The sequence below is a fragment of the Leptidea sinapis genome, chromosome 23 (genome assembly GCF_905404315.1).
Source record: "Leptidea sinapis chromosome 23, ilLepSina1.1, whole genome shotgun sequence".
NCBI lineage: Eukaryota > Metazoa > Arthropoda > Insecta > Lepidoptera > Pieridae > Leptidea > Leptidea sinapis.
The window spans coordinates 1,409,620-1,650,127 of NC_066287.1; the positions used below are offsets into that span (position 1 = coordinate 1,409,620).

At 35.0% G+C, this 240,508-nt stretch overlaps 6 protein-coding genes, 1 long non-coding RNA gene and 1 other non-coding gene across 25 annotated transcripts; 6 read left to right on the forward strand and 2 right to left on the reverse strand.

Moving 5' to 3' along the window:
• Positions 1–28,674: 28,674 nt before the first annotated feature.
• LOC126971385 (adenosylhomocysteinase-like 1) lies at positions 28,675–79,802 on the reverse strand. 6 transcript variants are annotated; one of them, XM_050817692.1, is made up of 11 exons: positions 56,997–57,223; positions 50,049–50,207; positions 47,932–48,134; positions 47,227–47,365; positions 45,582–45,752; positions 44,280–44,412; positions 40,607–40,733; positions 33,014–33,091; positions 31,413–31,592; positions 29,842–30,009; positions 28,675–28,862 (listed from the first exon to the last, which is right to left on the reverse strand). In XM_050817692.1, the coding sequence occupies exons 2-11, from the start codon at positions 50,155–50,157 to the stop codon at positions 28,704–28,706; spliced, it is 1,467 nt and encodes a 488-aa protein (XP_050673649.1). In that variant the 5' UTR covers positions 50,158–50,207; positions 56,997–57,223; the 3' UTR covers positions 28,675–28,703. The 6 variants fall into 6 exon arrangements, with proteins under 6 accessions (XP_050673649.1, XP_050673653.1, XP_050673652.1 ...); XM_050817696.1 differs by having other exon boundaries at positions 50,049–50,172; positions 56,958–57,223; XM_050817695.1 differs by having other exon boundaries at positions 50,049–50,177; positions 56,958–57,223.
• Positions 52,396–52,557, forward strand: LOC126971516 (U1 spliceosomal RNA). Its single transcript, XR_007730930.1, has one exon. It is a non-coding gene; the product is annotated as a U1 spliceosomal RNA (small nuclear RNA).
• Positions 79,803–81,867: 2,065 nt separating the features above from the next.
• LOC126971384 (uncharacterized) lies at positions 81,868–105,105 on the forward strand. Of its 3 annotated transcripts, none has more exons than XM_050817689.1 (8): positions 81,868–82,012; positions 84,372–84,507; positions 88,035–88,198; positions 90,177–90,280; positions 91,549–91,697; positions 93,024–93,098; positions 99,239–99,354; positions 99,820–105,105. In XM_050817689.1, exons 2-8 carry the CDS (start codon positions 84,378–84,380, stop codon positions 100,684–100,686), a joined length of 1,605 nt encoding a protein of 534 aa, XP_050673646.1. In that variant the 5' UTR covers positions 81,868–82,012; positions 84,372–84,377; the 3' UTR covers positions 100,687–105,105. The 3 variants fall into 3 exon arrangements, with proteins under 3 accessions (XP_050673646.1, XP_050673645.1, XP_050673647.1); XM_050817688.1 differs by having other exon boundaries at positions 81,895–82,111; XM_050817690.1 differs by having other exon boundaries at positions 81,895–82,111; positions 88,062–88,198.
• A 2,074-nt stretch (positions 105,106–107,179) lies between these two features.
• Positions 107,180–134,993, reverse strand: LOC126971496 (uncharacterized). 2 transcript variants are annotated; one of them, XR_007730915.1, is made up of 7 exons: positions 134,869–134,993; positions 133,317–133,392; positions 132,408–132,567; positions 129,796–129,898; positions 123,937–124,087; positions 112,809–112,937; positions 107,180–112,295 (listed from the first exon to the last, which is right to left on the reverse strand). It is a non-coding gene; the product is annotated as an uncharacterized LOC126971496 (long non-coding RNA). The 2 variants fall into 2 exon arrangements; XR_007730916.1 differs by lacking the exon at positions 134,869–134,993 and adding an exon at positions 134,301–134,368.
• Positions 115,079–120,533, forward strand: LOC126971400 (differentially expressed in FDCP 8 homolog). Its single transcript, XM_050817712.1, has one exon. It carries the CDS (start codon positions 115,354–115,356, stop codon positions 116,671–116,673), a length of 1,320 nt encoding a protein of 439 aa, XP_050673669.1. The 5' UTR covers positions 115,079–115,353; the 3' UTR covers positions 116,674–120,533.
• A 14,013-nt stretch (positions 134,994–149,006) lies between the features above and the next one.
• On the forward strand, positions 149,007–173,956 carry LOC126971253 (angiotensin-converting enzyme-like). Its single transcript, XM_050817449.1, has 8 exons — positions 149,007–149,162; positions 159,884–160,072; positions 165,633–165,739; positions 166,923–167,068; positions 169,342–169,456; positions 170,185–170,834; positions 171,721–171,873; positions 173,571–173,956. Exons 1-8 carry the CDS (start codon positions 149,036–149,038, stop codon positions 173,731–173,733), a joined length of 1,650 nt encoding a protein of 549 aa, XP_050673406.1. The 5' UTR covers positions 149,007–149,035; the 3' UTR covers positions 173,734–173,956.
• Positions 173,957–175,202: 1,246 nt separating this feature from the next.
• Positions 175,203–209,449, forward strand: LOC126971362 (putative leucine-rich repeat-containing protein DDB_G0290503). Of its 9 annotated transcripts, none has more exons than XM_050817650.1 (17): positions 175,203–175,402; positions 176,510–176,673; positions 179,557–179,759; positions 183,548–183,735; positions 184,831–184,937; positions 186,821–186,995; positions 188,071–188,166; positions 190,827–190,922; positions 194,439–194,534; positions 197,010–197,105; positions 198,127–198,332; positions 202,492–202,705; positions 203,786–203,845; positions 203,961–204,107; positions 205,466–205,564; positions 206,424–206,573; positions 209,228–209,449. In XM_050817650.1, the coding sequence occupies exons 1-17, from the start codon at positions 175,292–175,294 to the stop codon at positions 209,312–209,314; spliced, it is 2,295 nt and encodes a 764-aa protein (XP_050673607.1). In that variant the 5' UTR covers positions 175,203–175,291; the 3' UTR covers positions 209,315–209,449. The 9 variants fall into 9 exon arrangements, with proteins under 9 accessions (XP_050673607.1, XP_050673609.1, XP_050673606.1 ...); XM_050817649.1 differs by having other exon boundaries at positions 175,204–175,402; positions 206,421–206,573; XM_050817648.1 differs by having other exon boundaries at positions 175,208–175,402; positions 205,427–205,564.
• Positions 209,450–213,390: 3,941 nt separating this feature from the next.
• On the forward strand, positions 213,391–233,103 carry LOC126971441 (uncharacterized). Of its 2 annotated transcripts, none has more exons than XM_050817762.1 (11): positions 213,391–213,661; positions 214,133–214,214; positions 217,158–217,192; positions 217,600–217,712; positions 218,706–218,800; positions 222,271–222,425; positions 223,790–223,848; positions 224,350–224,515; positions 227,766–227,882; positions 228,265–228,325; positions 230,428–233,103. In XM_050817762.1, the coding sequence occupies exons 2-11, from the start codon at positions 214,139–214,141 to the stop codon at positions 230,559–230,561; spliced, it is 1,011 nt and encodes a 336-aa protein (XP_050673719.1). In that variant the 5' UTR covers positions 213,391–213,661; positions 214,133–214,138; the 3' UTR covers positions 230,562–233,103. The 2 variants fall into 2 exon arrangements, with proteins under 2 accessions (XP_050673719.1, XP_050673720.1); XM_050817763.1 differs by lacking the exon at positions 213,391–213,661 and adding an exon at positions 213,734–214,042.
• The last annotated feature ends 7,405 nt before the right edge of the window (positions 233,104–240,508 follow it).

The following is a 240,508-nucleotide window of genomic DNA, read 5'->3' on the forward strand; positions in this document are numbered from 1 at the left end:
ACGCAAATAAATTATTCCTGAGCATTCCCAAGTGCCACTCTATAACGTTTTCTAAAAAAAGAAATATTATTACCTCCCAATATTCCCTTTGCAGTTCAAATCTAGCTAAAATGTGCAGTGTCCGTGATCTAGGCATACAGCTTGACTCTGAACTACATTTAGACCAGCACATCAACAATATTGTAAACAATGCATGTAGGATGTTTGGATTTGTCATGCGCGTAACCCGCCAGTTTAAACAACATACAACATACATAACACTTTACAAATCACTAATACGTCCTCAACTTGAATACGCTGTACAGGTCTGGGATCCTCTGTACAGTAAATATACCGATATGATTGAGACTATACAGCGTAAATTTCTAAAATCGACTCATTATAGATGTTACCGATCTAAATTATCATACCCCGATCTGCTACAAAAATATAACTTACAGACCCTAAAGACCAGAAGGAAACTTCTTGGGGCTAAAACATTATATGGATTATGTAACAACAAATATGACTGCAGTGATTTAGTACACAATCTAAACTTCCAGGTCCCAAGAGTTGTATGTCAGCGCTGTGTACGTAAGCGTCCCCTTTTTGCAGTTAGCCCAATTCGAACCAACTCCGGCAAACGCGCGCCTCTGCAACGCCTATTTAGCACATACAATGAAATCTTTTCAGATATTGACATATTAGGTATATCGGAACGACAATTCAAATCAGCAATTAATAACACATTGAAACAGCATCAACTTAATTAATGTTATTTAATTAAATTTAAACTTAAATCTCATTGTTATGAAATTAAATATTCTCATTGGAAACTTATATGTAACATCATAATAATATTGTAAGCAACATCTGTTTGTAATAACTACTTTTCTTTCTTGTTACCTAACACTTAAATAGTAACCCGTGGACATTGTCGTTGTTTATGCACTCAGTACTATTTATGTTATTTCTTCCTCTAGTGTAATCATCTAGTGTGTAATTGTTTTGTGTCCCAAATAAAATAAAATAAAATAAGAATATCATTGTGTGTAACTGGTATACCCCGTAACCGGACACACACACTAGCATAAAGATGCTTCACTCGCTAATATCACGTAATTACTACTATTTTAAACTTATGTCAAATCACTCCACGTTTCATACTAAACTAAATTTAATTTTTTTAATTTAATTTTTCTAAGAATAATTTTTACGTAGGCAGTCCCGCCTATTATTAGGTACTATTTACATCCTCTTTGGCGAATCTTGGCGGGAAATGTTGAAACTTCGTATTAACTCTAACTCATTTAAATTGAAAGAAGGGCGGGAAACTTAAGATCGGTCGCACGTAATTTTGATAATTTTTCATTTTATTTTTAAATTTCATGTAAATATTTAGATATTTTGATCAGATAAGTTGTAGTTTGTATATATTTTAGTAGTTAGTTTTTATTAAAGTGTTAATTTGTGTAAATTTCATCCTATTGGTAAGTCTTCTTTTCTTCACTTTTCTATATGATGGACCCCCCGGATGATCCTGGGGGGACAGCCCCTGATATAGGTCATGTAGTGACAATTTCTCATAATGACGAAGGTAGCACGATGGATACAGATGGTTCTGTGTCTCAGACATCCAGTGGCCGTAAAAGAGTGTCAGCTCGACCCAGAATATGCACCGTGGTGATAAGAAAGATATTAAGGAAAGTGATTGCAAATGTGTAGACATTAGTGATAAACAAATTCTTTCCAAAGTCGATTCCTGCAATAATTCTTCTATAGTAGTAGAGAACATACAAAAAAATAACACAGACACTCCACAACAGCCACAGCCCCCTGTTGCAAGGCTGTTATATAACTCATTAGATGCTGCTCCTTTTGTTGTACACATTCAGAAACAGTATTCATCTCCCGATGATAATGTTACTTTACATCCAGTTACATTTGGTCGTTTTCTCAAAAGAAATTCTATTAAAAATATTGTGAATGGAAGTTTAAAAAGGATAGGCCGGAATAGGTTATCTATTTCTTTTTCTAAGTACCAAGATGCAAATGACTTTGTTGAGAACAAAAATTTAGAAAATGAAAAATATAAGGCTTTTATTCCATCATTTTCTGTGAGTAGAATAGGAATAGTCAGAGGAGTACCAGCTGAGTGGTCTGAAGAGGAAATAAAAGATAATGTTTCTGTTCCTATTGGCTGTGGCCCAATCATAAAAATTAGGAGAATAAAACGAAAGATGATGATTGATGGACAAAACCATCTTAAATGTACTGAGTCTGTGGTATTTACTTTTGATGGACAGTTTTTGCCTAAACGAGTATATTTGTGCTACACTTCTCTTACTGTAGACTTGTATATATATCCTACTATTCAATGCTACAATTGTTGTCGGTTTGGTCATGTGAAATCTCAATGCAGATCTAAACCAAGATGTTTTAGATGTGGTCAAGGACATAGTGGTGATAACTGCTCTGTTCAAGATGATTTTATATCTTGTTGTTTATGTAAAGGTTCCCATATTGCAACTGATAAAAAATGTTTAGAATATGAAAGACAAAGAGCTATAAAGGAATCAATGGCTAAAAACTGTATTTCCTATTCAGAAGCTTCAAAGATACATCCAACTGTCTCTCGAATTTCATATGCAGATACATTACTCTCATCACCTAACATCACTCTTAATACTTTTCCAACCCAGCATCAACATTCAACACATAAAGCTATAAACAATACTTCATATAAAAAAAACTGTTTTTGTTAAACCAAAGCCTCCACCTACACTTAGCAAAGGATATGACAAATCTGCTCACCAAGAAATTTTAAGGGATTTTAATATTCCCCAACCCTCTAATGGATGTGCATTAATTAACAAAGTAAATGAAAATCCTTTGGAATCCTCAGTAATTGATTTAATTATTTCTCTTATAAAATCTCTTAGTCAATCGAATGAATTTTCACCGTCCAACGCTGCCTTATTAGTTTCTGCAATTACTCAAATTTATAAACCAAATAATGGACAAAGTTCTTCAATGGAATTGTCAAAGCATCACTCCTAAAAAAAGTGATCTTATTTATTTATTAAATAAATATAAACCTTATATCTGTGCTCTTCAAGAGACATGGTTGAAACCAGGATCTTTATTTAAGATTCGTGGTTATTCATGTCTCAGAGAAGATCGTGTGGATGGGCATGGCGGAGTAGCCATGCTTGTGAAACACCCTCTTTCCTTTTCTCTCTTCTCTATTCCTTCTCACAGTAATGATTTTTCTATTATTGCTGCTTTAGTTGAAAATATCTGTTATGTATCTATTTATATACCTCATCCTTCTTCTGCAATCTTAAATGAAATTAAAGATATTATTTCCATTCTTCCGAAGCCTTTTATGATCCTTGGTGATTTTAACTGTCGCCATGAATCCTGGGGTTACTTATCTTCTAATAGTTATGGTAACACATTAATAGATATATTTGATTCAGTGAATTTGTGTATATTAAATGATGGTCGTCCTACACGACGTTCTCATCCTGACGAGGGCCCAAGTGCTCCAGATTTAACAGTCACTACACCTAATCTTGCTTCTTCTTTGTCCTGGGATCCATTACGATCTACTTTTGGTAGTGATCACTTCCCACTATTATTATCATTTCCAACCTGCAATAATAACAATAAAGTATTACATAAAACTTATTCTCCTCGTTTAAAATATAAGCTTAATGATGTTGATTGGGATTTATATAAAGATCTAATATAAAACAAAATTATTACACTTCCAAAAATTAATCCAGGTACAGAATCTCAGTGTGCAGATTCTTTATTGAGGTTGCCAATGTGATATTTCCAAGTAAAAATAGCTCTTTGGGTTTTATTCCTTCTCCTCCTTGGTGGGATAACGAATGTACTGAGGCAGTAAAGAGAAGAAAATATACTGAAATTACATACTGTCAATGCTCCACTGATGAGAATTTTGAAATTCTTACAAAGAGTATGTCAGAAACTTCAAAATTTCTAAAGAAAAAGAAATTTGATGGCTGGAAAAATTTCTGCTATTCAATATCACCTGATGTCAAACCATCTCTTGCATGGCAAAATATAAGAAGGTTTAGATCTGCATACAAAGATTCATCTCCAAAATCAATCCCTTTTCATTTAGTTAATAGCTTTTTAGATAAATTGGCTCCACCTTTCGTTCCTGAAGACTTAATAATTGGTTACCCTGTAATAAATATAAATAATGATAACTGTTTTGGTTTAAACAGTATATTTTCTCTCACTGAACTAAAAGGTGTATTGTCTCATGTTAAGGATTCTGCTCCTGGACTGGACGGTATTCCGTATTCCTTTATCTCTCATTTAGATGATGATGCTTTATTTTATTATTTATCTCTTATAAATTCCATAGTGACATCTGGTAACATCCCCTCCACGTGGAAACGTCAAGAAATAATTCCCGTACTGAAACCTAATAGGTGTTCTGCAGACCATTCTGCCTATCGCCCAATCGCACTTTCTTCTGTTTTGATGAAAATTACAGAACATCTTATAAAAAATCGTTTAGAATGGTTTGTTGAGCATAACGGTCTATTATGTGAATCCCAATTCGGTTTCAGACGTGGGAAAAGTACTATTGATAGCTTAAGTATATTCATTTCTGATATTCAATTATCATTTTCAAATAATAAATCAGTAATAGCTGCGTTCTTAGATATAAATTGTGCCTATGATAATGTCGTAATAAGTATTTTAAAGAGTAAGCTTTTACAACTTAATATACCTCTGCTATTAACAAATTTTATCATAAACATGCTTTCCGAAAGATACATAATCCTGAAACTAGATGACAGGAAGTCAATTACTCGACTTGTTTCAAAGGGCCTCCCCCAGGGATCAGTACTTAGCCCAATATTGTATAATATTTATACACACGATTTAAAATCATCACTTAATAGTGTAAATGTTCTTCAGTATGCTGATGATCTATTAATTTACTGTCGTGATATTTCTATTGAAAAAGCTAGTTCTTCTATAACACAACCGCTGATAAATTTAAAAACTTGGTTGGACTTAAATGGCCTTGATCTATCACCTGAAAAAAGTACAATAGTTTTATTCACGAGATCAAGAACTCCTCCTCCTATTTCTATATTTTATGAGGGTTATCAGATTCCAGTTAAAGATAATGTTAAGTTTTTGGGAATTGTCTTAGATTCGAAACTAACTGGTATCCCACATTGTGATTACCTAAATGCTAAATGTGAGCGTACTCTTAATATTTTAAGATGTCTGTCAGGTGTTTGGTGGGGTGCGCACCCTTTTTGCATGAAATTGTTATATAATGCTCTTATAAGAAGTATATTAGATTATGGTACATTCTTGCTGGAGCCTGGTAGTGTTAAGGCATTTAAAAAACTAGATCTCATACAGTCCAAATCTTTACGAGTAGTTTCTGGTGCTATGCGGTCAAGTCCTATCAATGCTCTTCAAGTAGAATGTGGTGATCCTCCACTACATCTACGTCGTCAATATTTAGCAGACAAATTTATATTCCGATCTTTTCAGTTTCTTAACCACTCTCTTTATAACAAACTTCAGAAACTTTCTCATTATATAGATTCATCTGCATATTGGTCAAATAAAAAACCACCTTGTCTAATCAATAGTTTTAAGAAATTTATCAACATAAAAGCTCCTATTCATCGATCCATTAATTATCCTCTTTTCAGTACTAGCTTTGAAGCATTAATGTTGCTTCCAGAAATTAATTTTAACTCAGATTTAAATAAGCACGATATTAGTACAAATTTTTCGTTTAATCTTCTTAAAAATACTGTTTGGGTTGATTACCATCATATTTACACAGACGCGTCTAAACATTCCTCCTCGGATCCCGTTGGTGTAGGTGTCTATCACGCTCAATTTAAAATATCACAGAAAATTAAACTACCTGCGGAAACATCGGTGTTTACTGGGGAATGTTATGGTATTTTTAAGGCTATTGAATATATTATTCTATTTAAACTTCCAAAAACAATAATTTTCTCTGATTCTAAAAGTGCCTTACAGTCTCTCAATAGGTTCCCATTTAAATCAAAAAACATTTCTTCTGTTGTCATAGAATTAAGAAATCTATTAAATAAATGCAATCACTTTGGTCTTTCTGTGTTGTTTGTATGGATCCCCAGCCATAGCGACATTCCTGGTAATATAAAAGCAGACCAACTAGCTAATGAAGCCGTGGTCGATGGCGACATTTTCCCTTATAAAGTTTTTTGCCAGGATCTAGGTGCTCTTCCTATAGTTCACCTTCAGGATTGTTGGAATAGGCTTTGGACTGAAACTGGTCAATCAAAAGGCAGGAAATATTTTAACCTTCAGCCACTTATTTCATTTAAACCATGGTTTTTCCGTGCCAAATGCAATAAGTTAGTATGTTCTTCTATCATAAGAATGCGTTTGGGTCATGTTTGCACTCCTGTTCATCTTAATAGATTAGGCATTGTATCTACTGACATGTGTGAATGTGAATCCGATAAATGTGATCTAGATCACATTTTCTTTTCATGTTCTCTATACGACCACTCCTCATTCCTGAATGATCTAATATCTCTTAATGTTCCTTTTCCTACCTGTATATCCTGTCTAATTATGTATCCATGTAAATTTTATAAAATATTGTCATCTTTCATTCTTCAGAATCATATTAAAGTTTAAATATTTGTAATGTTGTGTAAGTAGCAAGTATATATGTATATTTATGAAATTTTTAATATCCGTTTCAATCCTCTTTCTACTTATCTGATCCTTTCCCGTGTTCCGTATCCTTTTTTAACTTAGTTTCCCAATCTTTTAATTTACGTTATTGGCAAAAAGTAAACGCTATTGCCAAAAGAAGAAAAAAAAAAAAAAAACATTTAAAAAAAAAATTGTCGGATTATCCTATTTCCTTAATATTTTGAAGTCTTGATACCATTATATAGCGGTTTCTAAAATGGTTGATAGAACTAAAACAGCGAACAAAATTATAGCGGTACTTTAGGATGGGTGAAGTTAATATTATGTGTCCCAGAGGCTAAATGTGAGTCGTTCGACTGTCCAGAGGACTTGGCAACGATATCAAGAGAATGACTGGAAGGCCTGGGTCTGGTAGAACACCATGCACATAAGCTCGAGACGACCGTTTCCTGGTGAACCAGGCATTGAGAAATCTCAAATCTTCTTATGCCGACCACAAAAAGACTAGAGGAAGTGAGAGGTGTTCAAACTAGCTTATGGACTGACAGGAGGATTCTTCTCGCTGCCAATATATGCATTCGTCGTGCAGGCCGTGACCCTAATTTACTCCGCAAGCACAGAGACGTGGACTCGAGAGGCATGGGGTAGAGTTTTATTTTCGGTTGGAAGGAAAGGATGCCAGAACATCAGAATATATGATGAGGACCGACGTCAGCGAGTACTGCGAAGGCAAGGAGAGCGTTTCTCAGAAGTTTGCACGAATACAAGCTGTCATTTTAGCATAAAGTAAAAATCGAGTGTGGGGGCCACACTTGATTTTTAATTTTTATTTTCATGTTAAATAAAACTTAAGTTCTTAGCCTGTTTTTTATTTAATGAACAGATACGCAAGTAGCTGGTAGTTAGAATCTGGGATAATTTTTCATTAATTTCATCGAAATGTAATGACGAAATTAACATAAAGTACTTTTTGCTAATTTATTTAAAGTATTATGATGATATAAGCTACATAGAATGATATGAAATAATCTGAAGATGCCATGGTACCATAGTTCTACTATGTGCTGGAATAATTTACAGCCACCAATTAGACAATTAAAAAATATTCAAAATTTTTGATTGAAAAATAAAAAAAACTATTTAAGATTCATTATAGTATAATGATTATGCTTGAGGTGCAATGTATCTTATAAATTAACATAATACTGTATTTTTAACCGACTTCAAAAAGGAGGAGGTTCCCAATTCTTAAAAAAAAAATTGAAAAAAACTCAAATTCGTTTTTTTTTAAAGCACTATGTACAATTTCATCAAAAAAATGTGGTTGCTGCAATTTTGTTTAGTTAAAAAGTTTATTTATTTTACTCAAATTATATTCATGTCATAGAAAATCTCATACAATATAAATTGTATGAGATTTTCTATGTATGATAACGTATATATGTGTATATACATGTAAATCGTACTATTGAATTTAGAAACTTAATTCTGATTATGTTATTCATTATATTTTTTTAAAAAAACGTTAATCTTGTTATTTATAAATACCTTATCTGAAATTCTAATCAGTAATTCATTAGTTTTTGTCTCTTTGCAGGCAGTTCTTCATCGTCAGATTCGACAAATCTTTCGAACTCTAGTTGATCGTCGAAATCTTCAAGACCATCATCTTCGTCTCTAATGTTATTTCCAGTCTGCATTGGTTCTTCATCCACAATTTCATCTGAATCATTTACTTCCTCGTAGATTTTTTCTTCCTTATTGGAGCAATTTTCAGAACCATGACAATTAGTGCATTTTAAGCCATGTTTTCGGCAGCCACATTTTAAACTGTTACATCCAGTTTCACAGCTGCAGCAAATATTTTTGAGCAATACTTCCGGAATTAAATCCTTTTCTGTAAATTTGGGCATAATGCCACGCTGATGTTGCTTCCAGCCCCAATCTGTTGCTGTCAATTCGTTACCCGACCAAGTTTGAAGCTGATAATATGCTCTGTAACAATGTTGTTCTAATGCTCCTTCTGTGGGTGGGAGGTTTGCCAAAATGAAGGATGATTTAATTTTTGCCAATTGTTATTTTTGAGACCTTAATTGATTCAGTGTTATTTTTTCTTTTTTACACTTATAAATAGATTTGATTAATTGTAATCCATTTTTTTTTATATTTTCTTTACTTTCATCTTTCTTGTAAAAAACATTGGCCAAATTTGACAAATTTTTCGCGTCTAATATAGAATTAACGATACATTTATTTCCTTTTCCGGCAAATCCAGATGTTGTATCGCAACCAAAAAAACAATGCAGAAATGCAACAATATTTTTGAAGGATTCATGTTTGAAACTATTAGACGTGAAAAATAGATCCTTTTCATTTCCAGAGCCTGGTTTGAGAAAATAAATGTCATGATTATTTTTAATTACTTTATTAACTTATTTGTTTGTTAATTATAGAGGTATATTTTAATTTGCAATTTTTTCGTTAAATCTTACGTTTTTTGAGTAATTAAAGTGTAAATTGTAATAAATACCTCAAAATTGTACATAATGATTAAAAAAAAATTCAAATTTGAGTTTTTTTTTTATTTTTTGCATTTTCTGTGAATATTTCCTATAGAAATGTATATTTTTTTACACCATCACAAAGTACATATTTCAACGAACAAAAAGCCCCCAAAGTTTTTGAAAAAAGCTGATATTTTGACGTCAGAATTTTCGATTGAAAATAATGGTGCTTTTTTGATATTAAGTTAAAATAAGCCGAAAAAATAAATATTTTAAATCAAATAAATTACAGTGTATTTGGGACATAACAAGGTAAGTTTTTACCAAATTTAGTAGAAAAAATTTTTTTTTGAAAAAGATATAAATAAAAAACTAAAAACTTGTTTTTTGGAATATTTCACCTAAATTTTGAACCAATTAACTTTTTTCCATAGGACTTGTCGTTTTGCCGGAAATCAAGATAAACCACTAACCCTAACCCCCCCCCCCCCCCATTTTCCACTTCCCGACCTCATATCGCCCGTAATTTATTTTTCCCTTAATTTTTGTTATATTCTTGTCATTTTCTAATGGGTTCATCCTATTATTATTTTGTTTCACTTTTTATCATTTTCAAAGGCTTCGGCACTGGTCTAATATTCTATATTTCAGCTTTATTTATATACGACGTGTTTTGTCTATATTTGGCAATGAAAATCATCTCATATGTATGTTAATATGTCTCACATATATGATAAGTTGAAAAAGTCCAGCTCATGTGTAGGTAAATAAAAGTTCAAAAAGCTTCCACATTGGCACTGGGTATGGTATGAAGTATGGTGAATGTAGCAATTAAAACGAATTGAAGTATGCAGAGTAAAAAAAAATATATTATTGTCGACTAAAGTAGTGAATTATTGATAATTTCAATAACTTACGTTGCACAAAGTAATGTAGTAAATATAACCATAAAGAATTGTTATAGGGAAACGTGCACCTAGAGAGATTAATATTATTTTATAGTTGGAACTTCTTTTAAAATTTACCCTGATGCTACTGTGCCGCCACCCTAATATAATACTTTTTGACGGACACTTTTTCATATACACAGATGATACTCCTTACCTCTACCCTCCATAGGGTTTATTCCGATATTCACTGCGAGCACTGCACAGTGCTACCACTGTAGAAATATTCGTTCCGTTATGGACTGCCAGTACACTGCCGCAGTACCCTAGGGAAATATATGACGTCATAAATCGCCGCCATATTCTACTGAGAGCACTGGCGTTTTCGAGATAACGTACTCACAGTACTTTGATCACGTGATCAGTCAAAACCACTCGAGTGCCTAACTGTTACGCCTAATATTTTTAGTTTGACAGTACTCCAACAAGAGTTTTTTTAATGAACTAGAAAACTTTTTTACACTCATTTGAATGCTGCGTCAAAAAATGCTGCTGACAGTATATGGGATTGCGTTCCGTTTTAAATAGTAACCAGTATAACTGGCTATAAAGGAACGGCTTCACAGTATACTAAATTGACGTCACACTGTACAGTGGTCGTAGTGGATATCGTCATTGATTGTCAGTGACAGTAACATATTATATAAGAACACACACATACACTGGCTACTGTTTTTATGCATAAAGTATCCGTACAATTTTAGTATTTTTCACAGAAGTTTGTACGATACTTCATCAAATACATATTTCATTATTTTAACGGTAAACTTTCCGAGCGGAAATGTTAAATAAATCTCATAAATTAAAATGTATTAATTAAACTAATCTAAAATATTTATTAACACAATTTGTAAAGCATTCTTCAGTTTATAAATCTTCATAGGGGGAGCCACACCGAACGTTGTAAAAATGGTCACAAACCTGAAAAATAACACGTTAACGGTTAAACCAATGAGAAATATTTAATATATATAATATATCATATAATTTATCAGGAGGAAACATTACTGGACTATTCGTGGACAAATTAAATAAAATAAATTATAAACTCAAATTCAAATATTTTTATTCAAAATAGGATTAAAAATCACATATTGAATGTCAGAAAACTAAAACGCATTCGAAATAAAATGCTTCAGACCTGAGAAGAAAGGGCGCAAAAAACTCATCATCATTTTTAAAATTTCGTTACAATATATGCAATATATCTTACTAACCGAGCCAAGCGTTCGTGTGACGCATCGACTGTTAATCTTGGTATATCTTGGTACGAGCGCTCAGATGGAACTCAATATGGTCCATAAATTTGGGTACACTATGAAATTTTTAATTTATTCGTGATTTTGTCATTTTGAACACCATTGCTGCCAAGCCCGTCAATATCCGGGGCGTTGCAAGTATACGTTGATGTATATGTAATGTCGCAGGTATATTGTCAAAGCCGTGATATTGTAATTTCACTAGTGATATTATAATGACCCGGCAGATTGTCAATCGACTTCGAGGCAGTTAAATTGTAAAAAATGAAGTCGATTGACAATCTACCGGGTTATTGTAATATCACTAGTAGACCCACGACCTGCGACATATATACAGGAGTAAAAAATTAGCACTTATAACATTTATATTAGGTTAAAATTTAGATTAAAATAAATTGTACCTGAAATTGTTCGTTGAAAAGTGTTCCGTTAGTGCACAAGTCGGTACTTATCAAATGTTGTCTCCAGCAGAAGTGAAACACCTGAAATCGATAAACAACATTACAATTATAATTGAGGATCCAGTGCTCTGTGAACGGAGAGATCACTTCATTGTGTGTCTTCTACCGCATCTATCACGGATCATGCAGAATGCGGACGATTGGCTTAGTTGTTAAGAGCACAGGGATGTAACCCAAGATGCGCGAATTCGAATCCCACATCGCTAATATTGGTATTAATTAAATTGGTATAAGCAATACACGATAAATATAAATAAAACCAGAGTAAAAAAACCAAAAATTTAAGTTCCGTTCTCGACTATTTTTACCCAAAAACTCAAACAATTGCAAAGAAATTTAATAAACTGAATGGAATGGAAATATACTCTGTATCGCACTGTTAAGTTTTCCGCTTATTGTTGCCGGATTTATATACAAGACCAATTCTGTTTGCGTCCTATTTGATCATGCCGTTTAAGAAATGTTTGAAGTAATTCACCATTCCGAAAGAGACAGACACTAATTTGATCTTGATTATAAAAAAATATTGATCTACGATTAAAAACCCAGAGAGAAAAAAAATGAGAACTTTTGTGCTAACTCTACTCTTGTCTCTCTCTTATGAATAGATAATGATTTACCTGACAACCAGTTTGAACATCAGCGTAGTACCCTCTTGCCCGACCTATGCACGAAAATTGTGTTCTTGGTGGTGTACGAAACACGGGATACAATGGTGGGTTGTGTGGTAAATGAAGATCATGGTAGTAATCATACGGGAGCTGGCTCAGCACTGCAGATATTACTGAAAACAAATTAACTCTTATTAGATTTGAGATCTCATTCTCGTGGAATAAGAATTTAAAACAACGTGCCGACCGTTTTGAGGTGAACGCGCTTTATTAAAGGAATCCATATGGTATCGTCTTGGAAATACCGTACAAGGAAGCCCAGTCCGCAGTTCGGTCAACGTTATAAAAGGTTCCTTGAAAACCATAGAACATACAAATAATATTATTTATCAATAAGGCTTGCCAACAGGTTTAAGTCTTAATTACGTTCAGAAATCACATTTAAATCAAAAATAGAGATGCACATCGAACAACAAGCAAATACAGCTTGCGTTTAAAACAATATCGCTTGGTATGGATTCGGATTAAATATTAATGAAAATATGGAAGCCTAATAATTATTACGAAAATTTTGAACATAAATTACTTTTAAGTTTAGTTAAAGAATCACAAAAAATATCAATACTAGTAGCGTGACAGAGTGTTGTTGTGTCCGCAATATATCCTGGACAGCAAGCCATTTTGACCCAAATTGGTCCTTTTATTCATTTCATAATAGGACCTATAATTTCTTAATCTATCTTAGGTCTGGGGACAACCAAGGATATCTGTGCAAGCAAGCAAGAAGCCTCTTAGAATTTTAAACAATAGGATTTGATCCGACACAAAACGGCGTTTCTCAAGAGATTAGAATTTGTTGTATTGTAATCTCTCTGGATATTATTTAAGTGTAGACAACTTCTTTCGATAGACCATAGATTTATTATTCATGTTTGTACCTATATCGCGATGTTTTAAGAATGAGAACAGGTCGTCTCATGAATGTAACGAAAAGTTATCAATTATCAAACCTGAAGTTATAATAATAGAATATATAAAAATGAACTGCTGTTCGTTAGTCTCACAAAAACTCGAGAACGGCTGGAACGATTTGGCTAATTTTGGTCTTGAATTATTCGTGGAAGTCCAGAGAAGGTTTAAAATGTGAATAAAATGAAAATGCTCGGAATTAAATAAAAACAACAATTTTGTTTTTGTGTCCGTCGTTCAGAAATCAAATTGAAAGAATAGTTTAAAATGAATAAGTTACTAGAACTTATATCCTTCTAACTTTCTCAGGGGGTAAAAAACAAACTTAATTTTATATACAGAACAACGTCTGTCAGGTCAGCTAGTAATAGAATAAAAACATACCTAGTAAAAGAACTGCAATTGTTCTAAGCATTATTACTGTAATTATTATTGTAATAAATAAATAAAGCGAGATCGACACGTGCAAGACACGTAAAAGTTAATATCGAACTAATAAATAATAATGCAGTGTGTTTTTAATTTAGAATGTTAGTACGGATATGGAATAGAGGATGGCTTTATCCAGTAGATCAACAATTTATTCTTATAAATTATTGATCAGTTATTGTTCTACAGAAGAAAGAAAGCAAAAAAAGAAAGAATGTTTGGTGCGAGGTGGTTTAAAGAGAAGGGTTCATTGTATGCAGAGACGGTCTAAGCGGATCATTAACAACTTCTTAAAGCGTTACTTATTTATTTATTTAGTTTTAGTTACAGTATTATTAATCTAGGAAATAAAGTACTATTGGGGTCTTTGAGTTCAATTTTAACTCTTAGTATTTCTTAATAATATCACTATTGGGGACATATTAAGGACCTTGACTTTTTCTATTTCCTACATTGTTTCTTTTGTAAATAAATGATGTGCATTGCATGCACTGCTATGTCGATAACAGTACTAGATATGCCGTATACACGAGTTATGTATTAAATGTAATTGATCTCAATTCACTCAAGTTTGTGCGTTTACCACAAAAAACCCTGTATGCCGTATCACCGCTCTTTAAAAACACTTCCCTTAATGCCTTGCCTAGTATTGGAATACTGGGTCTCGAAATCTCGAGATTGCCAGTTCTGCGGTCATCAGGAAGGCAAAGCCAAATTGGGTTTAAAGAAACAGTCATAAATAGAGCATGGCAATACCTCAAGCCGGCCAACATTCTGGTACTTTGCAAAGTGTAGATTCCGCCTCATATGGAGTATTGATGTCATCTCTGGCCTGGCGCATCCCAATACCAGTTTGAACCATTTGACCGCGTGCAACGCAGAGTTGCTCAAATTGTTGCGGATACAGAGCAGTGTGAATGGCTAGATCTCTTGGTGTTACATAGAGACGTTCTCCATTGTGTGTCTTTTACCGCATTTATTATACGGATAGTTGAATTTCACCTTCGTACAACACGCCATAAATTAAGATATCATCCCCACCATCTGAATGTCTAGCTTATTCAACAGTGTGGTTTTCAAGGACCTTTCTTCCATGTACAACCCAGCTGGATTGAGCTTCCTTGTGTGGTTTTTCCAGGATGATACGACACGGATACCTTAAAAAAGCGCATACACCGTTCTAAAAGGCCGGCAACGCTCCGTGATTTCTCTGGTCTTGCAGGAGAATGCCAGCTGCGGTCGTCACTTTACATCAGATGATCAGAAAATATTTTCAAAAATTTTACCCGCTATTACAAAATTAGCCTATGTGCTATACCAGACCTTCAGCAATTCTGGCGTGATTGAATGCCAAACATACAAACTTTCACATTTATAATACAATTAGGCTTAGGCACGGGGAAGGGCGCAGGTGTGGGATGCGACTTGCGGCGACACTCTGGCTCCTTCTCATGTCCCAGTTACATCAGTTGGTGCTGGGGCTGCTACTTCTACTGCTGAAGACGGCCAGCATCGCAAATATGTTGGTCTCAGTGAGTCAAACATCTTTGTGCCGTTTGGTGTCGAGACACTTGGCCCTTAGGGCCCATAGGCGCGGAAGATGTTCAAAATACTATCTTCACGCCTCAATAAGGCCCAAGCGCTGGCAGCTATTTCAGTCAACCGATCAGCCTAGCTATCCAACGCGGAATTGCTGACAGTATTCTTAGAACGCTTCCACGTAATGATAGTTTTAATTTCAAGTAGTCATAGTATTAATTGAGTAAGTTATAAGATTTGTTTTCATAGTATTGTGAATATAGTCATAAGATTTGTTATAGATACAATTTAAAATACTTATTGCATAAACCCGATGTGGTGTCTCTTTTCGCATGACCTAAAGGCTGTCGCTCGAGATATTATGATGACCTTCTATGTCATACAATATCATTATTATATATGAAACTAGGTGTGAAGTAACTAATGGATAACATTGTGTGGCCTTTGGTGGTCTAAATTTGGAACTCCAATGCAAACTATAGACTTTTACTACATAGCGTAAAGTCGACTAGACAGCCCAATAATGTGTGACCAATTTTGATTTGTCATTCAATTTTAAAATAAACATTTTGACTGTTGCTTCTCAATATATTCTTGATAATATTCTTTATGTTCATAAGTGTACTAACGAATTTTGCTAGAAACTGTGATAATCATAATGTTAACACGAGGAACAAACATTAACTTGTTATTTCTACTACTCGGATAAGTTGAGTTAGTAAGAATTTTATTGGGCGATGTATATTCTTTTACAACATGATCCCAGAAAATGTACAAAACAAATTACATTGTAATCCATATTTTTATGAAAAAAAAAAGCCCGCTGAGTTTCTTGCGGCCGTTCTTCTCAGGTCTGAGACAGTCTATTTTGAATGGGTGGTAGTTTTTGACGTTCAATAAGTGATTTGAATTCTATTTTGAATTAAAATATTTGAATTTAATATTCAAAATAAACTGTTTACGACTTGTCAATCAACATCGATGACAGTCACAATAGGTTTTCTTTCCTTTACTATCTTGCTGTATCTTCGCTAGAGATGTTCTCTCGCGTGCTTTTTTAGTCTAAACACTAGTATATTTATTTATTTATTTAAAGGTTTGACGACCTGTATAGCCGAGTGGTTAGCGATCCTACCTACAAAGCTAGAGGTCCCGGGTTCGAATCCTGGAAGGTGCAAGCATTTAAATGATGTTTGTTTCTGAGTCATGGATTTTTTAATATATTTATGTATGTTTATATGAATTTATGTATGTTTAAGTAAGTATTTTGTATTAAATATATCATTGTCTTGTAACCCGTAACACAGGCTATATATGCTTAGCTTGGGGCAAGATAATTTGTGTAAAAAGTGTGTCAATATTATAAAAAAAAGGTGCTCCAACAACACATACACAATACTCTTAAACTTAAATATTGCACGAAATAGTTCCAGTGTATAAGTAAATTTCAGGTGCACACACAATAAATGAGAATCATTACCATTGGGCACTTATATTTAACACAATAACTTCGTATTGTTAGTATATTATGCAGACCTATCTATTATGCATATGTGTTTTTTTATGACGAGAAGGGACGAGACGAGCAGGATGTTCAGCTGATGGTAATTGATACGGCCTCTCCATTACAATGTAGTGCCGCTCAGGATTCTTGAAATTCTCAAAAATCTAAGATGTTAAGTCTCATTTGCCCAGTAATTTCACTAGCTACGGCGTCCAGACCGAAACAATAATGCTTACACATTACCTACTGCTTCACGGCAGAAATAGACGCCGTTGTGGTACCCATAATCTAGCCGGCATTCTGTGCAAAGGAGCATCCCACTGGGATGTGTCTATATTTCTGAAACGAATGGTTAATTATTTAAAAAAATATTAAAATGCTATCCTACTCAACTCGATTTAACGATCTATCAATCCTGGAACAAGATTATGTTCATATTATATTTTTTATTTTTATTAATAATGTGAAGACTTCACGGACTCGTAAAGTAATTCTTTATGTTGAGAGAATGCTACATAAATCGTCTTTCCATGCACTTTAGTCCTGAAAAACTTTTAAGTTGCTTCGGGAGGCTCCTTTGCATACGATGGGTAGCAGATGAGCACTACGGCAGCGTCTTTTTCTGTCATGAAGTAGTAAAGACCAAGTATTATTGTGTATCGGTTTGAAAGGCGCCGTAACTAGTTTAATTGGTAAATGTCATTTCATAAAAGATATAATTAATAAAACGCCCTAAAGAAGCCATTCTTTACCTATAGTGTAAAGCTAAAAAAAGAAACTTACTTTTAGAAAGGGTTAAATCGACAGAAAGGATAAAGTTACAACTGATTAATTTCAAAAGTGACTGGCGTGTATACATAGAGTAGAGAAAGAGATAGAAAGCCACGTATAGGTGACACAGAAATGGTGAGCTCGCGGCAATTGTCACTCTGTATACCTATCTATATCATGTAACGTTACTAAATCTAACGCTCTGGTGTAACGCTAAGATCTGACGCATCGCTTCAAAAGAAGTATTTATGTCTTATATATCTTCAGAAGAAGGTATAGGGACTGTGTATGCAAAACATTATAATGTATACAATAACAATATTGATATGGTTATAAAAATTAAGCTTAAGTATTTAGTTTATTATGGAATTAAAATTAAGATTGCTTGTTAGAAAACAATTGTGGTTTACTAATAAATTAGGAGGAAGTACCTATTTATGCAAGAATAATTAAATTTAATTATGAAACATGAATCAGTGATAGTATAGTGAATGAAAAATAACTAAATTATAATTGTAATTATTGGTTCAATTAAGGTATCTTTATATGTTTACATTTGCGCGTATAAAGCTCTGTAAATTGAGGGGCTGTGTTAAGATACTTACTTTAAAGTGTTAATTATAATCTAAATTATGTAGTCTATGGCTTAAAATATTGAAGTGTATTTTTATATTATATTCTCTATTATCGTCAAGAGATGCGTTGCCGGCCTTTTAGGTGGGAGTACCTATACTCTTTTCTTGAAAGTCCTAAAGTCGAGGTAAGAAATTGTAGAATGCCAGACGTCAACGTGATGCAGGTGGTATTTAGGATTTTGACGTATTGTCCGGTGGTGGAATTCGTAGATTACTCAAGGTCATTGAAAATTACAAGAATAAAATGGTGGTTCGATAATCGGTCCGTCATCAGACTATACAGAGACAAAAAACGTAAAATCGTAGGTGTTGTCACCGGTCACTGTACCTTATAAAACATTTATCTACCATAGGTGTGACAGACAGCTCCATATGCAGAAGATACATGGAGGCAGTGGAAACGCCAGAATGGGCACAGATCCTCCAATCTCCAGCTGTAATTCCCCATGCTGGTAGCAATTTGAGAACTTTTAACCTTCGAACGTTCGGAAAACTGATCGCGTGGTATGCCTAAGATCTGCGTGATTTTGGCGCTCGCACAGCGTCTGTCAATGTGTATAATTTTACGTGTATAAAGAGATTGCTTGTGATTAGGATGATTTGAGTGAATGTATCTGAAAGCTATTGAAACACTATAAGAACATGCAACATAGGCCAGTAGATAAACAAAATAAAGGTCAGAACTTGGTGAGGGAATGAGGTGCCGTACGGCACACTTGATTTTGGGGTATCTGGAAAATCTAATGCTCTGGGGCATTGCCGATTTCGGAAGGTGACACTTCTGGAACGATCTGTGCTGCTTGGAGTCAGATGGACACGCACAATGGCCCAATCAATTGGCTAAGTGCGTAAGCAGCCCAGCTAACTAACGGCTTCAATCTGCCTCTGAATCTACTCACTGTTTAAGTATGTGCTCAATTAGTTATAATTAACAGTGCGGTGATTTACAATACTGTGAGTACTTAACATAAAAGCTAACTAAGCGAGTCTAACTAAGTCTAAAACTAACCCGGTAGTTGAGACAAGAGTTAAGTGGGAGCCGATTCTCCGTTAGAGGACGCGTTTAACCTCTAACTCTATGACATCTTGCATGCAGACTAACTTACCGAAATTATCACCAAAAATATGTACTATTCATAACATTTCAAATAATCACGTATTCAATTGAACCAAACTGCGATCCAAAAGTTTGCCACTCTTATTATTTTATACATGTTTCTTTCAATTTAAATAAAGGTATCTTACTATTTATTTTAATCAATTAAAAGTATTAATAATTGCATAGATATACAATCAAGCACGCGGTTAATTAATCATTCGTTGCAAATCGATTTAAGATAGCGATAAATCGATTTTAAAAACAAAAAGTCGATAATGATCGATCAAGCTCACTACAACCTTAGCGAATGACGTTTCAATGTCGGTCAACACCAGTTAATGTAGATCCCTATCAGTTTAAAGCTAATTAGGCACTTAAGGGGCTACTAATCCGGCTATCATTTCTGTGTATTCTATAAGGGTGTCGTAAGAGGGGACTAAGGGCATTTACCAGTAGGCTTCTTTGCACAGGATGCCAGCTAGATTATGGATACCACAACGGCGCCTTTTTCTGCCGTGAAGCAGTAATGTGTAAGCATTATTATAGTTCGGTCTGAAGGGCGCCGTATGTAGTGAAATTACTGGGCAATTGAGACTTTACATTTTAAGGTGACGAGCGCAATAATAGTGCCGCTCAGAATTTATGGGTTTTTTAAGAATCCTGAGCGGCTCTGTAATGGACAGGGCGTATCAATAACCATCAGCTGAAGGTCCTGCTCGTCTCGCCCCATATTGTCATAAAAAAAATTACGAAAGATACTTAATAAACCGTATGAGAGGAGCGCCAGTTAATGTAAATCCTTATCAGTATATTTATTGACAATGTAACTATTGTTAGATACATTGCCAATTTTTAAATATTATCTCGCAGGCGATCCCAGTTCACTCCCTATGTTCAGGTTTGTCATCTTCAAGAAGCGCCTCCTCTCCACAATCCCACTTATCGTGATAAGCTGAAACAGCTTATAATTTTGTATTGTGTCAGCAAATAAAAACATGTTATAGTTGTAAAAATTATGACATATTATATACGATACACGTTTTGATACTACTTATTAGTTGTCGTCCAATAGTTATTGGTTCAGTAGACATGAGTTACAAGAGGCTTGGTAACTGAATTATTATACAAATGGCCCAGTTGACCAGCTAACGTCAGTGTTGAATTTGCGTGACGGCGTACGCACCAAAAGAAATAAAAGGCATTTATTTTCTCAAAATTTATTCCTTTAGAATTCTTTTTTATGTAATTTCGAATATACTAGATACTACTACAGCTTCGGAAACAAATGGCGCTCTGAGAAAGAAGAAGCGGCGGAAGAAACTCTCCCAGCATTCTTTTTTTGCGCTCTTTTCGATAAAAATATACAATATTGTATCTACAGTCGTTTCTATCGCTATAAAATAATCATAATCTAGTCCCAGGCTGTCCGATCACTTAAATATTCAGCTGTGGAGTATTAGTACATACGACAGAGCCATTTTTTAATAAAACATATAATTTATTTATAGATAATGCCTGAACAGTGGCTGGGACTTTATTATAAAAGTGTATATTTACCCTTAAAGCTATTATGTATCTTATGAAGCCTACTAGAATTAGTTACAAGGAATCCCTTATTTCTAGTGTTATAATAATGAAAATTACTATTAAGAGCAAAATGATGACGATTTTTGTAAACAATGAACAGTCTTAATATTTATTTCTTTAAACTTTTCTTTGAGCGACTGTCTATAACCAAGCTGATATATAGCACGAACAGCTCTCTTTTGTAACACTGTATCAATGTCAGCAGCATGACCCCACAGTGAAATACCGTACGTCAGTGAAATTAACTGAACTACACTAATAGAACTTCAAAACAAATATAACTGAATAATAATTAGACATTTCAATTACGAAATTCTTATCTATCAATTAGAACTATATCGCCCATTTCTCAACATGACCTATCGTAAGGTCAGCGCAGTAATGACTGGTTCATAAATGGAATGTCACTTTTTGTACGATAGTTCTAAATGTCCAGTTTGTACTGACCCCTGCGTTACATGGGCATGCCGTTATATGTAATTATATTGAGTATACTTTTATTATTTTATGTGATATGACATATTTTTATGAAAATCAGGGACAAGACTGGTGGTAATTGATACGTTCTGCCAATTACAATGCACTGCCGCTCAGGATTCTTGAAAATTCTAATAAATTCTGTAGGTCTACTCTTATTCAACGAAAAACGAAGGTTCGGGTGTTTCCTACTACGGTTCCATTCGTCTCGAACTGTGGTTTTGTCTCGAACGTCATTGTTTGAAATTTCGAATTTCTAAATCTAATTCATTTTCATCAAAATTTCAATATGACAGCCATTTGTTCGGAATTTTAAGCTCAAATTGACGAAACCAAAGATTACCATTAGATTTTCGTTTGTGTGGATATTGTTGCAAATTTGCTTGAAATGGTTCCAAGAATGCTTTTAATTGAGGCTGCTCTACGTGAACAATGTTTAGAACTTAGAAGAAACCGGCGCAGCAATTTTTACTAGTGAAATTCCCGACATAGAGTTTGCAGGAAACTGAAATAAATTATAGCCTGCTGTGTTTTACATAAGTTTTGTATAGAGGGTGGTATTGATATTCCGATTTGACAGGCGATGAACTACAATCTTAAAGAAGCAGGCAGGTTCTCAATCAGCTGCTTCTTCACCTCAAGCTCTACACGCAGGGCGAAAGGGCATGAGCTACACTAGTACAACTGTTAGAAAGGATAAAGGTTGAACTTTATCTTACTTATTCCTTTCTAACAGTAGTGGTATTCCTATCTTTAGTGACATTTATAATAAGTTTCATTTTTGTTATTAATTAAAGAACAAAATTTTTTATTTTATTTTAACAGCAAAATTTACTAACAGCTAACAAAGAGTACTCAGATATATAAATTAAAAGGTTACATATTATGATAGTTTCATCATCGTATGTGCAGCCATTTGAAAAGATTTACCTTAACAAGAATGGTATTAGGTAGAGGTAATATTTTTTGTGAAAATAACATTATTTGTTATATTACTGATATTTACTTTAAACTTTTTGATAGAATGAGTAGGTATCGCGATTGCAAGTTGTGTTAAAAAGCACCTTATAAGATGATAATAAATTATGGCACCATAACTGAGAACTCTTTTAAGAAAACTTTTTACAGAATCCAAACAAAAAATTTTAAGTACTCATTTGACATGTGTACATTACGTGTGTAATACAGATAATTTTAGTTGTCATTAGTTGCTATCCGTCGCTGGGATGAAATAGAACTCTTCAAATTAGTCGGATAAAAATAACGTTCAATTCAATCGTTCCCGAATACTGTCTATGGTTTCGAACTTCATCGATATCTCCGAAAACAAAATAGAGCTACCGAAACTTCGTTTTTTGCAATGTTTCCTTTCGGAGAAAGAGAGTAGACCCCCTGAGTGGCACTACAATTGCGCTCGTCACCTTGAGACATAAGATGTTAATTCTCATTTGCCCAGTAATTTCACTAGCTACGGAGCCCTTCAGACCCAAACACAGTAATGTTTACACATGTACAGTACAGGAGTTAAACCCAAGAGGAGATTATAAGTCCTACAAGATTGGTATACCTGTGGCAGCTTATGAGGTATGCTTTTCAGCTGAAGCCTGGCCCATAAACGCCAGAATTAAGGCTTGGGTTACCCACCGCAAGGCAACAATCAATGACGCTGCCAAGGTTCCTGTTACTAGAGGCAAGAAACAGCCCTTTCCTTCAGCGTAGTCATCATAAAACCGTTAAAATCTTCTATCAGAACGTCCGTGGTCTGAAATGGAAATTGCGTACGTGGCGGAATAATTTAGCAATGAATGATTGTGATATTGTAGCCGCTACGGAAACTTTTCTTGATGTGGAGACTTCTGAGCTTGAATGTGCAAATTGGAGTATTCTGCGTTTGTGTTCTATACATTAAACCTAGTGCTAGAGACTGTGATTATATGGAGTGGTTTTGTAAGGTGGAGCACACAATTACTATGTTAAAAGCACCAGTTCTAATATTAGGTAATCTCAATTTAAATAGTGCATCCGTAAATATTAATAATTATTATTGTTATTTTTTATCATATTGTAATCTGTCTGAGAACAACATTATCAAAAATATGTTTGGAGGTTTGCTTGATGTAATTCTGGTTCGAGAGAGCGATGTGTGTGGAGGGGTGCGTGTTATAACTGCTGAAGGTATAGTTCTGCCCGACGCGTATCATCCACCATTAGAGATTGAAGTCAGGCTCGATACATGTCGCCGTTCAGATTTTCTTGAGCCATCTAATATAAATCCTTGCAGGGACTGGAATTTTGGTCGATGCGGTTATGAGCTTTTTTCTGCATTAATAGAGGCAAATTCTTGGCGTACAGTTCTGCAGGCCCATACTTTGAGAGATGCAAATGAAAATTTTTATAAATCCGTTTATAATATCTTTGACCAATGCATGCCTAGGAAACGACGTAAAGCATGCCATAGTAAACGTTACCCCGTTTGGTTTACGAGTGATATTATCTGAGATATCAGGTGTAAGATGAAGTTGCATAGATTATGGAAATGTTCTAACTCGCCAGAAATATACAGAAGATTTTCAGAACTTCGAGCAGATCTTAAAACCCGTATAGAGTCATCCTATTGCGACTATATTAAGTATATTGAAGTTAGCATCAAAGCCAACCCTCGCGGCTTTTGGCGTCACGTTTCAAGCCTTCGCAGCAAAGGTGGATTTGAACCTAGTGTGACTTTTGAGGGGCAAACTTTTTCAGGTGTTGCTGCTGCAGATGCTTTCGCCAACTTTTTTTCAAGCACATTTTTGCCACATGTACCTGTACTCGATACAGATGAGGCTTATAGTTTCGATAGGACGTATGACAGCAATTATGTAAACATCTTTCATATTACACTTGATGATGTCATAGTTGGAATCAACAAGTTGAAGCAGAGCAGTTCCGTAGGACCGGATTGTATTCCTCCTGCAGTTCTAAAGCTGGCAAAGAGAACTTTTGTATGCCTCTTTGCCATATTTTCAATCTTGCCTTGGAATCGGGAGAATATCCGTCCCAATGGAAGTTGTCGAGAGTTACCCCAATACCAAAAAGCTCTGATAAATCGAAAGTTGAAGAGTACCGTCCTATTGCAGTGTTGTCTTCGCCCGCAAAGGTATTTGAAAGCATTATTCACAACTACATATATCAATAATGACATATTGTTACAAAAACTTAGCGCTATTGGCTTTGCACCGAGACTTCTCCGACTTATCGCAGACTACTTGCGTGACCGTCAACAATATGTCCGGCTTGGTCTGTTCGAATCCAATCATTACCACACGCGATCTGGGGTTAGTCAGGGATCGATACTGGGGCCTCTTCTGTTTCTTTTAATGATAAATGATCTTCCAGATGTGCTTGATAATTCTCGGTGTCTCCTGTATGCTGATGACCTGAAACTCTTCAAAGAAAACAAATCTGACTCAGATTGCATGGGACTCCAAAATGATGTGCAAGCTGTGTTCCAGTGGAGCTTGAGGAACCGTATGGCATTTAATACGTCCAAATGCTATGCCATGACTTTCGGTCGAAAGTGGTGCCCAATAGAGTTTGATTATAAAATTGGTGGTGATTCGATATCTCGACCAGAAACTATCAAAGACCTGGGTGTCACATTCGATCGAAAGTTAACCTTCCATGATGATATTACCACTCTGGCCAAGGAATCGTATAGAATTTTAGGCTTTGTTTTGAGGAATTCTGGGGATTTCAAATCTGAACCAGTCATAAAGCTTTTATTTGGTGCTTTAGTGCGCAGCAAGCTAGAAACAGCTCTGATGTGTGTGTGGAATCCGCATGAAAGTACTTGTGTACTCCTTCTCGAAAAGGTGCAAAAAGCTTTTCTTAGGTACCTTTACAAACGTACGCATGGATACTACCCCTATATGTATAACGTAGTAATAATGTCGAGGTTAGGCGAAAACGACAGCAGCTCACAGTTATGTGCAAGGTTCTCACAGGTGATATAGATGCGCCGAGTTTGCATGTTGAGCTATGTAGAATCTTTGTACCGGACAATTACTGTTCGAGGCGCAGGCATAGATTGTTCGCGAGACCGACACATCGTACTGTGGCTCGCACCAACTCACCTATACCGAGGTCTCTCTCTGCTCTCAACGCTCTTCTCGGAGCCAGCCCTGCTTGTGATTTATTTGCGGATGGATGGCAGACGATTTTAACAGAGTGCTTGCGTTTTTGTGAGAAGAATGGATGAACGATATTTGGATGTTAATTAATTGTTAGTTATTTACAGTAAACTTTGTATTTATTAACTATTATTTGTGTAATATGTTTAGTTTGTAATTCATTCTTACTTTAATATTGTAATTGGCTTACGCCGTTTTATTAAAGTATAATAAAAAAATAAATAAAAATATATTTCAGAAAAGATGGTCCCAATATTAACACACCTCATAAACTGCTCCATTAAAACTGGCATTTATCCAGACCTGTTAAAGATAGGAATAGTACGACCAATATATAAAAAAGGCGAAAGGAATGATTACAATAATTATCGTCCAATAACAATTTTATCGAGCATAAATAAAATAATAGAGCGATATATTTGTGATAAAATAAATGCTTTTCTAGCCAAAAACAATATAATAAACGAAAATCAATTTGGTTTTCAAAAAAACAAGAATACTTCGCAACTTTTAGAAAAATTCTCTAATGAAATAAATGGTCACCTAAATAATAAACTAAATATATTAGTGATGTTTATTGATTTCAGCAAGGCTTTTGATGTTCTTAATTACGACATACTTTTTGAAAAGCTCTCGCAAAATGGGATACAGGGACCATTTCTTAACTTAATCAAAAGCTATCATAATAATCGTTGTACATCAGTGAAAGTATTAAACACTAAAAGCACTATGATACCTACACTAAGCGGCTGTGCTCAAGGCTCAATCTTAGGTCCTTTAGAATACTTACTATATGTAAATGATATGTGTGGTGTTATCACAAAAGCCTCAGTGTACCAATTTGCAGATGACACTTGTTTGGTTGTTGCAAACAAAAACCTTAAATTAGCAGAACATGATATGCAATCAGATTTCAATAATATGTGTATGTGGGCTCATGATGTCGGATTGGTTATTAATATTGACAAAACTAAACTTATGTATGTACATTCGTCTCATCATAAAACACAAAATGAACCCGCTATTATCGCCCACCACCACCGTTGTTTCCACAATCCAATACAGACGTGTGGTTGTATTAAAATAGAAAATGTACAAGAATACTCATACCTTGGGCTTGTGATTGATAATAGACTCAATTGGGGACCTCATAAAAACCATGTTTGTGCTAAATTGAGATCGGTGCTTTGTAAACTTGCATATTTAAAATATAAGTTACCTTATAGTGCCCTAAGATTATTATATATGGCTCTGGCGGATTCCGTTATAAACTACGGACTAAGCAGTTACGGAAGGACGTACAAGTCATATTTAGAGGATATATACAAATTACAAAAAAGAATTCTTAAAACTATCGTTCCAAATTATTTTTATAAACACAAAGAAAATACGGATCTTGCACTATTTAAACATTGCAAGATTATAAATGTCTTTGATAAAGTGAAATTCCGTATATTGTCAGATATAAATGAATCTAAATTCCTTCGAGAAATTCAAAGACTGCCTCATCTAAGACAATTTACAGGAACAAACATGTCATTTAAATTACCTAAATCTACAAATATATATGGCACCAGAGCAAACAACTACGTCATTCCTCTATACTTAAACGAGACTCCCTTAGAGATTCAAAAATTATATATAAATAAAAATAAATATAAGTCATCGTTAAAAAAGTACTTTTTACAAAATCCTTCATTAATATAATTGTATCTGCGGTAAGCTAAGTAGACAACTAATTTGTAATTACTAACATTTAGTTGATAATTATTTTTTGTTTTGCATTTTATTGATTTCTATACTACTTTGTTTAAAATTGTAATTTAACATCTTGTAATAACTGTATTAATTGAAAGTAATTGTTGTTTTCTTTTTAAATATTATGTAATTTAATTCTAAGCGGCTTCACACACAGATAAGCTTCCTAAAGTTTAAGTGTGTGTTATTATATTGTAAGCTATAACTATATTGTATTTTAAATAAATATTCTAAAAAAAAAAATAAATAAAAAAAATAAATAAATTAACTACTGCTTCACGGCAGAAACAGGCGCCGTTGTGCTACCCATAATCTAGCCTGCATCCTGTGCAAAGGAGCCTCCCACTGGTAAATATGACATATTATGGTATTGTAGATTTTTTTGTAGATGTACTAAAGATCTTTTTGTACTAACTACTAAATTGTGCGCCGGCACATATAGTTAAAGCTTCCGGAACGCCACTTTTTAACGACTTCACAAATCCCATCACAGTCTAACACTCTATTGGTAAATCTCTCGTGTTAACTCATACATATTAAGTTAATTTATGACACAGTATGGTAAATTTAGTGAATTGGGCGTTATATTTATTAAATCCTTAATTATCTAAATGTTGCCAAATTATTTGGCGAGTCAACATCTCCTGAGGATATCTCGTGTAGACGCGATATACGTGTCGAATTGATCAAAGAGAATCTTAGCGGAATTTACACTCAAGAAAACTCACATCATCTGGATTTTATTTTGGTGTAAGATTTATTTATTTATTTACTTACAAACCTGCATATTATTTTTAATAATATATAAGTGCTTGTGCTATATTACGTTTGTAGAAAAACTAATATTGTAATAAAGAAGACCAACCAATCAAAATATTATTATACCTCATAATTGAGTTAAATAAAGTGTAATTAAATTATTTTTATACAATAAAAGAGATTTTTTTTAATATTATTGTATGTTGCATTATTTTATATTATTGTATATAAATTGAAATTAATTTAATTCTTGTCCATTGGTAGCTAAAGTATGATACAAATGGTCTAGTTGACCAGGTAACGTCAGGGTGTCGAATTTGCGTAACGGTGTGCGCGCGTATCGCTAAATTCACTCTGACGTATGAAGTTTTTTCGTAACGCGCCCAAAGAAGGAGAAAGAAACTACAAAAATATTTGACTCTTTTATTATAACCTCTGTTTTCGCTATAAATATTATGGGTGGAAAATTAAAAATACAATCACTATATAAAAGCTTTTATTAACAGGCCTAATATCTATAGTAGTTGGGCTTGAATGGGCCCACTTTGTTTAGGCCCAGATACTTCGCCTGTTCGTCGGTGAGTTCGGTGAGGTGCGCGTCAAATGTTGGTAAATGGAGACTTGCCACGTATTCGTCCATTTTCTTTGGTAAGAGATATACGTCTGCCTGTAATCAAAATTCATAAAAACATTTCCCAAAATATCAGCTCGAATCATTTGACCGCGTGCAACGCAGAGCTGCTCAAATTCAGTGCTCTGTGAACGGTTAGATCACTTGGCGTTGCGTGGAGACGTCGCTTCGTTGTGTGTGTTCCGAAGGGCTGTTTCACTTGATTCCTGCCGCCGAATTCCATATTCACACGAATCGCCACAAATTAGGATATCATCCCCACCACCTAGATGTATGGCGTTCCTCCATAGTGCAGTTTTCAAGGAACTTTCTTCCACGTACAACCAAGTTGTGGAATGAGCTTCCTTGTGCGGTGTTTCTGGGACGATACGACATGGGTACATTCAAAATAAGCGCGTACACTTTTCTAGAAACTCGGCAACGCTCCTTTGTTTCCTCTGATGTTGCAAGAGAAAGTACGCCATGGTTAACAACTGTATTGAAAAAATCTTTTCTTTTAAATTTGTAACTAAAATTTATGAAGAATGCGGGACTCGAAACCGCGACCTCTCGGGTTCCATCCGAGCAACTGATCCAACTGACCGAGTGAGGGATGGTTCGTAAATCTTTGTACGTCTTGTTCAACTCTCAGATTGTGGCTTCATCTACAGGATCTACTTTACAGTTGATAGCCTGCTCAACCATAATATTTGCATATTAGGAAATGGACTTGAGATATCGCTCTTTCAAATCTAAACAATTTGTTATTTTTTATGTGATATCCCGCACTTCTGGGATTAATTATATTAAATTTGTAACCAAAATTTATGAACGATGTGGGGCACGAACCTGTGAGCTCTCGGGTTCCGACATGGAGCTACAACCTGAGAGTTGCATGAGACATACCAAGATTTACGAACCATACGTCAGTCAATCAGTTGGATCAGTTGGCGTTTGGATGTAACCCGATAGGTCACGGGTTCGAGTCCCGCACCATTTTCTTTTATAATCAAAGACGTTTGTGTTCGTGAAATACCTTATATCTATTCTGCGGCGCGTTGTATAGCTCGATGAGTGCTAGGGCCTGTGTGGCTGCCGTGACAGAGACCACGAATGAGGGTAGTGATGAACAGCAGAGGTTTGCAAGTCGACCTTCCGCTAGCAAAACTATACGCTTTCCGTTAGGCCATATTATGTGATCCACCTGTGGACCAAAAACTCCTAAATTACAAACACATCAGACAAAAATTCAGGTAAAGAAATCATGGGAATACCCCATATAGGCGAATAGGCTTATTTCTGCAGCATATGCGGCATTAAAAAAAAATAGACGATGAAGAATGTCCACTCATTTTGATTTTTAGCTTTTCGTATTCTCTATAGAAAATATAAAAATTGTGTGTAAAAATTATTTCGATACTGCATTTAAATTATTTCAATTCAATTAAAGATAAAGAAAGAAAATATGAGGAAACTAGCCTACCTTAGTAAGTTTTGTCTACCTAAATATATGAACGTATTTGGTAAAAGAACCTGTAACTATGTATTACCTAGGATATTAAATACACTACCTCATTTAACGTAAATATTAAGATAATTTTGTTCTTTAAATAAAAAAAAATGTTTATGAGATTTGGAATTGTAAACATATGCACATGTTGCGAGTTTCGACCGGCCGGTGCTGTCTGCGTATGACGTCATAAGTCAACACTCCCGCAGTACTTTGCTCGCTCAGGTACGGGTCACTAGGAGATTACGCAAATATTCGGTGTCATCAATGTAGGTTTGTAACTACATACATAGGTGAGATGTGCTTGAGTCGGCGAGGAGGCGAGAGCGGGTCGCGGCGGAAGGACTCCGATTCCAAAAATAACAATAATCATAACAAGAATTAGATTGTATAAAAATACGCAATAATTTTTATACTTTTTAGTGTATATTATATATATTGTTTTTGAAGGCGGTTGTTTTTTTGTTATTAACAATTATTTTGAACAACGTAATACGTTTGTTTTCAACATTTTCTGGGATCTTGTTGTAAAAGCATAAACATCGCCCCACAAAACACTTAGCCGAAGTAGTAGGCATTATAAGCCTATGTCTGTTCTTAGTGTTAACATTATGGTTATGACAGTTTCTAGCAAATTCCCTTATGTGTGTAAGAACATACATTACGTTATCAAGAATATATTGAGAAGCAACAGTCAAGATGTTAATTTCTTTGAATTTTGCTCTCAATTATTATTTAGAACCTAGGTTATAAATAGCGCGAATAGCCCTCTTCTGCAGCACAAATATTGTATTAATATCGGCAGCGTTGCCCCAAAGCAATATACCATAGGACATAATACTATGGAAATAACTAAAGTATACTAGTCGCGCCGTATCTATGTCAGTTAATTGTCTAATCTTTTTAACCACGTATGCTGTAGAACTAAGTCTGTTCGAACCAATCCTACAATATGGGGGCCCCATTGTAATTTGGAATCTAGAGTTATGCCAAGAAATATAGCAGATTCCACCTGTTCTATCACCTCTCCGTTTAACAATACATTTGCATTTACATTTTTGACATTTGGTACAATTAAATCACTGAACCTTGCATACCTGACTCCTAACTCTCTCCCAGAGCAGGTCTGGCGTCCTCAGGGCATGAACATCCACCTCAGTGTTGCTGTGGCCCATGTTACACACGACACACCCATTTTTCATGCGCTCCATATGATCCCGTGTGACCACGCCCTTATTGCCTGTCGCTGTTATTACTATGTCCACTTGTCTTATTACCTGAAACATCAGTAATGTCTATAAAAAAAAAACTTTTTAAAGGATTAAAACGCGTGTAATTGTATCTGTGATTTTTCAGGCCCATCTTAAATAAAATAATAACAAAAATGTGACTTTTACGCAAAAATTAGGTGACAATTAATACAGTTTCAATTACACCCATTTTAATACTTTGAAAAGTATTTTACTTATTTTTAAAGACAATTAGTTATAATTATTAAATCTCTATGTCGGCGAAATACCATTTTTACTTGCAAATGAAATTTTTTTCTTGAAGAAACTACAGATAAATTACTTTCGAGACGTTTTTGTATTTGTAGTAGTAGGTTACTATTTCTATAATTATAAACATGAAGTTTGAATTTCCTTGTACAGTCAGAAAAAAGAGGTTTGTTACATTCCGAAGAAGGTAATATATTAACAGTCAAAAGTCAATGGTGGATGCCAAATAAATATTAATTATATTTATAAATATTGCTAATTCATGTATAATGATCTATTTGGTATAAGTTAATAACTGAATGAATTGTGGAATAATTTTATTCGTGGTTTATTCTTTAATATGGTTTATATTTTTTATTCTTCAGTGTTATTATTGCAAAGTTATTCGAAATTTGATCGCCAGGTGAAATTTAAATATAATATTAGAACAAATTACATTTAACACAATTTATTCATCGGATGAAAGTGAGGATGAGGACTAGTGCAAATATTCTGGATTTAAAAAAATTAAGAAATAAAAATTATGGTTAATATTAATATTCACTATTTTAATATCTTTATTAGTTCCATATGAAGAACCTGACCACAAAAAATATTATGGTAGCACTTCACATGGCTATTTGTGTTCGCTATTGTGTGTTTGTTGTATTTGGCAAAATATATGACGTTCAGGTAAACATGCAAATAAAGGCAAATACAACCATCCACACGTGGCAGTCAAATAACAAACACACAAACATTTGGAAGGAGACTGCAAGGTGTTTTATCACTGTTTCATTGTCCCAGTTCATAATCAATTGTTGTTCCAGTTCTCTCACTCACAACACAGACACAAAATAAAACATCCAGAAAAGTTCACGGCGCGTGGGCTTCTAAATATGGCCATTGTGTGGACGGTTTATTTGCTTATTTGACCCCTTTGATGTGCCTCGAAAAACCGACAAGCGCACGGTAACGCGTATTTGGTATTGACCTTATTTGTCAAATAGGCAAATAAGGCCAACACTTTGTCAAATAAACTGTCCACACATGGCAATTATTTGCCAAATATAACAAATACACAAATACAAATAGCCATGTGAAGTGCCTGCCTTAAAGTATCGGTTTATTTATTTATGTGCTGACCGTACACGTCCACACACACAAATGCAAAAACGTCTCGAAAGTAATTTACCAATAATCGAGTTTATTATTATTACCTCGTTAAGCTTGACAACTCTGAAACCATCCATAGCCGCTTGCAATGCGCATATTGGATCTATTTCTGTTATGTATACCTGAAAAGGAAAAATAAATTCTTGAAAACCTCCAAGTGATAGTTGGAATTTATTTTCTACGGTTTCGGTTTTAATGTCACTTATTGAACGTCACAATCTTCTACCAAATCGAAAAGAAATGCTTCAGACCTATTGATGTACGTACTATAAACAACGAGATTCCCAATCGCCTATTAAAAAGTCGTCAAAAATGTCCGAGTAGCGTTGTAAATACGACAATTATACATTAACTTATACAGATAACATTAAAACATTCATTCAAATGAACACCTTATTTCGTAGCAGTAATGTTCAAGGTCTATATTTTATACGCTCATTAGAAGCAGTAACACTACGTCACGCGCGAGACAAACGCGAACACGAGACAAGAACATTTTGTTTTAGCAATTGAAATGTAATTATTTAGCAAAGTGATCAAAAACGTCAAGTTACTAACATAATTTTGTTAATTTAAAGCACTTACCTGAAATACGAAACTCAATCCTTTTCAAGTATGGCTATGCTGTTATTTGGACAGTATTCGCTGATCACTTTATTACTGCGTGGCGTTATATTTAAAGCGCGGTCGAAACACAACTAAACGAAAACTACCCAATAGAGGCGCGTAGGCAGAGTTTGGCTTCAGACAATTTTTGAGCGTGATTGTGAGTCTAATTGTTTATTGTACGTCAATATTCAGACCTGAGAAGAACGTGCTAAAATAATGAGCGGACCTCGTTGTTTGAATAAAATTCATTCGTTGAATAGACGGGGCGTTTAAAAAGTAATTAATGCTATTATTGTCATCTTTACCAAACAAACCTTTTAAATATTTTTTTAGTTTCGCAGCTTATGTGTGTTGCACATTTTATGGGATCCTGTTGCAAAAGCATAAAATACTCAATATAAAGACATTATGTAGTATTATGATTATTAGTTTCTAGAAAAATCGCTAATAGGTATGTCTATATAATGTATGTGACATTATCTAAATTCCATAAATCGAAGCAAAGTAAAAGCTGCACATTAAATATTCTTTTAAAAGATAAAGTAAGAACTATACATTGAATATCAATTTTAAGGATAACTTGCTGTATGTTCTACAAATAATACCGAATCGAAAAAAGTACCTACAGCTAGTAGAATTTTCGTCGGTTTGTCTCTCTACACAGAAACTACTGAATATAATAAAAAAATTGCGCGAATATTAACAAGAAGTTGGTACAACATACAGCCCACATATTATCACGCCATATCTCCTCCATCTCGAAGTAAGATAGAAAAGGAAAGCGAATCTATTGTTACTGTAACCGAATTTTACTGACAAGCCGTAAATAGGCAGTTACCTTGGGTATGTTACCTCCTAAGTACTTAAAATATACAAACATTACATTTTGTGCAAAGTTTATATGTAAGCCATTATCTTATATAATTAATTTAGCATTTGAAGAAGGATGTTTTCCGCAAAAACTTAAAAAATCGGTAGTTAAACCTTTATTTAAGAAAGGTGATAAATGCGATGTAAATAGTTACAGGCTCATTACCCTCATCCCAATATTTTCAAAAGTAATAGAGAAAGCGATGAACAGTCGAATGTCAAAGTTTCTTCAATGAAAACAATATATTACGACGAGAACAATTTGGCTATCGAAAAAATTGTTCCACAACGTTAGCTTCATTTAACGTTATTAAAAGTAATAATAATAATAATAATAAATTGTTTATTTCTTTAACAAAAAGTACTTAAAAACTAGGGGCAGGTGTTTCTCGTTAAGCTTATCGCCTGTGTTGGGAGTCACCGCTCTTTAACCTTTATTTATAACAAACAAAATTACATTATACTTAAGAGTTATTCATACATGTAAAAGTTAACTAATAAAAATATAATTTTGACCTTTTTTTTTTACAATGCAAATTACACAAGTGGAATAATATGTACTTTAAAACTATTTATGAAAGTTCTACCATTATACGTTACGTTACTACTATATATAAAATAGACATGATCAGAGAAAGGGGAAAGAAGGGAAATGAGTGTTTAGTGTGCAAGTGTGTGTGTGTGTGTGTGTGTGTGTGCGTGTGTGCGCGTGTGTGTGTGTATTTATATAAATATAATTGTAGCATACACAACTAGCTACTCAGCAACTGTTCTACCCAGTCATAGGATTTGGGTTCTAACCAGTTAGATGTAAGTTTTTTACATTCATATACGTTTTTTGAATATATCTGTAATTCTTTATTTATTAAATTATATAATTTGGCAGAGCGCTTATTGAACTGTCTATCAGCAAAAGTTGAATTTGACTTAGGAACTACTGCCACAATGTCTTTTCTTCTTTTTTGCAGGATTTTAGGGTCATAAGCGAGGGATTTATGCTTTCTTGTAATAGTGTTTGTAATATATAGTTTTCTAATTGTTGGTATTTTAGTATTCTTTATATAAGCTATCCGTGGGAAATCTGCGTTTTTTAAAGTACATTGTTTTAATAAGATTACGTTGTGTTCGTTCAAGTTCAAGGAATTTTGTTTTAGTGGCTCTACCCCAGATCGTTATACAATACGTTAGTACAGTTTGTACCAACGATGTATAGATCTCTTTCAGGAGATCTTTGTCTTCCAATTTGGGGCCAGCCGGCAGCCTCGGTACTACGTATCTTAATGATTTAAAAATCCAGGTTAGTTTTCTCAACCTCTGCATTATGTAGTCTATTTGTGGATGCCAAGAAAGTCTCTGATCCAATATGATACCGAGATATTTAGTTTGAAAAACTTTCTGAATGTTTGGGCAGTTACAATGTACGATATTAACGCAGTCGTGAATTTGTATTTTGAATTCTCTAGCAGCTTGGGCATCGTTATATAAACTGTAGCACATGTAGTTGGTCTTATCTGCATTTAGAGTAAGTAGGTTCATATTTAACCAAGTGTAAATTTCACGCAAACCCACTTCAGTATATTTCCTTACACTGTCCCACGAGTCACCAGTGAATACTATCGCAGTTTCATCAGCATACGAGAAGATGTTTGCATTCTTGAGCTTCATATCACATAAGTCATTTATATATATTAAAAATAGGGTTGGGCCAAGAACGCTGCCCTGTGGTACGCCGTAAGATACTGACTCGTATTCGCTGGTGCAGTCACCTAGTTTTACTTTTTGCTTACGTTCAGAAAGATACTGACTGAATAGGCGTAGCTGTGTTCCTCTAATACCAATAGCTTCTAGTTTATGTATAAGAATGGGGAGAGAGACGGTGTCAAAAGCTTTCTTGAGATCTAGAAAAACTGAAATACATTTTTTATGTTTGTCAACTTTCTCAACTTCTAGTGAGGAAAGTGCGCATACTGCATCTTCAGTTGACCGACCTCGTCGAAAACCATATTGATGTTCTGACAGTATATTGAATTTATCTAGATAGTTTAGAAGTCTTTTATTTATGAGCTTTTCTAAAATTTTGGATAAGACAGGCAATAATGAGATAGGTCTGTAGTTACCAACAGCACCTCTATCCCCACCCTTATACACAGGGAGAGTAACTGATTGCTTTAGTGCGTTAGGGAACACACCTTTTTCAAAGCATAAGTTAATTACATGTGTAATGATGGGTACTATGTCAGTTTTAGCTGTTTTCAAAAATGAGGTTGGGATATTATCCCATCCAGGAGCACTATTCGATTTTAGATTCATCAGTGTGCTGGCAACCTCATCTGTATCTGTCGGAAGAAGAACAATTGAGTTAGGAGAGTGTGTTAGAGTTTCAGAAGAGGGGGTAACATGTTTAGTCTTAGATTTGATTTGCAATGCAAGTTCTTTACCTATATTAATAAAATATTTATTGATATAATCCGTCGATTTTATAACAGTTTCTTTTAAATTGTTTAACTCAATATTCTGATTTTTTTCGTTACTAGTGTATGTGATTTGCTTGATAGTTTTCCATAGTAATTTAGGATTTTTAAGTGTTTTTGTTAAAAGATCCTTTTCATATTTTCTTTTTATTGTTTTTATTAATTTGTTACAGTAATTTCTGTATCTAGTGTATATTATTTTATTTACTTCATTGTCTGGATCTTTGCGTAAGTTTAGTTGTAATCGATTTCTATTTCTTATACATCTTAGAATTCCTGGAGTAATCCACGGTTTGATTATTCGATATCTTGATGGGATGTTCTTAACCAATGTATTATCTCTTATTATTTCAGTGAGAAGGTATATCAATCTATTAATAACTATTTCTGGATCGTGATAATTTAAAAGTTCTGCGAGATTAGCATTTTTTAGTTGTTCTAATGCTTGTTCAATATTTATAGTTGTCTTAGTTTTGCTTACAGGAGAACTTTTATTAATTTTTGAGAGTGCCAGAAGTATGGTATAGTGATCTGTGGTAGTTGTTTGCAAAACTGCAATGTTTGCTTCGACTCTTTTTATATTTAATCTCATCATGAAGTGATCTAAGCAGCTATTTTCCCTGGTGGGAATTATGTGACCTGCCAAGATACCATACGTTGAAAGAGTATTTAGGTAGCTTATTCTGTTCTTGTGTTCATAATGAGTTTCATTATGTTTAGGAGTTATGTTAATATTAATATCACCCGTTATTATGATGTTCCTGCTTGTTGAGTTAATATTGTCTAGGTGTGTGGCCAAAGACTCGATAAAGTTTTCAGCATTATTGTTAGATGGTGATCTGTATATTCCTAGTATAAAGTTGTTAAGAACGTCAAGCTGTAAGCATGATGCTTGTGCGAGTTTTACTTCATTAACTTCGTGTTTTAGATTTCTTTTGATGTATACGACCACTCCATCATTTTGATTTAGTTGGGCGGTTGTAGCATAAGATATATAATTCGGTAACACAGGGAAAGGATTGTTATTGTTAATTCTACATTCAGTTAATATAATAACGTCTGTCTCAAAAGAAAAATTATGTATTGTCGTTACAAAGTCATCAAAATTGCAGTAAATACTGCGTATATTTTGGGAAATAACGGTAAAGTCGTTCTTTTGTATTTGTAGGTACTCATTTAAATTTGTAATATCACACTCGAAGGAATGTGCAATTTCAATCCGGTCTATGTCCTGTATGGTGTTTACGGTGTCAACCATATTGAGTTAAAGAAAGTAAATTCAGGTGTAAATAATATAGGTTAAAACATATTTTATCTTGTTTTGTATTTATGTGATACTTTATAATTATATTTGTGTATAATAATATGCACTCGTAGCAATGTAAATAAGGTGATGAGTTGTGTATGTGTTCATGTTCAGTGTAAGGGAGTTGGTATGTGAGTAAGTGTTGTTTTATGTATTGTGTAAGTGTATGTTTAGGGGATAGGTACGAGAGTACGTAAAAGGGCTGAGAGATAAATGTAGGATAGGTATTTTTTATCATGATTTTGGGAATATCGTTAAATGTGATAAACATTTCAATCTTATTAATAAGAATGCTAGAAAAGACAATATTAAATTGAGGATATTGTAGGACTACGGTTAGTCATTCTTTTAACCTAAGCTGATGCGCCTGACTTTCAAAAGTAACAACGATATTTCTAGATATGTCGAAGGCCTATGATTTGGTTTTACATCAAAATTTATGGGATAAGCTTGAAAAATACGGTATAAGAGGCAATGCCAATAACTTGATTAAAAGTTACCTAAGAAGTCGGCAACAACGTACCGAAATATAAAGAATAGATAAGTGTCGTAATAAATCCACAAAAATTGTTTACACTTCGGAATTTAAAGAAAATCAGAGTTGCGCCATTCCACAAGGTAGGATTATCGGCCTTTTGCTATTTCTATCATATATCAATGACCTCCTAGACTCTACAATTAATCAATGTGTGCTATTTGCCGATGACACCACATTAATTATTAAAGAAAAAGATATAATTACACTAAAATATACAATTATTAATTCACTTAATGACATTACCAGATGGCTTAATAATAATAACTTAAACTTAAACATATTAAAAACTAAAATAATCCATTTTAATACTAACAGAAATTTAAATAATATTAAATTTCTTGGCGTAATAATTGATAAAAATCTTAAATGGAGAGAACATATTGAAGACATTAGTAATAAATTGGATAGGTTTATTTTTGCCATTAGAAGAATAACACAGACAGTATCAGAACAAGCCGCGTGGTGTGCATAGAACGGATATGTGTCATCCGTTCTGTGCTATGGACTCATCATTTGGGGAAATTCTTCGGACGCAATTCGCGTTTTCAGAGTTCAAAAAAAATGTATTCGTGCAATATGCAATGCACACTGGATGGATAGCTGCAAGCCACTTTTTATCAAAAAGAAAATATTAACACTTCCCTCTCTGTATATTCGGGATATGTGTGTATTTGTACATAAACACCCGGAATGTATCACCAAAATGAAAGATCACTCTTCTAGGAACACTCGATACCCAAACAAATTACTTGTACCCAAATGTGAATTGACACTCTGCCAAGAAAATGTTCATTACATGGCGATAAAAATATATATTAAGTTACCCGACCATTTAAAAGACATGACATGTAATAATCTTAAGAATAGATTAACAACATGGCTAACAAAAAATTGTTTTTATTCAATAAATGGCTACTTAAATTTAAGGAAAATTGATATATAAAATTTGACATGAATATTACTGTTTTATTAGAATTATAATTGTATTGCTTAGTTTATAATACTTAATGGTTAGGTCCAATTTTGTATAAATTAAAGTTTATACATACATTTGCATGCCTTGTAGGTAGAATAAGAGAAACATAATCTGAATAAAATAAGACCGATTGTAAAACTGACCTTATTCAAATGCAAATAAAGATTATTATTATTATAACACTAGCTAAGGCACACATTGACAAATCAAATTTGTTCACGCATTATATGTCTTACAAATAAACTTATTATAAAGTTATATCTGAGAACAAACCAAAAATATTCAAAATGTTTACAAGTAGACATTTTGCTTATGATTGGTTTATTCGGACGTATTTTCAAGGCTGCTTGACATTCGGACATCTTCAGAATTATAATTGTATTGCCAGTGTTTGTAAACGATATAGCCAAAATTTTGCATATTATTGGTTTATTCTTACGTAGCTTTATACCAAGGTTATTTGTAAGGCCGTTAGTCTATGCAAAAAAAAAAACTAACCCAACGCGCCTAAAGAAGTCTCCAATTCAATAAAATTCCATTCCATTTGACAACAGATATAAAAAAAGTGTGTGTACTTTTTTGGCCTAACCTAGCAAAAATCCTTAAAATTATTTATTCCTCGTGCTATTCTACGTTTGTAAAAAGAACAATATTGTAAAAATCTTGCAAGGATGGCTTTGACAATTAATTATTAAATAACGAATACAGCTGTACGGACTTGAACCCTTTGCCTAACCTTATAACGAACAAACCAAAAAAAACTAATGTCGCAAACGTCAGAAAATTTTAGGAACCAACTTCACTCTGTTAAAATTTCACTCTCATCATTCATAACGCGCCTAAAGAATAACTTCAAAAAACACTCACCACACTACCGAGAGCCTTGAGCGCCTGACAGCATCCCTTCCCGACCTCTCCGTAACCACATACCACCGCTTGCTTCCCACCGAACATTAAGTCTGTGCTGCGTTTTAACGCGTCTATTATACTCTCTCTGGAATCGAAACAAGTAAAAACATTATAATAATAATAATGAAACCTACACAATCGTAAAATGTATTATAATCTCAGGGAATATTACCTACATAAAGAAAGGACAATGCATCGAGAAATTGTGGCAGTAGACAGTGGACTTACTCCGCTCTCTTTATCCAAAGAGAATTGGCGAAAACCGGTGATACTCAGTACTCAGGATCGCTTGAATGTATGGAGGGGAAGAGCTACATGGACGGTTTTACCGGGCTCTCTACGGACCTGATGTAGACACGATTTCGTCTGTGACCTGGCTACGATTTGGTGGAATTTTTGGGGGAAACTGAAGGATTTGCCGGTGCAATTGCTGATGAAGTTATCAAGACGAATAACTACCGGAAATACATCATGAAGGATGGCACAGCAGATATATGTCGGGCGTGCCATCATCCTGGTGAGTCTATCAGACATATTATTTCCGGTTGTTCTCGTTTTGCCAATGGAGAGTATTTGCATAGACACAACCAAGTAGCCAGGATTATCCATCGGCAACTTGCTCTTCGATACAATCTTGTGCATTTTGAAGTCCCGTTTTACGAGTATACTCCGGAGCCAGTGCTCTAACCGAGCGCCGGGCATTTTTTTTGATATCACCGTTCCGTGTGATGATTACCTTGTGAAAGTCGAGATGGAAAAAATGTCAAAGTACCTACACCTAGCACACGAGGTTACTGACATATGGGATGTTGATTTAACAATAATTGTCCCAATAGTCGTTTCCATAAACAATCTTATAGCAAAGAGCCTCGACCATCGTCTCAAGAGGCTCTTTGCTTTGCTGGATTAACCTCCTGTTTGCTGCCGTTGCCATATGGCAAAGAGACCACCATTTAGTACTCTCTTATTTGTTTAGCACACAAGACATTAAGGGTCAGTTACAGAAAGCAGCTATTTTTCTGTGGGAGTTCCCCAGTCTGTCGCCCTAAACACCGGCGGAATTGTCATGAAGCTACGCCGGCTGGACTCTTTTTCTTATATTTATATGCGATATCTTATTTTATAATAAATATATTATAAAGTTATATAATATAAAGGTAGGAAATAAGATGAAATTATAATAAAGAGAATTATAATAATAATAATAATGAATCATTTATATCACATATCACACAACACAATCTACAATATATCATCAAAAGTTTTCGCAGCGCACTCCCAATAAAGACAAATCGTCAACTTTTGATACCTTGGGATATATAATTATTGAGCTTAACACTGATACTGTAATTTTCTGTACGTGAAAGAATCATCAAAGACGATTAAGTAAGTAGTTTAAAATTTTATCCAATACAAAAAAATCTTTCCTTTTTTTGTATCAGTTGAAAGAGAAAACTTTAAAGGCATTATTTAATGTCCGGTAATTTATTTGCAAACCGTGCCGCAGGGGTGCTCAAGCTTGAACTGCTGGCGATCTACCTCAAAAATTTTAGACTACGCTCTATCGACTTTGAGAGGCTTCAAGTTTGTATGATGAAGGATTGTCGTCTAGGTACAGTGTCACGATGACATACATATAAGTTTTGCTCACAATAATATGCATTTTTTTAGTCAAGGTAAGTGTAGGTCTGCTCTAAAATGTCAATAAAAAAACTCATAATTATTCAAAATTGTGAGTTTATTGGTTCTTACAAAACAAACGCGCGCCTAAAGTTCTAAACTTAACTACAGAGTGACTGGATGTTGAATCTGCATGACACTGCATGTCCTGAGCATACTTTTCATAAGATGGTACGTACTAACCGATTTGAGTTACCTAAAACAAGATCTGTGAATAGTTCTATATCGGTTTTTTTTATCCTCAAAAAGCACTCGCAACGATTGACCGTTTGAGCATCCCTATTACGACGTCACAGCTAGATCATAATACACTATACAGGGTGTCCCAAAGTTATGGGACATGAAGGGAAAGTACCTTAAATATCGTAGATAGGGTATTTTACTGAAAGAAGACTTTATGTTATTTTTAAAAGTTAGTAATTCTGCATTCAAAGATTTTCTAAAAATTACTTGCCTCGACTGGGAATCGAACCGACTTGAACGTAAAAAAAGAATACCCTTACTTTTATGATGCTAATCGAAAGAATGGCCAAAAACTTATAACTCTGCTTAAGTAACATAGTATTTTAAAAGAAAGGAACAACGTAAAATGTTTGAGTCAACTTTCAAGAAAGTTATTTATTGCCGACAACGACTTTCAAAAAGTAGCGATATTATCCTTCCATAGATAACATTGATTAGTCGTAAATAGTACCCACTTCATAAAATACTTTATAGCATAGTTTTCCTTATTATAAGTGGACGTGTAAATATAATGATAAAACTTAGTATTTCAATAAGTACTCTGTATGGTAAGACAAGAGGAATCACATTTTGAGCATTTAATTAATTAATTTCCAAAAAATACCCCCTTAATGGACTACTTTCCTTTAAAATACTATGTTACTTAAGGAGAGTTATAATTTTATTACCATTCTTTCGATTGGCATCATTAAAGTAGGGGTATTTTTCTTTTTCATTCAAGTCGGTTCGATTCCCAGACGGGGCAAGTAATTTTTAGAAAATCTTTGAATGCAAAATTACTAGCTTTTAAAAATAACATAAAGTCTTCTTTCAGTAAAATACCCTATCTACGATATTTAAGGTACTTTCCCTTCATGTCCCATAACTTTGGGACGGCCTGTATACTTGAGATAGATATGCCACTAATGTTTTTATTTTGTAAAATCAGTGAACCCAGGCTAAGAGATGGCGCTGCGTTATTTTTACGCTCGTAGCGTACCGTCGCTAGATGGCGCTAATTATGTTTTTAGTTTATACTATTGCTGTAGACCGTATTGATAGCAATATTGCATACTGATGTTTGTTCTTATTCGTTTAATAAGTTCAGGGATTACCTTTACATAAGATGAGGCATTCTATGATTACAACACGATAGTCAAGTGTTATTTTAATAAGTAAGTTAAGTGAGTTTTTTGCTATCACTAGCGCTATCTATCCATATATCATGTATGTAAAACGATCGCCATCGTGATGAAGTTGCAGCGTACCTAATAGAATAGATGGCTGCACTTTTTTTTTATGGAATAGGAGGACAAACGAGCGTACGGGTCACCTGGTGTTAAGTGATCACCGCCGCCCACATTCTCTTGCAACACCAGAGGAATCACAAGAGCGTTGCCGGCCTTTAAGGAAGGTGTACGCGCTTTTTTTGAAGGTACTCATGTCGTATCGTCCCGGAAACACCGCACAAGGAAGCTCATTCCACAGCTTTGTAGTACGAGGGAGAAAGCTCCTTGAAAAACGCACTGTGAAGGACCGCCACACATCCAGATAGTGGGGATGATATCCTAACTTGTGGCGTGTCGTGCGAAGGTGGAATTCGGCGGCAGGAATCAGGTTAAACAGTTAAACTTTCGATACATTTTTTTTTTCATGTGCCAATGTAGGGAAGTTGCTCCCCCCTGAGCTAGATGGATGTGCACAGTTTAGTCGCACGGGTTGTACTCACCTACACGAGTACAGGTTATCGAACTTGGTCTTGGTGACGGAGTCATTGACATTCATGGCTGGCACACATAGCTTGCCTGCTTTGCTGAGCTGGTACAGTCTGTGAACACCCGTCACGCTCTCCTCTACAATACCTGAAATACAAAATTTCTCAAATTAGATTTGTAACCAAAATTTATGAACGATTCGGGACTCGAATGAGTGACGTGTGGGTCGTAAATGTTGGCATGTCTTGTTCAACTCTCTGGTATGGCTTCATCTAAAGGGTCTACTTTACAGTTGATAACCTGCTCAAAGCCAATAATTTCATATTAGAAAATTGACTTAAGACGTCGTTCTTTCAAATCAAAATCAATTTTGTCGCGGGTTCCGACATTATTTCTAAATTTTGGTTACAAATTTAATTTAATTAATCCCAGAAGTGGGGGATGTCAAGATGTTAATTTCTTTGAATTTTGCTCTCAATGATTCCTTAGGATCCAGGTTATAAATAGCGCGAATAGCCCTTTTCTGCAGCACAAATATTGTATTGATATTCGGTAAGTTGCTATTGTTATAACACAATTTTATTATAAAACATCACATTATAATAGCATGATAAATAGTATCTGTTGATATAAATTCGGCTTGAAATAGCGTCCATTAAAATCGAAAAATTGCCTGCATTTAATTGTTTATTTATTTTGGCATATGTTGAAATATGTTTACTTCAAAAATTTTCGTAATTATTTGTCCCAATATAGCATAGTTACATTTTATATCATACACAAGCGATCTCGCCCTTGAAGGTCAAGGGTTTTGAGGCGCTACTGCGCTACGGCAGCATCACCAGCATCTTAAGGCGACACTAAATGCTAGCGACCTTGAGCGATATGAGTTCACGGCTGCCGGCCCGCTATCTATGTAACAAAGCCAATATTTTCAAAATTCTTGCGTGGAAAACAGTTTATATGCTTACAATCCTCGTTATTCACTACTAATCTGAATAAATGAACCTACACAAAAAAGTACAAGCTATAAGAATAACTTTTCTGTGAGAAGTACCAAAAAATGCGTCACGCCATGCCAAAAAATTTGTTTAACTTCAAAGAAAAGTAGTTCAAAAAGGCTCGGCAGTGTTAATTATAACCAACAGCAAGCATTAGCAACTTACAAATAAGACTTAAGGATATGTGTAACAGGATTTAGTGTTCATAGCTCGAAATGCTATAGTTTCACCACAAAACTTGTCTAAAAACACCATGTTTGCGTGTTTTCTGCTTACTCTTCGTCTTAAAGGCGTAAATAAATAATTGAATGTTACCCTTAATCTGTTTGAAGGCACTGGCGTGTTTCTTGAGCATGAGATGTGTGGCGTCGCCGCCGTCATCCAGGATCATATTGGGTTGCCACGTGTGGCCCGGAGTACAGCACTGGTCAATACACCACCAGAACGCCTCCTCACTTTCACCACGCCACGCGAATATCGCGAAACCTACAACATCAAGATAGACCTACAGCGTGGCGCTACAATGGCGATATTAAATGAACACACGGGTATTGATATTCATTCAATCCCTTTGACAACAAAAAAAATAATTACGATGGGAAGACATGAAAACTGTCAACACCAAATGTCACGAGGGGCTGCTGAAAACTAGTGTTGTGTTGGTGTCTTCTACACTGACCAGCAATGTACTGACTCAGCTCCTTTTATCACGCGCCACACAGTTCATTTAATTTTTTTTTTATATCTTCACTAGCTGACCCAGCAAACGTTGTATTGCCATATAAGGTAATGAATAAAAAAAATTGGGGTATATAAAATAAATTTAACTGATTTTTAGACCTTAACCAAATATATCGTACTTCAATTATTGTATTCGATTACCATCTTGCAACCCTATTGCTGTATTGTGGATTGAACAGAATAATATAAAAATCGCGATACAAAATAGTTGTAGATCGTATTAGGGCGAAAAAGAAAGAAGTTGTATGTATTTTTCAATGCTCAATCATAATAAAATAAAATTAAAAAGATTTGTCCAAAAATTAAAAAAATATGTTAATGGTGAACCAACCCGATAGTAGCCGATTCTCGGACCTACTGAATATGCATATAAAATGTGGTAAAAATCAGTAAAGCCGTTTCGGAGGAGTACGGTAACTAACATTGTGACACAAGAATTTTATATATAAGTTAATTTTTGTTACTTATTTAATTTAATTTATTAATTTAAGATATATACTGTAAATTGAAAAAGTGTGTTTTTCATTACTAATGAAGTGTTTCTATTCTATTCTATTCTAGAGCTTAACCGTCATCATGAAAAAAAAAATACACAGTTCACGTAAATAAATCTATTTTTAATAATATCATTTTGAAACATCCTGTAAGTAATCTAGTAGCAACGTGCTAGCTAGCATGCCAAAAAAATACAGATTTCCGATAAGTAGCAAATATTATGACTGTTCATTGTCAGTACATTTATGAAAATTTAATATACATTCACAAAAATCGTCACCTTTTTGCTCTTCATAATGATTTTCATTATTATAACACTAGAAATAAGGTATTGCTTGTAACTTATTCTAGTAGGCTTCATAAGATACATAATAGCTTTACGTGTAAATGTATACACTTCTATAATAAAGTCCCAGTCACTGTTCAGGCATTATCTATAAGTAAATTTAACTTGTGCCGCTTCTTCTCTCTCAGAGCGCCATTTGTTTCCGAAGCGGTAGTAGTATCTAGTATATTAGAAATGACATCAAAAAGAATTCTAAAGGAATGAATTTTAAGATAATAAATGCCTTTTTAATCACCAACATATCATAAACTTAAACCTACTCCATAACACGCTGCCTCTTATGGTATAAGTATTATTCCGTTAGGTTCAGTAGTTATCGCAGTATAACCGAACAAAAAACACTCCTATTTATTATTATAGATATGTACGTATTTTTACCAGCATGTGCCAAAGCCGCCGCAACCTCGTTCTGTGTGCTGTATATATTGCAGGCCGCCCAGCGAACCGTTGCACCCAGTGCTGCTAATGTTTCTATTAGCACGGCCGTCTGGGCGTTGATGTGAGTACACCCGACGATCTGAAAATCAATCAAATATCCTCACAACATTTCAGCTGAGCATAATATCAACGCGTGTCCGCGCATTATGTCATGGTATTTAGATTCCGATTTTGCGCTCAACAGGAAATAGAGTGATCTAAGATCATTTATACGTCTAGACTGTGACTGTGTAGATAGCTGTAAAAAAATAGAGGTTGGCAGTTGGCCTCTATTTTAAACAATGCATGCACACTAACACAAAGTCGGAAACATCGATCTTGCCATGAAAAACATTACAGGCAGTAGTGAGTATTATGTATATGTCGCAGTCAAGAACTCGGGTGTAATCGGCGTGCGGGCGATACCGGTGACCGTCGAGCATTAAGTCAGGGAAGAACTATGGAAATAATATATTATCATAAGGCTTTCTGCAGTGTTCCTAATTTTACGATCGTAACGTTTGTTGCTGATTATACCATGTGTTTATAAAACTGTGTTTTACTTACTGTCGTGTTAAACGCTCACAACAATGGACCACCACGAGGCTCCTGACCTGCCTTGACCCGTCATATAGATAATTTGCCAGAAGCTTCTAAAAGACAAACCTTGGCATCCTTGAGGGGCTTGTCGTCCTTAGCTCGTGCCCTCAGCGCCATGATGCCGGGCATCTCTTGTTCGGCGATCTCAATCTCCCTGCGGCCGAATGCGTGTTGCTCTACGTTTCTGACGCAGTACGCGGGGTTCGGGTCGCCGGCTGCGATCGCCTTTTCATGCGGCTGCACTCCTTCATCTTCATCTGATGAAGACCCTGAAAATTGCCAGAGATTTCAATAGACTTATTTTTTTAATCGGGGGCAACCGGGCAAGAGGCTCATGGGATGGGGAGTGGTGAGGCAACCACCCATGGACACCCGCAACAACAGGTGTCAGTATGCTATTTTCTTGAAGATCGCTAAGTCATATCGGTTGGGAAAACAGCAGCCGGTATTTGATTGTACTAAATGACTGTGCGAGAAAGAAATTTCTTTCAAAATGTGCAGTTGTGGATTGCCAGACGTCAACGTGATGCGGCCGGAATTAAGCAATATGATATGTAATGTCCGGTGGTGGAATTTGTTATGTTATCAACCCGAACAGCTCCTCAAAACAGCCCGTGATAAATGCGGTAGAAGGTGCAGAGAGTACACAAATCTCTACGCAACGCCAAAGAATAAAGCCAAATGCGGTCAAATGGAAGAAGCTGGTACTGGGGAGCGCCCGCCCAGAGGTGAGAACAGTACTTCAATTGAAGCCCATTTTTTTTTTCATTGAATATATAGTTGCAGGCGGTGGCTTATAGTGAAGTACTGAGTACACCAAGCCTATTATACCAAATTTCGATTTCTGTTTTCAGTTAACAGCAAACTAAAATGCCTAAAACTCTCGTTGGATTCTCTGGTGTTGGTGCTATGGGCACTTATCATTTACCATTCATACCATTCATACTAGCTGCTCTTCCAACCCTACCATAAGGCTGTCTATAAACACCGAGAGTGGAATTCGTGAGACGTAAGCAACAATTTAGGTACACTGAAATACTTAATCTTTAAAAATTTAACAGCTATAGAGCTGTTATCATCACCATATATATGATATATACAACTGCATAAGTATTATGTTGTCAGTAAAAATCAAAAAAACGATTTTTAAATAAAAATTTGTATAAACAAATTAATTTACCAAGTGCAAAATCAAATATTTGAGTAGGGACGCGATTGGGCACAGCGGATTAGAAGTAAAAAAATGGCGACAAATGTCATTTTTCAAACAATCCTCTCAGCGTAATGGTTTGACGTCATTGTTCAAGCTGGCAAGCTTAAAGTGTAGTTTTTTTTATTTTATATAGCGATGTAAACTAGACATGCAACTGAAATGACGCAACCGATGTCCTGCAGGATATTGAGCAGCGGAAGTTAGCATACCGGGAGCAGCGCTTGCATACTTCCACGCTGCGCGTTGTCATAGAGTAACAAATAATAAGCCAATGTGAGAGTGATCCATACGAGGTCTGAGTGTTTTTAATTAGATTTATTACAACTTGGCAACGGATCATTGTCACAAATAAGGGTTTAAGTAATAGTTACTTACATACACGTTTAACGTTTAAAATTATTGGCACGAAAATCAGTTTGAACTTCTGCCCCAGTTGCAACAACTAACAGTGACAGCACAATACAAGTAATAGAACAGTAGCGTAACTCAGCGGTCTCCTTGAAATTTATACCTACGTATGGGCGGAGCGATAGTTTTGGTTCAAACAAAAAGATTCACGACACAGACGGCGTTATGAATCTTAACTCGGACAGCGACCAGTCTCAGCTACGTACGGTGTGCCACTCAATACTTGTCTTCCCAAGATTGCCTAGCGGCCGTGTTAATCGTGTGTATGTGTGCGTACGTCGATTCGGTAGTATGAAGGTAAAGTACTACACGTGACCCATTCGCTCGATAGTGGTATTGGTACATAATGAGGAGTATATTATTGATTGCTACGACGTATAAAAATTATATGCGGTCTCTCTGGTCTCTGGACCCACATGAATGTTTGTCTGTCCTCTTCCATAAGCAAATACTATCAACTCCATAAAGTTCATTTCATAAAGAACGACTAATATGTTTCTAGAAACACCTAGAACATAAAAGATATTCCCGACACAAAAACAGTCTTTCATAGAATACTTACAAATATCACTCCTTCCCGATATTATTGAATGTCTTTTCTGCAACGACTGAACATTCTGAATATTCTCTTCTGGGATAGTAGCTGACTTTAATATTCCGGTTGTTGGCATTTTGTGCTTTTTTATCTGTGCTTTTTATTTTTATACATTGGGCTAGACTTCTAAAGGAATTGCCAATGAAATTTCATTACATATGGCAATTCATACAATGAACGGGCACTTAATTATTATGACAAATGAACGGGTCAGCTTCGCAGGGTCGGTCAACTTGTATTTCATAAGGTTGCCCGGAAATTTATACATTACTAGCTGACCCGACAGACGTTGTTCTGTATATTATAATAAATAAAATAATGTTTTTATATGAATACGTCAATAATATATCATGACATCAAAAATTACTTCGTAAAATATGCACCCTGCTGTCGTAATGAAATTGTTTCACAGAAGAACTGTCAAACCGTGCGTCAATAAATTCTCTCATAGAAATTATGTATGGACACATCAAAGGAAAAACAAATTTGTTGTTTTTATTTAATTTAGCAGCATTTTTTTTTCACCTTTTAAACCTTCTCTGGACTTCCACAAATAATTCAAGACCAAAATTAGCCAAATCGATGCAGCCGTTCTCGAGTTTTAGCGAAACTAACGAACAGCAATTCATTTATATATATATAGATTTTTAATTAATTTATAAACGCGTTACTAATTTAACTTAAAAAAATATTAAGTAGTAACAATATTTATGGCCTGCTGACCAATTACTAAGCGTCACTATCAAATTTAAATTCATAAAATTTTATTGAATGGAGAATTTTTAAATTATTTATACAGAATGGTTTTTCGAGAAGGGCGGTGATGACCAAATCGGAAACTACGAGACTCAGAAAAAGCTCATGCCCTCTATTTATAAGAATTCAATAACACCATAAATAAATCTCAATTCAAATCAGAACCCATAGCTACTTTCAATGATATATCTATACTAACATATATACTAATACTTATGTTTATTTATTTTATATCCCATACATATAGTATAGATATTTTTGTAGTACCTATTATGTAGATATTTAGATACAATATTTTTTTATGTAACGAAGCGACCTGTGTAATTTCAAAATGAGATCTCATTTTTGTTTAGTAATATAATGAAAAATAATATAAGGGAAACCTGGTATTGGAATTATTATTGTAAAATATCAGTATTTAAAAAGAAGTGAACACATTTTAGATGTCTTGTTAGGTATCCAACCATCTTCCAGAGTCTAATTGCACAGTTTTATCAACAATTCCAATCTTAATAAAATAACGTGAAATAAGAAATTCACTAATAGCACGTTCACATTTTTTTATATAGGAAGAGCAGAAAAGAGTCGAAAAAGTGAATATTTCTGAAAAACAAAAAACTGTAGCAGAATACCATCCCACAAAAACTGTTTGTAACTAAATAAATATTTTAATTCTAAATAAAAAGTTAGTAAAATCTGCTACGACAGTATGCATAACGTCATCCCAGAAAACCAAATAAAATATGTCTTATTGTATTATCAAAATAATAAAAGTAATTTGCGAAACACTAGTAGAATTACTTAATAATATGAAAATAAAATATAATGATAATCACACGTTAATAATGCCGTAATTTTAGGATGACTAATTGTTTAATTCTTAGATTATTAATTATACTTCTAGATAGACTAAGAGAGCTGTCAAAACGTCGAAAAAAATTGAGTTTAGACCTAACCTCAATTTAAGAAATGCACGCACACTAACACAAAATGTCGTACAAATCGCGAATGTAAGACGTAACTTGTCACGCACACTAAAATATTATGCCTGGCCTGTTTTTATCAGCTGTCTAATAGCAATAGATTTGGAGTCTAACCGCCTCACAAATTAACTTGGTATAAAGTTATATCTGAGGATAAACAAATAATATGCAAATATTTTCTATGTCGTTGACAACAATGTCAATACAAAAATAGTTTTCCGAATGACAAGCAGCCTTGCAAATAAACGCGGAAAACGTTATACGTCCGAATAAACCAATCGTATGCAAAATGTCTATTTGTAATCATTTTGCATATTCTTGGCTTATGCTTAGTTATAACTTTATGCCAACTTTATTCGTAAGGCCGTAGATGTATAAATTATTATCTAAGGATAAATTTATTGGATTTTGAAAATAATGACAAACTGCAGATGGCGCTATTTCAGAAGTAAAGTACTGTGCTTTAGTTTCTCAATTGATACTAGATGGCGCTGTCCATATTGCAGCAGTTCGCACAACGCGCTATCAAAGTTTACTCAGTATTATGGACCTTTTCAGTCGAACTTAACAAAAGCATACTTACCTGGCGTAGGGGACACCGTGATCAAGAAGGCGGTTCCCCCAGAGCGAGACTCTTCCATTGCACTGCGGTTGGGTTGACCTCTGCGATTATCCCTAATGCGGATAACTCGGACGCGTAATTTTTGGTAGTGGGGACTGCGTACGCGCCGTCCCCCCATGTGTTATTAAAAGATTTCTAATATTAATTATAAAAGTCTACTTTATCGACGATAATATATATGTATTGTCTATTCTAAATTCTAATTGAATTTTTGAATTCGCATTTTTCTGTTACGCTCGACGTTGATAATAATTATGATGTTTATAATCACTATATATTTATAAAACTGTCTATCTGTTCGCGATAAACTCTAAAACTTATTTCACCGATTTGCATGCTCTTTTTAACATTGGATACTCGGTTCTCGAGGAAGGTTTATTCAAAGAACATTTCATAAAAGAAGTTTAGATAGACTATGACAGCTGTGAAAACATCGAAAAAAAAATTGAGTTTAGAAATTACCTCTATTCTGAGCAATGCACGCACACTGACACAAAGTGTCATAAAAATCGCAAGTGTAATACGTAGCTTGTCACGCACATTAATGTGTTAAGCCTGGCCTGTTTTTGGCGGTGCAAGAGACTATCTAGACGTATAAATTATCTAATTTGGAAGTATATATCTTCCCTATTCAACTGAAAACCGAGCAGGTTGTGGTTGTTCAGTATAAACGACTTAGCTATTATTATACAGGTGCAATGAATGCAATGTTATCTCTAATAATGTATGACTGATAAGCGTTATCAGTAAATGGTTTTATTCACCATTCGTTAGGGTAACGGTTTTCATGCCGATATTATTAATTAAATACTAGCGAATATATTCATAATGAATTATTTACTAATTCTTTCCGAGCTCTTTCGTAGAACGAAAGCACAATACAAGTAATAGTATAGTAGCGTAACTCAGCGGTCTCCTCCAAATTTATACCTACATCTGGGAGGAGCGCTAGGGTTGGTACATACAAAAAGTAAAATTACGGATTGACTAGTCTTGGCGGCGGACGGCGGCGCTCTCAATAGTTTTATCTTCCCAAGAGTCCTTAGGGGCTGTGTAAATCGTGTGTATGTGTGTGTGCGTCGATTCGGGCTAGTATGCAGTTGAAGTAGCGTTCTGTTACTGTATTGTGATTGTGTCTTAAAGGTGCTAACAGGTTTTTACCAAATGTGGCTAGGAAGATTGTATCACTGCTGTATGCTGTTCAAGCTGGATCGGCTGCGCGCTGGCAATCCAGTTATACTTAACTTATATCAACATATTGGCTCACGCAGCAAGTGAAGGTTAACTCGGGTTAACATAATTAAATTTCAAAAGCTCAAACAGTTTGCTCGTTGTTTGTTAACAGCTTTGTCAACTGAACCTAACGTTAAGGTGATTAACTGCTAACGTTAGGTTTGATTTGATTAGTAGATGACGTTTATACAGGGTTATTGGTAGTTCAACGTATTCCCGTTAGGAGGTAATAGGGTTGACTGTTTGCTATAATTTTAACCCCCATATGTACAACGCAAAAGCGAACCATTTTTGAGTACCTAATCATGTCTAAAATGCAACATCAAATATTTATTAAAATAAATGTATCAATTTAAATATCACTTTTTCTTCTGATTTATAAAAAAAATAACACTGGTTCTTTATCAATATCAAATCAATAATTATCGGTCTAAATTTAAAAATGCGAGACAAAAATATATTATTTCAATACATTTTTAAAAACAATCTATTCATTGAGATGTCAAGAAATAACACAACAAGGGTTACTACTTTAACTAAGCGGTGATTCAAATTCAAACTTTTTTATTCCAAATAGAATTTTAAATTACTTATAAAACGTCAAAATCTAGCACCTATTCGAAAATGTATGCCTTAGACCTGAAAAGAATGGGCGCAAGAAATCACCGCAATTTTCTTAAGTAGAATGTTATTGCAATGAAATTTGTTAATTTAATAGCTTGAGGGCGGTCACTGCATTCCCAATCAGTGGTATCATTAAACACTGCATTCCCAATCAGTGGTATCATTAAACGATGGAACGCGTCGGATTCGTCGCAGTCTCCAAGGTCACCGATCATGATCATGAGATCATTAGGAAATCGGAGGTTTTTTTTTATGAAAATAAGGGACGAGACGAGCAGGACGTTCAGCTGATGGTAATAGATACGCCCTGTCCATTACAATGCAGTGCCGCTCATGATTCTTGAAAAACCCAAAAATTCTGAGTGGCACTACAATTGCGCTCGTCTCCTCGAGACATAAGATGTTAAGTCTCATTTGCCTAGTAGTTTCTCTAGCTACGGCGCCCTTCAGACCGAAACACAGTAATGGTTACACATTACTGCTTCACGGCAGAAATAGACGCCGTTGTAGTACCCATAATCTAGCCGGCATCCTATGCAAAAGAGACTCCCTGGTAGATTAAAAAAGTAATTTACGTTATAGTAACCTTTACCACATAAACGTCTTTTAACAGTACTTTTGAATTTGTCTTAAATACATTTTCTGGGATTATATTCTAAAAGCATACATATCGCTAAACAAAAGACTTACTAGACTCAACCGAGTAGTAGGCAGAACAAGTTTATATATTTTGTGTGGTGTTAACGTTATCATTCGATTCAAGCTTTGCTAATTTATACGTCTATATGGAGCAGTGTTTCCCAACGAGGGGAGCAATTTGATTGATAAGGGGGCAATTTAAAACTGGACTCGACACGACTTTAACCCATCGCTTTGGGTTATTTAAATGCAATGCTAGATATCGGCAAAAAGGCAAATTCCAAGAATGTGCAAGAAAACTTTTACTACCATCTTCATATTTAGCGGAATTTGGATGTAGTGCTGTAAACGATTTCCTGATAAAAAAAAATAAATCGATATAACACAGCGCGGAGACTTGAGATTAAAGCTAAGTAAATTGGAACGGAATATAAAATCTCTATGAAGGAAGCATCAAGCGCTAGGATCGCACTAAATGAATACATGGGGCAATTGGAACTACTTGAATTTCGAATGTTATTGTTATTAGTTAAAAAAGTAGTTTTAAAAGTTAAAACTCTCCGCAAGACTGTGCCGCTCGTCTTCAAAATTCTTTTAGGAGAGAAGCACCTTGCATGAGCACCGTGAGGCGATGGTTTGCTGAATTTGAGAGAGGTCGGGTTTCTTTACATAACGAATTTCGTGAAGGGCGCCCTTCAACTGCCGTCAACGAAAAAAATGTGGCTACTGTTAAGCGGCTAATTGAAGAAAACCCGCTATGAGACATTTCAAGAACTATTGGGGATTAGTATGAGCCAATTCAGAAAATTTTCATTTATATTAATGAAAGGAAACAAAACAATTTTTAAAGGTTGAAAATTAAAAGGCATAAAATTTTTAGAAATGTTAAGTAACGTTGGGAAACAATGAGATAAAACCTCTCACTGCTAGTCAACCGATGAAAACAGGCCAGGTGTATTACTTTAGTGTGCTTGACAAGCTACGACTCACACTCGCGATTTGTATGTAATTTTGTGTTTGTGCGCGTGTGTTGCTCAAAATAAAGTTAACAGTCAACTTTAATTTTTTTTTGACGTATTCACAGATGTCACAGTCTATCTAGGCGGATAAAATGATCTAAGTATTGAAGCATCCAGGGAATTATCTCCTTCCACTTAGGGCGTGATAATATACGTTTGTATATCTTTCAATGTTATCTACCAGTTTTTTCTGATTTGATAATACAACCTTCAAATACAAATGGAACTGGTTGAGAATTGAGATTCAGCTCTCATTGGAAACTACATTCTAAATGTTAAAAATGGTTGAGTGATTTATACGACTTTTTGATCCAACGGGTTGCTGGAAGCTTCGAAACGATTCTACGTCTGACCCAGAAGTTTATAACATTATTCCAATATATACCGGGTTGGTGTAGTAATTAATGAGATAATTTGATTGACCAATTGATTTTTTTATAACAATAAGGGACGAGACGAGCACGACGTTCAGCTGATGATTATGGATTCTTAAAAAATATAAAACATTCTGCGTGGCACTACAATAATTGCGCTCGTCACCTTGAGACATAAGATGTTAAGTCTTATTTGCCCACTAAGTTTACTAGCTACGGCGCCCTTCAGACCGAAACACAATAATGCTTACACATTACTGCTTCACGGCAGAAATAGGCGCCGTTGTGGTACCCATAATATAGGCGGCATCACGCGCAAAGGAGCCTCCCACTGGTGTGTGAATGAATATTTTTAATAATTTATTCAATTTATAAATCTTAACGTTACCATAAACTCGATTTAATTGTAGGTGATCGCGGGGTGACAAAATTACTCCAACGGGGGCAACTAAATTCAAAGACGACGAATTGTGAACAGAGGCTACAACCATAAAGTAAAAAAATTAAGCCAAACTCTCAAAAATAGAACATCTATTTCCCGCGTCAAATCCGGGAAGAATCAATAATACTGCAACGCCACAAAACTAGCGCAAAAGCTGGCCATTTAAAGAAAACTGAGTACATACCTATTTATTTAATATTTCAAACACACTGTAATACCTTACCGAAAACAATTAGACTTGAAAACAAATAGAAAAAAATAGCATAATCCACTAGGTCGTGTTGCGGCGTTACAAATTAAAAAGCACAGATAAAACAGGCCATAAACAACAGCGCGTCGTAGTTAAAAACTCATTCATTAGAGCCTTGGCGGAAAAAACACTTATTGAAAATAAATATAAAAATAAAAGAAATTTAAAATTGGAACGTGTTGCACTCGCGTGGTGCACGGAACTTGTGAGCTGTTCAGTGTTAGCTGTAACCGCTTGCTCTCCATGAGTTGTGTTCATATAATAGGGAGTGGACTTTTTAAAGTAATTAAAAAAAAACAAGTTTCGTCGTTTTTAATGTGTTTTTGCAATAATAGATGGTATAATAAATTGAATGAACTTATATAATATAAATATAACTTAGATTTTAAATTCTCACGTAAATTGTAATGATTCTTATGAAAATAAATATCTTAACCTCAACCTATTGGAATGAAGCCAAGTCCTCTAATGAGCGTTTCCTAATTAATGAAGCCTTTCATTAATTAGGAAACGCCTTACAAGCCTTTGTACGCTTAGGGTTATTGTTCTGTTATATAAAACTGTGAAACCAACAAAACGCAATAAACTCAAAGTACAGAAATAGTAACAATTAATAGATTTGGCATGTCGTAGCTCAAAGTAAAAGAGGTGGTGGGCTATTTAAAATTGTGAATCTCGTTATTGTGGATTCACTCTACAACGTGGCTATTAACAAAAGCCAAAGCAATTGGTGCAAATTGTCATACTCACAGACAAACATAACGATATTTCATTCTATCTTATAATAATACGCTGACGCAGTAGCGGACGTATCTAGTTTTTCTACAAATTTGTTTGAAGAATATTTCTTATCTTCATTATTATATTTACAAATATAATTATCACCGACTGTAATGTCTTGGACATGTTCAGACTTGATGCCTTGTTTGTAGAGATAAAATGATTGATATTTTAAGGTTACATTATATTACTGAACAAATAATTATAAAAAATTTAAGACTGTGAAATACATATTTATTGAGTACGGGTGGCCGCGGCATGAGATGTCATGCCAACGCAACGGCCTGCAATGATTTCGATTATGTGGCAATCAATATAATATGGATACTTGCACAAGTTTGGGCTTAGAACTTTTTTGCGAAACCACAGTTAACTAAAATGACGATTTGTATTTGAGATCACACGACAAGACATCTTCATTAAGGAGAGTTTTATAACACGCAATACAAATATTTTTTTATAATAAAGTAATAACGTTCACAATATATAGGATGGTTTTTTGAGAAGGGTGGTTATGGGCAAGTCGGAAACTACGAGACTTAGAGAAAAGCCGTAAAAGGAGTCATGCCCTCGATTTATAAGAAACCAATAACTGCCTATTTAGTTTTGACAATTTCTTACCAGCCATTGTTCCCGTCGCACATATTTGAGGGAAGGAGACGACCCGGTACACGACACTACCGTATGCAAAGCCACGAACCAAGTTATAGCATGCTTATTCGATTAGTTGACTCGAGCCGACTATGCCGTTATGCGTGTTGGAGAAAGAGCCAAGCGTGACAGCTCAGTCTCTGTCAGCGAGCTTTAAGTTTTCACTTTAAAAATATAAGCAAAACTCTAGAGGTTTCATTGAATTGATTGATTCGAAGTAAAAATATGAACTATATCGTGGAGCATTTTAACTAATGTAACGAGATTATTACCCAAAATACATGAGCCCCAAAAACTCGTTCTCGATTAATTATTTTTGTTAATAAGTATCGAAGGCCCATACTGTAGTTTCGTGGCAGAAATGTGGTTGCAAGTACTACGCCGGACGAACTCCACAAACCGCTAAACTGTCATACTCTTATCTAAAACATCATGTGAAAAGTAAACTAATCACAAAACTATATCGCGGAGGGCTACTGCCAATCAGGTTCACACTATTTATCTCTCTAATTACGCTATAATACTTATAATTTTGTGTTTCTGTTGTGGTTGTGTGTGTGTCTGTGTGTAACTACTCAATTACAAATTATTACACATATTACTTTATTTACTTTATTTATATACCGATAATTATATGTAAAAAGCCGCCTCTACACTAAGCGAGCACTGCAACATACTGCATCAGTTTGATTGGTCAAGGCAGATTGACCCAGGGCCGAGCGAAATAAAAAGTAAACTCCAGTTTATTCGCTATATAATAAGGGCCGTTTTTGAACGCACGCCAAAGTCCAAGTGGCATTGAAATATTGCGCTTATGCGATATGTGATAGAGTTCGATATACAATTTACAATTTATTTTGTGCTGAGACTGAGTTTTCTTTACAGATTTATGTCAACTTGGTTTCGCCATAAAGGTATAAGTAGGAATTAGGGTTATAGCCTAAACACAATATGGTCAGATTTTATACGACCGGACCATCGTACGGTCCATTAGGCGCCTCGCACAAATTGGTCCTTGGTTCCATAATAATTTTGTGCGTTGTCCGTCCATCTGTCTGAGTGCCTGTCTGTCAAGACCCTTTATCTCGGGAACGCGTGGAGGTATCGAGTTGAAATTAAAACGATATACTCAGATCTAGTCCCTCAATACCTCAACGAGGGATAGACGGACGGATCAATTTTTTTCTTTTGCGGTACGGAACCCTAAAAACGTACCTTGGGCTTTCCAGCGAGGTTCTGCACCTGGTCACAATGGACAAACTACACAAGCTTGTTTGGAAGTCACAATAGACTGTATCTTTATTTGTAACGAATGGTCATAGGTTCAGTTCACAGTTATTTTGCCTCTGACATTTACAATTTCCGTGACGTTGACATTACTATTTTGTCAGTCCTTGTAGTTTAGATTCAGGGTCGTAACTACCGCCGAATCTGCCATATAAATTATACGGGGCCCTCGGGCTACGGGGGCACCCGACTTGCGTAAGCCAAAATTAATAAAAAGTTTTGCTACTTGCCAAAAAAAAAGCAAGAAGAGTGTATATTTAATGATGAATGAATTGTTTGTAAAATATTGGAAAGTGACAGATAGTTAATTATGATGAATAAATATGTCTTTTAATTTTATGCAAACATTTTTTTTCTTTTGTGAGAAAAATTTACTCCCAAGCAATTTTTTATTCGAGGCCCCGCAATGGAATGCTACGCCACTGGTCAGATAAATTATTCTCTTATTTCGGTCATATTTCTATCCGCTCGTTATGTTCGTGAAAGGGAAGTTGGTAATAAAACACCTCCAATGGAAAATGTTCGTAAACATGTATGCATCTGCAAGTTATGTAAAGTACTGTTACCCACGATTGTTTTTTCCCCGTATCGGGTAATCTACACGGTCTAATGCTGAGATCTCTATAGATCTTAGAGTTTGCTCAAATTTTACTCACGTAAATGTAAGCTTACATTTATTTTATGTTTGAATTAGTTTTTATAATCATTTGACAGTTGAAATTATACTGAATTTAAGCTAAGACACCCCTAGACAGCTAAAGTTAAGTTCGCCTTTTATCACACTCACCTAAGTTACACGAAAGTAAAGTCTATGTCACTTTATAGATCTCAGCCAAAGGTTGTATTAGCAACGGACAGCTAAAATTCGTTAAGATTATTTAAACGCCATCAAGATCTGCTATTAAAATGAATATCTTGGTTACGCCGCGGAATATATGTCGCAGGTATATTGTCAGAGCCTTGATATTACAACTTCACTAGTGATATTATAATTTCTTTTCGAATGAAAATAAGGGACGAGACGAGCCGGACGTTCAGCTGATCGCAAATGATTCGCCCTGCCCATTGCATTACAATGCCGTGCCGCTCAGGGTTCTTAAAAATCCCAAAAATTCTGAGCGGCACTAAAATTGCGCTAATCACCTTGGGACATAAGATGTTAAGTCACATTTACCGGCGCCATTCAGACCGAAACACAGTAATGTTTTCACATTACTGCTTCACGGCAGAAATAGGCGCCGTTGTGGTACCCATAATTGCCTTGTTGTCTAAAATAGATCATAATAATATTACAGTAATTGAGCAATCACAATTTTTCTTAACTATGATTCACAGTGTTGACTGTATGTATATATATAATCGCTTTATTTCAAATACTTATATATTATTTTCATTTAAATACCTAAATACTGGCATTTACTTGCACTCAAACCTAGCATATGAAATTTGTGTCTCAATATAATGGCTAATAACAATTTTTCAATATACTTTCAAAACTGTCGGGGGTTCCGTACTAAGCTTCACACTTTATACATGAACATACTGTCACATTCATATGATATCATTGTTTTAACAGAAACCTGGCTTACTTCCGATATTAATGACGCAGAGTTCATTGATAACAGATACATAACATTCAGATGTGACCGCGATCGCTTAGCGACTAACAAGCTAGACGGAGGTGGGGTGGTTATCGCCGTAAGGCGCGAGCTCAAACCGGTTACCGTGGCCATACCTAACCAGGCAATTACGGCTAGAGCTATCGAACATGTAATTGTCGCCTTGCCGTCCAGATCTCGTGCAAAGCAACATATAATTAGCGCAGCCTACGTACCACCAAATACTACTGAAGACTTTTATGCTATGCACTTTGAAACACTGCGTAATATAGTAGTACAAAACAACATTGAATCATTCTACATACTAGGTGACTATAATTTACCTAATGTGCAATGGATATACAGTGATTCCAATAGTTGTGGCATGCTAGGAATATGCACGAGCAAAACCGGTGACATTTTAACTGAATTTATGGCTTTATCTGACTCACGACAATTTAATGATATTAAAAATAATATTGGACGCATACTTGACTTATGCATATCCAATCAAGAGTGTTGGGTCCAACCGTGTGGCTACCTATTACCACCAGATAACTACCACCCCTCATTCAACGTAAATATAAAATTGAACGTTAGTTATGAAATTATGAAACGTCTTACTATGCTTAAATTTAACTATAAGGCTGCTAATTATGACACTATAAATACAGCACTGAATAAAATTGATTGGTCTATCGAGCTATGCAACATTGATACGGATATGGCTGTGCGTAGGTTTTATAATTTGATTTATGATATAATTAGATCGCATATCCCTACAGTCCGTTATAAGTCTACACAGTTTCCTTACTGGTTTTCCCCAGGCTTAGTACATATTTATAAGAACAAAGAAAAAGCCTGGAAAAAATGGAAAACATACAATAACATTTGCGATTACGAAATATTTTCTCTATATCGAACCAGGTTCAAAGAGGAGTGCAACAAATGTTATCTTAATCATATTAAATTAATCGAGGAAAATATCACCAAAAATATAAAAAATTTTTGGACTTACATATCTAAGCGTAAAAATACGAGTGCTATACCTGCCAACATGTATTACAAGAATAGTACCTCTGACGTCCCAATTGATACATGTAATTTGTTTGCCACATTCTTCCACTCAGTCTACGAACCTTCAACCTTAGACACTAACAACTGGCTGCCGAACACTACCCTTGCTGATAATTCCACTCTCATAACGGAGATACAAATCTCGATGACATCAATCACTAAAACACTAAGCAACCTAGACGAGTCTAAAGGGCCAGGACCGGATGGTTTGCCTGTTATATTTTTAAAGTCTACAGCTAGATCTCTGACAAAACCGCTTCATATATTATTCAACAATTGTTTAAAAAATGGCTTGTTTCCAGATATCTGGAAGCAAGCATATATAACACCAGTTCATAAAAGTGGCGATAAGCAAAATATCGAAAATTACCGACCTATTTCGATACTCTCTTTAATATCAAAAGTTTTTGAAACCCTGGTTCACAGCATTATTTATCCTAGTCTACACAGTGTGATAATCCCTGAACAGCATGGTTTTGTGAAACGTAGATCCACAACTACTAACCTATTAATTTTTACGAACTATTTGTTTGAGCATTTGGACCATCGCGTGCAAATCGATGCTGTATATACTGATTTTCAAAAATGCTTTGACAAAGTGGACCACGAACTGCTTCTCAATAAAATAGCTTTTAATGGTATCAGAGGAAATCTACTCAGATGGTTCTCCTCTTACGTAACTCGTAGAAGCCAGGTAGTTGTAATTAATGGTTATAAATCAGATATCATAGTAAACACAACTTCTGGGGTCCCACAGGGATCCATTTTAGGTCCTTTATTGTTCATTATATATATTAATGACATAAAAAATTGTTTCCAGAACTCACAGTTCTTAATGTACGCCGATGACCTAAAAATTTATAGAAGTATTAGCAATGAGTCTGATGTCGACCTACTTCAGCAGGACCTAAATAGATTTATCCTTTTCTGCCATCGCAATAAATTGAAAATTAATTTTGACAAATGCTATTCCATCTCTTTTTCAAAAAATAAAAACGTTATAACAAATAATTACAAGCTATCTGACTCTATAGTAAAGCGCGTTTCATTAATTAAGGATTTGGGAGTTCTATTAGACTCGAAACTGCATCTAGATCAACACATAAGTACCATCAGAGATAAAGCGCTCAGATTATTCGGCTTCGTCATGAGGTCATGCAGTGACTTTAAGCGTCCCTCAACATTTTTAATATTGTACACAACACTTATACGCTCCCAAGTAGAATATGCCACACCAGTATGGAACCCCTTATTTAATAAATATGCTGACACTTTGGAGAGAATACAAAGTAAATTCCTTAGTAGAATTGATATCCAATATGGGCGTACGAAACGAACGTACAGTCAATTGCTTGAAATTTATAAACTTCTTAGCTTACGCAATCGGCGTACTCTTTTGGGTGCAATGACATTGTACAATATTTGTCACAATATATATGATTGCATAGAACTAAACAATAAACTTAATTACGCAGTTCCACGCATAGCATATAGGCGGGCGGTGCGCACGCAGCGGCTATTTCACACGCCGCGCTACCGCACGCACGCTGGCGGTCGCGCCCCACTACACAGATTAGTCGACACACATGACAGACTTTTTAATGACCTTGACATTTTCTTTTCAACAAAACCAAAATTTAAAAAGCAAGTTTATGATATTTTAAGTGAACTGGATTAATATATATATATATATAGTTTTTTTATACATATAAAATCGCATTAGGTAACTCTTTTGTTTAAATATAAAGTAAATTTTGTAAATAACTTAGTTTTAAGACATCTAATTTTATATTTCTTTCCTCTTTATGTTTGTAAATATTTCTTTAATTAATGTTAAACTTTGTTATTCATCATGTAAGATACCAGTAACTATAAAATTAACCTGTGGATAACGGTGTGGGTTCTCACTAAAATTAATTTAATATCTACTTTAATTTGAAATTGTAAAATGTATTGTGTGAACTGTTTGTTGTCCCTAAGAAATAAAATAAAATAAAATAAAATAAAATAATCTAGCCGGCATCCTGTGCAAAGGTGCAATCCTCCCACTTGTAAGTAAACGGTATATTGTCAATCGACTTCATTTATTACAATCAACCGGCCTGGTTTTAGTGACAATGTAATGGCACGGGTATACTATATTTCCTGAAACTACAATACACACTTAAGATAACTGATAATTTTTTAAGAATATGGTGTCGTTGTTCAATGTACGAATCATACCGATTTTGGGGCCAGGAACAGGGCAAAGTGCGCGAGGTCAAGTTTGTCTATCGATTTATAAATAAAAGTGTGAATTCTGCGAAAGAACACAATGTCATCGAAGGCTTGTTTCCTTATTCCTGCCGTCGAACTCTACCTGCGCACAACACGCCACAAATTAGAATATCATCCCCACTATCTGGGTGTGTGGCGGTCCTCCACAGTGCGGTTTTCAAGGAGCTTTCTTGCACGTAGTACAAAGCTGTGGAATCTGAATGAGCTTCCTTGTGCAGTGTTTTCGGGACGATTCGGAATGGGTACCTTAAAAAAAAGCGCCTACACCTTCAATAAAGGCCGGCAATGCTCCTGTGATTCCTCTGGTGTTGCAAGGGAATGTGGGCGGCGGTGATCACTTATAAGCAGGTGTACGAGTCAGTCACTCGTTTGACATAATTTTCCATAAAAAAAGGCTTTTGACTGCGTGTTTTTAGTACTCTTTTATTCATGCTGAAGTTTTACGATCTTTGTGACAATTCTTTAAAATTTATGACTTCTTACCTAAGTCGTAAACAGTTTGTATACGTCTGCGGTATACAATCAAAAGACTCCGATGTTGCCACAGGGTTCGATCCTTGGCCCGTTTCTCTTTAACGATCTTCTATTTTTGGTAGAGAAACTCTTTTATATAGTTTTATTCCCTGATAACACATCAGATTCACGATCTATATTCAAGGAGTTTACCAAGTGTTATATATATCTTATACTAGCTAACCCGACAGACGTTGTTCTGTACATAATAAATAAAATACTGATTTATTATGAATTTGTCAGTAATATTTCATACCATCAAGAATTATTTCGTAAAATATACTTCCTGTTGTTATAATGAAATTGTTTCACAGCAGAACTGTCCAACCGCGCGTCAATAAATTCTCTCATAGAAAATATGTCCATACGAAACAAATTGGAATTAAAAATAATTATGGGTCTCAAATCAATATAAAAACTATCCTATCTCTCAAGTTGGAATCAATATATAAAGTGCACTCGATGAAGTAATCCCCATTAAAATCCGTTCATTAGTAATATATATAGGAGTCCATCGCGGACAAATAACGTGTCACGTAATTTAAATATATAAAGAAGATATATATCTTAAATTTAAAATTCTCGTGTCCCGGTGTTTGTTACCAAACTCCTCCGAAACGGCTGAAACGATTTGTATAAAATTTTGTGTGCATATCGGGTAGGTATGAGAATCGGCCAACTTCTATTTTTCATACCCCTAAATGATAAGTGTGACCCCTAAATATATATTTTTTTGACATTTTTTTATTTTTATTTTATTATGATGCAGCATTGAAAATTTTTGTATCGCGATTTTTATATTATTCTGTTCCATCCACAAATCCGCTATAGGGTTGCAAGAAAGCAATTGAATACAATAATAATTATTGTAGTACTTTAAATTTGGTAGTCATCTATTTTTCATACCCCGAAAATTTATAAATATTTTTTTTAAATTACTTTATATGGCAATACAACGTTTGCGGTGCACGTTTTGATCTAGACCATTGGTATGATACAAATTCAGGCTAAATTAACTAAATTATGCGGTACAATGAAAATATTATTATTTTCATTGGTTATATTTAATACCTTCTTTATTACAATATTGTTCTATCTGCAAACGTAAAATAGGACGAGGAATAAAAACTTTCAAGTATTTTTGTTTTATTACGTTACATTTCGACATAATATTTTAACAATAACGTCCGTCAATCATCACAATCAATCCAGCGTTTTCGGAGATTAGTCGGAACATACAGACACAGTTAGACATACAAAAAGCTGCTATATTAATAATTCAAACAGACACTTCAATGTTATTTATTTATGTGTATATAACGTGGTATATTTGAGCTCGAGCCACAACAAAAATATTCTAAGTATCCAAAGTCTTAGTAGGACAAATTCGTTCATTGTGCTGGCGGAAGTATTAACTGGATTATCCGCTTACAGAATTGAAACCATCCGGTCAATCTTTTTAACTTATTAATTGTTATTTTTTACGAACTTTTGTCTTAGTCAAAGCAAAATTTACCAAAGTAATTTGTACAAAGTTTTAATTGTAGATACAGTTGTACTCAAATAATTTTTTTCTCTCATCTCATTTAATGTGTATATGTTCCTTCTCGGTACTCCAGCCAATCTCGAACAATGTGTGACGTTATGTACCACATATTCTGTTAAACTTTGCTAATAATTGAAACTAAAATGCCGGGTTGTGTAGTAAAACTTTGTAAAAATAATACTACAAGAAATAAGAAAGACACTGGGATCACATATCATCAGTAAGTATTATGTATTTTATTAATTTCATAGTAAAATAACACGAAGCGTATGTTACAAAATTTGAAAGTGAGTGAGTGTCAAGATGCCACGCACACAAGCATCTAATAGTTGCCGTAATAAAAAAGCTATTGTACTTAGGTAGTGCGGTATCAAGTTTTTTTTTTACACACTTTTACACAAATTATCTTGCCCCAAACTAGGTATTGCCTGTACTATGGGTACAAGACAACGATATATTTAATACAATATACTTACTTAAACATACATAAATACATATAAACATCCATGACTCGGAAACAAACATCTATATTCATCATATAAATTATTGCACCTACCGGGATTCAAACCCGGGAGGGACCTCTATCTTAGTAGTCAGGGTCACTAACCATTCAGCTATATGGGTCGTCAATGTCGTCAAGTTGGAGCGCAACGGAGACCAATCCTTAATTTAAGGGCGAGGCATTGCTTGAGCTGATGGATAGGTGAACACTATGTGCAGAAAAGTGCCTCCAAATTTTCGCATTTCCTCCACCAAGCTTTCACGTCACTTTTTTGTACTTAGGTCGTATGCTTTAGGGCTCCGACACATGTTTACGGTACGCACACACGTAATGTTCAATTAAAATTTAATACATAATTTAAATTATAGGTACTTATAATAAACAATATTATTAAAATAATATTTTCTTGAATTATAAATGAACATTTCATTATTATCGGTTTGTTTTCGCGCCTGGCTCCTCGTCCGTCAATATTTTGCAGTCGGTCTGCTCGAACGTGCTTACCGAGACAAATGGACCGTGAAAAAAAGAGTTGTTCTTCTGTTGTAACTTAGAAGACGGAAAAAAAATACAGAAACAGCAACAGTTTTGGGTGAATCCATATCTTTATACAATGAACCAAGATGGAGGCCATTTGAAAAGGAAATAAAAGCCAGAAAATATGTGGCCGGCTCCGCACCCTAGACATGTGTCACCCAAGGGCTCGGCCCTTATTTGGAGAACATCGTACACATTGTTTTCCATCAAAACATACATTTTTGTTTTTTCAGAAAAATAACATTATTTCCACTGTCGAATTTTCAGACCTTGGAAATGCAAGCCGGACATGCCTATGGCATTGTTTCAATATGGGCACCTTCCTTACTATCCTACTTAGCAACTTTTCTTTTACCAAAGACCTTCGAAAAGCACGTGCCGAGATTGCTGAATGTTCGTTTTCATCGTAATACTATTTTCTCAGCTCATGTGACCCTTTAAAAGGAGTTTGATGAACCAAACGTACGATATGGCGATCATCTTGATGAGATGACTTTCTCTATTTATGTACACGGGAAACATTTGAAGTTGTTTGTTACGTGGCAAGATGCTTCCCAGCGTGGGAAATCATTGTTTTGAGCATAGAAGATGGTCTGCTATCTTTTTATCTGACTAATTCTTATCGCGAAGTTTTTTTCCACTGTGTTCAATGAAGCAATCACCATCGAAACTTTTACAGCACTACATGGCGCCAAAATTATACGAATAGTGACCTACAACCACAGAGTCTCAGAGTGTTTGCTTTTTATATTTGAATTAAAAACAAACTATACAAGCGTTCTTAATTAAGATCTTTTCAGACTACGCTATAATATAAAAGCATATAGCGTATAGTTCATAACACAATAATATCGCACACCATACTTTATTATGGACACGTTCACACTTCACTGTACGATATATTATTATTGGCATACTATACGGGGGGCCTACTCTTAAAATCGATATTCGATAAATCGTGGCATTAGTCGTGTCGAATCCTACTCTTAGTTACATCGTAATCAATGTCGAAACGATGATGGAACGAACGAAACATTATTCGATACTGTCGGTCCTAACCCTACTCTTAGTTGAAAATGTCAGAGACGAATTTCGCAAATAATCAAACGTCACTTTTACGATAATCTCAACGACACCTTCTAGGCTGTCGATGCTATTATCGTTTCAAGTTGTATAGATATATTTGCCATACAATATACATACTAAATAAATATTATTGAAGTAATTATATGTGATTTACTATTCAACAGGATTTTTTACTACTAATTCATTTAAGTCATTTTGTTGATCGTACATGCGTAGAAATAATGCAAATGGCCGCCTGAGAAATAGAAAGTCGATGAGAAGGGTTGAGTTACTGTTTTTTACATTTTATTATCCGCAAGTTCTGTTTATTTATTCAATTTTAAATGGTCATATCATATTCATTACATATTTTTTTAACATTTACATTATGTGTTAATGATACCAAATTGGTGGTGCAGTGTCATAGCACAGATAATATTTAGGTTTGAACATATTTCATTCACACTAACATCGTAAAAAAGTAAAAAATCAAAATATTAGTCTATGGTAACGACAAGGAATTCGAACATTTGTTAGAGTAGGATAGTTGCGATATATTCGGAGTATTATCGTATCGTTCCGAATGTATCGTTGTCTATTTAGCGAGTAGACCTGCAGTAAATGCTCTTTATTCGCGAGGTATATGTTCCGTAAATATGCCGCGAATACAGAATGGTAATTTATATGGGATTATAGGGGTATCCCCTATATGCCTAGGTGACAAAAAAAAATTTGAATTTTTTGACCATACTTATAAATTATTAACTTCAGGCTTAGGCAACGGTTTAAAGAATTATGTAATTTTTACTTGCTTGGCAGTTTTGAAAAGCTCCTTTAGTTCAAACTGATATTCAGCACTGGCATTAGCCTCTCATTTACCTCTTTCAAATAAGACTTTGTTTCATAGACGGATCAATTTTCATAAAGAAATTACAACGCTCATTTACCATTCTTAAACCTTTACTAAGATTTTTTTCGATTAAATGTCACATTGCCAGTGCTTGTTCAAGCCTCTTCTACAATGGTCTGTGAATTTAATAATTCCTCCAAGTCGATTTCAGTCAAATCTTCATCTTGCGATTCAAGCAACTCCTGAATGCCACTTGATTCTATCTGTTCGAACCCATCTCTTCCTATTCCATTCACAATTTCGGCTTTGTTGGAATTATTTTTATTAATATGTATGTTCTACCGATTACATCAGCGAATATAGGAATTGGATCACAATTTTTTTATCCTCGAATAATGAAAACGCGAGTGAAGGTAGCGCGAATAAGGAGTTTTTACTGTACGCCATAAAATTAAGCGTGTGCTGAGTTCATGCTGTGCTACATCTTGCGCTGCCCTCTGCCTCCTCCCTCACCCCCAGTCGTCCCGCAAGCAAAACGAATCATAACACGTGTGTCTATAAGTTATAACGCACTATAAATGCTTGCGATTATATCGCGTAATGTGAACGCCATGCTATATATAGCATTAGGTCCTTATTTGCTATACTATATATCACAATAGTATAGCGTAGTCTGAAAAGAGCTTTATGTGACCAGTAAGTAGTGTGTTCAGATTTACCCCCTTATTCATAATAGTCTGCTAACTTAAAGCATTGCTAATTCTCACTCTGTCTTCTTCTATTGACCTAAGTCAGAATGAGAAAAAACACTCCTTAGCGGCTGTTTAAAGTTAGCGGACCATTGAGAATAAGGGGGGTTAGTGTACGAACGATTTCGCCTCTATTTATTTACGGTATGTGTGGATTGATGCATCTACTATACTCAATAACGTGTTTATAAGTATTAATTTACTTTTTTTTCTTTTTTTTTACTTACTCGTGTAAGCCTTTCAGTTTTTGACATTTGAGTATTTTTGGTGCGTCACTTTGCATATATTGTAATTGAAATGATCTGTAAAAGAATTAAAATGTAAATATTGACTTAAAAGAGTGGCAATGAGTTTCTTGCTACTTCTTCTCATTAGCTCAACCCTTTACGAAGTAGCGAAAGTAAATTCAATAAGAAAAAATATTTTTAATTTTTTTGACATTTATAAGTTTCTGTACCGTGACCATCATGAATAAAGTGTTTTTGAAATTTGAATTTGATCAATTTATTGTTTAGCTTGTCATTTGTATCAACGAATGTACTAACCGATAGTATATAGGTATGGAAAAGTCTTGCGATACAGAGAAAAATACAAAACAATGCATGCAATTAGTTATACTTATTAGTTTGTTTAAATCTTCCCTATAAATAAACATTCTTAATTAAATGGCCACCACAATAATTATAATAAATTGTTATTGTTAGTAATTTATAAATAATGAAAAAGGTAGTTATATTTCTTACTATTCATCTTGATTAAGATTTAACTTCACTGTATCTACACTTCAATTCATTTAGGCTGGATCTGGTTGAGTGTAGAGACGAAATTGAATGTATATGAGATAAAAAAAAAGTTGTGAAAAAATATTCGGCCAGTTCCACAAAACAACGATCGACGCCGAAATAATAACAAGAGAAAGAGTATGTGTAGCGAGGAGAGTGGAAAGAAGGGAGAACTCTAGCCATATACATACACTATACTATCGTATACACAATCAAAGCGTGCGAGAGAAAAGAACACTCTAACGGAGATACAACAACATATATGAATCTATTCTTACCTAATTTGATTGACAAGTCGTAACAGTCAGCCACCTTTGGAATTCGTTTCTTAGTATTTTGAATTACACACAAAGACAAGTGAAATTTGGTCACGAGTATCGGGCTGTCAGGTAGTCTATACTATAAGTATTTTATATACGCAATTCTAAAATGTTTATATTATAACTAGCTGACCCAGCAAACGTTGTATTGCCGATATTAAAATCGCGATGCAAAAGTAACTGTTGATCGTAGATTGAAGTTGTATGTATTTATTAATACTGACTCATAATCAAACAAAATTAAAAAAAAACGTCAAATAAATTTAAAAAAAAATTGGCGTGGACCACCCTTAACATTTAGGGGGATGAAAAATAGATGTTGTCCGATTCTCAGACATACCCAATATGCGCTCAAAATTTCATGAGAATCGGTCAAGCCGTTTCGGAGGAGTTAGTTTAACACCATGACACGAGAATTTTATATATTAGATATGTACATTATTCAAAGATGTTGCATAAGTAATTTGGTTGGATTATATTGTGTATCATTCATTGATTGCTGAGAAAATGTTTAAGAAAGTAAGTATTTTAAAATTCGTGCGTTTTTGTCGCAACTCGCAAAGTATCTTTTTTGACGACCTGTTTAGCCGAGTGGTTAGCGATCCTACCTACTAAGCTAGAGGTCCCGGGTTCGAATCCCGGTAGGTGCAAGCATTTATATGATGAATATGGATGTTTGTTTCCGAGTCATGGATGTTTAAATGTATTTATGTATGTTTAAGTAAGTATATTGTATTAAATATATCATTGTCTTGTAACCCATAACACAGGCTATATATGCTTAGCTTGGGGTAAGATAATTTGTGTAAAAAAAGTGTGTCAATATTATATTATTATTTATTATCTGATTGCACGACGCACCATGAATAGGCCCCCTTGTGTCAAGGTCAGAGATGTGTATGTGGTTACTATGTGTGTGTAGTAATACTAACTCAGTGCATTTACGTATAGTTGCGACATACGATGGCTATTTATAAAACGCTGGAGAGAAATTGGGGCAGTACGTGAATATGTACGGTTGTAGCTGTTTCATTTCAACAAATACACATAAAGGGCCTTACAAATAAACTTGGTATAAAGTTGACAAACCAAGAACATGCAAAATGTTTACAGACATTTTGTTTACGATTGATTTATTCGACGCGTTTCCCGCGTTTATTTGCAAGTCATTCGGAAAACTTCAGAATTATCACTGAATTGCCTTAAATTTTGCATTGAATTGAAAGCCGTGCATCATCAACATCATTATTTCAGCCATAAGACCTCCACTGCTGGACAAAGGCCTCCCGATAGTCATGGTGATTTTAATCACTTTGCATATATTGCAATTGAAATGATCTGTAAAACAATTAAAATGTAAATCTTGACTTAAAAGTGTGGCAATGAGTTTCTTGCTACTTCTTGTCATTAGCTCAACCCTTTACGAAGTAGCGGTAAATTCAATACGAAAAAGTATTTTTATTTTTTTGACATTTATAAGTGTAATTTCCGTGACCTATATGAATAAAGTGTTTTTGAATTTTGAATTTGATCTATTTATTGTCGTGGTCATGATGACGACGTGTATGATCGTCATGGTGATCTTAATCATCATGACGATCGGTCCTGCGATGCCCTCATCCAACCTTCTGGCGATCTTGACCAGATCGTCGGTCCATTTTTGGGGGGGGGCTACCAACACTACGTCTTCCGGTACGTGGTCGCCATTCGAGGACCTTATTCCCCCAACTGCCATTTGTCCGTCGAGCTATGTGCCCTGCCCATTGCCACTTCAGATTCGCAACCATTTTGCATATTCTTGGTTTATTCTCAGGCGTAACTTTATATCAAGTTTATTTGTAAGGCCGTCAAAGTATACGAATAAGGCTCGCTTGTAAGCGGATAGAACTATATTGCCAAAGGCCTTACTACTTAATATATATAATACATATTATTATATATAATAATATATATAATAATTATATAATACATATTTAAAATAAGTGTGCAAGAAAATAATTATAAATAATTATTGTTACTGAACCTATTTTGTTTGAAAAGTCGTAAGCAGTTAACTACTCGAACTCCTTTAAGGCGAAGAGTAAGCAGAAAACACGCAAACATGGTATTTTTAGACAAGTTTTGTGGTGAAAGTATAGCATTTCGAGCTATGAACACTACTTAATACTGTTACACATATCCTTAAGTCTTATTTGTAGGTTGCTAATGCTTGCTGTTGGTCATAGTTAACACTGCCGAGCCTTTTTGAACTACCACTTTTCTTTGAAGTTAAACAAGTTTTTTGGCATGGCGTGACACATTTTTTTGGTATTTCTCTCAAAAAAGTTATTCTTATAGCTTGTACTTAGAAAGATTATTATAAAATGTGACGCAATTGGCGATGACTTGTCAAGTTCACTTACCCTAGAAGTGGGCATTAACAGATTACTTTTGTTTTTGGTATTAATATGTCTTTCATATATGTTTAGAAAATTTATTGCCACATGATTTTTATGAACATTTAAAAATCCTTAAAATTAGATCTTAGTGTCTTGCTGGTCCAGTTCTATAAATTGCCCTAACAGCTCTATTCTGCAGCATAAAAATAGAATCAATATCAGCAGCATATTACCCCATAATAATATGCCATAAAACATAATGCTTTCTAATCTAATCTTGCAGTTCCAATGTCTGTTAGGGAACAAATCTTTTTACTGCGTATGTAGCAGAACTAAGTCTGCTTGATAGTTGTCTATATGACCCCATTGGAGTTTGGCACTTAACGTTAGTCCAAGAAAAACATCGGTATCGACGCTAAGGTTTTAAATGTTATCGTTTTTATACTTTGAAGTAACCGTATCTCCTCAACTTAAATATAGTATTCCAATAAGTATTTATTATAAAACTAGTTGACCCGACAGACGTTGTTGTGTATATAATAAATAAAATACTGTTTTTTTATGAATTTGTCAATAATATTTCATAACATCAAGAATTTTTTCGTAAAATATGCTCCCTGTTGTTGTAATGAAATTGTTTTACAGCAGAACTGTCAAACCGTGCGACAATAAATTCTCTCATAGAAATTATGTATGGACACATCAAAGGAAAAACAAATTTGTTGTTTTTATTTAATTTAGCAGCATTTTTCTATTTATTCACCTTTTAAACCTTCTCTGGACTTCCACAAATAATTCAAAACCAAAATAAGCCGAATCGGTTCAGCCGTTCTCGAGTTTTAGCGAGACTAACGAACAGCAATTCATTTTTATATATATAGATAAAGTTCGAATGGACCACTCAAAAATCGCACACATTGACAATTCAAAATTGGACACGCAGTACTGTGCTGTTAGGTCGTGTCACACCAGTGTATTCTGTTAAAAAGATCAGACAGTTGATTGATGTGAATATATCTCGTTTGCTCTATTTTGTTTCCTTTCATAGCATTATGTACATAGTTTGTTATTGTGACGAAATGCTACGGATCAACTACTCTCGCGAGGCTGTCACATGTCTGTACACTGTGTGTGTAAGTATGTTAACCTCCTATAACTTTTGAACGGTTTGACCAATGACGTTGGATAGGGATAGGATTGACATATCATTCGCAGTCTGATAACGGAACGGCAAAAGTGTGCTTAAAGACAATGTAAGCACACTTTTCTCCTTAGTCGTGTGTCAATCAACAAGCCTAAGAGTGCTATAAACAGTGCTTAAATAATACGTTAACGACTCAAAAAAAAGATGGTGTAACTTATCATCGGTAAGGTTATTTTATTTATATAAGATTGATATATTTCGGTTTTGATTTTGAATGTTTTTTGTCATTGTCTATCGGCCTTACAAATAAAATTGGCATACAGCTATAACTAAGCATAAACTAAGAATATGTAAAATGTTTAAAATATATACATTTTGCTTACGAATGGTTTGTTCGGGCTTGTAACGTTTCCCGCGTTTATTTGCAAGGCAGCTTGTCATTCGGAAAACTTCAGAATTATCATTGTATTGACAGTGTTGTCAACGATATTGTAAACATTTTGCATTTTCTTTGTTTATCATCAGTTATAACTTTATACCAAGTTTATTTGTAAGGCCGTATATGTATAGAATGTCATTGGCTTTGACTGATTCAATCGCCATTCGAAAGGGCTTGGCCAAATTTTGGATACAATTTGCACCGATTCAGACCTATAGATTTTGAGAAATATCAAAAAAAACCTTTTTTTCAAATGTGGTTTATTTGGAATAACTTTTAAACGGATTTACCGGTCAGGTGCAAAACCTAATAACCTTTTAACATAAAAAAACCATATCGATCGCCGCCAAGCCAGACAAAATTGGTTGATTCGTTCTAGAGATTCTTTATCAGGCTTAAAAAACCGCGTTGAAATCGGTTAAATCATTCAAAAGTTATTGCGGTTTGAAAATTCAAAAAATATTGTTCTATGAAGCTTCTATAACACTTTTGAGCTCGAAATGCTCTATCTCTTTGAGCTCGGAAAGCCCAAAAACTTCATAAGTGCAATTTTAAGCGCCTAGGTGTCGAATTAGCAGAAAGTTGCAGAGATCAACCGTTTTCCTATTTTATTTTATATAAGAGGGGCCAAACGGTCAAGAGATCCGTTGCCGGTATTTCAGGTGGGAGTAGGCTGTTTTCTTGAAGGTCCTTAAGTCGTATCGGTTCGGGAAAACAACAGCCGGTTATTAATTACACAAAGTGCGAGGCAAGAAATTAAGCACATTAATTATTTTGCTAGAAACTGTCGCAATCATAATATTAGCACGAGGAACAAACATAAAATTGTTATGCCTAAGCACTTATCGGTTAAGTCGAGTTAGTAAGTCTTTCATTGGGCGATGTATGTATATGCTTTTACAATGTGATCCCACAAAATAATATATATTTAATTATTTAATTTATTATATTATGTTGTTTAATATAGTGTAGCCAGTATATATCATAGAATCTAGAGTAGAATGTCGGCCTTCTTTGAAGGTCTAGGACATGATAGACTAGTAGATATCTATCATCATATTTAGCTAAATTTTGTATCTTGAGAAGTATCGATCTGCTAAATTTAATTCAAAAATCCAGGCGACGCGTACAGCTATTAGTATTTATCAATATTATTATTAATTTATTTAACAAAAAGCCACAAGAAATAAAATAGAATAATATTATATACAAACACAACTCCGCGCGAATTCCCCCTCTTGTCCGCGTCTTCCTCAGTCGTACAGATTTGTTCAAATGCGAATCGGTACTCATATTACGGCGTGTCGTAGACAAAATCAGTTTGCATATGTTCGATGTTCTCATACCATAAATTATTTTGCAACTTGTGCTTTTTTACTTCAAATATGATGTGTGGCTGTGCTGCTATTGGCTATGGAGCAACATCATAAAACAATTTTTTTGACAATCCCTCATTGACGTACAATAAACAACTATACTCCAAATCTCCTATTACTAGGTTGTCAAAAATAATTCCAAGTGGTGTTGTATAAACATGTACATTAACTTATACTGATAATATTTGAACAGTCATTCAAATTAACACCTTATTTCGTAGAAGTAAGGTTCAAGGTCTTTTGTATACGCTCATTAGAAGCTCGGACGCGAACAAGACGCAAAAACATATTTTAATTTTAGCAATTAAAATATTATTATTTAGTTATTAAAGAGGCACTTACCTGACTATATAAATAATATATGACTATACGACACTCCATCCATTTAAAGTTTGGATATGTTGTTATTAGGACAGTTCTTCACTGAACACTTTGTCATTATGTCGTGATGTATTCAAAAGTACGGTCGAAACACAAATACATAAACGAAAACTCTGCCTAAATTCTTTTGTGTGTCTGTGTAGGCAGAGTTTTGCTTCAGACAATATTTGAACGTGATCTGAGTCTAGTTGTTAATTGTATGTCAATGCAAGCCCTCAGTATTTTAACAAAGAGACTTATAGCATTGTAAATATTTAGCGGCAGAACAGAGGAGTTGACTGAGGCAACTACAATATAACTGCAACTACCAATAAAAATATTGAGTCAACTTGACTCATGTATTGGATGTTTGCTATAATAGCAATATGTTTCTCTTAATACATATAAATTATGTGACTTTTTGTTTGTCCGTGATTGACTCCTAAACTAATTAACAGATTTAAATGGGGATTACTTCATGGAGTGCAGTTTAGTCCAACTTGAGAGATGGGATAGTTTTAATTTCGATTTGAGACCCATAATTATTTTTATTTTCAATATTTGTTTTGTATGGACATATTTTCTATGAGAAAATTTATTGACACATGGTTTGACAGTTCTGCCGTTGGTTTGACAATTTCATTATAACAACAGGGAGCATATTTTACAAAATATTTCTTGATGTTATGAAATATTATTGACAATTCATAAAAACACTATTTTATTTATTATGTACAGAACAACGTCTGTCGAGTCAGCTAATAATATATAAATAAAAATTGTATGTCACACAAATCAGTATTTCACATTATTGTATCTTATTAATAAACACAGTGTAATCTCACTCCCAGTTTAAAATTACTTCTCTTCATGTAATTATGTAGTGACAAAGATAAGATAAAGACAAAAAGTTTTAAACAAGGAGTAACTTTACAGTGTGTTTATTTACAGATTGGGTTTATTAATTATAATCTAAGATAAACAGAGTGCTTTTCTCCTACAGTGCTAATGAATACTCCATACACATTGCATACAAATTATACAATATACATAAAAATAGGTATGTATACGGGCATATGTCTGTGACTCCAATCATATTAAATTTCCTTAGGAACTCCTAATACTGTCAGGATAGATGCCATATTAATCAGTTGGGTAGTGAAGTGTTCCAAACATACTTACATTCACATCTATAATATTACATAGAACACATATACATATATAATATGTGAGCTGAAGTTTAAAACAATATGCTGAACAAGAGTACAGCTATGCCAACTTGTCTTATATTGTTTCTATGTGTGATCTAGTCAGACCATTTTCTTAAATATTATACATATTTACTTATAATCTCTTATATTAGAGCCCTCTTAACAGACATTTAAAACTTTCTACTAAAGGGAATGTTTCTAATGACTTGAACTTATACTTTATAATTATTAAAGGCATTTTAATGAAAAATTCTGTCTGTTTTACTTCCCCTTCAGGGTAGCATGAGAATTAATAAAAAAGAGTCTATATAAATAAAAATGAATCATTATAATCTATAAACAGATACAGTACAAATGACTGCACAAAATTGGATAATATTTTTTTTGTGTTTGAAGGTAATTGTCAAGACAAGGTCTGTTTAAAAAAATATTTCAGAAACTCCTCAGGTATTGTCTAAGATTGCTGAGGAAATTTAATTAAGACCAAGCAAATCCCATCCAGCTAAGCTGGTCTATAATTCAACTGAAATAACTTGACTTAAAACCAATCGAGGCAACAGTCATTATTTATTAATAATTCAGTCTCATATTAATTTCTAAGGAACAACTCCCTGAAATAATCGCGCGTAAAATTCGTGTATTTTTCACAAGCAGATTTTTTATAAGGTATGAAAATTAGGATTATATTCACTTACCAGTATATGAAGTTGAGCTGTAAGAGTCTGCCGAAGATGCTGATAAAGATCTGCTTCTATAACGAGCTGACTTCTTCAATGCGCTCGACTTGCCTCGTTGTCCTTCAAATTTACCAACATTTGGGTCCGTGGTACCCCCTCGAACGTGTCCTGGATCTGTTACTGGACTATCACTGGGTACATTCGCGTTGGTAACACTATCTTTCCTAAGTACATTTGGCTCTCCATGGCCATCAGACATATCGATTATCTTCTTACAATACTTCTTATGTAAACTCAATTATCAAAGCTGATTTAATATATATCAGCTCCGTTGTACATCAAACTTATTCGGAGTCGAAAGAAATGATTTTAACACAAGGATAACTAAATTATCACGGATTTAAAGTCTGTAACAAATTAAAATATCAATAATAAACACAATTAGTAACGTTGTCGCTACTAGCTACTTTTTTTATGTAAATACTTGATATATCTTAAGCACAATAATTTAAGTATGAATAATTTGTAAACAAATATGTGTAAATCGATTTTTGTAAGCAATAAAATAGTGAATATTTTAAATCTAATTCAAAAACCCGCAAAATTGAAAAATCATTGACATTTTCCCCCACTTCCGTTCACCCCGGACTCGTCGGCCTTCGGGAATGGTGGACTCTGGACACAGAATATTAAACATTTTTCTCTGGTAACGTCAAACGTCAACGAATGAACTTCCGATTTCGATTGCTTAAGGATGTTACTGCAACATGTTCTTTACACCGGTTTTCATAAACTAACTGAATACTGGTTTTTCTTTAAAATTTTACAAAATTATATTTGTGTCAGTTTTATTTAGTTATATAAATTTAAAGCTTGTGCAAGGCAAATGATTGTCCATTTTTTTTTGGAGTGGAGGAAAATACATTTAACTTTTTTGGAAAAGGAGGTCCTGAGAGAGTCCGGAGACCTGGTGTTAAATGATCAGCGACGCCCACATTATCTTGCAACATCAAAGAAATGACGGGAGCGTTGCCGGTGGAAGGTGTACGTGTGATTTTTGGAGGTACCCATGTCGTATCGTCAGAGATTCACCGCACAAGGAAGCGCATTCCACAGCTTTGTAGTATGCGGAAAAAAGTTTATTGAAAACCGGACTGTGGAGGACCGTCACACATTTATATGGTGGGGATGATATCCTAATTTGTGGCGTGTCGTGCGAAGGTGGAATTCGGCTGCAGGAGTCAAACGAAATAGCTCTTCAGAACACACACACATAAGCAACGTCTTTACGCAGTGCAAAGTGATCCATTCGTTCACAGAGCCTGACAATTCGAGCTGTTCTGCGTTACACGCGGTCAAATGGTTCGACCTGATACTGGGTTGCGCCAAACAAGAGGTGAAAGCATATGTGGCTGGACCTGCGCTTTGTAGGGCGCTAGAATATGGGCTGACTTGAAGTATTTCCATATCTATTTATGACGCCCAGCTTCTTCGAAGCCAATTTGGCCTTGCCCTCCAGATCACCACCGCGCAATCACTCAAGATTTTGAGATCCAGATTCCGATACTATGCGAGGCTTTGTCGAAGAGTGATACGATACGAGGAAGGTGTTGTCGAAGAGTTATTCGACAAATGGGAATTTTTAGTGGTAAACGCGCAAACTTGAGTCTTCTGGAGGTTAAATTAAATAAGTTTCAATTTACCTAATATTAACATCTACGTATAAAGACCCTGAAGCAAGGACCGTGTGTCGGGTTTCACTTACGCAGACACCTCATACTGTCTTAAAACGTCCTCTATGCCTGTACGTTAAATAGCTTTTCTAGCGAAACGAGTGTGGCCAAAGATGGTTCACAGCCGCATTGAGTCATCCGACTATTTATTTACGCCTCACAATAGCTGTTAAAACTAATACAACTTGTCACATTAGTGCTACATTTTTAACAGCTGGTATTTGTGAGGAGCAGCTGCTGTCTGAAGTAGGTTGATCATATATCCTTGTGGGTCACCAGAACCTTTAAATATTAAATAATAATTACTATTTTAATCGTATTGATGAGTAACAAAATCGATAAGTAGGTACATGCAGGAATCACTGAACTACCACGCATGACAGCGGGCCTTTTGCGTAGTGTCATTGATTGTTCCTCCATCTTACCCACCTGCCTAAATAATTCACATCAAACAGTGAATTTACTATTTTCTAAGCTAAATGACTTACGTTTGTTAAATAAACCGATCCAAAAATTATTACTTTAAAACGATAGGGACCTACACATTTCCATTCACTTTGATAAGTATGTTTCAGTTTCATTTTTTCAGTTTTCATTACAAAAACATAAAAGGAAATAAATAAAACAAGTAATTAACAATAATAACAATATTTATTTTAAGCTATACCTATGTTTACACTTTTTTTCGAATGAAAAGTCTGTGTGAAATAAAAAAGAAAGACAATATGAATAATTTATACATGGTCTTATAGCTTGTTTCAATAGCTTTCAGTGACAGTCACTCAAATCACCCTAGTTATTAGCATTTTATAACTACACGTAAAATAATACGCACGGGGAAAACGCTGCGCGAGCGCCGAATGCTTGCCGATCTAAGGTGTACATCGAGCGGCGGAGCGCGCCGATCCGGAAAGGTTAAAGATGGTCTTTAGACGACTGTGGAAATTATATTGGATCGTTTATTTACCGGTTTTCAGTTATGACCTGTGGTTAAGACAAGGAGCAAACTCTATGGCAGCGCCATTATGAATAGAATTTACGAAAGCTGAACCGTGAAATGAAATGCTTGACAAGAGCAGTGTTCTATCGTTCCACGAAACATAAAAATAAATAATACTTGATTTGAAATTCAATTGTGTAAGTGTAACTGTAATTAATAATTATTTGGTGTATTTGCTGTATATTCTTATTTGCGTCGTAAATATATCGAGCAGCATCATTCGGCGATAAGTACCGGTAAATACTTGTTCTAATATCAACAAAACACAAATATAACACATATGAATAAAATATGTATCTTTTATTAAGATTTAGTGGATAAAAATTATATGTTTAGTTTCGTTGTGGAGTCAGTGACGTATTTTGTGGCTTGTCACTTTCGGAATACACTTTACACGGGTCATTTGCAGTTGTTTGTCTTTCCCTGTGTTCGTGATACAGAATTATTACAAATAAAACAACATTGTTCAGTTGATATATTCTATGATAATACAAATAGCACGAAAATATCTTGTGTTAGGCCTAAGTACATAGTATTTTGCCGTAAATATTTCATGTTTATTCCTTAGAGCAAATGTCATGGGAAAAGTGAATTAAGGTTATTTATGTGATAATATCTGTAAGTAAATACACAAGTTCGGTCTAGTATATATAAAGATTTTGTGTTTGTCTGTCCTCAATAAACTCCTAAAACAATTCAACTATTTATAATAAAATTTGAACACTGAGTGCAGTTTCGTCCAACTTAAAGTAGAGGATAGTTTAATTTTTCTTCAGTGGTCATTAAAGAAATCCTATGAATGAAAACACAAAGGTACGGGCAAATATTGTTATCTCCAGATATGAATATAGAATCTAGTACTATGTCACTTAATTTACAAGATAACTTAGAACTTGATGTTTAGGAGAGACACATATTGATTTAAGGGATATTTTTTTAAATATTATTGTAGCTAGGTATAAATACAATACATAATTATTATTACATGTCTACTCACCCACCATATATTCAAAATACAGCCACAAATAACATAATAATGTAGTATCAAACACATTTTTGTCACTGTTCTATATCTGCATTAATCATCTCTTTTAACTGTCACATAATAATTATCTTTATTACAATAAGAACAACCTATTATAACTTTCCTTGTTTGGTATAAATTTACAATAGTACTAAATAATATTAACTGTCATTACTACATATAACTAAGCGGCTATCAAAACTGATTCACCATAAAATCAAAATCTCCTTATTCATGGAGGTCAAGGAAATGACACTTAGGTATGAATGTCAAAAGTTTTCTTTTTATATTTACTTCCACTTTGGAAAGGGTTTAATGAGAAGAAGTGGAAGACGTTTCATCTTTTTACAAATCATTTCAGTTACTCAGTCTCTCTAGTCTTTCGCTCATGACTAAGGATCATGGTCATCAACAAGTGGTCCACACTTGGAGTGCCACACTGACAACAAAGCTAAACCTTGGGGATCTGGAGTTTTTATTTGTACAGTCCATCTACTAGGACATCTGCCTCGGGCTTGCTTCCCATTTGTGTTCCCAAATACAATTAATTACTCCAGGGTCTCATTACCCCAAATGGCCAAAATAGTAAAGAATTTGTTACTGGCATATCATGGACAGAGGGTTTTTATCTTGAGCTGTGAGAGGATCAACACATTTGTTCGCTTGGCCGTCCAAGGTTAACACACACCTCCAGCACCATATCTCCAAGGCATCAATCCTCTGCCACTCTCAAGCCCACACCATATAGAAAAATGGGGATTTCAGGTACAATGTATGTGAAATGATGCAACAAAAATACTCAAACCTCAAATAGACAATGCCTTTCACAAAACTTTAAAAAAAGTAAATGTAAATTAAAACATGAGTATTGAGTACAGTAGATCCATCATTCCACACACACTCTCAAGGTGAAGAGCGCAATTGTAGTGCCTGTGAAAGTGCTTTCTTTTTTTGTATTAGTATTTTGTACTCTCATTGTATTTAGGGTTTTTCATGAATCCTATGCCTTGTAATGGGCAGGGTGTATCAATTACCATCAGCTGAACATCCTGCTTGTCTTGTTTGTTATTGTCATAAAAAAAATGCAACTCAAATTTGAATCTGTTGTCTTAACTTGAAATTCTTCATGAATCTGTAATCCCACATAAAAGGAAGTGACTTTAAATGCATGTATTTGTGTCCACATTTAATTATTTATTTGTCACCTTGACATGGCTAGTGCTGTTAAGGCTGTCTTTGAACAAGATGGTTCCTGACATTTTACTGAATAGGCATAAAAAGATAAGAATATGAAAAATAAGTTGTATGAAAACATTTACTAAACACCCCCTGTGTCCTATACAAACAAAATCTTCCAGACAGACCAATTTTGCAGATCTGTGCAATGGTTCCCCTCTACATTTATCAGGTCACCTGTATATGTTATGGCTGGACATCAATTCTCATTTATAGAATTTTTTTTTCCATTTCAGGCAAGAATGTCTTTTGCGGGCCGTGGGCGAGGTTACTCTGGCAGGCATCATGCAAGGGAGACTCGACCAGGAGATGTTGATACAGATGAGTTGAATGCTGTTCGAACACTGGCTGAATTAAGTCCCCGTTCCACAGGTATGTGTACTCACCTCATTCCATTATTGTAATATAACATTAACCCCGAAAAAAATATTTGAAATTGGAATATTGGGATATTATTACATAATAAATGAGATCCAAAGAGTTGACATAATTGTGTTGCTGTAGAAGTTTTAGGACTTCTCATCAAAAATCTGCACTGATATAATATCAAAAGACATTTCATATTAACATACCTCACATATTTCGCGGCTTGCGTTCATTGATGTACAATAAGTAACTAGAATCACAATCAAAAATTTGTCTGAAGCAAAACTGTGTATATGCATTTATTAGACAAAGTTTTCGTAGAGTTGTGTTTCGTCCGCGCTTTGAATACAACGACACGCAAATGACAGAGTTAACTTAACTAACTTTAAAACATTAAGACTTAACGATTTTAATCATTTTGCGACATAATTACATTTCAATAGCTTTAACAAAATGTTCTTGCCTCGTGCTCGCGTCCGAGCCTCTGTTAGCCGTTTATGTTTATGTATCCGTATATACAACGACGTTCTGATATTTTTTGACGACCTTTTAATAGCTGACTCAGATTCTAGTAGTTTATTGTACGTATTGCTTGCGTTGAATTTTTCTTATTTTTGTAATAAAATTTTAAAACGTATCGAATCTCTCCATTAGATTCACTCATTTTTACACAAAGATAAACAATGAAGAATAGCTGAAAAGAACATTTCGCTGTAATATATATATTATAAGGTATATACAATGACGTTCTATACATATAGACAATGCACCTCATACAAAATCAAAGCCGAGAAATGGCACATGCCACAAATGACACCATAATAACCTTAGACAGCGATGTCTATATATTTCTGCGTTAACTTCAGTTTTTCAAAATATTATTGGTCAATAGGCAGAAATGTAAACACTTTTTCAGTTTCAGCTGCGTATTTAAAATTTAGAACCCGATTTGGACAGTGACATCAGTGGAGTAGCAGTTAGGTATTTTTTTTAACCCAGACGAAAAAGAGGGTTCGTCAGTCTATCCTTATCTTCCGATCAATATCTGTTCAGTGGGAGGTTTTTTACGTTTTTAATAAAAAATCACACTCACATTATAAAGGGGAAAGTTTGTATGTTTATTTATTGGCTTGTGTTTACATTTGTTACTTCTTTCTGTTCTAAAAGGATTTGCATATATAACCTCGAGAGAAACTAATACTCAAATATAATATTTTTATTTACATAAAATAATTAGTTAAACTGGTTATTTAAATGTTAAGTTTCTTGAATTAAATAACATTTGTCTTTTAGACTGAGATATCTTTTCCAGGGTATCTTTTTGGTATATGTAGAGTAAGCGGACTTTAACATATATTTGTACGACAGCTTTAGTCAAATTTTAAATGTGTTTAAATCCAAAAAACTTAAATCCTTAGTGGTGAAATATAAATATGTTTATTTGGTTTGTAAAATCTCTCTCTTGCTACCAACTGGCACCAATTCTCTTTTCATTATATCGTGAACGGGAAAGCTGAAAAATATTAGCTTATACATATTTGCGATGTAAATAAGTATCAATTATCACTAGGTAACGATATTTCCGTGATAACGTGTAAATAGCACTAGTATGTAATTGTTCACGTTCTTGTAAGCTGTTCACATTACACAAAATACAATATTGATAATCATTGTTCACTAGGTCTTTAAAAAATTTTAACCATAAAACAACCGACTTCAAAAACACTATTCCAAAACAATGAATATAATATGCACTAAAAAGTATAAATCTATTCTCTATATTTTATTATATCTAATTCTAGTATTAGCTTATTGTTATTTTTGAATCGGTGTCCTCCCGCCGCGGCCTCGCTCTCGCCTCTCACCTATAACTATATATGTAGTTACACACCTACCTTGGCTGACACCGACTCTAAAATAACAATAATCGTTATTAGAATTTGATTTATTATTAAGCTTGTGTAAAAATACGCAATTATTTTTATACTTTTTAGTCCATATTATATCTATTGTTTTGGAATAGTGTTTTTGAAGTCGGTTGTTTATTTGTTGAATTTTCTTTTTTTTTTATATTTTTAGTGAAACTGAACTACACAAATAAATATTTTGTCTACATATGTGTAGATCTACTAAATTTTGCAATGCAGCAATTAACGTAAGTGCATTGCAATTTTATTATAGACAATTAAGAAATTGATAAAAATGTAAGTCGTTAGGAGTTCCATTGATCATCATTTGACTAGGACAATTACTTGACCATAACGACGTGACGGTAGGTGACCTAAATATCCGGATAGCATAAAAAAGATTCGGCCTAGTATCATTAATTTACTCCTAAGAGTTGAAGAGTTCCGTTACTTTGTCCTGGATCCAATAAGCAGAACCTAACCAAACTATCACCAAACTACCTTTGAAGGATATCCTTTCCAATAAAAAAAGAATTATTGATATTCGTAAATTTGTTGCGCACATACTTATAGCAAATTTAAGCCAACCACACGGGAAGCACCTGCTTAAAAAAAAAGAATTATCAAAATCGGTTCACCCAGTCGAAAGTTCTGAGATAACAAACATAAAAAAATCATACCGAAGAAGTGAGAACCCCCTCCTTGAAGTCGGTTAAAAAAAGCGACTCTATTGTATTCATTTCTGACTGTGTCCTTTCATCTGTCCCATTCTGTCTGGAGACTTATCAATAATTGTACCATATTTAATGAAATAATATTAGTTTTATTTAATAACTTGCGCTTTTTGCATATGAATTATATATTAAATCAAATAACCTTAGAGATGATAAGTAACACCATATTTTTTTTAGTCGTTAATGTATTATTTAAGCACTTTTTATAGCATAGTTAGGCTTGTTGATTGACACACAGTTGACACACGACTAAGGAGAAAAAGTGTGCTTAAATTGTCTTTAAGCACACTTTTGCCGTTCCGTTATCAGACTGCGAATGATATGTCCATATGTATAGAACGTCATTTTATGTAAATATATATATTATAAGTAGTTTCTTCTTTTAGTGTAACTTTTTTAATGTCATGGAAACCAGCCTGATACAAATAATACCGCCAAAGATATGTCGTTACAAGATTATACTTACTATGTGCGAAAATACTTTTTCTCCAACTAATGTTTGTAAAACAACTTAATGTAGCACATATTATATTATGCTTCGATCATCTATACGTCTAGATAGAGCCTCTTGCTCCTAGATAACCGATGACAACAGGCCAGGTTTATTACTTTAGTGTGCGTAACAAGCTACGCCTTACACTCGCGATTTGTGTGTCATTTTGTGTTACTTTGCGTGCATTGTTCAAAATAGAGGTTAACTGTCAACCTCCATTTCTTTTCGACGTTTTCACAGCCGTCACAGCATAGATACTAGAGAATACATACATATATACCTGATGTCATAGTTTATCTAGACGTATAAATGATCTAATATATCATGCCATATTTTTCACGTATTTCCGACTCACTAATTTCATATTAACATATCATCGCTTCATAATTTTAATTGCAGCTAAACGAAAACTGGCACTTATTTCAGACGCGACAAAAGTTGATATGAACCCAGACTTGAGAGAGACAGAGGTAACGCAGGAGAGAGTGAGAGATAATGATAATGATGACGAATTGAACAGTCTGTTGTACGTTGATGACCTATACTCGCCGCTTCTGGTCTTGGTAAGAGCATAATATTTAATTTACGTACCTACGTACAATCTTGAGACACAAGTTTGTGTGTTCACCACTAAAAAGTCTTCCTATGTCGTATCCCTTCGATTCGAGATCACTACTCTAACTGCCACAGCCGGTATACTTGGCGTCGATATATTGAGCGACGTTCAGTTCCGTGGTCACTTGGAAGAGAAAGCCAAACTGGCCTCTTAAGAGCTTGTTGTACTCAGTAAGGCAAAACAGTACTTCACTAAAAGCCACCACCTGCAGCTATATATTTAATAAAAATGTTCTCACCTTTGGGCGGGCTCTCCCCAGTACCAGCTTTTTCCATTTGCCGCATACAACGAAGAGCTGCTTGAATCATCAACGATCAAGTCATCTCCGATCGGCTTGATTCTTTGGTATTGCGTAGAGATGTGGGTTCTCTCTGCATCTTCTACCGCCTTATCACGTGGACTGCTTAGAGGAGCTGTTCGGGTTGATTCCAGCGTCCGTATTCCACCACAGTACATTACGTCAAAATGCAAAATAACTACCGCACCATGTTGACGTCTGGCATTCCATAACCCCGCGATTAGCAAGAAATTTATTGCCTCGCACAACCACTTTGTGGAATCAATTACCTGCAGTTGTTTTCCCGAACTGATGCGACTTAGGAACCTTCAAGAAAAGAGCATACCTTAAAGGCCGGCAACGCATCTTTTGAAACCTGTTGTTGCGGATGTCCATGGGTAGTTGCCTCCAAATCCCCTGAGGTAAATTACTTTTGAGACGTTTTTGCACCTTTTTATAGTATTTATATATTTACAGGAATTCTAAACTTGAAATTTATTATTCAAAATATGATTTAAATCACTAATTGAACGTCAAAAACCACCAAATATTTGATATAATATGCCTCAGACTTAGAAATAATCTGGGCTTTTTTTTAACTTTTTTACAATTTATATGTAATATCGTACAATAACATTTATAATTAATTGGGCTGAGGGCATTCGCTTCATTCCCAGTCTATGGTATCATTGAGAAAATAATTTATGTTATAATAACCTATCTCACACAAACGTTTTTTAACAATTATTTTGAATTTTGTTACACATTTGCTTGTACATTTTCTGGGATCTTGTTGTTAAAGCATAAACATCGCCCCATAAAAGTCTTACTAGCTCGACTTAACCGAGTAGTAGGCATAAAATATTTTTGTTTGTTCCTTGTGTTAACAAAATTCGTGTGCTTATGAGCATAAAAAACATTATCAAGAATATATTATAAAAACTATAATTATAGCTAAACAACTTCACACACTGTATGCAATGTACTGCTGCCCTAATATTTTTTTTATTGAAGATATACTTATTTCGGTGCGGTAGGGCAAACTTATCAGAGTGAATTTTTACTATGCCCGTGCGCAACGCCACCGATATTCGACACCCTGACTGTTAGTTGGTGAACTAGACCATTTGTATCATACTTCATCTACCGTAAACCTCTTGTAACTCATATGTCTACTGAGCATGAACTGACCAACATGTACATAAATAAATTTCAATATGTGTAAAATGTTAAATAATAAAAACAAATCACTTTTTTCTATTTGTATGAAAATCAACAGCAACCCACACCACTCACATTTCTTGATCCTCCTTATACAACTGCTGCATAAAATATTATAAAATAAACGTACATAATTCAGCTAATTTATGTGTTATAATAATATTTTCATTGGTTGTATTTAATACCTTTATAACAATATTATTCTTTCTAAAAATGTAAAATAGCAAGAGGAAGTTATATATGTTTTTTAAGGATTTTTATTTTGTTACGCCAAAGAAGTATCTCGCGTGCGTATAAAAGTATAGTACACACTTTTTTTTTACTAGCAATTAATACATCAATGGAAGTACAATGGAGCGACTCGGTTACAAATTAATATTGCCGCCATTTTGTTATTCTCTCTATTTAAAAATCTTAATAATTACAGCTAGATCAATTTGCGCCTGGAGAAGATGGTATTCAATTCAACAGGAAGTTGAGACAGTTTGAGAACACTGTGACAGAACTGTGTCCCGATGAGACCCGATTACAGTAAGTTTACTTTACTATAATACAGGATGTACTTTAGTGTACAAGATGTACTTTAGTGTACAAGATGTACTTTAGTATACAAGTTGTACTTTAGTATACAAGTTGTACTTTAGTATATATCATGTACTTTCGTATACAGAATGTACCTTAGTATACAGGTATCATATTAGTGGAATTGAGGTACAACAAGAAACAACCAGACTCACATCATCCTCAAAAATTGTCTGAAGCAAAACTCTGCCTAAAGTGTTCAGTAAAAAACTGTTCAAATAACAGCACATCCAAACGTAAAAAGGATGGAGTATAAGGTAAGGTGAGTGCCCCGGTAAAATTAACTAAAATTGTGTAACTTACTTGACGTTTCTAATAATTTTGCTAAATATTTTTTTTTATGGTATAAGAGGACAAACGAGCGTACGGGTCACCTGGTGTTAGGTGATCACCGCCGCCCACATTCTCTTGCAACACCAGAGGAATCACAGGAGCATTGCTGGTTTTTAAGGCATAAGCCTTACGTATTGTTCCGGCAACACCACACAAGGAAGCTCATTCCACAGCTTTGTAGTACGTGGAAGAAAGCTCCTTGAAAACCGCACTGTGGAGGACCGCCACACATCCAGATGGTGGGGATGATATCCTAACTTGTAGCGTGTCGTGCGAAGGTGGAATTTGGCGGCAGGAATCAGGTTAAACAGCTCTTCGGTAACACTCCCCGTGATAAATGCGGTAGGAGACACACAATGAAGCGACGTCTCTACGCAACTCCAAGTGATCCAGCCGTTCACAGATTAATTATATTATTATATAATGTTATTTCAATTACTAAAACAAAATGTTTTTGCCACGTGGTCGCGTTTGAGCTTCTGATGAGCGGAGGTACACAATTGACCATAGACTTTGAACATTACCGCCTCAAAATAAAGTGTTAATTTGAATGAATGTTTTATTTATATACAACTTCGCTCGGTCATTTTTTAAGACCTTTTAGGCGATTGGGAGTCTTGATCGACTTCTACTTTACTAATAATTAATTATTAAAAGGTTTATTTGGTTCAAAAATCAGAAATTTTGTAACTAATAGCAATATTATGGACATTACAGAACCAAAATGGTATCTAGTCAGCATTATGTTGGGAATTTTACTTCTCAACGCTCGTATTCTCTAGAGACCGAGACACAGACTTCGAGAATTAAATATTTATAATCCTCCAAGTCTACTGCTGCCATAAAAATTGACTTGAAAATATAATTAAGTTCCAAACTTTCAGGCAAGCATTCGCTAGTTTCCGCGGCGCGGCGCTGCAGAGCGCTGTGACGTCACGCAAGCTTGCCACAGTGGGTGCGGCGTTCACCCGCCAACAAAGACAGGGTATGCTACGGACGTCGCTACTCAACATCATGCAGGGGACTTTCTCAAGTAAGTGTATGACAATTTTATGTTATGTATTTATTTTATTTTTTCTACTCTACTTTTATCTGTCATTTATACAGTCACAATCAGTAATTTATGTACATACTTTATTGAGTCTTTGAAAAACAATATGTTATGTTTTTAAAGTGATAACCCTCACTTCTAGGATTAATACATAAATAAAATTTGAAAAACAAAATTTTATGAAATATGCGGGATTCGAACCCACGACCTCCGGCGTTCCGTGCCGGTGCTCTAACCAACTGAGCTAACCGTTAGAGTACCGCCTCGCTATAAAATTCTGTTTGCTTTGTTCAACACTCAGGTTGTAGCTTTAGATTTACAAGAGCGACATCTCAAGTCAATTTCCTAATATGAAAATATTGGGGTTGAGTAGGTTATCAACTGTAAAGTAGATCCTGTAGATGAAGCCATAACCATAATCAGTTGGTTAGAGCACCGGCACGGAACGCCGGAGGTCGTGGGTTCGAATCCCGCATCGTTCATAAAATTTTGTTTTTCAAATTTCTTTGAAAAAGCCAATTCTCTACGGCCTAAAAAATCATTGCTTACCGTACTATAATGTCGCCATAAAAGCACAGTTGTTTTGTTGCCACCGATAAATAAATCTAGGTTAGGTATGGTAGGTTGATAGAAACGTTATGTAATTCGTAGTGGGTTCATACTATATTACATACTTAATATTTTCTTGTTTAAATAATTAGACAAATAAACATTTTAATGTTAGCTTAAGAAAAAAAACTTGCTAATATAATTTGCCAAGATGCTGCTGGGTATATTTTGTAATTTTCAATTTTCCCGAGTTGGCTTTATGGGGCCTTAGCCATTGCTTGAAGGGAAAAATGAAACCACTCACCAGAGATAAGTATGTATACAATATATTTGCCGCCCATTTAAGCTCGAAAACTTCTGGCATTTGTTATGGTCGTAGAAAAATTATTTTATGCGACGGTCAAAAAACGCTTGTGGCGTCATTCATTGCGATGACGCAACCCACGCCACTCGTGTTTTTAGACCCTCATTATACATAAACTCTTAAGTTTGAACACGATTCACATATTGGATACATCACCTTACAAACTAATTTGTATTGTATAATACAGTCATTGTAAAATACTCTATGGATTTGAAAAGAGTCGTCGAGTTTCTCGTATGTTCTTCTCGCGCACTCTACTTTTTCCGAACACGTGATAGATTCAGTAATTTAAAATTAATATTTATAGTGACGCTTCAATAGCGCTTGGTTTAAGCCTGATTGAATAATTTTTTTTTACTTTGACTTTAAAAATTTCAATACCTTTTCTCTTGCAGAGTTGGAAGTACTCGAGCGAGCTAATCCGGTGTACCTGATAAACGCTGCCAACTTGATTGGAGATTATTTTGCAGGTCAGTTTATAATAATTACGATAATAGAGTTTTGTAAATATGTACATACAGCTAAATTATTTTCGAAACTTTTTTGCATTTGTATGTGTGTACGTGTGTGTACCTACGGCACAGTAGGTTCAGTATGGAAACTAAGCCTTGTTGATAAAATACTTACCTACATGTGCACACAATCCATTGAAGCAATAGGGTTGTCAGGTAATTTTTCTAACCGACTTTAAAAAAGGGAGTTTTGGAACGAAGTTCCTTATGGGGCTTTGCAGAGCGTAAAAAAGTACAAAGCGTAAGATTTTTATGTATAGTGTATGTTTGATAGCTATACAGTGTATAATGCAATATTATAGTCTACATGATGACTGTTATGTAATATTTTTAAACAACATTTTATAGAATGTTTTTCTTGTGATTTTTTATTTAAAGTTAGTTTTTAATTTTCGTTGAAAATAATTTCTTTTTAATCTGAGATGGCGGATGTGACTTTTACGATAAAATCAAATTGGGTATCATTTTCGAGATTTTCGGGAGTGTCAATTACAAATATGACACCCATTTCAAGATCCAAGATGGCGGATATGACATTTTCAATAAAATCAATATGGGTATCATCTTTGAGATTTTCGGGAGTGTCGGTGAGCACACAGTTTTATTTCAAAAGTCCAGCATTATCGGCTTCAACACTCTCGAGAATCATTTGCAAACTTGGATTCACAAATTTGACTACCACTACTAGTTTCAACATCCTCAAAAACTATGAAAACGACACCCATGACGAAAAAAATTGTCAATTTCATGCAGCCACCATCTTGGATTTACATTCTGACACCACTATCTATTTCAGCACCCTCGAAAACCATGAATACGACACGCGTGACGTAAAACTTAATAATTTTTTGCAGCTGCCATCTTGAATTTTCATATTGACAGCACTAGCTGGTATTGGTTTCAACACTCACGAAAAACATGACAAAACACATGTAGGTAAATATTTTTGTCTAAAATAAATAAATATACAAAACATCCTACAAAACCATTAAGGCGCTATAGTCCTAAAAAGTAACATTTTTAAAAATCTACTTAAAATACTTCTACAAAAACTACGGTTCCAATTTTTTGACATGTTTATCTTCATTTCTTTATCTAAATTATCGCTGTTTCGAAAACACGATTACGAAAAAAAATCTCGATAGATTTATTTTTTGAAAAATAGTCTTTTTTATTTGAATTGTTTATATTATCATAAAACTATGATAGCTATAAACTCAAAACTTATTTTATTCGATAGTTTATTAGTATTTATAAGTTTTCACTGTGGGATTTATCAATACGCTTTGTGAATTATTTTATATTAATTTTTTTCGTAATAAACCAAACGCGACGCCTTGGTTGCATGCGCGCTCAAGCCAGCAATACGCCCGTGACCACTGTCAAGGAAGGTACTGTGTTCGTGTCTCTCGGGCTCACGTTACGTAAGATTTTAGCAAACAAGTACACTGCGGGAATCATAGTAAAAAAATAATGATGATGCGGCAGCGTATTTGTTGAAATATATAGGTAAATGTAAGTCGGAAAGTACTAAAATAAAATTAACGTAACATTATTTTGAATATTATGCCACGCGGGATTTTTGTATATATGTACTTTAGGGAAGTTAGATAAATCCAAGGTGACCGCCGCACAAAATTATGATTTCAGCAATATGGATATCGTGTCCGAGGTTCTCGAGGGTGCAGATAACGATTTTGTGATCATTTTTGAAATCCAAGATGGCCGCCGCACAAAATATAATTTCAGCAATATGGATATCGTGTCCGAGGTTCTCGAGGGCGCAGAGAACGATTCTGTGATCATTTTTGAATTCAAAGATGGCCGCCGCTCATAATTATGATTTCAGCATAATGGATATCGTGTCCGAGGTTCTCGAGGGTGCAGAGAACGATTTTGTGATCATTTTTGAAATCCAAGATGGCCGCAGCACAAAATTATGATTTCACCAATATGGATATCGTGTCCGAGGTTCTCGAGGGTGCAGAGAACGATTTTGTGATCATTTTTTAAATCCAATATGGCCGCCGCACAAAATTATGATTTCAGCAATATGGATATCGTGTCCGAGGTTCTCGAGGGTGCAGAGAACGATTTTGTGATCATTTTTTAAATCCAATATGGCCGCCGCACAAAATTATGATTTCAGCAATATGGATATCGTGTCCGAGGTTCTCGAGGGTGCAGAGAACGATTGTGTGATCATATTTGAAATCCAAGATGGCCGCCGCACAATATTATAATTTCAGCAATATAGATATCGTGTCCGAGGTTCTCGAGGGTGCAGAGAATGATTCTGTGATCATTTTTGAATTCAAAGATGGCCGCCGTTCATAATTATGATTTCAGCAATATGGATATCGTGTCCGAGGTTCTCGAGGGTGCAGAGAACGATTGTGTGATCATATTTGAAATCCAAGATGGCCGCCGCACAATATTATAATTTCAGCAATATAGATATCGTGTCCGAGGTTCTCGAGGGTGCAGAGAATGATTCTGTGATCATTTTTGAATTCAAAGATGGCCGCCGTTCATAATTATGATTTCAGCAATATGGATATCGTGTCCGAGGTTCTCGAGGGTGCAGAGAACGATTGTGTGATCATATTTGAAATCCAAGATGGCCGCCGCACAAAATTATGATTTCAGCAATATGGATATCGTGTCCGAGGTTCTCGAGGGTGCAGAGAACGATTGTGTGATCATATTTGAAATCCAAGATGGCCGCCGCACAAAATTATGATTTCAGCAATATGGATATCGTGTCCGAGGTTCTCGAGGGTGCAGAGAGCGATTCTGTGATCATTTTTGAATTCAAAGATGGCCGCCGCACAAAATTATGATTTCAGCAATATGGATACCGTATCCGAGGTTCTCGAGGGTGTCGAGGACGAATTTTGAGCGGTGGCCATCTTGGATTACAAAAATGATCCCAAAATCGTTCTCTGCACCCTCGGGAACCTCGGACACGATATCCAAATTGCTGAAATCATAATTAAGTGCGGCGGCCATCTTGGATTTCAAAAATGATCACACAATCGTTCTCTGCACCCTCGAGAACCTCGGATACGATACCCATATTGTTGAAATTATAATTTTGCGCGGCGGCCATCTTGGATTTCAAAAATGATCCCAAATTCGTTCTCTGCACCCTCGAGAACCTCGGATACGATACCCATATTGTTGAAATCATAATTTTGCGCGGCGGCCATCTTGGATTTCAAAACTGATCCCAAATTAGTTCTCTGCACCTTCGAGAATCTCGGATACGATATCCATAATGTTGAAATCATAATTTTGCGCGTAATCTAACATTTCTCTCATACGTCGATAAAAAAGATTTACTTCAAAAACGCATAAAAAATATTATCACAGTAATTCCGTACTCTAGCACAACTGTAAGTTTTATAAAATATTAAGCGGTTCATTCTGGGTCGGCGCGCGTTGACCCGCATCGCTCGGTTCGTTCTCAGTCTTGCCCGACGCCCGTGTCCATGCGTACCTATCGAATCTAACGTTCGCGCAATTTTTACCTAAAATGTTGGGAAAACCTCGCCTTAAACCACACTCATAAAAAAATGATAATTTTATATTGCAGCCGCCATCTGAGTGTAAATTGTGAATTATGTTCACGAATCTATTAGGTATAATCGATCTCACGGACTTATAATTCGAATACCTACTGATTATAATAATAATATTATAACAATAAATAATTCTTATATTATACTATATTACAATATAGTTTAAAAAACGAAAACTGGAGTTTTGATGAAGCCGAGTTCAAATAGCCGTATACCACGCAATACGCTGGCATTTTTAAAAAGCTCGCGGAAACAAATAACAACGTGACACTCGACTTATATTGACCACGAAAAACGCTTAGGAGCCTCGTTGATGCGCATGTTTGTGTGAGTGTGTCATTTCGAACGTTTGTAGGGAGTTTCCGTACTGGTACATATGTCTACTGTGCCTACAGTCAGCAGATAAATAAATAAACCAATACTTTTATTATAATTTTTAAAGCCAGATTCTTCAAATTATGGAACTAATAATATTAATCGATATTAAAATAGTGAATATTAATATTAAACATAAGTTTTAATTCTAAATTTCTTCAAACCTAGACATTTCGCACTCATCCTCAACCACACTTTCATCTGATTTAATCATCATTTGTATTAACTTTAATTTGTTTTGATATTATATCTACAATTTCATCTGTGCCTTGAAATTTCTAATGACTTTTCAATAACATATTTTGCATGTCAATTGACGAAACAATTGATTATTCATAGTATTATGTTAACGTCCTATTAATAATATGATGTTAATAGTCAGACCTTACAACAATTAGTAATAATAATTATTTTATAATGTTTATAAAGTAGTTGTTATTTATTTGGCATTCACCATTCGACTTTTGATTGTCAATATATTTTCTTCTTTAAAATGTAACGAACCTTTTTATCCTAACTGTACAAGGAAATTATAATTTCAAGTTAAGAATTTCTGTAAATATACGAATAGTTTACAAATGTTGTAGGCGTTATTTTGTGGAAAATGTTATTATTTATCATATTGTCATAAGTGTTAATTCTGCTTAGATTTGGTAGTCGTTTGTAGAATGCACCTGAAGTATATGTATAGTTATACATGTGTAGCGTAGTTGCATCTTTTTTTTAAATGATAATAAGGGACGAGACGAGCAGGACGTTCAGCTGATGGTAATTGATACGCCCTGCCCATTACAATGCAGTTCCGCTCAGGATTCTTGAAAAACTCAAAAATTCTGAGCGGCACCACAATTGCGCTCGTCACCTTGAGACTACGATGTTAAGTCTCATTTGCCCAGTAATTTCACTAGCTACGGCGCCCTTCAGACCGAAACACAGTAATGCTTACACATTACTGCTTCACGGCAGAAATAGGCGCCGTTGTGGTACCCATAATCTAGCCGGCATCCGGTGCAAAGGAGCCTCCCACTGGTAAGTATCTACGCGGAGCTCTTTATCGTTCTCAAATCAGCAGTGCCTCAGGGCACTAGATTTTTCAGATACACCAAAATTGAGAGTGCCGTACGGCACCGTACTCCCTCGCCAAGTTCTGATTATTATTTTATATTTATTACTTATTTTGTTCTTAAGATGGTTTATTTGACATGGTCTTATAGCTTGTTTCAATAGCTTTCTGATGCATTCACTCAAATCATCCTTATTATAAGCAATCTATTGCTATACGTAAAATGACAAAATGACAGAAAGCTGCGCGCCGCACGCGATCAGAGAGCGCCGGTTCAACTCTTAATGTGCTTGTTTTGTTTCACTCGCATCCGGATACTTCTCAGCACACGCCCGCCCTTACGGCTTAGTGTTTGGGATTTTACACGTCGCAGTTTAGACTTATGAGTACATCAATATTTTTCAATATACAATTAAAATTAATTACTAAAAAGTACAATAACTCCTGGGAAATATGTACAGTGACAAGCGACCCCATTGGTCAGAGTTAATTTTAAGTAAAACAATGGCGACATACATCAATTTTCAAGCAATCTTCTGCGGTAGTTTTGTTGTTGTTATGAACTATGACGTCATTGTTCTCGTTCACGAAGCGCACTGAAATGGTTGTCGTTTATGTTTCCGTCAGTTCGTAATTTTAGCAAACATTTTTTTTGTCCTTTGAGTTACTTTTTTGGAGTTTAATTTTGAATATTATATAGCGATATGGGCTATCGAATATGGACATTTATCTGTGGGAGGCTCGCTTGCACAGGATGCCGGCTAGATTATGGGTACCACAACGGCTCCTTATTCTGCCGTGAAGCAGTAATGTGTAAGCATTATTGTGTTTCCTTATTGTATTAGCCACCTGAACGTGAGAGTTGAACAAGGCATACCAAGATTTATGAACCATGCGTCACTCGAACGGTTGGCCCGGATGGTAAGAGCGCTCAGACGGTACCCGAGAGGTCGCGGCTTCGAGTCTCGCATCGTTAAAAAATTTTGTTTGTAAATGTAATTTTTATAATTAACTGAGTCGAAGGCTTCATCAGCTTGTCGGTGTCGTTGTTTAATACAATTTTTTTTATTTTACAGAGGCAAGATTGTGCAACGGCAAAAAAGTGCATATTCTGGCCGCACCGCTACTGAAGTACCTGCGCGCTATGTTGACCAGCGATGACGTCAGAGCACATAGGAGCCTGGCCACACAGGTATGTTGCTATTCAAATATTTAATTAACAATGAGCCTTATAAGTTCATGGTTGCTACGAAGGCAATGGAGAACCAAAGTCACCGATATAGCCCAGATGGTTGCGAAACCGAAGTGGCAGTGGGCAGGGCACTTAGATCGACGGACAGATGGCCGTTGGGGCAGTAATGTCTTCGAATGGCGACCATGTACAGGAAGGCGCAGTGTTGGTAGATCCCCACAAGACAGACTGATCACCTGTCAAGATCGCCGGAATACGTTGGATTAGGGCAGCGCAGGACCGATCGTCGTGGAGATATTTAGGACAGACTTTGTTCAGCAGTGGACGTCATCCGGTTGAAATGATAAGGATTCAAAATCACTTTTTGATTCTCAAAAACTACCACCCATTTGAAAATATAAGCCACAGTTTTTAATACAATTTTGTCACAATGTAATATATGAAGGTTTTTTTGTTAATTTTCAGCTAATGCAAAATGGACGTGAACTCCTCTCTATACTGTCACAGGAATTAGATGAACTGTCGAATGCTATTCGTCTTCGGTTACTCTCACCTCCGAAACCAAGCATCATATGGCTGCTACTGTCTGCAGACTTGTGCCTTAACAAATTCCTCCCACTACCAAACACACTACAACAATTCTATGCTGCACACCTGGATCTGTCTAATGAAGAGAGTTTCAGTGAGGTGTCATATGGCTCATGGAAAAGCCCCGATAAGGAAATACCAGAAAACATCTCGCAGAATTTGTCTCAAATTAGCTTAAATCAAGATGATGATGCTAAACCTAAATTAAGACCAATATTAGGCGCAGGCGCAGCTACGTTAAGACAAGACACAGATGATTCATGGAACACAAAGAGCAGTTTGAGTAAACGGTACGATTTGAACTCTTGGAGGCAGGAAGAGGAAGAACCAGTTTTCAATCCTGCTGTTCCACCACCAAACTTTGTTCAAGATATTCAAAGCACAGTAAATTATACAGAGAATTACTCGAACTATTTACAGCAAGGCGATGGTACTTATATACAGAGCTACAACTATCCAAACGAAGGTGTTCCACAGCCTGAAAAGGTTCATAATGAAATGCAGAAGGCTTGTCGGAAAGATGAAGGCAAAAAAAACAATTGGAATAAACATTCCTCTGATGACAACATCAACGAAGAAGAACAATTCCGTTCAGCATCAAGAACCTCACGTGAGTCCAAACCGGGTAAGGCAAGAACTGATTTTGAAGGGAAGAATCTACCAAAACGACATGTCTCAGACGTACCGAGGAATCAAAAGTACTGGGATCATGACGATCGTTGTGATAAGGACTATAACAGTTAGTGTCAGTGATACTCAGAAATTTTATAATTAGTGCTAATGTGATGACCCTTTGGGTTGTGACTTTATTTATAAATTTGTCAGAAATTCTTGTGGAAGATGCTTAACATAAGATTAGTTAAATTTGTAATAAATTTTCATGTACCATTGCCATAATGGCGAGATGGATTTTGACAATTCATATGATTTTTGGAGTAACGAAATTTCTTATATATTATATTACGGCAAAAGTAATTAATCTGATTATTATTGATAATAACTGATCATTATTTATAATTATGGCAACAATTTTATTAATAATTTGATCATCCATTATTGTTGTAGTTAATTGTTAATATTGTTACAAAATATATTGCACAATCATCCTGATCCTGCCACTTCGACTACATCCGGCTCGAAGGACCAATGTTGGGGCGGGGGTCAATTATAAAAATATATACACAGTCACTCCTGGGACAATGTCCAAATACTAACTAACTGAAGTTAAGATATTGAAATATAATAAAATATATAACATCAGCAAATCATATTGCATGGTGCTGCTTACATCCAAACCTCTGTACGGTTTTTTAACAGTACAATTACATTTTTCAATACCACAATTTATTTATTAATATTACCAGTAATTCACAACTATTTAACATATTGAAAAACCCCATGTCAATGCTACTGCACCAATTATATGATGGTTTGACATTCAGATTTTAGTCTATTTTTTTTATATTTAGAATATAACAGATATTTATATAAAAAAAATAAGTATACTTTTATTCTTTAATTTTATCTAAGACTGGATTTAGTTTTCTTTAAGATTCCATTAGTTTTGCTCAATTCTAGTAGACAACAAATTGACTTTTTTTTACTCGAGTTCTTCAAAAATAATGAGGAATAAATTATGCATGCATGCAAAACTGTTTCCCGTTGCCCCGTACATAATCATGACAAAATGTTTAACTGTTAAACAATTCTGGGTGATATAGATGACATATTATAAATTTACAATTATTTTGTCTCGGTTCCTGTACAGAATATCGGACTAGGTATTATTATATACATGTATGATGACCATTTAAAGCGGTTTACCCCAGCGCCATATTTAATCATGACAAATAATAATAATAAATTGTGTCACACTAGTTTTATGGATTTTTAACCCACCACCTCCCTTCTACTGTGATGTCGCATTTTTTTCAATAGATCAGACAGCGAGTCAGTACTATCATACAACTTAAACCTACATTTAGCCTTATAATAAATGTAGGTAGTAATATTTGTTTGGATGAGTTTACATGACAAATGTGTTCATCTACCAAGTTCCTTGCCGCACAATGTAACATTTGTTTAGAACCCCCTCTGCCCTTTAAGTGTGACGCAATTTATGAATTTTTAACGCCAGATGGGTCCTTTTTGCATGCAGTGTTGGCATGTTGCTCCAACCAGCCCAGCTCCGTCTAAAACTTCAGAACACTCTTGGGAGTTTGCAGACTTCTCGAAGAGACCTCATATTCACTAAGGTTTTTGCCTGCACATTCCAGGATCACATGAGTGACTGTTTCATCCTCAGCCAGACATACTCTGTACGTAGGATTGTCTGTTAATTCTGATTGTTATTCTGTACATAAAAATATTGGATAGAATAGTCTTTTGGGGTTTTAAAGAAATTCAAATGAAAAAGAAACGAAATTTTTGTTATTCTTAAAACTCAGAAACACATGCTAGTGTAGTAAATTATGTTTCAATGCAATGTATGGTAGTGATACAAGAGGCTTTATAAATAACATACAACCTGGCTTCTTTATGTTGATGTTTGTTATGGTCCAGTATCCAAGATCAAAGCCCCGTATAATATTCTTGTATATATACACATTACCGCCGATAAATTACATCCAAATTTGCATATTATGTATCGATAAATTCTCTAGGTTATGGTGCATTTATTGATTATGATGTAACTTAAATTTAAGTGTAATTTAATTAGATTTTATAATGAGATTTAGAATTTGTAACACATAAAGAAAGTTGGTGAGTGAAGTATTCATTAAGTCATATGCGACTTTTATACTAAATTAATATATCGCTTGCTGTAAGTAAGATTAGCTCTAACTATTTCTGGAAAACTAATTTGTAAACGCAATGTTAAATATTGAATTATTTAATTAAAAAAAATTGTCTATTTCCTATCAAGACCTTGCAAAATTATGTTTTATATTATCTCCATTATTGCATTTATCATTAGCTCTTTGGTCTAGTGCTAAAAGGGGCAATATAAATTTTTGCTCTTAATAGTGACATAATTTTCTAAAACTAGAAAGCAGACCGCAGAACTTTAAGGTTTTTTTTTGCTTTTACTGTAATAATAGCAATGCTACAAATTACCTTGAAGTTTAATAATACCTAGAATAAAGTGCCTCAAACTATATTTAATTATCTGTATCTAGTAACTATGTTTTTCTGATGAATACTTTGCAGCAATGCTCCTATTTAACTTACCATGTAATGACGTTCTCTACATATGGACAAATCACGCCGTATAAAAATAAAGCTAAAATATAGAACATGCCACAAATTAAATAATAATAAGCTTCAACTGCTTTACTAATACATTGCCGCATTTACTCCACTGGTTTAAAATGTTATTTGTCAATAAGCAGCAATGTAAGACATTTATTCTGTTCAGGTTTGATTCGGACATTGACAGTTGACATATGAATAAGGAGGAAAGTGTGCTTACATTGTCTTTAAGCACACTTTTGCTGTTTAGTTATCAGACTGCAAATCATATGTGTATAGAACGTCTTTGCATGTATTGATAAATCTTCTGGAATAAATTCTGTTTATTGGATAATGCCTGTTCTCCCTCATTAATATTAAGTCTTGACTAACTAAAAAACCTGGCTAATCTATTCAGGATTGATAATAAACTGGAAGTCTTGTGCTATATATCCTTTGTGGATTTCTACAATTTGTATCGATATGAAATATTCCTAACATGTTGTGTATTTTATTACCTTTGCTGCAGAAAAAATATCTCAGCAAGTGCCTCCACATCGCTGTAGGTGGCTTGTAGAAGGTCATACGAGATATTGAGTCCTATTATGGTCTATTTGGTTGGACCAGCTGGTCTGTGATTGACCTCATGGTCGTCTATCCTTTATCTCTACCACAATATCCAATTTTTCCAGATAATTGATTGACTCCAGGTTTTCAGTACAGATACTCACTACATTTTCTTGGGCCAACAATTTATGTAATTTTTTTTAGTATTTAATAGCTATTAAAATAGACTAATTATAAAATATATTTGTAAATATATTAACTAGTGTCAGATATACTGTATCGTTGGTTGGTAAAGCGACCACATTAGCTCAATACTTGATGTTTAGCACAAATTGATTGTAATATTACTTCTTTTAATTATATGTAATAACGTTTAGATTTATATAGTTTTATCAGAAGAGAAATATTTCTTGAATATATTTGATCTCGATGTGTTGATTTGCTTAGACTCTGAACATACGGTTAGTTTTGATGTTAATTGAGGTATGTCAGACTGCTATTCTGGATATGTGCTATTTTGAGAGAAATTGTATGTGAATGAATATGAGCTCCAGAAAAGTTAGTAACATAGGTTGATGGTTATGCTGATCTTAATATCTTGAGAAATTTACACCACTTTTTTTTTCTAACTAAACTCTAGACATGTGATTTAGGCATATGAATTGTTTTGCCTCAAATACTTAAAAAAAATTTTTTGACTCCCAACTTTTTTAACCCACTTATTGCACAACACAAAATTTGACTAAGCAGCAAAATTATGATAACACAAAAACACGTGCAACTGATTTCGTGTTTGACATGCCTAAATACGAGTACCGGTTCACAACACAGCTCATCGGTACTAGCATGGACAGGAGTGGGATGCCACTATTACACACCACCCGATCGCTTTCTTACTGTGATTTGTTAGATATCGAAATTACAAGTATCTATTAGAAATACATACTAAAAATAATCTGCTGTTATTTTTTATATAGTATTTCACTCATAAACGAAGAATGCTGGCCTGCTGTACGTTCTATGTTAAATACTTATCATTATTGGAAACACCGCGTATTGCAACGGGATGAAACCTTTACACAGTCCGCGTGACGTCAGCAAGCCATTCGCCACTGAGCAAACGTTAGGTACTTCTGATTGTTTATGTTTGATGTCTACATGTACTTGGTGTCTTAAAGATGGCGCCCGGTCACTATCTCAACGCGCGGGCATTATATAACACTTTCACATACACGCACACACCAAATATACAAAAAATATTAACAGTAGCCAATAGTGATTATTTGCGATGTTATGGTGTGATTTTAGCTTGAACGATTCAGTACCCCGCCTTACCTCAGTTGATTGACAGAATTGTTTGCATTGGGTATTTGGAGTCTACTAGGACATTTTCGATGATTATATACTGCAATATTATGTTATTGTTGTAGATATTAAACAATTTTGATGACATGGGCAACAAACCTCAAAGATTTTTGCTGGCTAAAATGTACAAATTTGTGGTGTATTTCCAAGTATTAAATTGTTAGTAAAAAGAATATGGCACTGTATACCTAACCTATTATGAGTCAATGTGTTGGATGAAAATATTTCACCATTCATGTTTGAGCTATATTTAAATATTATAATTATGGATAAAGATGTTCTATACATATAGACAAATCACGTCGTATAAAAACATAACTGAAATATGGAACATGCCACAAATTACACTGTTAATAAGCTTTGACTGCTATATATCTATACATTGCCGCATTTAATCCAGTTGTTTCAAAAAGCAGCAATGTAAAACATTTATTGAGTTCAGGTTTGATTCGGATAGTGACAGTTGACACACGACTAAGGAGAAAAGTGTGCTTACATTGTCTTTAAGCGCACTTTTGCCGTTCCGCTATCAAACTGCGAATGATATTATGTCGTTATATGTGTATAGAATGTCATTGATTCTATGAACGTGGCATGTTTAGCTAATTATTGCTCTGGATAATGTTTTGTTGGCTTTAAAGTCCAATTGGCTTAATAAGGTACCAATAATGTTAATGCATTGCAATCTAATTGTTGAAAAGTTTACAGGATATAAGTTAAGTGTGACCGGATAATAGTTCCGTAATCCGATATCGAAAGTACGTTATCTAATCACTAAAATAACACCAGTATTTTTTTTAAATCAAACGACAGTACAAAACTTTCATATTAAACACTCCCATAGATCTAGTATGAGACTAGTAGAAAGGTTTGGTTTCCTTATTTTAAAAGTTTATTTTAGCTTAATGATCTTATAGGCAACTGTTTTTTAACTTAACAAAGTAATAAAATTATCTTTTATCATTGAATAATATTTATTTCTTGGTAGTTACATTTTTTTTATTCGAAGTGACATCCTTGTTGTGCGATACACATGAACTTTCTTCTAATCTCGTGTTAAAAATGTATTTAAGGGTTTAATATAAAAAAAAATGGATACTTCTCGTTTGATTTTAAAAAGTTATTGACATCATTATACTGATTAGGTAACGTTCTTTCTATGTCAGTTTAAAGTTTCTTGATATCTGTAATAGTTACGGAACTATCGTCTGGTCACACCCATAACGATTACAGCCTGTATATTTTCCTGTATCTTGTCGTCTGCTTGGGCTTAATTATTGAAACTGAAAATTGTAATGAATGATAAATATATTTATAGTCACAAGATAGACTAGGTGCATACATACTTACGATTAATGTGTAATAGATTTTTTAAAAGAAAATTGTGTGGTGAAGATTGACTGTATAGAATGCAACATTAAATTTTTTATTTCCTATTTATTGAACTTTAATTTAAGTGCGTACTATATATATTACTGCCGGTGAATAATTTTTGATATAACTACTTTTTATTGGATCGTTAGATAAATATTATAAGAGTGAATTCTTACGATACACGCGCACACCGTTACGCAAATTCGACACCCTGACGTTAGCTGGTCAACTAGACCATTTGTATCATACTTCAGCTATCAAGACTCTTGAAATTCATATGTCTACTGAACCACAACCAATGAACGAGAATTAAATATCTGTTTACATACAAGTTTTAAAATGAAGAAAATAATTTCTCTAAATGTATAAAAATAAAATAATAATATTTAATTGTACAACTTATTTAACTAAATTCTGAGGTATAACAACATTTTCATTGATTGTATTGAATACCTTCTTTATTGCAAAATAATTTTTACTACAAACATGAAATAGCATGAGGATTGAGGAATATTTTTTTTAGGATTTTTGTTTCATTATGCCAACGAAGAATAACTTCTTGGGTGCGTACATAAGTACCTACACACTTTTTACTTAAACCACCCAAATGTCATATTACATTCAGAATAGCAGCCTATTGGTGCGACATAATTAAAAATAATAACAATAGGAATAAAATAAAACTAATAGTTCTTTCCGTTACAATATTGTATTTATATCATTTGTGTTTCTTATTATTAATAATACAGTGATTAAACATTAAAATAGTGAACACGATATATTTTGTTATATATTCTTAAATTAACGTTGAGTACATAATATTATGGCAGTATATCAATTATCACGAATAGCCTGAAATTGTCACTATTCATTTGACACGAGTGAAACTATGAGTAGGTAAAGGCGCATCTGTATTAGGGCCCTGATATATGACGAATGAGATGCCTAGATTAAGGATTGGTCTCCGCTGCGCTCCAACTAGATACCGCACTACCTAAGAACACTAGCTTTTTTGTTACGGCAACTATTAGATGCTTGCGTGCGTGGGATCTTGACACTCAATGGCATCTTTCAAATTTTGTAACAGGTACGCTTCGTGGTATTTTACATTGAAATTAAAAAAATACAAAATACCTACTGACTGATGATATGTGATCTCAGTGTCTCTAATTTCTTGTAGTATTATCTTTACAAAGTTTTACTACGCAACCCGGCATTTTAGTTTCAATTATTATTAAAGTTTGACAGAATATGAGGCACGTCAACGTCACACATTGTACGAGTACTTGGGCGTAGTATTAGTTGCCGCACTGTGTGACTACGCCTGCGGTATCTAGTTGGAGCGCACAGGCGACCAATCCTTAATCTAAGTTTTGACCTAAATTGTAAATCAGTGTCTTAGCAAAAATCTTTATCATTCCTTGTTTTGTCTATAACCATTAAGGGTTTTATCTTATTTATCAATTTAATCTACAAAATAAAATATCAGAAACTAAAATGGAAAGATTCCTACGTCCAGAAAGGTTCAACACTGACCCATCCTCAATATCTGCTACAAAAGAATGGGAAGATTGGAAACTGACTTGATAATTTTTTGGCGCTTGGAGGTAAGGAAGATAATGAAAGAGACAAAACTTCGAATTTAAACTAATCATGTATCTTCTTTTAATAAGCCAATGTACTAGATTTAAAGCAGCCATGGCCCCACTTCATATAAAATACGTGATACCACAGAATTTATGCTAGACACATGCTTGCGACTAGGAAGTAAGTGCCGAGACCAATAAGGAAGACAGCATTAGAGATGCATTTATTGCTGGCGATAAAGTCACATGAGATTCGCCTAAGATTACTTCAGAATTTGACACTAACACTAGAATCTAGATGAAGCTTACAAATTACTATTATTATTAGAGTACTACAAGTTTGAGTGGTGTTAAAGATTTTTCAGAAAATCGGGCTTTTATAGCAGCAGTTTCTTCTAGAAAAAAATGCTTTTTCTGTGGAGGATCTATTCACATATGGAAAAAGGAGGAACTTAAAGGGACGTATGAACGCACTGTTTGTAGACCCCAATAAATAAAATAAATGTAGAGAAACTCAGGAATAACATGAAAATCTGCATAAATGCATCAGCTCTAAAATAGGGTCTGACTAAAGCGATTGAAATGAACTAAACTTATCGGTTGGTGAACTACTATTATGTGACCTTTGGTATTGTTTGTAAGGAGTACAGTATTATGGATAATTCGATATTATGTTCCTTATTGGCCACTTAAAAAGGAGTCTACTAAATAGACTAGCAGTTTCTAAGTGTCAATAAACAGTTTTATAATAACCACTGGATGTAGTAATGTCCGCTAGTTCTACAGAATTGATGATATTGTGTATAATAATACGTATTAAAGACGATTTCTTTATTGTTATCACAATATAATATTATTATTAACTATCTAAAGGATTTCTCAGACTACTTTATAATATATAGAAATCGGTAACATTATCCGTGCACCTTGTTGGAATGCCTCGCCCACTTCGCATATTGCGTCATATTAATAAAGCTAGAATTAAAATAATCAATTACATAATGAACGTGACTAAATATGTAAAAAAATAACTTACGTATGTAACAACTTGTTTTATAATATTTATTGCGATTGTTTTTCACATTGTACTAGAGAGGTTATATGACGTCAGCAACGCTAGGTGCAGAGATATTGTGACCGGTATATCTACAGGTTTTGTATTAAATTCAATTAATTACCTACTCTACTATATAACTATAACAATAACTTGAGCATGACGTTTTCGATCTCCTATTCTCCTGTCCATTAGAATTCTGGTCTGAATTATAATACCTCGCACATTTAGACGTAATTGTTGGTCCATTTTATTGGCCAATCATACTATTGAACTGTTTGGATTAATTTATTAAGTAGTTATTAAGCGTGACAATTTTGCTCTAGCGGAAATCTTTGTCTCCCGATAAAATTTGTAAATGAGGCTTGCAGCGACTTCTGGTTTTAACAGTTTTTCTTGATGGCGAATTGACAGAATTACTTGCCCATATAAATGAAGATCGCTCTGAGTTCCATAAATACCCAAAATTATGAACACCACTGCGAACGCGCTCATCATTTTGGGACATGGGTTTAACTCAGTAATTGTGCTAACTTCGACGCCTTTTAAACCGAAACAAATAGTGCTTTAAAAACTACTCTTTGGCAGCAGAAAAACATCCAACTGGTATCTGGTCCTAAGAAACTTCCCACTTGTTAACCTTACCAGACTGATGGACTGTACGTATAGGTAATGTCTGTGTAACTGTGAAAATAATAGTGTTCAGAACTCACAAAACGTCATATAGCGTAGTCCTCAACGAACCACGTCGAAACAAAGCTATGGAACGGAAAACGAAGATTATATGTAGCAAGGCGAGTGTAATAGAAGCGAGACCTACACATCGTGCTTTTATTAGCCGTCGTTCTTTGTAAGTAGGCAAAGCGTATGCGAAACGATCCCGCTCACAACACAATGCAGCCAGAGTAAATACTTGTTAAGCACAGCGATACGAGTGTTACCAATTCTTGGAACGCATTACCTCTGGCGAGTCTACAGTGTATTATGGTATACATGCGAATTAAGTGGCAAGAAATGGGCTCAATGACACAATTGCCTGGTCTTGCCACTCTTGGCACTTTCCTTCAGCAGTTCACTTTCATGATTTCCATCTCTTTCTAACAACTCACAAAATGCTGCAGACAGTCGAAATAAGACATTTAATAACAAACACAATATTCGATTTATGGTGATCAGCCTAACAAACATTTTTTTATAATCAGCTGAACGGATCGCCCTTAGTGCAGAGGTCGGTCAGTTAATTTCAAAATATACAGATGTGGCTATTCAGCCGTCAATATCCTCTGAAAAACGTTGGAAGCTGGTTGCTTCGTTAGAAGCAACTGGGATATTAATCTCTGGAAGGTCCTGATTTTTTGGAAGGTGTTGAGCTGATTGGAGTAATCCGCTTTGCCTGCAGTAGAAATGGACCCAATTAGTGGATCTTATTTCGGAAACAGGAGCCCCCTACTATACTATCAAAAATTATAAGTAAAAATGTCTTGAAATTGACTAAACGTACGAGTTCAGTAATTTAATGTTAAACTCTTTAGAAAATATATGAAATATCAACAAAAAATTATCAAAGGCTGCAAATTATAAAATTTGTTCGTACTTCAGTTTTAATACTTCGAATGAAATTTCCAAGTTCACAATAAGAGTATATGGAGCCAGACAAGGTGTATTTTTCACTACATTAAAATTTATTTCGTGCATATTTTTAGCATATTGTATTCATCAGAAGTAAGAGAGTACAAATATCTTTTGATGAATTAATGAAATGGTCGAATCGAACGAATTTCATTATACGGTCAATTTTAATTGTATAGCGCAGTCTAAAACTGCCTTTACATTTCTCAGACCGTACAGTAAATCTTTGGCAATATTAGATAAACACTTATTATCTACCTACTTACATGCTAATTTAGAATTTCTCATAAATCTATTATATTTAAAGCTACTTAGTGCGATCAATTATTTCGTTTAAATTCTAATATTAAATCGCATTCAACGTAAGTACCTAGGTACACGTCTTTGGCAGTATTTTTTAAATCTTTTCGCTTCTATATGAAACGTATTAGCTTTTTTTAAAGCCTCACCGCGTAACAAATTTGAAACATTAAATCTAGAACATAAGTTCTTCAGAATATTTAAAACTTAGGCTTAAATATTTCGCATTGTTGGTCCATTTTGTTGGCCAATCAAACTTAGATCAGAGTAATGCTTTACCTTCTACAAACCTAGATTCCACATTTTTTCCAGCGCTATATTTTGAATGTATTTTTTGGGATTGCAATGGACAAGAGCTAGACTTAACTTGCCCTAAGTTCGCACTCACAAAGCACTTAAGGCGTGACAACAAAATCTAAATTATATTTGAGATGTCTTATATCAATGCTTCTGTAATAGCAAAGAGTGAGCACCGGAACCATCCCATAACCTTCGCATTCCCCTCTGAGCTGTATCGAAAAAACATATCAACATTAGACCCTAATGACATCACACTACGCCTATGAATCGGAACCTTAGGTCCGCAATAACATGAGACAATACATCTTGAAGGCCCGTGTTTTATAAGATGTATCAACACGTAATCTTTTATCAAGTGTTTTAGTACACATAATTAAATGTGTCATGAACACAGTGACAAAACGCCTTTTGGAAACGCACTTAAATTTTGAATGGATACCCACAAAAAAGTGTGAAAAATAAGTCAACCCAAATTCAACATAAAATGTCAGAAAAAGGTGTGATGGTAGTAGCGCCTGAGAAACCCCTTATGATTTTACGCTCATATCATACGAACCGTGGGGCGACTTTAATGAGATGGCGGGCAGGCACGTTTCTCTCTTATTTTAATAAATAAGTAGAAAGCGATAATATAAACAGAAACGCTCGGAAATGACGTCTCCAGTCAATGCAAACGCTCTACGCGTAAGAGGGTCACAAATCACATTCTGAATTACACTGGTAAAAAATATATCCTATTGCACAATGCACCCAGGATGGAACACAAGTATGTTGAGTACGGCTGAAGTACTGGCCGCTACTTCCACTTTACTTTTTTGCTTTTCTACGGGCGAAACATCCGTTGCTTGACTTTCGTTCATTTCGCTCGACGTGGATACGGTCTGGTCCATGGTATTTTCTATTAGAAGCTCAGTCGATTTGTTCTCTGGGCTATTTTTTAAGAATACCTAGAAAAAAGTACATAGTGTAAAATCACTTGTTTGATAAAAATAATTTTATCAAAAGAGGGATTAGAATAACACTTCTAAATTTTACTTCACAATAACGAGCAGGCACATGTTGCAATCTCTGTTTAAGTTTCAGGTGAGAGGCACAGTGCGTTGTGATCGGTGTCGTATTATGATACGTGTTTATGCGCCATATTGCTATTACATATGGGTAGATGATGCAACATCAACAAGCGGGCCCAACCGCTCGTTTAGCCACTTCTTTTGTCTTTTTTGTACCATTATGGCATAGGCCTAATTTAGATGCCATTATATAATATGAATATGCCTTGGACTATTTCCATCAACTTAGCAGCCATCGCCATCATCACTTAATTTAAAATTTCCAGCCCAGTTGCGGTCTTCCTTCCGCTTTTCCACCCAAGGTCGGTGCCGGGCCAGAACAGTCTTGCACCAGGTACCCTCATTTTCTCAAGTAAGCCTTAAATATAAAAACCCGCTTCAAAATAATACCTCATCGTCATCAGATTCACTATCCATATTCTGCAACTCAGCCTGCTGAGGTCTGTACTCGTAGTTGAACAGGATACTGTCGTCATCTGAACACTCCTCTGGTTCGCTCTCGTACTCGAAGTATCGGCTCTGAAGTACATAAATACTTGACTTATTAACTTATGTCGAGGCCCCTACATATTTGGAGAAATACCGCAAATAAGCGTTACACAGGTAGGCGACTCGATATCGTACAATCGGGTCACCTAATGGTGTGCTATTGGAGATAATTTCAAAATAATTTTTATAAGTACAGTACAGGTACTAAGAATATACTATCTAATATAATTTAACTATCGGCTAAGAAAATTTAAGCCGCTGAAGGAAAATTTCCATTTAAACATTTGACGTCTGTCTATCGGATCTCACTATCTTTATTAAATGCTTCCATTCAGTTCCAGTTAGATGTAGAACAAAAGTTACTGAAAAATAGTAGTTGTTACGTGTCAGGACAACAGGGTTGTTATACGTCCCAACAGTCAATAAAATATTTTGGTTGTTATTAGCAGATGCATCGCAGAGAATGTCAATTTGATGGCTCAGTTAATAATGAACCAATAATATAACTAGTAGTAAACAAACACGACCAAGAACGAAATTCACTTATTTTCGGACAACACACAGTTTAGATTTGGTTGCATCATTTGTAACTCTTTCTGGAACACACACGATATGAATTACGCTAATAAAAGCTATTAATTAATGATTTAAATGCATTATTTTTGCTAAAATCTAAACATGAACGAACGCACAACGAAAACCATCTTCTACAGATAAAATATGAACATCATATTTTGACGTTTCGATACGCTACTTGTCATTGAATCTTAGAGATGGGACATTTAAAATGAATTATCTATTTGAATGAATTATATATTTTAAATTAAATAAAACTAAGTATATACTATATACTGACTATATACCTACTTAATAGATAAGTGACTTTTTCACAGTTTGGGATAAACCCAAAAACCACTAGAAGAATCAATCGTGTCGTTGCTACGTTTGATATCGTATGTTACACGTGCTCAATGGTGTTGGATTTCTAACGGTGTGGTTTTTTGTGTGTTAGTTTTGTGATTTTAGCCTCATTATTCATTGATCCGACTATTTTTAGCAACCCTTTAGCATTTACCGGATTTCGATATAACAAACGATTGTGATTTTAGAGCATGCAACAAAAACCTAGGGAGGTTGAATAATTTCATAATGTCATTGGCATAAAACGGTATAACAATCGTTTTTAACTTACAGATTCATGAAAACAAGATTTGAATTTTATTGTAAAATTATTTGTTGCAATGAGGACTACTCTCAATATAATGTGTACAATTATTATACATAATATTTTAATATTAATTTTCGAAACATTAATGTCTTATTATTGCAGTAGAATTTAGTGGGCACAATAAAAAATTGTTGAGGTACCAATGGTTATCTCCAAAACATCGAGAATGAAAATTAGTAACCGTAGTCTATGGAATTAAAAAGTTAAGTGTCACAGATGACAGTTGACATAGTGTAAAAAAGGCTCGATCTACGTAATTAAAAATTGGTGTTAGTGAAAAATATAAAATAAGGAGAAAACATGTAAAAGGAAGAAAATAAAACGAAAATATTAAATCATATGTTTTATTCTGCTGGAAACTACTCCCCAACAAAAATGGCATGTTGGAAAAAATAATTTTTAAACTGGCTGAAGTCAATAAGCTAGTCGGAGAAGGGCTAAGAAAAATTAATAGGGCGTCTCGGATGAATTGTATCGAACATGTTAAAACAGAATACAAAATATTGTATATCTCACTATAGTGTATACCTTACTATAGTAGTTATCTTAACCTTAACATAGTAGTGCTGCAGCAGACACACCGACCCCTAGTTTTATAATATGTATATTTTTCAGAAGATTGGATGAATTGAGTTTGTATCCGAGTAATAAAATTATTAAAATAATTTGTCGTATTACTCCTATCCTATACGTCTTTTCGTTCACTCCTTAAAAAATATTAAGTTCAATCGTTCATTCGTTCGATGGTCTCCATCTCTATGAATTATCTCGATACATATCATATTGCCCATATTTGTTTTGTAAGAAAAATAAAGATGACCAATAGAATTGCATTCCATGCTAGTAAATCTTTAAATACTTTCAATGTCATCTTATCAACTGCCAATATCACCTGGAAGTCTTCAAACTCAACGTCATTCGTCAACACTCAACCTTCAGTCCTTCAATCTTGTCAAGTGTCACCGTATTAGATAAAATGTTGTGATTTTTGTAAATTCCTATGTGCATATATGAATAATATTGTTTTGTTTCGTCATTTTAGTTAACTGGTTTCAAACAAAGAAACATGTGTGACAACGACGTAATACAATCAATTTTCCATACCGATGGAGCAGTACAATAATAGATTAAAGTAAAACAATGATAAACTTCCTTTGTACATAGCCCATAGATTACCTACGTGTTTGTAAAGTTAGAATCAGTGTTTAATTATTAACAATGGCAGCAGCCTTCGCGAATGATTCACCTAAATATCGGAACAGTTTAATATGTTGTAGTCCTCGAACTGAGGTCGCTTCTCAATCTTCATCTTCGACGTCTGGTTGTGTTTCAGCAGACGAAAGTATTGACTCCAACTATGTACCAAAGTCCATAGCGAACAAGAAGTTAAAGATACATAGTGCAGCAACTCGTGAAGAAATCGAAAAAGCTATTAATCAATGTAAAGAACTTGTACTAAATAGCCCCCAGTGTTCTGATGAACGGAAATGGCTAGTAAGATATCTTGTAGAGTTACGACTGCGACTAGAAGATTTGAAGGATTGCGATGGCCAAATAAGAGACAAAGTTACCATTAAAGGCCATCATTTTGAACAGCAGACTGCTATAACTAATAGAAAACAGTATTGTGATCATTGCAGTGGGGTAATATGGAGCATAGTGCAAAGTTCATACATATGTTCTGATTGTGGCTATGTATGCCACTATAAATGTGTAGATGATGTATGCAGAGTCTGTGCTCATGTTGTTATGACAGAAAAGGGGCAGTTTGAAATGAATATTTGCCCAGAAAAGGGACTAGCGGCCCAAGATTATAAATGTGTAGAGTGCCTGACAACCTTAACATTTAAAGATACATGGAATGAACCAAGACTTTGTGATTACACAGGCATGTACTTCTGTACTACTTGCCATTGGAATGATATGTTTGCTATACCAGCAAGAGTGATACATAACTGGGATTGGGATAAAAGATATGTCTCCCGTTTGGCTTACCAAATGTTAACACTATCATGGACAACACCTTATATTGATGTAGAGAAGATAAATCCAAAGCTATTTGGGTTTATTGCGGAACTAGAATGGATTCATAAGATGAGAAGGGATCTGGAATGGATGAGGCGTTATTTGTGTGCTTGTAGCGAGGGATCAGGTCTTCTGTCTCCATTATTTGTTCAACTTGGAGATGTTAACAAGAAATACAGTATGGCGCACTTACAAGCAATAAACGATGGTACATTGGAGACTCAACTGACAGAGTTAACAGAGATGTGTCGAGCACACATCACAAAGTGTCCCCTGTGTTCAGGTAAAGGGTATTTATGTGAAGTGTGTGGCAATGATGAGATTGTATATCCATTTGATAGTGGAGCAATATTGTGCGAGCAATGTAATTCTATGTACCATAGAGTATGTTGGTTAAGGAAGGGACAGATATGTTTAAAGTGTAAAAGAATGAATGAGCGAAAGAAGAATTTACCTGAAACAGATAATACCGACTCAAATACAGAATATGACATTGACAAATTTGTACATTAGTTTTATAAAAATTATCTTAGTGACAATAATATCAAAAAAATGTAACATGTTTAGTACTAAGTTAACATTGTTTTTGTTATCTCTTATTGAGCAAATAATAATATTTTTAGATAATATTTTCGTTTTGAATGTAAAATACTGGTGGTTGTTTTAATTGTGGCTTTGAAATTGCATAAAGTAATTTTTTTTGAGCAATTGAGTGTCACAATTTGTGTTAATGTATTTAAAACAAACATTATATATTGATTTATCATCTTGCACAATATTATTATCTAGTACAATATAAAACGTCTGTAGGACTACTAACTTAAAAACTGTAAATCTGTAGAAATTATTTATAATTATATATTTGAATTGTGATATTATACAACTAATTATTGGACTTGCAAAATTTTAACTTTGATTATACTTGCTTGAGTAGTGAAATAATTAAAATGGCTTAATAGAAATCACTGATTCCATAGAGGATGTAGACTTTGAGTAATAGAATGTTTTGGACTCGAAGGCAAGAGAAGATAAAAGTTTTAAAGGTTCTTCTGTAGAACCTAATCTATGCTAACTTTTCTAATACTTGCATTATAGCACTTACAAATTAAACCTGTTTCCATATACAAATCCTGCTTATTTTCTTACTTGACATGAATTTAGTTGCATAATAAAGGACAATTCTAAAGGACTTCTTCCAACATCCACTATCTGTGTTCATGTTAACCTAAATTATGACTCCCCAAAACATTTATTCACATTTAGGGACTGTTTCACAATGTAAAGTAACAGATTGTCATAGGCTAGATAAATTAATGGCTATATAAAAGATCTGAATAAAACAGATTACTTAAAAACACTTTGTTTATTTACTAGATTGATTATATGATTGTTCCCTACAAAATTGTGACATTTTTAAATATTGACTTGTCAAGATAACACAAATATTATTTGTAAACAAAATTCTATGAATGATGTGGGACTCAAACCCATGACCTCACTCGTTCCGTGTGAGTGCTCTTCCAACTTTTATTTGTGTATTAATCCCAGAAGTAAGGGTAATCACTTTAAAAACATAACAAATTTATTAGATTTGCAAGAGCAACATCTTCAGGTTATCAACTGTAAAGTGGATCCTGTAGATGAAGCCATTTTATGACAATATGTCACTCAAACATATATACATGTAGATAGACTGACTCTATCAAAATATATGAATTATCTTAGATATGAAATATAAAAAAGTTTTTAAAAGTCCCCAAGGCAATAGTTATCTGCCAATATAAATTAAAATGTTGATATTTTGTTATTTTGCTTATAGATGTATAATGCAACATATTTATGCTATACAAACATATAATATTATGTATTCTTTAAAAGTGAATTGTATATTTAGTATGTAAGTATATTTTATTTACTATTTTATGTATGTATACATATAGATCTTCTTTAGTATCTCTGTATAAACAAGATATAACATAGTATTGCATTACACAAATTCAATTTGTAAACAAAAATTCTCTCGAACCAGCGATCTCGCATTCCGTGCTCATCCTCTGAGCCAACTGTTCGAGTGACATATCGTCCATAAATCTTGATATGCCTTTTTGTTCAAGTCTCAGGCTGTGGCTTCATCTACAGGATCTACTTTACAATTGATAACCTGCTCAACACCAATAATTACATATTAGGAAATTGTCTTGAGATGTCGCCCTTTAAAATCGAATCAAAGAGCGCTTCCACGGAACGCGAGAGGGTTTGAGTTCCTCGTCGTTCATAGATTTTGTTTACAAATTGTAAACAAAATCTATGAACGACAAATAAAATGTAATTAATCCCAGAAGTGAGAGTTATCACTTTAAAAAATAACAGATTGTATAGAATTTCATGCTTGAGAATCTTACATTAGAACAAAATAAATTTGAAGGATTTTAATAATATATATTATTATTAAATAATAAATATATATATATATATATATATATATAAATATAAATAAAAATATTATTTAATATATATTGGCAAAAACATTTTTAATGGCAATGGGTTTCCGCAAAATGACTTCAAGTAACATCAAATTAAAATTATTTATTTAACCCAATGTTTCATTGACTTTGCAGTAATGAATTTCCAGCTATAAAAGTTTTTTTTTTCTATGTTATTAATATTTAATTTATTGCTTTAGAGCAATGATGTTCTATACATCTAATATATAAAATTCTCGTGAAATGGTGTTCAACTATGAACTCCTCCGAAACGGCTTGACCGATTCTCATGAAATTTTGAGTGCATATTGGGTAGGTCTGAGAATCGGACAACATCTATTTTTAATCCCCCTAAATGTTAAGGATGACACACGAATTTTTTTTATTTTTTTGACATTTTTTTTTACATTTGTTTAATTATGAGTCAGCATTAAAAATACATACAACTTCAAATTTTCACTCATCTACGATCAACAATTACTTTTGTATTGCGATTTTAATATCGGCAATACAACGTTTGCTGGGTCAGCTAGTATTATATACAAATCAATTCGTAAAAACAAAGCCTAAATAAGGACCATGCCCAAATTACACCATAATAGGCTTTGACTGCTATATCTATACATTGCCGTGTGTACTCCAGTTCTTTAAAATATTTTTGGTCAATAAGCAGCAATGTAAAACATTTATTCAGTTAAGTTTGATTCGGATAGTGACAGTTGACACACGACTAAGGAGATAGGTGTGCTTACAATGTCTTAAGCACACTTGCCGCTCCGCTATCAAACTGTGAATGATATGTGCTTATATATTTTATTATATTATGTGTTATACGTCATTGCTTAAGACAATTACAGGCCAGTGTAAGACATAGTTGTCATGCACACTAAAGTAATAAACCTGTCCTGTTGTCATGCGTTACCTAACAGCAAGAGGTTCTTTCTAGACCTATAAATAATCTAAGGCATTTACAGTCAAAATGTTCAAAAGCTAAATGAAAAATGCATTAGAAATCAATTCCCATACATTTTTCCTCTTAGTACTGGATTTATACTTATACAACTTTTCTGCCGGCATAGTGTAAAAGTATTTTATTTAAGTGATGTTATATTAAATAATATTTTCTACTTCTAGACAGCCTCTCGCTGCCAGAAAACCGATGAAAACAGGCAAGCTTTATTACACTCGGGATTTGTATATCACTTTGTGCGAGTGTGCGTGAATTGCTCAAAATAGAGGTTAACTGTCAACCTCAAACTTTTTCGACGTTGTCACAGCTGTCACAGTCTTATCTAGATATTATATAAATGATCTAAAGATGTTATTTAATCAGAGTAATTGTTATTTAAAGTTTCAAACAATTGTTGCTTTTGAATTGTAATAAAAGGCTTATTGTGCACTGTTTAAAATATTATAACGATGGTTGTGTTAATAGTGTTAATCTTTATTATATACTTATTAAACAGCTGAAGACATAATATTTTTTTTTATGAGAAGAAGTGAGGAGACGAGCAAATGTCGTTTACAGTGTCGTGCCTTCCAGGAGTCTTGAAAACCCCAAAACCTTAGATAATTTTCCCGTCTAGGCTCTAGATAGAGCCTCAATTTTTTTGACATTTTCACAGCTGTTACAGTCCATCTAGACCAGGGATGCTCAAACGGTCGTTCGGGATCGACAGGTCGATCGCGAGTGCTTTTTGAGTCGATCTCGAGAAAAAAATTCGGTATCCGGTAAACTAAAATCGGTAATTACGTACCATCTTATGAAAAGTATGCTCAGGACATGCATTGTCACGCTACAACATCCAAAGTCACTATTTAGTTAAGCTTAGAACTTTAGAACGCGTTTGTTTTGTAAGAACCAATAAACTCGCAATTTTGAATAATAATTATGAGTTTTTTCATTGACATTTAAGAGCAGACCTACACTTACTTTGACTAAAAAAATGCATATTTTGCGCAAAACTAATATCTATGTCATCGTGACACTGTACCTAGACTACAATCCTTCATCATACATACTTGAAGCCTCTCGAGCCGATCGTTAGTAGTCTAACAATTTTGAGGTAGATCGCCAGCAATTCAAGCTTGAGCACCTCTGATGTAGACGTATAAATGATCTAATATATATGATACAATCACGGTCTTAAAATGTTTAGCCCCTTAAGGTTTATAATTACAAGTACACATTCGCTAGACCTCCCATATGATGGACCGACGATCTGGTCAAGATGGCCGGAATACGTTGGATAAGGGCAGCGCAGGACCGATCGTCGTGGAAACATTTGTCCTGCAGTGGACGTCTTCAGGCTGATGATGTGATGTGACACATACGCTTATCTTTCTCTTAACATCAGGTGATCAGTTACCTCTGTTTCCTCTTAAAAAAACTCATAGGGTCGAGATTTCAATGACAAACAATGTGTTACGTAATTCAAAAGAATTGTTAAAAAAACGTTTGTGTAGTGAAGGTTACTATAGCTACATGTACTGTAATATATTCATTGCCATAGCATAAATGCCTTTATTTATGATACCACAGATTGGGAATAGATTTTATTGTACGATTTACATTATAACGATATTTTTAAGAAAAAAAAGCCCGCTGTGTTTTTTTTTATGATAATAAGGGACGAGACGAGCAGGAGGTTCAGCTGATGGTAATTGATACGCCCTGCCCATTACAATGCAGTGCCGCTCAGGATACTTGAAAAACTCAAAAATTATGAGCGGCACTACAATTGCGCTCGTCACCTTGAGACATAAAATGTTAAGTCTTATTTGCCAGTAATTTCACTAGCTACGGCGCCCTTCAGACCAAAACACAGTAATGCTTACATATTACTGCTTCACGGCAGAAATAGGCGCCGTTGTGGTACCCATAATCTAGCCGGCATCCTGTGCAAAGTAGCCTCCCACTGGTACCGCTGAGTTACTTGCGCCCGTTCTTCCTAGGTCTGAGACATTCTATTTCGAATGGGTGGAAGTTTTTAAAGATCAATACTTAAATGATTTTAAACCCTATTTTGAATAAAATATTTGAATTTTGTAATATGATCAAAATCCCTTCCAAGTATGGGGCTATTCCATTTTCGGCGTTTGATCTGCTGTTCATTCGGTGTGCCATTGCAGATGTACCTACCTATATCTGAAATTTTCTCGACCCACAATATATACACAATACGGCGAAGGCAGCAGTTTAGAAAGATCTAGAGTTGGTGCAAGACGGTGTTTGTGATCTTCCAAGTCCCGCATCTGTGCAACACTGGCAAAAAGTTTTTTTATTAAAATTAGGGGTGAGACGTGCAGCACGTTCAACTGATGGTAATTGATACGCCTTGCTCATTACAATGCAATGCCACTCAGGATTAGAAAAATACAAAAATTCTGAGCGGTACTTTAATTACGCTCGTCACCTTGAGACATAAGATGTTAAGTCTCATTTGCCAGTAATTTCACTAGCTACGGCGCCCTTCAGACCGAAACACATTAATGCTTACACATTACTGCTTCACGGCAGAAATAGGCGCCGTTGTGGTACCCATAATCTAGCCGGCATCCTGTGTAAAGAAGTCTCCCACGTTGGATCAGATTATCCGACGAGTCAACTTCTGTGAATGGCGAAATCAGAGGAATATGATGAGGCGGATGTCTGCGAAGGATACTCATTCAATATAGATTGCTCTTTAAATGTAGGTACGGTAATGGCACAGAACATTATCGTTCTAAACTTTATGTAGCAAACTGTCTATTGATTAGGATTTTATCCAGAAAGTTTTCTTTATAGTAGAGGAGTGCAGCCCATACGCCCTAGTGACACCAGAGGAAACACAAAACGTTGCCGGACTTATAGGTAAAGCATCGTAACGCACGCAGGCTAGCGAAACTCTAACAAAAAAGTGATTCACTTGATTGTATGAAACGTGCAGTCATAGATTGTCAGATGACGGCTATAATCTAGTAGAAAAAGGAGATAGACGAAGTCCACTACGTTTTAAGCAGCTGTTCGCTTTCAAACTTATGTCAAATGACTGCACGTTTCATACAAAACTAAATTTCAATTGTTATTTAGGCAGTCCCGCTTCTTATTACGTAGTATTGACAACTTCTTGGGAGGTAGTAACGACAAAATTTAACCGTGGTCCACTTTAATATCATTTTCCTATCGTTATACTATACAAATAGGTCGAAATTCACTTGACATTCTACCAATTGTCATACTTACATTCTTTTTCGTGCGAATATAAAACTGTTTTTATTATTTCAAAAGAATTATCAGCAAAATGGGTCCTGATTGAATTAATTTTGTCTATGGTACGTACATTTTGTAATACAGGTCACGTCGAATGTCATAGTCTCGCGAGAGTTATAGTTATTAAAAAACATAACAATGTAAAACACACTCTGCCTTACAAATAAACTAGCTATAAAGTTATACCTAAGAATAAACGATGAATATGCAAAATGTTTACAAATAGACATTTTGCTTATGATTGGTTTATTCGGACGTATAACGCTGCCTGACATGCGGAAAACTTCAGAATTACCATTGTATTGACAGTGTTGTCAGCGATATAGTAAAAATTTTGCATACATGTACTTGGTTTATTCTCAGGTATAACTTTATATCAAGTTTATTTGTAAGGCCGACTAAGTACAAAAGTGAAAACTACTACATCAAGGAAATGCTACTAATACGAACCATACTGACTTACAACCGTTTTCAATAACCTATCTACCCTTAGTTTAACTTACGGATACATTGCTGTCACTGTTTAATGATAAGATCTTATCTATCCATAGTTATAGTCTAATGCTATCTGTCAATAGGTTATTGAAATGTAAGTAAGCGTAAAAGGATAGATTTAGTATAAGTACTACGTCTAGTAAGTTAAACTAAGGATAGATAGGTTATTGAAAACGGCCGAGTTTCCTCCGAGTGAAGCCAACTTTAGCCGAATAATCGCCATTAAGCCGAGTGTATACCGCATTCCAGACCCGCTAAAGAAATGCTAAGAAGTTTTCATCATCATCATCCATCAACCGGAAGACATCTCCAAATCCTCCGCAAAGATCTCCAAGACGATCGGTTCTGCCCTGCCCTCATCCAACGTATCTACTCCGGCGATCTTGACCATATCGTCGGTCCTACCAACACTGCGTCTTTCGGTACGTGGTCGCCATTCGAGGACTTTACTGCCCCACCGGTCCGTCGAACTATGTATCCTACACTGCCACTTCAGTTTTCACTCTCAAAAAGTCCTCCTTTCAATCAACATAAGGCCCCACTAACCTGGCACTCCAAACATCTGCAGGATTCTCTATAGGTGCACATGGTCAGACTGTTCTCAAGCCGCTTGAAGTATTGTTCATCTCGAGGCTTCTGTCTTCTCAGCGAAGTGAGCAGAGAGAAGAATGAACAGCGCGACTCCTTGACTCCTTCACTGTGGATTAATACATTTATTATAGTGACTGACACTCTATTCTACGCTGACAACTGTCACGGTCCGTCATGATCACTAAATGGCATTGCTTGCTGCGGCGTAGTGTGCCGGTTCGTCTCCTTCACTCAAATATGGGAACGCTGGCTAGTCCATGCGTCAACTGGTGTACGGGTGCTGCTTGTGGTACCAGAGGGCCTACCTTCAACTTTTAATAAGCGATGCGATTCCGATGCAGTTTAGTTTAGGTACCTAAACTGAATCACTAAAATTCTTGAAGTGAAATGAAGTGCCTTTTACTGAATGGCGCTTGGATCGCTTATGAAGCATGAACATAATAAATTTGTCTGTGGTTCGCGGTGTGAGAAAGAGATGACGCTCTACAGTCGTTGCATAGGTTTGTCTCTCTTACTCGAACCATATGCGTTGCGTTTCGAAACCTAAAATGTTATGATTTTAGCGGTTTTTTTGCGTAGAAAATACTAAAAAAACATTATTAAATTGCGCTTTATAGCGTCAAATTATAAACCATTAAGCCCTTTTTTATACTTATTAAATAAAAGTAATATAAATAAATATAGTTCTTTGAATTACAAATTAAATGTTTGCTTGTGTTTTCGTAAAAATAACGAGTTATGAACGCACCTCCATTGATGTTTGATTTGACAGGACCACAGAGTACATTTTTTTTAATTCGTTCTTGCGAACAGGCTTCGCCCGGGCCCTTACTGCCTCGTCTTTAGTATTTTCATTTTTGGTGTTTATTTTCAGTATTTTGTTTTACAAAAAAGTCCGAAAGAATTCTCATCTCATCTTTCATCAATGAAATTTTCCCTTTCTGTATGTTATCACTATTTTTTTTAAAGTTATTAAAAACACGATTCACTTTCCTCTAAGGAAGTAGGAACTTTTTTCGAATCGCTCACTTTGACACATTAGCTATCCAGTTTGGGTTGAAATATTACCTCATGGTACGAATGAATGAACGAACTAAATCAGTTTGCGATTCAGTTGATATCATTTTTGAAATTCAATTGACATCATTGCGATTTAATCAGTTGATTTGACGTCAACCTAAATTAAATAGCTTTTTTCACGTCGTGATACGAAATAGCAAAGCAGTTCATTTTAGGTTGTCAATTGAATCGCAATAAGAGTTCATGGTAGGCCCGCAGGTCGATCTGTTTAGTTAATGATAAACCATTAATGATAACCATATTTGTTGGATGCCATTACTAATTTTTTTTATATAGATTAATTGCAACAAAGCAACAAAGTATACACTAAAACGTAAACAAAAAGAAATACAGACAAAAATACAAGTTGAGTGCTACTTCCATTATAGACGCAAATAACATTCTTATGTAAGAAGGAAATAAGTACATTAAAGAGTAAAATTTCTGTTTTCAAAATTGTATCGCGAATATGTCATAAATTAAAAATTTAATCTAAATTATAGTACAATACATACATAATTAAACTACTAAATTAATAATAATAACACAGATATGTAATAATTAAATTATTTTACAGTTTTTACATAATTAGGTAAAACAAGTTGAAATAAAAATTTACCAACAATAGAATAAATAAAAATGATTTTATTACATTACTTACAGCAAATTACAATTCAAATTAATACAACAAACAATAAAAAATTATATAAAATTCATCATAATTTCAACTACTACCTACTAACCAAGCGAATTTTTTATTGTCTCATCAGCCAATTTCTTATGACAGTAATCACGACCATCATGTTCACGAAGCATCCTTATTCCTTACACAAACAATGAATTGAAACTCTAAAGGTTGATGCATCCAAGATACGATAATTTATATTAATAGAGTTTGATTCTTTATTAAAAAAAAAATATATTTAAATACGCTTTTAACTTTCAACCCGATTCATATATTGTTGGGTGCAGAACGTTACAAACTAATTTGTTGTTGTAATTGGCCATTTCTTGAATGTTCTTCTCACGAGCTCTACTTTTTCCGAAAACATACGGTAGATTCAGTAATTTAAATTAAATATTTATAACGACGCTTCAAAAGTTTAAGCCTAATTGAATAAAGTTTATTTGACTTTGGTAGTTTTTTGCATCATCATGAATTATGGTAAATTAAGAACGTAGAAGTTACATAATTCTAAGTGATCACCTCCCATATTCTCTTGCAATACCAGAGGAACCCACAGACGTATTTTTATACGTCTGTGTAGGAACCACATAATCAGTGTACTGAAGTTGATTACGCAGTTAGATTGACAATTTCGAGCACAGCTGCCCTTTTCTCTCATAACAAAAGAGCCCAAAAGTAAAACAGGGAAAAATTTCTCTGAGGGCCATTACTTTCCAAAATGCAGTCCTTTATTTGACAGCAAATTGTATTCTCGAGGAATCTTTATCAAAAAAAAAATATGGCGCCGATTTCACCTTATATAGAGTCATAGGCGGTATGAAATGAAAGAAATAATGTCTTATTAAGCATTTTAGATGATTCTTCTGGGGAACTTCCAGATGACCACAGAACTGTAGGCCATATTCTCGTAACAAAACGGATAGGATTAAATCGACCTTATGTCAAAAAGTTAATTTGCGTATTCTTGTAACACAAATTGACAGTTCATTTCCGATTGAGATGAAGTTATGTGATACTACAGGGCATGGATATTTTTATACCAAGCTCTGTAGTACCGATCGGTGGCAGATCACAGCCCTGGTTCGATGCGTCAGTTAAAGCAGCATCTGACTGCAATAAACAGGCGTATCGAACTTGGGTTGCGGCGCTGGGCACAAAGGATCCGAACTGCATAGTTCTAAAGAGGAAATACAACCGTGCTTCCAGATTTTTTAAGCGGCAAATCGCCCGTGCAAAGTCAAAACACGTCGTCAAAATCGGCGAGCAGCTTTCCAGTTACCCGACCGGAACACGCAAGTTCTGGTCGTTGTCGAAAGCTGCTCTTGGTAACTTCAGCCAGCCGTCCATGCCGCCGTTGCATATGAGGAATGACACCCTGGCCCATAAGGCAAAAGAGAAAGCCGATCTCCTGTGCGCTCTTTTCGCCTCCAACTCGACTCTTGACGACAACGGAAAAACACCGCCAACCATCCCGTGGTGTCAGTGCTCTATGCCTGAAGTACAGTTCAGACAGAAAACTGTTAGGCGTTCTGTTTTCGTTGGACGTCAGGAAGTCGAGCGGGCCGGATGGCATTTCTCCAATCGTGCTTAGAACGTGTGCCCCTGAGTTGACGCCGGTGCTAACGCGTTTATCCCGGCACTATTATTCCAAAGGCGTAGTCCCTGACTCATGGAAGTCAGCCCTTGTCCATCCGATCCAAAAAAAAGGAGACAGTTCGGATCCGGCAAACTACAGGCCTATTGCTATTACCTCCCTGCTCTCCAAAATCATGGAGATCATAATTAGCCGTCAGCTCTTGGTGTACCTAGAGGGTCACCAGTTGATCAACGACCGACAATACGGGTTTCGCCATGGTCGGTCGGCAGGTGATCTTCTGGTATACCTAACAAATAGATGGGCTGCGGCTATTGAAAGCAAGGGGGAAGGCCTGGCAGTTAGCCTGGATATAGCGAAGGCCTTTGATCGTGTATGACATAAGGCGCTCCTCTCTAAACTTCCATCATTTGGGCTTCCCGAGAGCTTGTGCAAGTGGACCTCCAGCTTCCTCACTGGGCGCAGCATATAGGTCGTTGTCGACGGACATTGCTCGAACCCGAAGCCCGTGAATGCTGGAGTGCCCCAAGGCTGTGTGCTATCTCCTACGCTGTTTCTTCTGCATATCAATGATATGTTGGACACCTCCAACATTCATTGCTATGCAGATGACAGCACTGGTGATGCCGTATACACGGGCCATGCACGTCCTCTCGGGAAATCGTCGACCAGTGCCGGGAGAAACTTGTGTCTTCTATCGAGTCCTCTCTTGAGAAGGTCGCGGAATGGGGTAAATTGAACCTTGTCCAATTTAACCCCCAGAAGACTCAAGTTTGCGCGTTTACCACTAAAAAAACCCCATTTGTCGCATCACCGCTCTTCCACAACACTTCCCTAAAAGCCTCGCCTAGTATCGGAATACTGGGTCTCGAAATCTCGAGCGATTGCCAATTCCGTGGCCATCTGGAGGGCAAAGCCAAATTGGCTTCAAAGAAACTGGGCGTCATTAATAGAGCACGGCAATACTTCAAGCCGGCCCACATTCTAGCGCTGTACAAAGCGCAGGTCCGGCCACACATGGAGTATTGCTGTCATCTCTGGTCTGGCGCACCCCAGTATCAGCTCGATCCATTTGACCGCGTGCAACGCAGAGCAGCGCGAATTGTCGGGGACCCAGTACTCTGTGAACGGCTGGATCACTTGGCGTTGCGTAGAGACGTCGCTTCATTGTGTGTCTTCTACCGCATTTATCACGGGGAGTGTTCCGAAGAGCTGTTTTACCTAATTCCTGCCGCCGAATTCCACCTTCGCACGACACGCCACAAGTTAGGATATCATCCTCACCATCTGGATGTGTGGCGGTCCTCCACAGTGCGGTTTACAAGGAGCTTTCTTCCACGTACTACAAAGCTGTGGAATGAACTTCCTTGTGCGGTGTTTCCGGGACGATACGACATGGGTACCTTCAAGAAAAGCGCGTACACCTTCCTTAAAGGCCGGCAACGCTCCTGTGATTCCTCTGGTGTTGCAAGAGAGTATGGGCGGCGGTGATCACTTAACAACAGGTGACCCGTACGCTCGTTTGTCCTCCTATTCCATAAAAAAAAAAGTTACTGATTTAGGGAAATCGTATCATCTGTATTCTCGAACAAGATCGAACGTAAATGGCTGGGAAATGTGTATTTTGCAAAATGTGACGTTTGGTTGAGCTTAAAACAAACATATAATGAACCTAGATAACTGTTGTATCTATACAGCACTACCTAAGAACAATAGTTTTTTTGCATCTTTATATTGTAGTGCTTGTGTGCGTTAAATCTTGACACTCAATGGCATCTTTCAAATTTTGTAACATACGCTTCGTGTTATTTTACATTGAAATTAATAAAACGCAAAATACCTACTGATGATATGTGACAGTGTCTTTCTTATAACTTGTAGTATTGATTTTACACAGTTTGACTACGCAACCCAAAAAAAGTTTCAATTATGAGAAAAGTTTAACAGAACATGTGGCACGTCAACGTCACACATTGTTCGAGAGTGGCTGAAGTACGCCCACTTGGACGTAGTATTAATTGGCCACATTATCTCTACGCCTGAATGGAGGATATTAATATCTTAGCGTTAGATACATGTCGTGATATAATCACTGCTTTGTTTTTTAAGTTTTCATTGTTACGGTTTGACTTTTTTTGTTAACAGTTCTCTAGTTTCTGTTCTGTGTCGCTATAGGAGTAGGTACCGCCAGAAAGATAAATACTTTCTTACTTAACCCAGATTCTTTCTTTGATTTATATAATATAGATAATCAGCATCACAACACAACCCTTTAATATCAATTTATAATACTGAAAAAACATATCGTAGTTTCTTTGATGCTTGTTTTATACACCGTCACAAACCGACGATGTGACGTCATCGACGGTAGTACGTGAATAGCACTGCTGAACTTCACTCAATAAATCGACGGCACGGATACCGTAGTCGGTCTTGACAGCTGTTATGGGAGTTTCTCGAAACTAATACTCACGATTGTTGTGTTTCCAATAAAGGCTGCCGATTATCACACGGTCGGCCCTCGCTGGACGCCTGGTGTGTATTATTGTTTAGAGGAACCTCGCTCTCAATGTTAACTGCAATTAAAATTTACTTTGAATACCAATTTGTTTTTAATCATTTGTATTTGTTTATGAAAGGAGAGGACAAACTAACAATATTTTAAAGTGATCGTCGGTGCCCACATTCTCTTGCAACACCAGAAGAATCACAGGTGTACGTGCTTTTTTAAATTACCCATTTCGAATAGACCTCACCATTTAACCAGAACGTGAGTTTCTTGCCCATTTGCCCCCTCTTCTATAAGAAAAACATCTTGCAAGATACGTAAATATCGAATAATAATAATAGTTTTAATATCGATTTTAAATTTCGCGGGTGTATTTGGTGTGTGTACTCTTTACATTAGCTCTTATAGGGACATATAGTTCACTGGGTAACCTCACCTAAGTGGATCACCTTAACACCAGTATGGACTGATTTGTAGCTTGCTTGCTTTAATTACATACAGTTTACAAATTTACTACAACTTTACTACAATAATTACAAACAAGTTTTATTTAATATACTTACTACAATTATGACTATTCCTTTGATAATATTTTATTTTTTCCTTTTTTTTTGACTAAATATTTCTTTTCATTGACGACCCATATAGCTGAATGGTTAGTGATCCTGTCCACTAAGCTATAGGTCCCGGGTTCGAATACCGGTGCAATCATTTATATGATGAATATGGATGTTTGTTTCCGAGTCATGGATGTTTATATGTATTTATGTATGTTAAGTAAGTATATTGTATTAAATACATCGTTGTCTTGTAACCATAGTACAAGCTATACCTAGTTTGGGGCAAGATGTGTAAAAGTGTGTCAAAGTTATTATTATTAATATTCTTTATCCTATTCCTACTGTTCGGTATCGGTAACGTTACATACAGGCTGGTGAAACGTAATATGACATGTATCATTCTACCTTTCATTGCATGTTCGCTGCAACCGCTTAGCTCGTTCATATCGCGCATTCACCACGAACCTCCCGCGTACATCTTTTTCCGCCATTCAGCCGCGAACGCGCACCTTTGTATTCGTTCGAAAAACCGACAAATCACGGGTCGCTCCACGCGCGGCTTGTAATGCTCGTAGCGTGCGCGTGAAATGCTCGTTTCGCGCAGAAGACGTCCAAACTATGAGGAATTGTTACAAAGTGTTACCTTCAATGATACTTTGCAGCTATGTGTTTGGCGAATTCTTTTATTGCACGATACATTGAATGTTACGTCATCTTGTTCCAAAGTATTTCAAAGTTCGTTCTCCCATCTCGTTTTTTGTCACCCTTTTTTTTCTATCTCAGACGTAAAAATCCTTGATAAGTTATTTCAGGGTGCCAGGGTCAGGGACGATTCGGACGCTAAAAATGTCTTAGTTTTGTTGGCCTTGTGTGAGGAAGCGTTGTCATGATATAGGAGAACGCGGCTTTTTGGTCGTCTTTCGCCTAACTTTTTTTAACATCTTGGGTAACAAATGTATGAATACCACTTGGCATTAACACTCTTTTGATCTTCAAGTGGAATTGTGCAGATGGGACTCGTAGCCGAGAAAAAAATGCGATAATTTTTTTACCAAAGTTTCTCGCCTGCCTCACTTTTATTGGCCTGTTCTCATTTTTAAACACCCATTCATAAGATTGCTGTTTATTTTCGGGTTCAATAAATCCACGTTTCGTCGTGAGCACCATTCCGCCCCGCGAGCCCGCTTCTGCTCCGCTGTCAGTTAATGAGGAATCCAATGACAACAAAGTTTCCAAACTTTCAATTCTTCGTGTAAAATTTTCTGAATTTGGCTCATACCAATCCCCAATAGTCCTCGAATTATCTCATAGGTAATCCACGGGTTTTCTTCAATTAGCCGCTTAACAGTAGCCACATTATTTTCGTTGACGGTAGTTGAAGGCGGCCCTTCACCAAATTCGTCATGTAAAGAAACCCGACCTCTCTCAAATTCACCAAACCATCGCCTCACGGTGCTCAAGCAAGGTGCTTCTGTCCCAAAAGCATTTTGAGGACGAGTGGCACAGTCTTGCGGAGAGAGAGAACTTTTAAAATCATAAAAAATCATCGCTCTAAAATATTTTTGACTTTATTCCATTTTCTTTGCTTACGTAGAACTTTGATGTGTGATAAAAAACAATTAACAGATGATTTGCCGCCAATTGTTTTTTTTATTACTAAGAAGGTTACAACGTTTCAAAAAATATAATATTCGAAATTAAAATAGTTCCGATTAGCTAGAAGTGCAAAACTTTTTGTGTGCCCCATGTATTCTCCCTACTCTGCATTGCTCACCGATTTTATTTTTGCATCAAGGATAAAAAATATTGATAAACTGGTCCCGAAATCTAATGAAATCCGAACTTCACAATGACGCGCGATCGTATGACGTTACAGCCTTGCCATGCGTCTCGATTCTTGGCGTTGATGGGAGAGAGGAATGTATGGTTTGATGTATAGGCGGGCTAACGTTATTAAAGTTTATTTTTAAGAGCCTAACTTATTTCAAACGTAATTTATTATAAATAAAGGTTTACCATTGATATCTGAGTTACAACTCCACAACCTTCTGACGTTGCAATTAAGGCTATTATCGTTTGCAGGCTCCGTATACCATAACTCTTCAGTGTTCTGATATAAGGCTTCAGTAGAAGTGTTCCCACTTTCTGGTTCGTAAGGATCTGGACGGTGCAGTACCTGGCGAATGTACATATAGATGTAATATATCGATAAATGGCACGCGCAGAATCCTATTTTCAACATTAAATAAACAGTATAAAGGACAGCGATAAAGGACAAGTTCCGAAAGCCGACATTTATTTGAGAACCTTGAAACAACTTCTTCAATTTAAAAAATGATCCCAAATTCGTTCTAAAAACTCCCGAGAACCTGGAAAACGTTATCCATATTTATGTAAACTTCATTTTCGCGGCGAAAATCTTAGATTTGAAGATGATCACAAATTCGTTCATTGCACTCCCCAGAATTTTGAAGACGATATCCCTATTATTGAAGTAATAGTTTTTCGCAGCGGCCATCTTGGATCCCAAATATTGGTTTTTTGCCCCCCACCCCCCTACCCCCGGGAATCGAGAACTATCGCTCATCTTGTAATCCTACTGGAGCTGGGGTATGATGATCCTAGCGTGGCATGGGATAATTTTTGGCACGGTTTTTTATAAATGTGTTTAGCAATTATAATTGATAAACTAATATAAAGTAACTGAAACATAATGATCTAAATGTTATAATTTTTATTGAGTCTTTATTCTGCTTAGATTTGTCTGTAACCAATTTGACAAGTGTTTCGCCCCAACACAAGGCATCCTCAGGAGATGTTGACTAGCCGAAGCCTTGATCCAGAATTCAGATAATTAACTAAGATTAGTATAATAATTATTGATTTTCGCAAAATTGTCGTGGAAGTCAATCAAGTTGCTCTTACCTGATAATGAGCTTGACTGTCAAGAAAAAATACAGCACCTGGGTTATTTGTTGTCATCTCATAGCATTAATTATATCTGAAAATATTATATTATTTTAAAATATAAATATAGTACGTATAGACGACCTGACAGCCCGATGTCTGACAAATTTTGGTCCACGTGTGCGTAACTAACTTGTGGTTAAATTACTAAAATTTGAATATACTGAGGAGCTTATTCCAAGCGTGGCTGACTGTTTCCGACTTGTCACTCAAAATCGGTTACGGTGTCAATTGAGTTGCTTTCCAATTCTGTCTTGGTGTATGCAATATTTACAATCAATGATTGCTGGATTATAATATTTTATTCGGATGCTTTCTACTAGAATCGTGAGACGTAAACGAGTTGTAGGTACGAAGCTGCATACATTTGCGTAAAAAAATCAGCACATATTTTACCGCGTAAAATTTCAACCGCGCCGTGTAAGTCGCCAAGCCAAAAATAAATCGCGGCAAATTTGCATAGTGCGCGCTAGCCCTTAGGCAAACCCATGATGCGATTGGTTCGTTGCTAAATTAAATGAAAGCAATTTATAATCATGACCGAAGTTGAACAAACAAAAATGGCGGTTAATACAGTTAATGAAAATAAGTACAAGATACACTTTCACATTCTATAGATAAATAATAATTATCATTTCGGACCTTTTCCTTTTTGATAAATTTGTGTTTAAAATTAGTAAAGCTTTATTTCTCTGAATTATTATCAGTGCAATCATTGAATTTTCTTTTATTTCTTTATTATAAATAATAAAACCATTGCGTGGTGGTTGTATTAAAATATAATTATTTAATCATTTAAATCAGGTACAGCCTTTTTTAAATTAAAAAAATAGTAGGCTTATGCTTGAGCTGTTAATAAAAGGAACACGAACTGGAAATTATTATGTGATATAGTATTCAGACGTAAATGTAGTATATAATGAATTATTAATATATAATTACCTTAAATACGATTAATTAATAGAAATAATGTAACATATTTAGACCTTTTGACCCTGTTAGGTTGCTACTTGATAGCAATGCGGCATGCGCAGTGCAGCCAAGTGCCAAGGGTGTTTCAAATTGTATCATAAGATGGATGGGACGCCTGGCGTTTTAGCCGTGGGGCTGTTTCCTTTTAGATGCTAGTTCAATGGTTCGAGAAAGAAAGAAGCTTAGAAAGCTCAAAATTAATATTAATGAAAAGCATATAAGCACCGGGTAATGTTTTCACTTAGATATAACATGGGAATGACATAAAATATTTTATCGTAGCTACATCTTTACCCCTCAAGTGTCAAATCGAAAACGGTCCAGAATCGCCCAATGTTTATGTTTTTTAAAGAAACCTAGAGAAATTTCTCTAGCTATCCACATATTTTTTTTTCATATCGTTTTTCATTAATACCCATTTATTTTAAGCATAAAACAGTCACAGTAGCTGCTAAATTTAGTAGATTTAATCACTATGAAAATAGTCGCACTAAGCAATAACAAAAATACATTCTGGTGAGAAAAAACAGGACTTTACCTCTGAATAACCAAAAAATTGTAACCCATCGCCCACTTGATGACCACATTAGACGCCATTTACAAACGATTTTGGCGGGAAGTAACCTTGTGACATTTTATGTTCCTTTCTTTATCATTTCAAAGAAATATTATATACAGAAATATTATATACAGAATATATATTATATAATGAAAAGAGATAGAAACGTTGAGTCGTCCACAAATTCGGCTTACAAAACCGGCCTGCTAACTGTCCGTTCCACGGAAGCAACACGTCATATCAGTTATTTTTTTCTGTCTATCTGACGGCCAGCGACACCTGAGGTGGTAAAATAAAAATACCTACTTAGTAAATTGTCCTTTGAGCTATTGTAATGAAAAATTGCACATCAAAGTGATTTTCACGCAACTTCCAAGATGGCGCTGAAATATACAACTTACATCGAATATATAATTCAAGCACGCCGAACATTGAACTATAACATGCCACAAGATGGTGCTGTAATGCACCAACTTTCGCTATTTGTTTCTTGATGTTCGATAATCGGCTTGCAATTTGCATTTTTCATATTAATATATTATATATTAGCACAAGAGGCATAAAGTGTAAGGGCTATATTTCACCGGGTTTTTTCACGACTGGTTGCGCCACCGTGGTGTCCGTAAGCTACCAGACTAGACACCATACAGACAGAGTCATGACGCGTCCGAGCTGGTCGCGCCACGAAGTTGGTTCCGCAACCAGGACACCACCATCTCTCTATAGAGCTGTATACATTTTGTTGGTAGCGGAGACTGTGAAATATAGCCCTTAAAGTCACACGAGTTGAAGCTTTTAGTTACTATTCAACTATGTTATATCAGAATTGTGCACATTGAACAGCTACTGGGGTTTTATAGTTGAAAATACAGTATAATCCGCTTATTAACGATAATATTAAGCCAAAGACTTTACAATGTAAAAAATTAATTTAATTATTCTTTTGATTGGTAAAACCAGAATAAACCTACGTACCACGCGTAGCAGGCACAAGGGAAGTTTAGAAAGACCCGGAGTCAAACTAATAAAAAACAAATTTTGGTCACTATAACCTAAGGATCCGTCCCTATTCTGTGCTACGAATTTTTTTTTCCAAAATACGTTAATGTAAGCGATATGTGAAAATCTGAATTCACTAAACAATTTTCATTACTTAGAACTAGCTTACTAACTTTTCATACAATTCACATTACAATTTTATCGCAAGGTCATTAAAAGTATTGTGTGAAGTAAAGTGTACCTACTACTATTACTATAACTATTAAAACTTTTTTTAATTTATAATCAAGACTAAGCCGGTTCATAAACACTTCTGTTGATTTATTTTAAGGCGAAGAGTAAGCAGAAAACACGCAAACAAGGTGTTTTTAGACAAGTTTTGTGGTGAAAATATAGCATTTGGAGCTTACTTGTAGGTTGCTAATGCTTGCTGTTAGTTAAACTTAACACTCCAGAGCTATTATGAATTACCAGTTTTGTTTGCAGTTAAACAAGTTTTTTCTAGGAATGATGGATTTGTTTAGTAAACTGCTCTCATAAAAGTTGTTCTTATAGCGTTTACTTTTTTGTGTTGGTACATTTATTAAGATTAGTAATCAATAATGAGGATTGTAAGCAAATCAACTGTTTGCGCCTGTTAAAATGTTAAATTTTCGACGCAAGAATTTTGAAAATATTAGCTTTGTTACATAGGAGCCGTGAACTCATATCACTCAAGGTCGCCAGCATTTAGTGTCGCCTTATGTTCTTTCTTCTTAAAATAACGACTTCATAGGCACTACGTGCTCAGTGGTCAGTGATGTGTGGACGCGGACGATGTCGCGGGTACGGGGTATCGGCTATTTATATAATATGAAATGAAAAGTTACATAAGCTGACGTGTCAGGTTTAATGTTGAGAGAGGTGAACGATTAATCGGAGATATTGTTCGTAGATATGCTGTCTACATCCCTACACAGTTACATACTCATAAATTGTGAATTAAGTGCCAAAATTATTTTAGACTGCTTATAATTAGTACGTAATTATCCATCCTTAGTCTGTGGGCATTCGCTGGAAACACTATCGAAACAATATAAGTAATGAAAATAAATACATATACTTTTATTGACTTAATGGAATAAAATTACAAGCAAGTCGCATGGGCCCCTGTACTAGGCATGGACTCGTATTACTGGGCGGCCCGGTCATCCACCAAGACTAGAAAGTCATCATACAGAGTGGGGATAAAATTTAATTAGTTCTAACTATCTGAGCTGTCAGTGAGATTGGTTTTCTTATGGATGTTCTCATTTCTGATTCTATCTCGCAGGAAAACTCAATAAAAAAAGAGATTTTGATATACTACATCTTAATAAGTTTCATTCAAAAAATCACGCTCAAGCAGAGATGAGTTGGGCCCCTTTAGCGCGGTGCCCGTAGCAATCGCTACTACTGCTACGAGCTTATTCCGCCATTGTTGACACTTCTCTTCATGGGAAGGAATTTCTAAATATTTAAAATGGTTTCTCGAGCCGTGTGAGGCCTTGCGTTATCTTGAACGGATGATGAAAATAAATAAAAATTAAGATCGGTTGACGATTCGGGGCTGTCTCGAAGTTCAGTACCATGGCTTTAATTGCTTGACTTGACCGGAGGAAGCAGTAGTGATTAATACAATGATGTCATCAAATATTTATCATAATTTTTCTAAGGTAATTTTTTTTTGGAAGACGAGGACCAACGAGTGTATGGGTCACCTGGTGATCACCAAAGAAATCACAGGAGCGTTGCCAGCCTTTAAAGAAGGAAGCTCATTCTATGCTTTGGTTGTACTCGGAAGAAAGTTCTTTGAAAACCGCGCATTAGAAGAACGCCACACATGCAGATGGTGGGGATGATATCCTAACTTGTGGCGGGTCTTGTAAAGGTGGAATTCGGGTTTTGTTTTACTTTGAGTATTCGTGATCATAACTTTTAAAATAAAGCAGGTATCGCATCGCAGTTCTTCGACTACTAATAATAAGTTGTGACATCCATGTAATACCAAGTAGGTCATTTTATTTAGTCCCTACTTAAGTCTCGTTCTGTATTAAGTTACTACGTAATTTGGTAACCCAACAACTTCTTATAGTGACCATAACAATATTGAAAATATTTTATATTTTAAATAAATAGATTAACTTGACCATCGCATGAAAACAGTGTATCTTTTTTTATTTTTTTTATTATAAATAGAATGTGAGATACATTAATACATTTAACATACAAGTCGGTAATCTTCTTAGTCGGACACTCTTGTCAGAGTGGTCGTGGTTGCGCTGACGAGGTACATGGTGGAGTGTTCGGTGGGTCAACATCCTTTCTGAGGGTAGATCTCCTGGCGATGTGCTTCCATTTCTGACGGTTAGAGGCGTTGCGAGTACACTGGACTATGGTGGACTCAGTAGCCTTTGTGATGGCGTCTATCCAGCGGGTTGGCGATCGACCGCGTGCTCTCTTGCCTTCCACCTGGCCCTGAACTACCAGTCTCTCCATCGAGTTCTCATTTCTAGAGACGTGACCAAAGAACTTCAGTATTCTTAGTTGCACAATTGACGATAGTCTGTCTTTAATACGAAGCTCTTTGAGGATGGATACATTGGTGCGAAATGCCGTCCACGGGATCTTTAGGAGGCGTCTCCAGCACCACATCTCTAATGCATCGATTTTACAGCGGTCCTGCAGTCTCAGAGACCAAGTTTCGGCTCCATAGAGAAAGATTGGAAACACAAGGCATTTCATCAATCTGACTTTCGTCTTCTTGGTAATCCTCCTGTCCCTCCAAATCTTTCCCAGTTGTTCCACTGCAGACCTGGTGATGGCGCACCGTCGTCTGATCTCGTCGCCACATCCTCCAGTACTTGATATAGTAGAACCAAGATAAATATAGGTCTGAACCACTTCACAGTTGGCTACATAGGGTACGTTGGTTCCAATTTGTTCGGCCCGGTCTACTATCATCACCTTCGTCTTGTCTCGGTTAATAATAAGTCCGAATTGGAGACTGGTACTTTCTAGACGGTTTAGAAAATTTTCCATATCTTCTCTAGTCTGTGCGAGAAGGGTAGTATCATCAGCGTATCTGAGGTTATTTATCACGCGTCCCCCAACAGATATTCCTTTGTTCCAATCTTCCAAGACAATGCGCATAATATACTCTGTGTAGATGTTAAAGAGTAATGGCGATAAGATGCATCCTTGTCGTACACCGGCCTCAGTCTTGAATTCGCTTGAAAGGGTATCATCCACTCGTACCGCTGCAGTACCGTGCTCATACAACCTCCTCAATAGAACTATTAAATGGGATGGTACACCCATTTCCGCAAGTATCTTCCAAAGGTGTGTCCATATGACCGTGTCAAATGCTTTGCGAAAGTCCACAAAGCAGATGTAAAGGGTTGTATTGAATTCTCTGGCCTTCTCAATAATCTGACGCAGTATAAGAATTTGTTCCCGAGTGCCTCTTCCCTTAACAAATCCGGCTTGCTCGGGTGCAATCTGCCTTGAGAGGTAGGCCAACAGCCATGTATTAATTATGTGGAGCATCACCTTACTTGCATGAGATATCAAGGATATGAGTCGGTAGTTGATGCATTTCTTGGTGGACCCTTTTTTGTGCAGTGGAATGAAAATGGATTTTGACCAATCGTCAGGCCATATTCCAGTCTCCCATATTTTACAGCAGATGGTATATAAAATATCAACTCCAGGTTCTCCCATCGCTTTGAAGACTTCTATTGGGATCTCATCACAACCTTTGGCTTTATTGCATTTGAGGTCTGTAATTGCTGCTCGTACTTCATCCCGCATGATGTCGGGTTCACGGTCAAGTATGTTGTGGGGAGAACATGTGAAGCTTAGTAACAAATTATTGGAAAATAATGATTGACAATATTCCTTCCACACATTCACGATATCCTTTATCTCCGTAACCGTATTCCCAGCGGAGTCCTCAACAGCCCACGTCTTAGGTTTAAATTGGCGTGTTATGTATCGCACCTTATCATGCAGATCTTTGGTTTGATATTTGTCGGAGTGCTGTTCCAGTTCATGACATATCTTACTCAGATGGTTATTGCGGTCACGTCGGCAAGCAGCTTGTATGATAGCTGACTTGGCATTTAGCTTCGTAATGCTAGCACCACTGGCTTTAAGTTTTCGGCGCTCTTCAACCAAATGCCAGGTTTCTTCCGTCATCCAATGTTGTCGTTTTGGTAAGACTGTTTTCGGTTGTGACTCAGCAATCGCCTCCACAATATATGTTTTTGCCGAGATCCACAAGTAGTTAGAGTCATTGTTTTCGATACCTGCTCTCCATGCGGCATGTCTGTTCTGTATCGAGGTTGTTAGTGACTTTCGATCGTTCACCTCCATTCTTCTAGCCATTTTAATTTGTCTTGCTCTTTGCAATTTCAATCGCAGGTTGAAAATTTGAAGTTGTACGTTGTATTTTTTAATGCTGACTCATATTCAAACAAATTTAAAAAAAAATGAGCTGTTGATGGTCGGAATGACAATCAGCACCGGGAAGGGTATGTGTATTGGCAATTGAACTTTTCCATCTGGTTCTCACTAATATGTAATCTATCTGATTGCGATGGTTGCCATCAGGGGAGGTCCAGGTATATAGGCGTCTAGGATGGTGTTTGAACATCGTGTTTGCTATGGCCATGTTGTTATCGGCTGCAAACTCTATGAGTCGTTCACCCCTTGGGTTACGAACACCATGGCCATAGTTCCCAACAATATGTCGTATGCCCGTATTCATTGTGGTGTTTCCCACCTTGGCGTTAAAGTCCCCAATGATGATTAATAGCTCTCTTTTGGGGATCTTAGCTATTGAAGACTCAAGTTGACAATAGGAGTCTTCTACTTCTTCATCTTTGGCAGAACTTGTAGGAGCATAGACTTGAATTATGTTGAGTGGGGTCGGTGATGCGCTAAGTTTAATGGAAATAATTCTATCATTAATTGGGTGATATCCAAGCACCGATATTTTCTAATTGATATGATCGCAATAGCCACACCCGAAAAGCTACTTTTATCGTTGCCGGAGAAATAGATGGTATGTTTCTCTGAGTCAAAGTGGCCGCTACCTTTCCAATGTGTCTCACTGATTCCCGTGATAGCGAGTTTGCATCGCTCAAGTTCTTGTTCCAGAATATGAAGCTTTCCATCTTCAAGAAGCCCTCGAACGTTCCATGTACCTATGCGAAGATCGTTTCTTAAATTAATATTCTTTCTTCTTCTTCCAGTAGCATTTTTTCCATAGGATGCCTGGTTGCCTGCATCCTGATGGCCGGTAACCCATTTCACACCCTCAGCCCCGGAAAACTCAGGGCGCCGGTCGCTACGCGGGTTGCCAGGCGGTCTTACTCTGTCTTTAAACATACTCATCATTGCAACTCTCATGGGATAAATAATGTAGTAGGTTCCCGTTACTTTCTACATCGCGGTACTATAGCCTCAGTGGCTATACTAATCCAAGAGTGAACCGGTTCAGAACATATGGTTTTTTTGCTTCACTTCGGTACTGATGGTTACCGCTGCCCTCCATCAGGATCCAGGTTCTACGCCCCTGTAGCTTGCCTCCTCCGCTGGTTAGTCCGTACCGACAACTGTTGTCTCCGCATTCACCACCGTTGAGGTCTTCACCCGTAACCCTGGGCACGGGTTCTGCGTTATACCCCGCAGTACTGGGTCCCTGCTGAACTCCGCCATCTACACACTCCGGCTTGCTGAAGTGTAAGATGCCCACCCCCGCAACATGGACGCGCCAGACAGGACTTGCCCAAGTGAAGAGTAGAGAAGGTGGCTCTACTCTCCCAGGGGCCGGGTTAATGGACGTGTATAACGCCACGCCCAAAAGTCGGTAATACATATTATATATTATACTAGCTGACCCAGCAAACGTTGTATTGCCGATATTAAAATCGCGATACAAAAGTAACTGATGATCGTAGATGGGTAAAAATTTGAAGTTGTACGTTGTATTTTTTAATGCTGACTCATATTCAAACAAATTTAAAAAAAAATGACAAAAAAAAAATGGTGTGGACCACCCTTAACATTTAGGGGGATGAAAAATAAATGATGTCTGATTCTCAGACCTACCCAATATGCACTCAAAATTTCATGAGAATCGGTCAAGCCGTTTCGAAGGAGTTTAACTACAAACACCGCGACATGAGAATTTTATATATTAGATTAGATTGTTTAGGTCGAAAGTTATTCGAGAAAAGGATGGTATGGCCGTGTCGCTTGTTTTTGCTTGACTTGGCGGCCAGAAAATCAGACATTGTTGAGCAGGTGCAAGTGGTATGCAAATGATTTTATGTAATTAAATAAATACTCCGCGTGATTTATTCTCTTAAAAGTAATTAAACGAACGTATCGAAGCAAAGTTATACAAATGGAGACATCTATTTGTTAGAATTAAGACGGACTGCTATTGCGTATCCCTGGGGTGAGATTTACTATGCTCATCGGGATATATAAGGCTTGATGCAGTGAAGGATATGATAGTTTTAGATGCATTAGGGAAATATATTGTCAAGTGATAGTCGGCATCACGCACGAAGGCTTGCTAACCTTTGTAATATACTAAAAATACCATGCCATACTATACTGCCATCGTAATTTACAACGTCCTGCAAAATATAACACTATGTAAAAAACAATTACATTTATTTATATTGTCTTTATTTACTGATTTTATTTTTCATTCAATTATATTCATAACTTTAATTTAAAAAATGACTATTCGCTGCTACTCTAGGCGTCAATAATGTTGGGGCTACTGAAAACCAGTACTACATTAGCGCCACGCTAGTGCAGCTTATTACTGAGTTAGCTCCATTTGGTGACATTGATTACCGCACAGTACCTACTTTTTAGTTTTAAGTATTGAATTATATTATTTAATTGGTTTCAATTGTTAATTTAAAGAATTAATTACCCATTTTGGTTTGTTATTAATATATTTTTATTCTTTTCTATTGTAAAACACGTCATGGCTTTGGCTTCAACTAATCGAATTGTTTTTATCTAATATGGCCGAAGCATCAACTTGAGATCCCGCCGACTGCTGACTGTAGCGACTTCTTTACGTAAAGACATTTCGTAATGTAGTACGGACATACATAATTATATAATTTTTAAAGTGAAACTTTTATTACATTGCCTCATTTTTTCGTCTATTTATCGCATGCCGCATTACAGCCGGCCACGGAGTAGTTGTGAAGTTGGTTCATTGATATCAACTACCGTTTACAATTCAGCAGAGCCGCGCGGTCTGAGGCGCCAGATTTAAGCTCTGGTTCCAGAAAGGGAGTAGGTTCGAACCCCACACCAGACAAAATACATTTTTAATTCATTTTTATTTTATGAATATATATAAAGCATAATAATATATAAATTTATTTTTTTTTTTGCTGATGCAATAGTATTCTGATATTATATGCTTTTTTTGAAAAAAAGTTTCATTTGCATCGTGGTTTCATAAAACCACGCAATTCCTTTTTAATTGTGATATAAATTATTATATACAGTACTGACAAATGCTTTAATTTATCTTTAATTTAGAACCAAATTTAAAAGTTTTTATTTTACTTTACCGCTTCCAATATTACAGCTACCAGTATAGCAAGGTCTTGAAAGGCTCACATAGAGAGCGCTTGATCTATTCTCAGTTTCTTACCGTTGTCGACTTCGATTGGTGTGTTCGTTATATCATATGTGGTCTGGTGATGGTGAGTTGTATTAAACGAATATTCAAAATTCAAATTTTATTCAAGACTAGCTGACTCGGCATACTTCGTACTGCCTCAATGGATAAATAAAAGACCTAAACTTTTGTATAAAATAAATTTAAAACAAACAAAAGGAATCCTATTTTTATTAAAACAAATTAAGCAATGCTCGGTATGAATGAAATATTATTATTATTTTCTATTAATTACACATGATGTTGCTTACTTACAAAACAAAGTTTTCCTGATATACTGGCTATTTATAAGGTTTCAATTTGATATTGACAGACACACATAGTTATAATACAGTCTGTTATTCAGTTTAAAGCTTTCTCATAAACTTTATTTATTGTTTTGTATTGTGGTGCGATTAGATTCAGAAATTTTAATTTTTGACAAAACTTATGATTTATCAATCTACTTAATATATTATGTAGTTCAGAAACTTAATTTGTGACAAAACTTAAGATTTATCAATCTATATAAAACTAATCTGATAGATAGTTAACAATTGTAGTTACCTACCTAAAATTAAGTTTATTTTTTACCTCCTGAGAAAGTTAGAAAGATATAGAAATTTTAATTAGTTATTCATTTTAAGCTACTCTTTCAACTTGATTTTTGAACGACACATCAAAGGAAAAACAAAATTAATGTTTTTATTTAATTCCAAGCATTTTTATTATTTATTCATATCTTTTAACCCTTCTCTGAACTTCCACAAATAATTCAAGATCAAAATTAGCCAAATCGGTCCAGCCGTTCTCGAGTTTTAGCGAGACTAACGAACAGCAATTCATTTATATATATATATATAGATAGTTTTTAAAGTCACTTATGGAAAGTTAAAAGCTAACAGCCTTTCTAAATAGTATACCTCAGACCTGACAAGAACGGGCGCTACAAACTCAGCGGGCTTTTTTTTTCTCAATTTAGTCACAATATATTATGAGGTATCGTACAATAAAATTTATAATTTAATAAACTAATTATTTTTTTTAGCCAGAGGCGTTCGCTCCATTCCCAGTCTGTATGTTATAGTAAATTTTTACCACACAAAACTCCATTAACAATTCTTTTGAATTTCGTAACACATTTATCTTGTACATTTACTGCGGTTGTGTTGTAAAAACATATGCAACACGCCCAATAAAAGACTTACTAACACGACATATCGGAGTAGTAGGCATAAAAAGTTTAAGTTTGTTACTCGTGTTAACATTATGATTGGCACAGTTTATAGCAAATTCCTCAATGTGCTTATAAACATAAAGAACATTATCAAGAATACATTGTGATGTAACAGTCAAAATGTTTATTTCTTTAAATATTTTTCTTTAATGATTCTCTGGGACTTAGGTTATAATAAATAGCGCGAATCTTCTGCAGCACAAGTTTGTTATCGACTGCACTGTCCCATAAATTCAGATAAGAGAAACTTCAGATTTACCAGTTTACTAAAGTAAAGTTAGTTAGTTAGTTAGGGTAGAATAGTTTGAGATATAAGGTGGTGAGCTTGTGTGTTGCCTGTTTATAATCTAATAATCGTAAGCAAACCGTATCTGTAGATGCGTTATAGAAAAAAAAAAGCGGCCAAGTGCGAGTCGGACTCGCCCATGAAGGGTTCCGTAGCAGCAAGTAACATAATATAAAAGTTCTTGTAGTTCGTTCTAACTTTAATCGATGGTTTAATAATAGTGTATTTAAAAAAAATACTACTATATCTCGTTCACCCGGTGGAAATTTGCATAGTAATTAATGTACATCATATATTTATTTTAGTTTTATCATTCTCTATATTTTAGAAGTTGCCGGGGGACAAATAGGGGACAAATTTTACCACTTTGGAAGTGTCTCTCGCGCAAAGTATTAAGTTTAGAAAAAAATTATAATAGAAACCTCAGTTCTAAGTATTGAGAACCCCCATAAGTGAAAATCTTAATGCGGTTCACAGAATACATCTACTTACTAAGTTTCAATATAGTTCTTATAGTTTCAGAAAAAAGTGGCTGTGACATAAAGCGATTAATGAAGAGAAGTCCACAAAATTCTTGGGCATTTGTCTTGACCACAATCTGTCATGGAGAACACACATTGATTATGTCATTAAAAAACTAAATAGGTTCTCATTTGCTCTACATATGCTGAAGAAAGTAGTTGATATGACTGCGGTGCTAGCAGCATATCATGCGTATGTAGACAGCACTCTGAGATATGGGATACTATTCTGGGGTAATGCTCCAGGGATTTATGAAGTATTCAAAGCTCAAAAGAAATGTATCAGATCTGTCTGCTCACTAAAAGCAACCGAATCATGTAAACCTCACTTTATTAAATTAAATATTCTTAGCATGCCATCAATTTATATTTATGAAGTAGCAGTTATGGTAAAGAATAATATCAATAAATATGAAACGCTAATTTCGAAACGAAACGACAACAAATTACGACCTTTGAAGTCCAGAACAGAGTTGTATCGAAACAGCATCTTTTGCATGGGACCAACAATTTACAACAAATTACCTGACAATATTAAGCGCGAAAATATATTCTACTTTAAAAAGTCTCTCAAATCTTACTTAATAAAAAAAGCATACTACTCATTAAAAGATTTTCTTGACGATAAAATAGTAAATAATAAAAATTAATTTCGACTGAACTCAATATCATTGTATAGCTAATGACATTATATTATAAATTAAACTTAATAAGCCTATGAAATAATAAATATTGTATGATTGATTTTAATCTAAGTTTGCTTGGAATGTATATCATTTTTTAGTATAGTACAATATATTATAATTGTTACAGAAATTAAAACGTGAACTATGTATTTCTCTATAAGTTTGCATGCCTTGTGGGTTAGGATAAGAGCACTTGTTAATTATAAGCCAACAACATATTATTACCTTATCTTGCAAATAAAGATGATTTGATTTGATTTGAATACGGACCGACAGACAGACAGACAGACATGACCAATCTATAACGGTTCGTTTTTTGCCATTTGGCTACGGAACCCTAAAAATCGGATACCCTTAGTCCGGGATGTAGCGTTGTAGTTGGGTAGCATGTATTTGTGAAGATCGATCGGCATCTTTTTCAATAATCAACCGCTGGATGACAACCGCAGTGGGTGTGGCTTAGATGGTTACGGAAATATTGAAGCTGGCAATTTTTAAGGCAGGTTTGGCATTTTTTTATCGATCGCCTGGAAACAGCGCAAGTATACTAATTCCACAGTTGTACTTACGTGGAAGAAAGCTAAATATGTGTCTATATTTTTTATCATATTTTGCAGAGCTCATTATTTATCAACAATAATCACTGAACGGGCACATTGTTATTAAAATGGCTTTAAAAATACTGCTATTATTAACATTCTTACACTTACAAAATGGCGGATGTTCGAATATACAGAATTTATTTCATCGATTAAATAATGAAACAATTAAGTTCAATGCAGTCGTTGCTGAAATAGCTTGGAAATCGTCAGTGAATCCAGGGAACCCTGAATTAATTGGGAAGGCAGAGATATATCAAAAGCAACGCATATATTGGCAAAACAAGTCGTGCAGGCAGCTGGCAATATTATATCTCAATAATCTGTTGAATTCCACTCAAAGGCGCCAAACTTATTTGCTTTGCAGAGGGGCAAAGTATACATTTGAAGAAGTAAGGTAATACTTGAATTTTACGTAAAATTTAATATCTCACTTTTAAAAAATAACAGCTTTTCAAGGTTAAAGTAAAGAATACAGATATCGATTTAAGATCACTTCGTTATACATGTCGTCGGCCGATCGTTAGATTGGCCATATCGTGCTATTCCCGGGCACATAGTGATACTAGATGATCGTGATCTAACCATCTTACACCAGTAGAACTAACGAGAATATAGGATCGAAGCGACCTTATGTCAAAATGATAAATTTCGTATTCTTGTAACACAAATTGACGTTCCGATTTAGGGAACTTGTATGATGCGTATTCACGTAACAAGATAGAACGTCAATTTGTTGGGAGATGCTTATTTTGCAGAATTTTCACGTTTGATTGAGTTACCACCTCTAAATATCATCTAATAGAGCATAGAAAACCTTTTTAATAGGAGTAGTCAAATTTTAGTCCTCTTAAAACAATAGAAACTTCGAGCGAGCTTGTCGTTCTAATGTCGTTGGCGCGCGGCTCCGATTCAGTTAACGTTCTAGGGAAATGATAGGAGAGTACCAATCTAGAGCAAAACGTGGGTAGGATCGAAACTTAGCTGCGATTTTGAAATTACGAGAATAGCACCGCAGGCATATCGTTCAACGCTTAACGTTTGACGATTAGGCCAGCGACACTTGGGCATATCGATTGTCTATGGTGTGCAACGCTTTAAAATTTGTGATTATATAAAATGACGGTAGATACAATTTTAGGTACTTTATAAAAAATATTTTGAGATTTACTAGTGTACAAGGATGATTCGGTTTTCGGCGGCCGCTGCCGCGGTTGTTATCGTCGGTCCACCCGACCCTTTACTGTCTAGTACACCACCCGACTTTACTAGACCCATCGCGATATGGCCGGCCAAATCAATGATCCGCCTACGACAATACAATAAATATAGTGAAAGTGATACGTGGCGGGTATCGACCTGTATTGTTTATAACTACATTATTAATTACACTAAAAATCAGTACATTTAGTTTTGTGTTCCTATTTTGCATCGTACGCTTGAACTAGGGTGTGTTTTCCTTAGAATGATCCCAGTGCTTGGGCTGTTGCAGTAGCCGATGTGATACTACAGGGCATAGATATTTTCACACCAAGTTCTGTAGTACCGATCCGTATACATATAACAACCAGTTCAATTTTAAATTAGCAGTGAACTGACAACAACGGGCGTATTGAACCTGGGTTTAAATGTTTGGGCAAATCTATAAAAAGGAAATGTAAGCGTGCCCACACTGTACGTACTATGGTGCCCGGGCAAATTCTTTGCAGGTCATCAAAATCGTCGAGCAGCTTTCAAGTCCTAATAATTTTTTATAAGTCTAGGTGATTTTAGAGTTGAGAGTTTATTTTATTTTTTTGTAAAAAGGTCAAATGCTACGTTTTATTTATTTATTTCACAGTGCTATCTATAATCAATAAGTTTAATCACAAAAAATTTTAGGGAAATAAGTGTTTTGTACGAACAAATACAATTAATTTATAACGAAGCAAGAGTATGCATACCAATGCAAGTACACTACAATAATTTGACAGCAGTTGAAGACGCCATTTTTGTATTTGTTTCGAAGTCACAACGCTTTACCGCTCCAAATAAATTTGATGCCCTTGAAACAAAACACTGTTTAGTAGGAGAGCAAGATGTAGAAAGGCTAATGAAGTTTTCGAAAAAGGAATCGGTTCTACGTTGGCTGTGGTTAGAATGGCGGGGAAACATGAAACAAATGAGGTTGCCATATTTGCAAATGGTGGATGTCGAAAATAAGGGAGCTAAGCGAAATGGTAAGATTTTATTTACGGTTCGTCAAACAAAATTGATTTATTTAAGTAGTTTGACAGCAATCTAGCTTGATAGTAAGACATAACTACAAAGATAAAGGAATTTTTGGTTCTATTATTTTCAATAAAGAAAGTGCACATATTTTGTTAATTTTAACTTGTACTGAATAAGCCGAACTTCGGCTAAATGCCGAAGTTCGTAAACCGAACGTAAAACGAAGGTTGACCCATCCCCACTATATACCTAGTCTTGTCTTTATGAAAACTAAATACTGAAACAAAGAAGAAAAAAAATTCTTTCTTCGAATTATTTCCCTTGCTGCTTTGACCACCTTTTTCGCACGAACACTACGTGGACGGCCAGATCTTTTTCTGTCACAAACAGAGGAGGTCTCATTGTATCTATTAATAGCCCGATAAACAAACACCTATTAATTATTATCAATTACTGGACAATTGATACTTATCATTTTATGTCTCAAGGTGACGAGCGTATTTATAGTGCCGGTCAGAATCAGGGTTTTTCAAGAATCCTGAGCGGCATAATGGATAGAGCGTCTCAATTACCATCAGCTGAACGTCCTGCTCGTCTCGTCCCTTATAGTCTTTAAAAACGAACCTAGCTACAGCAACACCTTTTTTGTTCGTAAAGGTGGCGTTGCTAGTGAAATTACTGGGCTTACGAGACTTGACATCGAATGTTTCAAAGTGACAAGCATAATACATAAAACTTTTATTAATTTTCATACCATTAACACTACTGCTTATTCAACTTTAGTAATTTTTCGGTTAGTAGTAGGTGCAATATGGATGTAATATTATATAGTATTAAAATATTTAAATAAACTTTGTTAGTAAGTTTGGTTAGGTTGGTTAGTAAGTTATTTCATTTTTAACGATCCCTTTCATGGATAGTCCTCCAGTATTTTTTAATCTTTTGGACAATTCATCGGCCCAGCGTTTCTGAGATATACCAATTCTCTTTTTCCCTTCGGACGTAGCCATTTAGTGACTGAGTGTCCATCTATTGTCTTTTCAGGCGACAAACATTTCAATTGAATTTCAAGGCATCTGTAATTCTGGTTCCTTCTCTTATTGTTTTGTGTCTGACTTCATTTCTTTTTCAATTTTAGCATACTGTGCTGTCGCTCAGATTTATATTATTAGATTCTTTGGATTCAATCAATGACGTTCTATACACATATGAGGACGTATCTTTCGCAGTCTGATACCGGAACGGCAAAAGTGTATTTAAAGACAGTGTAAGCACACTTTTGTCCTTAGTAGTGTGTCAACTGTCAATTTTAGAATCAACAAATCTGAACTGAATAAATATTTTAGAGTCCGTTTCCCGAAAGAAGTCTCGCAAACACGGCGCTGCATTCATACGAAGATAACATGCTACTAGCCTCGCGATTATAATATACTCTTTGGACCCTGCAGATGTTGACTCCCCTAAAATTACAATATGTGATATAGCATTAATTTTAATTGTTTTAATAAACTGATACACTCAATAAAATAATACGTAAATAGTTCCATTAAATGCCACGGCACTTTTTTCAAAATACCAACTCTACATTGCTGCTTATTGACTAAGAATATTTAAAACAACTGGAGTAAATTCGGCAATGTATAGATAAAGCAGTCGAAGCTTGTTATAGTGTAATTTGTGGCATGTTGCATATTTCGGCTTTGTTTTTATACAACGTGATTTTTCTATATCTTAGATCATTTCTACGTCAGTAGTAGGGATTCGCCGGTTCTGGCTCACAGTAGTAGTGGGGATGAGCCGGTTCTGCCTCCCCGGTTCTGGCTCACTTGTTCGTGATGCCTACTAAAAAAAAAAAAAAAAGAAGTTTGGTGTCGAACTGGGGGTTTTGATGTATTTCCGAGCGATTGCGCTGATCCGTTTTTCGATATCTCTTATAGTTTCAAAGTTAGCTTTTTAAGTTAAACAGATCCATACTCATTACTAATCAGTGGTAATTAACCTAATGATTGGTGAGCGCCTCAATGTGAATTCTATGAATGTGATAGATGTAATTAGTAAATTACCTCTCACATTCGTTACTAAGATTAAAACGACAGTTTGTGCTGTGTGTCTTATTTATGTTAAAAGATTATAAAAATAAAGTATATAATAAAACATCGTTGCAGATTGTATCATTTTCAAAATATTTGATGAAATCATTCAAAATCTTCTTATTAAACTCAAAGTATAGATACATTAAACAGTAGTCGCTAAATATACTGCGTCAAATAAATTCTTTACTCTTGTAGTATTGTAGATATACATTCTGCAATTGCTTTGTAAAAACCTCGGCTGGAATCCCTAAGCTGGACGATCATATGAATCGAAGTATTGTCCCATATCATGTTCATCAATGTGTATTGTAACAACCCAGTGAGAGCCTGGCTTATTTTCACTATCTATATCAAGTCAAGTGAAAAAAATCTTTATTCACTGTAAAACATTATAAGTTATTTAGTGCAAGTCAGGTTGAAGTACAAAAGCTACAATGGCATACAACAATATTCATTAACAAAATTTAGAAAATTAATTCCAACTATCTTTATCATTCAAATAATCTTTCACATTATAATAGGCCTTGGATGTTAATTTATTTTTTACGATACATTTAATTTTTTTAATAGGTAAGATCTTACTATCATTTGGGAGTTCATTATAAAATATAACACAATCCACATTAAAATATTAAGATATTTAATTTTACGGAGCCTAGTAGATGGAATTGCGAGTTTATGTGGAATTGCGAGTTTATGTTTGTCTCGAGTATTGACATTATGTACATCACTGTTCTTTTTAAATTGGCTAATATGTTCATGAGCGTATAGGAGGTTCTCGTATATGTACTGGCAGTGTAATGTCATAATATTAATTTAACTAAACTTTTCTCTCAATGAACCCCTTGAACGCATTTTATATATTGCTGACAATATAACAGGGCGTAACAACGTATATCGACTATCGGTTTGCTGCGTAAATATTATTTTGAATACTGAGATCAATTTTCTTCAAATAATTCTGTATCTCGATTGTATTCAAATTAGTTTAGAATAAGCTCTTGTCAGTTGAGGGATTGAATATTTATGCGGTTCATGTATTTTATTCATGTATTTAAAAGTTATTGTGTTACAACTTACAATAAAACAAAACATCATTTTATGTACTTATATTAATTCAAAATTATAAGGCAATATAGTAGTAAGTTTAACCAAAAATAATACACAGCCTTACAAACGATCAAACATAAACATAACTGCGGTAATCTATGGAAACATTGTGATTTTTATCAATTTTATTGTATAAGAGCTTATTCAAAACGAACTTTGGTTTTTGAAATATGTAACTTGAGTTAAATGATATAGCTCTTTGTCATTATCTTGATGTAACAAATTTTGAGATAAATAAAATAAACTTTGGTTTCTGTGATTACTTCCTTTCGTGAATATATCAACAATCCGACAATCAGACTTCCTCATCAGGTCATCAATTATTATTAGGATTAGTTTAAGATTTCCGTCAAACATATTATAGAGATCAGGCAGTTATATCTTGAAAGTAATTAACATGGTTGAGATTTTATAAAGGTTGCTATATATCATCAAAGCATCAAGTGATTTAGATAAAATTTGTGTCACTGACATCATTCAAAAATTTTATAAAATTATTTGCGAAAACTGATTATCCACATCCACAGACAATGCAACTTCTACTACAAAAAAGGTTTCAAATAATATAATGAGACAATTTATTGTTAAACAACCATTTATTGATTATATTTCAATATAATAATTTATAAGTAAACCAAAATACAGTACCTACATCGTAACTTACTCCACAAGTTATGTATCTAATCCTATTCTTTTCAAAAAAATTAATTCAACCTTAAAACTTATATAATATTTTTTTATTTTATGATGACTCCAAGCTAATGTATCAATATAATTTGCTTAGATATACCGTTTGGTATGACAAACTAGATTTATTTATTCGTTGAGTGAAAATATTATGCTTAATGACTTAAATCTATGCATTGAACAATATTCATTCTTATTTTCAAATAGGCATATCTTTTAATTTTCCATTTTCATATACTTACTTAGTTACACTTTTATTAAATTTGAATGTGAATTGTCCAACAACATCTAATGCATGCGTTTACATCTAAGTACTTTGTAATTAATTCATTAAATATGTTAACTTTGTTTTCATCTTTATAATTATGGTACCGCACTCTATTAATTGACTTTTGGATAGCAAACAATTTTTTCTGTAATCATAGGTTTAGAAACGCAAATGTAAATCAAGTTTGATATCCGTGTAAAATTTTTATATATCAGTGTACAATAACTTTAATTTATTTCGAAACTTATTTAACTAGTGAAAGTCATTGCATTAGAGTTTTAGAAATATTCAATATATAAAATCCCAAATTAATAGGTTTATTGAAGAACAATTTAGTTTTTCGTAATTGAACTGCAACCAAATTCTCATTTTAAAATAGATAAACTATGGAATTCTATCTTGGCAATTAAATCTTGTACATTTACTCTTTTTTCAATCTTTTCCATTGTTCTTTATACACTGATTTATTCATTAATTTATAAAAATATTTTCGAAATCAGCTGTAGGTAGCTTGTTTATGCATGTTCCTATTTAAATCTATGTAATATTGTAACTATGAGCTTTCTTTGAATTTTAAATTTCTATCAATATTTTGTAATTTCTGTGTGTGCGCGTGTGAAGGGCCCATATTGGCACACCTAAAGTTCTTTACCCGAAATTGTTCTTCCTAACTATTTGTAATCCGAATGATCATTCTTCCTAAAAATTTTCATCCTAAAGTTTTCATTCATACTACATACATATATACTACTACATATACATACGTAGTGCTACCGGCGATGCTCATATCACTGATGTTTCCGAAAATTGTAATTAATAACATCATTAATGTAAATATATTTAAACTCCTACTGTTTTTTATCATAACGCTTTTATCCCTAAACATACTCACCATAATATTTTCACTCATACTCAGAATGAAACATTTACCAAGTGTAATAAAAAATATATGTGGGTAGAAGATTATATTTATAGTTTCAATGATTATTATTTTAGCTTGGTATACCTATAATCTTTTATCTTATTTAGATTTTGTTTTCTGAAATATTACTATAAATAATAGGTGTTGCCCGGCCTGCGGCCGGGCTCATATGTATTTATGTTCTAACTTAACCTAACCTACCTTTAGTTTCTAGAAAAGGATATGGTTATAAGATCTAGATTCTGTTTTCTGAAATATAACTATTAATACTAGAGTGAAAAGAAAATACATCGACAAAAATGATAGAATTAAAAATATATTGATTATTTGAAAGCTATAGCCGCTAATATTAAACTTATTTAATTGAAATGTATATATGAAAACATGTATTTAACTACTTGTACCATGGTACTATTATTCTTATATATTATACCTACATGTTATGTGAAAACAAAGTTAGGCAAAATTTGTGTATACAATATTGATTATTATGAATAAAAAGAAAGCTAAAAAATCATTATTATTTGGAAAATTTAGTCTTAAAGTTTGAAATTGTTCTTTCTTCAAATATTTGACAAGTTTGTCTAAACTGAATGAAAAAAATTTAATCGAATCAACATATTGTCAGTTGAATTTTACGATTATTTAATTTTATAGTTTTTGTGAATGACTTGTATTTTTCTTACGTTTGTGGAATAATATCAATTACTTTTTCAATAGAATTTAATGCATGAACAACGGAAAAGATATTATTCAAATCATCTTACAAGTAACATCTGTAAAAATAACGTAATGCAATTATATAGTACTTTAAAAATCGTCACAGTTAATGAATCAGCTTTTTGTAGTAGAATAATTTCATATTAAATTAAGAGTAAGTAAATCTTACCAATTACAAACATTAGAATCACCAGAAATGTTTTTGAACTCTATCAAAAATGATTTGATATCTTTATTATTATTATATCCGTTTGTTACATAGGTACGCTTTTGAAGTTTTCCTCCATCCAATTCGGACATGATTTAACCATTCATCAAAACCATGCTTACACACAATTTTTTTAATTTCCATAAAAATACTTGTGTCGTTATACGTAAACTTTGACTCCAATGATACTGAAAAGATTTTGCAAACTTAGTTATTGAGTACTTATTGTGAGATGAAACTCAGTATTTAAGAAATCAAAAGTAATTTTAAAAAAGAAAAAAAAATCCTCACCGTACATTATAGTGCAACTACATTTTTGAAATTAAGATTCATTAGGAATATTTTTATTTCTTGAAAAAAATCAGTGTGCAGAATAAAATTAACATTAAAATTTGTGAGCAATCGAAGAGATTCCTCAAATTGATATCATACCATTTTTGATAGAGATATTTCAGAACCAAATCCTTTTCTAGAAACTAAAGGTAGGTTAGGTTAGGTTAATCTACTGACAATATGTTGATTCGATTAAATTTTTTTCATTCAGTTTAGACAAACTTGTCAAATATTTGAAGAAAGAACAATTTCAAACTTTAAGACTAAATTTTCCAAATAATAATGATTTTTTAGCTTTCTTTTTATTCATAATAATCAATATTGTATACACAAATTTTGCCTAACTTTGTTTTCACATAACATGTAGGTATAATATATAAGAATAATAGTACCATGGTACAAGTAGTTAAATACATGTTTTCATATATACATTTCAATTAAATAAGTTTAATATTAGCGGCTATAGCTTTCAAATAATCAATATATTTTTAATTCTATCATTTTTGTCGATGTATTTTCTTTTCACTCTAGTATTAATAGTTATATTTCAGAAAACAGAATCTAGATCTTATAACCATATCCTTTTCTAGAAACTAAAGGTAGGTTAGGTTAAGTTAGAACATAAATACATATGAGCCCGGCCGCAGGCCGGGCAACACCTATTATTTATAGTAATATTTCAGAAAACAAAATCTAAATAAGATAAAAGATTATAGGTATACCAAGCTAAAATAATAATCATTGAAACTATAAATATAATCTTCTACCCACATATATTTTTTATTACACTTGGTAAATGTTTCATTCTGAGTATGAGTGAAAATATTATGGTGAGTATGTTTAGGGATAAAAGCGTTATGATAAAAAACAGTAGGAGTTTAAATATATTTACATTAATGATGTTATTAATTACAATTTTCGGAAACATCAGTGATATGAGCATCGCCGGTAGCACTACGTATGTATATGTAGTAGTATATATGTATGTAGTATGAATGAAAACTTTAGGATGAAAATTTTTAGGAAGAATGATCATTCGGATTACAAATAGTTAGGAAGAACAATTTCGGGTAAAGAACTTTAGGTGTGCCAATATGGGCCCTTCACACGCGCACACACAGAAATTACAAAATATTGATAGAAATTTAAAATTCAAAGAAAGCTCATAGTTACAATATTACATAGATTTAAATAGGAACATGCATAAACAAGCTACCTACAGCTGATTTCGAAAATATTTTTATAAATTAATGAATAAATCAGTGTATAAAGAACAATGGAAAAGATTGAAAAAAGAGTAAATGTACAAGATTTAATTGCCAAGATAGAATTCCATAGTTTATCTATTTTAAAATGAGAATTTGGTTGCAGTTCAATTACGAAAAACTAAATTGTTCTTCAATAAACCTATTAATTTGGGATTTTATATATTGAATATTTCTAAAACTCTAATGCAATGACTTTCACTAGTTAAATAAGTTTCGAAATAAATTAAAGTTATTGTACACTGATATATAAAAATTTTACACGGATATCAAACTTGATTTACATTTGCGTTTCTAAACCTATGATTACAGAAAAAATTGTTTGCTATCCAAAAGTCAATTAATAGAGTGCGGTACCATAATTATAAAGATGAAAACAAAGTTAACATATTTAATGAATTAATTACAAAGTACTTAGATGTAAACGCATGCATTAGATGTTGTTGGACAATTCACATTCAAATTTAATAAAAGTGTAACTAAGTAAGTATATGAAAATGGAAAATTAAAAGATATGCCTATTTGAAAATAAGAATGAATATTGTTCAATGCATAGATTTAAGTCATTAAGCATAATATTTTCACTCAACGAATAAATAAATCTAGTTTGTCATACCAAACGGTATATCTAAGCAAATTATATTGATACATTAGCTTGGAGTCATCATAAAATAAAAAAATATTATATAAGTTTTAAGGTTGAATTAATTTTTTTGAAAAGAATAGGATTAGATACATAACTTGTGGAGTAAGTTACGATGTAGGTACTGTATTTTGGTTTACTTATAAATTATTATATTGAAATATAATCAATAAATGGTTGTTTAACAATAAATTGTCTCATTATATTATTTGAAACCTTTTTTGTAGTAGAAGTTGCATTGTCTGTGGATGTGGATAATCAGTTTTCGCAAATAATTTTATAAAATTTTTGAATGATGTCAGTGACACAAATTTTATCTAAATCACTTGATGCTTTGATGATATATAGCAACCTTTATAAAATCTCAACCATGTTAATTACTTTCAAGATATAACTGCCTGATCTCTATAATATGTTTGACGGAAATCTTAAACTAATCCTAATAATAATTGATGACCTGATGAGGAAGTCTGATTGTCGGATTGTTGATATATTCACGAAAGGAAGTAATCACAGAAACCAAAGTTTATTTTATTTATCTCAAAATTTGTTACATCAAGATAATGACAAAGAGCTATATCATTTAACTCAAGTTACATATTTCAAAAACCAAAGTTCGTTTTGAATAAGCTCTTATACAATAAAATTGATAAAAATCACAATGTTTCCATAGATTACCGCAGTTATGTTTATGTTTGATCGTTTGTAAGGCTGTGTATTATTTTTGGTTAAACTTACTACTATATTGCCTTATAATTTTGAATTAATATAAGTACATAAAATGATGTTTTGTTTTATTGTAAGTTGTAACACAATAACTTTTAAATACATGAATAAAATACATGAACCGCATAAATATTCAATCCCTCAACTGACAAGAGCTTATTCTAAACTAATTTGAATACAATCGAGATACAGAATTATTTGAAGAAAATTGATCTCAGTATTCAAAATAATATTTACGCAGCAAACCGATAGTCGATATACGTTGTTACGCCCTGTTATATTGTCAGCAATATATAAAATGCGTTCAAGGGGTTCATTGAGAGAAAAGTTTAGTTAAATTAATATTATGACATTACACTGCCAGTACATATACGAGAACCTCCTATACGCTCATGAACATATTAGCCAATTTAAAAAGAACAGTGATGTACATAATGTCAATACTCGAGACAAACATAAACTCGCAATTCCACATAAACTCGCAATTCCATCTACTAGGCTCCGTAAAATTAAATATCTTAATATTTTAATGTGGATTGTGTTATATTTTATAATGAACTCCCAAATGATAGTAAGATCTTACCTATTAAAAAAATTAAATGTATCGTAAAAAATAAATTAACATCCAAGGCCTATTATAATGTGAAAGATTATTTGAATGATAAAGATAGTTGGAATTAATTTTCTAAATTTTGTTAATGAATATTGTTGTATGCCATTGTAGCTTTTGTACTTCAACCTGACTTGCACTAAATAACTTATAATGTTTTACAGTGAATAAAGATTTTTTTCACTTGACTTGATATAGATAGTGAAAATAAGCCAGGCTCTCACTGGGTTGTTACAATACACATTGATGAACATGATATGGGACAATACTTCGATTCATATGATCGTCCAGCTTAGGGATTCCAGCCGAGGTTTTTACAAAGCAATTGCAGAATGTATATCTACAATACTACAAGAGTAAAGAATTTATTTGACGCAGTATATTTAGCGACTACTGTTTAATGTATCTATACTTTGAGTTTAATAAGAAGATTTTGAATGATTTCATCAAATATTTTGAAAATGATACAATCTGCAACGATGTTTTATTATATACTTTATTTTTATAATCTTTTAACATAAATAAGACACACAGCACAAACTGTCGTTTTAATCTTAGTAACGAATGTGAGAGGTAATTTACTAATTACATCTATCACATTCATAGAATTCACATTGAGGCGCTCACCAATCATTAGGTTAATTACCACTGATTAGTAATGAGTATGGATCTGTTTAACTTAAAAAGCTAACTTTGAAACTATAAGAGATATCGAAAAACGGATCAGCGCAATCGCTCGGAAATACATCAAAACCCCCAGTTCGACACCAAACTTCTTTTTTTTTTTTTTTTAGTAGGCATCACGAACAAGTGAGCCAGAACCGGGGAGGCAGAACCGGCTCATCCCCACTACTACTGTGAGCCAGAACCGGCGAATCCCTACTACTTACGTCTAGATAGCTGTGAAAACGTCAAAAAAATAGACTTTAGAACTAACCTCTATTTTGAGCAATTCACGCACACTAACACAAAGTGTCATACAAATGCCATTCTTTATCTGTTGTTTAACAGCAAGAGAGAGTCTCTTATCTCTATCTAGACGTATAAATTATCTAAGTTCTATATGTATAGAACGTCATGTCAGGTTCAATCAAGGATCCTGAGTGGCACAGCTCACTTTTTGTCATAAAAACAAAAATTTCAGGCTATAAAGACATGGGTGAAACTTGGCGCGATGAACTGGAAATGCCAAATTTAAGAAAGCAGTGCTACCAGCTCTACGAAGCCATTTTGCCGTTATACAAATTGTTACACGGCGTCGTCAGATATTGGTTACGGGAGTATTACGGTGAAATTGTTCCCAAATATGGTCCAATCCCAGCGCATTTACTAGGTAAGCAGGTAGCTAAGGATAGCTATAGGAATATATAATTCTATATATTTATTTATTTTTATTTAATTATAACGAATTCGACTCACCAATCTTTTTCGTTCGATGGCGAGTTGACGACTCATATAGCCGAATAGTTAGTGACCCTTACTACTAAGCTAGAGGTTCGGGTCCGGGTTCGAATCCCGGTAGGTGCAATCATTTATATGATGAATATGGATGTTTGTTTCCGAGTCATGGATGTTCATATGTATTTATGTATGTTTAAGTAAGTATATTGTTTTAAATATATCGTTGTCTTGTGCCCATACTATGCCTAGTTTGGGGCAAGATAATTTGTGTAAAAGTGTGTCAAAATTATATTATATTAGTTAAGCCGCGTCCGCTGCGCCGTGTTTTCGTGTTTGTTAACACAAGGACATGTTTTATAAATAGATTCGGGGCGTGGCTTAACAGTTTTGTTAAACAAAACATCTTAACATGTTTACCGCGAGAAATGGATAACATCACCTGCGTTCACCTGCGGGGAGGGAAATAAACGAATAATTTGTTAACGTTCACTGAATGCAGACGTAGGTACCTATCATTCGTAGCTAGTAAATTAGTATTAGTAGTAGATAATTCTATTTGGTTTGTTTGTGATGGAGTGGAATAAGGAAAATATTTGTTTTTTATGCAACTGATAATATGTATAAATACATAAAAATAAGTACAAAAAGCTGGATGCTCAATTTTGAAATGAGACAAAAACAGGTGCAGCGGACGGACAGTTTTGCTGACATTTTTTTTAACATGTTTTGTTAAGACATTGGCTTTAGTTAAAAGAGACAATACTTTGTACAATGCACATAATACATCTTTTTGAGGTGAAACTTCTTTGTTGGCGATATCTACATTATTGTGTAGGTATGTATATACAGGTGTCCGAAAGTTATGGGACATGAAGGGAAAGTACCTTAAATACCGTAGATAGGGTATTTTATTGAAAGAAGACTATGTTATTTTTAAAAGTTAGTAATTCTGCATTGAAATATTTTCTAAAAATTACTTGCCTGAACCGACTTAAATGTAAAAAAACACCCCCATAGTATTTTAAAAGAAAGGACCAACGTAAAATGTTTGAGTCAAATTTCAACAAAGTTATTTATTGTCGACGACGACGTTCGTAAAGTTGAGATATTATCATTCCATAGATAGCATTGATTATTCGTAAATAAGTACCCACTTCATAATTAAAATACTTATAACATAGTTTTTTTTAATTTAAAAGCGATACGAGAGCGTGGGTGAGTTACAAACAGAATTGTGCCATATCATCATCATAAAATGATAAGAAAATCAAAAGGCAGCGGACTCATTAAAACATTGGCGATTTGCGTAAGACAGGAGGGATCACATTTTGAGTATTTTATTAATTAATTTACAAAAAAATACTCACTTAATTGACTACTTTCTCATATCTACATATCATAAAAGTAGGGGTGTTTTTTTACATTTAAGTCGGTTGGATTCCTAGACGAGGCTTGTAATTTTTAGAAAATTTTTGAATGCAGAATTACTAACTTTTAAAAATAACATAAAGTCTTCTTTCAGTAAAATACCCTATCTACGATATTTAAGGTACTTTCCCTTCATGTCCCATAACTTTGGGCCGCCCTGTACATACCTAGGCGTATTCACGTTCTGACAGCTAATGCGTGACAAATTTTGATTTGTCAGTGTGTGTTGCGTTGGTAGTGGTTAATATTCAAAATACTAAAAAGCATATGTAAGCGTGACGTGACTGTTTACGACAATCAACTTTCGGTTACAGTAGTAACAATAGATTCAATTTCCTTTGCTATTCAAAGGTTTTCTTTTTACATTTCCCGCAACTTCAGAAAAGGTTGAGCTTCAATGAGAAGAAGTGGCAAGAAACTCATTGCTACTCTTGCAAATCAACAATTATAGCTTCATCGTTTTACAAATCATTTCAACTGCATTATATGTAACGTGATGCAACGTAAATACTCTAACGTCAAATACTAAATGCCTTACACGAGTAAGTCAAAAAAGTAAATCTTATTTCTATAAACGAGCAATTCTTGTATATAATTATATATATAATATGAATCTCGGAAACGGCTCCAACGATTTTAATGAAATTTAGTATACAGGTAGTTTCGGGGGCGAGAAATCGCCTACTCCTAAAATCGATATTCGATATATCGTGGCATTGGTCGTGTCGAATCCTACTCTTAGTTACATCGTATTCAATGTCGAAGCGACGATTGAGCGAACAAAACATTTTTCGATATTATCGGCTCTAACCCTACTCTTACTTGAAAATGTCAGAGACGAATATTCGAATTCGACAAACAATCAAACGTCACTTTTACGATAATCTCAACGACACCTTCTAAGCTGTCGTTGCTATTATCGTTTCAAGTTATATAGATATATTTGCCATACAACATACATACTTAATAAATTTTATTAAAATAATTATATGTGATTTACTATTCAACAGGATTTTTTTACTACTAAGTAATCTAAGTCATTTTGTTGATCGTTTATGCGTAGAAATAATGCAAATGGCCGCCTGAGATATAAGAAGTCGACGAGAAGGGCTGAGTTACTTTTTTTTACATTTTATTATCCGCAAGTTTTATATTATTTATTCAATTTTAAATGGTCATATTCAATTCATTACATAATATTAACATTTTGTGTAAATGATACCAAATTGGTGGTGCAGAGTCTGGCATGGTCCTTAGCGCCTAAACTATGTTTTGACTTTTGACACTTAACAGCGACATAGCACAGATAATATTTAGTTTTTCAAGGTTTGCGCATAATTCATTCACTCTAACATCGTAGAAAAATCAAAATAATGGTCTATGGTATACGATATGGAATGCGAACATTTGTTAGAGTAGGGTAGGTGCGATATATTCGGGTTATTATCGTATCGTTCCGAATATTCGTTGTCGATTTTGCGAGTAGACCTCCAGGTTTCAATGTTAAAAATTGTAGTTTTAACCGTGTTTTAATGAGAAACAGCTACAATACCATTAGATTATAAAGGTAAATTTCGCCACTATGTACAAGACTATATACAAACTGCTCTTTCCGATGCTGGCAGTGCTCTTCTATGATACCTACAGCCGATATCCCTTGTCATTGTGGACAGTTTCTAATTGTATTTCCTTGTGAACTTAATCTCCTATTTCATCACCATGTAGGTCAAAGTTTCAAAAATGCTTGAACAAATGTTTATAATTTATTTCTTATCAAGTGCCTAAATAAAAAGTTTCATGGTTTTATCATAATGACGAATTTCCATACAAACTGCCATACCCTATTTCAACCCCTCCATTTATTTTTCTGTATTAAAAAGTAGCTTAGTAAGTAGGTAGTGGTAAATTTTATCAAAATTGGTTCGGTGGTTTAGGCGTGAAAGTGTAACAAACAAACTTACATTCACATTTCTAATATTAAGTACTTAGGGATTAATAAACTTTAAATATAGAAATCTGTTGCTGTCTCTTTTATCCGCGATTACTTTTTTTTTTGCCACATGTTTTACCCTTAAATCTACACACAACATATTACATTTTGTATAAATAGATATCTATTATCCCTCTACGTGTTATTGAAATGCCTTACACATTATTACCGCATCTCCAATTCTATTTGTAAAACGAATAACTCGAAATGGATTCGATATTGAGATTTTCCTTCGAATGCCTGTATTCAATATAAATATTTGTTACCTAATATTATTAATACTTTCAGGCTGAAATTTAATAGTACGTATAAGAAGGTAAAATCATTGGTCTTCTTAAACACTTTACTTTCTTAGCTTAGCCTTTATCTATGTACTAGCTGACCCAGCAAACGTTGTATTGCCGATATTAAAATCGCGATACAAAAGTAACTGTTGATCGTAGATGGGTGAAAATTTGAAGTTGTATGTATTTTTTAATGTTGACTCATAATCAAATAAATTTAGAACAAAATGTCAAAAAAATCTAAAAAAAAAAATTTGGTGTGGACCACCCTTAACATTTAGGGGGATGAAAATAGATGCTGTCCGATTCTCAGACCTAGCCGATATGCACTCAAAATATCATGAGAATCGGTCAAGCCGATTCGGAGGAGTTCAATGTTTAACTCCATGACACGAGAATTTTATATATTAGAAAATTATGTAACGGAAACTTTAAACTGTTGGATTGATTTGAAACTTTGCACACTTATCAAGGACCAATGACAACAATTTTAACATTCTGTTTCACTTTTATTAGCTTAGTATAAGTAGGTATGTCTGTTTAGTGCCAGATTAAGTAAGCGCGGGGCCCCAAACAAATTATTTCAAAGAGCCCTTGATATAGTAGTCGATTACCGAGTGTCTGACATGAATTGTCTTAGTAGGAATAGTTGTAAAGTTTCACACTTTTATGACATCACGTACATTCAATATACAACATCTTAAAAAACTTTATCTACACTCATGCTTTAAATCCTCTATTAAAGATTCTGAAACAGTTATCTTATTACCAACATTAAAACACCCAATGTTATGCCTTTATGCCTTTTATTGCTCAATGCGTGGTATCTGTATGAATTTCAAAAAAAGAACATTTTCGTTTACGCGCGTTCCACACTACCAGAACATGGCGCGCCGTAAAAAAATAAGTAGGTTATTCGAAACCCCGCCATTTTTCTTGAAAAAATGATCGATTCAAGTTTTGACAGCACACCGCCGGATATTTTAAACGCTGCAAAATAACATAATAAGTGAATTTTAATAATTGCACTATACAAATTGTAAATTACTACTAAAATTAATAATTCTTTCATTAATACTTAGGTTATTTGTATGTAATCAGTAAGGGATGATATTAGGTATATTAGGTATACTAGGGCTGGCTGTTTTAATGTTAGCAGTAGCGGCTCGGCTTCGCCTCGTGTGATAAACCCACATTCGTGTTTTAATACTGAAAAAATTTACGCTCAGTCAGAGATGAGTGGGTTTAAATATGCGGGGCCCCTTTTGTTCGGGGCCCGAAGTAATAGCTTATTTTTGCTACGTGCTTAATCCGGTATACTTAGAATGTATGTCCATAACCTACACGCCTGAAAGTTTATGTGTCAACCAAATAGTAACGTTTGCAAAACAAAATTGTACACTTGCTTCTAAGTAAAATTCAATAGTTTACCAAGTCGTTCTATTAAATAGCTGTGAAAATAGCAAATTTTCTCTTTCACATAGAATAAAATAGAAGTTTAAGTGTTTATTCACCATAGGGAGTGACAATAACAAAACATATAGCAGCAATAATTGGTAAACGTCAAGAAGCTACGTCAGTTCGTAAAGGGGTTTGACATGGAGAGAAGAACTGCTCAGAAACTCCCAGCTGGTCTTTAAATCAAATATCCCGCAAGCTTTTTGTGGCGAACTAGACTTTCTTTTTCTCATATTATATATTTGAATGGACTTTATAAATAACACTCAGATGGGAATGCTCTGTTCATTCTCTCTGTTATCAATGTGGTAAAAACTATCTTTAATTGACAGGTGATTTATGGTCCCAGGACTGGGCAGCATTGGCCGAACTAATCTTACCAACGACAATAAACTTGGATGAGCGTATAAAAAAATTAAACTGGACCGCGGAACATTTGGTAAGCTAGTCTGTGAAATTATTATTGATTGCATCACAAATATCGCCGCCATCTTAGTTACATCATATTGACGTACAAAATGGAGGTCTAACCCACATCAAGAATATTTTAGCTCTGAAGCCTAACGGGGGTTTTTCTTTTAATCGAGTTTATTGAAAAAATGATTTAAATATTCTTCTTGCATAGTATTTTGGTTTGAGCTGATGGTCTGGTTACCAATGTTCTCAATAAGTCAATCTAACTAACTAATATTGACATAATGTCCAGACTTATTTTTTTTTAACGGAAGACGAGGACAAGCGAGCATACGGGTCACCTGATGTTAAGTGATCACCGCCGCCCACATTCTCCAGAGCAACTCCCTGTAACAGCAGAGGATTCCTCTAAGGCCGGAAATGCTCCTGTAAACGGTAATTCCTTGAAGTACTTAAACTTCAATATACACCAATCGAAAGCCTAGTTTGCAATGTGACGACGATGAAGACTGCTTGCTGACATTATAATTGGACGTAATTCCTGAAAAACATTCCAAGCAACAAACATCACATTTTAAGGAATTTGTTTTTAAAGTTTAATAATTTGACGTTTGAGTGTGTTTGTTGCATCATTTTACATTTTACATATTATATTACAATTGAAATGATTTGTAAATCGATGTAAATGTAAATCTTGATATAAAAGAAGGCAATGAGTTTCTTGCTACTTCTTCTCATTAGCTCAACTCTTTACGAAGTAGCGGTAGATTCAATAAGATATTTTTTTTTTTTTTTGACATTCATAAGTGTCATTTCCGTGACCTACGTGAATAAACTGATTTTGATTTGATTTTAATATTAGTGTATTCCATACATGTGGGTTGGGCTACTAAGTTATGATGTGATTTAAAGAATGACAGTAGGGCTGCCATTTTCTGTCAGTCCGTTAATATGAATCACGTGACCAGTTTTGTGTTCTTAATTAAATTTCGACATGATTGTGGTTTGGGACGTTTTTCTGGAATTACGTCCAATTATTATAATAAAGCTTTTTATAATTCCATGCAAGTATGTATCTACTAATTTATCTTACTTCTAAATTACTATCTAAGGTGTGCAAAAAGCTTCCTTCAAAGAATTCCTTTAAAGTAGTTTCTACTTTTTTAAAGGAATAACTTGATTTCTTTATATATTTTTATATGTTAAAGGTGAGAAGAGCTGAGGATTTTTACCTATCCCTGGGACTGCCGTCAATGACAGACTCATTCTGGCGGGAATCGATATTCTCTCGCTTGAACAACTCTATTCGTTGTCACGGGACTGCGGCAGACATGTTTAAAAATGGCGACTATAGGTTAGTTCACTATATTTAGTTAACCCTCATATTTCGACAACTTTTAAGAAATATATTGCTGTGATAATCTAAAAATAAAACTCATAACTGACAAGGGCCCTCAGTTTTAAGTTACAGAAAAGTGTAATTACATATTCATAAAACTTTGTACAATGTACGTGATTTCATATCTTGCGTATAATGCGTAGTTAGTACCTACCAGATTTGATTTCGAGCCTAGAGATCTCCATAAACAAGTCAGCCCAGTCATGGCTAGGAACCCTGCTCACTGAGCTAGAGTTCCGGGTTTCGAATCTCGGTCAGTGCAGCATTATTACACATAAAATGGATATTTGTTTCCGAGTCATGGATGTCATATTGCTATAATGGAAAACTTTAAATATCTATAATACTCGGTTACATTATGTTTGGACCTGACGTTGATGACGTCACATCGCCGCTTTTTTACGGTGTGCAAAACAAGCATCACTATGATATTATTATTAATAAATAAACTACGATTTATTTTTTCACTATTATAGACTGAAGTAAAGCTGTTGTGATGCTGATTATAATTATTAGAATGATGAAAAATCAATACAACAATCTGGGCTTAGTAAAAAAAGTATGGCAGAACTGTTATAGCGACACAGAACAACAGAAACTGCAGAACTATTAACAAGTCAAAACTTAACAATGAAAGTTTCAAAAACAATGTAGTGATAGTACGAAAATATCACGACATGTACCTAAGGGTAATGAAACTACACACCGTACTGACGCAACAGGACGAGCGTGAGTGGGTGAAAGGGGAACGAGAGAGGACTTCACGTTCCAGCGAGGTCCAGAGATAATGTGGCCGTGTAGTATAAATTTACGAGTAGGTACGAGTTCTACTGTCGCAACAGTACTGCAGAAATAGCTGAAGGGCGATGTGTATGGCGCTGATGTCGCACAAGAAAACAGTATACATTTTTGGTTCCGAGGAGCCGGAGATCAAACGGGATAATGAAGAATTAAAAGCTATTGTGGAAGTATTCTTCACCAGTGGGAGGATCCTTTACACTGGATGCCGGCTAGTTTATGGGTACCATAACGGCGCCTATTTCTGCCGTGAAGCAGTAATGTGTAAACATTACTGTGTTTCGGTCTGAAGAGCGCCGTAGCTAGTAGAAATTGCTGGGCAAATGAGACTAAACATCTTAAGTCTCAAGGTGACGAGCGCAATTGTAGTGCCGCTCAGAATATTTGGGTTTTCAAGAATCCTGAGCGGCACTGCATTGTAATGGGCAAGGCGTATCAATTACCAACAGCGGAATGTCTTCCTCGTTTCGTCCCTTATTTAAAAAAAATGCGGGTCCATCGCAAATCCATCTTGATTAAGCTACAGGTTTCGGTGTATGTGGTAAAACTCTTTTGATACACTTGACGCTAATCGCAAAAGTATAAATACAAAGGTGGGTACATCATTGATTGACTGAATGAAGCAAACCAGCAAATATCCGACGTTAAATGTGAATGGCTGAACCAGCACAATAATAAAGGGATTTTTAAATCGTATCATTACCGTACGTACGTTCGATAATAGCAAGAGCTCAAGGCAATAGTTGAACCCTGGAAAACCAAGTAAACCCTGCCCCAAGCAAAAAGCCCTTAGAAAAAATATGCGTGAATGTTTGGTGGTACGCGTGAATGTGTTGTTGGCTACATCTATTTAAAATCAGGCCAACCGATTACGGCAGATATCTATTGTAAGCAACTGCAAGCTATGATAGAAGAACTGCTAAACAACTGAGGCTGGTCTGAACCACTGCTGCTTGACATCTAGGACAACTCTAGAACACACAAGCGCAACAGGCGGCACCTAAGCTAGAGGCCGTCTGTAGCTACAGTTGGAATATCTGCGATACAACGTACTCCCCGGACCTTGGTCCAAAGGATATTTTTTTTTCCGGATTTGGGTCATATTATATTATGTTTTTTTAAGTAAATATATTTATTTAATCGAAGTCTTTACCATCCAGTTACCATCGTTATCTACGCATTTATTATAGCATTTCTAGGGATTTGGACTCCATTAAGTCTGCGGAAGCATTTTGTATTGCTTTGTGGTATAACCACGTAAAAAATTCCCAACATTACGACCCCAAAAATCAGTTTTAGTGAAGAGTGAAAATAATATACAAATATTTTCACTCTTGACAATATACAATTTTGACATTACGTGCTAGATAGCGTTGCTGGCTTGTGCATACATTTTGCTGTTTTAGTGAATTGACACATTGTAATTACAGATTATTGTATTGTTTCAACACGACAATTAACTTTGAAGATTTGTACGTAATTCATCATGAAATGGGACACATACAATATTTTATGGCATATAAAAATCAACCCGGATTATTTCAGGTGAGCTTATACGCGCTTCACTCGACTATTTTTTGGTAGAAGAAAATCTGATGTTTGGAAATTAGATCTTGTAGCATTTGTCTGGATTTTTTTATTTCATAAATATCGTAATAATAGTTATGTTTATTCTTTGTGGCAAATTTATAGAATCATATTGAGATTCAGTTAAATAGGATTTATAACAAGATTTTGGGTTTCTTATGTTTTACATATTTATTTGAGATCCTTTCATAAATTATTTGCCTAGAGAAATGTATTCCATAAACATAATTCCTTGATCATTAGCTTATTATACATATTTTTTTTAAATATTGCACATTTTTAAATTTTTTACTATTAATTTTTTTTTGGGTAATGGTGTGACTCCTTTAATAAGTAGTACATGTTATTGTATAGATTTAAGTATTTTTATGTAAAAATTTTTGGAAGTCCTAATGAAATATAAATATAATATTGTACTATCTACGCGCCTCAAAACGGCCACTGGCAACCAAAGCGCTGGTACCTATTTCGGTCAACGGATCAGCCAAGCTATCCAACGCAGTAATGCCAGTATTCTTAGTACAGTTTCCCGTTATGATAGTTTGAATTTAATATAATAATAGTGTTGTATATATACTTATCAAATTTGTTTTGTTTGAATAAATTCTAATCTTTAATGCTTAAATATAAATAAATAAATTTAATCATAATATTATTTGAATGATAAATTCAACACGACTTTTCAGCAAGCAAACACAGCTTTACATGAAACAATAGGTGATACAGTAATGCTTGGAGTGAACACACCACAACATTTGCATAGACTTGGACTTATCAATGATAATGAACTATTCGATAATAACTCAGAATTATTTTATAAAAACATCGATAAACAGCTACTAACCAGATATAAAGAACAGAATATATTTAATGTTAAAAATAGCCAAAATCCGCTGAATACTGGCAATAATCTGAATGAAGAAAGTATTCAAAAATATGAATCGACTAAGATAATTCCAACAGTTAGTTCATTCGATAATGGAAATGAGTATTCTGAAATGAAAACTATGGGTTGGAAAATTGTAAGAAATTCCAATGATAAAGAATCTGCAAATTCAAATAAGAGGTTTAACAGAAATGATATTGACGTTAAAATATCAACAGACGATATTCTAATGCTCAAGCATGCTTTAGGCAAGATACCGCAGATACCATTTGCACTTGTTTTAGAAGAGTACAGATGGAGATTATTTGCGGGTGGATTGGGTTCAATAAATAATGATTTTTGGAAGTTGAGTCGAGAGTTGCAAGGAATAGACCCTGCTGCAATGAGAGGAGAGGAAAATTTTGATGCTGGAGCTAATTACCACGTAGCTGATAATGTTCCATGTGCGAGGTATGTACTGGTATATTCAAATTTCTTGCTAAAATTTTACTGATAAATAATATTTAAGAAAAAAGATATAATTTTTTTGGGAATAATTAATTTTTAATAAATTTAAGAAGATTAGATGGTTCATTTTTGTACGAATATCTTAATATAAATATCTTTTGAAAAATACTATTTATTAAGATTTTGCAATAATTGAAGAACATAGAAAGAAATTTATATAATGAACACCTCCTAGATATTTTTAGTCGTACGTTGCATAACGTATTCTACCAATCTTAAGAAGAAGAAGTCTCGAAAGGCTTAGACAAATGATCGTAAATAGAAACTCAAAACTCAAATAATAAATTAGGTTTTGGTGTTAAAAGATTCGATATTCGAGAAGTTTATAGCGTCGTTAATGTGCCACGACGTGCGCTACCGAGACTGGTCACTGTCCGAGTTAACTGGCGCTGTCCACGTTGTCAATCGTTTTGTATGTACCAACCCTAACGTTCCGCCCAGAATGAAGTATCAAGGAGACCGCTGAGTTACGCTACTGTTCTATTACTTGTATAGCTCTATTACTTGTATTGCCATAGTAAATGTATGCATCGCTAAATCTGTGACTATGGACAAACTGCCTCAGGGTCGAAGATATGTCGTCATCCGTTCCTGGTTGAGCGATGTTTTTTGACAACGCCTTTTAAGCAACTTTTAAGTGATTTAAGGGCTTAGTTAAATTTGTTTTTTCAAAAACAGTGCGAATATACCTTTTCATGGGAGGAACGCCAGGAGACGGATACGGAGAGTCGGCGCTACTCCCTCCCCTAATCCCTCTCTCTGTCAAACGATACTATGAAATTTACCAAGTTTTTTATTTCAAAGTATCCAAATGACCATGATTTTTCAGATACTTCTTAAGTAATTTCCTGCAGTACCAAATATTCGAAAAGCTTTGCAAATCAGTGGTGAACGGACGAAGAAATGCAGAGTCACTACCAAACTCTATACCACTATATAGATGCGATATATATGGCTCAAAAATCGCAGGGAAAATACTAAAGTAACTATGTCAAAAAATATTTTTAATATAATCATTGTATACAGGGTAATTGGTAATAAGTCCTCTTCCTGTGAGGATGTGATATTATTTCCTTAGATAATTTATACGTCTAGATAGAGTCTCTTGCTGTTAGACAACCGATAAAACAAGCCAGAAATATTACTTTGGTGTGCGTGACGAGCTACGCCTTACACTCGCGATTTGTATGACACTTTGTGTGTAGTGTAGTGTTCGTGCATTGCTCAAAATAGAATTTAGTTCTAAACTCATTTAATTTCGACGTTTTGATAGATGTGATAGTCTATCTAGACGTAATGATCTAACATTCTTTCATTATTTTTTTGAGATCTTATTTCAAGGAATGTGAAAAAAAAAGTAAAATAAAAAGAAATAGTTCACTTTTGCATAATGCATATGGGGGTAAAATTATCACAAATACCTAGTAACACTGAAAATGTTTAGAAAACGAAAAACGGCTTAGGTAATGTAGAAAGTTACCAATACGTTTTTCGAAGTCGCAGGGCGCCAGGTCAGGACTGTATGGCGGATGACTCATTATCTCGACACCTGCCATAGTCAAATATTCAACAGTCCGTTTTGCGAAGTGCGCTGAAGTATTGTCGTGGTGAAGGAGGATCTTGCTTCGAGGGCGCTGCTGTCAATTTTTTTCCAAGACAACAGGCAAACAGCGATTGACATACCAGTCTGCAGTAACTGTCCTTCCATCTAACACAACTGTTGCGAAATGAACTTTTTGACCAAAGAATAAGGCAATCATCTTTTTTCCTTAACTTCTTTCTTTTTTTACCTTAGTTGGCCGATGGTCGAAAGAAAACACCCACTGAGCTGATTGTCTTTTGGTTTCGGGTTCGTAGCAATCCAGCTTTCATCACCTGTGATGATGTCAGATACAGCATTTGAGTCACCGACATTGAACTTATCTAACATTTGGTAACACCAGTCCATGCGAAGGTGTTTCTGGTCGTCGGTTAAAGTATGGGGAATTCATCTGGTACAAAGCGTCATGACGCCTCAATGTTCGTGTAATATTTGTTGAACTTGACTCATACCAATGCCTAGGCTTGCCCATATCTGCTGATAGGTCACTCTCTTATCTTCCTCTATCATGCGTCGCACAGCACTGATGCTATCTACAGTTGTCGCTGTTAAAGGACTTCCCTCACGCGGATCATCATTGATAATTGTTACGTCCACGCTTAAACTCGTTAAACCAATTGTAAATAGTGGCACGAGATGGTTCATTAAGAAATGCTAATTGCAGCATATCATATATAGCTTTGTTGTTGAGTAAGCCCACAACGAGTCATAATAAATCATTGACCAAAAATTGTCTCGCGTTAGGTTCATTTTCACGTGTAACAAGAGTTTAAGATTTGCCGCCAATTCACAAAAACAAATGACAAATGAATGCAATACACTACATTAGATTAGGTACGAAAGAGTTCTAAAATTGAAATTCAAAAAAAGTTTTCATTAGCAATGTTTCTAACTGGCCAGTTCTAAACATGTTCAGTGTTACCCACGTAGCCCTCATAACGGGACTACGTTCAGTTATCAATAACCCTGTATAATGTAATTCTTCTGTATGACACTAATGCTTTTCATGTTAAATCTATCGGTAGGTACTGCGACTTCGTTTGCAAAAAAAATATGTTAACATGTTGTTTTTTTTTCAGAGATATTATGTCGCGTGGGTCATCACAGCATTGGCAAGATATACTCCAGGAGGCAACTAATATAGACGCGGTATCAGCCAACAGTATTATAAACTACTACACACCTGTTTATAAGCTACTAAATCGTATAGTAAATAAATATAACATACACATAGGCTGGTAGCTCATACTCATATAAGGCTGCATGTCCACTGACGCGGAGAACAGAGAAGTAGAACGGAGCTGTGCAAATTTTGACATAGTAAATACAAAAATGTATACTCCGCAAAATCTAATCAATGGTAACTTCGGAAAAATAAATTCTGTGGTTTTATGAAATTAGTGAAAGATTTTTTTACAAAATATGTCGATAATAATAATAATGCTGTTAATTTGTCTCAATGATATCAGGGAAATAAATTATTCAACCAAATATAATATTCGATTCATTAGCCTTTTTGCTATGCAAAGATTAATAAATATTTGATGTCTATTTTATTTTTGTTATGTTATTCGATGTAAAAATAAATGTATGGCATTAAATTTTGTTTTATTTATTTACTCAAGTAGGCAATACCTGGGTCACATTTGATTATTTTAATATTTAAGACACTCACCACGATTTATAGAAGCGGGAACATTATGACGACAAATAGGTTACATGCAGTGGCGTAGAGTGCCTTGGCGGGGCCCAGTATAAAAAATTGTTTGGGGTCCATATGCAGGGTAAAGATTTCTCACAAAAGAAAAAAATAAAAATAAAAAATATTAGTACGATAAACTACAAACTGTACACACTACCCTTACAATGTAAACCAAATAATTGTTATAATAATAATTATTACGTAGGTACCAAAATCAACATGGCGCGATACCGAAAATCATGATGATTCCTCTAAACAATAATGTTCCGTATTACCTACTGTAATTAAATAATAAATTTGATTGTATCAAATTTTATTAAAAAAGAGAAGACTTTCTTGTGTCCATTCTTCTTAGGTCTGCCGTCTGAGGCGCTATTTTCCGAATTTCATATCCTATTTTGATTAAAAATATTTGACTTTGAATATGATTCGAAGACAAAATAGCGTATCGAAACGTCAAAATGAGATTGAAATTGGTTTTTAATATTTCGATTTTAACATAAATAGTGCATTAAAAATTATTACCTAATTAATATACTCTATTAGTGTAATTTATAGCGTGTGTTATTCTGTAATAGTTGTAAATGATACAATAAAATCTAATATCCGAAAATAAGACAGTGATTTTTTAAATAAAAAAATAGACTATCGGTACTAATCAATGTTATTAAAACAGGCACACAGTGTATTTTTTCTCCCACCATTAATAATATTCTATTGTAAAAGAGTTCATATTATTAATTTAAATTTTTAGAAGTAAAAATTAAAAAAGAATTAAATATATTGTATATAAAAATATTTCTTTTTTTAAGATTTTTAATAACATAATATAAATTACCCTTATATCAGCCAAAGAGGCTTAATGGTACTTTACCCCCGTTTTTATGGCTGAATACGCATACTGTGCAGTGCCAAAGAAAAAAAATTTTTTGGATTATCTATGGTCTTTCCGCCAGAGTTTTGACTAGTGTTTCGCGCCATTTTGAAACGTAGAATCTGATTTTACTTCATAAATCACTACGGTTTTAAAAATACGACTCACAAATTTAGTACAAATACAGTTTTTGTGATAAATATTTTGAAAAAAGTGTTTGAAAAATGGAAATGAGTGATATTAGCAAAGTTGCTAATCAAAGAAGAGTAACACAGAATGCTGATCAATTACGTGAAAAATTTTCACGCGAAACAGCGAAAATTATTAAGCTGAAGGTAATTATAGTTTTGTATTACATGAATATCCAAGAAAGTACTTTTATGCGACTTTATCTTCCTAGTGCCCATTTATGTTTCCGGATTACGTTCCGAAAAGTATTAAATTAACTGATGAAAATTGCCAATGTAGTTAATTAATTGACTAATAACTGATTATATAATTATTACGCCTGACATTAATGACAGAACTAAAATATGAAATGAAATTTTTCACGGATGTGAAGTGAACGCTTGACATTATGTTTTTGGCCCCGGCGTAGATCTTGAGCAGTGAATAAAATAAAGCGTAGGTATACAATCCCTGTATTGATATTCTCACCGAACAATGAACCCTGATAGTGGGGGGTCTACAATCTACCGTATAAAGTAGAGAGCATTGCTAAACCAATTTATTTAAGTGATAATTCACAAACTCATATGAATAAGTAATTCTATTACGAACGGAACCGGAATCTTACGGACTTGAATGTTTGTTTAATTATACGTACATTCTATCAAAGTCAAAGTCAAATAAACTTTATTCAATTAGGCTTAAACTAAGTGAATTTGAATGATCACTATAAATAATAAAAAGTAGAGCTCGTGACATACACGGAACTCAACAGCCACTCTTCTCAATCAATAAAGTATTTTTTAATGGCTGTTATATACAGAACAAATTCGTTTGTAATTTGCTGCATACAATATATAAATCGCGTACAATGTTAAAAGCGTTTTAAATATCAAATATTTCATAAAAGGTAATTAAGAACAAATAATTGTATAAATATAAATTATTCTATATTGGACGCATCAATCTTTATGGGTTTAGAGCTTGAACTTATTGTTCGTGTAAGGATGCTTCGTGAACATGATGGTCGTGATTACTGTCATAATAATTAGTAATCGTATCCAACAAATACCATGACTTATTAACTATAACAGTTCGACCTGGCAACACAAGCACTAGTTGGCGTATGGACAAGCCGCCGTTCCCTTCGCACATATATGACGGATATCAAATATAATCATAGTTGACTGGCTGTTGTTCAGGCCATGCCTAGTTTGATTTGATTGGCTGGATTAGTTTTGTGAAATTGCGTAAAAATAATTAAACAAAAACAGGTCGCGCAAGACACAGCCTATTGGGACCTGGAGCAGAAGTTGCAGCAGGTACAAGACAAACATGAGCGGCTGCAGCAGAACATGGTCGAGCTGCAGATGCAGTACGAGAACGTCTCCGGACAATACCAGGATGAGCTGCGCTGGCGGCCCGAAACACTCAATAAGTAGGCACTTATAATAGTAATAATAATTTAACAATTGAAATATTTTTAAACAACATTTTATTGAATGTTTTTTAAATATTTTTTAATCAACATTTTAGTGTTTTTTTAAATACATCTTTTTATATTTTTCTTTGAAATATTTGGTTTTAAACTTTGTCAAGGCAAAAAAAGGCATAAAAGGCATTTATTTTCTCTAAATTGATTCCTTTAGAATTCTTTTTGATGTCATTTCTTATACTACTAGATACTACTACCGCTTCGGAAACAAATTGCGCTCTGAGAGAGAAGAAGAGGCGCAAGAAACTCTCCCAGCATTCTTTTTTTGCGCTCTTTTCAATAAAAATATACAATATTGTACAGTCATTTCTATCGCTATAAAATGATATATCTATTGATTATATTATGATATATCTTAAATACCTAGTTATTTCTCATGATTGCTCAATGATAATTAAAATTAAAGAAAAATGAAATAAATACGCACGAAATATAAAATATCGTAAAGCAAAGGCTCTGATGCGCAATGTCAAAGATTGTAAACACAATTGCAAGTATGGTGGCTAGATAATTATTATTATTTTCGGTGATTAGCGATATATTACATTATATCTTGGTATTTTATTATTAAATGATTGTATAAATATAAATCACAATGTCTGGAAATGTTGTTTTTGTTTGAAGATTTTCCGTCAATGATTCATTATGACTTTCGTTGTACTCAACAACAAAGCTATGATAGGCTGCATTTCTTAATGAAGCCCCATCTCGTGCCACTATTTACAATTGATTTAACGAGTTTAAGCGTGGACGTAGCAATCTCAATGATGATCCGCGTGAGGGACGTCTTTTAACAGCTACTACAGCGGCTATTGAAAGCAAGGGGGAAGGCCTGGCAGTTAGCCTGGATATAGCGAAGGCCTTTGATCGTGTATGGCACAAGGCGCTCCTCTCCAAACTTCCATCATTTGGGCTTCCCGAGAGCTTGTGCAAGTGGACCTCGAGCTTCCTCACTGGGCGCAGCATACAGGTCGTTGTCGACGGATATTGATCGAACCCGAAGCCCGTCAATGCTGGAATGCCCAAAGGCTGTGTGCTGTCTCCCACGCTGTTTCTTCTGCATATCAATGATATGTTGGACACCTCCAACATTCATTGCTATGCGGATGACAGCACTGGTGATGCCGTATACATTTGTGGGAGGCTCCTTTGCACAGGATGCCGGCTAGATTATGGGTACCACAACGGCGCCTATTTCTGCCGTGAAGCAGTAATGTGTAAGCATTACTGTGTTTCGGTCTGAAGGGCGCCGTAGCTAGTGAAATTACTGGGCAAATGAGACTTAACATCTTATGTCTCAAGGTGACGAGCGCAGTTGTAGTGCCGCTCAGAAGTTTTGGGGTTTTTCAAGACTCCTAAGCAGCACTTCCTGCTCAGTTCAGTTGAACGTCCTGCTCGTCTCGTCCCTTATTTTCATAAAAAAAAAAAAAATACACGGGCCATGCAGGTCTCTCTCGGGAAATCGTCGACCAGTGCCGGGAGAAACTTGTGTCTTCTATCGAGTCCTCTCTTGAGAAGGTCGTGGAATGGGGAAAATTGAACCTTGTCCAATTTAACCCCCAGAAGACTCAAGTTTGCGCGTTTACCACTAAAAAAACCCCATTTGTCGTATCACCGCTTTTCGACAACACTTCCCTCAAAGCCTCGCCTAGTATCGGAATACTGGGTCTCGAAATCTCGAGCGATTGCCAATTTCGTGGTCATCTGGAAGGCAAAGCCAAATTGGCTTCAAAGAAACTGGGCGTCATTAATAGAGCACGGCAATACTTCAAGCCAGCCCACATACTAGCGCTCTACAAAGCGCAGGTCCGGCCACACATGGAGTATTCCTGTCATCTCTGGTCTGGCGCACCCCAGTATCAGCTCGATCCATTTGACCGCGTACAACGCAGAGCAGCTCGAATTGTCGGGATCCCAGTGCTCTGTGAACGGCTGGATCACTTGGCGTTGCGTAGAGACGTCGCTTCATTGTGTGTCTTCTACCGCATTTATCACGGGGAGTGTTCCGAAGAGCTGTTTAACCTGATTCCTGCCGCCGAATTCCACCTTCGCACGACACGCGAATGCGACGATGTGTAGAGAGGAACGGAGATTACTTCGAAAAACAATAAAAGTATTGGCAACTTTCTGCATTAAGCCGTTTTCATTTTCTAAACATTTTCAGTGTTACCTAGGTATTATATATATATATATATATTTACTCCAAAGACCAATGACGTTCTATACATACAACGTCATTGGCAAAGACATTCAACTCTGGTGGTGTCTTGTCATTTATATGACTGGGCAACAGCTGCTATTGTCATAGAAGAGGAATAGAAAACGGCTATATGAACTATATAGTGAGAGATTATTTTGTAATCATGTTGTATCTTTTCTCGTGTATTTGAAAATACACTCTAAATTATTTAGGAAAGTATTTATCTACTATTGCTAATTCAATGCATATTAGAGAAATAATTAAAAATGCATCAAATAAAATATAAATGATTCGGAAAGTAATTAACTGGGAATCTGGAAGAGAGAATGACTGCAATTTTGAATAAAATGTAATAATAAATAATACTAAAATCCACTCTGAGCAGGACATAGCGTTGTATAATTGAAACTTTATTTTCACATTAGGGTTTTGCGTAGAAATTACATTTTTATTATGAAATGTGGTCGAAACGTCGGACTTAATAAAACTAATGTAAAAATAAGTTTCAATATATTTTTTAAATTGTTTCAACAGAATATTGTCGAGCTTGCAATATTTAATACCTAGCAATGAAGTTTAATAGTTAGTTTTACAGCAAAAATCTTAAATATTGTCTTTATTTCTAGACTAAATAGTACCCGAGCTATATGTGATGTGTTAGAGGACTACTGTGAGCGTCTCAAGCAGACGCTGTCCTCCTGCAAGAGTGACCAAGGAGCGCTCAGTGCGGCCTACCAGGACACCGCCCAAATCGTTCGAGATTTGAAAGCTAAACACAAACAAGCCGAAGACAAAAGTAAACAGGACGTTTCCATACTCGAAAGCAAAGGTATTGAAGTTTTTAAGTTTTATTACTTTATTTATTTATTTTCAGAGAAGAGGAAAATACATTTACGTATTGAAGACCCCGAAACGGGGCCTATATGTCGGGCTCGGGTGCAAACAGAGAACAGGTAACATCTCTATAAACTGTTCTGTGGGGATAAGCACCCCCTTTTGACTAAGAACCGCTGTGCTAACAGCCCTAAAAGCATTTTCAGCGAAGCCGGGTGGCGAATTTTCACTTACGAAAAACATGTCAAAATGCAAAATTTCGCCCGCATCACGACGTAAAGTAAACATATTTACTACACTAGAATTTTACATCAACACGATAAAAATAATTTTTTTATTATTTATGTAATAGGTGTGTAGGGGTAAATGTATCGCGAAATAGAATTAAATACTACACGGCCACAATATCTCTGGACCTCGCTGGTACGTGGAGACCCCTCCCGTTCCCCTTTCACCCCCTCGCGCTCGTCCTGTTGTGTCAGTGTGGTTGGCAATTTCATTACCGTTAGGTACATGTTGTTATATGTTCGTGCTATCACTGTTTTCATTGTTAAGGTGATATCAGACGGTTCACTCGAATGGATTCTTCACTCGAGTGAATAATTCATTTTTATTAATTCCAGTTGCACACGGCACTTATAGAATGATTGAGAAAAGAACATTCATCTGCTCTTTTATTATATATTTCGTCGACTAAAGTCGTGCGTCTTGGATTTAGTTTTAATTAGGTTTGACAAATAGAACGTCATTGAGGTTTGACATACTCTGTCGTTAAACGCATACACTGCTCAAAAATTCTGCATAATAAATATTAAGCGCTGGTTGAAATAAACCAGTACAGAGTCGGTACATACATACGTCGTATAAGCATCCACTTTTGGTAGTTTGGTTTATTTTCGTTAATTCTGTTTTGTAACGGGTCCTAATCGTCTTTATTTTATATTTAATATCTTAACTTCTAAGTTCATTACATATCATCATAATTAGAGATTTAACAGCGTTTTTGTATTCGTCTAGTTTATGGTTCCAAGAGAATTGATTATTTTTAAAGTTCTCCAAAAAAAGTTGCGGTTTTTTTATACGCTTTTTATTAGCTTCACCTGTATGTATGTTTGTTTGTAATCAACTCAATTGGGCGCCATTTACACCCGATTAAAATGGCCAGATTTCGTTCAAATTTCGTAGATTTATCGAGGACCGATGACAATACATTACTTTGATAAAATTATTCTGTTTCAAATTGTAAAATAAGATTTTTGTTAATTTATATAATTAATTAATATAACTTCAAAATAAATTTTCTATTTTTTACAAAAAGCGTGTTTTTAAGTTTTTTTAACTACTATTTAGTGATCGTTCCTCTTGAAAACCATTTTGCCACAATATTGGACTAAACGCTGACGTTCGTCTGTTACATGACTCTAACGAAAATGGCCGAATGCGAATGAATGTCCTTTGTCGGGTTCAGACTATTCATTTTTTCAGTGTTCAGACAGTTCATTCGAAGTGAATGTTGCCGAATGCCTAAATCCGACATTGTTGGATCGGTTCACTAATGAATTCATACGGCATTTTTCATTCATTTTGCGTTCAGACATTTCATTTTAAGTCAAATGTGCCGAATGAAAGGCAAAAACTAAAGATGAACTGTCTGATATTATCACCTTTACGTCTTGACTTTTGTTGTTATAGTACCGTTTTTTGTTGTTATTTTACCGTTTTTTTAGTTTGTTAGTTTCCGTTGTTTTGTGTCGCTGTAATAGTATTGCCAGACAAATAAATATTTTTTTTACTGAATCAAGATTCTTTCATTGATTTTTCATTGTTGTAAAATTTTATTGAAATCAATCTATAATACTGAAAAAATAAATTGCTGTTTATATATTAATAATAATATCCTCGTGATGCTTGTGTCAATGACAAATTGTCAAAATATCCATTGTAATATAAACCTTACTAATAAAGATTATAACATTAGATAATTTTAAAAAATTTCGACCCGTGTTTCGCCTCTACATGAGGCATCCTCAGGACGTGTTGTCTCGCCAAAATCTGGCACGAGACTCAAAAGTTGAGTCTCGTAAACAAGTGTCGAATTGTTTGAGGGCAAGTATTGGCGGAATTAACGCCGAAGAGAACTTAAATCATTTGTATAATTATGGATTTCCGCAAAGTAACGCCTACTTCAATAAATTTTCAATGGTCTCAATTGAATCGAGTAGTGCAATCGCATTTTCTACCGAGGGACTCATAGTGTTTTTTACTTCAGGTACAAGCAAAATAAAAAGCCATTATTTAAGACCTATTAAACATATTTCAACAGATCAAGGCTGAAACGTATTATGTATGTTAACTATACAAGCTAGTTTTTTTTGTCAAATTATGTCAATGTAGTACTAACACGTAACAATATTTTATGAAGATAATTGTCCTTTTTGACTTTGTCTCGTGCCTACAAATTATACCTTCGTTTAAATTGATAATTTCCTACCTTTGGTGAAGAATGTACAATTCATTCATTATCACTAAGCAAACTAAATAAATAAAAAAAAGTGTGTGCGTGTAATCTTTACCCGCGATTGAAGTAAAACTTAATAATTATTAACTTTAGGAATAATTAACAGGCGCATTAATATATTACATTAAATTTACATTCAATAAAGCCGTGCTACCAACTAAGCACTCACGTATTACTGAAGAGCTAGGAGCATTGTTAAATTGATGAAAAGCTGACGATATAACTTTATCTTTTGAGCAAAGTTGGCATTTTCTCTACTGTCGCTCTAAATATCAGTTTACTTAAAGGAAATTAAAGCTTTGAAGCTTTAGCTTAGCTCCTGATAGCTTGTGTTGTAATATTCAAAAATTTCATAATTCCATAGTATATACTTTTTATTTTGTTATGCACTCACTTTTTTATGCACTCCTATCTGAAAATAATCCAGGGTTAGCAACAATATCATCACTTATTCATTTGTATCTCCTAGCTGGGCCGAGGGCTAACCGCAGTGCATCTCCATCGCGATCGGTCCTGAACATCTTTCTTGATTTCACTCCAGGTGTTTCCGATGTCTTTCGTTTCGTCATTGACAGTCCGCCACCAGGTTTGCTTTGCACAGCCGCGTATGCGTTTATCTTGACGGTTCCAGTCTAGGGGTTGCCTCGGGATCGACGCAAATCCCTACGGAATGTGTCTATGTGGCTTATCTCGCAACAATATAATATTTTAGAAATATTTAACTACAATCGCCAAAATGAACCAAGACAAATTTGCTACTCCGTTACCTGTATTATGGTTGCTAAGAATCGGTCTGAAATCATTTCAAAGTGGGTTTTGTATATCAAAAAATTTTTATTTTAATTAAAACAAATCTTATTAATATACTTTCAATACAATTTATACTGTAATTACGGGGAAGGGTATCAAAAATACTGGCAGTGTTTCTGCGTTGGATAGCTAGCTGGTCTGAGCCGTTGACCGAAATAGCTGCCAGCTGGTTTGGGTTTCCAGTAGCCCTATTAAGGCGCGTAGATAGTACATTATACATAATCAGCACCTCTCGGCCCAGTGTCTCGACACCAAACGGCACAAAGCTGTAAGACTCACTGAGACCGACACAGCCACAACATCAACTGACGTAACTTTGACATAAGAAGGAGCCAGAGTGTCTACGCAAGATGCGTCCCACAGCACCGCCCTTCCCCGTGATAAAACCACCAGGGTTATTCCTTCAGAACGCTTGCCATAGCGGTGTAAATTTATTTTATTCTGTATGTTTTCAGTTCAACAGAGCATCGAACATAACAGACAGCTAATGGAAATGTTCGAGGCGAACAAACAGCAAATAGAAAGGGAGTTAAAAACTGCCTCCGAAAACTTGGCGGATAGAGATTCGCTTATCAAAGAGTTGAGCAACAAGCTTAGTGAGAGTAATACTAAATACAACACTGCTCAGAGTGAAATGTTCCAGGCGAGTATAATAGTAAAACACTTGATGTATTCTTGAACTTTCATCTTATACACCATTGACGTACAATAAATAAATAGACTCACAATTACACTCAAAAATTGTCTGAACTGCCAACGCGTCTATTAGGCAGGGTTTTTGTTCGGTTGTGTTTCGACCGCGCTTTGAATACAACGACACGCAATGGCAGTGTTTAGTGAAAAACTGTCCAAATAACAGCATACCCAAACTTAAAAAGGATAGAGTGTGTCGTATTTTAGGTAAGTAGGTACCCCTTAAAATTAACAAAACTTGACTTCTTTAGTCATTTTGCTTAAAAATTTAAATAGAAAAAACATTTTTTTTTGCCTCGTGGTCGCGTTCTGTTAGACGGAGTATTAAAAACGAACTTTTAAAAAAGAAATTTATTTGGAACTAGAAAATATGATTGAAATGTATGAGTGGCTCAGGATTCGGAAGGAGACTGCCTTTATATTTTATTAAGTGACGCCTTGGTCTTAAAGTGCTGACGCTAATTTTATGTCTGCATTAAAGCATACATATGTGCATATATAACAGATTTTCTAATTCTTTCTCTGAACATTACTGCCACGAAATAAGGTATAATCTGAATGAATGTTTTAATGTTATCTGTATAAGTTAATGTATATGTATATACATTGCCGCCGCTGAGTTTTTTTTTGACGACCTTTTAGTAGGCGATTGGGAGTTTAGTTATTTAATGTACGTCAATGTTGTACACCCATGAACAGTGTAGTGAGTATCTGTTTTGTATTATTGAAAGAACAAACTTTTCCTAAACGTATAAGGTCCACGTGGTAGGTACTTAAGTATAATATCAGAATAACTAGAATATTATAATATGCACGTAGTCGTTACGACTCACTTAATGTTACGAGTAACTTAGTACTTTATTATCAAAGAAAATAGACAAGGTGCAATAAAAAATAAAACCTATGATAAAATTGTTAACAATATCAAAATTTTCAATATTCTGATTCAATAATACTTAATATTATACTACTGTTACGACTTCAGTAGATCTATCCAGAAATTGTTGAGTAAGACCATTTTGTTCACAACATGTTTTTTTTTTAGAAAAACGAATGTATAATAACGCTTCAGAGGCAGATGGAGCACATGGTTCAAGAGATTTCCTCTCAGAGTGATGAGATTAAGAAGGCTTTTTTGAATAAAGAGAAAGAGTAAGTACCTACTTTTCTTAATGTTTGTTAGCAATAAAAATTTTTTTTTACAAAATAACAACCGCCTTCAAAAAAACTATTCCATAACAATAGATATTAATGTACACTAAAAAGTATAAAAATAATTGCGTATTTTTATTCAATCTAATTAATTAATCTAATTCTAGTTACGATTAATGTTATTTTTTGAAACGTCGTTTCGCCGCGATCGACATCTCACCTATAACTATGTATGTATTAACAAACCTATCGTGGATGACACCGACTCCAAAAATTACAATAATCGTAACTAGAATTAGATTAATTAATTAGATTGTATAAGAATACGCAATTATTTTTATACATGTTAGTGCACATTATATCTATTGTTTTGGAATACTGTTTTTGAAGGCGGTTGTTTTTTTATATTTTTATTTTATTTTATGATTTTTAGTGAATTTAAAGTACACTAACTAACAATTTGTCTCAATATGTGTAGATATACTATATTTTTCAATGCAGCAATGAACGTAAGTTGTAAGTAATGTAAGTAAATGAATGTAATTTGATTACAGACAGTGTTCCGTTACTTTGTCATGGATTCCGTAATCAGAACCTAACCAAACTCTTACCAAACTATCTTTGAAGTATGTCCTTTCCATAAAAAAAGAATCATCGAAATCGGTTGGCGCGATATTGAGTTTTTCGTAAATTTATCATCCGTACGTATACGTATATTTAGCAAATTTAAGACTTTTATGGTTTTCTCATGGCGGGTATTGTCAGATCTTGACCAAATTACAATCAAATTACACACGGGAACGGGCTTTCAAATAAATTAAGAATTATCAAAATTCACACTTTCGAAAGTTTTGAGGTAACAAACATAAAAAAAAAAATACCGACGAATTGAGAACCTTCTCCTTTTTTGAAGTCGGTTAAAAAGCAAGTAAGTAATTTTTGAATACCTCGATAATATTGAGGTGATACAAAGAGCTAATTAAAAAAATATAGCTATAAATAACTTAAAAACTCGCTTTTACATAAAACCAAACTAAAATATCGTATAGTCCCGGAAATGCGGCACCAGGAATCTCTTTCCACAGCTTGGTTGTAAGTGGGAGAAAGTTCCTCAAAAACTGAACTGTAGAGAAACGCCACACAAGTGGGGATTTATTATTATTATTAGCAGAGGGTGGAAATTTCGCTAGTCCTGTTTGGGTCCTAGTAACACCACGTCCAGAATCGATCTATTTTGTTCGCCACTCATACTTATAGCTCGTCGTCAAGCCCTCGCATCTACGAACCGCAGTATCATGCTGTCGCGAGTATTACAAACAGCATCTGGGAGTAGGGTATAATCGCCTAGGATAGTGGGGATGATCAATGATTTGTTGGAGGCTTTAACATTTTTATGCTGGCGATAGTACTGGAGATGTATTCACCTACTATGCAACTCTCTGTCGGGAAATCATCTACCAGTGCCGGAAGAAAAAAGAAAGAAAGAAAGGAAAAAAGCCGACATTCTAGCTCTATAATACGTAGGACATGCTATACTACAGTATTTACTCTCATTTCTTATCTGGTGTAGCTCAGTAAGTGGTTGAATCACGACATGGGTATCTTCAAAAGCGCGTGGACTCACTTAAAAGACCAGCAACTCCGTTTTAATTCTTCTGGAGTTGAAAAATATTAAGGTGATCTTATAAACGGGCGAGCCGTAAACTCGTTTCGTGTCTTCTCCCAAAAATTAGAAATAATATTGAAGCTCTATTAAAAACCTTCTATATAACGCAGTGTAAAGTTACTACATGCTAAAAATTACTTCTCTCCTTCACGTAATTCTGCGTTTATTAAAAAGACAGTAAATGTATACCTTTTCGGTTTTGTATTGTTCACCCTAGACTTGAAGAAGCAATGGAGTCCAATGCTACTCTGAAGACAGCACTGAGGGATAAGGAGCAATACGCAAAGACTTTGAGCGACCAGAATGGCTCGTTGCAAGACAAGCTCACCGAGCTGGAACAAATGTATTCTATAGCGCTGAACACGGTGGAGGATTTCAAAATTGCACTAACGGTAATTTAGGTTTTCTAATCTGGTGCTCATTGCTGAAATTGGCATCCCATAAGCGTAAAGGTGTGTAAATCTTAATTGTATCATTTTACTTATTGTATAAGTGTGAAATGAGAAAACGGACATCTTCTGCTTATAATAGTGACCTTAAGGTATAAGCAACAGTAAGTTAAACACGCCACAAAACAACCCAGGGTAAAGCATAATGCGATACACTCCAATCATACAACATTCTGCGTGCATAACTATAAGATGTAGTGTCTCATCATCATCATCAGCCTACGTCCACGGCTGATTATAGGCCTCCCCTGAAAATTTACACAACAACCTGTCTTGGGCGGTCTGCATCCAATGGTTTCCCACTACCTTTCAAAGTCGAGTCCATCTAGTGATGAGCTTTTCCGTACTTCGTCTTCATATCTCTCGAAAATCTTCTCGTGTCGAGAACCTTCCAACCATCGATTATCGGTTCTACGAGCGATATGGCCTGCCCATTGCCACTTCAACTTACAAATCCTTTTTGCTTTGTCGTTAGCATTAGTTCTACTGCGAATATTCTTATTACGGATTCTGTAGCGCAGAGAAACTCATAGCTTTCTCCGTAGATGGTTGAGTGATATAAGGCCAAGGAAGCAACACGTTTCGGTGCCATATGCCATCAATGGCAACGCATTGAAGAATTTTTATTCTTTAGGCGCTGAGGGTTATTTGACGTGAAGATTCGCAGCTGCGCAGTTTGCTAAACGCTGTCTTTGAATCTTTCGATTGCCTTCTTAGATTGAGATTAGAGAACTTTTGATTCTTTTTTTATTTTACTTCTTATTTTGTATCCTTTTTCCTTTCTATTAAAAATAAAGTTTGATATAATCATTGAGATTTTTCACATCGTTCACAAACAATGTGTTTTTTTTAAGAAATCAAGGGAGCGCAAGAAACACTTTGTGCGGATGAAGTTGCAGATAAAGGCTGGTCGTTTTTTTTAGTACATCTAGTAGTAAAGATATTTTTTTTTTGTTTCGGTAACACAGTATATTAACATTACCCTATATAGCAAAAATAATTATTGTATATTTAATAGGATGCGTCCAACAAGGAAGATAATTTGAACACTGTCATAGCTACGCTCACGAAAGAGAAGCAAGATCTTCTAGATGATATGAAAAAAAAAGATGAAGTAAGCTAGTTCCTTTGTACTTACTTTCTAGTCACGGCTTTGTAAGTAAACAATTCCATTTACCATTAATCGTCCATTAATACTTGGAATTTTGTTTGTAATGTTGTTCTACTACTCGTAGATATATCTGCCGGATTTGCTTAGAAACGGAAAATCGCCCGTGTTTGACAGTTAAAGTTATTTTATCTGACAGTCATACAAGTTTACGAAATGTAATATTCTATGCATTGACGTACTATAAACAAGTAACAACTACTCCCAATCGCTTATTAAATTGTCTTCAAAAAATGTCCGAGCGGCGTAGTATATGCGTATACATTAACTTATACAGAAAACATTAAAACATTCATTGAAATAGACACCTTATTTCATGGCAATGAAGTTCAAAATCTACACTTATTAGAAGCTCGGACGCAAACACGAGGCAAGAATATTTTGTTTTAGCAATTGAAAAGTAATCATTTGGCAAAATTATTGAAAATGTCTAGTTAGTTACACAGTTTTGTTAATTAAAAGGGCCACTTACTTGAAATACGATACTTCATCCTTTTTATGTTTGGATATGCTGTTAATTGGACAGTTTGTCGCTGAACGATGACAAATTGTCATTGCGTGGCGTTGTATTCAAAGCGCGGTCAAACACAACTGAGCGAATACTCTGCCTAATAAACGTGCTTCAGATAATTTTTGAGCGTGATTGTGAGTCTAGTTGTTTATTATACGTCAATTCTTCTATTTTAAGATTTATTTGATATTGGTTTCTGTCTTGGATATGTATTGTGTCAGTTTTCTGTAAACCTGTGCGTAACATATATATTAACCTAAAAGAGAAGATAATATAAATGTTATAATTTCTAATAACTGCGGGAATAAATTAAAAGAAAAGCTTTCGCCATATATTTCACTAATAAAAACAGCAGTTATAAAAAAATACTGATGAAATGTAATATTTTGATTGTAGAGTTGCAGGTTGCCCTCCCTAGAATAGGACGGGCGATCCGAGCGAGAATGCTCTAGCCTCGTAAGCCCTGCGGTCCCTTTAAACAAATAATCATTAAGGCAAATTGCAATTGCAAATTGCAATTAACGCCGACGGTACCTTTAAATGGACCAAAACTTTGGGTTCATTCAAATTCAAATGCTGGTGCCTAGTAAAAAGTAATTATTTTTCATTATGTTCATGAATAGAGCCCTTTAGTAAAAGAAAAAAAAGTCAGCTGTGTCAATGTTTGCCATTTCGTGATCCAAGATGCGCACACAACGTCGAGGTAATAAAAATCTTAAATAATATTAGTAATCATTAGGTTTATCACTCAATTATAAATGTTAATTAAATTTAAATGATTAATGAACATTCCTACACAATTATTTACTCGATTCTGTGTGAATTCCAATCAGGAGTTAAAGCAAACATTATAGTCGGTACCTTGCAAAAGACCTTTGGTGTAAAGGTCTCGGTTTTCTTTCAAATTTTATTCAGTGTTTTTTGTTATATAGGTATATCAAATATTGTTATTAAAAGTCGTTTATATTTTAATTAGAAAAAATTATAATAGTCCTATGCTTATAGCATATTTTAAAAATATAATAGTACTATCGGCTTTAGTAACTACTGAGAACATTTTAGTAACTATGTTTTTACCTTTTTAGTTTAAATGGAAAAATAATTAGAATGAGATCTATAAACGATTATCAACGAATCTTATATTTATATAATTCCAAATATATACGTATGAATTTGAAGTTAAAATTCTGCAGGAGTTTTAACTGGTATCGGTTTTAATTTTCTGCTTAAAATAGTTGTTAAAACCAAATGCACTTTTAAAAGAACTATTTTTTTCTCTTATTTTCCAAAATCTCTCCAACAATGTCTCCGCTTAATTGCAAGTCAATCTGACATCTATAACACTTGATAATCTTTAGTTGAAATGTTACTTTCATGACTATAAAAATTTGAACCTTTACAGAGTACCTTCGGTCATAATAACACTCCGCTCTCAAATGACCTTCGGTCTTAAGAGGCTAGGAGAAATTCCCTGATAACGCTAGACCACTCACTTCCGTAGCCACTATGTAAAAAATTGAGAACGTTTAGCTTGACCTTGGCGTAAGAAAATTGCGCATTAAATTGAAATAAACTTTAAAAATATGTCCGGAATTTCATCATCGTCATATCAGCCGGAAGACGTAAACTGCTAACAAAAGGTGCTCCCCAAAGGGTTCGGTTTTTATATGAAATGCGAAAAATCCTTTTGTTGGACTAAATATTCAACTATTATTTTCTATTTTCTAAGACTTATTTTACTAACTAAATATAATATATATAGGTTTCGAATAGACTACATATACTTTTCTGATGTCTCCTCTCCCATCATACAAACAGATCAGATCACAGTCTAAAGATTTAAAGTCACGAATTAAAATTATTTCTAATTTTTTTTATTGGTGTCAAGTTAAGGTTTTAAATCTTTTCAACCACCTTTAGTTTTAGTTCCTCCTTATTTAGATTTCTATTACTACATCTGCTTGTATGTTGCTCTGTGCTACATTGGTCTTCCAGCCAAATCAATATCATGGCAGTTTCTAATAGTCTTACCTACTAAAACAGATAACTTATTTAAAATAAAAACGTAATGTAATTTAAAAAAAAACATTTATAGGATGCGTCTAACGTCCAAGAGAAATTGAATACTATTATAACGACACTTACAGAAGAGAAACAGAAGCTTTTAGAAGACATTAAACAAAAGGATGAGGTGAGTCAGATATATTTGTTGTTTACTGGTTATTATAAACTAGCTGTGGCCTGCGATTTTATCCGGCTATATTGAAGTTTTGTCATAAAATATCTCTTGTGATCAATTTATAAGAAATAGTTTACTCTCACATGTAGAAAGGGGGTTGTAATTTAAACACACACAATTCATATAATTACTGTACTTGTGCAGAATTTCGACTTAGAATTGACATTAAGTACTCTAGCTTAGGTATATAGGATACGAAAGCCAACCGTGATAATGCTACCAATTGGTTAGGTAAGTTGGCACTGCTGTAGTGCCAACTAACTTCCAGATCTGAATAATAAAATGATAATTATATAAAATAACATTACTAAGAGTTAAGACAGTAATGAATAACAGCAGTTATATAAATGTAATTATTAATTGGGATATCTGATGGCTATATGAAGCTATATAGAGTCCAATGCTACTCTGAAGACAGCACTGAGCGATAAGGAGCAATACGCAAAGACTTTGAGCGACCAGAATGGCTCGTTGCAAGACAAGCTCACCGAGCTGGAGCAAATGTATTCTATAGCGCTGAACACGGTGGAGGATTTAAAAAGTGCATTAACGGTAATTTAGGTTTTGCAATCTGGTGCTCATTGCTGAAATCGGCATCCAATAAGCTTAAAGGTGTGTAAATCTTAATTGTAGCATTTTACTTATTGTATAAGTGTGAAATAAGAAAACGGATATCTTCTGCTTATAATAGTGACCTTATGTTATAAGCAACAGTAAGTTAAACACGCCACAAAACAACCCAGGGTAAAGCATAATGCGATACACTCCAATCATACAACATTCTGCGTGCATAACTATAAGATGTAGTGTCTCATCATCATCATCAGCCTACGTCCACGGCTGATTATAGGCCTCCCCTGAAAACTTTCACAACAACCTGTCTTGGGCGGTCTGCATCCAATGGTTTCCCACTACCTTTCAAAGTCGAGTCCATCTAGTGATGAGCTTTTCCGTTCTTCGTCTTCATATCTCTCGAAAATCTTCTCGTGTCGAGAACCTTCCAACCATCGATTATCGGTTCTACGAGCGATATGGCCTGCCCATTGCCACTTCAACTTACAAATCCTTTTTGCTTTGTCGTTAGCATTAGTTCTACTGCGAATATTCTTATTACGGATTCTGTAGCGCAGAGAAACTCATAGCTTTCTCCGTAGATGGTTGAGTGATATAAGGCCAAGGAAGCAACACGTTTCGGTGCCATATGCCATCAATGGCAACGCATTGAAGAATTTTTATTCTTTAGGCGTTGAGGGTTATTTGATTTGAAGATTCGCTGCTGCTCAGTTTGCTAAACGCTGTCTTTGAATCTTTCAATTGCCTTCTTAGATTGATATTAGAGAACTTTTGATTCTTTTTTTATTTTTATTTCGTATTTCCTTTATATTAAAAAGAAAGTTTGATATAATCATTGAGATTTTTAACATCGTTCACACACAATGTGAATTTTTTTTAAGAAATCAAGGTAGCGCGAGAAGCAGTTAAAAATAATATTAATAATAATTCCTTTATTTCAGGCTACATGGCCCATAAAATAAATACCTTATAGTCTAACATACATATGATATATAACTTAGATCTACGTCACATTTTCGCGGCGATGTGTGGCGCGGATTCGGTAGCTTCCGGGGGTCGACGACGTCCGCGATACTTGCGGAACACGACCCCCTTCGGCCACAGCTGCACGTCCAGGAAGGTTGATATATGTTCTGTCGGGACGCGAACAACAAAAGAGTTGAAGTCTACTGCGTGACGCGTCACCAACTTTTCGACCCCTAACCGGAACCAAGTACTGAACAATGTCGGAGGCCTTGGTGGTGTGGTGAAAGCGTGTTCGAAGTAAATCCATCGAACAGCATTATATTACAAATATTGCTTAGTAAACCATGAAATATACATATATATATATATATACATATATACATAACATACACATATATACATAACATACACATATATACATAAAACCATGTGTTGCCTTTAGTAAGGCAGTACGCGGGTGACCATTGATCGGGCCGGTCCTGGTTACCATTGACCATTACAGGACCGGCGCGAGTAACCATTTTAACCATTATTACCAATGCATAGTAGAGATGCATCTCTCGTACTGCAGTACGCGAGTAACCATTGATCGGTCCGGTCCTAGTTACCATTAACCATTTGCCTATAACCATTACAGGACTGGTCCGAGCAACCATTTTAACCAATTAATAGTAAGGATCCGCGTACTCACCAGTAGAACCATTAAATATAGTAATTCAGCAAGTATCATAGATAAGTTTAATACCTAAAGTAAATAAATACTTTACTTACCATAAAACCAACATATATATCTACCCCTAAGTGCACCCCTTTTCAAAGCGAGAGACGTAGATATACGTCGCTGGGATTACGGGACGCAGGAGCTGGTTCTGTTCTATCGGTGCTGTGTCACATTGGTTATGACTAGGATGTCTCCTCTTCTTCCGCTCCACCTTAATGAAGCTATCCTTGTCGGTCAGACCCTTCGCCACAGATCTACAAGCGGGTTCGTTGCGGGCGTGCCCGCTTCCACTTTCTGTCCTCAGCACTGTGCGCTTTCTGGGTTGCCTGCGGATGGCAGCAGCATAGTCACGTTGAGGTGTTGACGTAACGACAGCAGGCGACACCTTGGAGAGGGGAGGAGGTGAGGGACGGGCGGCAAGTACATTACCGCTTACACCTGCGGGCGCAGCGGCCGGTGTCGAGTCGAATTTCGCTGATTCAATACTCGCTGGCGAAGCAATGCAAGCCCCACGTCGTGTGTTGATATTATTGGCCTCTATTGACCTATTTACAACAGTATTGTTGCGATGGTATTCTGAGATGCCTCTAATTTCAACACTACTTCTGCCAGGCCTGCCTTGAGGTTTGTGATGTCCTTCAGCAACCTGGTGACGTCGACATGGTCGAAGGTGACGGGCGGTAAGTTGTTCAAGTTCCTTGCCACGAAAAACGGTACGTCGTCATGATCAGTCACCTTCAGGAGATTTATCATGTTCTGAAGACTTCTCTCTCCCCTTTCATCTCTCCTGCGGGACGGCATCTGGTCGGTTTTCATCAAAACCTCGTACAGGAGCGTCTTGGCGTTGATGATCTCCTCACTCTTGAAATTTGATGCACAGATCTGGATGATGCTGATCTCGTCCATAGTATCAATTGCATGCTGAAGGAATGCCAGCAATTCATTGGCTATGAGTTTTTCGGAACTCGTAGCAATAGCGTGCAGCGGCGGTTGCCGCGCAGATCGCGAATATAAATTATATTCGTAAGTTCAGTGAGCATGTACGTTACCGAGCGCGCTCGGAACTGAACTGATGCGGATGAAGTTGCAGATAAAGGCTGGTCGTTTATATTTTAGTACATCTAGTACTAAAGATATTTTTTTGTATAGGTAGCAGTATATAAACATTACACTATAAAGCAAAAATAATTATTGTGTATATTTAATAGGATGCGTCCAACAAGGAAGATAATTTGAACACTCTCATAGCTACGCTCACGAAAGAGAAGCAAGATCTTCTAGATGATATGAAAAAAAAAGATGAGGTCAGCTATTGCTAATTCCTTTGTACGTACTTACTAGTCACGACTTTGTAAGTAAACAATTTCATTTACCATTAATTGTCCATTAATATCTGCCGGATTTGCTTAGAAACGGAAAAACGTGTTTGACAGTTAAAGCGCAATCTTCGTGGAGGCTATTTTCGTGTTCCATTTTTTTTTTATCTGACAGTCATACAACTTTACAAAATGTAATATAATGCATAGAATATAGACGTACTATAAACAAGTTACAATATCTTCAAAAAATGTCCGAGCGGCGTAGTATATACGTATACATTAACTTATAAAGAAAACATTAAAACATTCTTTGAAATTGACACCTTATTTCATGGCAATGAAGTTCAAAATCTACACTTATTAGAAGCTCGGACGCAAACACGAGGCAAGAATATTTTATTTTAGCAATTGAAGAAGTAATTATTTAGCAAAATTATTTAAAATGTCAAGTTAGTTACACAGTTTTGTAAATTAAAAGGGCCACTTACTTGATCTTCATCCTTTTTAAGTTTGGATATGCTGTTAATTGGACAGTTTATAAATGAACAATTTGTCATTGCGTGGCGTTGTATTCAAAGCTCGGTCAAACACAACTGAGCGAATACTCTGCCTAATAGACGTGCTTCTGATAATTTTTGAGCGTGTATGAGTCTAGTTGTTTATTATACGTCAATTCTTCTATTTTAAGATTATATATATATTATATATATATTAACCGAAATAAGAAGTTAGTATAAATATAATAAATTAAAAGAAAAGCTTTTGCCATATATGGCGAAAGCTATTCTTTATAAGTACTTTTTTTAATGAAATATATTTCATTAAAAAAACAGCAGTTATAAAGAAGTACTGATGAAATGTAATATTTTGATTGGTGTGGTTGCCCTCCCTAGAATAGGACGGGCGATCCGAGCGAGAATGCTCTAGCCTCGTAAGCCCTGCGGTCCCTTTAAACAAATAATCATTAAGGCAAATTGCAATTGCAAATTGCAATTAACGCCGACGGTACCTTTAAATGGACCAAAACTTTGGGTTCATTCAAATTTAAATGCTGGTGCCTAGTAAAAAGTAATTATATTTCATTATGTTCATGAATAGAGCCCTTTAGTAAAAGAAAAAAAAGTCAGCATTGTCAATGTTTGCCATTTCGTGATCCAAGATGCGCACACAACGTCGAGGTAATAAAAATCTCAAATAATATTAGTAATCATTCGGTTTATCACTCAATTATAAATGTTAATTAAATTTAAATGATTAATGAACATTCCTACACAATTATTTACTCGATTCTGTGTGAATTCCAATCAGGGAGTTCAAGCAAACATTATAGTCAGTACCTTGCAAAAGATCTTTGGTGTAAAGGTCTCGGTTTTCTTTCAAATTTTATTCAGTGTTTTTTGTTATAAAGGTATATCAAATATTGTTATTAAAAGTCATTTATATTTTAATTAGAAAACATTATAATAGCTGCTATGCTTATAGCATATTTTAAAAATATAATAGTACTATCGGCTTTAGTAACTACTGAGAACATTTTAGTAACTATGTTTTTACCTTTTTAGTTTAAATGGAAAAATAATTAGAATGAGATCTATAAACGATTATCAACGAATCTTATATTTATATAATTCCAAATATATACGTATGAATTTGAAGTTAAAATTCTGCAAGAGTTTTAACTGGTATCGTTTTTAATTTTCTGTTTAAAATAGTTGTTAAAACCAGATGCACTTTTAAAAGAACTATTTTTTTCTCTTATTTTCCAAAATCTCTCCAACAATGTCTCCGCTTAATTGCAAGTCAATCTGACATCTATAACACTTGATAATCTTTAGTTGAAGTGTTACTTTCATGGCTATAAAAATTTGAACCTTTACAGAGTACCTTCGGCCATTATAACAACCCACTCTCAAATTACCTTCGGGCTTAAAAGGCTAGGAAGTAGGAGGGATTCCCTGATAACGCTAGACCACACACTTCCTTAGCCACTATGTAAAAAATTGAGAACGTTTAGCTTGACTTTGGCGTTTGGAATTGCGCATTAAATTTAAATAAACTTTAAAAATATGTCTGGAGTTTCATCATCGGCATATCAGCCGGAAGACATAAACTGCTAACAAAGGGTGCTCCCCAAAGGGTTGGGTTTTTATATGAAATGCGAAAAATCTTTTTGTTGGAGTAATTATTCAACTATTATTTTCTATTTTCTAAGATTTATTTTACTAACTAAATATAATATATATAGGTTTCGAATAGACTACATATACTTTTCTGATGTCTCCTCTCCCATCATACAAACAGATCAGATCACAGTCTAAAGATTTAAAGTCACGAATTAAAATTATTTCTAATTGGTCTTGCAGCCAAATCAATATCATGGCAGTTTCTAATAGTCTTACCTACTAAAACAGATAACTTATTTAAAATAAAAACGTAATTTAATTTAAAAAACATTTATAGGATGCGTCTAACGTCCACGAGAAATTGAATACTATTATAACGACACTTACAGAAGAGAAACAGAAGCTTTTAGCAGACATTAAAGAAAAGGATGAGGTGAGTCAGATATGTTTGTTGTTTACTGGATATTATAAACTAGCTGTGGCCTGCGATTTTATCCGGCTATATTGAAGTTTTGTCATATAATATCTCTTGTGATCAATTTATAAGAAATAGTTTACTCTCACATGTAGAAAGGGGGTTGTAATTTAAATACACACAATTCATATAATTACTGTATTTGTGCAGAATTTCCACTTAGAATTGACAATAAGTACTCTAGCTTAGGTATATAGGATACGAAAGCCAACCGTGATAATGCTACCAAGTGGTAGTTGGCACTGCTGTAGTGCCAACTAACTTCCAGATCTGAATAATAAAATGATAATTATATAAAATAACATTACTAAGAGTTAAGACAGTAATTAAGTAATGAGTTAAGCAGTTATATAAATGTAATTATTAATTGGGATATCTGATGGCTACATGAAGTTGGTAGCGCTTGGTAAAACATTAACTGATCAGTATATTAGCAATTATTGCCATATAATGTTAGTGTTATGTACCGTATTGTTTGCAAATAAAGGCTTTCATTCAAAATATTGAAAGAATCAAATATAAAGAAAGAACAGGAAGGAAAACCTTCATGAAATCTTGAGACCAAGTATACGAATTCGAGAAAATTTGAGTAAAGACAATATAAATAGAAGAATCAAAGTCCTAGAAAACCATATCATCAAAACGGGAGATACTTCAAAATATTTCAAGTAACTTCGTAAAAAGGGATTGGATGCCAAATTATTGAAGTTTAAGAGAAGCGCCTTGTGGCATACACGATCAAAGGCCTCCAGTATATCCTGTGGTATAACCAGAATAACTTCCAGGCCTTTTCCCTTACTTTCGATAGCCGCCGCCCATCTATGTCCCGTCGACCGACCATAGCGAAAGCCGTACCTACTATCGGTCGTTAGTCAACTAGTGACCCTCTAGGTATACCAAGAGCTGGCGGTTAATAAAGCCTCATATTCATATTTATAGTAATTGGACAATGCTTATTTGATTTCAATATATTTTCCAGTTAATTAAATCACAAAATGATAAAATTGATAATCTTACTGAGAGTTTGGAAACACGAGTCAAAGAGATATCAGACACAGCAATAGAACTCGCTAGTGCTCTGCAAGAAGTCGAAAACCTGAAGTCTAGCACTGAAAAGCTACAATCTGAAAAACTAACCCTGAATGAACAGCTGGAGGCATTACAAAATGAGTTTAAAGCTCACAGGTGAGAATTCTAAATATAAGATGACCGGGCTATCCCAATGGTTAGTGACCCTGCCCACTGAGCTAAAGGTCCCAGATTCGAATCTTTGGTACAAACAATTATAATATGATGAATATACGTATGTGTATGCTTAAACCGCGTTACCGTTGCCGTTGTATTAGAATGTATAATAAGCGATTTTAATATTAGTTGTATATCCTTACCAGATTCCAAAACTATATGTTATACAACAGAGATGGATGGATGGAGGGATGGATACTTAGGTTATACTAAGCGTACAATCTGTCAGAGTTCGTCACTGGCTGTATAAGTGATTATAGAATTTGTAGCACTCAACAATCTCATACGGCATAACAATATTATAAATCACTCAAAATTTTGGACTTGATCCGCATCATATTCCGTTGGATATTGAAATAGAATTCATGAACAGTAAAAACAAATAACATCTTAAGGTATAACCTACCACAAAGCAGACTACGAGCAGATAATTATAGAACGCGATAAACCAATCTTCATAACTATATTTACAATACTATGACTATATAAAATTAAAACTATCATTACGAGGAAGCCCTGTGCTGCCCCGGGGCGTAAAAAGAATAGGGTAGTCCCAGGTCCAAGGGTGTCGTAAGAGGCGACTACGGGCTTTTTGAAAGTGGGAGAGTCACGCTGCCGTCTTATGACGTCAGCACAATCGGGCCAGACTCGTCCGGGTTACTTACCACACTCGCACAGAATATCCGCGTGAAGTTGCGGCCTAGTGCCGCTATGTTTCGCATAGGTTAGTGTCGAGGACCGAAGGCCATCCCTTCCCCCATCCCCCTCCCCATGACCCCCCAACAAAAATATGAGAGCAGTCCTTAAAAAGATATTACCCCGGGAGGGTACCGGCTCTACCAGAGTCGGAGAATCCCTCCCCGAGCATTCTCGCTCGGGCTGCCCCTCGTATTCTGGGGAGGGCACAGTACCGCGAATATCTAAGGACAAACAGGGCAGCAACACCACGGCACCCCGCTCTGTAATATCAGGGGGATTTCACTCCAATTTAAACGCCGTCCACCACCACCTTGAGACGGCGCAGGCGGCCTTGTGTTTCCTTACGGAGACGCAGATATCTTGACCTAGCGATACGTCATATTTAACGTACCCCGGGAACAAAAATGAGCATAATTTCATGCCTCATGCCGGGGTATGTGTGTACGTTAGGGACGATATCTGCTGTCGACATCTCGGCAAGTTTGAGGGTAGGGACCCTTCTACTCTCTGGCTCCGCGTAGATTTAGAGGACCGCGTCCGCATCTATGCGTGTGTCTACAGGTCCCATAGTGGTAACGCAGAAACGGATCACCTCATGGGCTGTGTTCAAGCGGCATTTGATGACGTGCTTGCTCAGATCCCCTCCGCTGAAATCGTAGTCTTGGGTGATTGCAACGGGCACAATGCCGAATGGCTTGGATCACGTACTACAGACTACGCAGGGCGATCTGTGCATAATTTTGCATTGGCGTATGGTCTGTCCCAATTGGTTGACTCGCCAATGCGGCTCCCGGATGTGGATAGCCACATGCCGTCCTTATTAGATCTTCTGCTGACTACACATCCCGATGTTTACTAGGTCTCTGTCGACGCCCCTTTCGGAACGTCCGACCATTGCCTGGTCAGGAGTGTAGTACCTATCCGACGCCAACGTCGCAGACCACCAGTGACCCGCCGCGTTTGGTACTACAAGTCAGCAGATTGGGATAGGATGCATTCCTTTTTTGCATTCTACCCTTGGGGCAGGGTTTGTTTCCCTTCGGATGATCCTAGTGCCTGCGCCGTTGCAGTAGCCGATGTGATACTGCAGGGCATGGATATTTTTATGCCAAGCTCTGTAGTACCGATCGGTGGCAGATCACAGCCCTGGTTCGATGCGTCAGTTAAAGCAGCATCTGACTGCAAAAAAAAGGCGTATCGAACTTGGGTTGCGGCGCTGTGCTCAAAGGATCCGAACTGCAAAGTTCTAAAGAGGAAATATAACCGCGCCTCCAGATTTTTTAAGCGGCAAATCGCCCGTGCGAAATCGAAGCACGTCGTCAAAATAGGCGAGCAGTTACCCGACCGGAACACGCAAGTTCTGGTCGTTGTCGAACGCTGCTCTTGGTAACTTCAACCAGCCGTCTATGCCGCCGTTGCACATGAGGAATGACACCCTGGCCCATACGGCAAAAGAGAAAGCCGATCTCCTGTGCACTCTTTTTGCCTCCAACTCGACTTTTGACGACAACGGAAAAACACCGCCGACCATCCCGCTGTGTCAGAGCTACATGCCTGAAGTACAGTTCCGACAGAAAACTGTTAGGCGAGCTCTGTTTTCGTTGTACGTCAGGAAGTCGAGCGGGCCGGATGGCATTTCTCCAATGGTGCTTAGAACGTGTGCCCCTGAGTTGACGCCGGTGCTAACGCGTTTATTCCGGCACTCTTATTCAAAAGACGTAGTCCCTGACTCATTGAAGTCAGCCCTTGTCCATCCGATCCCAAAATAAAGGAGACAGTTCGGATTCGGCAAACTACAGGCCTATTGGTATTACCTCCCTACTCTCCAAAATCATGGAGAGCATAATTAACCGCCAGCTCTTGGTATACCTTGAGGGTCACCAGTTGATCAACGATCGGCAGTACGGCTTTCGCCATGGTCGGTCGACTGGCGATGGGCGGCGGCTATTGAAAGCAAGGGGGAAGGCCTGGCAGTTAGCCTCGATATAGCGAAGGCCTTTGATCGTGTATGGCACAAGGCGCTCCTCGCAAAACTTCCATCATTTGGGCTTCCCGAGAGCTTATGTAAGCGGACCTCCAGCTTCCTCGCTTGCGCGTTTACCACTAAAAAAACCCCATTTGCCGTATCACCGCTCTTCGAGAACACTTCCCTTAAAGCCTCGCCTAGTATCGGAATACTGGGTCTCGAAATCTCGAGCGATTGCCAATTCCGTGGCCATCTGGAGGGCAAAGCCAAATTGGCTTCGAAGAAACTGGAGCACGGCAATACTTCAAGCCGGCCCACATTCTAGCGCTCTACAAAGCGCAGGTCCGGCCTCACATGGAGTATTGCTGTCATCTCTGGTCTGGCGCACCCCAGTATCAGCTCGATCCATTTGACCCCGTGCAACGTAGAGCAGCTCGAATTGTCGAGGACCTAGCGCTCTGTGAACGGCTGGATCACTTGATTTTGCGTAGAGACGTCGCTTCATTGTGTGTCTTCTACCGCATTCATCACGGGGAGTGTTCCGAAGAGCTGTTCAACCTGATTCCTGCCGCCGAATTTCACCTTCACACGACACGCCACAAGTTACGATATCATCCCCACCATCTGGATGTGTGGCGGTCCTGCACAGTGCGGTTTTCAAGGAGCTTTCTTCCTCGTACTACGAAGCTGTGGAATGAGCTTCCTTGTGCGGTGTTTCCGGGACGATACGACATAGGTACCTTCAAGAAAAACGCGTACACCTTCTTTAAAGGCCGGCAACGCTCTTGTGATTCCTCAGGTGTTGCAAGAGAGTGTGGGCGGCGGTGATCACTTAACACCAGGTGACCCGTACGCTCGTTTGTCCTCCTATTCCATAAAAAAAAGCGTACCAAGAATACTGGCAGCATTTCCGCGTTGGATAGCTAGGCTGATCCGTTGACCGAGATAACTGCCAGCGATTGGGTTTCCAGTAGCCTTATTAACAAAATATTAAATTAAAAAATTAAATTTTAAACAAAATAATAAGAAACAAAGAAATACAAGTATAACTATCGCCTTAGGGAGAGTCTTCGCTAATGACAAAGCTTAAAAACCAAATAATTAAACTGTAAGAATATTTCACGGCTGAGATTCGATTCCTCGATCCCGCGGTGTTTCGGGTTCGCAATCAATAATATTATAGTATTATTCGCAATCACAATATTCAACCGCCGCGCTGGTTCAATGACCGTATGATCGTTAAAGTTAAAATTGCCGAACTATAATTCTTTGATCCATAATTTGTGTCCTGATTTTAACATTTAACATTTTATACCCATCCCAAGAAAAGTGCTCAACGCCACTAAAGAAATTTTCACTTCAAAAATATATTTGAATAAAACTTGCAGAGTAAATGACATTATGAATTAATAATATTTATACCTCTGAATTCAGAGATTCGTCTGAACAAGAATCCCTCGAACTAAGAAACAGTTTAGTAGAAAAAGACAAGGAGCTAGATTCAAAGACGACTGTGATAATGAATCTTATATCTGAACTGAACAGCAGTACATCTGCACAAAACAAAATTCAATCTGAATTAGTTAACTGCAGGATGCAGCTAGAGGCCGAGATAGAAAAAGTAAAACTTGGAGATGCTGCTAATAAGGTAACTATGATACAACTTAGACTTTTACATACAGAAGAAAAAGATTATTATGACTGTTCATTGTTAGTACATTTATGAAAATTTAATATACGTTCACAAATAATCGTCACCTTTTTGCACTTAATACCTAGTGATTATACATTATTATGACAATAAAATAAATAATAATTAAAAAAAACTAAAAAGCACGCTTTATATAAAATTCAACTAAAAAATAGAAAATAAATTTAAATTGAAAATAGTGTAAAAAAAATATATTTTATTGTAAAAAAAGCGTGGGGTGCTTTTAAGATATTATTAAAATAATAATTCTTCTACACCTAATAAAATATATTTTTTTTACACTATTTTCAATTAAAATTTATTTTCTATTTTTTTAGTTGAATTTTATATAAAGCGTGCTTTTTAGTTTTTTTTAACTATTATTTATTTTTAATTTTTTAGTCAAATTAGTGTAATGTCATCGGTCCTCGATAAATCTACAAAGTTTAAACGAAATCTAGCCGTTTAAAGCGGGTAAAAATCGCTCCCAAAGAAGTCGGTTACAAACATACAAACATACAGGTGAAGCGTATAATAAAGGATTACTTGTAACTATTTCTAGTAGGCTTCAGGTATTATGTATCTTAATACATAATACCTTTAAGGGTAAATATATACACTATAATAATAAAGTCCCAGTCACTGTTCAGGCATTATCTATAAATAAATTTTAAATGTTTTATTAAAATATGGCTCTTTCGTTATTCCTACTACTCCACAGCTGAATGTCGAAGTTATCCGACAGCCTGGGACAAGAGTATGATTATTTTATAGCAATAATAATGACAGTACAAAATTGTATATTTTATTAAAAGGGCGCAAAACAGAATGCTGGGCGAGTTTCTACCGCCGCTTCTTCTCTCTCAGAGTACCATTTGTTTCCGAAGCGATGGTCGATGGTAGAAATTACAAATTACATCAAAAAGAATTCTAAAGGAAAAAATAAATGCCTTTTATACCTTTTTAACTATTACAGAGTGGTCAAATTTCTGTCTTTTCTATCATTCAGTTATCATTGCTTTTTTAAATTTATTTCAGGAGAAAGAGGAAGAGCTCTCTAAACAAATGTCTACCATTTGCGAGATGAGAAGTGAAATGGTATCTATGTTTAAATTACTAATTAAAATTACAAAACTAATGAAAATTTTGACTTATTTAAGTAAAACATTGAAAACGTATTGATAATTATTAATAGCATATAATTTATATCAAGGCCCAATTACAAGAACATAAAGCGAGAATGCAGGAAAAAATAGATAATATTCAGAAGGAACTAACTGGGCGACCCCCGATAAGTGTGCCAGTTATGCAGCCAGAACACGATGATAATGCAGTAATGTTGACACCTGTGTCCAACAAGGTAGGGTTATTTAATTTTAAAATAGAGACGGGGATGAGTACTACCCGGTTACATTATCTATGATCTGATGTCGATGACGTCACATCGTCGCTTTGTTACGGTGTGCAAAACAAGCATCACGAGGATATTATTATTGATAAATAAACAACGATTTATTTTTTCATTATTATAGATTGATGTAAAGGTGTTGTGATACTAATTTTTTTTCACATTATAATGATGAAAAAATTAATGAAAGAATCTGGGTTAAGTAAAAAAATAAAATTATTTTTCTGGCAGTACTATTTATTATAGCGATGCTTGTTTTATACCGGCACCAGACATGTGTCCACTTATTTGCACACTTCTTCGACGACTTTGTACATACATTTGCACCTGCCACACGTGCTTCGCAAACTCTTTTCTCTACAGTATGCTGGTAGACAACAAAGGAGATGGACGACGATTTCGTGGACGCAGTGTGCTTATATTATTTATGTGCATGTAATTATTTTTTACATTTGCAACAAAATATATAGAAGCTTCCGAGAAGAAGGCGTGAATGGAAGTGTGAAATGTATCGTAATAGAACAAGGTATGTGATATATAATAGGTATAATAGATAAATTTTAATTGTTTTTTCAATACTTGCATATGTATTTATTGAATAAAGTAATTTTATATACCCGGGTGCATGCCCTAGTCGAGGATCGAGGTTCATATCGAGAGCGAGACTTGACGGAATATTCTTGATGGAATTATTTTTACTTGTTTCAGAGAATCCGTGAAAAAAATGCTTGAAGAGATGATGCCTCGACCAGTGGGTTACTTTAGTAATTTTTGTAGAATGTCGTTTCAAGACTTTGAAATACTTTTACAAAAAATTCTCTTTTTATGCTTTTGGTTTTTTGAGTTCCATATACATGGTTCCCCTCGCATCAACACAATAAATTCTAGGACGCATTCGTTCCTCCAGTCCATTTTGAACGATCAAGCACGTAGTGGCTCACACAATCGTTCCGTACAACAGCGCTCGCGCAACAGGTCTTTGCAAATAGGCCAAATAGTGTGGTAGGCTTATTTAAACACATTCCTTTGACGCTTTGACGTGCGCTAAAAAACCGATACCTCTCGGCAAAGTGCAAATCTGTGTACAAACTTTGGAACACATAGACAAAGTCTCGTGCCACACAGTGTGTCCACTCAAGTGTGCAAATAAGTGCACACATGTCTGACGCCGGCTTAAGACGCCATAAAAAATTGACAGTGTCTCATCAGGTCCAAAGATAATGTAACCGGGTAGTACCTACAGTCCAACTTATTACCACCTTTTAATACAGAATACTTCTAAACTACGATCACCACCTTTAATTAAACAGCAAGAAAAAGAAGCCGTAACTCGTCGCTACGAGCCCCAAGAGTTGGAGAACATGTTGTACAACATATTTAGTGACAACAGTACTGACGACAGCTTACATGTAAGTACATGGAAATTGTAGGGACACACATATAGTCCAGTAAAGAAAAGTTTTAAATCGACATTTTTCAGTTTTTTATGTAAAATAGGGATACAGAGTTAAAAAATCGAAAATTAGCTTGCAGGGGTTGCAAAAACAATAAAAACTACCCCCGAAACAGCTTTTTGGCGATTTTCTTCGAAAATATAATATTTAGCGAAAAAACATACAAACAAAATCGATGGATAATAAAAAAATCTACAAATTTGTCTATTATATTTTCCTCGTAAATGTAATAGAAAAAGAGATATTTGCATCTAAAACTTTGGAATCGGAATAATAATTCATCTCTCTCACTCCTATTATGCATAAACTGTCTCTGTTACTCCTACAGCAGTTATATTGGGCTGATGCGCCGACATGCTGTGCGTTGATCGGACTGTTTTGGGCATTGTACATTTTGTGTATATTTTTACACTCTATTGTTGACTATAACCAGACAGATAGAAACAGACGTATATGAGGCATTTTAGCATGTTCGTCTTCGTTTGGGGTTTTGGCGTTCTAAGGCCCTTAAGTTAGCTATATTAAGGCCATCGACACGAAATAAAGAATGTAAAAAAACGGACTGTTACTGAGTTACAGCCTGGTAGCTATGGGGAACCTATGATAGATAGCAATTATTTAGCAATAGCAAAGATATCGTCTAAATGTCTTAAATGTCTTAAACCCCTGAAACTTTTTTTAAAATCTTTATCTCGTCTGGTTGGCCTTACTATAGTACTGTATATTTGATCGAATCATTGTTCACAGATCATTTAGAAATATTATTTTCCATGAATGATAATGTGAATAATATAATGATGGTTCGTCATAGCAGGTGGGTCAGGTGAAACGTAGATACGCTGCGATATCCCAGGGTCGTCAGCTGCCACCTCCTATGACGCGGCCCAACGGTGGTGCCAAACGACGAAGTGCTGTGTCGAGCGCGCAGGCCGAGCAAGCTAAAAAGCCTGCCTACAGTTGCGACGTACGTGCGTTTATTATTTACAAATGATAAAACAGTGTGTGTACTATGTAAGCACGCACTTTTTTAATCGAAGTTAATCTTCTTTGGGGTAATAAAACAAAAATCCTTATAAAAAATATTCCTCGTGCTATTTTACGTTTGTAAAAAAACCAATATTGTATTATAAAAGGTATTAAATACAACCAATGATAATATTATTATTATACCACATAATTTAGTTGAATAAATTATTAAATTATTTTTATACAATTAGGGTAATTTTTTTTACGGATGAAACGCTATATAGCGACACGAAAATATGGGACGTTTTTGTCCATGAAGCGGGAGGGAGCGATTGACACCGATTGAGAGAGAGTGAGAAAAGGCTCCCTATTCTCAAGAGAGAGAAAGGGAGATCGAGAAAAAATACACGCTATTGGTTGATGTATTTGTTTTGTAGTTAAATATTAGAACTTTAGATGGAAATTCTAAAACTTTAGAAACTTTTATCTGTTTTGAGGTTAGGTTACATTAATTTGATTTTCAAGAGACTGGTCCATTACCTTTTCATGGGAGTGATGGAGTGAGCCAGGGCACAGAGGACATCTCCCTCCCTCCCCCTTCCAAATATCAAATAAGTCTTACCAAATAAACCTTATAAATACCAAAGAAAATAATTTTTGTCATTTCACGCAACCAACTTTGGCATTTGGTCAAATTACTAGATTTGCTTAGAGAAATGATAAAACCGTAGCATTATTTTAACACCTCCCGAGATTTGACCAAATCACTGTTTTTATCATATCCCTGGGACAGTAAATATACTCTATATACATCTGAATCTCGGAAACAGCTCCAACGATTTTCATAGTTTGCAGGGGATTTCGGGGGCGATAAATTGATCTAGCTAGGATTCATTTTATTTATGATTATTTATTATGATTATTTTATTTATTTTATGACTCTTCACGACATCTATTTTTTAATAATAATACTGTTTTATTTCCGAGAGCAACTAACTGCTTTAATGACACAATAACACTAAAACTACACTACTAGTTGAGCAGATGGCGTTGTTAAGAAAAATATTATTCATATTTCATCATTTATCAGTATGTAATTCGTATTTAAATATAATTTCTACGAAAGACAATTTAACAAAAATAAATACCGAGAAAAGGTCGGTCATCCGGGTACTTTTTTATTAATACAAACGAGATTTAAAAATAAGTTTGCCAAAGAAGTTTCACTTCAGACATGTGTAGGTACCGTACGTACTCATTTTTATTATTTTGAAACTATTAAATAAATTGAAATGATATATTAAAATTTATTTAATTCTCGTCTATTGGTTGTGGTTTAGTAGACATATCAGTATTTATTTACCAAAGACTTGGCAGCTGAAGTATGATACAAATGATCTAGTTGACCAGCTAACGTCAGGGTGTCTAATTTGTGACACGATGTGATCATTGTAAGAATTCACTCTGATAATTTTTGCCAAAAGAAGTATAACTACAAAGATCTATCAGAACACACTCCCACTAATGCCTACTACTCGGTTGGGTCGAGTTAGTAAGTCTTTTGTTGGGCGATGTATATGCTTCTACAATATGATCCCAGAAAATGTACAAAACAAAATAATGTGTTACGAAATTTAAAAGAATTGTTAAAAAACGTTTGTGTGGGAAAGGTTACTATAGCATAAACGATTTTCTTAATGACACCACGGACTGGGGATATAGCGAACACCCTCAGGCTCTTTAATTATAAATGTTTATTGTACGATATCACATTGTAATCCATATTTTATATTAAAAAAAAAACTCGCTGAGTTTCTTGCGCCCATTCTTCTCAGGTCTGAGGCAGTCTCTTTTGAATGGGTAGTAGTTTTTGAAGTTCAATAAGTGATTTTAAATCCTATTTTGAATAAAAATATTTGAATTTCGAGCGCTATGCTTGATTATGATGGAAGTATTTCCACAAGGTAGGTTGAGACAATTAATACCCTTTTAATAGTTTGCACTTATACACTGACACTCGGCTCTGTCTTAAATATTTCTAGGGCTGTTTTCATCTTTGAATAAAACGATTCTGCTTATTTAATTCAATAATTTGTAGTCTTCAAAGTTCTCTCCATAAATTGCGCCACAGTTCTGTTTCTTAATACAATCTAATTCATAAATAAAATTGGATACTTGATACCTACATTATTCTATTGAAGTTTTAAGTTTTGTCTGAAGTCTAAACATGACTGGGTACGGCTTTACAATGAAAGAGCACCCCTCCCCTCTTGCGCCTATAGCCTAAAGACAATCCCCTTTATTCATAATGGTCCGCTAACTTTAAAAAGCCGCTAAGGAGTGTTTTTCTCATTCTGACTTAGGTCAATAGAAGAAGACAGAGTGCGAAATAGCAATGCTTTAAGTTAGCAGACTATTATGAATAAGGGGGAATATGTTCGGATTTGGTTCGGCCGGACCCTCGCCTGGCATTAATTGGTCCGGCGTCGCATCGTTACGGACCGGAGGGTATTAATAATAATTTTGTGCAATGGACCATCGAATATGGTCAGCTACCAGACCCCGTCCAATGGTTTGGCCATACCATATCTAATCATGTGTTTAGGCTACAATAATTATGCGTGTACCAAACTAATTGATTTTATTTTACAGGTTCAAAAGTCTCAAGAGAAAAATGATTTTAACGACAGAAAAAGATTCTTTAAGTCTAGAGTTATTGAGAATAAGGACAAAAAGTAAACTTAAACCTAATATCGTTTCCCTATTTTACTTATTTTAAATAAGTGTTTGGTTCGTTCAATTTTTGTTGTTACAGTTTTCAATTAGAGAATTGAAATTTGGTTTATAATTAATAGATACACTGAGACGATATCTACCCTTTATTCATTAATAATAAATATAAGTACTTAATTTAAATACAAGTTGTTTTATTTAGCTGTAAAGACGATCTTAGGTAAGACTTCCTACGTTTAATGTTAATGTTCCCTTAAAATTAAATGCGTAGCAATCATTATCTACCAATCAATAATAAGTGCAGTACAATGATGCTTTTCGCATATTGATGGGATTGCCTAGGTACTGCAGTGCCTCGGGTATGTTTGCTGAATTGAGGGTGCCTGATTTCAATGCTGTGATGAGAAAAAGAGTTGCTTCCTTCTGGGATAGACTCCGCAAATCTCAGAACCACATTCTCCAAACGGTTTGTGACCGGATGCCTAGCAATATTTTTTCATATTGGCTATCTGTGCATAAAAACAAAAATAGTAAGTAAATGACGGTGCCTGGACCAAGACGCCTGGGAAGAGCTTTAATAACCTTTCCAGATAGATTATAAGTTTTTGTGTATATTTTACTTTATCATTACTTTTATACAATGTATTAGAATATTACAACTTATTTGTTTCATAATATGTATACTGGGTAATTTTGCCTTTAATAAAAACTTATTATTATTATTACTATAAGGCTAGGTACCCTTTGTTCTTAGCCATGGAGTAGAACAAACTTACTTCATTTTTATAATATTCAATGAATATCGTTTTCGCCATACTCGCACACATATCATATATAGTGCCTACCTAATCACACTTTTTTCCTGCGGTGTAATAGGAATAGGCCTAAATTCACAGCAACAATAAGACCTCACTATTATTTACATCATTTTCGACCTTACTACCATTGCACTAATTTCATATTCTTAAAATGAATTATAATATATTATTAAATTGAGCATTAAACATAATAAGTACCAAAAAATAAAAAAATAACTACCTACGCTTAAAAAAACCGACTTCGAAAACTGAAATGTATCAAATAACTAAAAATTGGCGAGTGTAGGTAGGTACCTACCTACTTACTATTACATTTGGCTTGGCACCGACTTCAAAGCTTCAATATGTAGCACATACAAAATAATACTATTTTACTAATATTATAGGTGTGTATTAAATTAAATTTTTAGTTAAGTAAGTATTTGATACTTTTCAGTTTTTGAAGTCGGTTTTTTTGACGTAGTTTATTTTTAATTAACTTACTATTTACTTTTTAGTGTCAGTTAATAATTATAATATATACTTAATCAACCTGAAAGAAAACTCCTAAAAAGCCGTACACAAAAAACAATTAGTTATATCATCGAGGTAAGTAAACAAAAATTTTCATAAAATGAAAACTATTGGGCCAAACTATGTAAAAATCGAACTAAAGAAAAATTATTAAAAATATTTAAAAAAATTGGATCATAAATCTCAGAGTAATCGGTGTACTTACATAGGTACATAAAAAAAATACCGAACGAATTGATAACCTCCTCCTTTTTGAAGTCGGTTAAAAATAGACGCTAAATATGGAACTGATACCTACTCAAATATGGGCTACAAATAGAAACTTATATCATGTACAAAAATAACAATTATGAATATTTATCTCATAAGAGATCAAATTACTTTGGTAAATGGAAGAAATCACATAACATTTTCGGAAAAAAAGTCCTGACAAAACATACATGCTGCATCGGCAGTGTCAGGAGCCTCTCTACCTATAGGGGGATCTGGTTCACTATCTGAATCAAATTGGACATCTTCTTCATCTCCACTTTCGTCGTCGTTCGTATAAGAAATACGAATCTTTTAAATATTTCAAGGCGGTTTTTATTTATTTTGATTTAATTACACGCATGCACCTTTGAAACTAAATAAATGCTGTGTACTTTCAGACTGTGTGAAATAAGAAAAAAAAATTGCCATAACTAACAAAAGAAGGGTCAAATCAGCTACTAGCGTGTGGGTGAGACGCAACGTCTCTCTTTATCATTTTCTTGACATTATTTGACATTATAGTTCACGATAATATGATTGCTTTTTGCTTTAACGCTTCAAACATATCTGATGGCAAGGAATTAGATCGGCTCCTTGCCAGTACCGACTTACGTAGTAGCTACGGACCCTCCATTAGTATTGTAGTGGAACATTATTATATACTGATCAAACAAAAAACTATTGATAGCGTGTTTCAGAAAGTCAATGTATTAAAGCATATATTTTACAAAATAACTGCACAAAACTATTTTTTTTTGCTTTTATATGTTTTGTATAATAAAATACTATAATGTTTTGTTCGTACAATACAATTTTACTGTAATTTGAGATCTACAAATTCTTTTAAAATTATTATACAATCAAAAAATTGTGTCAAGCTGTAAACATAGACATTGACATTACATATCAATGACATATATACCACAGAGTACGAAATACGAATACATAGTTTCTATAAATTATTACTGAGTACTGAAATGTACATTTCAGTACAGTTGAGTGGTAATTATATGATATTTTATCTAAAATGGTCTACAAAATTCAATTAACTTTTATAAATCCTTTTTATCATTATTAAGGAAACACAATCTTCATATAAACGATTTTAGGTGTAGAATAATTAAGGTGCCACAGGATGCGTCGTATGTAAGTCGTCCGAGTCGTACGGAGAAAATATCTCACAAATTAATGGAGTTTTTATTAATGTTAGATACTTATAATCTAAAAACCACATGCACTAAAAGGTTAACCTTTTTCTCCACCTAACCCCTCGTTTACACCAAGGTATTAAACACGTATTTGACAAGTTTCATGCAAGTTACAAATACAAGATGTATGCAATTTTTTCAAAACATAAAACTTGTCGTAGACAATATTTGTATGAAACTTGTCTGATGAAATTGTTTGTCACCTATGTATATGATCTCATGTTTTATACTTGTTGTAGGCTTGTAGCTAAACTTATTTAAGACATGTCAGTTCAGAAGATAATGAATTTGACAATACAACTAGCACAGACAATAGAAAGTGAAGGTGCTGTGGAACTTTGCTCCATGAGCAAAGTATCATTCTGTATACTTGTACATCATACAGAATGAAGGAAATTGAAGAAAACCACGCAAGAGGCGACAGCAAGAAGCGGCCTATCGTTCCTTATTGAATGATTTAAGAATAGAAGACAGAAGTGGATTCAGACATTTTCTTAGAATGAGACCAGTTTTGGAGAATTTGCTTTAAAAAGTTGCACCATACTTTTCTTAGCAGAATTCACAGTACTACTCTCACGAGATGCCATCACTCCGGCAGAGCAATTATTTTTTTTTATGGAAAAGGAGGACAAACGAGCGAACGCACGGGTCTCCTGGTCATACGTGATCACCGCCGCACATATTCTCTTGCAACACCCGAGGAATCACAGGAGCGTTGCCGGCATTGAAGGAAGGCGTACGCCCTTTTTTGCTGTTAGCTGTTTATTTGAGATTTCTAGCTACTGACTCATATTCTTCTTTGTATTTGCATCGGATATCAAAGGCCCACTCGTCTTTTCCACTAAAAAAAGCGGTCTGTCTGGTAAATGTTCAAAACTTTATCCACCAAGCATGGATAGAGTATAAAACTTGTTTTAAAAAGTAAAAAGTATTATACATAAACTTCAATAAAATTGACAATACTTGTTAAAAACATGTATTTTTTATATTGGTGTGAACGCTGTCAATGTATCAGACTGTATCAAACATGTCTCAGATCTATATGTGCACGCAAATGTGTTTTATACTTGTATAAAAAGGTATTTGCAACACAGTGTTAACGCAAGAATGTTTCAGACAATTGAAATACATGTTGAAAACAAATAATTATGTTTTGACAAGTATTCTACAAGTTTTGTATAAAACGTGAGTAAGAGTGTTTTGTTAGTGTTACAGATACCCAAATTTTTATTTTATCTATTTTCTGTAGGTTCTTATATTTTGGTATAGACATAGCTTACGGTTTTCTCTTGTGCTAGACACAAAGGTGTCTAAGGTATAATCATCCACAGATTAAACATTTTATGACCTATTGCTATATGAAAAATCATAGAATGTATAATATACTTTCGGCCATATTTTGGTGCACTTGTATGAATTTCTGAAGTGGATATTGTTAATTCAGAAAATTCAATGCTCTTTTAAATAAATGGAAATAGATCAAATCACTAAAATATAAATGAAATATTATATTTACAACCGCAACACTTACTTAGATCGAACTAATTGTTGCCATTAAAAAGGTTAGTAAAAATTAAAAATTGTTGTATAGAAACCCTTGTTCAATTATTGTAGTGTTGCAATAAAATTATTTTGTTTTTCGACATGTCATTTTAAATCAGCCACACAACAGTTTAGTTGAAGTAAATACTAATATTAAAATAATAATTTATTATGCTGTTATGCTTATCGTATGCGAATTCGAGGAAAATGTTTCCACACTTTTACTCTAACGAGACCAGATTTTATTATGAAGATTGAGGAAAGTTTAGAAGCATAAAAACATGGCTAATATACAACTATGGTGACTTAGTAAACATAGTTTTAAGCTACTTTAAATGGAATCTTCCTTTATTGTCCTGACCTTCTTCAACAGACTAAATTATTAGATAAAATTGGCATAGGTTTGTAAGACTGCTCTAGAGCATTTTTAAATAAGTATTGTAGTAATTAATGCACCTATTAAGTAATACCTCAATAACATTGTATTTCAGAAAAAAATGTCCGGCCAGACTAATGAACAAAAAGATTTAACCTCAGGTTCTGATAATCAGGTTGTTGCTGAGTTAAAAGATGGTAAGTGTAATGTTAAATATTCAAATTATTCAAGCTTATTCTGTTTAAGTCATATTAGCTTATATTATTGCCACAATATTCTATCCCTTTTCTTGACTTGAGCTATATCTATCTTAAATATCAGTTCAGTTTATATCAGGCTGAATATCAAATGTAAAATCAAATTGTATATTATTACATAACACAAGATATAATATGATACAACAATAATATAAGATACTAGCTGACCCAGCAAGTGTTGTATTGCCATATAAAGAAATAAAAAAAAAAAAATCAATAATTAAAAGTTTTGGGGTTATAAAAAATAGATTACAACAGATTCTCAGACCTAACAAATATATTGTACATAAAATGTATTGTACTACAATAATCATTATATTCAATTGCCATCTTGCAACTCTATTGTGTATCTTTAAGGAATAGAATAATATTAAAATCATGCTATAAAAATAGGTGTTGATCATAGACAACTGAAAATTTGAAGTTGTATGTATTTTTTAAGGCTGAATTATAATAAAATAAAAATATTTAGGTGTGGGTGACCCTTACCATTTAGAGTAATGAAAAGTAGATGTTGGCCGATTAAAATCCCAATATACATCCAAATTTTCAAACAAATTAGTTTAGGATGACTTTGGTAACACACACTGGGACATTAGAATTTTATAATTAAGATAAATATCATAATATAATTACATACATAAAGCTTCTTAAACACATATAAAAGTTGTAAGTATAAGAGAAGCTGATTTTAAGCATAATATAGTTGTAGGAAGTGGTTTTTAGTAAAGTACTGTCTGCCTTACTGAGTATACCAAGCTATTAAGAGGCTGATATGGCCTTCTCTTCCAAGTGACCACTGAACTGAATATCATTCAATATATCAACACCAAGTATGCCAATATATTATTTATATGCAGATTTTGCCTTGAAATTGATGAAACACCTCTTCATCTCCTCTGCAATTGTCCACTAATGCATAGGTGTAACACCATCCTTGGCGACCAGACCCTGATCCCAGGAGCTGTTTGTAATACTCACATCAAGAAGATACTGCAGTTTGTAAAGGTGGCTTGAAGACAAGCTATGAAGTATGAGGGCCAAGCATTATAGTTCAATTCTGGATGCTGTGTTACTCGGACTCACCAGTAAAAAAAATGCCAATAAAATGGTTAAAATCATTTCAACAATTTTGTAGTTGCCTCCAATCAAAACATGTCATAATATACTGGTGGTGTAATGTTATTAGATAGGGGTATAGTCTTGCAGTATACAGGAATTAGTGATAGTTTTGTAATGAGTAACAGGAGCATAACATTCATTGTTATGTTACACATTGAGTGAATATTGGCACAAAGTAAAAAAAATGAATTTGTATTAAATTTTTTAGTAATGACTTTTATGATTTAAGAACTTTATTTCTCAGAAGAATATTACAATATTCACTACTAGAGTTTTGTATGGAAAAATAGAAACACACTCTTCAACATAAAGACAATTTTTCTGAAAGTTTTCAATGGTATGCTGTGCTGGTTATTTTAGCAGTTCTTAATAGAGACATTTTAGTGTGTCCACATGTTAGCTGCAGTTAGACCACACTCCCATGCTTTTAATTATAAAAGTTCAAATATGTTCTATATTAAATATAACAGCCATCAGGCTGTTATATTTAATATAGAACATATTTGAATGATTCCATTTCTTAATTACTCGTACAAGTCTTATGGTCGGTTTCTGAAGTACTTTTAACCGCAGTTTATCTATTCGATAGCGCTATTGGTTCGATAACCGACAAAAGTGTGTTTCTGAACGACGCAACACTAGTTAAACTCCGTTTAAACTACAGTTAACTTAACTGTTCCATAACTTTATTTGACGTTTCATTTCAGTTTTAGGTTATAATATAAATAATAAAGTACCTACCTCTGTTTCAAATATAGTAGCAGTAGTATTGTTATTTGTGAAAATTAAATACATATTTTTTTATTATTCGGATTACGGCATAATGGATTTTCCGAGCAGTTCCTCAGAATCTGATTTGGAGTTACTGGAGTTTATTTCTAATATATCTGTACCAAGAAACTTACGATGTTTATTATTTTTTAAAATTGCTGGATTTCCAAATGTAATTGGGTGTATAGATGGATCTCACATACCAATTCAATCCCCTGGAGGTGAGCAAGCAGAGCTATTTAGAAATAGAAAAGGATTCTTTTCTATTAATGTACAAGTTGTATGTGATGCAAGCTTATATATCCGTGATATAGATGCTCGATGGCATGGATCTACACATGACAGTACAGTGTATCATAATTCCTTAGTAGCACCTTCTCTCTTTTGGTGAAGTTTTTGCTACGTTTGATGGATTCCATATTTTAATTACAGAAAAAGACAAGAAACAAAATGTTAAACGAAATGCACACTACGAAGTTCGAAATACGAATAACGAAACGAAATTACGAAAACAATTGCATTTCGAAAACAATAGTTTCATATTAACATCTTTTTTAAAAAATAAACACCCAACGCTGTTTTACATACAGCCACTGATAAATAAAAAGTATAATAATATTTTACCAATTTATTATTAAAGCACTTCTTTATCATCACAGAAAATAATAATGTACTTAAAACTGGAATTAATTATGAATTTAAATGAATATATTAATTTAAACTTACCGTATAAAACAGAGCCCTCTAGTGGTACAATAAGGAACCAGTTATCGATTGTATAACTATTGATTATTGAACGATGCGATCGGTATTCAGAAACGAAGTGACAGTTAACCGACGCTTATCATATACATAACTTTAACGGACCAATAGCTAATAAAAGTTTATCAGAGAGCTTCAGAAACCGGGCATTAATCATTACATATTAAAATTACTATGGATGTTCATTCGTTTAAGTGGTATAATATAACTATATTCTATAATTTTCAGGACGATTGCAGATTGTAGAAGTAGAATATAATGACGTAAGTACTATATTGTTTACATATACCTTCCTCAAAGCTCCCCACAGAAACCAAACCTATCTGTAGTGAAATCAGAATAAATGTAGACGAGACAGCTTGGGCATGAGAACTTTGTGTTGTATATCCGAGATTATCAAAATTGCTGTATTCACATCAAGAAATGACATTTTCACATGTCAAAGTCCAGCAGTGGACGTCTTCCGGCTGATGATGATCAATTAAACTTAAGTTTGAATAATAATAATTACTTTTTCGTTCATGTGTGAAGTAAGAAGTTATCACTCTTCTGTGATCGCAATATTTTACACCGTAGTTCGTTTTGTAAATTGTTTCGTAAAAAATATCATGATAACAATAATAATATTAAGGGCTCTGCAATTTCAATTAATTAATAATACTGATTTCAGAATGCAGAGGTAGGTGAGAGCTCCAATGGCAGCAGCAGTCATAAATATGTGGAGGTGATGGACTCCTCTGGCAAGAATGTTCTGCTAGATCTGCTTAACATGACCATTGTCAGGTATTAATTTTCTATATATATTATCTATCATACTAGCCGTTCCCGCCCGCTAAGCTGAATTTTAAAATGAAGGAACGTTGGAATTCCAAAAAAAAAGTAGCCATAAAACGTCTAGGATACATCGTATTAAATGGTGGTAGTTTCATGTCGATACGATCAGTGGTTTAGGTTTAATAGAATGTGTTAGGTACACCATTAAAAAATTTTGGAGGCACGGTTATATTTCCATTTTAGAACTTTACAGTTCGGTTCTTTTGAGCCCAGCGCCGCAACCCTAGTTCGATACGCCTGTTTTTTGCAGTCAATTGCTGCTTTCTGTAACTGACGCATTGAACCAGGGCTGTGATCTTCTACCGATCGGAACTACAGAGCTTGGGATAGAAATATCCATGCCTTGTAGTATCACATCGGTACTGGGATCATCCGAAGGGAATCAAACCTTGCCCCAAGGGTAGGATACAAAATAGGAACGCATTCTATCTAAATCTGCTGACTTGTAGTGCAAAACGCGGTGGGTAGCTGGTGGTCTGCGACGTGGGCGTCTGATAGGCACTACACAGAAGGGCGTCGACAGAAGCCTGGTGACTATCCGGATATGTAATCAGTAGATGATCTAATAAGGACGGCATGTGGCTGTCCACATCCAGGAGCCGCGTTCTGAACCAGTTAGGACAGACCATACGCCAATACGAAACTATGTACAGATCACCCTGATCTGTGGTACTTAACCATTGTCCATTCGGCATTATGCCCCTTGAAATTAGTCAAGACAAAGATTTCAGCGGAGGGGATCTGTGCAAGCACGTCGTCAATTGCCGTTAAAACGGAGCCTATGAGATGATCCGTTTCTGTGTTACCACTATGCAACATTTTGAAGCGTGTGTTAACTCACTATCGGGAGTATGTATGCTCGCTAGTCCCCCTGTTCCATTGAAAATCTCAAGCTGACGGTAATTACTTGGATAAAGTTTTATCCCACCACCTTATTTTCAGGCCACAGGAAGGCGAGGATTTGTTTCATCTAGTCCCCAACGATGAAGATGGAGAGGCAGACACTGTGACCTGTATACTTGCTGATGATGAAGAAGGTAAAAGTCACATTAGGTGTCGCCGATAAGTTGTAATTCAACCATAATCCTAAAAAAATTGATATGCTGGTGAACGGTGCGCTTTACTTGACCTAAACAAATGCATATATACAAAACCTATTAAAATTAAAAATATTTTATAGTGAAACTTCTATTACATCACCTCAATTTTTTTTCGCCCATCGCATGTTGTATACCGCGGAGTATCGCGGCCGATTGTAGTTGGGGTGAAGTTGTATCATTAATTTCAAGTACTGCTCTCAATTTAGTTTGGCCGCTCGGTGTAAGGCGCTAGATTTAAGCTCTGGTTCCCGAGAGGGAGAGTAGGATCGAACCCCACACCCTATCATATTATAATAAAAAAATTATAAAGAAGTTACGTTTTTTTTCTTTGTTTTTAAATTTATTGAATTTTTGGAAATTATTTTTGAAATATATCTATATCTTTGAAATAATTTTAAAATATTGATGGGAAATGTGTGTTTGTAAACTTTGTCGGTTGAAGTTTCACTTTTTCTGTCTTGCCGCACGCATTATGTTTTTTTTGTCAATTACGAAATTTCTAGAACTTCAATTCTTACAATAATTATTTCGTTTTTCCCTGTTCTGGCAATGAAATAATGTCGCAGCAGAACTTTCAAACTGTGCGGATAAAATTATCTCATAGAATTGTTCATACAAAAGATAAATTTGAAATTAAGGATTGGTCTCCTCTACGCTACATCTAGATACCGCACTACCTAAGAACAATAGCTTTTCTATTGCGGCAACTATTAGATGCTTGTGTGCTTGGCATCTTGACAAATTAGAAATAGAAATTAATAAAATACAAAGTAATTACTGATGATATGTGATCCCAGTGTCTTTCTTTTTTTGTTGTTGTATTATTTTAACATAGTTTTACTACGCAACCTGGCATTTTAGTTTCAATTATTAGCAAAGTTTAACAGAACATGTGGCACATCAACGTCACGTATCCAGTTGCAGCGCAGCGGAGACCAATCCTTAATAAAATCTAAGTAAAAAATCGAAATAAAAACTATCATATCTCTCAAATTGGATCAAACTGAACACAGTAGGCAAAATTTGATTAAAATCGCTTCATCAGTTTAGGAGTTCGTGGATAAACAACGCGACACTAAATTTTTATATATAAAGATTATGTTATATCCACAATAGCAATGAAAACTTACCACTTTAAAATTGAAACAGGTTTTTAAGCAATCATGTCATATACATAATAGCTTTTGTTTGCAATGCAAGCCGTTTTTCGTTTTCTAAACATTTTTGGCCTTACAAATAAAATTGGCATAAAGTTATAACTAATCATAAATCAAGAGTATGTAAAATGTTTATAAATAGACATTTCGCTTACGAATGGTTTTTTCGGACGTATAACGTTTCCCGCGTTTATTTGCAAGGCCGCTTGTCATTATGAATTATCATTGTATTGACAGTGTTGTCAACGATATTGTAAACATTTTGCATTTTCTTTGTTTATCATCAGTTATAACTTTATAACAAGTTTATTTGTAAGGCCGTTACAGTGTTACTTAGGTATAACGCTGAAAACGCGAGCGACCGCTTACCCAGATAAACCCTTTAGGGGTTTTCGTGGTATTAAGATATAGAAATTTTATTGTATGCTTTGTTTTGAACAAGAAATGAAAAAAAAAATTGTTAAGATAAGGTTTAAGAAGAACAGTTTCAGGTTGTTCTCTTTGCTCTCTTTGCATGGTCTTCTCCAGCAATATTTAGGTATTTCATCATTCCATTTTTTTTAAATTTTCGTAATTCTTAAGTCACCAGGAGACCTATTACGAAAATCGAAATACGAAGTTTCGGTTGACGGATCGTACATATTACGAAAGTGTTTCGGATCCGAAGATTGATACGAAGTTCGCGATTAGACATTTTGCCTTTCGTTTACCTTATTCCCAAATTCATTTGACATTTACGTTTTCGTTGTTTGACATTATTATGATCATAACTACTTCACTTTTTACGGTTATGTGTATGGTTCCGAAACGAATCCATTCGCACTATTCGGATCCGATGTACTTTGGTACTAGGATTTAATTCGAAGTTCGTCGTTCTTTCGTTTCGGACCGAAACTACGTTTTTCGATTTTCGTAATAGACCTCTTGGGGCAGGAGGATTTATATATAGAGAGTGGCACTTTAGTAGCAATGACCTTAAATGAACTCCGCACATCTAGGAAACCGCCTCTACTTCATATCCCTTACCATCAAACGCAGTATCGATCAAATATGTGCAATATTTTATACAATAGTGACAACATTATAATTTGATTATTTGCTGGTATGGTTGGTGTGATGTCATTGGTACTTATTCCCCAATATTTATTAAATTTTATAGAAATAACTACGGATTAAAATCAAAATTAGATCATAACATCGATATATTTTCAAATATTAACTTTTATATAAAAACAGGTGTCCTTGTCATTAAAAGGCTTAAATATAGATTAGTAACTATGTAATTAGTATTAGTAGTAAATTCATTATTGTTATTTTTCTAATTTGTTTTTAGCGTTAGTTTTTTAGTTTAGTAACGATGTGCATACCTTTAATTTAGATATGTAAATAGTAACACTTATTATAATTTTGTCTTATTCGTATATATAAAATTATGTATTTAGTTGGTAAGCCTTAATAAATAAATAAAAAAATAAATAAATGTCTTACGCTACTACCGCTTCGGAAACGAATGGCGCTCTGAGAGAGAAGAAGCGGCGCAAGAAACTCACAGCATTTAATTTTGTTACATAAAAAGTAGGTGTGCACTTAGTAAATACTATATATTGGCGCTAGATTAAACTTATTTTTATAAACGTACTTGTATTTTTTTTTTAAATTTTCGTTTAGATATAATTTGATATAGTTTGTAATTACAACATTACACAAATAAAGTTAGAAAACAAAATTTATGAACGATGCGGGACTCGAACCCGCGGCCTCTTGCGTTTCGTTCGAGTGCTCTTCCAACTGAGCCAATCGTTCGCATCGTCAGTAAATTTTCTATGCTTTGTTCAACTCTTGGGTTGTGGCTTCATCTACAGGATCTACTTTGCAGTTGATAACCTGCTCAACCCCAATATTTGCATATTAGGAAATTTACTTGAGATGTCGCTCTTGCAAATCTAAACAATTTGTTAAGTTTTATAGTGATAACCCTCACATCTGGGATTAATTACACAAATAAAACTATGCTACCCTACTACGCAAGAGGCCGCGGTTTCGAGTCCCGCATCGTCCATAAACTTTGTTTTCAAATTTTTTTCGTGTAATAAATCTCAGAAGTCAGGGTTATCAATTTAAAAATATACTAAATTGTATAGTTTATAATTTTTTTTCTATATGTGGTCGCTTTTAATTGGCTTTATATTTTCATATGTTTTAACTGTAATGTGTTTGTGGCTGTAAGTTTTTCCTTATCAAATATTTCAGAAGATGGTGAACAGTACATAGTAGTAGAAGGCCAAGATGCTCCAATGGTTTTCCTTAAGGCTGACAACATTAAGAATGAACAGCCACCGGATCATCATCCGCTGCCGGACAACAAGATGGATGATAACTATTTGTATGAGGATACGCAGGAAGAGGTACTAATTGTACAGTAGAACCTCTAAGTCGAACATCAAGGGAGAAGCCAAAAAATTCGAGTTATAGAGAATTTCTACTTAGGCTATAGGATATGAAGAGGTTGAGATTCATTCTTATAAAATTTGATTGACTTGAGTTATTTATCATCATCATCATCAGCCGGAAGACGTCCACTGCTGGACGAAAGCCTCCCCCAAAGATCTCCACAACGATCGATCTCATCAAACGTATTTCGGCGATCTTAACAAGATCGTCGGTCCATCTTGTGGGGAACACTGCGTCTTCTGGTGTGTGGTTGCCATTGTAGGACATTTCTACCCCACTGGACATCTGTCCGTCGAACTATGTGCCCTGCCCACTGCCACTTCAGTTTTGCAATCATTTGGGCTATGTTGGTGACTTTGGTTCTCCTACGGATCTCCTCATTTCTGATTCGATCTCGCAGGGATACTTCGGGCATAGCCCCATTGCCTTCTGAGCAAATATGAGATATTTCATCAGTTCCATAGTTAGCGACTACGTCTGCGTACCGTAAGTCATCACTGGCAACACACACTGGTTGAGAACTTTCGTCTTCAGACACTGTGGTATTATTTGGGACTAGAAGATTTTACGGAGCTTCCCGAATGCTGCCCATCCTAGTCGGATTCGACGTGAGTTATGAATTCGTGATAATTCTATTCATTGAATACTCCTACATTACTTTCTAAGAAACAATGGTATACTTACACTGTCCTCAAATTCTTAAAGTCGGTAGCTTTTTTTTCTTCGAACTAAGGTAATAAGTTGTTAAATAAAACATTACTATGATCGAGATACACAGGTGAAATTTACTTTTTCTTGTTATGTCGGGAAAATATTCACCAAAATGGCTTGAAGGGAATCACTGATATTTCGACTAATATGGGGTTAAGATTTTCAGTAATGGAAGTTTAGGTGCTTGAAGGGAAAATAATTTTCTAATAAGTAAACATTTTTTTCGATATTTGGAGGTTTCCAATTTATCAAGGTTCGACTTAACGAGTTATTACTGTAATAATATTAAGCCTTTATTAAATTCAACCATCTTTAAATACAAATTAGCTTAAGATTACGCGTATATTAAAGTTATATTATTGGAACCCCACTTTGGCTATGGGCCTCCTCCGGCATACTCTATTCCTCCCCTTCTGTGCTTCACCTCTCCTTCTTTTCCTTTCCTCTCTTTTCCGGCTGTTTCCGCCCTTTTTTGCCAGTCCATCCAAAATTCGTCGTTTCAACTGTCCATCTTGTAACCATGAATGTCGCCATATGACCTGCCCAGAGCGACTTTTATTTCTTTAGTGAGGAACCTAAAACTAACTTTATTTTATTTATTGTACAGGATGCCAAACCATCTCCGACACAGATATTGAACAGGCTGAAGGCAATTCAAAAGTCAAAGTAAGTCAAAGTTACATTTGAACCATACTAAAACTAATCATAATAACCATAAACAATAGTAGTGATCAGGGTTTTGTAGCCTTACGTGACGCCTTAGATAATTTTGTACTGTGTTATAAGTTATATTTACACTATTGTGGGTAGATATTTCACCCCAATCTGCAACAACTGTTTTTTAGTTTTCAACCGTTACTCTAGTGAAATTTCCCGATTTGTCGAAAAGTGAAGCAACAATTTCTTACCAATGCTGGTGAGGGCGGTCGCTCCATTCCCAATCTGTGGTATCATTAAGAAAGTCATTTATGTTATAGTAAACTTTACCACACAAACTTATTTAACATTTGTTTTGAATTTGGTAACACATTTGTTTTGTTTTGGATGATGTTGTTAAAGCATATACAGCGCCCAGTTCACAGAGTACTGGATAGTCAACAATAATAGCAACTCTGTGCACCAGACCAGGCATTCAGTCCGGTACTCCATATGTGGTATTGTCACCAGGGCGCTATTGATGCAGCTGTCGCGCGGCAGACGCGGCCGGAAGCGATTAAGCGCCCTGCCAACACCACAGGAAATGCTGACTTCGCCCAATTTCAAGTTGTATCTGTACTCTTGCAAGATGTGTGCCTTTAAGTGTAACGCTGTCAAGGAACTTAGCGCTCACAAGGTCAGTGTAACTGCTAAAAAAAACTACGTTTAAAAAACCGACTTCAAAATTTAAAAGTATCAAATAACTAAAAATTTAAATGGCACCGACTTCAAAGCTATCAATATGTAGCACATACAAATAATACTATTTTATTAATATTAAAGGTAAAGATTTGCATAAGGGATGTATTAAATTAAATTTTTAGTTATTTGATACTTTTCAGTATTTGAAGTCGGTTTTTTTAAACGTGTTTATTTTTTATTTTTTACGTTTTATTGTCACTTAATAATAATATATAATCAACCTGAATGAAAACTCCAAAAAAGGCGTACACAGAAAACAATTATGTCGTCTAGGCAGACGAAAATTTTCGTATAAATGTTCATAAAATTAAAACTACTGGGCCAAACTATGTAAAATTTTTATAGGACCAAATGGCATCTATTTCGCATCAAACAAAAAAGAATTACGTAAATCAGATCATAAATCTCAGAGTAATCGGTGTACATACATAAAAAAATACCGATCGAATTGATAACCTCCTCCTTTTTGAAGTCGGTTAAAAGCTTGCGCGACCATTCTACGGGGTGACAGATGTTGGCGGGGAGCGGGTAGTATTGCGGGGAACAGAGAGAGACAACATAAAAGCGATATAGAAATTGATCCATAAATTAAATAAATGCTCTAACAAAACATAGTTTGCGAATAACTTTGTCCTCAACTGCCTTCAGTATAAATTTATAAATAGGTAGTGGAACTATTACACGGCCACATTATCTCTGGACCTCGCTGGAACGTGAGGCCCCCTCCCGTTCCCCTTTCACCCCCTAGCGCTCGTCCTGTTGCGTCAGTACGGTTTGCAATTTCATTACCGTATGTTATATATTTAAGTACATATGATATTTTCGTGCTGTAACTGTTTTGTTTCTGAAGTTTTCATTGTTATGTTTTGACTTTTCTTGTTAATAGTTCGGCCAGAAAGATATATACATTTTTACACGCTTTATATTAGCTTCACTTGTATGTTTGTTTTTTACTGACTCCTTTAGACGCGATTTTGACCCTCTTTAAACGGCCAGATTTCATTCAAACTTTGTAGATTTATCAAGGACCGATGACTATACACTAATTTGATAAGATTATTCCATTATTCAATTTGCAAAATAAGATTTTTGCCAATTTATATAATTTTGAAATAAAAAAAAATCACTAATAAGCGCCATCTAGTAATTTATTGTAAACTACAAAGGAACCGCGCGACGTGTCAAGACAGTTCCTCAAAATTATAGTATCTAATTCGTTTAGAAGCGAATAGATGGCGGTGAATTTGTATTTCTCGCCATCTAGCAGCATTTTAATAAACTCTTAAGGCAATTATGAAATGATATCATGGAACGTACGCGTATACAAATGATTCTGCAATGATGAAGTAATGTTTTTATTTATGAAAAGATAGCGCTGTTAAAGTAATCTATTTCCATTATAAATTATTAATGCATGATTTACCTGAGCTAATTATTATAAGAGCTAGTTCAGTGATCTCCGGCCAATGATATTATAGTATTAAATGAGGTAGATATGTCACTAGCGCGCCGAAATTAAATCGCCTAAATTGAGTCAATTGGTTCCTTTTGTCGTAGTCGCTTTCTCGATACGAAAACGGTACACACGCGTTTGTTGTTGACCGAATTGCTTACAATTTGAAATAGGTACAACATTAAAATGCCGTCTTGTGTTATGGGAAGATGCACTAATTACGAAAGTAAAAAAAAATTATAGAATTACATACCACAGTTAAGAAATCACGAATTATAACATTTTATTTGATTTCATTATTTATCTAATAAAATAAATATGTTGCCATGACAACGCCGATCGCCGTCAAGCCGATTAAGATTAACGTACAGAAATGACAAAATATTGATGCTGTCTGTTGCGGGATGATCGAGGTAGAATATTTTAGGAAATGATGTAAAAAAGTCATTGTTGCAGTGAATGTAATAATTTTTAATAAACAAGCGCGTGTATAGGTGGCTGCACTATCAAACTACTAAAACAACTTTTAGGGTAGGTAGTGGATGTAGACAGTGAGTGCTATTTGTTTACGTAGGAGTTTTTTCAGTATATCCCTTGCTAACTGCAGAACAATCAATCGATCATTTTCTTCTTCTCCCATTACCTTATTGTAATAAACCCTCAACAAAAAGACATTCATAAATAATATAAGATACAAAAAATAATAATTGTAATCTTAAAACTATTTGGGATAGTTGGTCGTTAGTAAAATTGTAAAAAATACTTTTACCCTTACTGTAGATACCTTTCGGATTTGTTTTGGTGTTCATCAATGTGGCTATATTTTATAATTTATATTAAATATTTTTTTTATATAATCAATGACACATTATCTACCTAATTTCAATGCATATTTACTACTTTATAACATTTACTTCATGAACTCATGAATGAATCGTAATTTAGGCATAAATTATGGTGTACGGTAAAAAATCATATCTGATGAATTAACTGTATTTTCTCTATACAAATACGAAGCAATTAGCAAATTAGAGTTATCTCTTTTTCGCTTGCGATAATTGCATTTACTATCCTTCTTTGAGGTGTAATGGTAATGTAGTGTGCTATGGCAATGTTAAATTATTCATGTGTGCGTTAGTGTATCATTTTCAAACACCGAATGTTGTCTACTTAACCTATCTATACTTTTAAATATCATTGTCTCCGGCTAGCTGAATTAAGTGATCTTTCAATATAACTAAATTTTTTTTATTCGCAAATATTAAAATCCCTTCATTCAATCTAAAAAAATTAACTTAAAAATGAAAAATAAATAATAGTTTAAAAAACTAAAAAATACGCTTTATATAAAATTCAACTAAAAATAGAAAATAAATTTAAATTGAAAATCACATCTACGTGTGTAGTCGTGTGCTAGAATGTCGTTCTACTCCGTCCCCGTCACCGTGGGACGGTCGCGCACGAAGTAGTCGGACTATAGTTTACTTTTCGATATTTTACAAGTTTCGTGCCCTGACTGTGTATGGGTTCTTTAGCTGAAGTCTTGTCATGTGTGCGATCAGTCGGTGATCACATAACAAAAAAGACCCGTATGCTCGTTTGTCGTTCTGTTCCAAAAAAATATATTATTATTTTTATTATAGTCTCGCCACTTTATCTCATAAAAATCTATGCAAGATATTAAGAGGAGTGTTATCGAGTCATAGAGATAATGAAGTGATGTGGTTTGCAGGCGAAGGAGCACGCAGGAGCTGTGAAAGGGGACGGCAGGTGGAAGAGTGGCAGACCAGCATCTCGGATAGCGCTGCAGTGCGGTCGATGTCCTTATCGAGCCATCACGCACGCAGAGGTACCTACATATTCATTTGTTGTACCACCCGAATTCATTATCTCTGGTCTTCACATCGATGACGTCACATCGTCGTTTTGGTACGGTGCGCAAAACAAGCTTCACTAGGATATTATTAATAAATAAACAAAGATTTTTTTTTTAAATAAAGATTGATGTAAAGGTGTTGTGATGCTGATTATTATTATTATAATGATGAAAAATCAGTGAAACACTATATCGAATATTAATAAAGATAATTTGATAGAAAAAATTTAAAATAATTCGCACCATATTTTTATTTTTTATGTAACTATCCGTCAATGCATATAAAAACCCATTGAGTAGTTTCAGAGGTGTTTAAAAAACAGTAATTTTAGATACTGGTAACATTTTGTTTCAGCTCAGAACACACTTGACGCTCTCGCATACAGGGAGCAGGGACGAGGATGATGAATCCGAGAGTAAGTTGATTTTTTATAACTGGAGCTGCTTGTTGGTGGCTGGATGATCTTGTTACCGGGAGATCTGCTTCATGTTTTTTTTTATTTACTTTAATTATCTTAAAATCAAAGAAATTATATATTTTATTTCATAAAGTGCTCGCATAATGCCTCTATTTATTTACGGTATGTGTGGATTGATGCACCTACTGTACTTCAATATCTCCTGTGTTTACTTTTTTTTTTAGATTCTCGCGTAAGCCTTTTAGTTTTTGACGTTTGAGTATTTTTACACGCTTTATATTAGCTTCACTTGTATGTATGTTTGTAAGTGACTCCATTAGACGTGATTTTGACCCATTTTAAACGGCTAGATTTCATTCAAACTTTGTAGATTTATCGAGGACTGATGACAAAACACTAATTTGATAAGATTATTCCACTATTCAATTTGCAAAATAAGATTTTAAATACAATGATTTATTAACAATAACAGGTCAACCTGACAAAAAGCAGCACCCGTTCACGAGTTGACGCATGGACCAGCCATCGTTCTCTTCGCACATATTTGAAGGAGCTGTTTGACCTAACCCCACTGTTTTACAATTACAAAAATTTTATTATCATATTCACCATCTGGATGTGTTGCGTTCCTCCACAGTGCGACTTTCAAGGAACTTTCTGCCAAACTTTGATTTAACTAGCACAGTTGTACCCAGGACGATTCGGCATGAGTACCTTCAAAAAAAGCGCGTACCTACGTGAAAGGTCAGCAACGCTCCTGTGATTCCTTCGGTGTTGCAAGGGAGTGTGGGTGATGGTGATTACTTCGTTTACTGCCGCAGCTAATTGGTTTTACTTTATCACGAATTCCATGTCAACTGATACGACTTAGACAAAAATAACTGACAAATTGCCAAGTTACCAATGTCCTTTGAATTCGAGCGTTCGAAATTCAAAAATCGTGAAAAATTTTTGTGTATGACAGTAATGGCGGCTCTACATTAGTTCCGTGAATTAGCGGCACAAGTTGTGGCAACCACATTCAGGGGATGCGAGTTTCACGTACAGTTACACGTCACTATCATCAGCCGGTGTGTACGCGCGAACCCTTTGTCGCGGGACAAAATACCGACTCTAATCGGGGAACGGGCGTGAAAGCGCATGAACCCCGTAAATTCTTATACATTCACGTTCACCCTTGTTCACGGAGCTTCACCGTACTAAGGGTTTGTACACAAAACTGCGATGCGACGCGATGCGAATTCGCAACGCAGAAAATTACGACACGAATTGCTGCGATGCGATTTCGTGCGGCAAGGCGTCTCCCAGGGTGACCATTCCTTCGACGACCGTTAACCGTACTAAACGTATTTTGTGATGCGATGTCGCATCGCAGTTTTGTGTACAAGCCCTAACGTGGAGCCGCAGCAACTTACTGCGAAATGACAGTCGTACTTTGAATTCCAGCGCTCCAAACTCAAAAATCGCTCAATTGTGTATGTCATGCTATCTCTAAGAATTCAAGAATTCAACGGTGCGGGAGCCCAATTTGTGTATTCTACTCCGTGGTCGTGGAATACGATATATGCGACATAACTGTTACTCTTAATAGTGATTTTCATTATTATAACACTAGAAATAAGGGATTGCTTGTAACTAATTCTAGTAGGCTTCATAAGATACATAATAACTTTAAGGGTAAATATATACACTTTTATAAAAATAAAGTCCCAGCCACTGTTCAGGCATTATCTATAAATAAATTTTAATGTTTTTTAAAAAATGGCTCTGTCGTAAATCCTACTACTCCACATGTGAATATCTAAGTGATCGGACAGCCTGGGACTAGATTATGATTATTTTGTAGCAAGAGCAATGACAGTACAATATTGTATATTTTTATTAAAAATAACGCAACAAAAGAATGCTGGGAGAGTTTCTTGCGCCGCTTCTTCTCTCTCAGACCGCCATTTGTTTCCGAAGCGGTAGTAGTATCTATTATATTATAAATGACAACAAAAAGAATTCTAAAGGAATCCATTTTGAGAAAATAAATGCCTTTTATGCCTTTTTAACAGCACATGACCATCACCTTAACAACATCTGAACTACATTTTCAGATAAGGTAGACCTGAGCAGTGCGGAGGTGGAGGCAGCAGATGTGCTGGTCTGCGGAGCGTGTGGATACGAGTCCTCGAATAAAGCGCACTTTAAGGACCACATAGTTGAGGAACACGGCGCCGTGGCTTGTTGACCTTCCATCAGCTCAGCAACTTGGCACGATCATACCTACTGCTTTAGCGGTACTGCCGCTATATCTATTTCTGCCGCAAGATAGGCATTTGTACTGTTGGTTTTCGGTTTGAACGGTGTGAAAACCGGTGCATGATCACATTATTAAAAGATGAAAGAATAAGTGGTTTGAAAAATATTTATTTATTGGTTTCCAAACAACATACATGTATTAAACTTTACAAAATAACTACTTAAGGTAGATAATGATTAACATATAGGTACGTCAATTAAATGGAAACACTTATGATGGTGTGATATATAACTAAAACAAATAAAATCACGACTTAGGCAAAAGGCAAAAAAAAAGAGTGTGTGTCAGCTCCGACTGGAGTTTACTCCTCAAGAACGATTCTCTTTGAACAGGTACTAATCAAAAGGACTTTGATCCAATGGAGTCCGTTACAAACAGACATACAGCAGAAGCTAATAAAAGCTTATTAATTAAACAAATAAATCCTTAACGCTCAAAATATGTCAGTAAATGCCCAAACACATCTGTTAAAAGCGGAACTCAAAATTCCAATTTTAAAAGGTCCATCAAGGAAGTTACATTTTGGCATACTTCTAATAGGTATATTATACTACATGCTTAAGCTATCACGCAATATACTGTGTATGCTGGCTACACACAAGTATATATACGCACACACACACACACACACACAACTGAAAAGTAAAAGGTGCCCGAGAAATGATGCGCACCAAAAACGTTACTATCCCATTTAATGAGTAGGTTTTACTCTCCATATTTTTCTCATACCGGGCGCCTTATATGAAAATCGATTCTTAAGGAGTAAACTCCAATACATGTTATAACTGATAAAAAAATTAAGTACAAAAATTTAAAATACAAATAGGAAGTTAAATATTATCCAAAATTTTATAACATAGATTGAGCCTAAACTGATGCACATTTTAAAATGCACAAATTATAAGCACGTAAAGATAAGCTAAATCGCTGAAGTTACTAAATATGTGTTAGTGATTCAATTATTTTAATAAATATCCCCGTGTTGATATAAACAATCATGTTAATACCGTATGGTCGATAAAATTAAAACGTGGCAGTCGGCCATCTTGACAGAACGACCAATCAGAGTGAATTACGTCACGGCTTAGTAGTAAGCACTGTGTAACTTGAAATGTTAAAGATAATAGTGGACGTTCCTTATCACTTATTAGTTATACATGTGATTAATATAAAAATGGTTTATTGATATTTTTGCATTCATTTAATTATGTTTTCAAATCTTGATATCATATAGTTTATACAAATAAAAATTGTAACCAAAATTGATAAACGATGCGGGACTCGAACTCACGGCCGTATCGGGCTCCGTCCGAGCGCTCTGACCTACTGCGCCAATCGTTCGAGTGATAGTTTGTTCATAAAATTTGGTTGCAAATTTCATTTATATAATTGATCCCAGAAGTGCGGCATATCACTTTAAAAAATAACAAACTGTATTTTTTTTATTTAACTCAAAACTAAAGCGAACGGAACGCGTGTACTTACGTGTTTGACATTTTTTTAATATCTTTGTTACATCCTTGTCAATGTTACAACTGTTCGTTTCTTATAAGCGCCTGTAGATTTTTATGCGCAATTATAAACTCAAACGTATACAAACAAACAACGTTTGCGTCTTGTCTGTTGGAATTACAAGTTCTTTGAGTTTTATTATTATATATTATTAGTACTTATAGCAATTTAAAAAGCAAATATTTACGAATATAAAAGACCTAAAATCGTTCGTGTACAATAAATTCGATAGGTATGCCAATGTCTATAGGGAAATTGGCCGAATCCTTTAAATTATCACGAAAGTGCATTATATTCGCGATATTAAATAATTATATTGTGAAGCAAACATTAAAATATCTATGTCCTTAAAAACTCTTTGGGTAAAAATTGTCCAATAATATTTAAAATAGTACTTCAAGATCTATCCAAAAAAAGAAGATAGGAGAATGAATGAATTACACATATTCCAACCAAATTCGTTATGCAACATAATATACTTTTAAATGTATTATATTGTAAATAAGTAGTATATTTTTAAATGTATTATATTTTGTTTACATATACCTAGTTTTATTTATTATTATTATTAAAAATAGATACTATAATCGGGTGAAGTTGTACTACACCTGTAAAGGCAAATTTTCGAATGTTCGATATTACTTTTACAAAACAATATAGCGCATTTGCCTATTTCTGTCATAATGTTTCATTTCGACTAGATGGGTATAATGTAGCAAGATGGGTAATGGTGAACACGAACAGTGGCTAATTCGTCTAATGTCGCGTCTGATAAAGACTGACTAGTTAAGATAGCGATATAGATGTTATTATATTCTATTGAGAAACTCATTAAAACTTACAAAAAAGAGTAATTTAACTTAATCTTTTATTAGTTTAAATAAGGACTTATAAGATGATTTAGTTTACTTTTTAGTACTTATCTGCTGTATGTAAATAAAATAAAGATTATATTTGTTTTTGTGTTTTATTTTAATCAACACGCGTTTGATACTTACCTGCTGGTAATAGCGGACGAGCGAAGAAAAGATTATTTAATTAAAAACATTAAACGTAGTAAGTCGCAAAGTTTATATCAAGAAGACATGCAGAGTTGTCAGATTTATTCATACACCTACCTATAATTTATTTTACAAATTTAATAATTCATTGTTTGCGTTCTTGCTTTAGAACTAAAAACCATTCCGTTTACAAAAAATACTGATAATACACGTGTTGTTGAAATAAATATATTGATATGGCGGCAATGTATAGGTATGTCAATTATTCAATGATTGAATATGAACACTATAAATACGGCAAATATAAAGCAAATAGCGATCATTATAAGTTTTTTTGTGTAATCTGATGCTTTAATACGTAGTAAACGTACAATTATTATTATTATTATTATTTGAAGAGGGTGGCTATTTCCTGGTCCTAAAAGGTCCCTAGTAACACCGCGTCCAGAATTGGACTATTGTGTTCGCCACTCATACTAAAGCTCATCGTCAAGCCCTACCGCCTTTACGAACCGCAGTAGTTCCTTGACGCGAGTGTTGCAAACACTATCTGGTGGTACGAAGTAGTTGCCAAAGATTGTGTTACGCTTATGCATTAGTGGGCCGCAGTCGCAGAGTAGATGAATAGGTGTTTCATCATCCTCAAGGCAGAACCTGCAAGCCTTGTCGCTTCTGATGCCGACCACACTGAGGTGCTTGTTTAGGCGACAGTGCCCGGTTAGCATCCTAGTGAGTATGCATAGATTTTTCCTGTTCAATGATAGGGCTTCATTCGCATAGCTACTGTTGAATGCCCTTATCAGTGCTTTAGAGTGGTTTAAACCTGAAGAGTTGTTCCAGCGTTTAAGTGCTTCTTGTTTACATTGGTTACTCAGGGTGTGTCGGATGGCGCTCTTTGGCAGTCCACAAATGGGTTCCGGACCTTATCGGACTGCTTTAGCCCCAGCTCTTGCGAGCTCATCGGCCATTTCATTGCCTATGATTCCGGCGTGCCCTGGGACCCATTTGAGAATCACTCTGTTTTTCATGCCTAATGAATTCAGGCATTCGACGCAATTATTGACTAACTTAGACGACGTCAAGTCAGCGTCTAAAGCCAACAATGCTGCCTGACTATCAGAGTGAATGTATATGTTATGATTGAAGTAGCCTTTTTGGATATTGGTTTCCGCGCATTCCAGGATGGCGTACACCTCTGCTTGAAATATGGAGGTAAAGCTTCCCAGGTTTGTGCTGGATTTAAACCTGGGGCGTTCTCCATAGACCCCACAGCCTACTTCATTTTCCATTTTGGACCCATCGGTGAACCACATGAGGCTCCCGTCCTTCCACGTGACTTTGTTGTTCATCCAGTCGTCCCTGGAAGGTAGTTCCACGATATAGTGTTTAACAGAGATTAATTGTGGAATCATCTGATCAGGTAACATGCCTAATATGTGGTCTCGCAGAACTGAGTCCTCTAAGGTCCTAAGCGTTTGCGACATCCAGTTACATGAACCCCCCTGGGCGATTGCCCTCAGCATGCTTGCCTTCGCCTCTTGCTGTATGAACAGTGGAAGAGGCGGTAGGTTTAGCATTGCTTCAATGGCCGCACCAGGAGAAGACGTCATGGCTCCGGTTACCAACATACAGGCAAGTCTCTGCAGGCTATTTAGTCTGTCTGCAGTTGTTTTCTGGTTGGCTTTGTTCCACCACACAATGGAGGCGTATGTGATTGTTGGTCTCACAATTGCTTTGAATAGCCATAGGAGGATCTTGGGGCGCATTCCCCAATGTCTCCCTACCAGACGTCGACATACACCCAAGGTTGTTTTAGCCTTTTTCACGGCTTTGTCGATGTGAGAATTCATTCTTACTGGCCGAAGGGCATAAAATAACACTCCGAGGTGCCCAGGTATCGGAGGTACACCGTTAAAGTCTGAGCTCTCCCCCAGACACGCAGCCCTCGTCACGGTACGTCTCACAACTTGGCTTGGATTCCCTCCTCCTTTATCCGGGCTTGGGACCGGCACCATACCAACCCTTTGATATAGGGAAGGATATGGAGGCGGAATTAATTACGGAAACGGAAACGTACAAAGACATGGCGCATTTTGGAATAACTTTCATCTATAATGTAAGGATAATAACTGCTAGGCAGCCATATTGGATTTCAATGTACAAACTCTCAGGCCATCGTGGGAAGATAATGCCAGGCGGAGTATATTTATACCAACCATGCTAGTCCTCAGGTTGCCCCAACTTTAAAATTTATTTTGAGGTAACGGCCAAGGGCTGACCAATGAACAACATTGGTTGTTTTAATTATTACAATAATTAACAGTGTACAACAATCCATATCTAAACTATAAATATAATTAATATTTTAGCAATTATTGTGGCACAACTTTAGACAGAATTAATTATTTGTTGCAGGTTTAATATGTTTTGTCTAGCGACATCTGTTGAACTTGAATAAAAATAATGTTATAATGTGTAAAGCGCCATCTATCGATACTTACTTTTGTCATCAAAAATTTGATGGTAAGACATGTAAATTAACTTTTCTAACTAATACTGCTACTGAGTACTAGAGAGCGCTGACACAAACATTTTGAGAAATCTTGAAAAAACGACAAAAACTAAATTACTAATAAAATACCGGATTAGGCTTAATTTTATATTGAATTATTAGTTTCAATTTCGTTGTACATGTTGCTTCGTAGGTGTTATGCTTGTTTTATTTAGTCTAGTAAGGTAATGTTATGATAATAATAAAGAATGCTGCATTATATTATTTTGAATAAGGTTTCATTTAAATAAAAATCAATTTAAGAGATTAAAAAGCGTCGAATAATAACTGAATTTTAACTTAATGTTAGTTTTTTATAATAATTTATAAAAATGTACCCTACGTAATGGTAGAAATGCTTTGCTTTAAACAATTCCTTTAAACACTAGATGGCGCCTACCTACACAACGATATACATATAAATTTGTGATACTCTATGGTATTTTAGAAATTACCAGACAATAATCGGCTGTTATCTGTCTCTATGCTATATAGTTAACTCGCGCGACTGTGCGCGTCTTAGATTAATAATAATAATAAAAAGACAAAATTACCCGTAGGTTTTTTTTAGTGACAATAAGGGACGAGACGAGCAGGACTTTCAGCTGATGGTAATTGATACGCCCTGTCCATTACAATGCAGTGCCGCTCGGGATTCTTGAAAAACCCAAAAATTCTGAGCCGCACTACTATTGCGTTCGTCACCTTGAGAGATAAGATGGCAAGTCTCATTCGCCGAGTAATTTCTACGGCGCCCTTCAGACCGAAATACAATAATGCTTACACATGACTGCTTTACGACAGAAAAAGGAGCCTTTGTGGTACCTACCCATAATCTAGCCGCATCCTGTGCAAAGAAACCTCCCACTGGTAAATACCCTTCGTTTCCTCATACGACACCCTTGGGCCTGAAACTTCCTTATTCTTTTTATGCCCCGGAGAATCATAGGGCAAAACTGTGAAACTTAAATAAAGTAACAATTGTCCCGATAGGCTAATAGGAGGACTATCCACTACAGGCGTTACATCCACCCAACTCCACCAGTCCTTAGAAACTTACATTAGAATTTTGTATATGTACGTTATTAGTATAATTATCCTATAAAAGTAAAAATTGTCTTATGGTAGATATAATAAGCAACAATTTTTTACATTGTATAACTAAAAATCTTGCAAAGACGGCTTTGACAATTAGTTATTGAATATTAACGAATATGGCTGTATGGGCTCGAACCTTTGCCTACCCTAATAATGGACGAAGTAACCAAAAAAAAAAAGTTAACGTATGTTATTGCTCATACCAAAAAACATTATAAGGATAATATTTCAAAATTTTTCAATATACTCGATGATTACCATGACAAACTGTTGTTCTTAATTAACGTATGTCACAAATGTCAGAAAATTTCTGAGAAATATTATAATAAACTAAGATTAAGGATTCGTCTCCGCTGCGCTCCATCTATATCTAGGTAGGTATCCCGCAGGCGTAGACACAAAGTGCAGCAACTAGTACTACGCCGAAGTGGGCGTACTCAAGCCAGACTCGAACAATTTGTGACGTTGACGTGCAACACGTTCTGTTAAACTTTGCTAATAAATGAAACTAAAATGCCGGGTTGGGTAATAAAACTGCATCTACGAAAAACACTATGATCACATATTATCAGCAGTTAGTATTTTGGAGAGGATTTTTGAGGGTAACCATGTCGAACCGCCCATGAAACACCGCGCAAGAAAGCTCATTCCACAGTTTAGCGGTACGTGGCAGTAAGTTCCTTTAAAACAGCACTCTGGAAGAACGCCTCACATTCATAGGAAGAAGATGATGAAAAAACTATGCTATGGATCGATGAAATAGAAGTATTTATTCCCTACTATATATTCGTCTTAACATAAAAACAATAGCACAAGAAAACCGGCGTGTTAAAAGTTTAATTAAAAAAATGTTCAAGTCACTATTTTAGTCAGTTCCTCATTCTTTTCGCGAGGGTTTTTCTTAAGGTGTAATGCTTTAAGAGTTTACACTGTTTAGTTACTAATGCCAGTAGTTTATTATGCCAGTTAGAGATGAAAATTTTGATTCCTTCGCACTGCGTAGAGATGTCGCTTTAATGTCCGTCGTGAATTGTCATAAAATAGTATTCTTCTTTTCTTTTAGAAAGTGGAATCACTTATACCACTAAAGCACCTGGAAAATAAATGTAGAGAGAGAATAAAGTTGCAAGAAAATATGGCAGCATAATTTTTATACGCTTTTTTCAAAAATAAATTCACAGTCACAGTGGATTGCATGATATACAAAACACTTGAGCTGTGAAAGCTTTGCATATAATCTATGTGTAGAGTTTATTTGAGAAACAGGTTATACTCATAGCGATGTAAAAAAATATGGTGATAGTAATTCATCAATTTGTTATTTTTTATTGATTCTTCACATGGAAACTTTATTTAAAGTCATTTTCCGTATAAGGTACTTTCACTGGAAATTTAAACATTCTAAGAATTAGAGTACATTTTAAATAAAATATTATTTAATTAGCTTAACATTAACTTTCGTTGAAATAAGAGCGCCATAGGCTTTCCGGTGGGGCAAGTTTAATCCAAACCTTTCTTGCGCCACCAGAAGATTCAATCACAGGACAATTTTAGGAAAGGGAAAATCTTTTTTTGTAATTCCACTTACCGTATTATCAAAATTGAAAACACCGCGCAAGGAAGCTCATTCCATAGCTTGGTTGTGCATGGAAGAAAATTCCTTGAAAACTGCACTGTAGAGGAAGGCCACACATCTAGATGGTAAGAATCATATCGCAGTTTGTGGCGTGTCGTGCAAAGGTGGAATCACAATTATAATCAGGTCAAACACCAGTGGGAGGCTCCTTTATACAGTGCCGGCCAGAGTATGGGTACTACATATACACACATCCATGTATGGTAACAGCACCTATTTCTGCCGTGAAGCAGTAATGGGTAAGCATTACTGTGTTTCGGTCTGAAGGGTGCCGAAGCTAGTGAAATTACAAGGCAAATGAGACTTAACAGCTTATGTCTCAAGGTGACGAGCGCAATTGTAGTGCTGCTCAGAATTTTTGGGTTTTTCAAGAAGCCTGAGTGGCACTGCATTGTAATGGACAGGGCGTATCATATATAAATAAAGAAGTTTGTGGCGTGTCGTGCAGAGGTGGAATCACAATAATCAGGTCAAACAGCTCTTCGGAATACTCCCCGTGATAAATACGGTAGAAGACATCTAGCCTAGAATATTTAAGCTTTTTGGATATTGTAACATTGATCCCCGAATTCAAATATTTTCGAATTCAAATAAACACTCACTTGAATGTGATTTTATATTTGTCATATGGATTTGGATTTTATATTTTTTAAGACACTCAGAAAAAATCAAGGGCCTTCTTCAAATGAAAGATATTTGTGAAAAAATCTTAAGATATTTGTGTGCATATTGTACATTTCTTTAGATAGACTGTGACAGCTGTGAAAACGAAAAAATAAAATAGTGGCAAGCCGTTAGCCTTTATTTTCAGCAACGCACGCAGACAAAGACAAAGTGACAAACGTATCACAAGTGAAGACGTAGCTTCGTTATGACACCGTCATGCACACTAACTTTCGTTGCTTTCAGGAAGAGGCTCTATTTAGGCGTATAAACTATGTAGGTAAGTATATTTCTTATTGCTATTACGGAGTATTTAATAAGTTTTATAGACCTATATAATATGTATAAGGCAATTTATATAATATAACCATCGATACGGACAAATTATTTTAGTACTTAACCACTATGAGCGATCATAACATTGGAGTTCCTAAAATGATCGCTAATCTAATTATAGATTAATATACAATTCAACTGTAGCTGAAAATCTTGTGTCACTCCTAGTACATGGCCTTTATTAGACCAGCTCCTTTTGTAGTATTCTAAGAACTGAGATTTTCGCTCGAGAAAAAATGAGTAGATTGAAGCATAGATTAAAATTGCATCGCAAAAACACTACCACAGTCAATATTAATCAACATTTTTCATTGTATGGTTATTACGTCCAGCAAAAAACACGTGTTACGTGCTATACATTTTCATGCTTCTAACCCTAGGATATTATTATTCATTAATTCTGTAATTCGCACACCTTTTGTGATAGTTTGCACTATTTCTTCATTTACACTAAAGGTCGTTCGAGAAGCTTCGTAAAATCTTCTCGTCCCAAACACCACAGTGTCTGAAGACGAAGGTTTTCATAGTTGAAAACCTTCGTCTTCAGACACTGTGGTGTGTTGCCAGTGATGACTTACGGTACGCAGATGCGGTCGCTAACTATGGGCCTGATGAGAAAGCTCATGGTCGCTCAGAGAGCAATGGAGAGGGCTATGCTCGGTGTTTCCCTGCGAGATCGAATCAGAAATGAGGAGGTCCGTAGGAGAACCAAAACAATCGACATGATTGCGAAACTGAAGTGGCTGTGGGTAGGGCACATAGTTCGACCGACAGATGACCGGTGGGACAAAAAAGTCCTCAAATGGCGACCACGTATCGATAGACGCAGTGTTGGTAAGCCAATGGACCGACGATCTGGTCAAGATCACCGGAATACGTTGGATGAGGTCAGCGCAAGACTGATCGTCGTGGAGACCTTTGGAGGAGACCTTTTCCCAGCAGTGGACATCTTCAGGCTGTTGATGATGGTGATGATTACTAAAGGTCACATATACCTAGTAATTTTATATAATTATATTTATTCAAACAAAACAAATCTTATAAATATATTAACAATACTATGATTACATTAAATTAA

What these genes read in the sequence shown, in the direction of transcription:
- LOC126971385 (XM_050817691.1), bottom strand. Translation starts at nt 79,401, where the DNA reads ATGTCTGATGGCCATGGAGAGCCAAATGTACTTAGGAAAGATAGTGTT. An exon ending in TGCCTTCAAACAGATTAAGG is followed by an intron (nt 44,413 to 45,581) that starts GTAACATTCAAT and finishes TTTGTATTTCAG; the next exon opens with GTATTGTAGAGGAGAGCGTG. An exon ending in GATAACCTGTACTCGTGTAG is followed by an intron (nt 40,734 to 44,279) that starts GTGAGTACAACC and finishes TTTCGATTCCAG; the next exon opens with AGAGAGTATAATAGACGCGT.
- LOC126971384 (XM_050817689.1), top strand. Translation starts at nt 84,378, where the DNA reads ATGTCTTTTGCGGGCCGTGGGCGAGGTTACTCTGGCAGGCATCATGCA. An exon ending in GATTGGAGATTATTTTGCAG is followed by an intron (nt 93,099 to 99,238) that starts GTCAGTTTATAA and finishes TTTATTTTACAG; the next exon opens with AGGCAAGATTGTGCAACGGC. An exon ending in ATAGGAGCCTGGCCACACAG is followed by an intron (nt 99,355 to 99,819) that starts GTATGTTGCTAT and finishes GTTAATTTTCAG; the next exon opens with CTAATGCAAAATGGACGTGA.
- LOC126971400 (XM_050817712.1), top strand. Translation starts at nt 115,354, where the DNA reads ATGGCAGCAGCCTTCGCGAATGATTCACCTAAATATCGGAACAGTTTA.
- LOC126971253 (XM_050817449.1), top strand. Translation starts at nt 149,036, where the DNA reads ATGAAGTTTTCGAAAAAGGAATCGGTTCTACGTTGGCTGTGGTTAGAA. An exon ending in AATCCCAGCGCATTTACTAG is followed by an intron (nt 160,073 to 165,632) that starts GTAAGCAGGTAG and finishes TTTAATTGACAG; the next exon opens with GTGATTTATGGTCCCAGGAC. An exon ending in GATAATGTTCCATGTGCGAG is followed by an intron (nt 170,835 to 171,720) that starts GTATGTACTGGT and finishes ATGATTTTTCAG; the next exon opens with ATACTTCTTAAGTAATTTCC.
- LOC126971362 (XM_050817647.1), top strand. Translation starts at nt 175,292, where the DNA reads ATGGAAATGAGTGATATTAGCAAAGTTGCTAATCAAAGAAGAGTAACA. An exon ending in ATATGAAAAAAAAAGATGAA is followed by an intron (nt 188,167 to 190,826) that starts GTAAGCTAGTTC and finishes AAACATTTATAG; the next exon opens with GATGCGTCTAACGTCCAAGA. An exon ending in AATGAGTTTAAAGCTCACAG is followed by an intron (nt 198,333 to 202,491) that starts GTGAGAATTCTA and finishes CTCTGAATTCAG; the next exon opens with AGATTCGTCTGAACAAGAAT.
- LOC126971441 (XM_050817762.1), top strand. Translation starts at nt 214,139, where the DNA reads ATGTCCGGCCAGACTAATGAACAAAAAGATTTAACCTCAGGTTCTGAT. An exon ending in TGTTGCTGAGTTAAAAGATG is followed by an intron (nt 214,215 to 217,157) that starts GTAAGTGTAATG and finishes TATAATTTTCAG; the next exon opens with GACGATTGCAGATTGTAGAA. An exon ending in CTTAACATGACCATTGTCAG is followed by an intron (nt 217,713 to 218,705) that starts GTATTAATTTTC and finishes CCTTATTTTCAG; the next exon opens with GCCACAGGAAGGCGAGGATT.